At 45.0% G+C, this 243793-nt stretch overlaps 2 protein-coding genes and 3 pseudogenes across 6 annotated transcripts in view; 3 read left to right on the top strand and 2 right to left on the bottom strand.

Moving 5' to 3' along the window:
* Positions 1–665: 665 nt before the first annotated feature.
* LOC134944573 (5S ribosomal RNA) lies at positions 666–784 on the top strand (annotated as a pseudogene).
* Positions 785–6629: 5845 nt separating this feature from the next.
* TEK (TEK receptor tyrosine kinase) lies at positions 6630–167895 on the top strand. The gene is made up of 23 exons (XM_063914095.1): positions 6630–6829; positions 113338–113649; positions 114902–115012; positions 119869–120021; positions 120561–120692; positions 123470–123610; positions 124631–124756; positions 125847–126001; positions 126721–126865; positions 136815–136976; positions 139323–139457; positions 141851–142135; positions 144583–144876; positions 147716–147870; positions 148918–149128; positions 149875–149985; positions 151694–151884; positions 153554–153667; positions 156663–156733; positions 157830–157870; positions 165446–165542; positions 166861–166960; positions 167532–167895. Exons 1-23 carry the CDS (start codon positions 6778–6780, stop codon positions 167604–167606), a joined length of 3369 nt encoding a protein of 1122 aa, XP_063770165.1. The 5' UTR covers positions 6630–6777; the 3' UTR covers positions 167607–167895.
* LOC134940622 (5S ribosomal RNA) lies at positions 98723–98841 on the top strand (annotated as a pseudogene).
* On the bottom strand, positions 100058–100176 carry LOC134944661 (5S ribosomal RNA; annotated as a pseudogene).
* A 17254-nt stretch (positions 167896–185149) lies between the features above and the next one.
* Positions 185150–243793, bottom strand: part of LOC134898490 (RNA exonuclease 1 homolog) — a 279518-nt gene continuing 220874 nt past the window's right edge. For all 5 annotated transcript variants that reach the window (XM_063914100.1, XM_063914099.1, XM_063914101.1 and 2 more), the window contains one exon: positions 185150–185748. In XM_063914100.1, the coding sequence (XP_063770170.1) occupies positions 185660–185748 (89 nt within the window). In that variant the 3' untranslated portion in view covers positions 185150–185659. The remainder of the gene's footprint in view (positions 185749–243793) is intronic.

Below are 243793 nucleotides of genomic sequence, written 5' to 3'. Positions count from 1 at the left end.
TGGTATGCAGCTAATAGGTCGACACTAAACCTGGTTGCTGTAATGAAAAAATAAATAATCTCTTAATAGAGATATATATGTTTGACCGTCATTGCACCAAATTGTAACCCAAACTTATAGGTATACGGAGGTTTAAATCATATGGTCAATAAAGTTTGCCAGCAAAACTGCCTGTATGTTTCTTTGTGTGCTGTGCAGCACCATTGAGAATGGGTTTTTTTTTATGGGTAAGGCAGATATAAAAACCCTTGTTGTACTGAGGACATGCCAAAAATATCTTTATGGGATCCAAGAGAAACCTGTCTCTGTTGCTTACTGGATCTCCCTGTTAGATATTGGATGGAAAAATTGTTATTATCATGATGGTTAACATCAAAACATGAATCTGTTTGAAGTTATATTATATAGTTAGAAAAAGAAAAACCCATTCTCAATGGTGCTGCACAGCACACAAAGAAACATACAGGCAGTTTTGCTGGCAAACTTTATTGACCATATGATTTAAACCTCCGTATACCTATAAGTTTGGGTTACAATTTGGTGCAATGACGGTCAAACATATATATCTCTATTAAGAGATTATTTATTTTTTCATTACAGCAACCAGGTTTAGTGTCGACCTATTAGCTGCATACCAGCTGTAGTTTTCTGCCTTATCAACTATAATCTACTACCACACCACACCGCGCATGCCCAATCTCGTCCGATCTTGGAAGCAATACGGTGTTGGGCCTGGTCAGTACTTAGGTGGATGACCACTAAGGAATACCAGGTGTTGTAGGTTTCTTGATGGCGCTACATCGGTTATTGCACTAACCTCGTAGTACAACGGATTAATGCCTGGTGGGCCTGCAATTAATGCCTTATTTATTCATCAATATATTCACAATCTTAGCTTAAATTGGTGGTTTATATTATATAGCCACATTTAAGACAAAAAAACATTTTTTGGTGTACCTATATCTTATCTAAATATCATTAAAGGTTACGTTTTAATTATTTCATCTTTACATTATTGAGAATTATCCTTTGCAAATTGATGTCCCTGCCTTTGTGGTTGCGATTAAGCAAATCCTACAAATCACTGATGATGAGGATTCCACTACTGTGGCTAATAAAACTGATATGTATAAACGGCAGAAGGTGGTTAAAAATCTATTACCCCATTCTGACCATTTGGTGGACATCAGGCAGGAGCCCTGGTCTAATCCAGGGAAGAAATTCCCTCTGTCTAAATGGGCCTTGGCTCGCTATCCTTCCCGCTGCAGAGTTATGTAATAAGTGGGAAAATCCACCGCTGGTGGATTGTCATGTCACCCACCTAGTGGTGTCGTCCACTCTGCCTGTCACCACTATCAATTCAGTGAAGGAACCGACAGATAAGCGTGTGGAGGGATGCCTGAAATCTATTGTTAAGTTCGATTAACTTACAGGAAAAAGCAATACCTTATTTCACAAGTGTTCGGGCCGCTGCGGCCGCTAAGTGTGTATGATAAACATCTATGAATGCGTACACGTTGCGTAAGCACGCCGACACGCTGTGAGCACAATGTAGCTACACGTGCGGCTGAATACACTTTAAACCCCTAACAGGAATGGAATGCGACACCAATTGTATATGTTATGCTGTGGTCCAACGCAGCAACAAATATTTACTTAAAAGGGGATACAACAGAAATACAACAATACAAGAGAAAAGCTACAACCAATGGATACATACATTTGTTCGCCTGCGCCACCCGGATCCTGTCCTCAGTCAATCTGGCTAGATGACCTTCAGAGAATTAGACTGGGACCGGCCAGGGGGTTTGGCTTTTATACATTTGTCCAAAACATAGTACAAAGGAAACTGTAAGCTCTTCTTTCATAGGTCAGAGGGCTGGTCATTTACAGTACCTGAGGGGTCATAGGTCGGTTTGAATAGGTGGGCGATGCCTGGTCCAGGTGTACTTGCAGGTGTCCTCCACTGGGTTCCCGCCGAATATCAGGAGTACAGTAAATACAATGAGTTATTAATATTGTATTCCTGCGCATATCTATGCGCATGAGCATGCTACATTCGGCATACTGTGATTGGAATATTGCCCTTGAAATACTGTACATCTGGATACCAAACACCATATCCTAACCTAATTCTGTCCCCTCACATCCTGTAAAGTTGAATATCTCTATTGTTACATTTCTGAAACAAATGTAACTTGCTGGTGTGGTGAGTGTAGACTATGTGTAAATTATGCACTAAGTGGATTAAATATCAGATATGTCTTTGTGGCTTTTCCATGCAAATGCGTGTGCTACCGTATTTACTCATACCACGCACTAATACGCAGGGCTTCGTGAGCCAATGTACGCAGCGTGCGGGTAAGCGCATGCATGCAGAACAAGCACACGCACGGAGGCCATTCTGTGTGGTGTTTGTACGTGATGCATGTGGGTATATTTTCGACTTCAACACTATTTACTCCCTTACAGGTGCTGTACATAGACCCACTATTGCGGCCTCTTGGGCTGCAAAAGGAATTGAAGCATGGGTTCAGGCATTAGAGGAAGAGCTGCCCAAGGATATATTTGACAATGCCAGACAATACCTGTCTCACATTACCACCACTGCCTATTACATTCAGGAGGCATCCACTGAGGCGGGTGTGTTGGCAGCCATGGCGTCGACTATGTCTGTCCTGGCTCGCCGTATTCTGTGGTTGAGGTCATGGAAGGTGAACCTAGACTCCAAAAAGACCACCTTGGAGGTACTCCCCTTTAAGGGGGACATTTTGTTTGGGGAGACCTAAATAAAATTGTGTCTGAATTGGCGGCTGCTAAGACTGCCTCTCTCCCAAATACTAATCCTTCTGCACAGAAGACTAAAGGTACCACTTTTCGTTCCTTTCGGCCTCAAGGGAAAGCAAAAGGTCAGGCATACCCGAGACAATATTGTGCTCCCAAAACCACTAAGCCCAAGACAAAGCAGGCCCGTCAGCCTGCTTCTAAACAAGACAAGCCTGTCACATGATGGGGCAGGCCTCCCCCTGGGGGACCCCAGGGTGGGAGGCCGACTTCTGCAGTTCACCCAGGTCTGGTTAATGACCACATCAGACACATGGGTGCGAGAAATTGTCTCTCACGGGTGCGCAGTCTCCTTCAAGATATGTCCCCCTCGCCATTTTTGCACCATGGTTATCCCTACGGATCCGTTAAAGGCGCAGCTTTGCAAAAGGTTGTGAGATCTCTCCTGAATACAGGAGTGGTGGTGCAGGTTCCTCTGCACCACCACTCGACCCTGTTCTAGTTTTGAAACCCAATGGGTCTTTCTGGCCTATACTCAACCTCAAATCACTGACCAAGTTTGTGAGAGTGTCCAAGTTCCGTATGGAAACACTGCGCTCAATTATACTGGTTATGGAACCCGGTGACTATATGGTATCCCTGGATATACAGGATGCGTACCTGCATATACCTATTGCCTTGTCGCATCAGCAGTATCTGTGGTTTGCTATTGGCAACCTCCACTACCAGTTCCAGGCTCTGCCATTTGGTTTGGCTACGGCTCCTCGGATCTTCACCAAGGTCATGGCCATAATGACGGCCCATCTCCGTCACCAGGGAGCCAGGATCCTGCCATATCTGGATGACTTGCTGATTCTGTCAAACTCCCACGATGTCCTCCTCAGTCATCTACAACTGACAGTAAGCTTCCTACAAGCCCACGGGTGGCTCATCAATTGGTAGAAATCCTCGCTGGTCCCAGCTCAGAGCATTGTGCAACTGGGGGCACTTCTGGACACACACACTCAACGACTGTTTCTGTCTCCATAAAATGTCCTGAGACTTCAAGACAGGATAAGATGCTTCCTTTGTCGCCCTAGAGTGTCAATACACTTGGCGATACAAGTACTTGGCCTGATGGTGTCGGCATTCAACATGGTAAAGTATGCTCAATTTCATTCTCGCTGTCTGCAGAGGTTAATCCTTTTCAAGTGGGACGGTCAACCTCATTGGATCAGATCTCACATGATCACTGACCTTGTGGCTACAGGACCAGCAATTGAGCAGGGGCCGTCCCTTATGGATCCCCGACTGGGTCCTGCTGACAACGGACACCAGTCTGAGGGGATTGGATGTGGTGTTAGAGCAATACTCTTTTCAGGGTCGCTGGACCAAGGAGGAGTCACTCCTCCTAATAAACATTCTAGAGTTGCGGGTGGTGTTCAATGCATTGACTCTCGCCCTGCCTCTGGTACAAAACAGGCTGGTTCAAGTACGGTCAGACAATGCCACTACGGTGGCAAACCATCAAGGCAGCACTCGAAGTCGCATGGCTATGATGGAAGTGTAAAAAATCCTTCATTGAGCGGAACACCATCTGCCAGCAATATCGGCAGTGTTCATTCCAGGCGTCCTAAACTGGGAAGCGGACTTCCTCAGTCGCCAGGACATGCACGCCGGAGAGTGGAGTCTTCATACAAAAGTCTTTCAACTCTTAGTGGACAAGTGGGGCATACCAGACGTAGACCTGATGGCATCTCAACGCAATCACAAGGTTCCTGTCTTCGGATCAAGGACCAGGGATCCTCAAACAGCATTCGTGGATGCATTGGCTATTCCATGGAACTTTTGGCTGCCCTACGTGTTCCCTCCAGTGTCACTCCTGCCCAGGGTCCTGCGGAAGTTCAAACAAGAAGGAGGATTTCTACTTCTAGTCGTTCCAGCGTGGCCCAGATGGCATTGGTTCTCAAACCTGCAGGGTCTATCGAAAGAGTGTCCTCTTTTACTTCTTCACCACCCAGACCTCTTCATACAGGGCCCTTGCCTTTATCCAGACCTGGCCAGGGTGGCTTTGACAGCGTGGCTCTTGAGGCATTACTCCTGAGAGCCAAAGGTTACTCTGAGGCGGTCATCCAAACTATGTTAAAAGCCCGCAAACCGGCATCTGCTCGGATTTATTACTGGGTCTGGAATTCTTACTTCACGTGGTGTGCTGATAAGAATTATAATTCGTACAGATTCAGAACTTCCAGAATTCTGGCTTTTCTGCAAAGAGACCTGGACTTAGGCCTTCGCCTAGCCTCCCTCAAGGTTCACATATCTGCCTTGTCAGTATGGTTTCAGAGAAAAATTGTGTCTATACCTGACGTTCATACATTCACTCAGGGTGTCTTACAGATTCAGCTTCCCTATGTCCCTCCTGTGGCTCCATGGGATCTGTCTGTTGTCCTGATTGCCCTGCAAGATTTTCCATGTGAACCTCTTGAGACGGTGCACCTTAAATGGCTCACAGCCAAGGTCTTGTTTTTACTGGGTGTCTGACTTAGGCGCATTGTCCGGTTGTCCACCCTTTCTAATATTTCATTGTGACCGGGCAGTTCTTAGAACTTATCCAGGTTATTTACCTAAGGCGGTGTCATCTTTTCACCTTAACCAAGAGATTGTGGTTCTGGCCTTTATCTCTTCTCATTGGTCCTCCAAAGAGCGGTCTTTGGATGTGGTAGGGCTCTCCATATATATGTGGAGAGGACTGCCTCTATCCGGAGGTCAGATTCCCTTTTTGTTTTGTTTGGTTTTCACAAACGTGGATGGCCTGCGAAAGAGCAAACCTTGGCCAGAGGGATTAGAATAGTGATTGCACAAGCTTATGCGCAGGCTGGTTTCCCAGCTCCTGCTGCTATTAATGCCCATTCTACTCGGTCTGTTGGACCTTCTTGGGCGGCCCGCCATGATGCATCCGCAGAACAATTGTGCAAGGCGGCTACGTGGTTCTCTGTGAACACGTTTATATGGTTCTATGCCTTTGATACTTCCGCCTCCCAGGATGCTACCTTTGGACGCCGGGTTCTCATACCCGATAAGGCGCGTCCCCTCCCTTGAGGAACTGCTTTAGGACATCCCCGAAGATTCCCTATGGAAACCAATGTAGCCTTCTACAGAAAAGGAGAGTTATGGTAGACTTACCTTTGTTATCTCTCTTTCTGCGAGGTACATTGGGTTCCACGGTGCGCCCACCCTGACTCACCTAGATTCTATGGGTTTGTATGGCATTAGCCGCTGGTCCCTTCTCCTGTCCTGAAAATGTGGTTCTATGTGACTAACATCTACCTTCTCTCTTACCTGCTCCTGCATTGGACTGGTTAACGAAACTGAGCTCACAGTGCCTGGAGGCGGGGTTATATAGGAGGTCCCAATGCATCCTGGGACAGCCTAAAGCTTTAGCCTGTTGGTGCCTCTGGATCAAGATCCACTCTACACCCCGATGTTTCCCTGTGGAACCCAATGTACCTCGCAGAAAGAGAGTTAACAATGGTAAGTCTACCATAACTCTCCTTTTACATCTCTATAAGTATATTCCACTAACAAACCCCTGGTATCATTTCTGAGGAAAATTATATGGCCATTAGTAGATACTAGAAAGTGATTCATTTTATAAACCTTTCTTTATACACGTCAGTCTGCGTTTAACATACATCAGTTAATGCCTATATAAAAACAACGTTTGTACAGCACAACTTAACTATGTTTCCATGTTCTGACAGAATTGCTAATGAAAAATACCTTAAAGATCCTGTCTTTCACATCCTAATCTAAAAAGGAAACAGGAAAGGGGAACTTAAACTCCCAGTGCTTAGACAGCAGCGCGACAGAAGTAGACCAGTGTCCATGGGAAAGCAGGGAAAAAACAACTGTGTGTTAGAGCAATACTGAACAAACACAGAGAGAGTAATAGTATGTGACTTGTATTAACTCTATGAACTGCCGTGGAAATTGGATGGATATATTTTGGAAAGCATGGATTTTTTAGCATTGTTTGTTCTCTCCGTTTCCAGACTTCTGATTTCAGGTAGGAATATTCAGGGCCACTCATTATACATGGCATGCATATATTGTAGACTCTCAATGACATTATGTATTTTTCCTCTGCTGTTATATCTTAGCACAAAGTCATCATTACCTGAATACTGTCACCAACAAAGTTTCAGCTTACATGTTTTTTTTTTTTTTGTTTATTATATTTGAAAAGTACATTATCTGTTAGATGTATTTTACTGTATTTATGCCACTTGTGATATGATGATGATTTAGGTGAATGTACACACACACAGTACAATACCAACACACTATTATCATGAAGCATTCTGGTCCTTTGTTTGGGATGTAGTTACATTGCCGGCAGTCGGCATTCCCGCGGTCAGGATACCGCTTTGTTGTCACATCTTACACTCATTGCTGCATGATTGCTGGAGAGGTTTTGTAAAATGAAATTTCATTAATTGCTCATATTTATATTTTTCCTACCTTGGTAAACTACTACATTTTAGGTAATGTTGTCATAACTGACATTTCTGTAACTTTACCTACTAATGTATTATTGATATACAGTAGGTGATAGTAATGCTTTAAGAAAATGGAATGAGATAAAGCTTGTAAGGTTTCAGTATATTTCTTCTGTGAATTAATTGAAAAAAGTCATCAGCCCCTATACCTATTTTTTACAATGGCATTTCTGTGTTGTCACATGTGAGTTGCAAAGAAATCTACACAGAAACCCCCCAAAAAGAAAGGCAATTGAAACCATAAAGTAATAAAATAAGGTCAGGGTATCTGGGATCCGCATGATAAGGTCAGGGTATCGGGGATGCGCACAATAAGGTCGGTTATAGGGGATCCGCATGATAAGGTCAGGGTATCGGGGATGAGCACAATAAGATCGGGTATCGGGGATCCGCATGATAAGGTCAGGGTATCGGGAAAGCGCACAATAAGGTCAGGGTATCGGGGATGCGCACAATAAGATCGGGTATCGGGGATCCGCACGGTAAGGTCAGGGTATCGGGGATGCGCACAATAAAGTCAGGGTATCGGGGATGCGCACAATAAGATCGGGTATCGGGGATCCGCACGATAAGGTCAGGGTATCGGGGATGCGCACAATAAGGTCAGGGTATCGGGGATGCGCACAATAAGATTAGGGTATTGGGGATGCTCAAAATAAAGTTCTGTATCGGGGATGCGCACAATAAGATTAGGGTATTGGGGATGCTCAAAATAAAGTTCTGTATCGGGGATGCGCACAATAAGGTCGGGAATCGGGGATCTGCACGATAAGGTCAGGTATCGGAGATGCGCACAATAAGGATGGGAATCAGGGATGCGCACGATAAGGTCATGGTACCGGGGATGCACACAATAAGGTCATGGTATCAGGGATGCACACAATAAGGTCATGGTATTGGGAATGCGCACAATAAGGTCAGGGTATCGGGGATGCGCACAATAAGGACGGGTATCAGGGATGCGCATGATATGGTCAGGGTATCGAGAATGTGCACAATAAGGTCGGGTATCAGGGATGCACACAAAAGGATCAGGGTATTGAGGATGCGCACAATAAGGTCATGGTATCGGTGATGCGCACAATAAGGTCAGGGTATCGGGGATGCGCACAATAAGGTCAGGGTATCGGGGATGCGCACAATAAGGTCATGGTATCGGGGATGCGCACAATAAGGTCATGGTATCGGGGATGCGCATAATAAGGTCATGGTATCGGGGATGCGCACAATAAGGTCATGGTATTGGTGATGCGCACAATAAGGTCATGGTATCGGGGATGCGCACAATAAGGTCAGGGTATCGGGGATGCGCACAATAAGGTCATGGTATCAGGGATGCGCACAATAAGGTCATGGTAGTGGGGATGCGCACAATAAGGTCATGGTATCGGGGATGCGCACAATAAGGTCATGGTATCGGGGATGCGCACAATAAGGTCAGGGTATCGGGGATGCGCACAATAAGGTCATGGTATCGGTGATGCGCACAATAAGGTCATGGTATCGGGGATGCGCACAATAAGGTCAGGGTATCGGGGATGCGCACAATAAGGTCATGGGATCGGGGATGCGCACAATAAGGTCATGATATCGGGGATGCGCACAATAAGGTCATGGTATCGGGGATACGCACAATAAGGTCATGGTATCGGGGATGCGCACAATAAGGTCATGGTATCGGGGATGCGCACAATAAGGTCATGGTATCGGGGATGCGCACAATAAGGTCATGGTATCGGGGATGCGCACAATAAGGTCATGGTATCGGGGATGCGCACAATAAGGTCATGGTATCGGGGATGCGCATAATAAGGTCATGGTATCGGGGATGCGCACAATAAGGTCATGGTATCGGGGATGCGCACAATAAGGTCATGGTATCGAGGATGCGCACAATAAGGTCATGGTATCGGGGATGCGCACAATAAGGTCATGGTATCGGGGATGCGCACAATAAGGTCATGGTATCGGGGATGCGCACAATAAGGTCATGGTATCGGGGATGCGCACAATAAGGTCATGGTATCGGGGATGCGCACAATAAGGTCATGGTATAGAGGATGCGCACAATAAGGTCATGGTATCGGGGATGCGCACAATAAGGTCATGGTATCGGGGATGCGCACAATAAGGTCATGGTATTGGGGATGCGCACAATAAGGTCAGGGTATCGGGGATGCGCAGAACAATTATTCTGTTTAGATTATGAATAGAACTGCGACTGGACCACTTAGGGACATTCATTTTCTTCATATTAATCCAGTATTATTGATCTAGCAGTGTACTTTGTGTAACTGTCTTGTTGAACGACACACTTCCTCCATAGCTTGAACTTTTTGGCAGGGAATACTGTAGCAGGTTTTTGTCCAGACTTTTTCGATAATGTTCTTCATTCACCTTCCCATCAATCCTTGGCAAAATTGTGGTTCAGTACAGTTGAAGCACAGCCATACCATGAAGCTACAATTGCCATTAATCACCATGGGGATGGTGTTACCAGGACGATGTGCAGTGTTTGCTTTGCACCATGTATGCTGTACCTCTTAACGTTCATGCCACAAAATTCTACTTTCTTTTCAGACCACAAGACTTTGTGCCACATCTCTGCAGTAACTTCTGTAGTTTTGATCTAATTGCATGGAAGGATGTGGGATTTTTCAGCTATGGATTCTTATTTGCAAGCCTACTATTAAGACCCTTTTTGTGGAATATCTTGTAGATTTTGAATGCATGTACTTCTGTAACTTGTTCAGTGTCACAGTTGGCATTGCAGTAGATTCTCAGTCAAGTATACGTCTCTGGCAAGTACCTGTAATGCTATTACTAGCTAGGCTTGTCTAGTTAAAGCATTCCTCTTATAAATATTGGGCATAAACCATCATAATCTCCGGATTTTGCAACCCGACACGTCTTAAATAAACCTCTGGTTCTTTTTCTTAGCAGTGTGGCAGTACAGTAGTTTCATACCATCTTCACTTCTGAACAATGACTGAACCACATCGAATCGCTGCTGGTTTTCCACTATATCAAAGCAGTAAACCAGCAGCAAAACACGTTAGTACCTACATACTTGTTAGTGGGTGTGATCACGAGGAGCTCCTGCAAAACTATTTTGACACAGTTTATCATCTGGGACTTCCAGCATGCTAATAGTGGAGTAAGGGCCAAAGTATCCTCTACATTGGATCCCATTGCTGATTTGGCCTCTCAAAAGAATTACCACACTAATCAGTAAATTCTTTCCTTAAGCTGGATGTCTACAGGTCTAATGCCCATTGATTTGTGACTGTCCAATACCTCCTTAATAGGACTAGGGGGGACATTTACTAAGCAATGATAAGAGCGGAGAAGTGAGCCAGTGGGGAAGTTGCCCCATCAACCAATCAGCAGCTCTGTATAATTTTATAGTATGCAAATTAGAGATGTTACTTCAGTGCTGATTGGTTGCCATTGCCATGGGCAACTTCTCCACTGGCTCTCTTCTTCGCTCTTATCACTGCTTAGTAAATGTCCTCCTAGAACTATATATGCCCAAAGACTGATTTCATATCAACTGACCTCTTATTATTAACTTTCCAAAGCATTTATGTAACATTTGCATACTATGTATTTTAATGTGTTATTATTAAATTGTGCATGCTGGGTGGCCTTGCCCTGCAATGGGTGGCCCCCAGCATGCTAACAAAAGGATTGCAAATTCTGCTAATTGGCAAAATTTGCAATTCTTACTGAATTAGGCCCACTATCTGCACTCTCTACAGACTCTGCAGACAGTAGTGAAGTGACTGAGGTGGCTCTGAGGTGGGACTGGTAGGAATAGCTATTTTCTTCTACCACTGTATGATGTCTTTGCAAGGTGAAGTGGCTGAGCCTAAGATGAGACACAATTAAAGACTGACAACAGGTGAGGTCAGGGTCATTCTTTAATGGGGATCTAGGGCAATACATTTGTGTTTTATTTTTTTCCCTGTGCGGGTCATTGTGTGTGATTTGTGTTTTTTTCCCTGTGAGGGCCAATGTGTGTGTTTTTAATTAGTTCTATACTATAATGACTATCACATAAGCAGCATGGGGCTCTCTGAAACAGATTGGCATTGCCAGGCCCCCCTCATTGTCAGGTTCTATAGCAGCCTCATTACTGTTATGGAGGTGCTAATATCCAAGATAAGTAATTGCCCATAAAAACGCCACTAAATGCATGATTTTCTCTCTTAAAGCATTGCTAGCTTCAACCTCATATATGTAATACATTAGTAACAAGAGTATGAGTACATGGAGACACTAGTTTGTCATTATTCCATGTGTCTCTTGTGTTTTTTCAATTTCATGTACGGGTCAATGTGTACCTAGAAATGTGCTTACCTGTATAAGGGTGCAAAGGGTGTCACATTGCAAATGTAAGTAGAGCCCTGAGGATGTATAAGATCCAAATCTATTTGGTTCTTTAGTCCAGCAGAAAAAACTATGAATGCTCCCCCCTCTCCACCTTCTTATTTAAATAATGATGTCCTACAACTTTGTACCTAGCTCGCTGTGAATAAGGAATGCTCTAATCCACCCTTCTCCTCTCATCAGAGGACATTCAGACATTGCCATTTTCCCATGTAAAAGCCACAAATCTTGCATTAAATCAGGAACATTTACTCACAAAAGCCACAGTTTTATTCTGGCTCTTTTTGTACTGGCACTGAATGGTGGAACACACGGGTCCCGTGTGAATGGGGACTACCTGGGAATAATCACTTCCCCAGATCCGAGCCGGGTTGAAGCCAGGATTTTATGTCTGAAAGTGGTATTAGTCTACTGATTTGGCAGATTATAATATTCATGGTATCTGTTTGGATGTGTTTTTCTCTAAAAATAAATTTACTATACAAAGCGATATTCTAAAATTCTGGAATGTTAATCGCAAAGTATTCTTTGTGCTATTTCCTGTTACTGACTCATCACTTAACACATTCATCATCACATCATCATCACATCATACTGCAATACAATTCTCCCACTACATACAGGGGGTCATTCCGAGTTGTTCGCTCGTTGCCGATTTCCGCAACGGAGCGATTAAGGTGAAAATGTGCATGTGCATGGTACGCAGTGCGCATGCGCTAAGTATTTTAGCACAAAACTTAGTAGATTTACTCACGTCCGACCAAAGAATTTCCATTGTTGAAGTGATCGGAGTGTGATTGACAGGAAGTGGGTGTTTCTGGGCGGAAACTGACCGTTTTCTGGGAGTGTGCGGAAAAACGCAGGCGTGCCAGGATAAAACACGGGAGTGCCTGGAGAAACGGGGGAGTGGCTGACCGAACGCAGGGCGTCTTTGTGACGTCAAACCAGGAACGAAACGGGCTGAGCTGATCGCAGTGTAGGAGTAAGTCTCGAGCTACTCAGAAACTGCTAAGAATTTTCTATTCGCAATTCTGCTAATCTTTCGTTCGCAATTCTGCTAAGCTAAAATACACTCCCAGAGGGCGGTGGCTTAGCGTGTGCAATGCTGCTAAAAGCAGCTAGCGAGCGAACAACTCGGAATGACCCCCACAGTGTATAGTAGATATGTAACAAACATGTTATCAACAGTTCACTATAGAAAGGCTATGAATAAAGGGGGTGATAATAAAGGCTATGAATAAAGGGGGTAACTCAGACCTGATCGCTAGGGTGAGTTTTTTGCATCCCTGCGATCAGGTAGTCGCCGCCTACAGGGGGAGGGGGAAATCACTGTGCAGGTGTGCGATCTCATGTGCAGGAGAGCTGCACAAACAGAAGTTTGTGCAGTCTCTGTACAGCCCAGGACTTACTCAGCCGCTTTGATGATCGGGGATGGAGCTGACGTCAGAATCCCCCCCTCCCTCCTGCGTTTTTTCAGACACTCCTTTAAAAACGGTCAGTTGCCACCCACAAACGCCCTCTTCCTGTCAATTTCCTTGCGTTCGCCGGTGCAATGGGAGTTTTTGCACCATCCCGTCGCTGCCCGGCGCTCCCTGTTGCTGCTGACCTTCGCTCCAGCGCATTGCGGTGCATACGCATGCGCAGTTCAGACCTGATCACCCGCTGTGCGAAAATGCACAGCAGTGATCAGGTCTAAATCGGCCCCAAAGTCCACTACACTCATCTAATAATTATTTGTACAATCTATGTCTTCTTGCACCTTTCTAATGTACTGTATTTTGTGAATGTGTCTTGTTACTATACCTGATAATTTTAGAGTATCTGATCCTTGTCAACTTGTTTTGACAACTTTCTAGCTCTTGACTCTCACCTGGCTGACTACCTGAGCTGGAACGTTGATCTCAGCTGTCTGACTGTATGCTCTGATTACTCATTGCATGTTTTCTCTGCTATAGTTCTCATGTTGTCTCTCAAACATCCATAGGTGTTTAGCTCCTTGCTTCTGAAATTAGCTGGTGGAGGGGGAACATCTTATCACCCTCCGACTGGAAATGTGGCGCTGGATAGTGACATCACATCCCAACACCACACTTCCACTGTATACCTGAAATGTAGAGGGGGCATCAGACAGCTTCATAGGTAAGAGCTGGCGATTAATGTGGGCACCAGTTTTAAAGGGAGCTGAAAGCAGTATGCTGGAGCTGGAGGATTGTCTCAGTGGGGCAAAGCAAAAACAAGACCTTAATATCGAGCCCACATGCAAATAAATGATATTGAAGGAGATTAGCGCATTGTGGTCTCTCTCTCTTTGCCATTTGTTTAACAGGTGCCTGTAATCGGGGGTCGTCTTATATATAAGGGATAGCTTTCACATATATGGATGACATCTACATTATTAAGATAAACATTCACTTTTCCCCCTGGGAGTCATTTTCCACGAGCAGTGTGTTATATGCCTAGGGACTTTGCACATTAGAAAGATATTGAGCATCTGCTTTTTGTGTACTTTTATAAACTATCCTTACTGTTTATCAGTTTTATTTCCATATACATTAATTTAATGTTCTGTTTCCTGAAACAATAAATAGTAACATTAAAAAAAAGGTAGTCAAACACATTTTAAATATGATATAGTCTTATACATTGGCTCAATTTTGTAAAGCTGAGTGAGAAGCATGTGTGTATATAGGTGATGGGTGTAGTACTGATATGAGAAAAGGAAACAAGAAAGTGGCAATAGTTATAAATGCATATAAGAAATACAGCAAGACCTAATCAGAGGAGGATTAAACAGACAGGCTAAAGGGCCCCATACACTAGAACGATATGTCTGAGGCTGAAATCGGGCATTCTAGTTCTAACACTAAATAACATGTACTAAAGTGCAAACAGGAGAAACAACTACACAGACAGTAAGAAAAAAATAACAAAATGTTAGATACAGTAGTGAAAGAAACAAGTGATTAAAGCTAAAAATGAAATAAAAATAGATAAGTGACCCTAATTGACATACATCCAAGAGCATTAAAAGAACTAATTGCGAATTTCTAGGCTACGGAATTGGTAATATTAGCAAGTGAAGCTGCCACCCAGAAATGAAAAAAGACACCCACTGGAGCCATCACAAACTCATTTGCAGTTGCGTACACATTAGCAGACTACATGCAAATACACAAAACATTGAGGGTAAGCAGTGGCGTAACTACTGCCCCCGCAGTCCTCGCGGTGGCTTGGGGGCGAGGGGCTGCGGGGGCGCCACTGACTTTGCACAGATTGACATGCGGACGAGCGTCCGCATGTCAATCTGCGGTCTCCCTCCCTGCTGTAAGGACTTGGAGGGACACGGTGCCAGATCTTCCCCCACAGTGCCAGGTATATGCCCCCAGTGCCAGGTATATATGCGCCCAGTGCCTGCTCCCCCCCCCCCGCACCTTTGTGTTGGAGGGACACGGAGCGCATAGCGCGTCTCTCCTGTGTCCCTCCAGGCTCTCCCCCGGGCCGGTCTAATAAAGGAAGTGCCGTTCGTGAGCTCTGATTGGCTCACAAACTGGCACTTTCTTTATTAGACCGGCACTGGGGGCATATACCTGGCACTGTGGGGGTAGATCTGGCACTGGGGGCATATACCTGGCACTGGGGGCATATACCTGGCACTGTGGGGGAAGATCTGGCACTGGGGGCATATACCTGGCACTGGGGGCATATACATGGCACTGTGGGGGAAGATCTGGCACTGGGGGCATATACCTGGCATTGGGGGCATATACCTGGCACTGTGGGGGTAGATCTGGCACTGGGGGCATATACCTGGCACTGGGGGCATATACCTGGCACTGTGGGGGAAGATCTGGCACTGGGGGCATATACCTGGCACTGGGGGCATATACCTGGCACTGTAGGGGTAGATCTGGCACTGGGGGCATATACCTGGCACTGGGGGCATATACCTGGTACTGTGGGGGAAGATCTGGCACTGGGGGCATATACCTGGCACTGGGGGCATATACCTGGCACTGTGGGGGTAGATCTGGCACTGGGGGCATATACCTGGCACTGGGGGCATATACCTGGCACTGTGGGGGAAGATCTGGCACTGGGGGCATATAACTGGCACTGGGGGCATATACCTGGCACTGTGGGGGAAGATCTGGCACTGGGGTCATATACCTGGCACTGGGGGCATATACCTGGCACTGTGGGGGTAGATCTGGCACTGGGGGCATATACCTGGCACTGGGGGCATATACCTGGCACTGTGGGCATATACCTGGCACTGGGGGCATATACCTGGCACTGTGGGGGAAGATCTGGCACTGGGGGCATATACCTGGCACTGGGGGCATATACCTGGCACTGTCGGGGAAGATCTAGCACTGGGGGCATATACCTGGCACTGTGGGGGAATATCTGGCACTGGGGGCATATACTTGGTACTGTGGGGGAATATCTGGCACTGGGGGCATATACCTGGCACTGTGGGGGAATATTTGGCACTGGAGGGGAGCAGGCAATGAGGGGGCATATGTGGCACTGTGGGGGAAGATCTGGCACTGGGGGCATATACCTGGCACTGGGGGCATATACCTTGCACTGTGGGGGAAGATCTGGCACTGGGGGCATATACCTGGCACTGGGGGCATATACCTGGCACTGTGGGGGATGATCTAACACTGGGGGCATATACCTGGCACTGGGGGCATATACCTGGCACTGTGGGGGAAGATCTGGCACTGGGGGCATATGTGGCACTGGGAGCACGGCACTAGCAACAAGCACTACCCCCTAGCAACGATCATGACACCCAGTGCATGAAACCCCTGGCAACGAGCATGACACCCAGTGCATGAAACCCCTGGCAACGAGCATGACACCCTGAGCATGAAAACCCCTGGCACCATGCATGGAACCAAGAGCATGAAACCCCTGGCAACGAGCAGGTAATTTAAAAGTAATTAGAAGCCTTACTGTAGAACTTAATGTGTAATGGGCATTACGGTGTGTGGCATAATGTATCACGGACATTGCGGTGTGTGTCATAATGTGTCGGGCATTACGGTGTGTTGTATACTATATCACGGGCATTGTGGTATGTGGTATAATGTCTCAGGATCATTGTGGTGTGTGTCATACTGTGTCACAGACATTGTATGTGCTATAATGTATCAGGGGCAGTGCAGTGTGTAGCATAATGTATAACGGCATTGCGATTCCTGTCATAATGTGTCACAGACATTACGGTGTGTGGCATAATGTGTCTGGGGCATTACAGTGTGTGCATATTGTGTCGTGCATTATTGTGTGCGGCATAATGTCTAAGGGCCATTGCAGTATGTGGCATAATGTATACTGGGCATTACTATAAGGAGGAAAAATGACAAATAATGTAAGGGGCATGAATCAGGATTATTTTTCTTTCCTGTGGTGGCCAACGTATGGGCGTGCAGGTTGCAGAACTGGGGTATAAGGTAGTCTTTTCCTGCAATGCCACGCCCCTTTACGCGAAGCCACACCCATTTTAACGAAACCACACCCCCTTTTTGGCGGCGCGTATCACCTCTAAACGGTCGTTTCCTCTCACTTTTCTGTCCTTGTGAGATCACAGCGGCCCCTTGGCGCATGCACATTGCAACAGCACCACATGCACAGTCTGCCGATAATCGCTCCTTTGTGTGATAATCAGCCAATGTGTACAAACATGAATTAGGCCCTCATTGCAGCATTTGCAGTACCATTAAAGTTTTTAACTAATCGCTGATGGAGGTATAGAGGTCAAACAAATCTGATGGGTTCTTTTGACTTTGTAACTAAATTGATAGACTAAGGTGGATCAGTGGCTGTAGCTATTTAGATTTTAGCAAGACCCCTGGGGGCAACATCTATCAGAAATCACTGTAAAATTATTATTTTTTCTCTAACGTCCTAGTGGATGCTGGGGACTCCGAAAGGACCATGGGGAATAGCGGCTCCGCAGGAGACTGGGCACAAAAGTAAAAAGCTTTAGGACTACCTGGTGTGCACTGGCTCCTCCCCCTATGACCCTCCTCCAAGCCTCAGTTAGATTTTTGTGCCCGAACGAGAAGGGTGCATGCTAGGTGGCTCTCCTGAGCTGCTTAGTGTAAAAGTTTAAAGTAGGTTTTTTATTTTCAGTGAGACCTGCTGGCAACAGGCTCACTGCACCGAGGGACTAAGGGGAGAAGAAGCGAACTCACCTGCGTGCAGAGTGGATTGGGCTTCTTAGGCTACTGGACATTAGCTCCAGAGGGACGATCACAGGCCCAGCCATGGATGGGTCCCAGAGCCGCGCCGCCGGCCCCCTTACAGAGCCAGAAGACTGAAGAGGTCCGGAAAATCGGCGGCAGAAGACGTCCTGTCTTCTATAAGGTAGCGAACAGCACCGCAGCTGTGCGCCATTGCTCTCAGCACACTTCACACTCCGGTCACTGAGGGTGCAGGGCGCTGGGGGGGGGCGCCCTGAGACGCAATAAAAACACCTTTTTTGGCAAAAAATACATCACATATAGCTCCTGGGCTATATGGATGCATTTAACCCCTGCCAATTTTTCCATAAAAAAGCGGGAGAAAGGCCGCCGAGAAGGGGGCGGAGCCTATCTCCTCAGCACACTGGCGCCATTTTTTCCTCACAGCTCCGTTGGAGGAAGGCTCCCTGACTCTCCCCTGCAGTCCTGCACTACAGAAACAGGGTAAAACAAGAGAGGGGGGGCACTAAATTGGCATATAAATATATACAGCAGCTATATTAGGGAAAAACACTTATATAAGGTTATCCCTGTATATATATAGCGCTCTGGTGTGTGCTGGCAAACTCTCCCTCTGTCTCCCCAAAGGGCTAGTGGGGTCCTGTCCTCTATCAGAGCATTCCCTGTGTGTGTGCTGTGTGTCGGTACGTTGTGTCGACATGTATGAGGAGGAAAATGGTGTGGAGGCGGAGCAATTGCCTGTGTTAGTGATGTCACCCCCAGGGAGTCGACACCTGACTGGATGGTCTTATGGAAAGAATTACGTGATAGTGTCAGCACTTTACAAAAGACTGTTGACGACATGAGACAGCCGGCAAATCAGTTAATACCTGTACAGGCGTCTCAAACACCGCCAGGGGCTCTAAAGCGCCCGTTACCTCAGGTCGATACAGACACAGACACGGACACTGACTCCAGTGTCGACGGTGAGGAAACAAACGTATTTTCCAGTAGGGCCACACGTTACATGATCACGGCAATGAAGGAGGTTTTATACATTTCTGATACTACAAGTACCACAAAAAAGGGTATTATGTGGGGTGTGAAAAAACTACCCGTAGTTTTTCCCGAATCAGATGAATTAAATGAGGTGTGTGATGAAGCGTGGGTTTCCCCCGATAAAAAACTGCTAATTTCTAAAAAATTATTGGCATTATACCCTTTCCCGCCAGAGGTTAGGGCACGTTGGGAAACACCCCCCTAGGGTAGATAAGGCGCTCACACGCTTATCAAAACAAGTGGCGTTACCGTCTCCTGATACGGCCGCCCTCAAGGAACCAGCTGATAGGAAGCTGGAAAATATCCTAAAAAGTATATACACACATACTGGTATTATACTGCGACCAGCAATCGCCTCAGCCTGGATGTGCAGTGCTGGGGTGGCTTGGTCGGATTCCCTGACTGAAAATATTGATACCCTGGACAGGGACAATATATTATTGACTATAGAGCATTTAAAGGATGCATTTCTATATATGCGAGATGCACAGAGGGATATTTGCACTCTGGCATCAAGAGTAAGTGCGATGTCCATTTCTGCCAGAAGAGGATTATGGACGCGACAGTGGTCAGGGGATGCGGATTCCAAACGGCATATGGAAGTATTGCCGTATAAAGGGGAGGAGTTATTTGGGGTCGGTCTATCGGACCTGGTGGCTACGGCAACGGCTGGGAAATCCACCTTTTTACCCCAAGTCACCTCGCAGCAGAAAAAGATACCGTCTTTTCAGGCTCAGTCCTTTCGTCCCCATAAGGGCAAGCGGGCAAAAGGCCACTCATATCTGCCCCGGGGCAGAGGAAGGGGAAAAAGACTGCAGCAGACAGCCTCTTCCCACGAACAGAAGCCCTCCTCCGCTTCTGCCAAGTCCTCAGCATGACGCTGGGGCCTTACAAGCGGACTCAGGCACGGTGGGGGCCCATCTCAAGAATTTCAGCGCGCAGTGGGCTCACTCGCAAGTGGACCCCTGGATCCTGCAGGTAGTATCTCAGGGGTACAAATTGGAATTCGAGACGTCTCCCCCTCGCCGGTTCCTGAAGTCTGCTTTACCAACGTCGCCCCCCGACAGGGAGGCGGTATTGGAAGCCATTCACAAGCTGTATTCCCAGCAAGTGATAATCAAGGTACCCCTCCTACAACAGGGAAAGGGGTATTATTCCACGCTGTTTGTGGTACCGAAGCCGGACGGCTCGGTGAGACCCATTTTAAATTTGAAATCCTTGAACACTTACATAAAAAGGTTCAAGTTCAAGATGGAGTCACTCAGAGCAGTGATAGCGAACCTGGAAGAAGGGGACTATATGGTGTCTCTGGACATCAAGGATGCTTACCTCCATGTCCCAATTTGCCCTTCTCACCAAGGGTACCTCAGGTTTGTGGTACAGAACTGTCACTATCAGTTTCAGACGCTGCCGTTTGGATTGTCCACGGCACCCCGGGTCTTTACCAAGGTAATGGCCGAAATGATGATTCTTCTTCGAAGAAAAGGCGTCTTAATTATCCCTTACTTGGACGATCTCCTGATAAGGGCAAGGTCCAGAGAACAGTTAAAGGTCGGAGTAGCACTATCTCAAGTAGTACTACGACAGCACGGATGGATTCTAAATATTCCAAAATCGCAGCTGATTCCGACGACACGTCTGCTGTTCCTAGGAATGATTCTGGACACAGTACAGAAAAAGGTGTTTCTCCCGGAAGAGAAAGCCAGGGAGTTATCCGACCTAGTCAGGAACCTCCTAAGACCAGGCCAAGTGTCAGTACATCAATGCACAAGGGTCCTGGGAAAGATGGTGGCTTCTTACGGAGCGATTCCATTCGGCAGATTCCACGCAAGAACTTTTCAGTGGGATCTGCTGGACAAATGGTCCGGATCGCATCTTCAAATGCATCAGCGGATAACCCTGTCCCCAAGGACAAGGGTGTCTCTCCTGTGGTGGTTACAGAGTGCTCATCTCCTAGAGGGCCGCAGATTCGGCATTCAGGATTGGGTCCTGGTGACCACGGATGCCAGCCTGAGAGGCTGGGGAGCAGTCACACAGGGAAGAAATTTCCAGGGCTTGTGGTCAAGCATGGAAACGTCACTTCACATAAATATCCTGGAACTAAGGGCCATTTACAATGCCCTAAGTCAGGCAAGGCCTCTGCTTCAGGGTCAGCCGGTGTTGATCCAGTCGGACAACATCACGGCAGTCGCCCACGTAAACAGACAGGGAGGGACAAGAAGCAGGAGGGCAATGACGGAAGTGGCAAGGATTCTTCGCTGGGCGGAAAATCATGTGATAGCACTGTCAGCAGTGTTCATTCCGGGAGTGGACAACTGGGAAGCAGACTTCCTCAGCAGACACGATCTTCACCCGGGGGAGTGGGGACTTCACCCAGAAGTCTTCCACATGATTGTGAACCGTTGGGAAAAACCAAAGGTGGACATGATGGCGTCCCGCCTCAACAAAAAACTGGACAGATATTGCGCCAGGTCAAGGGACCCTCAGGCAATAGCTGTGGACGCTCTGGTAACACCGTGGGTGTACCAGTCAGTGTATGTGTTCCCTCCTCTGCCTCTCATACCCAAGGTACTGAGAATCATAAGAAGGAGAGGAGTAAAGACTATACTCGTGGCTCCGGATTGGCCAAGAAGGACTTGGTACCCGGAAATTCAAGAGATGCTCACGGAAGACCCGTGGCCTCTACCTCTAAGAAAGGACCTGCTCCAGCAGGGACCATGTCTGTTCCAAGACTTACCGCGGCTGCGTTTGACGGCATGGCGGTTGAACGCCGGATCCTGAAGGAAAAAGACATTCCGGATGAAGTCATCCCTACCCTGATCAAAGCCAGGAAGGATGTAACCGTACAACATTATCACCGTATTTGGCGTAAATATGTTGCGTGGTGCGAGGCCAGGAAGGCCTCTACAGAGGAATTTCAACTGGGTCGATTCCTGCATTTCCTGCAAACAGGACTGTCTATGGGCCTAAAATTAGGGTCCATTAAGGTTCAAATTTCGGCCCTGTCAATATTCTTCCAAAAAGAACTAGCTTCAGTTCCTGAAGTTCAGACGTTTGTCAAGGGAGTACTGCATATACAGCCTCCTTTTGTGCCTCCAGTGGCACCTTGGGATCTCAATGTAGTTTTGGGATTCCTAAAATCACATTGGTTTGAACCACTCACCACTGTGGACTTAAAATATCTCACATGGAAAGTGGTAATGCTGTTAGCCCTGGCTTCAGCCAGGCGTGTCTCAGAATTGGCGGCTTTATCCTATAAAAGCCCTTACCTAATTTTTCATACGGACAGGGCAGAATTGAGGACTCGTCCTCAATTTCTCCCTAAGGTGGTTTCAGCATTTCACTTAAACCAGCCTATTGTGGTGCCTGCGGCTACTAGGGACTTGGAGGATTCCAAGTTGCTGGACGTAGTCAGGGCCCTGAAAATATATGTTTCCAGGACGGCTGGAGTCAGAAAATCTGACTCGCTGTTTATCCTGTATGCACCCAACAAGCTGGGTGCTCCTGCTTCTAAGCAGACGATTGCTCGTTGGATTTGTAGTACAATTCAGCTTGCACATTCTGTGGCAGGCCTGCCACAGCCAAAATCTGTAAAAGCCCATTCCACACGGAAAGTGGGCTCATCTTGGGCGGCTGCCCGAGGGGTCTCGGCTTTACAACTTTGCCGAGCAGCTACTTGGTCAGGGGCAAACACGTTTGCTAAATTCTAAAAATTTGATACCCTGGCTGAGGAGGACCTGGAGTTCTCTCATTCGGTGCTGCAGAGTCATCCGCACTCTCCCGCCCGTTTGGGAGCTTTGGTATAATCCCCATGGTCCTTTCGGAGTCCCCAGCATCCACTAGGACGTTAGAGAAAATAAGAATTTACTTACCGATAATTCTATTTCTCATAGTCCGTAGTGGATGCTGGGCGCCCATCCCAAGTGCGGATTGTCTGCATTACTTGTACATAGTTATTGTTACAAAAATCGGGTTATTGTTGTTGTGAGCCATCTTTTCAGAGGCTCCTTCTGTTATCATGCTGTTAACTGGGTTCAGATCACAAGTTGTACGGTGTGATTGGTGTGGCTGGTATGAGTCTTACCCGGGATTCAAAATCCTTCCTTATTGTGTACGCTCGTCCGGGCACAGTATCCTAACTGAGGCTTGGAGGAGGGTCATAGGGGGAGGAGCCAGTGCACACCAGGTAGTCCTAAAGCTTTTTACTTTTGTGCCCAGTCTCCTGCGGAGCCGCTATTCCCCATGGTCCTTTCGGAGTCCCCAGCATCCACTACGGACTATGAGAGATAGAATTATCGGTAAGTAAATTCTTATTTTTTTGCCCACAGATTTTTTTGAGGGCAATCAAATTCTCCCCATAAAATGAACAGGGCACTGTAATGTGGCACAATATGACGTGAAGGCACAATAGTGTGGTATAAAATGAACTTAGGGCAGTGTAATGTGACATAATTTAAACTGGGGACACTGTGAGTCACAGGGGGAATTCTATGCCCAGCAAAGGTGGCGAATTGCTGCTGGCAACGGCAGGCTGTTTCAAACACTTCGCCCAGCCGATTTGCACCCCTGTACACCCAAAAGTGCTTGCTTCACTATAGGGTAACAAACACTTTTGAGTGAGATCCCGCTGCCACAAAGTGTATGCGAATTCGGCTAGTCGAGATACTTTTTTTTTTTTTACATTTCTTTCTTTATTGAAGCATTTCAGAGAGAAAAGTAACAACATTCACATGAGCGTTGTGAGTTATAACACAGAAGATAGACAGTGCATGTGACACAGAACATGTTGTACAATGTGGGGAATATGTCAAGATTCAATATCAGAGTCATGGCCAAGTGTGAAAAACACAATATTATAGTTCGACAGCCAATGGTCATAAGACCACCTATACCGCCTGGAGAGATGGGTGGTCGAGATACTTGACGATAATTGAATTCCCCACATAATGTTCATTTGGTTGTACTGTGTTGCATAATGTGAACTGGCAGCTCTACAATGTCACATAATGTGAACTAAGGCTCTACTATGAGGTATAGCAATAACCACCGCACTACTATGGTTCAGAAAATGAACTAGGCCATTATTATGGAGCATAAGATTAACACCTGCTGCAGAAAGGTGTCTCTCTAAAAGCACTGGGACAGGGGCCCCTTCCAGTGGCGGAACTACCGCCAGTGCAAGCTGTGCCTTGCACTGGGGCCCGCCACTGTCAAGGGGCCCAAGCATGTAATGAGTCAAACTGACTCATTACATGCCGCTGTGTGCTGCGGGCCACTGGCACCCACCGAGGAGAGGAGCGCAGCGGCCACGGGGGGTGGGGGGTGGAGGGGGGTGGAGTTAGGAGCCATAGCAGCTCTATGTAATTGGTGTAGGCGCCGCTGCTGCTGTCCCTCTCCTTCACCATAGGCTGTACTCCGCCGCTGTGAATGCTGGGATGCGCATCACAGCGGCGGAGGACAGCCTATGGTGAAGGAGAGGGACAGCAGCAGCGGCGCCTACACCAATTACACTGCGCTGCTGCGGCTCTCTCCTCCCCCTCCCTCCACCTTCTTCTCCCCTGCCCGGGATCATTATGATCTGCCAGAAGCTGCACGAGGAGCCTGACTGCCAGCTGAGACAGCAAGTATAATCTATTCTTTCTATCTATCTATCTATCTATCTATCTATCTATCTATCTATCTATCTATCTATCTATCTATCTATCTATTCTGTCTGTCTACCTTAATGTGTAAAAAGGGGGACGCTGTCTGCCGTAATGTGTAAAAATGGGGATGCTGTCTGCCATAATGTGTAAAAAGGGGGACGCTGTCAGACGTAATGTGTAAAAGGGGGATGCTGTCTGACGTAATGTGTAAAAAGGGGACGCTGTCTGCCGTTATGTGTAGAAAAGGGGACGCTGTCTGCCGTTATGTGTAAAAAAGGGGACACTGTCTGCCGTAATGTGTAAAAAAGGGGACGCTGTCTGCCATAATGTGTAAAAAGGGGACGCTGTCTGCCGTAATGTGTAAAAAAGGGGACTCTGTCTGCCGTAATGTGTAAAAAGGGGATGCTGTCTGCCGTAATGTGTAAAAAGGGGATGCTGTCTGCCATAATGTGTAAAAGGTGGACGTCGTCTGCCGTAATGTGTAAATAGGGGAATCTGTCCGCCGTAAGGTGTAAAAGGGGCTCTACCTGGTGTAGTACTGTGCACCTTTATATAAATTGGTATTATTTTGTGGCCACACCCCTTCCCCACGAAGCCATGCCCCTATATATTTTTTGTGCGCCTACGGAGCGCACTGCCCCTGTTTTACATAAAGTGGGGGGCTCCGATGCCGTTTCTTGCACACAGCGCTAAAATGTCTAGTTACGGCACTGTTGCTAGGTATCCATTTCTCTGGCACTGAGCAGGTCCCCCTCACCAGATCCTCTCCAGGGGTGAGGGGGGTGGACTTGGATGGGATGAGGGGGGGAAGGGGGGCCCAAAGCATTTTGTCGCACCTGGGCCCACCGCTCGCTAGCTCCGCCACTGGCCCCTTCAATATGTTGCTGTGAGGCCCACAAAGAACTGGCTACACTCCTGCAATGATACAAACATTTGAAACTGGGTAAAAACACCAGAAGGAGTAATACAAACCCATAGTAAATTAGCTGCATACACATGGTACGATGCAGGCTAACGGACGATAATGACTATATTGTGTTGTGGCCAGAAGCATGACCCTCCAATATAGTCAATATTGGCCTGCCTACACATTCTATTTTTCCTTGTGATGCTGACCCCGCGGGAACGTGCATCGGCAACGCAAGGTTTATACACACGGTGCGATATGCATTATGTATTCTACCGATAAGGATTACAGTATATAGTCCATATTGGTAGTTATCTTGCATCGTGTGTATGCAGCTTTAGAGTAAATAGAGCAATACACTAGAGTATGGAATCTTAAGGTAATAACTCAAATTAAAACAATTAAAGTGATATACAAAAAGTAGAGTGCAGAATAGTTGGTGTCAGAAGCAACAGAGCCTATATTTTGTAGCACCCTATGTACTAACATAGAGTTCATGATACTCGTATACCACTGTACTCTGTATTTGGTGTGGCACTATACAGTAGATATGAAATGTTGCATACATACATTTAGAGCTGCACTTGATTGGCTGATGTGGATTGCTACATTGAAAAGGGGTCAAGGAGCAGTGTATACACACACACATGATGGGGGAATCCAACTGCAGGCAGGTTGTTTTTTTTTTAAAAACCTGCGGTGCTGGGTTCTTCCCGTAAAACCCCACGCCTGTGAGGTATGGTATTCAATTAGAACTCAGAAAATTGGATGCAGTGATTTCTATAGAAATGTATCCTTTTTTCTCGCATCTCCAGAGCACATCTGATTTTTCATAAAATTGTTAATTGTAGGAAAAATCTGTGGAATTTGCTCTGGGACCCTGGCGGCGTTGCCACCCAACCCGGACTAAGTAAGCAACTGACCGTTTCAAATTAGCTTAATTAGTAGTTGCTCACCTTCCAAAGTGGGGGCTTCTTCATCCAGTGTCGGGAGCTGGTCCTCTGCAGCGGTGAGTATGTGAGGTGTGTGGAGTGTGTGTGTGTGAGTGTTTGTACGTGTGTGTGAGTGTGGTATGTGTGTGTGCATGTATGTGAGTGTCTCCCGGTGTGTGGGACCCCCCTCCCCAACCCCCCACCCCTCCTGAAGTATTATCCCCCCTGGAGCCGATTGCTGGGAGACCTACATCTCCCAGCAGCCCCAGGGACTCCCAGAAGCCCCCTCCCCAGTTGGTGGATGGAGTGGAGTGCACGGGAACCCAGGAGACCACTGGAGAGCACCGGACAGGTGAGTATGTTTTGTTTTTATTTTATTTTTTACCCATGACCACTTTTTTTTTTATTGGACACCGTGAGTATCGGGAGTGTGCAAACCTGCAGTAATCCAAAATTGGGCATGAGGTGATCAAGGTTTTTTACCTTGCTAAACTCCGCACTCAATTGAATTCCCCCTGATGAATCTCATTGCCAGGCATGTAGACTGTAGTTTCACCAAGATACATACGGAAGGATGGCTGTACAAAGTGAGAGAGAGGAGGCGAAGACCCCATAGTTTTTAGATAATATGACTTTAGGCCAGCAGTTTAATTAAGCATTTGGAAAGGAATTAGAGGGAGTAACAGTGAAAGGAACTGTAACACAAGGATTTTGTTTTATTACAGAAAGTGATAGAAACATGGAATTATTTACGGAATCCCAAAGCAGTTGTTGTGGGAACTCACTCAGCAAGAAAATTCAAGAATGCATGGGAAAAACATAGTTATTGTTTAGACTTTAAATAGAAAATAAAACTCAACAACAACTCCTCCAAAAGAAACAAATAAAAGCTGATTAAAAGAACATGATTAAAAACTAAATATTTTTTTTTCTGATTTCAGTTTTGTTTTTTTCTAAATGTTTAAACGTATAATTTCTAAACACCCTGCAATGCATCCCAAATCACTTTATTAGTAAAATGTCTATCATAGACTGTTCTTCATTCATGCGCATACACCAACATCCATAAAGAAATAACTGACACTGACACCAGAATAATGTTTGCCAATAGAATTGTCAGCTTTTATTAAAACAAATGGTATGGTGGCAAGGAGGGACGGCCTATTTAAACGTCCCTATTTATTCTAACCTTTCCTTTTAACTGTGGCTGACCACAACACAAGAGGAGGCAAGGGCCCAATTTCAGCCCAGCCCCCATCACATCACAAGGGGAGGCTTTTAAGGGGCCCAATTTCAGCCCAGCCCCCATCACATCACAAGGGGAGGCTTTTAAGGGGCCCAATTTCAGCCCAGCCCCCCACTCATCACAAGGGGCCATCATGGGCCATTTGCCACCCCTTGTGTTTCTTGCTCTTTATCGGGAATACCATGGCCAACTCTCCACTCAAGCTATTCCCCAAATCCCACCCAAAGGTGCTCAGGTGTGTACCAACTCCACCGGAGACCGAAGCCCACCTGGTCCGATGGAACTCCGGCCCCGTAATGTATCAAACTCCACCACCTTCACATCTCCTGAGCACCTATAAAACTCTTTAAATTACAGCCACAATTTCAGGCCGTCCCAACCCGCCAAGCCGACACCAATAATAAACTCATCCAGGGCGGGTGGGTGGGTCAATTTTCACTGAGGAAAAGGGGGAGAACCTATTCAGTCCTCTCCTTATAAGGGCTAAGCCCCTCCCATCACCAGATTCCTCAGTCAACTCATAGGCCCACTGTTACCATGGATACCTCCACTTCTCCAGCTGCTTCATTCAGCCTGCTATTCAGAATTTTATGTCACTACAGCCAGATAAAATGTCCTCCGTTCTCTTAAAATGTCTATCATAGACTGTTCTTCATTCATGCGCATACACCAACATCCATAAAGAAATAACTGACACTGACACCAGAATAATGTTTGCCAATAGAATTGTCAGCTTTTATTAAAACAAATGGTATGGTGGCAAGGAGGGACGGCCTATTTAAATGTCCCTATTTATTCTAACCTTTCCTTTTAACTGTGGCTGACCACAATACAAGAGGAGGCAAGGGCCCAACTTCAGCCCGGCCTCCATCGCATAACAAGGGGGGGTTTTAAAGGGCCCAATTTCAGCCCAGCCCCCATCACATCACAAGGGGAGGCTTTTAAGGGGCCCAATTTCAGCCCAGCCCCCCACTCATCACAAGGGGCCATCATGGGCCATTTGCCACCCCTTGTGTTACTTGCTCTTTATCGGGAATACCGTGGCCAACTCTCCACTCAAGGTATTCCCCAACTCCCACCCAAAGGTGCTCAGGTGTGTACCAACTCCACCGGAGACCGAATCCCACCTGGTCCGATGGAACTCCGGCCCCGTAATGTATCAAACTCCACCACCTTCACATCTCCTGAGCACCTATAAAACTCTTTAAATTACAGCCACAATTTCAGGCCGTCCCAACCCGCCACAGTTTCAACGAAACCCCCGCCACCATACCTCTACCTTAAAACTATCCTTACTACTCCTAAAATCCTCCAACCTATCAATAAAATTCCTGAGTAAAAACCGCTAACAACAAATCCTCCATAAAAATTTCCATACCCCTCAAATTCAGATGGACACCATCGGCCATATAAAGATGAGGGGCAGAAACTGAAATTGAGGGATGTGGGACCACAAAACCCCAATTTTCGCTAACAGCTCTGCCCACCACAGAATTGATCCGGCACCGGATCAACTCTATGGCAGCCGGTCTGTCCGCACCTCTCCACACCAAACGAGGGATAATGTCCGACCATCCCACACTCAGAAAGCACAACCTATTCTGCAGACTAACTAAGTCCCTAACTATAGTTTTACGAAGATCTAAACCAGACCTTCTGGTCAAATCGTTTCCGGCAACATGGAACACCACCCTCAGCGGGTATCCCGACCTCTCCAACTGTTGCCAAAAAAGGGGGATGACTTGCTCCCAGCGAAGTCCCCTCGCTCCAATCCATCTGACCAGATTAGCTTCAGGGGACTGAAGACACTCCACACCAGATCTTTCACCATAGTACACGTATGAGTGCCCCATAATCCAAATTGGACACTCATCCAAGCGCAAATCTGAAAATACAAAAGCATTCACAGAAACTTATCGAACAAAAAACCCCTAACACAAACAATCTTGCAACAACGTTACCCAAAAACATCCCATTATAAACTCACTAAAATGGTTCTATTTATTTATTTATTAAATAGTTTAATTTGGCCTCTAAGGTGAGAATTTTTGAAGCGGGGATGACTTCGTAAAAAGGGGGGTTGGGTAAGGGGGATCAGACTTGACGAGAGGCGAAAAACACACCTGCCAAGCGGGTATGAACCCCCCAAGGCTTAAGGCACTTGACAGGATAAAAAATTCCTCAAGACCCCCAAATATGGCGAGTGGCTGAAACCTCAAGTCTGATTTTTTTTTTTTTTTTTTAAACAGGTCAAAACCTGATATATTTCCGAAATACATCAGACTTCCACCTCCCCAGAGCTCTAATTTGCCTGCTCGAACAGCCTTCAGCGGCTGCTGCTGTCGCCCACCTATCCGAAACGAATGGGTACCATATCTCGATACCGGCAAACCCATCGTGCAAATACAACGTTCCAACACCCATCTAAATTGAAATTGAGTCACCGGCATACCATCCAAATGCTGCAACCATGGACCTGGCATATCAGTCCTTGTTTTCACATAAACCCTCGACAAGGACACAGGACAAATCTCTTCGTCGTCCACACATCTCAAAACGACCCAACAACCTTTGCCCAATTGGTCCGTTTTGGAATGTAGTACTTTGCACCATAAGCCTCCATCTTCCAATGACACATGTTCACGAAGCATAGGTGACATCGCAGTTTTTGAAGCTGACACCAGTTCACTGACTCTGAAGGCCCCAAAAAAGGCCATGACGAAACACAATGTAAATAAAAGTGCTTCGTAATCAGATGCACAGACCTCATGCAACACGACCGCCATGCGCCGCAATATTGAAATGGTTATTGGTCTACGTGCATCTTGTACAGGGGGCATAACTCGAGCCCAACCTTTAAGAATCTTTGCTAGAAAGAAAGACTTAGTAAAATCATGCCGGCCATCAAGTCTCAAGAAATAAGAAAGAGCAGACAGTAAACGTGTTACAAACCCTCTTGACCTGCCTGCTCTAAAACATTCCCAAACGTAATCCAATAACATTGCATAATTGGTCTTCCCTTGCTCCTGATGCAAATGAACATATCTTTCCCACTCTCCCATAGCATTTCTGTACCCTCGAAGGGTGGAAGGAGCCAAGGATCGCAGAGCTAAGCCCTCCAATCCGGGCGTATCACCTGCCAGGCATAAGACGGGCAAGGGTCACCAGATACATTCGCATCCGGAGCTAGCACCCTAAACCTGCGCCACTCGAAACGCTATAGCGTAGGGGTGGGCAACATGCGGCCCGCGGGCCGGATGCGGCCCGCGAACCGATTCTGCCTGGCCCGCTGTCCTATACCACTGTGCAATGACAAGCGGCCCGGCTGAGCCGCTTGTCAATGCGCTACGAAGGTCCGAGATGCGGCGCCGCTGAGGAAATACCCGGTCTGCTGACCGGGATTTCCTCTGTGACATCAGGCGCTGGGCGGCATAGGGGGCGGAGCCACAACAGGAGAGGGCAGCGGGTAGCAGCAGCGGCTCTGCGCAGCGGATCTGGCAGAGAAGGCGGTGGATAATCTGGGCAGCAGATCTGCCACAGTGAAAAAAACACATCTAAGGTAAAGCTGCTATATGGGTCCGGGGGGGGGGGAGGGAAAGAGGAGGAAGGAGAGAGGAGGGAGGGAGGAGAGGAGGGGGGTAGAGACTGCAGTATAGGTGTTCAGGGGAAGGGGGGTAGAGACTGCTGTATAGGTTCAGGGGAGGGGGTGAAGGGGGGTAGTGACTGCTATATGGGTTCAGGGGTGGGGGAAGGGGGGTAGAGACTACTATATGGGTTTAAGGGAGAGGGGAGGTTTGAGACTGCTATGTGGGTTCAGGGAAGCGGGTGGGGGGAGCTAGTAACCAGCTGTGAATACGATTGATAACAGCATTACACAGGATGCTGTTTGTTTGTTTGTTTGTTTTCAGCAGTTTTTTATTTTTATTTCTTTATTACTGGATGTGTTTTTTAAGCCCAGTACCCACGGGGCGATTTGGGAGAGATGTGTGCTGAGCGAACCGCTCAGCACACATCTCTCCTGCCGCTCAGCACAGCGCGATCTGTGCTGACCGTGCGGGGGGAGACGGGGGGGGGCGACCCGCTAGATTGGCCTGTCTAGCAGCAGCGATAGCGATGTGCGGGGCCGCGCATCGCTATCGCTGAGGGGGCTACACACATGGTGTGTGTGTTTTTATAGTTATATATATATATATATATATATATATATATATTCGTAGAAACGGACAGCACACCTGTAGTAGACAAAAATGGAAAGTCCTGGTGCCAGCGGTAGGTGCACGGGCAGTACACCATATAACAGAAAGAAATCCTCCACGGCACTCAGTAAATAACACGCAAAGAGGCAGAAATACAGCAACGTTTCGAAGGATTTATTCCCTCATCGTCAGGGCTGACGATGAGGGAATAAATCCTTCGAAACGTTGCTGTATTTCTGCCTCTTTGCGTGTTATTTACTGAGTGCCGTGGAGGATTTCTTTCCTATATATATATATATATATATATATATATATACATATACCTGTATATAATACTATGTTTTTATAGTTTTATATATATATATATATATATATAATGGATGGAGACAGGCGGCACTCAAGCAGACTCAAATAGAGTGAAAAAAGCGGTCCGTTTATTGATCCATATTGGATCAATAAACGGACCGCTTTTTTCACTCTATTTGAGTCTGCTTGAGTGCCGCCTGTCTCCATCCATTATATTGAGGATCAGCATTGTTTCTCTAGGAGGGCACCGCAGCACATTGCCATTTGGAGAGGGAGTGCCGGGATTACTACACTTTGTATGTATATATAACTATGGGCCTAATTCAGACCTGATCGCTAGGGTGTGATTTTTGCACTGCTACGATCAGGTAGTCACCGCCTACAGGGGGAGGGGGTAATCGCTGTGCAGGGGAGCGATCGCATGTGCAGGAGAGCTGCAGAAACAGAAGTTTGTGCAGTCTCTGCTCAGCCCAGGACTTACTCTTCCAGTGCGATGATCGGGGCCGGAGCTGACGTCAGAAACCCTCCCTCCAAACGCCTCGTCCCTCCTGCATTTTTCCGTGCACTCCTCTAAACCGGTCAGTTGCCACCCACAAACGGCCTCTTCCTGTCAATCACCTTGCGATCACCTGTGCGATCGCTTTGTTCGCACCATCCCATCACTGCCTGACGCTCCCCAGCGCGGCGGACTGATGTGCCTGCGCACTGCAATGCATGCGCAGTTCAGACCCGATCACCCGCTGTGCGAAAATACACAGCAGCGACCGGTTCTGAATTGGGCCCTTTAACGGGTCTCATTTTGCAGCAACTGCTGACTAAGGGGCTGATTCAGACCTGATCACTGTGCTGCAAATTTTGCTGTCCTGCGTTCGGGTAGTCGCCGCCCCCAGGAGGAGTGTAAATTCACCCGTGCAAGTGTACGATCGTATGTGTACGCAGAGCTGCAAAAATCTACTTTGTGCAGTCTCTGCGCAGCCCAGGACTTACTCCTACAAATATTTGTCATTCATATTAGTCCCCGCCCTTGTGTGTGGCCCTCGAATATTCACTGGAAGTGTTAAGCGGCCCCCCTGCTGAAATAATTGCCCACCCCTGCTATAGCGCATCTGCCACACCGTTTTCAATGCCTGGAACATGCTTAGCGCAAAAACTTATATTTGATTGAAGGCCGCGCAACACTATCTGCCCCAACAATCGCAGTACTGGAAGGCGGAAGCTCTCTGACTGTTAACCGCGTGAACCACCCCCAAGTTATCACACCAAAAAACTACTGACAAGTTGGCCAAAACCTCATGCCATAACTCCAGAGCCACCATGATAGGGAATAATTCTAATAGTAACAGGTTGCTAGTGAGTCCCTCTTCAACCCAAGTTTTTGGCCATGGGGAAGCACACCACCTACCCTCCAAAAATGCTCCAAACCCCGTAGAACCTGCTGCATCGGTGAATAATTGCAACTCAACATTGGAAATGGGTATGGACTGCCAAATAAGAACACCATTAAAGGTGGCCAGGAACTCTTCCCAAATGTGTAGATCCCTACGAATTTCTTTGGATAATCTTATAAAATGACTGGGTTTTTTAACACCCGCTGTGGCTCTCTCCAACTTCCTGCTAAAAACTTTACCCATGGGTATAACTCGGCAAGCAAAATTGAGAGACCCCAATAATGATTGAGCCTGTTTGAGCGTCAACTTGCCGTTTGCCAATGCCACAATTATCTCTCCCCTTAATTTGTCTATTTTTTCCTTGGGTAAATGACAGCATCCCTCCATGGTATCAATTTCTATTCCCAAGAACGTCAACACCGATGTGGGACCTACAGTCTTCTCCTCAGCCACTGGGACCCCAAATTCCTTCAATAATGACAAAGCATTTAATAAAATATTACCACATATGTCAGATCCGGCTGGACCCATGAACAAAAAAATCATCTAAATAATGAACAATTCCAAACTGACCTGAATTTTTGGAAGTGCACCAATGCAGAAAACTGCTGAATTGTTCAAAATATGAACAAGATATGGAGCAACCCATTGGGAGACATCTATCAATATAAAAACCGTCATTCAGACGGAAACCTAGATAACGAAAAAATTCCGGGTCAATGGGCAACAGCCGAAAGGCCGACTCTATATCAATTTTACTCATAAGAGCCCCTCTACCGAATGATCTCACCTTGGCTAAAGCATCCTCAAAAGACTGATAAATTACCATGGACAAACTCTCAGGGATTGCATCATTCACTGAAGACCCTCTTGGAAATGATAAATGCTGAATTAGCCTGAATTTAGTCTTTTTTGGAACAACCCAACTGGGGACAAAATTAAATCAGGCAATAGGGGGCAACTAAAAGGACCTACCATCCTACCCAAAGCAACCTCCTTATCAACTTTTTCTTTTAAAATAACTGGGAACTCTTGAGCCGAACGTAAATTGCAAACTTGACCACATTTAACGTGGCTTTTAATAGGCAACGGAAAACCTTTTGAGAAACCTAATCTTATAAACTCAGAATCGTCTCTATTTGGATAGTGATCCAACCAATGCAATAATTTGTCCAATTTAACTGGAGTAGGTGCCCTACTTAAACCCAGCAGTTGCTGGGATTCGTTGTTGCTGCTTGTGCCAACTACCTCTCCCACTAGCCGTTTGCTGGCAGTTTTTAATGGGGTGGGTTCCTTCACAGCGGATACAAACATGCCGAAAACGACACCTGAACCCTAGGGTACATTGACTATTATTGAAGGCTTAACATTTGCCTGTCCGATTCTTACCCACCATCCATCTGTTACTGGAATTACCTCGCTTCTCAGCCAGACCCTCTAAACCACTCTTAAGAGGTTGAGTAACATCTACAAAAATCTCCACATCTTTTTTACCAAAATCTATGATTTTCTTGCCATTCTGTTTTCTACGAAACTCCTCATCATAGGACCTCCATGCTGTTCCGCGCCCGGATCTGGCCAATTTGTGTAGCAAATACATATATTTAATTATATTCATGTGCTCCTGAGGCCTGTATTCCAAATAACAAGCTGCAAAGATAAGCATGCCCTTCTGCCAATTAGAGTAAGACTTATAAGCCTCCTCACCTATACCTGATTTCTTTCTAGCCGCCTCTAATGCTTTTTTCCCTTTGCTAGTTAAAGCAAACATATTCACAAATTTTCCCTGTCTAATCCGCTCCTTAATTCTGGGACGTATTCCTCTCAAAACTGCAGTATTAGCGCATTGCAAAGAATCCTCAGGACCCTCCTCCGAGAACATGCTGGAGCTACTGTGTCTGCGCCTTCTTTTATGTCTTGCATTGCAACCACTGCACCTGCTATCACATGAACCTGAGGATTCAGAGGAAGAAGTAGATGAGTCCCTGTGACCTCTGCGCCTATGCCTATGCTGAGGTAACTCCCCGGGATGTTACCATTCTCCTCAACACCCCTCTCGGCGACTCCACCATGGCCCCGACACTTCGCGACATGGTGTTAACGGTAACGGTTCCTTAGAATAGAGGGGCAACAGACAGATGACATGAGGTGCAAGCAAGCGGGAGGAAGCCTGATGGCAGTATGCAGGCAATGCAAAGATGTTGAAGGCGTGGGACAGGGGGATGGAGGAGCAGCCTAAGGACTAGGTCATGCATCAGAGGCAGGCCCGGCGCTACCCGCTCAGCGAAGGGATGCAGTGCAGGGAGGCGCTGGGACGGAGAGGCGCTCCCCCTGCTCTGCATTCCTTCCCTGCTGCGCCGTCCTGTCCCCACTGCTGCTGCTGCCAGTGCTGTGTCTGTCACTGTATGACAGGCACTGGCAGCGGGCACCTGCAGCATGAAAAGCTTCCTCCCTCCCCTCCCCTCACCTCACCTGTGACAGCGCCGAGTACGGGACACAAGGGGGCGGAGCTACACGGACCGGAAGGGGGCGGAGCTACACGGACCAGGCTGCTGTACAGAGGGAGACTGGCTTAGGTAAGTGGAGGGTGAGAGAGAACTTGAAGTGTGTATGTGACGTGTGTGTATATGGTGGGTGTGTATGTGTGTGTATATATGTGTGAATTGTGTGTGTGTGTGTGTGAGGTATGTCTGTGCGCGCGCTTTATGGACGCTACTACTGGGGGGGCATTACATGTAAGAACGCTACTACTACTGGGAGGGGCATTACATATAAGGACGCTATTACTACAGGGGTGCACTACGTATAAGGACGCTACTACTACTGGCGGGGCATTACGTATAAGGACGCTACTACTACTGTGGGGGGCATTACGTATAAGAACGCTACTACTACTGGGAGGGGCATTACATATAAGGACGCTATTACTACAGGGGTGCACTACGTATAAGGACGCTACTACTACTGGCGGGGCATTACGTATAAGGACGCTACTACTACTGTGGGGGGCATTACGTATAAGAATGCTACTACTACTGGGGGGCATTACGTATAAGGACGCTACTACTACTGTGGGGGGCATTACGTATAAGGACGCTACTACTACTGGGGGGCATTACGTATAAGGACGCTACTACTACTGTGGGGGGCATTACGTATAAGAACGCTACTACTACTGGGGGGCATTACGTATAAGGACGCTACTACTACTGTGGGGGGCATTACGTATAAGGACGCTACTACTACTGGGGGTGCACTACGTATAAGGACGCTACTACTACTGTGGGGGGCATTACGTATAAGGACGCTACTACTACTGGGGGCATTAAGTATAAGGACGCTGTTACTACAGGGGTGCACTACGTATAAGGACGCTACTACTACTGGGGGAGCATTACGTATAAGGACGATACTACTACTGGGGTGCACTACGTATAAGGACGCTACTACTACTGGGGGGGCATTACGTTTAAGGACGCTATTACTACAGGGGGGGCATTACGTGTAACAACGCTACTACTGGGGGGGGGCATTACGTGTAAGGACGCTACTACTACTGGGGCTGGGGGCATTATGTATAAGAACGATACTACTACTGGGGTGCGCTACGTATAAGGACGCTACTACTACTGGGGGGGGCATTACGTATACGGACGATACTACTACTGTGGTATAAGGACGCTACTACTACTAGAGGGGGCATTACGTATAAGGACGATACTACTACTTGGGGGGCATTATGTATAAGGACGCTACTATTACTGGGAGGGCATTATGTATAACAATGCTACTACTACTGGGGGGAGGGCATTACGTATAAGGATACTACTACTGGGGGCGCATTACGTATAAGGACGCTACTACTACTGGGGGGACATTACGTATAAGAACGCTACTACTGGGGGGCATTACGTATAAGGACGCTACTACTACTGGGGGGACATTACGTATAAGGACGCTACTACTGGGGGGCATTACGTATAAGGACGCTACTACTGGGGGGATATTACGTATAAGAACGCTACTACTGGGGGGCATTACGTATAAGGACGCTACTACTGGGGGGCATTACGTATAAGGACGCTACTACTGGGGGGATATTACGTATAAGAACGCTACTACTGGGGGGCATTACGTATAAGGACGCTACTACTACTTGGAGGGCATTACGTATAAGAACGCTACTACTACTGGGGGGCATTACGTATAAGGACGCTACTACTACTGGGGGTGCACTACGTATAAGGACGCTACTACTACTGTGGGGGGCATTACGTATAAGGACGCTACTACTACTGGGGGTGCACTACGTATAAGGACGCTACTACTACTGTGGGGGGCATTACGTATAAGGACGCTACTACTACTGGGGGTGCACTACGTATAAGGACGCTACTACTACTGGGTGGCATTTTGTATAAGGATGCTACTATTACTGGGGGGGGCATTACATATAAGGACGCTACTACTACGGGTGGGGCATTACGTATAAGATTAATAAGATTGTACTACATTGTGGCGTAATTTTAAATGGGGGTACTACTGTGTGGCCATGCCTCTTACTTGTGAGACCACAACCCTTTTCCCGGCGCGCGCTAAAGGAATATTGGAGGGCGCAAATTTATAGTTTGCAGGGGGGCGCCGAACACCCTAGCACCGGCCCTGATCAGAGGGGTACGCTTTGATGAATAGGTGGGTTTTCAGTGCCCGTTTGAAGCTTTGCAAGGTTGGGGAGAATCTAATGGAGCGGGGGAGCGCGTTCCACTGAAGGGGTGCAGCATGGGCAAAATCTTGAACTCGTGCATGGGAAGCAGTGACCAGGGCAGAGGAGAGGCGACGGTCATTGGCCGACCGTAGTGGTTGGGAGGGAGTATGAAGGGAGAGGAGGTTGGAGATGTAGGGAGCAGTGGAATTAGAGATGGACTTGTATGTGAGGGTGAGGAGTTTGAAGAGGATTCTGTAGGGGAATGGGAGCCAGTGCAGATTTGTTGAAGGGGAGTGGCAGATGTGGAGCAGCAGGAGAGGAAGTTGAGCCTAGCTGCGAAGTTGAGGACAGATTGGAGGGGAGCAAGATGGGAGCAAGTGAGGCCAGTGAGGAGAACGTTGCAGTAGTCGAGTCGTGAGATGACCAGTGAGTGAATTATAAGTTTAGTTGCACTCTGGGAGAGAAATGGACTGATGCGAGCAATGTTGCGTAGCTGGATCCGACAGGATTGCGCCAGAGCTTGGATGTGTGGTGCAAAGGAGAGGGAGGAGTCAAGAGTGACGTCCAGGCAGCGGAGTTGGGGAACGGGGGTGATGATTATGTTGTCAACAGTGATAGAGATATTTGCACATACTAATGATTTATGGCCGACAGTGTGCTCAGCTGGTGGCTCATCATTATCATGTTGTCATGATGATGGGCCTATTGTTATATGGAGCTCCACCTGCCCCATTGGTAATCTGGCCCTGTACAAAGCAATAACTATAGACATATCAACACTGAGGCAGTCCAATCTGCATCCTAGTCTCAGGAAGCATCTACCAGCTCTACATCCCAGCCACCGGCCTTGTGGATAATTTCTGTCTGGTCACAGGTTATATTACCAGTCAGTTGTCTTGTACTGACACTGTTATTAAGCATTTAGGAAGCAAGCTTCTATTGGATGGACGCCCATGCATTCAGAAGCTCCAATAGGAGCAGGTACAAAGTACAGGTTGTTTGTGCAGTGTATAGCTCATGGATGTACTGTATGTTCCACTCATCTTGCAATATCTGATGCTACACATACCTGCTAACGGCGCATGCAGCAATGCAGAGTTTTATTTGTGGAGGCGACTAGGCACAAATAGACACAGCCATGGTTCACAATGTACCAGGATCCAAAATTCTTCTTAAAAGCTAGGATGTTTTGCTCACAACCAATAGTATGCATAATTTTATACATTTTGAGTCTAGAAATTAGGATTTTAACCATTTGCACACCCTATCTGGATGAATCAGTTCTGTGCCCTACCTCCTGCATAAACATCTTCTCAGTACAAAACAGTTAAGGCCGTTATGAAGTAGTAATGACGACAGCGCCATCACACCAAAGACAAGGTTATTTAGAAGATCATCTGAGCGTCCAAGTGAGATAAACTGTCATTGCTCTTGCCATTTCTATTCTTTCTCTTGTGATCTCCCCTGCCTTGTTGGGAGCAGCTGCTGCTGCCAAACATTGGGAACAAGTCTCCTGTCTCTATGAACAAAAGAAAACTCTGGGCTACACACAGTTTCTCCAAGCCTGCAAATAACATCAAAAGTGCATAGCAGCATAAAAGTGAAAAACTTCTCCATGGCAGTTGTGGTTGTCAATAGCCACCTGTCTTTGGATGTCTACAATGAAGAGTCAATGCTTCATGTCAACACTTTCCTTTATCTTTTCTAGTTCCACCCATTATCCTCATTAGAACCACACTAGTGTAACTGCACTGAAATAGAAGTCACCAGTGACTTGTTACTTTTGGTGGCTGATAATGCTGCTACCATAAAATAGCTACACCAGCAGCTACAATTGTTACTACTTTACCCATTGTATAATCCTATTAAATGTCTGTCTTGCAGAAGTTCAGTGAGAGCAGGATAGAGGCACCCTCCTCATCACACAGCTCTCACTGGCTGCCTTACTGCTGGACACAGTTTATCTTCTCCACCAGTGGTGTTTGGATGCACAGTACTGCTCCCTCCTGTCAGCACCTGGAGTTGGCAACCTCGCTACTATGCTCCACATGCAGGCCCGGCTCTACCATTAGGTAGCTTTAGGCAGGTGCCTAGGGGCGCCGGCCACTGGAGGGCAGCACTGCATTCATCTTGCAAAAAAACTGAAGGATGTTTCTGTATGCGGGTAATTTCATTTTAAATGTCAGTATTATAGTTGCCGGCATGCCACTGTTGGCATTCTGGCTGTTGGCATCCCATACCCAACCCCACTTAAATATCCCCACCCCATATACAGTATCATACAGTATATAAAGAATAGACAGCACTCAAGGACTTTTAAAGTGAAAGTATATTGTGAACAAAGTAAAAAAAAAAATTGACTTTGTTTACAATATAGTTTACCACTTTAAAAGCCCTTGGCTGTTGTCCCAATTCTTTGTATATGTATAATCATGCAATTCACTCCAGGCCTTCTGCATTTCCCCTCCGGGGGGAAGATGATTGCAGGCTATCGCTTTGCCTAGGGTGCAGAGAGACCTTGCACCGGCCCTGTCCACATGCCTGCTAGACACACCTGCCCTGGAGGGAGGTCAGTAAGTACAGAATGTGGGGGGGGAATGGAGAGGACAGAATGAGATACAGTGAGAGACACGAGCAGTAGTGGGTACACAAATGAAAGAGAGACAGATGTAATATGGGGGGGGCAAAATCGAGAGAGAGATGGAGACACACATACAGGAGGAGGGAGGAAAGCTGAGAGAAGCAGATGAAAGATGAGACAGACAGACTGGTGAGCAAGGGTGGACTAAGATGAGAGGGGCAGATGTGGGAGAGAACAGAGGAAATCAGAAACCCTAAAATGACGGGCACAATAGCTAGCGACCCACAGAAAATTGGTCTAAGGTACCAATGTATCAATATTCCCACACACCTCTTAGATTGTAAGCGCCCTTAGGCATGGCCATTTACCAGGGGCAGATTTAGGGGTGAGGGCAGCCCTAGGCACAACAATAAGACCCCCCCATCCTTCCCACTGCCTAATTTTATTCTTTTTGTTGATTGGTAATAAGCCTTCATTTGATGATAGCCAATTTTAAAGAATAATTAAATAAAGCCACTATGACATTTATTTATTGCATTTACATATTTGCTAAGTAGGACAGTTTACAGGGGCAGTGTGTGCATGTCCTACTCATTTACACTCCATTAAAATTCCATATAATACAGTACAGTGGAAATATTTAGCTGTTACTTGTACTTATCTATACAAACATCCAAGTGCCACCCCCAAACAAGTTCCACCCCTAGGCATGTGCCTCAAGTGCCTAATAGGAAATTCACCACTCCCATTTACTGATTTGTCTTCTTTTGTGTCATTGGGCCAGATGTACTAAGCTTGAAAAGTGATAAATATCACTGTGATAAAGTACCAGCCAATCGGCTCCTAACTGTCATTTTTCAAACACAGCGGGGTATATTTACTAAGGTCCCGATTTTGACCGAGATGACGTTTTTTCTTCAAAGTGTCATCTCGGGAATTTACTAAGCAAAAATCTCGGCAGTGATGAGGGCATTCGTAATATTTTGGAAGTCCTAGGAAAAAATTACGAATCAATACACCATCGGTCAAATACGCCTGCAATTTGGTAGAAATCGGTAATTTACTAAAAAGTGCAAATCACAAACACTGCCGACAATAGCCAAACACTGCCGTGCTGAAATACAATTTGTGAAAAAGTGCTAAAAATAAACAGACCTGCTTTTTTTCCCCGTGTTTGGATAGGCATGCACGGATCCATGAGATCCGTGCATGTTTTTTAGTGGGAAGGGGTGGGAAAATGTTAATTTAAAAAAAAAAATGCGTGGGGTCCCCCCTCCTAAGCAAAACCAGCCTCGGGCTCTTTGAGCCGGCTCTGGTTGAAAAAATATGGGGGAAAAAATGATAGGGGTTCCCCCATATTTAAACAACCAGCACCGGGCTCTGCGCCTGGTCCTGGTTCCAAAAATACGGGGGACAAAAAGCGTAGGGGTCCCCCGTATTTCTGAAAACCAGCACCGGGCTCCACTAGCCAGATACATAATGCCACAGCCGGGGGACACTTTTATCTAGGTCCCTGCGGCCCTGGCATTACATAACCAACTAGTCACCCCTGGCCTGGGTACCCTGGAGGAGTGGGGACCCCTTCAATCAAGGGGTCCCCCCCTCCAGCCACCCAAGGGCCAGGGGTGAAGCCCGAGGCTGTCCCCCCCATCCAAGGGCTGCGGATGGGAGGCTGATAGCCTTTTTGTCAAAAAATGAAGATTGTTTTTAGTAGCAGTACTACAAGTCCCAGCAAGCCTCCCCCGCAAGCTGGTACTTGGAGAACCACAAGTACCAGCATGCGGTGGAAAACCGGGCCCGCTGGTACCTGTAGTACTACTACTAAAAAAATACCCCAATAAAAACATAAGACACACACCTTGAAAGTAAAACTTTAATACATACATCCACACCTCCATATACACATACTTACCTATGTTCACATGAGGGTCGGTCCTCTTCTCCATGTAGAATCCATGGTGTACCTGTTGAAAAAATTATACTCACAAAATCCAGGGTAGATGGCTCCTCTTTTAATCCATTTGTAATCCAGGTACTTTGCAAAATAACAAAACGGACACCCGACCACGCACTGAAAGGGGCCCCATGTTTTCACATGGGACCCCTTTCCCCGAATGCCAAGAACCCCCTCTGACTTATGTCTAAGATGGTTCCATCAGCCAATCAGGGAACGCCACGTTGTGGCATCCTCCTGATTGGCTGTGTGCTCCTGTACTGTATGACAGGCAGCACACGGCAGTGTTACAATGTAGCGCCTATGCGCTCCATTGTAACCAATGGTGGGAACTTTGTGGTCAGCGGTTGACCGAAAGTAACCTCACCGCTAACCACAATGGTTTCCTTACAGATGGTTTTATACCTTTGAGAATAATCGTCAGTGATACCATTGATAGTTAACCCACTGAAGGCCATCCCTAATATATGTGTTGGTGGCATGTTGTTATAAGAGTAAACTGTGCAATTGGCCACTGTATAGATCATATTGTAAGAATATATGCTTAAATCAAGTACCCATCTCACCAGCCATGACAGTTTTCCTTCTTTTGTTTTATGGTGATTTCGCATTTCCTAGTGGCTTGGAGAAAGACAATGCTAAGTTCTTAGTGAGGTCAGAAAAGCAATCTTGACATTTACTGCAGGCAGGGGAAGTAGAAAGGGCACTTAAAGGACAGCATTAACGTTCTACCAAGTTGATAGCCTGGGTGTTCACAAAAATTCCAAATGCCAAGTAATCTCCACCTTTGTTTTGACTGCGGTTTTTACTACTTTACAAAGTGTTTTGTACTTTGGAGCTATTTCAGAAGGCAAAACCTTTTTTTAGTCATGCAACACACATAACTTGTGCTTTTTATCAAAGTTCTAAGTGCTAAATTTGTCTTGCTGTTGTAAAAATGTCTTCAGAGAGAGCTTTCAGCAGACCAAAATGATATTGTGTAATATAAATAAGATATAGAGTATTTTCACAGAACTGCTCCCATGATTTGATGTATTGTTTATAGAAAAATAACCTATAGACATAGAATACATTGACTTTGAAAGGAAACTTAATGTCATAATTATTTAGAGAGCATCATTAAATGTTTCTCTTTAGAACAAAAGCGACTTATAGGCATTATATAAATTGGCTGGTACTGGTAATCCCCACCCTGTACTATGAGTATTCCCCACCCTATACTGTAAAACCCTTTTTTTTTTACACATCTAACCTAGTGGCATACAAAAAAAAATCTTAAACTTTTTTTTTTAACACTTTTGAAAGCATGTAGACTGGTATGGGAATATAAACCATGGGTTGCAATGGTTCCATACACATTTGTGCTTGTGGTCACACTGGACCTAATTCATGTTTGGTTGGAACTATACAGCCGTAAGGAAGCGGCTGTGCAATTCTGTGTAATTCAAATTTGAATGCAGCAGGAGGTGTCTGTGGAAGCAAGGGCGTAGCTACCATAGGTGCAGGCAGTGCAGCTGCTATGGGGCCCAGAGCTGAGAGGGGCCCTCCTTCCCTGTCAAAGCTACATGTGTTATATAAATTTTTTGCCATTGGGTGGCACTTTAGGGTCCTTTCAAACTTTTTCCTTGGGGCCTGCAATATATCTAGGTATTCCCCTGGACCTGCTCATTGTAGTGTGGTATAAAATGTACTGTAGGACATTTTAATGTTATATATTATGAACCAGGACACTGTAATGAGGCACAATATGAACGGGGTGCATTATATATCATAATGTGAATTGGGGGTACTGTGCGGCATAATGTGTACTGGCAGCTCTGAAATGTGACATAGGGTGACCTTAAGCACTACTGAGATTCATAAAAGAAATAGGGCTCTACTATGGTTCAGAAAACGAACTAGAGGACTATTATAGGGCATAATATTAACAACTGCTTCAAAATGTTGCTATGGGGCCTACAAAGTTCTGGCTACGCCCCTGTGTGGGAGATAGATGAGTCCTGCTTGCAAGGGCGTAGCTACCATAGGTGCAGGCAGTGCAGCTGCTATGGGGCCCAGAGCTGAGAGGGGCCCACCTTCCCTGTCAAAGATACATGTGTTATATACATTTTACCCGTTGAGTGATACATAGGAGCACTAACAAACTTTTGCCTTGAGGTCTACATTATATCTAGTTATACCCCTGGACCTGCTCATTGTAATGTGGTATAAAATGAACAGGAGGGCACTTATACTGTTACATAATAGGAACTGGGGTATTGTAAGGTGTCATAAAATGAAATGGAGACACTGTATGTCAGAATATGAATTGGGGGTACTGTGTTCCATAATGTGTTTTGGCGTCCATAAAATGTGACATAATGTGAACTAAGGCACTACTATGGTTCATAAAATAAACAACTGCTATGGAGAGGTCTCTCTAGAAGCATTGGGACAGAGGCCCCTTCAAAATGTTGCTATGGGGCCCACAAAGTACTGGCTACGCCCCTGCCTGCATGCATTTGCAAGATCCGAGTGCTGGTTACCATGTCATATAATGTCCTCTGCACATTGCAGGGAGGTCACATATCACATTTAATTGGAGGAGGTGGAGGGAGCGCAGTGTACTTTTTTAAATGTATTTCTTAATTTTCTGATAGTTAAACGAAATCGTTCATGTAGAATTCATACCTCCCAACATCCGGAGGTCTGCAGGTGGGACACCTAACACGGCGAAGCTGTGCGTTGCTGGAAATGGGTGTGGCCTGGTGGGAAGGGGGTGTGACTTCATGTGAACGACCATAGGCGTGCGCAGCACATTTTATTAGGGGGTGCACCGTTGGAGGGGTGTGTCTAGCACCGCCTTTGGGGCGTGTCTAGCACCATCTATTGATGGTCAATGCAATATAAAATATCCACCCTTGTACCAATCCTAATAATGCAGATGCATTGTCAGATGTTGTGGTATGCACCAAACAAACACCCCTGATGGCACTCACTGCAATTACACTGCTCCTCCTCAGCCTGGTCTGGCTCCCCCTCTCTTTCCCCTGCAAGCTGCAGCAGCTTACTTACAAGTCAGTCACTCACTGACACTGACAGTCACAGACTAGTACTGCTGCTGGAAAAACTAGTGACGTGTCAATGCTGCCGCCGACCGCCTGCCAGTATTGAATTTGTCTTCCTAAGAGGAACGCTGGCTGCATGCTGCTCCTCATCAGTGGCTGGCGTTGGCATAGAATAGAAGGAGAGAGGTGGGCGTGTGGCGGGTGTGAAGGGTGGGCGTGCGAGCAGCATGACGTCATCACGTCATATCATGCAGTTTTTGTACATTGAGATGGAGCCGGGAGTTTGAAAGCCGGTGGCAGTGGCACCCTTGATTAACCCAGGCGTCGGGTCAGTAATGCAGTCCTGACAGGGTGCAGTGCAGAGGGGACAGTAATCAGCCTGCTCGGCGTTCGCTGCATCAGGCATGTGAGATCGGGGTGCCGGACATTAGGGGGTGCCTGTGCGCACCAGGCACCCCCCCTGCGCACACCTATGTGAACGACGTGCTTGCGAGCCACGCCTCCCATTTTATGCAAGGCCAGCACTCTGTGAGCTGCTGGCCATGCACCCAGTCCCTCTTGGTCAGTGGAATAGATGCTGTGCGCATGATCTAAGCAGAGCAGCGAGTGATAGGGAACCTCCCAACTGCCCCTCCCCCCCCCCCACTGCGGGACACTGCAGCCCGCGGGAGGGACATCGGGACAGACCCAAAAAAACTGGACTGTCCAGCGAAAATCAGGACAGTTGTGAGGTATGAGAATTGGATTAGCCTCAGATACATCCCGTCCTGGCAATGCAATGCTCACAATCACGCTTAGCCTTATAGACTTCACTAAAAAGTTGGCGGGATGCAGAAGGGTGACCTGTTCCTGGAGTCTCAGAGTCCCCAAAATGTGGAATTTTCCTGGACCTTACAGGAGAATAGGCAAGTTTGTTCCATATAAATACATGTTACACTGTAGTTTGATAGGCTTGCTGTATGAAGTTTTTATTTACATATGTTTTTTTGTTTTTTTTTATCAGTGTTTGTATTTCACATATAATTCCTACGCACAACATACCACAATGAGATTATATACTGTGCAGGAATAGCTTTATTAGCATGAATATTACTAAATATAGAGCAACATCTCCCAGGAAGCAAATAGTTCTCTTCTGGCATTTTTCACTGTGGTAGAAGACCGCAAAACACATTATATACAGTACTGGCAGTTTGCCCTGTCTGTAACACTAAACACGTACTCACTAGTTCGAGTACATATGCAGAGATACTTGACTTCAGGTCTAACCTCAACACTATTTGATTTTGTGTGTCTTGCTTATCTATGCAGGATGCAGGGAAAGGCAAGACAAGGGGACAAAGAAGATCGTATAAAAACGCTAGGCCCTACACACTGGCCGATATTTTGAAAGATATGAACGATCTCGTTCATAAATGAACGAGATCTCGTTCATATCTTTCAGTGTGGAGACTTAAGCGATGAACGATGCGCGTCCCCGCGCTCGTTCATCGCTGGTCTCCTGTCGGCTGTGCATGCAGGCCAATATGGACGATCTCGTCCATATTTGCCTGCACGTCTATGGAGCCGGGTGACGGGGGGAGTGAAGAAGCTTCACTCCCCCCGTCACTGCCCCCCCCGCCGCCGGGTCGCTCGTCGGCCGTATCGGCCGTCGGGCACCTCGGCCAGTGAGTAGGGCCCAGTGCTGAGAATTCCGAGACTACAGTGTATGTGAACAGAAAGGAACAGACATTTTCCTTCCTGTGCATTAGGGATTCTTCATTTATGGATCAGATACCAAACCCCGTTTTACCATTCCATTAAATGAGTTTCCTCATGAAATACAGTATATTTGTTGTCTATGGCCTATCTGTGCTTGATTTGTTAGCACTGAAACAGCCGCTGCCAGGTTCTATACCACTATGGCACAGGCTGGTTCAGATGAATAAATACTCTTATTCTGTGATGTAAAATACCTTTTTTCACTGCATTTTTGGTGATTTGGTTTCAAGCTAGTTGTCTATCTAGTTGTTATGAAGATGCATTTATTTAGAGTTTTTAAACCATTCGCCTTGCTGCTTTGGAGATGCTAGTGTGTGCGTTTATACTCACCATATGTTTTATATATATATATATATATATATATATATATATGTATATATATATATATATATCCAAAACAGAGGAGCACTCACCAGTCTTCAAAGCAGTTTTTTTCTTTATTTTCAACAATTCATGACAGAAAGTGGTGTCGACGTTTCGGTCCCTAGTGGGGACCGAAACGTCGACACCCCTTTCTGTCATGAATTGTTGAAAATAAAGAAAAAAACTGCTTTGAAGACTGGTGAGTGCTCCTCTGTTGTGGATATAAATTGGAATTGATGGGTCAGAGTCATCTATCATTATATGGAAGTCACCCCAGCATATATTTAAAAGGCCAGAGTGTGGACTGTTTGGAAATTGTGTATATATATATATATATATATATATTTGAGCAAAGCCTGGCGGCACTCAAGCAGACTTGGTCAGCAGGTTAATTTGAAAATGATCTCTTTATTGCATCCTATGGCGTTTTGGGGTACAACTCCGTCGTCAGGGACATAGCGTTCACTGAACAAAAAACAGACAATACTTATATAACAACACAGACACCTGTTACAATAACAGCATAACTATGCTCACCTGTCCACGGCGTTCAGCGTCCGTCATTCCCGCACTCACTATGACGTGGTCACCAGAAGATGACGTCAGCCGGTAGCGCCGGGTTAGCAACAGGGTCACATGGTACGGGCCCGTTACTAGGTAACGCTGGACAAATACCAATACATTTTATTAATCCCCAAAGCGGAGGTGATATATAACAAAGGAAATAAAACGTGCCCACATATATAACATATAATTAAAAACATGACACCACTTAGGTCATTATCTATGCTTACAGCATAAGTGAAACCATTAATCCACTTCAATTAGAAGTTATATAAATATTTTATCATAAATCTGTAAACAAATGTGTACCTTATTGGTATATGGTTACTGAATTACTACCAGAAATGTATGCTCCAAATCCCAATGTTCACGTAAGACATTGTATGCCCAAATATTCATTTAAACCCCCTGGGGCTAAAGTGTTTAACATATAAATCCACCTGCATTCTCTCTGCAAGAGTATCTTGTCACGATTGCTACCTCTATATGAGGCTGGCACATGGTCAATGATAATAGCCCTAATAATGGCTATACTGTGTCAAGCCTGTAAACAGTGCCTAGTCACCGGTTAATCACTAGATCCTTTTTCTAGGGCTTGTTTGATGCAGCTACGATGTCCAGCCATTCTCTCACGGAATTGCCTCTGCGTTTTGCCCACATAGACTAACCCGCATGGACATTTTAAGTAACATGTAAATCAAATATGTGGTTGTGCAAGTTACTCGATGATTGATCTTATATGATTTACCAGTGGATGGCTGATTAAATGTGGAGCCCGTTAACAACATATTGCAAGTGGAACATCCCAGACATTTAAAACATCCAAGTTTGGGTCTTAAGAAATGGAATTGGTTAGTGGATAGACGTCAAATTTGACCACCATATCGGCTATGTTTTTACCCCTTTTATAACTAGGGAGCAGTCGACTATTTTGAGGCTTGTGGAGGGCACCTTGTGTCTTTTCTCACAGGTGGTTATTCAGTTGTGGAAGCAAACCAAAAAAGCAAGCAACTGGGCAAAACCATGTTGCACTGCAGGTGGGCAGATGTAACATGTGCAGAGGAATTAGATTTGGGTCGGGTATGTCCAAACTAAAATCTAAATTGCAGTGTAAAAATAAGGCAGGCTAACATTTGTGGGCTACATGCAAAAGCAGCCAGTATTTACCCTGCATGCAAAAACAATAAATGTATTTACACCCCTTGCAGAAGAACATAGTTTATACAGGGGCACATTGCTCCTTTTTGCTTTACTCCCTACTCAGAATCAGGACCATAGTTTTTACCATCCTGTTTGCACAAACTGCATTAAGGGTTCGCAAAACACCTCTCATTGGATAAGGTTCTCATATTTCAAACAGCAGGATAGTAAACCATGCGTTTTGGATCTGAAAACTACATTATACCACTGGTTAGTAAATTTACCCCTTTGTGTTTTTATTGTTCTTGTTTTAGAGCAGGCCTGGCCAACCTGTGGCTCTCTAGCTACAAGTCCCAGCATGTTTGACCAGCTGATTGGTGGGATGGTATGCTGGGACTTGCAGTTTCACAACAGGTGGAAAGCCACAGGTTGGCCAGGACCATTTTATAGGTTTACAAAATAATAAAAGTTTTAAAAAGGCCTAGTATTAGTTATATTTAATGTGTGGTGATAATTAGTGATGAGCGGGTTCGGATCCTCGGGATCCGACCCGCCCGAACTTCACCTTTTTTTTTTACACGGGTCCGAGCGACTCGGATCCTCCCGCCTTGCTCGGTTAACCCGAGCGCGCCCGAACGTCATCATCCCGCTGTCGGATACTCGCGAGATTCGGATTCTATATAAGGAGCCGCGCGTCGCCGCCATTTTCACACGTGCATTGAGATTGATAGGGAGAGGACGTGTCTGGCGTCCTCTCCGTTATATTAGAAAAGAACAGAGTAAACTGAGTGACTTAGTTATGTGGGGAGGATTGGGGACGGGGAGCAGCTGTTAGGGAGTACAGTGCAGGGTTTACCACCAGTGAGTTAGTTTAATCCTTTGTTTCTCTGCCTGAAAAAAATGCTCGACCATATCTGTGCTCAGTGTGCTGCACTGCTGCATGATATATCTGTGCTGAGTGCACTGCTCACACTGCCTAATTGTGGGGACTGGGGAGCAGTTATAGCAGGAGTACAGTGCACAGTTTTGCTGACAGTGACCACCAGTCCAGTATACGTTTGTCTGCCTGAAAAACACTCCTGTGGTGTTTTTTCTTCTTCTTCATACTAGTTTAGCAGTCTGCTGACAGTGTCCACCAGGTTCGTTATATACAGTATATTATATATATAAGCAGTACGGTAGGCCACGGCTGTACCTACCTCTGTGTCGTCAGTGCACTCGTCGTCCATAAGTAATATAATACTATACTTACTATCCATCCATCTACATTGTATACCTACCTGTGGTGTTTTTTTTTTTCTTCATACTAGTTTAGCAGTCTGCTGACAGTGTCCACCAGGTCCGTTATATACAGTATATTATATATATAAGCAGTACGGTAGGCCACGGCTGTACCTACCTCTGTGTCGTCAGTGCACTCGTCGTCCATAAGTAATATAATACTATACTTACTATCCATCCATCTACATTGTATACCTACCTGTGGTGGTTTTTTTTTTTCTTCATACTAGTTTAGCAGTCTGCTTGCAGTGTCCACCAGGTCCGTTATATACAGTATATTATATATATAAGCAGTACGGTAGGCCACGGCTGTACCTACCTCTGTGTCGTCAGTGCACTCGTCGTCCATAAGTAATATAATACTATACTTACTATCCATCCATCTACATTGTATACCTACCTGTGGTGGGTTTTTTTTTTCTTCATACTAGTTTAGCAGTCTGCTGACAGTGTCCACCAGGTCCGTTATATACAGTATATTATATATATAAGCAGTACGGTAGGCCACGGCTGTACCTACCTCTGTGTCGTCAGTGCACTCGTCGTCCATAAGTAATATAATACTATACTTACTATCCATCCATCTACATTGTATACCTACTAGAGATGAGCGCCGGAAATTTTTCGGGTTTTGTGTTTTGGTTTTGGGTTCGGTTCCGCGGCCGTGTTTTGGGTTCGACCGCGTTTTGGCAAAACCTCACCGAATTTTTTTTGTCGGATTCGGGTGTGTTTTGGATTCGGGTGTTTTTTTCAAAAAACACTAAAAAACAGCTTAAATCATAGAATTTGGGGGTCATTTTGATCCCAAAGTATTATTAACCTCAAAAACCATAATTTACACTCATTTTCAGTCTATTCTGAATACCTCACACCTCACAATTTTATTTTTAGTCCTAAAATTTGCACCTAGGTCACTGGATGACTAAGCTAAGCGACCCTAGTGGCCGACACAAACACCGGGCCCATCTAGGAGTGTCACTGCAGTGTCACGCAGGATGGCCCTTCCAAAAAACACTCCCCAAACAGCACATGACGCAAAGAAAAAAAGAGGCGCAATGAGGTAGCTGTGTGAGTAAGATAAGCGACCCTAGTGGCCGACACAAACACCGGGCCCATCTAGGAGTGTCACTGCAGTGTCACGCAGGATGTCCCTTCCAAAAAACCCTCCCCAAACAGCACATGACGCAAAGAAAAAAAGAGGCGCAATGAGGTAGCTGTGTGAGTAAGATAAGCGACCCTAGTGGCCGACACAAACACCGGGCCCATCTAGGAGTGTCACTGCAGTGTCACGCAGGATGTCCCTTCCAAAAAACCCTCCCCAAACAGCACATGACGCAAAGAAAAAAAGAGGCGCAATGAGGTAGCTGTGTGAGTAAGATAAGCGACCCTAGTGGCCGACACAAACACCGGGCCCATCTAGGAGTGTCACTGCAGTGTCACGCAGGATGTCCCTTCCAAAAAACCCTCCCCAAACAGCACATGACGCAAAGAAAAAAAGAGGCGCAATGAGGTAGCTGTGTGAGTAAGATAAGCGACCCTAGTGGCCGACACAAACACCGGGCCCATCTAGGAGTGTCACTGCAGTGTCACGCAGGATGTCCCTTCCAAAAAACCCTCCCCAAACAGCACATGACGCAAAGAAAAAAAGAGGCGCAATGAGGTAGCTGTGTGAGTAAGATAAGCGACCCTAGTGGCCGACACAAACACCGGGCCCATCTAGGAGTGTCACTGCAGTGTCACGCAGGATGTCCCTTCCAAAAAACCCTCCCCAAACAGCACATGACGCAAAGAAAAAAAGAGGCGCAATGAGGTAGCTGTGTGAGTAAGATAAGCGACCCTAGTGGCCGACACAAACACCGGGCCCATCTAGGAGTGGCACTGCAGTGTCACGCAGGATGTCCCTTCCAAAAAACCCTCCCCAAACAGCACATGACGCAAAGAAAAATTAAAGAAAAAAGAGGTGCAAGATGGAATTGTCCTTGGGCCCTCCCACCCACCCTTATGTTGTATAAACAGGACATGCACACTTTAACCAACCCATCATTTCAGTGACAGGGTCTGCCACACGACTGTGACTGAAATGACGGGTTGGTTTGGACCCCCACCAAAAAAGAAGCAATTAATCTCTCCTTGCACAAACTGGCTCTACAGAGGCAAGATGTCCACCTCATCATCATCCTCCGATATATCACCGTGTACATCCCCCTCCTCACAGATTATCAATTCGTCCCCACTGGAATCCACCATCTCAGCTCCCTGTGTACTTTGTGGAGGCAATTGCTGCTGGTCAATGTCTCCACGGAGGAATTGATTATAATTCATTTTAATGAACATCATCTTCTCCACATTTTCTGGATGTAACCTCGTACGCCGATTGCTGACAAGGTGAGCGGCGGCACTAAACACTCTTTCGGAGTACACACTTGTGGGAGGGCAACTTAGGTAGAATAAAGCCAGTTTGTGCAAGGGCCTCCAAATTGCCTCTTTTTCCTGCCAGTATAAGTACGGACTGTGTGACGTGCCTACTTGGATGCGGTCACTCATATAATCCTCCACCATTCTTTCAATGTTGAGAGAATCATATGCAGTGACAGTAGACGACATGTCCGTAATCGTTGTCAGGTCCTTCAGTCCGGACCAGATGTCAGCATCAGCAGTCGCTCCAGACTGCCCTGCATCACCGCCAGCGGGTGGGCTCGGAATTCTGAGCCTTTTCCTCGCACCCCCAGTTGCGGGAGAATGTGAAGGAGGAGATGTTGACAGGTCGCGTTCCGCTTGACTTGACAATTTTCTCACCAGCAGGTCTTTCAACCCCAGCAGACTTGTGTCTGCCGGAAAGAGAGATCCAAGGTAGGCTTTAAATCTAGGATCGAGCACGGTGGCCAAAATGTAGTGCTCTGATTTCAACAGATTGACCACCCGTGAATCCTTGTTAAGCGAATTAAGGGCTCCATCCACAAGTCCCACATGCCTAGCGGAATCGCTCCATGTTAGCTCCTCCTTCAATGTCTCCAGCTTCTTCTGCAAAAGCCTGATGAGGGGAATGACCTGACTCAGGCTGGCAGTGTCTGAACTGACTTCACGTGTGGCAAGTTCAAAGGGCATCAGAACCTTGCACAACGTTGAAATCATTCTCCACTGCACTTGAGACAGGTGCATTCCACCTCCTATATCGTGCTCAATTGTATAGGCTTGAATGGCCTTTTGCTGCTCCTCCAACCTCTGAAGCATATAGAGGGTTGAATTCCACCTCGTTACCACTTCTTGCTTCAGATGATGGCAGGGCAGGTTCAGTAGTTTTTGGTGGTGCTCCAGTCTTCTGTACGTGGTGCCTGAACGCCGAAAGTGTCCCGCAATTCTTCTGGCCACCGACAGCATCGCTTGCACGCCCCTGTCGTTTTTAAAAAAATTCTGCACCACCAAATTCAAGGTATGTGCAAAACATGGGACGTGCTGGAATTTGCCCATATTTAATGCACACACAATATTGCTGGCGTTGTCCGATGCCACAAATCCACAGGAGAGTCCAATTGGGGTAAGCCATTCCGCGATGATCTTCCTCAGTTGCCGTAAGAGGTTTTCAGCTGTGTGCGTATTCTGGAAAGCGGTGATACAAAGCGTAGCCTGCCTAGGAAAGAGTTGGCGTTTGCGAGATGCTGCTACTGGTGCCGCCGCTGCTGTTCTTGCGGCGGGAGTCCATACATCTACCCAGTGGGCTGTCACAGTCATATAGTCCTGACCCTGCCCTGCTCCACTTGTCCACATGTCCGTGGTTAAGTGGACATTGGGTACAACTGCATTTTTTAGGACACTGGTGAGTCTTTTTCTGACGTCCGTGTACATTCTCGGTATCGCCTGCCTAGAGAAGTGGAACCTAGATGGTATTTGGTAACAGGGGCACACTGCCTCAATAAATTGTCTAGTTCCCTGTGAACTAACGGCGGATACCGGACGCACGTCTAACACCAACATAGTTGTCAAGGCCTCAGTTATCCGCTTTGCAGCAGGATGACTGCTGTGATATTTCATCTTCCTCGCAAAGGACTGTTGGACAGTCAATTGCTTACTGGAAGTAGTACAAGTGGGCTTACGACTTCCCCTCTGGGATGACGATCGACTCCCAGCAGCAACAACAGCAGCGCCAGCAGCAGTAGGCGTTACACGCAAGGATGCATCGGAGGAATCCCAGGCAGGAGAGGACTCGTCAGAATTGCCAGTGACATGGCCTGCAGGACTATTGGCATTCCTGGGGAAGGAGGAAATTGACACTGAGGGAGTTGGTGGTGGGGTGGTTTGCGTGAGCTTGGTTACAAGAGGAAGGGATTTACTGGTCAGTGGACTGCTTCCGCTGTCACCCAAAGTTTTTGAACTTGTCACTGACTTATTATGAATGCGCTGCAGGTGACGTATAAGGGAGGATGTTCCGAGGTGGTTAATGTCCTTACCCCTACTTATTACAGCTTGACAAAGGCAACACACGGCTTGACAAATGTTGTCCGCATTTCTGGTGAAATACTTCCACACCGAAGAGCTGATTTTTTTGGTATTTTCACCAGGCATGTCAACGGCCCTATTCCTCCCACGGACAACAGGTGTCTCCCCGGGTGCCTGACTTAAACAAACCACCTCACCATCAGAATCCTCCTTGTCAATTTCCTCCCCAGCGCCAGCAACACCCATATCCTCCTCATCCTGGTGTACTTCAACACTGACATTTTCAATCTGACTATCAGGAACTGGACTGCGGGTGCTCCTTCCAGCACTTGCAGGGGGCGTGCAAATGGTGGAAGGCGCATGCTCTTCACGTCCAGTGTTGGGAAGGTCAGGCATCGCAACCGACATAATTGGACTCTCCTTGTGGATTTGGGATTTCGAAGAACGCACAGTTCTTTGCGGTGCTTTTGCCAGCTTGAGTCTTTTCAGTTTTCTAGCGAGAGGCTGAGTGCTTCCATCCTCCTGTGAAGCTGAACTACTAGCCATGAACATAGGCCAGGGCCTCAGCCGTTCCTTGCCACTCCGTGTGGTAAATGGCATATTGGCAAGTTTACGCTTCTCCTCCGACAATTTTATTTTAGGTTTTGGAGTCCTTTTTTTACTGATATTTGGTGTTTTGGATTTGACATGCTCTGTACTATGCCATTGGGCATCGGCCTTGGCAGACGACGTTGCTGGCATTTCATCGTCTCGGCCATGACTAGTGGCAGCAGCTTCAGCACGAGGTGGAAGTGGATCTTGATCTTTCCCTAATTTTGGAACCTCAACATTTTTGTTCTCCATATTTTAATAGGCACAACTAAAAGGCACCTCAGGTAAACAATGGAGATGGATGGATACTAGTATACAATTATGGATGGACTGCCGAGTGCCGACACAGAGGTAGCTACAGCCGTGGACTACCGTACTGTGTCTGCTGCTAATATAGACTGGATGATTGATAATGAGATGAAATCAATATATATATGTATGTATATATAATATCACTAGTACTGCAGCCGGACAGGTAGATAATATATTTATTAGGTATTGGTAATGATGACTGATGACGGACCTGCTGGACACTGTCAGCTCAGCAGCACCGCAGACTGCTACAGTAAGCTACTATACTATAGTAGTATGTACAAAGAAGAAAGGAAAAAAAAAAACCACGGGTAGGTGGTATACAATATTATATATATATTATATACAATTATATATATATTAAACTGGTGGTCAGGTCACGTTGCAACTTGCAACTAGTACTCCGAGTCCTAAGCAGACAATCACAAAATATATTATTATACTGGTGGTCAGTGTGGTCACAACAATGGCAGTGTGGCACTGACTCTGGCAGCAAAAGTGTGCACTGTACGTTATATGTACTCCTGAGTCCTGCTCTCAGACTCTAACTGCTCCCCACTGTCAGTGTCTCCCCCACAAGTCAGATAATACACTTACAGTCACACTATCTAATCTATAAATATCACTTCAGCAAGTAGTATAGTAGTATACAGTATAGTAGTACTCCTCCTAATAATGCTCCCCAAAATACTGTGTCTCTCTCTTCTCTAAACGGAGAGGACGCCAGCCACGTCCTCTCCCTATGACTCTATAAATATCACTTCAGCAAGTAGTAGAGTAGTATACAGTATAGTAATTCTCCTCCTAATAATGCTCCCCAAAATACTGTGTCTGAGTAGTATACAGTATAGTAGTACTCCTCCTAATAATGCTCCCCAAAATACTGTGTCTCTCTCTTCTCTAAACGGAGAGGACGCCAGCCACGTCCTCTCCCTATGACTCTATAAATATCACTTCAGCAAGTAGTAGAGTAGTATACAGTATAGTAGTACTCCTCCTAATAATGCTCCCCAAAATAGTATACTGTGTCTCTCTCTTCTCTAAACGGAGAGGACGCCAGCCACGTCCTCTCCCTATGACTCTATAAATATCACTTCAGCAAGTAGTATAGTAGTATACAGTATAGTAGTACTCCTCCTAATAATGCTCCCCAAAATACTGTGTCTCTCTCTTCTCTAAACGGAGAGGACGCCAGCCACGTCCTCTCCCTATGACTCTATAAATATCACTTCAGCAAGTAGTAGAGTAGTATACAGTATAGTAGTACTCTTCCTAATAATGCTCCCCAAAATAGTATACTGTGTCTCTCTCTTCTCTAAACGGAGAGGACGCCAGCCACGTCCTCTCCCTATGACTCTATAAATATCACTTCAGCAAGTAGTATAGTAGTATACAGTATAGTAGTACTCCTCCTAATAATGCTCCCCAAAATAGTATACTGTGTCTCTCTCTTCTCTAAACGGAGAGGACGCCAGCCACGTCCTCTCCCTATGACTCTATAAATATCACTTCAGCAAGTAGTATAGTAGTATACAGTATAGTAGTACTCCTCCTAATAATGCTCCCCAAAATACTGTGTCTCTCTCTTCTCTAAACGGAGAGGACGCCAGCCACGTCCTCTCCCTATGACTCTATAAATATCACTTCAGCAAGTAGTAGAGTAGTATACAGTATAGTAGTACTCCTCCTAATAATGCTCCCCAAAATACTGTGTCTGAGTAGTATACAGTATAGTAGTACTCCTCCTAATAATGCTCCCCAAAATACTGTGTCTCTCTCTTCTCTAAACGGAGAGGACGCCAGCCACGTCCTCTCCCTATGACTCTATAAATATCACTTCAGCAAGTAGTAGAGTAGTATACAGTATAGTAGTACTCCTCCTAATAATGCTCCCCAAAATAGTATACTGTGTCTCTCTCTTCTCTAAACGGAGAGGACGCCAGCCACGTCCTCTCCCTATGACTCTATAAATATCACTTCAGCAAGTAGTATAGTAGTATACAGTATAGTAGTACTCCTCCTAATAATGCTCCCCAAAATACTGTGTCTCTCTCTTCTCTAAACGGAGAGGACGCCAGCCACGTCCTCTCCCTATGACTCTATAAATATCACTTCAGCAAGTAGTAGAGTAGTATACAGTATAGTAGTACTCCTCCTAATAATGCTCCCCAAAATACTGTGTCTCTCTCTTCTCTAAACGGAGAGGACGCCAGCCACGTCCTCTCCCTATGACTCTATAAATATCACTTCAGCAAGTAGTAGAGTAGTATACAGTATAGTAGTACTCCTCCTAATAATGCTCCCCAAAATACTGTGTCTCTCTCTTCTCTAAACGGAGAGGACGCCAGCCACGTCCTCTCCCTATGACTCTATAAATATCACTTCAGCAAGTAGTAGAGTAGTATACAGTATAGTAGTACTCCTCCTAATAATGCTCCCCAAAATACTGTGTCTCTCTCTTCTCTAAACGGAGAGGACGCCAGCCACGTCCTCTCCCTATGACTCTATAAATATCAATTCAGCAAGTAGTAGAGTAGTATACAGTATAGTAGTACTCCTCCTAATAATGCTCCCCAAAATACTGTGTCTGAGTAGTATACAGTATAGTAGTACTCCTCCTAATAATGCTCCCCAAAATACTGTGTCTCTCTCTTCTCTAAACGGAGAGGACGCCAGCCACGTCCTCTCCCTATGACTCTATAAATATCACTTCAGCAAGTAGTAGAGTAGTATACAGTATAGTAGTACTCCTCCTAATAATGCTCCCCAAAATACTGTGTCTCTCTCTTCTCTAAACGGAGAGGACGCCAGCCACGTCCTCTCCCTATGACTCTCAATGCACGTGTGAAAATGGCGGCGACGCGCGGCTCCTTATATAGAATCCGAGTCTCGCGAGAATCCGACAGCGGGATGATGACGTTCGGGCGTGCTCGGGTTAACCGAGCAAGGCGGGAGGATCCGAGCCTGCTCGGACCCGTGGAAAAAAGCTGAAGTTCGGGCGGGTTCGGATTCAGAGGAACCGAACCCGCTCATCACTAATACCTACCTGTGGTGGGTTTTTTTTTCCTTCATACTAGTTTAGCAGTCTGCTGACAGTGTCCACCAGGTCCGTTATATACAGTATATTATATATATATATATAAGCAGTACGGTAGGCCACGGCTGTACCTACCTCTGTGTCGTCAGTGCACTCGTCGTCCATAAGTAATATAATACTATACTTACTATCCATCCATCTACATTGTATACCTACCTGTGGTGGGTTTTTTTTTCTTCATACTAGTTTAGCAGTCTGCTGACAGTGTCCACCAGGTCCGTTATATACAGTATATTATATATATAAGCAGTACGGTAGGCCACGGCTGTACCTACCTCTGTGTCGTCAGTGCACTCGTCGTCCATAAGTAATATAATACCATACAATCCATCCATCTACATTGTATACCTACCTGTGGTGGGTTTTTTTTTTCTTCATACTAGTTTAGCAGTCTGCTGACAGTGTCCACCAGGTCCGTTATATACAGTATATTATATATATAAGCAGTACGGTAGGCCACGGCTGTACCTACCTCTGTGTCGTCAGTGCACTCGTCGTCCATAAGTAATATAATACTATACTATCCATCCATCTACATTGTATACCTACCTGTGGTGGTTTTTTTTTCCTTCATACTAGTTTAGCAGTCTGCTGACAGTGTCCACCAGGTCCGTTATATACAGTATATTATATATATAAGCAGTACGGTAGGCCACGGCTGTACCTACCTCTGTGTCGTCAGTGCACTCGTCGTCCATAAGTAATATAATACTATACTTACTATCCATCCATCTACATTGTATACCTACCTGTGGTGGTTTTTTTTTCTTCATACTAGTTTAGCAGTCTGCTGACAGTGTCCACCAGGTCCGTTATATACAGTATATTATATATATAAGCAGTACAGTAGGCCACGGCTGTACCTATCTCTGTGTCGTCAGTGCACTCGTCGTCCATAAGTAATATAATACTATACTTACTATCCATCCATCTACATTGTATACCTACCTGTGGTGTTTTTTTTTCTTCTTCAAACTAGTTTAGCAGTCTGCTGACAGTGTCCACCAGGTCCGTTATTATTATACAGTATATTATATATATATATAGCAGTACGGTAGGCCACGGCTGTACCTACCTCTGTGTCGTCAGTCACTCGTCCTCCATAAGTAATATAATACTATACTATCCATCCATCTACATTGTATACCTGTGGTGGCTTTTAGTTGTGCGCATTAAAATATGGAGAACAAAAATGTGGATGTTAAAAAAATAGGGAAAGATCAAGATCCACTTCCACCTCGTGCTGAAGCTGCTGCCACTAGTCATGGCCGAGACGATGAAATGCCATCAACGTCGTCTGCCAAGGCCGATGCCCAATGTCATAGTACAGAGCATGTAAAATCCAAAACACAAAAGATCAGTAAAAAAATGACCCAAAAATCAAAATTAAAAGCGTCTGAGGAGAAGCGTAAACTTGCCAATATGCCATTTACGACACGGAGTGGCAAGGAACGGCTGAGGCCCTGGCCTATGTTCATGGCTAGTGGTTCAGCTTCACATGAGGATGGAAGCACTCATCCTCTCGCTAGAAAAAAGAAAAAACTTGTGGCAAAAGCACAGCAAAGAACTGTGCGTTCTTCGAAATCACAAATCCCAAAGGAGAGTCCAATTGGGTCGGTTGCGATGCCTGACCTTCCCAACACTGGACGGGAAGAGCTTGCGCCTTCCACCATTTGCACGCCCCCTGCAAGTGCTGGAAGGAGCACCCGCAGTCCAGTTTCTGATAGTCAAATTAAAGATGTCACTGTTGAAGTACCCCAGGATGAGGATATGGGTGTTGCTGGCGCTGGGGAGGAAATTGACAAGGAGGATTCTGATGGTGAGGTGGTTTGTTTAAGTCAGGCACCCGGGGAGACACCTGTTGTCCGTGGGAGGAATATGGCCATTGACATGCCTGGTCAAAATACAAAAAAAATCAGCTCTTCAGTGTGGAATTATTTCAACAGAAATGCGGACAAGCCTTTGTCAAGCTGTAATAAGTAGGGGTAAGGACGTTAACCACCTCAGAACATCCTCCCTTATACGTCACCTGCAGCGCATTCATAATAAGTCAGTGACAAGTTCAAAAACTTTGGGCGACAGCGGAAGCAGTCCACTGACCAGTAAATACCTTCCTCTTGTAACCAAGCTCGCGCAAACCACACCACCAACTCCCTCAGTGTCAATTTCCTCCTTACCCAGGAAAGCCAATAGTCCTGCAGGCCATGTCACTGGCAAGTCTGACGAGTCCTCTCCTGCCTGGGATTCCTCCGATGCATCCTTGAGTGTAACGCCTACTGCTGCTGGCGCTGCTGTTGTTGCTGCTGGGAGTCGATCGTCATCCCAGAGGGGAAGTCGGAAGACCACTTGTACTACTTCCAGTAAGCAATTGACTGTCCAACAGTCCTTTGCGAGGAAGATGAAATATCACAGCAGTCATCCTGTTGCAAAGCGGATAACTGAGGCCTTGACAACTATGTTGGTATTAGACGTGCGTCCAGTATCCGCCGTTAGTTCACAGGGAACTAGACAATTGCTTGAGGTAGTGTGCCCCCGTTACCAAATACCATCTAGGTTCCACTTCTCTAGGCAGGCGATACCGAGAATGTACACGGACGTCAGAAAAAGACTCACCAGTGTCCTAAAAAATGCAGTTGTACCCAATGTCCACTTAACCACGGACATGTGGACAAGTGGAGCAGGGCAGACTCAGGACTACATGACTGTGACAGCCCACTGGGTAGATGTATTGCCTCCCGCTGCAAGAACAGCAGCGGCGGCACCAGTAGCAGCATCTCGCAAACGCCAACTCGTTCCTAGGCAGGCTACGCTTTGTATCACCGCTTTCCAGAATACGCACACAGCTGAAAACCTCTTACGGCAACTGAGGAAGATCATCGCAGAATGGCTTACCCCAATTGGACTCTCCTGTGGATTTGTGGCATCGGACAACGCCAGCAATATTGTGCGTGCATTACATCTGGGCAAATTCCAGCACGTCCCATGTTTTGCACATACCTTGAATTTGGTGGTGCAGAATTATTTAAAAAACGACAGGGGCGTGCAAGAGAAGCTGTCGGTGTCCAGAAGAATTGCGGGCCACTTTCGACGTACAGGCACCGCGTACAGAAGACTGGAGCACCACCAAAAACACCTGAACCTGCCCTGCCATCATCTGAAGCAAGAGGTGGTAACGAGGTGGAATTCAACCCTCTATATGCTTCAGAGGATGGAGGAGCAGCAAAAGGCCATTCAAGCCTATACATCTGGCCACGATATAGGCAAAGGAGGTGGAATGCACCTGTCTCAAGTGCAGTGGAGAATGATTTCAACGTTGTGCAAGGTTCTGCAACCTTTTGAACTTGCCACACGTGAAGTCAGTTCAGACACTGCCAGCCTGAGTCAGGTCATTCCCCTCATCAGGCTTTTGCAGAAGAAGCTGGAGGCATTGAAGGAGGAGCTAAAACAGAGCGATTCCGCTAGAGCCCTTCATTCGCTTAACCAGGATTCACGGGTGGTCATCTGTTGAAATCAGAGCACTACATTTTGGCCACCGTGCTCGATCCTAGATTTAAAACCTACGTTGGATCTCTCTTTCCGGCAGACACAAGTCTGCAGAGGTTCAAAGAACTGCTGGTGAGAAAATTGTCAAGTCAAGCGGAACGCGACCCGTCAACATCTCCTCCTTCACATTCTCCCGCAACTGGGGGTGCGAGGAAAAGGCTACGAATTCCGAGCCCACCCGCTGGCGGTGATGCAGGGCAGTCTGGAGCGACTGCTGATGCTGACATCTGGTCCGGACTGAAGGACCTGCCAACGATTACTGACATGTCGTCTACTGTCACTGCATATGATTCTCTCACCATTGAAAGAATGGTGGAGGATTATATGAGTGACCGCATCCAAGTAGGCACGTCAGACAGTCCGTACGTATACTGGCAGGAAAAAGAGGCAATTTGGAGGCCCTTGCACAAACTGGCTTTTCTCTACCTAAGTTGCCCTCCCTCCAGTGTGTACTCCGAAAGAGTGTTTAGTGCCGCCGCTCACCTTGTCAGCAGTCGGCGTACGAGGTTACTTCCAGAAAATGTGGAGAAGATGATGTTCATTAAAATGAATTATAATCAATTCCTCCATGGAGACATTCACCAGCAGCAATTGCCTCCAGAAAGTACACGGGGACCTGAGATGGTGGATTCCAGTGGGGACGAATTAATAATCTGTGAGGAGGGGGATGTACACAGTGAAAGGGGTGATGAATCGGACGATGATGATGAGGTGGACATCTTGCCTCTGTAGAGCCAGTTTGTGCAAGGAGAGATTGATTGCTTCTTTTTTGGTGGGGGCCCAAACCAACCAGTCATTTCAGTCACAGTCGTGTGGCAGACCCTGTCGCTGAAATGATGGGTTCGTTAAAGTGTGCATGTCCTGTTTTTACAACATAAGGGTGGGTGGGAGGGCCCAAGGACAATTCCATCTTGCACCTCTTTTTTCTTTCATTTTTCTTTGCGTCATGTGCTGTTTGGGGAGTATTTTTTTAAGTGCCATCCTGTCTGACACTGCAGTGCCACTCCTAGATGGGCCAGGTGTTTGTGTCGGCCACTAGGGTCGCTTAGCTTAGTCGTCACACAGCTACCTCATTGCGCCTCTTTTTTTCTTTGCGTCATGTGCTGTTTGGGGAGTATTTTTTGGAAGGGCCATCCTGCGTGACACTGCAGTGCCACTCCTAGATGGGCCAGGTGTTTGTGTCGGCCACTTGGGTCGCTTAGCTTAGTCACACAACGACTTTGGTGCAGCTCTTTTTTTCTTTGCATCATGTGCTGTTTGGGGACTATTTTTTTAAGTGCCATCCTGTCTGACACTGCAGTGCCACTCCTAGATGGGCCAGGTGTTTGTGTCGGCCACTAGGGTCGCTTAGCTTAGTCGTCACACAGCTACCTCATTGCGCCTCTTTTTTTCTTTGCGTCATGTGCTGTTTGGGGAGTATTTTTTGGAAGGGCCATCCTGCGTGACACTGCAGTGCCACTCCTAGATGGGCCAGGTGTTTGTGTCGGCCACTTGGGTCGCTTAGCTTAGTCACACAACGACTTTGGTGCAGCTCTTTTTTTCTTTGCATCATGTGCTGTTTGGGGACTATTTTTTTAAGTGCCATCCTGTCTGACACTGCAGTGCCACTCCTAGATGGGCCAGGTGTTTGTGTCGGCCACTAGGGTCGCTTAGCTTAGTCGTCACACAGCTACCTCATTGCGCCTCTTTTTTTCTTTGCATCATGTGCTGTTTGGGGAGTATTTTTTGGAAGGGCCATCCTGCGTGACACTGCAGTGCCACTCCTAGATGGGCCAGGTGTTTGTGTCGGCCACTAGGGTCACTTAGCTTAGTCGTCACACAGCTACCTCATTGCGCCTCTTTTTTTCTTTGCGTCATGTGCTGTTTGGGGAGTATTTTTTTGAAGGGCCATCCTGCGTGACACTGCAGTGCCACTCCTAGATGGGCCAGGTGTTTGTGTCGGCCACTTGGGTCGCTTAGCTTAGTCACACAACGACTTTGGTGCAGCTCTTTTTTTCTTTGCATCATGTGCTGTTTGTGGACTATTTTTTTAAGTGCCATCCTGTCTGACACTGCAGTGCCACTCCTAGATGGGCAAGGTGTTTGTGTCGGCCACTTGTGTCGCTTAGCTTAGTCACACAGCGACCTTGGTGCGCCTCTTTTTTTCTTTGCATCATGTGCTGTTTGGGGACTATTTTTTTGAAGTGCCATCCTGCCTGACACTGCAGTGCCACTCCTAGATGGGCCAGGTGTTTGTGTCGGCCACTTGTGTCGCTTAGCTTAGCCATCCAGCGACCTCCGTGCAAATTTTAGGACTAAAATAATATTGTGAGGTATGAGGTGTTCAGAATAGACTGAAAATGAGTGGAAATTATGGTTATTGAGGTTAATAATACTATGGGATCAAAATGACCCCCAAATTCTATGATTTAAGCTGTTTTTTAGGGTTTTTTTAAAAAAACACCCGAATCCAAAACACACCCGAATCCGACAAAAAAAATTCGGTGAGGTTTTGCCAAAACGCGTTCGAACCCAAAACACGGCCACGGAACGGAACCCAAAACCAAAACACAAAACCCGAAAAATTTCAGGTGCACATCACTATTAATATGGATTTTCTATCAATGCATATAGCAATGCTGAAAAATCTATTATCACCATAATTTATCATTAAAATATCTGCAGCATTTGAGTGATATTTATCTGGCAGCAGTAATGGGCGGGTGCGTATTAAGAGAGGAGGGGGCTATGTGCAGTCTCCATCCTGGCGCCCTCCTCTTTAGCCGGCAGCGGAGGGGTAAGTATTCAAGAAATGGGTTCCGGGTGTGTGGTGACCCTGTGTGCACCACACACATACCCATTATAAATACACCACTGTTAAGAGGGGTCTTACCACTTCCTCTGCCAGTGTTGATGGGTCAGCCAGGGCTAGCCCTGACAAATTTGGCACCCTAGGCAACATTTTAGCCCCTACCTTACTCTGGGCAAGAGTGAAAGATGTTAGCTGAAGCCCCATAAATTGCAGTCAGTCTTAAGTATTTATATAATATATTAATGATAATTACAGACCACTGTACAGCCCCAACTCCCTTCTCCTTTTCTTAGCCCATCTGCCTCCTCTTTCCAAATTGCCTTTGTCCTCCTCATAGCTCCACTTGCCCCCTCCTCTGTCCAGCCTACCTCCTCTTCCCATCCCGTTTCCCTTCTCCTCCTAACCCACCTGTGCCTTACCTCCGGCTCCGCCTTCCCCTCCTCCAGTTTGCCTATCGCCTTCCTGCTTTCTATTTGAAGTATGATGATTGATCATCACCCTTCTCTTCATCTGACCATGGTGGTGCAGCTACTTCCCCCGTGTACACACCTTGCCTCCATCACCCTCGTCCCTCCACCAAGCTCCTCCTTGAACTAAGTCAACATAGGCAAGTGCCTAGATCAGCTATGTCCAGGACCAGCCCTGGGGTCAGTGAATGTGGGAGTTCACTTATGTGGTGTGGAACTGGAAGCCCTATGGTTTGATTTCCCATGAGCGTATGCTTTGATATTATAAACAAGCTTGCAATTTCCTATTAATTTGCTGTTTAACATTAACAGTAAAAAAAATGAAAATAGGTTTGTTTTTAATTTAAAACTGAGCTGTGGATTACAAAATTGATTCACTTACCTAATGTGACCCTGCTCTAGAGCAAGACATGGGAAAAAGTTGAACTTCATGAATGTATTTTGTTACCCTCACTATGTAAATAATGTATGTACAGCGACAAGACAGCAAGAGCTTTAAAGGGAAATAAAATCTAATTCAGGCTATATTTGTCAAAATAGAAATACAGTAGACTGAAAACTGCTTATATTGTTTCACACTCATTGTTAGCACCATCAATATGGAATCAATGAAGATGAAGTATCTGCATTCTTTTCATCTGCCTACTCTAATACCTCTCCCCTTGACTCTATACCCTCACAAATTAGTAAAGCTCTGTCTACTGTGCTCATCCCAACCTTAACGAAAATCTGTAATCTCTCCCTGTCTACTGGTATCTTCCCTTCTCTACACAAGCATGCAGTGATTACTCCCATTCTGAAAAAACAAAACTCTGACCCGAACTCTCTCTCTAACTACCGTCCCATCTCTCAGCTCCCATGCCCCTCCAAGCTACTTGAGAGACTTGCCTACACTCGCCTCACACACTTTCTTAACTCTCACAGCCTACTGGACCCACTTCAGTCAGGATTTCATGCCCAACACTTCACAGAGACCGCACTGACTAAGGTAGTGAATGATTTGGTCACTGCTAAATCTAATGGACATTACTCTCTACTTATTCTCCTTGATCTCTCTGCTGCTTTTGACACTGTTGACCACTCTCTTCTCATACAAACGCTACAATCCCTAGGTATTCAGGACACAGCCCTTTCTTGGTTCTCATCCTACCTATCTAATCGCTCCTTCAGTGTTCGTTTCTCTGATTCCACCTCTTCTTCGCTACCTCTCTCAGTTGGAGTACCGCAAGGCTCAGTCTTAGATCCTCTGCTTTTCTCTATCTATACCACATCTCTTGGCAAACTAATCAACTCTTTCGGATTTCAGTACCATCTGTATGCGGATGATACTCAAATCTACCTATCCTCCCCAGATTTGTCACCATCTGTATTGGGCCGTGTCACTGAATGCCTTTCTGCCATTTCATCTTGGATGACATCTCGCCACCTCAACCTCCAAAACAGAATTAATTATATGTCCACCGGCCAGTAGTAGTTACCAACCTGATATCTCTATCACTGTTGAGAACTCGGCAATCATCCCTACCCCACAAGCTCGCTGCCTAGGTGTCATTCTTGACTCTGAACTGTCCTTAGTTCCCCACATTCATTCTGTCTCAAGATCATGTTACATACATCTAAGAAACATATCCAAAATACGACCATATGTTACACAAGATACAGCAAAAACTCTAATCCATGCTCTCATCATCTCCCGCATTGATTATTGTAATAGTCTCCTGACCGGTCTTCCCAAACATAGGCTCTCACCACTACAATCCATTTTGAATGCAGCTGCGAGACTAATCTTCCTCGCCAGACGTTCATCGTCTGCAGATCCGCTCTGTCACTCCCTCCATTGGTTACCGGTATTAAATATACGGTATTGGTTACCGTATTAAATATAAAATACTTTTACTCACATACAAGGCTATTAACCAAACTGCACCAACATACATCTCCTCACTCATCTCAAAATATCTCCCTACCCGACCTCTCTGCTCTGCACAAGATCTACGTCTCTCAACCACACGCATTACTCGTTCACACTCAAAATTACAGGACTTGATCCGGGCTTCACCCACTCTGTGAAATGCCCTCCCACGCACAATAAGACTCTCCTCTAGTCTCCAAACCTTTAAATGTTCCCTGAAAACTCACCTCTTCAGACAAGCCTATCAAATTCCAGACCCACCCACATAACCTTCAGTGCTTCCCTATCTAATTACATCCTCTGTAGAGTATTCATAACATCACATATCTTGTCTTTCTTTAGTCTCACACCCTCCTGACACTTGGATAACTTTGTGGGGTATCATCATACAACCCATTAAGAACCTAGCAATCTGGTGGACCATTATGCAATAGGTAGCATCTATCCTTGTGTATCTATGCCTATTTCCCTATAGATTGTAAGCTTGCGAGCAGAGCCTTCCTATCTCTATGTCTGTCTGTTTTTACCCAGTTTTGTTCTATTACTGTTGTTCTAATTGTAAAGCGCAATGGAATATGCTGCGCTATATAAGAAACTGTTAATAAATAAATAAATAAATAATAAATCACAAAAGGTTCATCAGAGCACCTGAGCAATATTTAGCTCCTCAGCAATTCTGTCTGTCAGTGGTAAGAGAACTCGTACTGCTGCTCCAGCCAATGTTGGGGCCTCCTGCACATGCTAATGCCCTTATACATTACATAGACCCTTATATTTACTGTATTTATCAACTAGCAGACATTATGCACCAACTCACTCTCATATGAACTGTGATTCAACACAATAACTGACTATCATTACACAGGTCTTTCCCTAATGTTTTAATTCCTCTAACAACAACAGTTTGCATAAATTGTCCCTTCTTTACAGATGCAGAATGTTCATTATCATCAATATTTAATTCTCTTATACCATGCCCTGTTCTATGCTTACAAATATATAGTAAATTATAACAGAGCCTAATAAAAGGGAAATGACAGGATATTTTTAATTAAGTCACGCCAAGCTTGCAGATAAGGGGCAATATGTAATAGCCTGTGAGGTGCATATTTAAAGCGGCAATCATTTAAGATGTAAAACCAGGTCAGTTTTGCCTTTTTAAAAATACGGGCGTTACGTTCACTGTATTTGGTACTCTAGAGACAGGGTGAATAAGCTCCAAGTACAGGAATGTGATGCTGCAGTAAACTTAGTTCAGCAGCAACCCCTACGGAATCCCTGACTCCGTTGTGTCCCCCACATGGTCGGATTATGCCTGTGAAACTATGTTTTCTTGAGCCCACGGCAGCCGCGTTTGAAGGGCAGATTAGGTCTACCCAACTCCGATGCCCCCCGGTCTTAATTGGAGACAAGGTGTAACCCGAGACGGAGAGCGAACAAGGGGAATCTCTAACTAAGACAGCAACACAGAGATAGGGGAAACTACTAAACACTACATCAAAAATATTTGCGGCGCAGCCACCAAGACAAACTGTAACTAAAGAGACACTGCTCGGATGCCAAACACGACACCGACGTATTTTGGCGAGGACAATGATGGCGGACACCTCCGCAGCAAAGGTTAAAGCAAAGAAAGAGAACAATGCAGCCAAGGCCGCAAGGTGCGGCAAAGCCGCTACTCACACTACCGATACAGCTGCACACAGGTTAACAGGAACCCCAAGTCCGCAGGCACTGGCACACAGAACTGGAGGGCTAGAAAGATTCAAAAAGACAGGTTCCGGACACCGGGACTCAGGACTCAGGACAACAGGATCTCAGTATAACAGAATAGAGACACTCCAGGAGAGGAAGCAGCTCCACCAGAAGCTATCACCGGCGGGACTACCTTGGTCTGACTCCCTTAAAAAGCCTGACAGACCAATCAGGCAGCCCAGCCCCCAGGTCATGATTGCGCCAGCTGCTTCTGAGCGTGCGGCGCACAGCGTCCCGGCCGCTCAGCAACCGCCGGGAGCATTGTGCAGGGCGGCTGCCTGGCGTCCCTGGTTGCCGTGCAACCAGCCACGGAACCAGAGGCGGAAGTAGCGTGCCGGCCCCATTGCCTAGCAACGACTGGGAGCCAGCGCGTCCCAGTGCTACCAACTGGCAGACTTACAGAAATTCCTCAACATCCTAAACCTCGCAGGCTATTACATATTGCCTAATGTATGCTTTCATGTACTTCCTAGACAGGAACTTTCCTTCCTGATCCATCTTAGTTTTTTCCTTTGAGATGGTTTTGTTTACAAAACAAGATTTTTTCAACATGTTTATGTTTTTGTTTTCTTGTAAACAAAAAATCAGTTTAAAATGTATTTAAATATTATATATTAAATATAACAAATTGAAGTCTATAGAATGTTTTTCTTTCTACTAACAATTTTTAAAGGTAAGATTTTGATAAATCCCCTCTCTATTCTTAGTTACTACAGCGCACAACCTGTTTGAAGCATTCTGAAAACAATTGCTTTTTCTATGTATAACAATGACGTTCCCGTCTCCCAGAGCTACTTTGGTTAACTCTTTGATTTATGGGGGTTTAGGTAAATTTTCTTAAGACAGTGAGCAGGCTAATGTACCATATTTTAACATACATCAGTTTATGCCTCATTACTGAGAATATATTCCAGTTTACACCCTAGGGGGGATATTCAATTAGCCACAGTAATTGACCCCCCACCCCCAGGGAATTTCAATGATCCCCGATGTTGGCAGTCATCTGGGATTTTTTTTTTTCACATTCCTCAGGTCCCAGATAACCAGCCCTCTCAGCTACGTTTTTTTTTTTTTTTTTTCCGTGAAAACACATAGGTCTGGGAATCTATCCCGGATCCTATGTGTTTACGCCCGAAAATAAAACATTTTTTGGGGAAAAGTAACAGGAAATATTTTGGAGAGCAAAAAATAAAGAAAAACAGGAACTAGTTTACGAATAACACCCATTTTTCGGGGCTAATTGAATATCCCCCTACGTGTAATTATAACTTTATCAGCACAAGCTAAGATTTTCATTCAGATTTCTCTTCAATTACAGTTTACAGGCCATCTTACAGTTAGTTATAACGACATAAGTAAATTATGTTTTCTCTTTTTTTTTTTCATTATGTGAAACAAACTGAAGTGTTTAAAACTAACTTTAAAGTATATATGTAGCCTATAGAAAATGTAACAATAACACAGCACAACATATACAATCTTAGATAGAAGCACTGGTAAAGTGATAAACGGGAGTTATGTTTGACCCAGGTTTCCGATTTCTGTATTTTAAACCCCCAGAAAATGTCTGATTTGCTAAATAGATTTGATTAGAGTTTGGGCTTTCAGTAAAAGCTGGAAATGGGTCCTGGAGGTGTGGATGTGAGAGAGATAGGAGGGATCCATCCACAAGGCCCATATAAGATTTGTCAGGGCTTAGTTTAGAGTCTGACTACCTGGGGAAACAGGAAACAGGCCTGTGATGAGACATTATGATTTACTGACTGTATTTCTAAAAAAATAATCTCCTAGGAATATCGGAAAAGCATATAAATTTATTTATCATCAAAATAAATTCTTAAAACTCTTTGGAAAAAATTTAATTTCAACAGGAGTACAATAAAGCATCGAGTGTAACTGGATAGCTCAGACAAATCATATATGCCACACAGATAACCCAAAAGGCATAAGCTCCTAAGTGTCATTTTTAAAACACAGTCTGTAAGGATATGGGTTGTTGGGTCGACCCAACTTAGGTCAACACTCATTAGGTCAACCACTGAAGGTCGACAGTGCCATTAGGTCGACATGCATTAGGTCAACATGGGCGTTAGTTCGACATGTACTAGGTCGACAGGTCAAAAGGATGACATGAGGTTTTTGACTGTTTTTGATGTCGTTTTCTCTGTAAAGTGACGGGGAACCCAAATTAGTGCACCATGTCCCCTCGCATGGCTCACTTCCGTCGCCATGCTTCTGGCAAGATTAACGTTCTAATCGTAGTCCACGTGGATCATTAAGTATGAATAAATCCAAATGAAAAAAATGTGAAAAAGTATGTCGACCTTTTGACCTGTCGACCTAGTACATGTCGACCTAATGCATGTCAACCTAATGGCATTGTCGACCTTTAGTGGTCAACCTAATGAGTGTCCATCTAAGTTGTGTCGACCTAACTACCGTAACCCGTCTGTAACATGGCAGTTAGGAGATGACTGGCTGGTACTTTATCACTGTGCAATTTATCACTGTCCAAGGCTTGATAAATCTGGGCCATAGCTTCTGATACATTTTCTTATGTTCTGTGGCCACAGATAACAGTACTGAGAGTGTCTTCACTTTGAGAATAAGCTGTATGATAAATCATCAAATGCGTCAACTGAAATGTTACAGTAGGTGCCAAATTCTGGCTCCTTGGTTGCTCCCATATGTTCCAGGCATAGCAAGTATAGTGCAGATGATAATAGAGATCTCACCAACTGCTGGTAGAAAACAGACAATATAATACTGAAGTGCTGGAAGCAGGAATAGATGAGGAAGGATTAGAAAGCATTAAGAGGACATCATCTGCATATAAGGCTATGTTGTTCTCCAAATTACCAATATTTAAACCATAGATATGTGGGGGTGGTTAATCTTAACCACAAGGGACTGTACTAAAGAGGCAAATATGAGTGGAGAAATGGGGCAGCTTTGGAAATTCTCATTTGAAATCATGAAGGGGGAAGAGAGGACAGATTGATCGATAGAGTCATGGATGGGGAGACAAGGATTCTGTTTCATAATTTACCATTGAAATCCATCGACATGAGTACTCCAATCATGACCAGTCAGGATATATATAACTAACATTTCTTTGGGCCATGAACATAGGAGGGCAAGAATTATGATGAATGGAATGAATCAGATTGATGAACCGCCTTGTATTATATAAGGCTTTGTAGTTGGAACTGATGCCTACTTATTCAGGATGTATGAAATGGTAGAGAAAAGGAGATAATCTGTTAGCTAAATTTTGCACACATTCTGAAAGCAATGTTTAAAAGTAAAATTGGCCTAATTAATGCAATATGTGGGGTCTCTCTATTCAGTATGGGATAAAAATTATGTTTCCCAATATCGTCACTTGATTAAAAAAGAATGGCCCCCTTCAGGATTATATTGGAAAACTCAGCAAATGTGGATTTCACCATTTTCCTTTTTATGATGGACTAAACTGTGCTTTGGGGTATAATCAATAACATGAAAATATTCATGTACCCTTTTTCTGATAGGTACTTCTCAATGACTTGCCCTGGATCTGCTTGGAATGTTCTTTTGTCTTTATGTCGTAGCCTTTGCTTGGAAATGTAGTAACATAACAGAGGTATCCACAGAGACAAGTGTATTTATGCAGCAATGCTTTGAATAATCTTATCTTCACTCCAGATAGACTCCATAAACTATTCATGTGACAAGGGAATGAATACTAGTTTAATAACTTATTTCAGTTCCTTATAAATATTGAAAAATGGTTTGATTTAAAAAAAATTGCAGGCACATTATTAAGTACTTTGTCCTAATTAGTGGAAGTACATTTCACTTAAATCCATCTTGGTTACATATTGTAACACAACAAAATGTGAAAAAGTCAAAGAGGTGGTGAATACCTTTAACCACTTGTCTGGAGTGGTCGTATCAGATGCAACCACACCAACAGGGCTCAGCTCAATGGTGCGCACCGATCTTTCACCGCCATATTGGCTGTCTGGGTCCCTCTCTGCCTGGGCTATTTTATTATTAATAGAGTGCGGTGCCGGCCGATCCCGCCATTTAATTATGGGTAGGAGAGAAGGAGCAGCGCCAACAGCACACGGCCTCTTGTGTGCTGGCCGTGAAAGCAGTAGCCTGGCGCTGATGTTCCACCGGGGTTCACCTAGTGATTATTGCACCCAGGCCCAGCTCAGCACACCAGAGGAGGTTCCCCCCTGCCATCTAACCTCTCCCCTTTGAATGTAAGTGCTACTGTATGGACATACGGGGGGGGGGGGGGGGGGGGTGAGGAGGAAAGAGATCATCCTGCTGCCTGTACTTTTGCTTCACCCATGCAGTGGGTGCCAACAGCACCACCTCCTCCATAATTCTCACTTCTCCCCACTCTTGTGTCCTTTTATTTCTGTCCCGTCCATGCCGTTACCTCCGTCCTGTCCCTGCCGCTGCCTCCATCCTGTCCCTGCCGCTACCTCCGTCCTGTCCCTGCTACTACTCTTCATCCTGTCCTTGCCGCTACCTCTGTCCTGACCCTCCTGTTCCCTCTGTTCTGCCCCTGCCTCCTCTGTCCTGTCCATGCAATTACTGCTGTCCTGACTCCTCTGTTCCGTCCCTGCTATGATCCCCGTCCCGTCCCTGTCATGACCCCCGTCCAGTCCCTGCCATGACCCCAATCCCATCTCTGCCATGACCCCCGTCCCTCCTGTCCCCTCTGTTCTGCCTCTGCCTCCTCCATCCTGTCCCTGCCGCTTCCTCCGTCCTGTCCCTGCTGCTTCCTCCATCCTGTCCCTGCCGCTACCTCCGTCCTGTCCCTGCTGCTACCTCCGTCCTGGCCCTCCTGTTCCCTCTGTTCTGCCCTGCCTCCTCTGTCCTGTCCATGCAATTGCTGCTGTCCTGTCCCTCCTGTCTCCTCTGTCCCGTCCCTGCCATGACCCCCGTCCTGTCCCTGCCATGACAACCGTCCCGTCCCTGCCATGACCCCCGTCCCTCCTGTCCCCTCTGTTCTGCCTCTTCCTCCTCTGTCCTGTCTCTGCTGCTACCTTCATCCTGTCCCTGCCGCTACCGTCGTCCTGTCCCTGCCGCTACCTTCATCCTGTCCTAGCCGCTACCTTCATCCTGTCCCTGCCGCTACCTTCGTCCTGTCCCTGCCGCTACCTCCATCCTGTCCCTGCCGCTACCTCCGTCCTGGCCATCATGTTCCCTCTGTTCTGCCCCTGCCTCCTCTGTCCTGTCCATGCAATTGCTGCTGTCCTGTCCCTCCTGTCTCTTCTGTCCCGTCCCTGCCATGACCCTCGTCCCGTCTCTGCCATGACCCTCGTCCCGTCCCTCCTGTCCCCTCTGTTCTGCATCTGCCTCCTCTGTCCTGTCCATGCCATTACCGCTGCCCTGTCCACACTGTCATGTCCCTGCCCCACATACACAGAAAATAAAGCGCTGTCAAGCCAAATGTCTTTTTATAATTTTTATATATAAATTATTTATAAAACATTTAATGGCAATACAACATGCAGTGTTTCACCTGCAGTTAAAACCACGTCATAAAATATATTTCATATCTTTGTTACTATAATCCAGCTACAACGTTCCACAATATATAGTACTAGGTTACTTTTTGTGTTTTATTGTAACCGCAATGTAGCCATAATATAACAGATGCCTTCTTCAACACACACAGTTCATATGAATGGTTTTTCTCAAATAGTAACTTCACTTCTTGCAACCATAGCAATAATGTAGCAATATCCCTGTTACGGTCCTTACACACTATGCGATATGCTCCATGAGCAATACCGCTTAGTGTTTTTCCAACACTCCCTGGTGACCAACCCAGGGCATACACACTGTATGGTATAGCTAGCGATATCACACAGTCATGTCATGCTGCGGCCAGCCCGTACATGCAGTTTTGGATGATAAGTCAAAATTGAGGTGCATGGATGGGCAACAGAGGGGGGCAATAATGATGGGCGGGATCGCGCATTGTTCATCATTTGTAGCGTACACACTCGGTGATATTACAAACGATATTGCTCAGAGCGAAGGCTGAAAATGAATGATATTGTTTGTGAAATCGCATAGTGTGTACGCACCATTAGTATTCCAACACACGCACTCAATTGGTTAGTAGCCCAAGGATATTTTTCTTTCAACAGGTTACTTAGCCATTTGCTTATTGCTCACAGTGTCGTCCATTCACATAGACACAATTATTTTATACTGTATGTTCGTTCATGTAAGCCGAGAGTAACAGTATTAGAAATAGTGAAGCATGCCGTAGGCCTAGTTGTAATTCATCACACGTGTGGATACAAGTTTGGTGGGTCAGAGTCCATCAGACCATTAGCGCCTAGGTCTGGTGGGACTCTGACTTATAATTTACTGCACTGCAAATATGACGGACGGATAGTGCGTCACCGAGGGATGGATACTGCTTCGTTTTCTATATATTCCGGCTTGTATCCACACATGTGATACAACACTGTGAGCAATAAGCAGCCGGCTAATGAAAAATATCCTTGGGCTACTAAGCAACTGAGTGCATGTTGGAATACTATCGCTACATTGTTGCTAAGGTTGCAAGAAGTGGAAGTAACTGTGGAGAACTATTCATATGATACAGTGATACAAATATAAAGCTGTGTGTGTTGAAGAAGGCATCTGCTATATTACGGCTACATTGCGGTTACATTAAAGGTGGTCATTCCGAGTTGATTGTTAGCTGCATTCGTTCGCTGTGCAGCGATGAGGCAAAAAAACTGCACTTCTGCGCATGCGTATGCGGCGCAATGCGCACACGCGATGTACTATTACAATGAACGATGTAGTTTTACACAGGGTCTAGCGAAGCATTTCAGTCGCACTGCTGGCCGCAGAGTGATTGACATGAAGTGGGCGTTTCTGGGTGTCAACTGACCGTTTTCAGGGAGTGTACGAAAAAATGCAGGCGTGCCAGGAAAAACTCAGGCGTGGCTGGGCGAACGCAGGGCGTGTTTGTGACGTCAAAACAAGAACTGAACAGTCTGAAGTCATCGCAAGCACTGAGTAGGTATTGAGCTACTCTAAAACTGCACAAAAAAAACGTTGCCGCAGCTCTGCGATGCTTTCGTTCGCACTTCTGCTAAGCTAAAATACACTCCCAGTGGGAGGCGGCATAGCGTTTGCACGGCTGCTAAAAACTGCTAGCGAGCAAACACTCGGAATGACCACCAAAATACGGATAGTAACCTAGTGCTATATATTGTGGGACGTTCTAGCTGGATTATAGTAAAAAGGATATGATATATATTTTATGTGGTGGTTTTAACTCTATGTGAAACACTGGCTGTGTGTATGTTGTATCATTAAATGTTTTTATAAATAATTTATACAGTATATATTGGATTGACAGCGCTATTTTTCTGTGTATGTGGTTAATATCCTCTATGAGGAAGTAGTGAGTTCCTTTTTTAAAGCTGCAGTCGATCCAAATTCATTTATATATATATATATATATATATATATATATATATATATATATATATATATCCATGTACAAACCCGGCACTCACTAGGGACAGCGTGGCCCCATAGAAAAAACCTTACTGGTGTGCCTTCCTAGAGATGGTGAATCCCACATGCAGAGCAAAACAAAAGAGGCGGCACTTCCAGATTTGTAAAGGTGAAAAACTTTAAGTCATAGATCGACATTTCGGGGGGTCTCACCCCATCATCAGGATAACAAGTGTACATAAACAGTAAAACATTTATACTCACAGTCTGCCTGTTCTCCCGCCCGCCGCCGGCCACAGCCCCGGGACCCGTCTGTACACTTCCGGATTCCGGCCGCTGACGTCACAGGAAGGGGGAACCAGCGGGGACCTGCCCTTCCGACGCAGGTCCCCGCTGGTTCCCCGCTTCCGGTGACGTCAGCGGCCGGAATCCGGAAGTGTACAGACGGGTCCCGGGGCTGCGGCCGGCGGTGGGCGGGAGAACAGGCAGACTGGGAGTATAAATATTTTACTGTTTATGTACACTTGTTATCCTGATGATGGGGTGAGACTCCCCGAAACATCGATCTATGACTTAAAGTTTTTCACCTTTACAAATCTGGAAGTGCCGCTTCTTTTGTTTTGCTCTCTCTCTCTCTCTCTCTCTCTATATATATATATATATATGTTTTTTTTTCATTATTGCCAACATATTAGTTCTGCGCCAGAATACAATACTTTTGTGGGTTGTTATGTCCCTATCCCCTCTCTACTGCCATTGTGCCCTCTCTCCTGTCCCTGCCATTAGATCTGACCCTGTCTCCTCTGTCCTGTCCCCCCCCCCCCTGTCATGTCCTTGCCATTACATCTATCCTCTCCCTCCTGATCCCTCTGTTCTGCACCTGCTGTTACTTCTGTCCGGTCCCTATATAATGGCTTCCATGTAACTGGCACTGTACTGGGGGAATTATGTGTATCTGGCACTATAGTGGGGGTATTATGTGTAAGGGGCATTACTGGTGGCAGTATGTGTAAGCAGCTGTTACTGTGGTCATTTTGTGTAAGAAGTACTAATGTGGGCCTTGTGTGTAAGGCTGTCAATTAAAAAATACAATGATTTGCAATATAATTAAAAATACACAGATACCAGCCAGTATCATAACACCATGCCAATCTCCTATGAAATTTCTTACATCTCATGAACAGATTTAGCCAAATGAACCTATCAAACTTGGCAGCAGGCACAGTGAATAGCTTGTTTAAAAACTATGATTTTTATCCCCAACGTCTCTGGTGGAGAACTAAATATTATTTCTGTCCCAATGATTTTTACATGAAACTTTTCCAATAAAATGTGGCTTTGGAGCAGATGGTATTTTAATGGTATAAAAGTATAACTTAAGAGTGCTTTCTCCTAGTACACTGGGCAGTGCACATGTATTAGTACCTCTCCCAGCTGCTATTATGGTAAGCAGCTCTGCCTGGGATCTCACGCTGATGTATGAATATCCTGGTTCCTTCCCCTTAGAACTGGGGTAAACAGCATATGAAATTCGCCGGCCGGCTCAGCACTTTAAAGTAAGCAGGTGATTGCTGCAATCCTTCTGCAATAGTGTCCTTACTCGTGACAAGCGCTTCTCTCCCTCCCACCTGGTCTCAGCAGCTTCCTCAGTGTCTGAGGTGATTGCTGCAATGCAGTGTCTGACACTGAGGAAGCCACTGAGACCAGCTGGGAGGCGGAGAAATGTGTTTGTCACGAGCAAGGACACTATTGCAGAAGGATTGCAGCAATCACCTCAGACACTGAGGAAGCTGCTGAGACCAGCTGGGAGGCAGAGAAACGCGTTTGTCACGAGTAAGGACACTATTGCAGAAGGATTGCAGCAATCACCTGCTTACTTTAAAGTGCTGAGCCAGCCGGCGAATTTCATATGCTGTTTACCCCAGTGCTAAGGGGAAGGAACCAGGACGTTCGTACACCAGCGTGAGATCCCAGGCAGAGCTGCTTACCATTATAGCAGCTGGGAGAGGTACTAATACATGTGCACTGCCCCATGTACTAGGAGAAAGCACTCTTAAGTTATGCTTTTATACCACTGAAATATCATCTGCTCCAAAGCCACATTTTATTGGAAAAGTTTCATGTAAAAATCATTGGGACAGAAATAATATTTAGTTCTCCACCAAAGACGTTATATAGTGTTAGTTTGATACTGTAATATATAGTTGCAAGGTGATGGCCAGTTTCCCAGAAGTGCACATGCCGGGGTGGGAGCACTTAAAAAAATCTCGCTCAGGGTGCCAGCAGGCCTGGAGCCGGCCCTGCACACCAGGCTAGGCTTTCCCTGGCGTGGTCGCATCTAATGCGACCAGTCAGAAATAGCCACTGGGTAGCTGCTGGAAGGTAATCTTCCATCAGCTGCCACTTACAGAAGAAACTCCCGTCCCTCTGCTTCTTGGATTCCTCCCCCAGTGCCTGCCAATCAACCAATTACTGCAGATTAGCAACCACTACGGAAATGTATAAAAGCAGCCCTAACCTTCCCCGTGTACACCCAACAGCTGCAGAGAGGAGAATATAAAGTTGTAATGGTTGCAATGTTCCGATCATCATTATATCAGTCATTAATGTTTAAACCAATGTTTATAATACAATGTTTTTTGTTTTGTTTTTTAAAATACAATTAAATTGTGTTGGATATGTTTTAAATAAATGTTCTTAACTTATTTCAATGATATAAATAAACCCAACAATTTCTGAGTGGATTTTGGAAAAAATATTAGCCAGTTAAGTGGGTAATATCTAGAGATGAGCGGGTTCGGTTTCTCGGAAACCGAACCCCCCCCGAACTTCACCCTTTTTACACGGGTCCGAGGCAGGTTCGAACCTTCCCGCCTTGCTCGGCTAACCCGAGCGCGCCCGAACGTCATCATCCCGCTGTCGAATTCTCGCGAGATTCGGATTCTATATAAGCAGCCGCGCGTCACCGCCATTTTCACTCGTGCATTGGAGATGATAGGGAGAGGACGTGGCTGGCGTCCTCTCCGTTTATTGTTGAACTTGATTGCTTTATTGCTTAATTGTGGGGAGGACTGGGGAGCAGCTGTTAGGAGGAGTACAGTGCAGAGTTTTGCTGATAAGTGACCACCAGTTTTTATCCGTTCTCTGCCTGAAAAAAACGCTCCATACCATATCTGTGCTCAGTGTGCTGCATAATATATCTGTGCTCACACTGCTTAATTGTGGGGACTGGGGAGCAGCTGTATTATATAGCAGGAGTACAGTGCAGAGTTTTGCTGACAGTGACCACCAGTATACGTTGTCTGCCTGAAAAACACTCCATATCTGTGCTCAGTGTGCTGCTTTAATGTGGGGACTGGGGACCACCAGTATAATTAATATTATATAGGAGGAGTACAGTGCAGAGTTTTGCTGACCAGTGACCACCAGTATACTATATATAGCAGTACGGTAGGACACTGCTGTACCTACCTCTGTGTCATCATTCATTAAGTATACTATCCATCTACATTCTATACCTGTGGTGCATTTTAGTTTTGCAGTTTGCTGACACAGTGACCACCAGTATACTATATATAGCAGTACGGTAGGCCACTGCTGTACCTACCTCTGTGTCGTCATTCATTAAGTATACTATCCATCTACATTCTATACCTGTGGTGCATTTTAGTTTTGCAGTTTGCTGACACAGTGACCACCAGTATACTATATATAGCAGTACGGTAGGCCACTGCTGTACCTACCTCTGTGTCGTCATCCATTAAGTATACTATCCATCTACATTCTATACCTGTGGTGCATTTTAGTTTTGCAGTTTGCTGACACAGTGACCACCAGTATACTATATATAGCAGTACGGTAGGCCACTGCTGTACCTACCTCTGTGTCGTCATTCATTAAGTATACTATCCATCTACATTCTATACCTGTGGTGCATTTTAGTTTTGCAGTTTGCTGACACAGTGACCACCTGTATACTTTATATAGCAGTACGGTAGGCCACTGCTGTACCTACCTCTGTGTCGTCATTCATTAAGTATACTATCCATCTACATTCTATACCTGTGGTGCATTTTAGTTTTGCAGTTTGCTGACACAGTGACCACCAGTATACTTTATAGAGCAGTACGGTAGGCCACTGCTGTACCTACCTCTGTGTCGTCATCCATTAAGTATACTATCCATCTACATTCTATACCTGTGGTGCATTTTAGTTTTGCAGTTTGCTGACACAGTGACCACCAGTATACTATATATAGCCAGGTGTTTGTGTCGGCCACTTGTGTCGCTTAGCTTAGTCACACAGCGACCTTGGTGCGCCTCTTTTTTTCTTTGCATCATGTGCTGTTTGGGGACAATTTTTTTGAAGTGCCATCCTGTCTTGATTGACACTGCAGTGCCACTCCTAGATGGGCCAGGTGTTTGTGTCGGCCACTTGTGTCGCTTAGCTTAGTCACACAGCGACCTTGGTGCGCCTCTTTTTTTCTTTGCATCATGTGCTGTTTGGGGACAATTTTTTTGAAGTGCCATCCTGTCTTGATTGACACTGCAGTGCCACTCCTAGATGGGCCAGGTGTTTGTGTCGGCCACTTGTGTCGCTTAGCTTAGTCACACAGCGACCTTGGTGTGCCTCTTTTTTTCTTTGCATCATGTGCTGTTTGGGGAGTATTTTTTGGAAGGGCCATCCTGCGTGACACTGCAGTGCCACTCCTAGATGGGCCAGGTGTTTGTGTCGGCCACTAGGGTCGCTTAGCTTAGTCGTCACACAGCTACGTCATTGCGCCTCTTTTTTTCTTTGCGTCATGTGCTGTTTGGGGAGTATTTTTTTGAAGGGCCATCCTGCGTGACACTGCAGTGCCACTCCTAGATGGGCCAGGTGTTTGTGTCGGCCACTTGGGTCGCTTAGCTTAGTCACACAACGACTTTGGTGCAGCTCTTTTTTTCTTTGCATCGTGTGCTGTTTGTGGACTATTTTTTTAAGTGCCATCCTGTCTGACACTGCAGTGCCACATTTTTTTGAAGTGCCATTCTGTCTTGATTGACACTGCAGTGCCACTCCTAGATGGGCCAGGTGTTTGTGTCAGCCACTTGTGTCGCTTAGCTTAGTCACACAGCGACCTTGGTGCGCCTCTTTTTTTCTTTGCATCATGTGCTATTTGGGGACAATTTTTTTGAAGTGCCATCCTGTCTTGATTGACACTGCAGTGCCACTCCTAGATGGGCCAGGTGTTTGTGTCGGCCACTTGGGTCGCTTAGCTTAGTCATCCAACGACCTCGTGCAAATTTTAGGACTAAAAATAATATTGTGAGGTGTGAGGTGTTCAGAATAGACTGAAAATGAGTGAAACTGCTGTAAGGGAAATGAAAGAACAGACAGGGTAGATGTTCTGTGAAATATTTGGCATCATCTTACTTCCTCAGATGACATTCTTGCAACTAACAGTGGCGCTTGAGAGGGTACTTGTATATCCATATTGATTTTGTATATGCAGAATAGAGAAAACATTAGGAGTATTTTACACACTGAAATCATTAAAAAGACACTAATAGCCTAATTCAGACCTGATCGCAGCAGCAAACTTTTTCTCTAATGGGAAAACCATGTGTACTGCAGGGGTGGAGGGGGGGGTGGGCAGATATAACGTGTGCAGAGAGAGTTAGATTTGGGTGGCGTGTGTTCAAACTGAAATCTAAATTGCAGTGTAAAAATAAATCAGCCAGTATTTACCCTGCACAGAAATAAAATAACCCACCCAAATCTAACTCTCTCTGCACATGTTATATCTGCCCCACCTGCAGTGCACATGGTTTTACCCATTAGAGAAAGATTTTGCTGCTGCTATCAGGTCTGAATTAGGCCTAAATACAGTAAAGAATGGTGAAAAGTCTGTAAAATGTAAAACATAATGATTTCCATTAACTTTCCTGCCTTTGCCATGGGAAGATGCCACCCTGTGGATTTCATTTTGTTAAATTAAGTCTACATTTATTTTATTTTTAACATTTGATCAAGTCTTGCTATGTCTATCTATAGTGACAGGTTTCTTTGTGTCAATTTACTTTGGACTAGGGCTGGACTGGCCCACAGGGGTAACCCCTGGTGTGCCGCACTGCCTGGGGACAACCTTCTCCTCTAGGGATCAGGTTCCAGACTGTGCATTTGATTTATACATTATACATATTTACATTAGCCTGCACAGGACTATGGTGTATTTTCTACAGTGCATCGCTGTTATTAATCTGGTACATTATCATGCATGGAATATAATTATAAAAAGAGGTCCAGACCGTACACTCTCTAATGCTTAATTAAACCTCTGTATTAGCTGGCCACACCCCTAAACATGGGCCCTTACCTCTGCATTCCCCCGGTGGGCCCTTAATGCCCCAGTCCGACACTGCTTTGGACAATTTTTGCCATATTCCAGACACAGCTGTTAAATCAGCAGTGGTTTCCTTCTGTGTCACCGTTACCTTTGTGGTATGCTGCTTGTTCACAGAGGTCTGTGACAGACTTCGATGTTTCTATTACACTGTTAGATCTGACTACATCTGCAATTGTTTGCCACATGCTTGCTTGGCTATAGCAATTTGCACCTTGTTTGTAAGAAATGGTATCATTGAAGCACAGGACATATCTGAAAAGGATTTGTTCTCTCTATCAATGAACCCTGGTGCTATGCGACTAGTGCTGGGACCCTCTACCCAATATAGTGGAGTGGGACATGTGCTGGAAAATTTGTTAACAAAGCTTGCTAAAAGGTGAAAAATGTAAATGAAGTTGTTTTACACAGGGGCGAGGAGTTGGGAGTATTATGCCCTGATTGAGAGGTGGAGGCAGAAGCAGGGGCGGATCCAGAAAAAAATTACAGGGGGGGGGGGGGGCACCATAAGGGGCGTGGCTTCATTGGAATGGGCGTGGCTTCGTTGGAATGGGCGTGGTATTGCAGGAAAAGACTACCTTATACCCCAGTTTTGCAACCTGCACGCCCAGACGTTGGCCACCACAGGAAAGAAAAATAATCCTGATTCATGCCCCTTACATTATTTGTCATTTTTCCTCCTTATAGTAATACCCAGTATACATTATTCCACATACTGCAATGGCCCTTAGACATTATTCCACACACAATAATGCACATGACACAATATGCACACACTGTAATGCCCCAGACACATTATGCCACACACCGTAATGCCTGTGACACATTATGACAGGAATCGCAATGCCCGTTATACATTATGCTACACACTGCACTGCCCCTGATACATTATAGCACATACAATGTCTGTGACACATTATGCCACACACTGCAATGACCTTGAGACATTATACCACAATGCCCGTGATATAGTATACCATACACCGTAATGCCTGTGACACATACCGCAATGCCCGTTATACCCTATGCCACACACCGCAATGCCCGTTATATATTATGCCACACTGCAATGACCCTGAGACATTATACCACATACCACAATGCCCGTGATATAGTATACCACACACCGTAATGCCTGACACATTATGACACACACCGCAATGTCCGTGATACATTATGCCACACACTGCAATGACCCTGAGACATTATACCACATATCACAATGCCAGCGATATAGTATACCATACACCGTAATGCCTGTGACACATTATGACACACACCGCAATGTCCGTGATACATTATGCCACACACCGTAATGCCCATTACACATTAAGTCCTACAGTAAGGCTTCTAATTACTTTTCAAATACCTGCTCGTTGTCAGGGGTTTCATGCACTGGGTGTCATGCTCGTTGCCAGGGGTTTCATGCTCTTGGTTCCATGCACGGTGCCAGGGGTTTTCATGCTCAGGGTGTCATGCTCGTTGCCAGGGGTTTCATGCACTGGGTGTCATGCTCGTTGCCAGGGGTTTCATGCACTGGGTGTCATGCTCGTTGCTAGGAGGTAGTCCTTGTTGCTAGGGCTGTGCTCCCAGTGCCACATATGTCCCCAGTGCCAGATATTCCCCCACGGTGCCAGGTACTCACATGCCCCCAGTGCCAAATATAGCCCCCCCCATGTGCCAGGTACACATATACCCCCAGTGCCAGATATTCCCCGACAGTGCCACATATGCCCCCAGTGCCAGATATCGCCCCCCCCAGTGCTATATATGCCCCCAGTGCCAGATATTCCCCCCCCAGTGCCACATATGCCCCCAGTGCCACATATGCCCCCAGTGCCAGATATTCCCCCCCCCCAGTGCCATATATGCCCCCAGTGCCATATATGTCCCCAGTGCCAGATATTCTCCCCCCCCCCTCCATGCCAAATATGCCCCCAGTGCCAGATATTCCCTCCCCAGTCCCATATATGTCCCCAGTGCCAGATATTCTCCCCCCCCCTCCCTGCCAAATATGCCCCCAGTGCCAGATATTCCCCCCCAGTGCGTCCCCCCCCCCCTTCCTCCGCCGCCGCTGCTCCCCCCCGCTCCCCTGCTGTTAGGAGGGACACGGAGGGCACAGTGCACGCCTCCCTGTGTCCCTCCTGTGTCTCCGGCGGCCGCGGGTCACTGTAATAAAGGAAGTGCTCACGAACGGCACTTCCTTTATGAGACCAGCGGCCGCCGGAGACCCAGGAGGGACACAGGAGAGGCGCGCACTGTGCCCTCCGTGTCCCTAACAGCAGGGGAGGAAACGAGACCGCAGACTGACATGCGGACGCTCGTCCGCATGTCAGTCTGCACTAAAAATGACAGGGGGGGCACGTGCCTTGGTGCCCCCCCCCTAAATCCGCCACTGGGCAGAAGCATACGCAGCAGCGGATTGGCGGTTGCACAGCTGAGACTTTATGCAAATACCGCTTCAAATTCCTTCCCTTGACGCCCACTTCTAGCATCTGTGCACGCTGCAATATTGATTGGAGTGTCCTTACACACCACCATTGGTCACACCATCGAAACTTGTACCAGCTATATGGCAGGTGCAGTTTCTCCGTATGGCCTCCTTTGTGTGCGGCTGTGTACACAGCTGTTTTCACTTATATGCCCACAATAAATAAGGTTCTCCACATAGGTTAATATATCCATATGTTTTATAGAAAAGTCAAAGATAGATAAGGTCCAAGTGCTTAATAAAATGTTTTTTTTGTTGTTTTTTTTTAAATATGTTTGGTATAGTTTGATAACCCTACTCAACAAATTGAAAAAATAATTCTCTGCATCTGGAATGTGAATGTGCGTTTTTTGCTTGATTTTTTGGATACTTTCTCTATAATGTCACATTTATTAGATACACACAAATAACTAGAGATGAGCGGGTTCGTTTCTCAGAGAACCAAACTGTACTGAACTTCACGCTCTGAACCCGGTTCCGAGCCCGGCTCGGGTTTTCCCGCCTGACTCAGAAACCCAAACGAGGCAAAACGTCATCATCCCGCTGTCGGATTCTCACGGGATTTGGATTCCATATAAGGAGCCGTGCATCCCCGCCATTTTCACTCCGGCATTGGAGAGGATACAGTGAGGACGTGTCTCCGTTCTCTCAGTGTCCGTGGCTTGTGCTGAATCTGTCCAGTCACAGTGCTTGTGTCCTCTGCTGCCATATGTCCAGTGCTGCTGTTTAATAAGTCCCTTACAGTGTTGCTGTGTTGTCCTGCATCAGACCAATGGTAGTGTCCTCGGCATCAGTCAGTCCAGTGACCATTCACAGTGGTGGTGTCCTCTGCTGCCATATGTCCAGTACTGTCCAGTGGTGCTGTGTTATGCTGCATCAGTTCAGTGGTGGTGTGTTGTGCTGCATCAGTCACAGTGGTGGTGTCCTCTGCTGCCATATGTCCAGTGCTGCTGTATAATAAGTCCCTTACAGTGCTGCTGTGTTGTCCTGCATCAGACCAGTGGTGGTGTCCTGGGCATCAGTCAGTCCAGTGACCATTCTCAGTGGTGGTGTGATCTGCTGCCATATGCCCAGTGCTGCTGTATAATTATCTTTGTGTCCTGCATCAGACCAGTGCTAGCATCCTGTGCATCAGTCAGTCCAGTGACCAGTCACAGTGGTGGTGTCCTCTGCTGCAATATGTCCACTGCTGCTGTATAATAAGTCTCTTAGTGTTGCAGTGTTGTGCTGCATCAGACCAGTGGTAGTGTCCTGGCCATCAGTCATTCCAGTGACCAGGCAGTCACAGTGGTATACGCTGCTGCTATATGTCCACTGCTGACGTATAATAATAATAATAATAACAACAACAACAACAAGTACCTCACAGTGTTGCTGTGTTGTGCTGCATCAGACCAGTGGTAGTGTCCTGGCCATCAGCCATCAGTCATTCCTGTGCCTCATATTGTGTTATATAACTCCAGAAACATAATGGAGAACAAAAATTTGGAGGATAAAATAGGGAAAGGTCAAGAACCACTTCCTCCTAGTGCTGAAGCTCGCTGCCACTAGCCATGACATAGATGATGAAATGCCATCAACGTCGTCTGCCAAGGCCGATGCCCATTGTGATAGTAGAGGGCATGTAAAATCCCAAAAGCCAAAGTTCAGTAAAAAGACCCAAAAAAATTAATTTAAATGGTCTGAGGAGAAACGTAAACTTGCCAATATGCCATTTACGACACGGAGTGGAAAGGAACGGCTGAGGCCCTGGCCTATGTTCATAACTAGTGGTTCAGCTTCACATGACGATGAAAGCCCTCAGAACTGAGGCCTTGACACTTATGTTGGTGTTAGACGTGCGTCCGGTATCCGCCATTAGTGCAGTGGGATATAGAAAATTTATGGAGGTATTGTGTCCCCAGTAACAAATCCCATCTAGATTCCACTGCACTAGGCAAGCGATAGCGAAATTTTGCCATTTAATTCCAGTGATTTGGACGTATAATTATTAATGATCTTGCTAAGTAATTCCAGTGATTTGGACGTATAATTATTAATTACAGTGATTTTGCCAATTAATTCCAGTGTGGACGTATAATTCCATTTGGAATTGTCTGTGTCGCTTGGCTTAGTCATACAGCTACCTCATTGCACCTCTTCGACATCTTTGCATGAGGTGCTGTTTGGGGCCTAGTTTTTGAAAAGTGCCATCCTGTGTGACACTGCTGTATGAGTCCAGGGGTACTGCTGTATTAGTCCTGGGGTACTGCCATATAAGTCCACCATTTGCAGATTTTTTTTAAAGTGACTGGAGCGTGCTGGAGATGCTCTCAGTGGACCGAACAATTGCGGCCCACTCTCGACATTCAGCCACTGCGTGACACTACTAGATGGGCCAGGTGGTTGTGTCGCTTAGCTTAGTCATACAGCAACTTCCGTGCACCTTTTTTTCTTCTTTGCATCATATGCTTTTTGGGGCCTTTTTTATATCTGCCCTCTTGTCTGCCACTGCAGTGCCACTTGTTTGTGTCGCTTGGCTTAGTCATACAACTACCTCATTGCAATTCTTTTTCTTCTTTGCATGATGTGCTGTTTGGGGCCTTTTTTTTTTATATCTGCCCTCCTGTCTGACACTGCAGTGCCACTCCTAGATGGGCCAGGTGTTTGTGTTGTCCACTTGTGTCGCTTAGCTTAGTCATCCAGCAACCTCGGTGCAACCTTTTGGCCTAAAAACAATATTGTGAAGTGTTAGGTGTTCAGAATAGACTAGAAATGAGTGGAAATTATTGTTATTGAGGTTAATAATACAGTAGGAGCAAAATTACCCCCAGATTCTGTGATTTTAGCTGTTTTTATGTTTTTTCCAAAAATCATCCAGATCCAAAACCAAAACACGAAAGGGTGGTTTTGGCAAAACTAATCCAGATCCAAAACACGAGGATGGAACCAGAACCAAAACACAAAACACGAAAGTGGAATTAGAACCAAAATCAAAACACAAAACACGAAAAGTGCCAGCTGCACATCTCTACAAATAACAAAAGATGTATTAGCTATATGTGAAAAAATTAAGATAAGTGAAAGCTCAATTAATCTCTATAGAATTGAAATATTCTCATTGTATTCATTTAGAAATTGCTACTAAAACTACAGAAACGCTTAAGGCCAGTACTCACTGGCCGATGTGAGAGAGATGTATGCTGAGCAAACCGCTCAGCACACATCTCTACCGCCGCTCAGCAGAGCACGATGTGTGCTGAGCGTGCGGGGGGGAGACGGGAGGGCCGCTCAATTCACCCAGCGGGTGAAGTGAGCGACCCGCTAGATTGGCCTGCATGCAGACTAATCTAGCAGCAGTGATAGCGATGCGCGGGGCTGCGCATCGCTATCGCTGTAGGGGGTACACATGGAGCGATAATGCTTAAATTCTAAGCAATCTAGTCAGATTACTTAGAATATCACTCCGTGAGTACCCCCCTTTAAAAACTGCAGAAACTAAATTTCAGAAACTCGTCACAATCCAAATTAGCCGTAATGGCATTGTTAATAAAAGATAAAATGCAAAGTGACTTTACTTTAGGGTAATATGATATTGAATTTTTCCATTTATACAGTGTCTCATTCGTCTCTCTAAAAAGGTACCAGCGGTATTCCCCCATCATTGCAAGGTCCCAGTGTTGCAGGGCATGGCAGGCAAAATGGGGGCGTGACGGGAGCTTTTCGGGGTGGCTGCATTATGTCACACGCAGCCACTCCAATAAAAAAATGGCGCCGGACCGCCTGCCAGAGTCCATCTTTGAATAACCCCCAAAGTGTAGATGGGAATGTAAATAGTGAATTTTAAGTGACATAGGGGATCATTCCGAGTTGTTCGCTCATTGCCGATTTTCGCAACGGAGCGATTAAGGCGAAAATGCGTATGCGCATGGTACGCAGTATGCATTCGTTAAGTATTATAGCTCAAAACTTAGTAGATTTACTCACGTCCGAATGAAGAATTTCCATCGTTGAAGTGATCGTAGTGTGATTGACAGGAAGTGGGTGTTTCTGGGTGGAAACTGGCCGTTTTCTGGGAGTGTGCGGAAAAACGCAGGCGTGCCAGGATAAAACGCGGGAGTGTCTGGAGAAACGGGGGAGTGGCTGGCCGAACGCAGGGCATGTTTGTGACGTCAAACCAGGAACGAAACGGGCTGAGCTGATCGCAGTGTAGGAGTAAGTCTCAAGCTACTCAGAAACTGCTAAGAATTTTCTATTCGCAATTCTGCTAATCTTTCGTTTGCAATTCTGCTAAGCTAAGATACACTCCCAGAGGGCGGCGGCCTAGCGTGTGCAATGCTGCTAAAATCTGCTAGCAAGCGAACAACTCGGAATGACCCCCATTGTACAGTACAACCCATGTTCTTGTAGTTGTCCAATAATTCATTCTTGATGGACATGTAGTTGGCATCTCATCTGTTCCCTAATAATCCATGCACAGCAGGCTTGAAGGTGGACCAAGCAGCAGACTCAATTTCCATCAGTTTAGCACTAAATATTTAATCTGTAAGCAGTTTTCTTATTTGGGGGCCAACAAATATGCCTTCTTTTAGCTTTGCTTCACTTAACTTCATGAAACGTTTCCTTCAGATAAATTTCTTTAACCAGGGATTTCATGAAAAACCTCATTGGGCCCAACTTAATGTGAAGGGGAGGTAAAATAATTTTATGCTGGTCAAACGATGGAGTGTACTTGACGTTTTTCTCTCCAGCAACATAGGTTTCTCTCTCTGGCCATTTCTTTCTGATATAGTAGAACAGGAGTATGAAAGCAACATGGCATACAGCGCTAAGGGGCCCTACTCACTGGCCGACCCGCCGCCGAGCTGCCCGACGGCGGATACGGCCGACGAGCGACCCGGCGGCGGGGGGGCAGTGACGGGAGGAGTGAAGTTTCTTCACTCCCCCCGTCACGCGGCTGCATTGAAGTGCAGGCAAATATGGACGAGATCGTCCATATTGGCCTGCATGCACAGCCGACGGGAGACCAGCGATGAACGAGCGTGGGGACGCGCATCGTTCATCGCTGGAGTCTCCACACTGAAAGATATGAACGAGTTCTCGTTCATTTATGAACGAGATCGTTCATATCTTTCAGAAAATCGGCCAGTGTGTAGGGCCAATAAGAGAAGGATTCCAAACTTACATTTTTCAAAATATCTCAAAAAAAACTAATTTCGGGTGGCATGTTTAGATACTATGCACAAAATGACATGGAAATTAATACATATCATGTTAGAAAAAAGGCTGATGAGTAGTATAATTAGGGTGGACAAAGTGGGATGATCTCCCAAAAATATAAGTTAAATAATTAGTAATTGTTTTTTTTATTATTTAATTGCTGCAAACACATAACTTTTTGAATTGTTTTACCATTCCTAATCATTATTATTTATATTTTTTGCTTTGAAGTAGGCCACTGTACAAAGCATATTTGGAATTCATATCAGACCCTGTCCCATTGGAGATTACTGTTAATTCTGTAAAACACACACACATGTTAATTGTGTCAAATCCAAGTGGAGCAACCAGAGGGAAGGGTTTGATGGTGAATAGCACAGCCACCTGTGAGCATGACTAATGATTCTGTAGCTAGGCAGCCCTCAATCCCTTCCCAAAAATACCTTTAAATTACAGTGCACACTTGTGGCAGGTGTGTGATTGCTGCTCACCATGAAGGAACATACCTCCCAACTTCTCAACAGTTGGGACACCAGAGCAGTCCACTCTCAAATCTGGGCTGTTCCACCTAAATTGGGACTGTTGGGAGGGATGGTGTGCAATAAAATGTTTCATCTTGAAAGTATAATACCCATCTTCTCCTAGTGCACAGGTTCTCAAACTCGGTCCTCAGGACCCCACACAGTGCATGTTTTGCAGGTCTCCTCACAGAATCACAAGTGACAATTAACTCCACCTGTGAACCTTTTAAAATGTGTCAGTGAGTAATTAATACACCTGTGCACCTGCTGGGTTATCTGCAAAACATGTGCACTGTGTGGGGTCCTGAGGACCGAGTTTGAGAACCACTGCCCTAGTGGAATCATACAAAGTGTGGATAGCATTACAGAATCGGTTGACTTTTAGCAGTTATTTCCTTGTGGCCACTGCCACTGCACGTATTACTGTGGCTGCATGGATACAAAAGACAGGCAACTCCCTAAAGTAAGCAAGTCCCTTGAAGAGAGAGCTCCCAATTCACCAGTGAAAGTTAAACACTTGGAGCTGGCAGCCTTGAATTCTGCATATTTTGTATATAAGGAAGGAAATTCCATAGTGCCGGAAACCAGGGATTTTTCTTTTGCAATATTAAAATAAGTCAAGGAAGGATGTGGACATTGGGAAAGATACAGTGCCTATGAGCAGTCACAGCGTTTGAACATACATTCAGTAGTGTAAATCCTTTGGCATAGTCCTTAGTAAAATATGTTTGTGCAAGTTTTGAAATACATTTTCTGCTTTAAAAATATAAAAAAATATGCCACTTTAGTGACTGTAGAGGTTGGTTCAGAGTTGCACACTAAGGGGCACATGTATTAAGCCTGGAGAGGTGATAAAGCAGTGATAAGTGCAAGGTGATAGTGTACCAGGCAGTGAGCTCCTAACTGTCAATTTACATATTGGAGCTGATTGGCTGGTGTGTTATCACCTTGCACTTATCACTGCTTTATGACTTCTCCAGGCTTTATACATCTTCCCCAATGCAGCTGTAGTTGCTGGCAGCTGCGGAAGTCTGATTTACTTTCTTATGCTAATGCAAGATAGTAGTAATGTGGGGATTTTGAACAAATCCCCTCTTGCGCTATAAATGATATGGTATGGCTCAAAGTTCAATAAAAACAGACTTGTAATTCCATAAATTCTATATATTTTAATACATAAAAAAGATAGATGTATATATATATTTTACAGATGAACTAATCGACCGGTCAATAAAATCACTAACAATATATATTCATAGATAATACTATACACTTCCTGAGGAGGTGGATCTAAGTAAACTCTGTGCACAGAGAAGTATAATTTTTAAAAATTAAAACTCAGTCCATATATTGGATTCAAAAAAATCAAATACCAGCTATGATTTGAGCCCATGTAACAAATAGTATCTTTGCAAGTTACTTTGTAATGGAATTCCTCAATGTGTTGCCACTCAACAAAGAAAGATGATATTGTGCAGAATTACCGCTCCACACTGGAGCCTTACGTGTAGCTTGCACCTGTTGTTACAGCACGGGAGAATCCAAATGGCAGACGAGGCGGTCTCGGGCTGCGGGAACGGCACCTGCGCTGGCGCCTGCTGCACTGATTGTTACCCGACTTTTCTTAGATAAAGCCCCCGTAAGAGGAGCGAAACGCGTCAGAAGCAGACTATTGGACCCCTGTACCAGCTTTCTTTGTACCCTTAACTACTCTACCATCCGGCGTTGCTGTTCCTGGACAGGCGGAGATTGGGAAGAGAGAAGCCGCGACTGTGGTGTCTGCAGACGGCAATTGGAGGTGTGGATTCATAGAGCTTGGAAGTCGGGTAACAATCAGTGCAGCAGGCGCCAGCGCAGGTGCCGTTCCCGCAGCCCGAGACCGCCTCGTCTGCCATTTGGATTCTCCCGTGCTGTAACAACAGGTGCAAGCTACACGTAAGGCTCCAGTGTGGAGCGGTTATTCTGCACAATATCATCTTTCTTTGTTGAGTGGCAACACATTGAGGAATTCCATTACAAAGTAACTTGCAAAGATACTATTTGTTACATGGGCTCAAATCATAGCTGGTATTTGATTTTTTTTAATCCAATATATGGACTGAGTTTTAATTTTTAAAAATTATACTTCTCTGTGCACAGAGTTTACTTAGATCCACCTCCTCAGGAAGTGTATAGTATTATCTATGAATATATATTGTTAGTGATTTTATTGACCGGTCGATTAGTTCATTTGTAAAATATATATATACATCTATCTTTTTTATGTATTAAAATATATAGAATTTATGGAATTACAAGTCTGTTTTTATTGAACTTTGAGCCATACCATATCATTTATAGCGCAAGAGGGGATTTGTTCAGTGTTCTTTGGTTATTGGTACTGGGGATTTCCAGGTGCCGGTTCTTTTTGACTTGTTCTACCCCAAGTCAAGCTCTCTCCTGCAGCTTAAGTATATATTAATCTATAGTTGTTTTTGTATTTAATTTTTAACATTAGTATTCGATCACCAGGACATGGTGATGATTTATTAGCGCCTGGTTATATTTCTTTGTATTGTTAATGTGGGGATTTGTCTGTCTGCAAGCTGGAAGCCCATTGATGTTATGCCAGCAGCCACTTACCTGCATCTGCACTAACCCCATGCTCCGTGCAAGAAATTCGTCAGACACAGGCTTCCCTTACACACCTATATCTTTCCCATGGCAATCCCACGGTTCAGTGCTCTTGCATTGTTACTGTCCAGTTTCTTTCACAAAAATGGACGTGGTCACGTGTCATGAGGGGGCATTGTCACACACAACTAGGGGAGTGGCTACATGACAGTAGGGGCATGGCCACATTATGCCACCCCTCGTTATGCCCCTTACACATTATGCCACACACCGTGATGCTTATTACACATTATGCCAGACACTGTAATGCCTTATATAGTATACCACACACTGTAATGCCTATTACATATTATGCCACACACAGTTATGCCACTGACACCATTTTATGTCCCACACACAAAAATGCCCCATATAAATTATGCCCCAGCTGTGGGCTGGTGGTACTGAGTACCACCACCATATTTCTTAATGGTACTCCATACCACCCCGTACCACCCTACCTTCAGCACTGCAAAACGCCCGGTTTTATGAAAAGACAGATCCAGCCAAGTTCCGACTGATCAGAATTGGCTGAACAATGCGGGTGGGGTTGGAGAGAGTGTGTACAATGAGGTAAGGGGGGGGGGGGGGGCTGGCACATAAGCACACAGGAGCATGCCAAGGCAGAGCCCCACATTGCCTTCTCCAACCACAGCTCACTTGTATTAAGTGTCACAGAGTATGGACTCGCTGGCAGCGGCAGCTGCTGTTCTCCAGCCAGACCTGGCTGCTGCTGGCTAGGGGTAGGCACTGAGCAGGAGCTGTCGTGCAGACAGGAGCTGGGGTGTCAGCCGGGCCTGGCTACTGCTAGCTGGTGGTAGGTGCTGAGCAAGAGCCATCATGCAGATAGGAACAGTGGAGTGTGCTGAGCTTAACACTCTTCGGTGCAGGGGCTGGCTGGCAAATGTTATCTTGGGGGGCAAGGCCAAAGCACTGGCCCAAAAGCGTCTCATAGATATGGGCAATAGCACACATGGGTAAGGGCAGAGGCACACATGGGTACAGACAGAGGCACACATGGGTACAGGCAGATGCACACGTGGATAGGGGCAGATGGAGACAAGTAAACAAATTGGTGATAAAGTGGGAAAACACTTTAGAGAGTGAGTGACAGCTACAGGCACACGCAGGAAGGGGGGAACAGACATTGACGGTTGGTTAGACAGCTAGCATGTAGAAGAAGAAAGAGTCAGATGTGAGCTGAGGAGGAATTTGTTAGGGCAGTTGGGCACATGAGTGGCCTGACCTGGCTTGGAGCAGATGTGAACATCTGGTCACTAACATCTTTAGTTTCTGTTCATGCTGCCTCCTCCTATATTGCCCAGTGAAGCAGGGACTTTGAATTCAGTCCCATTGACTTCCATGCATGTGTTTTCAGTCCAGCCTATGGTAGACAGCACATACTGTTGAGGTAATCACTGGCCAGACAACAGACATGCAGAAGTGGTGGGGGTGATGCTGGCCGTGGTTGTGTTTCAACTGAAGTCAGTGGAGTTGCTTGTGAGTTTCTCTGACCCACTGATAGATGTTATAGCAACCAGCCAATGTAGCCTCATGGATGTTTGTGACTGGCGGCTGGCCCAGGAGCTAAAAATGAGACCGGACCATCCCACCACGGTGTCTCCCTCTCTCTAGCTGCCACTTCCATTCAGGTGCAGGCAGAGAGGGGGATCCGCTCCTCATGCTGCCAGTGCCACTGCCTGTCATACAATTTGACAGGCACAGCAGCAGCAACAGTGCACACATCAGCAAAGTAGCAGAGCAGGGACAGCTCCTCTCCAGCCTGATGCCTCCCTGCTTTGCAGATCTTGTTGAGCGGGTAGTGCTGGCCCTACAACAAAATAAACATATACAGTAGTAAGATTGAAACACCAACAACTATCAGCAACTGAGCAAGGGCCATCTTAATGTATAGGCACACTGGGCAGCTACCCAGAGCCCCACAATTTTAGGTACATTTGAGAAGGGTCAGCTGGTGCCACAGGAACTTCTTTTGGGAGGCAGATAGAAAATACTGTCCAGCTGCTCTGCTTGTGGATTACACACAATCAGAGTAGACAGGCAGCATTCTCTACCTGCTTCCCTGCCTCCAGCCAGACAGTGAATGGCTGTTAGTATGCTGATTGGTGGATGGCTGGAGCTATCACAGCGCTGATAGCCATTCACTGTATAGAAGCATGTGGAGAGAAGGCGTGCGACCACAGGAGTGGTAAGCAGTGGCAGCTCCAGAGGTGGATCTGCAGCGCAGTCCATAATTCATATAGAGGAGCCTCACCAACTGCCAGTGAGTCCTGGACGGTGATGTTTGGCAGTGTTTGGAGTAGCAGCAGGTGTGGCACCCCTATTTAAATTATGGACAGCACTGCAGCCCCCCCTCTGTAGCCGCAACTGGTGATAAGTTATGATTTTTTTTTCTGTACTGTATTCCTGTGAATGGATGAGTAGAGGTCCCAGTATATTGCTTTCCCCAGGACCTACAATGCTGTTAAGATGGCCCTGACCTGAGCTGGCATAGTATACTGATACTGGTTCCCAGTAAGAGGACCATGCAGCCTACTGCTGCAGAGCATGGTTCCACCTTCTAGCAGGACATAGCAAGGCCCTCTTCCTCTAAATTATGGGCCTGCACTGCCTACTGCCATAGAGAAGGTGGCATGTAACCATTAGTTTGCAAGCGTGGATCCTAAACCCTTCTCCACTGAAGTGAGAAGCACTTGAGCCAGGGCCGTAAGTTCATACCAGGTGTCTGGAGGCAAAATAGAGGGCGGTTGCACATGTGCTGACATCCCAGCGACTTGCCAATGGTACATCTGGGAGAATAAATATTCCTTATTGCAGCTAACTGTGGTAATAAGGAATCTTTATTTTCAGGTGCTGTCTGCAAATGATAATAAATAGAGCCTTGAGGGGTTTTTTTTATCAAAGCTCGGAGAGAGAGAAAATTATGAGAGATACGGTACCAGCCAATCAGCATCTGCCTTACATTTTACAGGCTGTGTTTGAAAAATGACAGGAGTGGATTTATTGGTACATTATCTCTCACAATTTTATCTCTCTCCAAGATTTGATACAAACCATCCTAATAGTTTTTTTATAATAATTAGTGTGTTTCCTTAAAACAACTTCTGCTCTCCTTTCTTTCATCATATAAGACACAACAGCAGAGCTGTAGCTCACTATATACACACTTCGATCACACATTCCAAGACTCTTCAGCTCAAGGGGGCTGCAAAGGGGGTTTGTGAGTCAGCAGTGACTGTAGCAAATTACTATGAAATGAGTCGGAATCTGTCCTAGTTCAGCAGCACACTCAATCTTTCTTTCTTGGTACCCCTCTGACCGCTGGAGCCTCCTAAACGCATTTGCGAGTTCCGAGTGATCTGAGGATGCAGCATCGGACTGCGATGGTAGCAGACCTCAGTCAGTCTGCGTAAGACGAAGCTTACTCAGACTGGCCATAGGATCCAGACACCCGGTCCAGGAAGTCTGTGTCTGACAATGCAGTCCTTGGGCCTGAAACACCTAAAAAATGGTTGCTCCATCGGCTCTGCCCCCCAAATGCTGCAGCATGTCTTTCATACCATGGCAAAGGGAGCGCTACAAGTGATATTGCATGACCCGTTCTGCACATGAGCAGACCACAAGCCATTGGATTTGTACATAGAACATCTGGTTAGCATATAAATCCGAATCAGGCCCCATGTGTATCACACGGATGAATAGGGTATAATCCCAATCAAGTAGTAATTCAGAAAAGATCCAATACAGACTCCCCTTTGTGCATATTCTTACTAGAAATATAAAGATATGAAGCAGAAATCATCTTTCTCCTCACAATTTTGTTTTGTTGAATTTAGAAATGTCAATTTGTATCTTTTAGCTGCTTCTATACATGTTGTGATTTGCGCTGTGCATGATCCATTTGTTGCACTCATTAGGCATGGCAAGAGTAGAGCCCACTAAGACATCTCTCAGCCTTCAAGGATAGCAGGGATAAGGAAAAAAAGAAGACTCTTGTTTGGGTGCACTCTTCATATTATCAATCAGAAAAAACAGTTCTCATTTGTGTGTCTGAACTATCAGCCATATTTTCCTACTACCATACCCCAACGCATATGCCCAACCTCGTCTGATCTTGGAAGCCAAACGGTGGTGGGCTGGGTCAGTACCTGGATGGGAGACCTCCAGGGAATACCCAGTGGAGTAGGAAGTCACTGATACGTTTTTCTGACAAAAACACTAACAGCAGGATCACCACTTATCTTCATCTTAACTAAAAGGCATCGCTCTGTCATTTTGTATACGTTATATATAACAGTGAATAGTGACTAATCCAGATACCTGTGATATACCTGTATTCTAATACGCACCAACTGGCATTATCAGCATTGTGAACTCTGTGAGTGGGTCTTCCCTCACACTAATTGACCCAATAGGGTCTTATTAATACAAATTTACTTTGTACTGATCCAAGACAGACAGAAGTAGAATTGTGTGTATCTATTTTTCTGTCTGGAATCATCCCACATGTTGATGGATCAGAACACACTTTGTTTTTAAAGCACTGCAGCATTTTAGACGTCATTTCTAATTTATTTTATGTGAAGAACCAATAAAAGTTAAGTCTTAAATTTATTGCGAAACATTTTTTTCTAATTGATAATACGAAGAGTGCACCTAAACAAGAGTCTTCTTTTCTTCCTTATACTTGTATACTTTCTGACTCAGGGTGCACCACCAAACGGACTAAATCAGCAAACTGATCTTGCAATATAAATTGTCCACATTTGGTCTTTTCTATTATTGTATTTAAATTCAGAGTACACGAAGGGTTCCGCACAGGACGTATATATAAAGTTTTGACAGGGGTTATGTTTAGATACAACCCTCTATTAACCAACAATAAAGTGTGTTTGAGGTCCTTAGGATGGATATTCAAAATCAGGCTCGAGTTGATGGTGCTCCCAGGGTCAGTAGTATGTGGTTAGGAAACAAGGAGAGGAGAAGAAAGACTCTGTGTTGGTTGGGGCATGCTTGATATGATAGAAATATTAAAACTTAACTTTTAATTCTGTCAAGTAAAATATTTGTACAAACACAAAATTTTAAAAAACTAGTCACCTCCACATCCAGTGAGAGAAATAAATTTAATTAGAAATCTCATAGATGTGAGTATACCTGAGGTGAAAATATCAAGTTGGGATATCAGTTTTTATCCCATGATTAAGAACAGAAGCTAAGGTATGAAATTTAAGGGACTAAAATGTGTCCAATTATAAAGTGCTTCTTGTTCGCACGATTCTGGTAAAGGTCCATTTATAATGTGCTTATCGGCCCTGTGGCTGATTATTTATGGAGTAGTAAAGCAGTGGTAAAGGTCAAAGGTTGCTCCAATGCTTCTGCTGTTTGTGTTCGGTAGGGAGTTGTGCTTACTGCACCTGAGACTCCCTAGTGGTCTCCCATCTAGGTACTAATCAGGCTACTCACTGCTTAGCTTCAAAGATCTGATGAGATCGGGCATGACCAGTGATATGTGGCAGTAATAAACCCAATTAGCACCAATGAGAGAGCATGGTTGTTGACAATTTACCCAGAGTTAGAGTACTTCTGCTGTCCAATTTCTTAGTTCAGATTCTCTGTTACCTTAGTATTGCAGAGAGCAATTGTCTGGCATTTGGATGATAGAGTACCGAAATTCAAGAGAATGCAGAGAGAGAAAGAATAGGGTAGGTGCTCAACCTTCTGCTGTCCTCTGTCATATAAGCAAAGGTCTATAGTGGACAGTGGATGAGAGAGGTAGTTACCTTAACCCAGGCCTGGCCAACCTGTGGCTCTCCAGCTGTTGTAAAACTACAAATCCCATCATGCTTTGCCACAGTTTTGCTATTAGGGAATACTAAAACTGTGACAGGGCATGCTGGTATGTGTAGTTTCACAACATCTGGAGAGCCACAGGTTGGCCAGGCCTGCCTTAACCTATTGAAGATATGAAATTTAGAGTGAGAGGGAGGTCACATATAGGAGTAAATAGTCCATTCGTGAAATGCACATTTAGGTGAGTAATTGCTAAGGAATATGAGGATCAAAGCATTTAAATATGAAATATGTAGCATTCACAAAATCAGAACCAAATGCCTCCTAGAAGTTTGAGCAGTTTTAAATCCTCCTCTGATATAATGTTATTTTAAACTCATATGTGGGATCATAAAGTTAATCTGAAGTTTAACCTTAATTAGACTAATTAGAAAATTGCATGGTCAGAATTTCAAAATAGTAGTTAAGCACAATAAAACAAAATTATAAATAATATGTTTTCAGATTGGAATGATACTGTACCAGAAGGTGCAGGTGTGTGAACTGAACCATGCACGGTTCAGCTTCACAGGACACAGACGGCCGTTTCCCCGGAGGGTGGCTTGTTCACCGTGTGTGAACTCTCTGAATAACTGCCGTATTTAAAGGAAGAAGGGGAGGGAGGACAGGTGGAAGCAACACCAGGGGCGTGTTCACATAATTGTGTAACCTAGGAGACCAGGCCGTAGGCATATCTGATTTGATGCCATGTTGCTGTGGTTTCCGGCTACGATTGTGACATCACTGCATTCGTTTACACTTACTAGTGACCAGAGCGCAGTGATGTTGGGATGATTTTATATAAGCTGTTTTAATGATCATACCTTATTCATTATCATGCTGCCTGTCCTAGCTGTCCATGGTCGTGGCCGAGCATCTAGTGATCTTGGAAGCTAAGTAGTGAGTAGCCTGATTAGTACCTAGATGGGAGACCACTAGGGAGTCTTAGGTGCAGTAAGCACAACTCCCTACCGAACACAAACAGCAGAAGCATTGGAGCAACCTTTGACCTTTACCACTGCTTTACTACTCCATAAATAATCAGCCACAGGGCCGATTAGCACATTATAAATGGACCTTTACCAGAATCGTGCGAACAAGAAGCACTTTATAATTGGACACATTTTAGTCCCTTAAATTTCATACCTTAGCTTCTGTTCTTAATCATGGGATAAAAATTGATTTCCCAACTTGATATTTTCACCTCAGATATACTCACATCTATGAGATTTCTAATTAAATTTATTTCTCTCACTGGATGTGGAGGTGACTAGTTTTTACATTTTGTGTTTGTATTTAAATTCACCCAGGCCAGTGCAGAATCACAACCCCTTTCCATAAGGATAGCAGGGAGCAAGCTGCATGGTTATGGCCATGAGTAATGCACTTAACCATGTTAGTATCATAGAAGCTTAGTTATGTAGGCCACTTATGCCGGCAATAAATAGGATTATTTATTAAAAAGTAACTTTTCACAACAATTTTACAAAACATATTGGGCCTGATTGTGAGTTGGGAATAAAGCCAGAAATAGCAAGGACCTTCGCCAACCATGTTGCAATACAAGTGGTGCATATACATTAATTATTATTTTCTTGCATCCTGGGTAAATACTGGCTGCTTTTGCATGTAGCCCACAAATGTTAGACAGCTTTTTATACTGAAATGTAGATTTGAGTTTAGATACACCCCACTCAAATCTTTCTCTGCACAATACATCTACCCCACCTGCAGTGCAGTATGGTTTTGCCAGGAGTCTTTTCTACAGGTCAGTCTTTGCAGATGTTCTCAAGTGCAGCAGAACTGAAGCCCAGATTTTTTATTTTTAAAAAGTTTTAAAAAATCTGTTAATTTTCTATTAAAAAAATATTTTAAAAAACCCCAAAACTTTATTCATTACAACAAAAAAGGGGAAAAAAACTTTTTGGATGATATTACTCATTTTTTTTCCCATTTTTAAAAAGTTTAAAAAATCTATTCATTTTCTACTAAAAAATCATAAAAAAAAAAAAACTTCATTCATTGCAACAAAAAAGGAAAAAAAACTTGTTGGATGATATTACTCAATTATTTCTGTTCTGAGATGGCAATAGCAGAGCCATTATTATGGTGTTTGCCCTTGTCTTTGTCTTTCTGTTAATGTCGCATTATTGCATTCTTTCCTCCATTCGGATTAATAATGACCTTAAAGTTGATCCTAAGTAAATAAATGATGTCAACTTTGAGTTGCCATATTTAAGTTTCCAAATTCATAAATAAATGTTAAATATTAAAACTTTAAATAGCAGCAGTGAAATGCACGTCTATTGAAAACGACACCATTTTTTTTTAAACCTCATGCCGACCTTTTGTCATGTCGACCTTGCTTATGTCGACTGAATGCCCGTGTTGAACTATTTTGTGTGTCGACTTAGTCACTGTCGACCAATAGTGGTCGACCTAGACACTGTCACCCTAAGTGTGGTCGACCCTATGAACCACATTTATAAAATATAAATGAAAAAGTATATGTAAGAGCATTACAGGACCCTTTTTTTTCCAATATGAAATCCAGATAATGGTGATAGGTAAAATGATTGCACTTACTAGACTCCACTAGGGTAAGGCATATCATATGGTTTGTTATTCTCCAATCCATAAGCCATAGGACATAGATTCTCATGTAGTTCCACCATTAAAAAAAAATCATAAAGAGATCCTAGTGTGATATCATTTTGATCAAGATATACATTTTATTACCATATACACTCACATTTCCATAAACATAAAACAGTTTATAAAAAGGTTCACTGAAGTGTTCTCTGGATAGAGTCTCTCCCATGGTCCAGGTTTCAATCCGGTCTTCTACCCTCCCCGCTGATGCAAGTGTGTTTCTGAAAGCAGAAGTCTTGAAACTGGACCGTGGAAGTGACCTGATTGTGCATCTGTTTATAGAGCTGGATCCAGTCACATATCATGTCGACACCACAATGTCGACCCTAGAATTTGGACATGGTTCAACGTGTCAACAGATTCCATGTCGACATCCTCAGAATGTCAACATGTTCACAATTAGCATCTGAAACATTGAAACGGCGGTACGGGGTGGTCCGGAGTACCATTAATATGGTGGTGGTATGCAGTACCGCCAGCCCACTGCTGTGGCATAATTTTTGGCATTTTAGTGTGTGGTACATAAAATGGTGTCAGTGGCATAACTGTGTGTGGCATAATATGTAATAGGCATTATGGTGTGTGGTATAATATGTAAGGCATTACGGTGTGGCATAATGTGTAATGGGCATTCCGGTGTTTGGCATAATGTGTAATGGGTGTTACGGTGTCTGGCATAATGTGTAATGGGCATTACAGTGTGTGGCATAATGTGTAATACGCATTACGGTGTGTGGCATAATGTGTAATAAGCATTACGGTGTGTGGCATAATGTGTAATAAGCATTACGGTGTTTGGCATAATGTGTAAGGGGCATTATGGTGTGTGGCATAATGTGGCCATGCCCCTATTGTCATGTAGCCACTCCCCTAGTTTTGTGTGACCACGCCCCCTCATAACACATGGCCACGCCCATTTTTACTATCAATACCATTAAGAAAAAATTTCTACTTGCACCATTGGGCATAAGGCAGATATTGGGGCAATTCCCTGTTCTGTCCATGCCTGGGATGGTGGATTTTGGAGATCCAACATGCTGGAAATCAGAATCGTTGAGTTGGCGACTTTTAATGTGCAGTTTTTTGACTGTTCCCTTGTGGATCACTGATCATCTATATCCACGACTTTTAATGTGCAGTTTTTTTACTGTTCCCTTGTGGATCACTGATCATCTATGTCCACCGATCTGCATTTTTGGGATTGACGATCTGCATTGGCAGAACAGAGAATAGGCCTATATGGTTCCTATAATTTTTACATATTTTACATATAAAAGTTACATTGTAATTATTCATGTTTATAAGAGTGTCCCTGCAACAGAGTATAGTTTTTCTCCCGTGGTCTCAGTATGTAAGTCTAGAAGAAAAAGAAATACTTTTCAGTTATTTCCTCTCTCCTAGCAATCTGTAATTTTCTCCATTAGGTTCGCTTGTGGTGTTTAGGTATGCTTAGTTCCTAATATAGGCAGAAAAAATAGTAGCTCTTCTCCTTCTAAGTGTGATGAATTGAAAGTGAAACTAATACAGTGAGCATCCATTTTGACTCCAAGTCATATTTGGCTTTTCAGATATCTGACACCCATCCGCAACTTCTTGACCTTATGTTTTGTTTTTTTGTCTTGTCTTCTTTACTCATTAAATGCAGGAAAAAGGTGGTAATCTAAATAATCTATTTTAACAAGTTAGACTTCCACTCTTTTCAGAGAGAAAATAAATTCATTGAGTTTTAACTGCTGTTAAACTCCAGAATACAAAAGTAATTAAATACCAACAGCCTTGAACATTTTAAATGTCTCATTTGAAGGAAAGAAGCAGTTTCGAAGTACATGTTAGAGTAGAAACTGTTCAGTAAGTAAACAGATTTTATCCAATGTGCATGAATAGAATTTCCTTTTTCTCAGATCATTCAACGACTTAGATATAAATTCTAGCAACTTTTTGCAACTAATTTATTTTAATTCTGTGGGTACACATTAGGCCGATATCGGGCACGATCGGAATTACAAATTGTGCATATTGCCTGCATGTGTAAGCATGATTGCACGCTCTCACAGGTCACACACAACTGCTGCACGGCCAACAGGAAAATATTGTGTGCTACCCGGTACAGTGTAATGAAGGATGGAACGATATGTAGTTCCGTCTTTCATTACATGTGTACGGCCAGCATCGCATCGCATGGTCTGTCATCATCACTCACTTTTCTAATATCATCATTCAAACTTCCTAAATCTGTAACATTGAAATAATTTTTATTTCTATCTTGGATTGGGTTCCTCCCATATGCCGCAGCAACGCTGTCTTGTGACATAAGGGCATTAGGGATGCTGGGTTGTATTAATCACGTTAATCTGGAATTTAATATACACGATTCTTTAAATCAGAGTGTGTAAGCATTATAAAATTAGGAACCACTCTTCCTAAGAACTGAATTGAGTGCTAAAAAATGTTGGCTCTTTTTCCATAAATGTAGTATATATCCCTGGGAAGGATATCATTTACATCATTGGACTAAACGTACAGTACTTTATATACAAGGTGGCACTTTTCATTTACATACAAGGTTGCACTTTTCATTTACATACAAGATGGCACATATTTTTTTCCACATCCTTTTAATTTTGTGCAAGGTTTAGTCAAATATTGAACAATTTACGTAACATATAAACATAGAAACATAGAATGTGATGTCAGATAAGAACCACTTGACCCATCTAGTCTGCCCCTTTTTTTTACCATATTTTTACCTCAAACCTTATTTGATCCTTATTTCTTTGTAAGTTTAGCCATATGTCTATCCCATGCATGCTTAAATTGCTGTACTGTCTTAAGGTGCCCATACACCTTAAGATTTATCTTCCAATCTGGCTGGTTTGAATGAAAATCTGGTAATGGATGGAAGCAAATGACATAGATGGGAGCAAATGACAGTTGACCATTTCAAATGGTCAACTGTCATTTGCTCCCATCCATTACCAGATTTTCGTTCCAATCAGCCAGATTGAAAGATAAATCTTTAGGTATATGGACACCTTTAGCCTCTGCCACCCCTGGTGGGAGGCTATTCCACTTGTCCACTACTCTTTTTGTGAAGTAATTTTTCCTCAAATTTCCCCTGAACCTACCTCCCTCCAATTTCAGAGCATGTCCTATTGTTTCCCTCCTAGACTTTGTTAAAACCCTTAATATATTTGAAAGTTTCTATCATGTCCCCCCTTTCCCTTCTATACTCCAAACCAGGGGTAGCCAACACTGGTCCTCGAGAGCTACCAACAGTGCACGTTTTCCAGGTCTCCTCACAGAGTCCACCTGTGGATCTTTTACAATGTGACAGTTAGTAATAACTGCACATGTGCACCTGCCAGGTGAGCTGGAAAACGTGGACTTTTGGTAGCTCTCGAGGACCAGGGTTGGCTACCACTGCTCCAAACTATACATAATGAGATTTTTTAGACTTTCTGGGTATGTTTTGTGATGTATGCCATGCACCATTTTAGTTGCCCTTCTTTGTACAGTCGCTAATGTATTAATATCCTTCTGAAGATATGGCCTCCAGAATTGAACACAATATTCTAGATGAGGCCATACCAATTACCTATACAGTGGCATTATTACTTCTTTCTTTTTGCTGCTGATTTCTCTCCCTATGCAACCAAGCATCTGACTAGCCTTTCTCATTGCTTTGTTACATTGCTTACCTGTCTTTAAGTCACCTGAAATAGTGACTCCTAGAACCCTTTCCTCCTCAGTAGTTTCCTGTATAGTGCCATTAATACTATATTTAGCCTTTGGATTTTTGAGATCCAAGTGCATGATTTTGCAGTTTTTGGCATTAAACTGTAATTGCCACATTCTTGACCATTCCTCTAAGCTACCTAGATCCTCAATAATTTTTTTTACCCCTCCCGGTGTGTCTACCCTGCGGCAAATCTTTGTGTCATCTGCAAAAAGGCATACTTTTCCTTTAATGCCATTTGCAATGTCACCAATAAAGAAATTAAACAGCACTGGTCAAAGTACAGATCTCTAGGGTACTCCACTGGTAACATTTCCCTCCTGTGAATGCACTCCATTTACTACAACTCTCTATTTTCTATCCTGCAACCAAGATCTTATCCATTCAACCATCTTAGTATCCAATCCCAAGCTTTCGAGCTTATTTAGCAGTCTGCGATGTGGGACAGTATCAAAAGCCTTACTAAAGTCTATATAAACTACATCTATGGCTCCACCTTTATCTATTGCTTTAGTCACACAGTCAAAAAAGTAAATAAGGTTTGTTTTACATGATCTCCGCCCAGTGAATCCATGCTGTTTGGGATCCTGTAAATTGCTGGATTTAAGATAATCTACAACTCTTTATTTTAAGAGTGTTTATATCAATTTCCCTAATACTGATGTAAGGCGCACTGGTTGGTAGTTGCTTGCCTCTTCCTTGCTTCCACTTTTGTGCAGTGGGACTACGTTCACTATTTTCCAGTCCTCTGGAATTACTCCTGTAGCTAGTGACTGGTTGAATAATTCTGTACCCCTTTAAGCTCTTTTAGTATCCTTGGATGTATCCCATCTGGCCCCACTGATTTATCCACTTTCAGCTTTGAGAGTTCTGTTAAGATCTTTTCCTCTGTAAATGTACTTGTTTAATTTTTCTGAAAATTCCTGCAACTTAACTGTGGCCCCTACTGGGATAACTGTGGCAGTTTCTGGGATAACAGAGTAATTAAATGTATTATATTAAATTATCCATCATTCAGATCACTTCATTTAAGCTTGTCTTACTCTTCTTGAACTAACATAATTTATCTTTTGACATAGCAAATCAAGTACTGTTGTAGCAAATGTTCCTCTGTAAGGAAACTCCCTTTCCTCTTTTTAGACATCTTACTGAATACCATGTTTTACAATATGTAATGCTGTGTTGTTCACCATGCTTGGACTGGACACTATACAAGTTGTAGGTTCTGCAGGTATATCATAAATTGACTGTTTCCTATACAGTTCCATAAGTTGGCAAATTTAACCTTTTAATAACAGTAAGAATATGATATCCTTTGATTAATATGAATATGTAACAACACGGCTTCTTGAATGTGTATCAATGTAATACAGGTTGAGTATCCCTTATCCAGAGTTCAAAATCCCACATTTGTGGGTCCCCTACTGAGATAATGACATTATATATATATATATATATATATATATATATATATATATATACAGGTTGAGTATCCCTTATCCAAAATGCTTGGGACCAGAGGTATTTTGGATATCGGCTTTTTCCGTATTTTGGAATAATTGAATACAATATTGAGATATCATCATGATGGGACCTAAATCTAAGCACAGAATGCATTTATGTTACATATACACCTTATACACACAGCCGGAAGGTAATTTTAGCCAATATTTTTTGTAAGTTTGTGCATTGAACAAAGTGTATCTACATTCACACAATTAATTTATGTTTCATATACACCTTATATACAGAGCCTGTAGGTCATTTAATACAATATTTTTAATAACTGTGTGTATTAAACAAAGTTTGTGTACATTGAGCCATCAGAAAACAAAGGTTTCACTATCTCAGTCTCACTCAAAAAAGTCAGTATTTCTGAATATTCCGTATTTCGGAATATTTGGATATGGGATACTCAATCTGTATATATATATATATATATATATATATATATATATGCAGGTCGAGTATCCCTTATCCAAAATTCAAAATCCCAAATCTGTGCGTACCCTACTGTGATAATGACATAAATATTATATATATATTATTTATAACTATATATATTTAAAGACAATATATAACACATATGTCATTGTCTCAGTAAGGGATCCAAAAATGTGCGATTTTGAAGTTTGGATAAGGGATACTCAACCTGTATATATATATATATATATATATATATATATATACCTGTATATATATATACACTGCTCAAAAAAAATAAAGCTATGCCTTTTTGACATGTGATTTTTCACTAAACTTTGTTACTTTTATAACAAGTCCCCAGAGTGCCGCCTGGTTCTTTTATCACTTGGGAGTAGGCCAACCCTCCCTAGGGACCACAGTGACTATATATATATATATATATATATATATATAGATGTAGATATATATATATATATATATATATATATATATGGTAGAGATGAGCAGGTTCGGATTTAACGGCAGAACTAACGCCATTTTGGTTAATCCAGATTTTACTTATTGGCTATCCAAAACACGTGACATCCGTGAGCCAATAAGATGCTGTTTTGAGATCCGAGTAAATCCGAGTAAAACCATACCTGCTAATCTCTACTATATATATATATATATATATATATATATATACATACAGAGAGCGAGAGAGAGAATATATACAATATATATGTCATCATCTCAGTAGGAGACCCAAAAACGTGGGATTATGAATTTTGGATAAGGGATACTGTAAGTATGAAACTCACAGTGTCTTCTCACATATCTTGTCTGTAAATTGCTGGTCTCAAGTCTAATTTGGTGCATCCACCACAGAGAAATACACAAGCCAGTCAATTCCCACCATCCTCCAGACAGAGTGTCGGATCTGTGTTTATGTACAGCACAGAATTGTCCTTACACCATGCTAGTCTCTAACAATTTGGAAGTCCAGAAAATTCATATATATCACATTACTGAAACCTAGTTTAAGTTATTGTCTTTTTCAACAAATGTCTTTTGAACTTGCCCTACAGATTCTAGACAGGTTCAAAATAATATGATCTCTACAGTAATATGTAAATATTAGCACATAATGACAATTCAAGAAAGCATCTATAAAACCAATTTTCATCACAACATAACCTTCTGTCACTTACCAGACACAGATTGAAGCACTCTATTATCACCACTGACAGGAAAAATAAGGCATAAAGGATGATAGTTCTTACCTTAGCACAGCCGTCTCTATTCCACTCTCTGAGGATAATACGGGCATAGATGATCTGTCAGAAGGAGAGGAACAAATACTGTGGGGGGTATCCTATTAGCCGTGATAACACAATCCGTGATTGCGGCTAATGTTATTACACCTGTCGCTTGAAATACCCCACTTATCGCACCCTGCGTGCTCCTGTTGTTTGCACCTATCCTATTCCAAAATGGCGAAAATGGGATTTGCATGATAATTCTAGTTGGCAAAAGCAGAGATAAGTATAGGAAAAAAGGGGAAATCTGCCTGTGTCCCCATAAAAGCCGAACTGATATAGGAAAACGTTATAGAACGTTATGGCCATAATATAACTAATTGGTGTCATTAAATCGGGTCATATGCATTTTTTTTTTAAATAAATGCTGGAAAATGATAGAAAGCTTATGAATATCCTTACATATGAATATCCTTACAAAGAATTAAGGTTAAAAAATGGTTGAGATTACCTAAAGGATAAAAAAGGGGCAGACTAGATGGGCCAAGTGGTTGTTATATGCCGTCAAATTCTATGTTTCTATGTTTTAAAGCTATTTTTTTTCTGCAAAATAAGTGCTCTCATTAAATTTAGGGCACATAAAAATTAGTATAAGTATATATTTGGGTCAATTTAGAGGACTTGAAAAAAAAAGAGGAAATGGATCGATTACTCCCACCTGCAAGTCTAAAAACACTTGTCCCACTCATAAAGCACCCTAATATACCTGACCCATACCTTGTACTGCAATTTCCATCCCTTATTTGACCCCCAAAATGACATGTCATTAATCCATATTTGGCTGCATAGCATTAGTGAAATTTACATGTCCAAGATCCTGCCCCTCTTTATGAATTTACCTATTTTAAAATCTTCATCAAAACAGAGATTTTGTTGTTGTAATTGTTCCCTAAAACACATAATACACACAAATCTCATATTCTAAAATAAACACGAACATAATAATTTTATTTCAGTGCATTTTAAGCTATTTTAAGCTAAGTCTCACAATCACAGCACATAAACTTTGATAGAACATTTCTGGATTTGGCAAATCTTTGAATGTTTATTAACAGTTATTTTTTTTATAATTATTTTTCATAATGACAACATACAAAAAATAAAATATTTGTACATGAGGGATCAAAAATAAAAAAGCAATACAAAAATATACAAACAAGTCTAAATAATTTTGTTACGAGTTTACTATTTTTATATGAGAAGTGAATTTGGAATTGTGTAAAGGGAAAGGGAAGTAAAATGAATAAAGGGAAAAGGTAAAGAAGTATGTTCACCATAACAAACCTACCAACAATCATATTTGAGCCAACTGAGAGAAACAGCTATAAAAACACATTGTATAGTAATTGACATTAGAAAAGCCAAGTCCTTCCAAAGTTTAACTAATACAGATTTAGCTTTATCCTATGGAAAGTAACACTGCTTTTCTGAATTATTATTGAGTTTTGGAAAGGGCAGGCAGAGCAATGCCGACTATGGTGATAAGTGAGTTGCATTGATCAAAGACTGGACTTCCATTCAAAATACCTACATCTGTCACATGACCACTAATTGTGCCAAATATGTTCTCTCTGACCACAACCTCACAAGCAAAGGAATTTAATAGATTATTTATACTGGCTACATGGTAAGAAACAACAAATTGCAGGAATATTCATATATTAGAATTGAGATAAAGACCTTGGCTTCAAGAGAGTTTCCAAATTAGCAGAGCGTATTGTATTATATATATGTTATAATGACATAAAGACTCAAAGGCAGTGAGAGGTCTAAGCAGTTTACTAGAAAGTATCATCAAAAAGGACCAAATCTAAAAATACTCATAATGTATAGGTCAGGCAATGGTGATCCTCTCTGAGAATAAGGAAGTGCCTAATCAATATCTACACTTATAAAGTGAATAACTGTGTGGTTTATTGGGACAAGAACAAGAAAAACAAATACATTCTGGGAATGGCTTTACATTCCAATAGCAGTAGAGCAGAACAGATGGTGTAATGGTTAGCATCACAGCACTGAGGTCATGGGTTCAATTCCCACCATGTCCCTAACTTGTGGAGTTTGTATATTCTCCCCCAGGTACTCCGGTTTCCTCCCACATTTTACTAGGAATGATATTTCACTATAATGTATATCCAAGATATTGTATACAGTAAGTTTTCTATTATACAAGTTTTGTCTTTTTAACTGCCACACTACATTTATTACTACTGGTCTTAGAATGCTGCTTTATCTTTATTTTTACCATATTCCATTATTGTGTATTTCTGACCATAAACTCTGCAACCATTTTTAATATGTCAGTGCCACATGATCAATTCAGCACATCAACAGGCAACCAAAAATGGCATGATGTTGTGTCTAATATGTAATGTGAATGATATAATGTGCTTGTTTTTAATTCTGCTTTCTTCTCTTCTGAGCGAGATGAAAGGTCACATCACATGGGAGTCAGATATGTATACATTTGCACATATATGCACATCCCCAACACTCGTGCATTTTACAGTACAGTACTGCTTTTCTGGGGGATATGTCGCTCTGTTCTAGGAGTACCACCAAAGACCTGCTGTTGCAGCATCATTGGGAATATTTCTTTACCTACGTAGAGCAACGACGGGCCCTTTTGTATGAATAGTCACAATAACAAATGTAACCAAACCTAATATTCCAGCAAAGCAGTCTCCTTTGTTTGTTTTCATGTACACTCCATTGTCTTTCAGCTTTTAGAGTAGACATAAATTCATTTATTCAACCCATCACCTTGAAACACAATCATAAGTGAGAAACGTTACTGTTGACCACAACTTCAACAAAGAGTTACTGTGAACATTCCATTACTCCTACACAGGGTACTCAGTCCAATGCCACTTTCAAACTTGGGAATCACAGAAATGTGATAAGATGAAGATGAGGGAGATGCACTAAGCAGTGAAAAGAGTGGTGAAGTGAGCCGGTGGAGAAGTTGCCCATGACAACCAATCAGCTGCTCTGTATAATTTAATAGTATGCAAATTATAAATGTTACTTCAATGCTGATTGGTTGCCATGGGCAACTTCACTGGCTCACTTCTCCACTCTTTTCACTACTTAGTACATCTCCCCCTAAATACAATAATGAACTGTTAGCATAGTAGAAAAAAAAATCCTGCTAACTCTTCTTTAGAACATGGAGTAATGTTTCTAGTAATGCCAAGTATAATGATGTGATAATGTGTATATATGATACCATTTTTAGAGGGAGTAGAAGCTGTCAGAGACCTGATCCTGGTGAATTCACTTCCATTAATTTCAAATTCTGATACATCTATGATTTGCATTGCACCTGAATGGAGTTCTCCGGAGACCATTACTATCGTAAGAGACTTTGACGCCATTGTAAATAAACATCAAGTTCCTTTGGAAGTTACACAGGATGAAACCAGGAGATCAGCAAAGAAAGTGTTGTGGAAAAAAGAGAAGACAGGTGATGCTATTGGAGCCTATTACTGTGAATGGAAATCTCGAGACACAGTAACAAGGATACGGACATTGAAAATGTCAGCACAAGGTAATTATTCACATTTATTGCCAATGGGTTTCTATAATACTTTCAGAACTGATATTTTAAAATACTTTTAACTGACAGACTGAGCTGTTGGCATAACTGTAGTGGGTGCAAGAGGTGCTATTACTATGTGGACCAGAGGCATAGGGAACTCAAATTTGTCACAGTATGAACAGGGGGCATTGTAATGTGGCATAATATGAACTGGGGACACTGTATGTCATGGGGCAGTACGGATGGTGTAATGGTTAGCATTACTACCTCACAGCAATGAGGTCATGGGTTCGATTCCCACCATGGCCCTAACTGTGCGGAGTTTGTATATTCTCCCCGTACTTGCGTGGGTTTCCTCCGGGTGCTCCGGTTTCCTCCCACAATCCAAAAATATACTGGTAGGTTAATTGGCTTCCAACAAATTATCCCTAGCGTGAATGTGTGTGTACATGTGGTAGGGAATATAGATTGTAAGTTCCACTGGGGCAGGGACTGATGTGAATGTACAAATATTCTCTGTAAAGCAAGCGCTGCGGAATATGTGTGCGCTATATAAATAACTGGTAATAAATAAATAAATAAATAATGTGAACTGGGTATTCTGTGTGGCATAATGTGCATTGGGAACCTTACAATGTGACATTATGTCACTTAGGGGCACTACGATAGTACAGAAAATAAACTAGGACATTATTATGGGGCATAAAATCAATAAATGATAGTAGGGAAGTGTTTTTCAAGCAAATGGCATTGGGATCCTTTAATATGTTGCTATGGGGCCCAAAAAGTTGTGGTTATGCCCCTGGACTGAGCATCTGATTTCTTTAAGCAACTGATTAGATAATTGTATTGATACAATAGTGCAAAGAAGCTTATTTTAGAAAAACAAAAAAACACAATGGCATCATTACTAAAAAGTAGAATACCACGCAGTTCTAAATATATGGACCTCATTTACGAAACTAATGTGATGTGTAACACAATACACCATAATATTGTATCAGCTCACCTCATCCGCCCGCTCAGCATACATCCCATGATTTCATGCATGGGATATATCATATCTCTTGAATCCATCCAAAATCTATTGTCATCACACTTTTCTCACCACATTTCTCTTCTGCTCTGTTGTGATCATGGTCCTTGTGCTTCATGCATTAATGCCTGCTTCTCTACTATCGTCTATCAGTCAGTGCTACTTGCATTTTGCTATCTACCTTGCATTTATTTGACACTAATATTATTCAAATTAATTTTATAGCATCTTTTATCCCAACCTCCCTGACTATCACTGGAAGCATAGGAGAGAATGTTACGCTCAGTTTTGTGAAAAAGGTCCAAAATGATGAAGATGCACTATTCTTCAAGAACAGTGAGTGATGGGAAGCATTTGCTTTGCTGGGAGTCTTGTAGGATTATGCAGCAGCCAAAGTCCTAATTTCCATTGTATAACGCTGTGAGATTTGTTGATTTGAACACTCTTAAGGTGGGTACACACTAGTAGATATATCTGCAGATCAATTGATCTGCAGATATATCTATGGACGGATCGGGTAGTGTGTTGAGCATACACACTGCCCGATCCGTCGGGGACTGACGTCATGAACTGGGCGGGCGTGTACACACGCCCGCCCAGTTCAGCTGTCAATCACCGCCGGCCGCCGCAGCATGTGTACGGGCGGTCGGCCGGCCGCCGTACACACACAGAGACGCGCCAATATATTGGTAGATATATTGGCCGTCGGCTGTGCTGCGGGGCCGACGCGATACGTCTGTGAACGATGGAGTCCACAGACGTATCGGCCGTACACACTGCCCGACGGACCAGCGATATATCGGCCGTTCAAGAGAACGGCCGATATATCGGCCAGTGTGTACGAGCCTTTAGGCGTAATTTTACTAAAGTGCAACTTTAGTGAAATGGAGATGTTGCCCATAGCAACCAATCAAATTCTAGCACCAGTATCATTATCCAGAATGTACCAGATAAATGAAAGAAAGAATCTGGTTGCTACAGGCAACACCTCCACCTTTGTAAAACCACACTTTAGTAATTTTACCCCCTGGTCAGTGGTCTCTACTACAGGTTGAGTATCCCTTATCCAAAATGCTTGGGACCAGAGGTATTTTGGATATCGGATTTTTCCGTATTTTGGAATAATTGCATAAGGAGATATCATAGTGATGGGACCCAAATATAAGCACAGAATGCTTTTATGTTACATATACACCTTATACACACAGCCTGAAGGTCATTTTAGACAATATTTTTTATAACTTCGTGCATTAAACAAAGCGTGTGTACATTCACACAATTCATTAATGTTTCATATACACCTTATACACACAGCCTGGGGGTCATTTAATACAATATTTTTAATAACTTTGTGTATTAAACAAAGTTTGTGTACATCGAGCCATCAAAAAACAAAGGTTTCACTATCTCACTCTCACTCAAAAAAGTCCGTATTTCGGAATATTCCGTATTTCGGAATATTTGGATATGGGATACTCAACCTGTATGTGTTTTGCAGTCACACACGGGTATATCTCAATGTTAAAAATACATTTTGCATGAGACCGAGGGGTATATTTACTAAAGTACGGGTTTACAAAGGTGGAAATGTTGCCTATAGCAGCCAATCAGATACTGGGGGTAATTCTGAGTTGATCGCAGCAGGATTTTTTTTAGCAGTTGGGCAAAATCATGTGCACTGCAGAGGAGGCAGATATAACATGTGCAAAGAGAGTTAGATTTGGGTGTGGTGTGTTCAATCTGCAATCTAAATTGCAGTGTAAAAATAAAGCAGCCAGTATTTACCCTGCACAGAAACAAAATAACCCACCCAAATCTAACTCTCTCTGCACATGTTATATCTGCCTCCCCTGCAGTGTACATGGGCCCTCATTCCGAGTTGTTCGCTCGTTATTTTCCTTCGCATCGGTGCAATTTTCCGCTAACTGCGCATGCGCAATGTTTGCACTGCGGCTGCGTCAAGTAAATTTGCTAAGAAGATTGGTATTTTACTCACGGCATTACAAGGTTTTTTCTTCGTTCTGGTGATCGGAGTGTGATTGACAGGAAGTGGGTGTTTCTGGGTGGAAACTGGCCGTTTTATGGGTGTGTGTGAAAAAACGCTGCAGTTTCTGGGGAAATCGCGGGAGTGGCTGGAGAAACGGGGGGGGGGGGGGGGGTGTCTGGGCGAACGCTGGGTGTGTTTGTGACGTCAAACCAGGAACTAAACTGACTGAACTGATCGCAGTGGCAGAGTAAGTGTCGAGCTACTCAGAAACTGCTAAGAAATTTCTATTCGCAATTTTGAGAATCTTTCGTTCGCAATTCTGCTAAGCTAAGATTCACTCCCAGTAGGCGGCGGCTTAGCGTGTGCAATGCTGCTAAAAGCAGCTTGCGAGCGAACAACTCGGAATGAGGGCCATGGTTTTGCCCAACTGCTAAAAGAAAATCCTGCTGCAATCAACTTGGAATTACCACCCATGTGCACTGCAGGGGGGGCAGATATAACATTTGCAGAGAGAGTTAGATTTGGGTGGGTCATATTGTTTCTGTGCTGGGTAAATAGTAAATACTGGCTGCTTTATTTTTACACTGCAATTTAGATTTCAGATTGAACACACCCCACCCAAATCTAAAAATATATCCCTGGTTCTAAATAAAAAGAAATAGTAAAAAAAACAATTTTTGTAGAACACAAAGGGAGTGATAAGAGTGGAGAAGTCAGTTTGTGGAGAAGTTGCCCATGGCAACCAATCAGCTGCTCCGTACAATTGTATAGTATGCAAATTAAAAATGTTACATCAATGCTGATTGGTTGCTATGGGCAACTTCTCCACTGGCTCACTTTGCGATACTTTTCACTGCTTCATGAATAGGCCCCAATATACAGTACAGTACACTGTAATAAATTTGATTGCTATACTGTAATCAGTGCTGTGTATAGGAAATGAAAAGACATGCATATGAATTATCCATGAATTATCTGCTCTCTAAAATAATTTGCAACAATACATACAGTATATGTTACATATCAGGGCCGGTTCAAGGGCGCTCTGCGCCCCGGGCAGGAAAGGGGGTGTGGCCTAATACAGGGGGCGTGGTCAGTTACGCCCCCTGTACATTGCTAGCGCCGCTTGAATCCTGAGCGGTGCGCGATGACGTCATCGTGCACCGCACAGCAAAAGGTCCTCTCCACGAAGGGAAACTAGACGCTATGCGTCTAGTTCCCTTCGTGGAGAGGACCTTTGCTGTGCGGTGCGCGATGACGTCATCGCGCACCGCTCAGCAAAGTTACTCTCCACAAAGGGAAACTAGACGCATAGCGTCTAGTTCCCTTCACAGGAGGCGACGGGGACGGCAGCGGGCAGCGGAGGCGGACGGGGGACACAGCGGGCAGCAGTGGCGGATCTTGCCACGGTGCGGCGCCCTCCGGATGGCGCCAGCGCCCTCCGGAAGGCGGCGCCCCGGGCAAAAGTCCTGCTTGCCCGTGGCAAGATCCGCTACTGTTACATATTTTAATGTAGACACATATAAAATATGTTGGCACAATTATTCCCAAATTTAGTTACATGTTGGATGTGATATGTTCATAGTTTAGATTAGAGTAACTAATAACCAGGAATTGGAAATATACAGTAGTACTGTCACATCAGGGCCGGTTCTACACCTTGTGGTGCCCAGTGCGAAAGTTTCCACTGGCGCTAGCCGCCACCCCCCCCCCCCCCTCCACCGGTAAAACAGTTAGTGCGCGCATCAAAAAATAGGGGCGTGGCTTCCTAGGGGAGGGACATGGCCACAGTAAACAGAGCTGACATTCAAGACCTCCAACCGTCCCCAAAATATGGCGGTGGCCCCTGCGCAGAAGATATTAGAGCTCTGAAACAGTGCCAGAGTCTTTGCTGTCTACTGTGCAGAAATTTGGCACCAGTGGCCAACTGCTGGTGAGATCCTGCTCTCAGTGTAAGGTGATCAGTGCGGGGTCCCCTTGACTCCCATTGGCTCAAAAAGTCTAGTGCTGGTTATGCTTTGGGGGAGGGACCCCAGGCATTTACTGTATAATTCTGTTATATTAACTCTCACTACATTTGCACAGAGAAGCACTGCACAGATCACACTGATCTGTGCAGGCTTCTCAAAAAACGCTGATCACAGGGGGTTGGGTATGCATGACCGGTGGTCAGCAGACTGCCGGTCACCATACCGACGCCGGTATCCCAGCCACGGAATGCAGTGATCTCCTGATCGCCAGTCACATAACTGTATCCGATCACAGGGACATCTATTTCAAAAGTGTATTTTGGACTGAGTTTGCACAAGTCCTGAATCTTGGTAAATTTCTGTATACTGCTATTTCCTGAGGAAAGTACAGTACTTCCAAGATTGGCCGATGGTGTATTTGATCGTATTTGTGTTTTCACCTGTGAATTGAAGTTCTATTCAATGCAACACTCCCATGTTTTGTCTTAAGTAAATTTCAGTATTTGCAAAAATGGGCAAACACATGCGATTGCAAACTTGGCCAAACACGATTCTTAGTAAATTTACCCCTAAGTATCAGTTATTGACCTATTCAAACTACCAAATCTTGAGGTAAATTTATTATACTATGGGGTCTATTTACTAAGCCTTGGATGGAGATAAAGTCGCTGGAGATAACGTACCAGCCAATCGGCTCCCGTCATTTTTCAAACACAGCCTGTGGCATAGCAGTTAGGAGCCGATTAGCTGGTACTTTATCTCCAGGGACTTTATCTCCATCCAAGGCTTAGTAAATAGACCCCTAAGCCCCTACTTCTGGCCTGTTTAAACAGGGAATATAAATTGCAGTACTATTCAAATCAAAATGCCCCATTTGCCATTTTACATTTTCAGCTTTTGCAAGTCACCACTTAGTGTATTTAGCCCAAGTGGTGGATTTCTCACTAGGCATGTGAGGCACATTTATCATTATGACATTATGTTATGTTATGTTATTATGTTATTTTGCAACTGACTGGAGTGGGAAAATGGACAGCCAATTGCAGTCCAGGAGGTGATAGTGTGATGAGGTTGGAGCTGCTTTGGTGATCTTGAGGCATTCAGACTGGCACTGAAATGATGGGGTGGGTCAATAATGTGCCTAGGGATTGCCTGAGCCCTAAATCCAACCTTGTTTATCCCTTTGTCTGCTTATTAACAGCACCCTTTCTCTTATTTGGTCTTCATGTATCTAGATTCCTTCTTTCACTCTGTACCAAAGCATGAAGTGTCACGACTCTTGGAGCACACAATAACAAACGTTCAGCCCAAGGATGCCAGTGTCTACTTAGTACGTTACATTGGAGGAAACCACTTTAATACCGCTACCACCAGGCTCATTGTCAGAAGTAAGTTATATGTTTTATTTGTTTATTTCATTTGCTATGTACTGCAGGTATTAGTACTAGTACAATTAACCACTCACATGTAATTTGCGTATATCAAATCATGAGAGTAATGGTAGAGTAGTTGTATTTTGAAAACTACCAGTTTAGGGTGATGATCTAAGTCTTGTATTACTGTAAGTAGGTTAAATCCATGTAAATGTGTAATGATTTATATTTCTGACTTCAAATATGTAATTTGTGTTGATTTTTACCCCCCTAGATTATTAATGCTTTATGCACTAGGATAAAGAATCTTCGTTTGCTTTGTGTTTCTGTATTGCCATGCCTAGTTTGGAAGTAAGGGATAGGGATAGTACTGTGCCCACATCTCAGTTTTCTGTTTTCTCATGTTGTAACGGTGAGGCCATTCATATGATATACGCTAGTATAATGATAGAACTGTAAAAGGAAAGTCACAAATGAGGTCACATTGTGCTGAGAGAATGATTTCATATTTATTCCTAAATGGTAAAATGTTGCCTGTTCAAATTACATTTCAGGATGTGGACCTCAGAAGTGGGGACCACAATGCAACAGAACCTGTCCAGAATGCCATAACAGTGGTATCTGTCACGAGGACACTGGGGAATGCATCTGTCCTCCAGGCTTCATGGGGACAACATGTGAGATGGGTGAGCCATGGGCTATCAGCCACAGCTGGATTATTATACACAAGTGCCTAGTCAAGGGATGTACTGCCTAAAACAAATATTCAAAAGAGGTGTTTTTTTCCACGGGCCAAAACTTTTTTCATGTTAAGCCAATTTGAACTCGGCAAAGCACGTGAGACATAAAGTTCATTGTGTGCATGGCTTTGCGTAAGTTTGTCAATATGTGCGGGCAAATACTGCACCATCCCACTGTCTGACCTGCCAAGTCACATGGTCCCACTGTGCAGGAAATGATGACTGCCATACATTCCATGGCAATATCAGGGAAGGAACAGGTTGTACTTCCTACTGAACATGAAAATCAGATTTCAGAAGCAATTATAACAGGGGGTAATTCCAAGCTGATCGCAGCAGGAGTTCTGTTAGCAATTGGGCAAAACCATGTGCACTGCAGGGGAGGCAGATATAACATGTGCAGAGAGAGTTAGATTTGGGTGTGGTGTGTTCAATCTGCAATCTAATTTGCAGTGTAAAAATAAAGCAGCCAGTATTTACCCTGCACAGAAATAAAATAACCCACCAAATCTAACTCTCTCTGCAAATGTTATATCTGCCTCCCCTGCAGTGCACATGGTTTTGCCCAACTGCTAAAAAATTTCCTGCTGCGATCAACTTGGAATTACCCCCACTGTTAAAACTACTCATTGTGCTCAAGTAAGTTGCATTTGCATCTAAGTGCAGTACCTGCTTGTGGAGCACCTTGGCGGATGCAGCAGTTTTGTTTTTGATCAGTAGTTATTATGCACTTAGGGCCATATGAGGGTACTTGAGGCATTTTGTTGGCATACGTTGCTATACCCAGCAATATAAGTGTATTGGAACATAGGGGTTATATGAAGAAGTATATTGTTTTTACCATAGCACACATGCTAAGTACTAATTGTATGCTACCATTAAAACCTGTAACAGCAACAAAGTACAGACAAAAATAAAAATCTGAATTGGCTCTCCCTGGTAAGATAGCTGTAGTCATGATTTCTGGTGGCGAAAAGAGATGTAGCTTACCAGAAAATGGGTAAGGCCTCACTAAATACAGATGCAGCATTGGAGAATGTCTTAATTTTTGTTATGTTTTACCACTATAAAACTATCACTGACACATTTAATTCTCAATGATAGCGGTATGTACTAAGCATTACATCCAAGTTAGGTACATACTGGCAAGAATAATGTTGGTATATTACAAGAAATTTGCAAAGGACAGCCCTCCCGATGAGAGCTGTCCTTTGCGATAGAAGGGCTTCCGGGTTTAGGACCCGGGAGCACAGAGGCGTGCACCGCAGGGGGTGCTGGGAGGGTTCCGATTGGATCCCTTTCAGGTCAGAGTGTGAAAAGGCTTCTATTGGTGGCATTACCCATCAGGTATTCCAGATGCATTCCAGAGCTTGATACATATGGAAAAAGTTATAAAACCCCTCTTATCGCATTTTAGGGTTTAGTACATCCCTCCCAAAATGGGACATCTTTTGTATGGGCGTAATACACACCACCATACCAGACAGTTACACTGCACTGTTTACAGGTAACAGGTAACCTCATTTTAATGCATGAATAAATCATTATTTGGTACATTACCTTTTTTATTAGTGTTACCAGTGCAGTTTCTCTATCTGTATAGTGGTGTGTTTATATCGCATGTGATCACTGTGTATACATTTACACACTCCTATACACATTTATGTCATTACTGTGTGGGGTTGCAACTCCCCCTCTTGCAAATATCTGCAAGTGAACATTTTTGAGCATTTTGGGCCTAATTCAGACCTGACCGTAGCAGCAACTTTGTTAGCAGATGGGCAAAACCATGTGCACTGTAGGTGGGGCAGATATAACATGTGCAGAGAAAGTTCGATTTTGTCGGGGGGTGTTCAAACTGAAATCGAAATTGCAGTGTAAAAATAAAGCAGCCAGTATTTACCCTGCACAGGAACAATATAACCCACCCAAATCTAACTCTCTCTGCACATGTTATATCTACCCCACCTGCAGTGCACATGGTTTTGCCCATCTGCTAACAGAGTTGCTGCTACGATTGGGTCTGAATTACCTCCATTGTTGCTTAGCACAGAGGTTCCTCCCTTTTAATTTACATGTATATACAATGTCCCTGTTTATCTTTAGTGCATCTTAGTTGGAACTCATAATTTCAGCCCGTTACCATGTCTCCGATAAATTTCATAGGAGAATATTCTGGGGTACTCAGAAGGTAAACTTAAAAAGTCATGCTGTTGGTTTCAACAGATTTCCCACAAAAAGTACAGTCACATCAAGCAGAGCTATTACAGCTCACTAACCTGCCATCCCCACATACTATTTACTCTTTCCAGGATCTTTTATAAAAATAATTATATTTACTATCAGCAAGGTTTTTTTACAGGTAATAGGGGAGCCGCCTTGGTGTAGAAAAGTCCTGATCGAGGAGTGTCCTCCATAACAAGGGATACTCTTGTAACTATGATGGTACCCAATAGGCAGAAACCGCAGGTAGGAGTGGATGTGTATCTAATCTGCACATGCCAAGTACAAAGCTATATGGGGAGACAAATAAATGTCCTATCCAATTACATGTTGATAAGTGTGGGATCTCTTAATATACTCAAAATTAGACTGGAGCGGAAGTACCTTGAAAGGGGATCATCAGGCCCTGTGTATCTAATAAATTGTTCTGCAAATTCTCCTCACAATATTGCACACTTGTGTAACTGGTGTTACTTCTCTTGTATATTACCCTTCACTAGCATGTGGTGAGCACAGGTTTGGCACAACCTGTAAAGAGAGCTGTGGAGAAAAAGAAACCTGCAAGTCCCACATGTTCTGCCTAATGGATCCATACGGCTGCTCTTGTGCCTCTGGCTGGAAAGGACTCACATGTGATGAAGGTACAATACAGAATACATAGATAAGTACCAACAGCAGATATTTCTTTATATCCATAGCCATTGTAGCCAAACCAGACCAATGGTTAGGTTAGAGTGCAGTGCGCCTAATGGTTGTAGGCTATTTAATTATACATTACGAAACACTGGGGCCTATTCATTATCACTAGTAGGCTCGTTACACAACCCTAGTTTGTTTTTGTAATGGGCCCGTTCACTATTAGAGGCTTCATAGGGTCACCTAATATTCAGCAATTATTTTACAGTTAATTCCCAAAGCCCCACTCCTTCCTATAGGAAGGAGGTCCAGTGTAGTAAAGTGGGATACGTGTGGACCCCTCTGCCTCCTCCACTGTGAGCAACCAACTGCCATGAGTGACCACTGGGTAGACCCAGCAGTAGTAAGTATCACCTCTACTGAAGTAGCAGTGTTATTAATTGCAGGGACAGATGGTTTCCAGAGCAGCTGTCCCTGCACCGGAGCAAAGATGAGTTGCTTCGGTAATTAAGTGTCCACCACCGCAACTCATGGTGAGTTGGATGCTTAATTATAGGTCCTTATAAAGTTAATATCAGTTTATGAATGTAAATGTAACACACAACACTGTGTCAGCTACTGATCAGCTACAGTATTATCAGGAAAGCATTGGATTTATAAAGTTGAGGTTCTGAACGTCAACCCTCAAGGTTTCCTAACTGGCCATGTTTTGAGGATGTCTGTATGTGGAAGCAGAAGAGATAAATACTGACTCCGCAAAATAGAGGAACTCACCTGTGCATGGTTAAAGAAACAGACAAAACACGACCTGTTGGTGGCATTTGAAGACTTGGAGTTGAGAACCCCTGGAATAAAATATGGGTATAATATAGAGCATCATCCACTGCTCAATCCATTGCTGTGTAAATAGAGAGTGGGCAATGGCACTTATCTCATAGCAATATAAGTATTTCATCTCTAGGGCAGCATCAAATAGTATTACTAATACTACAGTACATACATTATGTAATATGTATCTTTACTAGTTTGTCCAGATGGGTTTTATGGACCTGACTGCAAGCTGAAGTGTCTCTGTCAAAGAGGGATGTGTGATAGATTCAAAGGGTGCATTTGTCCTCAAGGATGGCGTGGGCTGCAATGTGAATACGAAGGTAAAGCAAGGTAACACTGTATTGTTATATATTGGTGTTAGGTCACAGATGAATACCACATTGCATTATTAAACTTACACAAACACAAATACTCCTTTGAAGAATTTTTTTTTTCATTACAGTGATGTTTTGTTAAAGGGTTACTCCACACAGAAATCTTGTTTGATTCAAATAATTATGCTGGGTCCTGAAATTGCCTATTGAATGCTCATACACACATTATTGCTATCTGGGCATCTGTCAGCCAGTGAGAGCTGTAAGCAGAAGGGGTAAGACAAGGCCACCCTTCAGCTCTCCCTGCGCATATGCTAGAGGTACAGAATAGCAGATTTCATAATAGATATCTATATTCTGTTAGTTGTCTGTAAATATATAGAGACCTTTTGGAGTAATTTCCAAGTTGATTGTATACTCTTTTGCATTCTGGTGGCTGATGTTTCTCTAGTGTTTAGTCAGTTGTGTATCTAAGGAGTAATGATATAGTTAGTGATAGTGATAGTGTGCTATTTAAAAATGAATTAGACCAGTTATTATACAAATTATCCAATAAATTGTAAGTGTACTAAAAATAAACAAAATTGTACCTATCTGTTGAAATCTCTTCTGGATTGCTTTGAACATCTCCTCAGACCTCAGCGATAAACAAGAAATAAACAACAACATACAGAAATGTAACTTCAATTATGAGTTAAAATGACTTCAGGGGGACCAGCACAATGAAGCCCTTGCGGGCACGCTGCGCTTGCCACTCTGCGGGCTTGGTGGCTGACTGCGCTCACCACAGGTTCTATTCCCACTCCATAGGTGTAGTGGACACCCAGGACTGGGAATAGCTGTGTCAGTATTCTGACTGCCGGGATCCTGACTACATCCCGTACCAACCAATCAGTTCATGTCGTTTTTCAGACAGTGCCTATAACTTGCCAGTTACAACCTGGTTGGTTAGTACTTAGCAACTCATTTCCTGTAAACCTATTCCATAAAGTGTGACACTGTAACTATTCAGTAACTTTAAGAAGAAAAATGTATGTGACGTTGTCTTTGTGTTTCTGAGGTAGCTCTGTAATGACAAATTACTCTCATTCTGCAGGTCTGCCATACATCCCACCGCAGATAAATGAAATGGAAACAACTTTAGAGTTGAATTCTGGGATTGATTTTAAGCCAACCTGTAGGGTCAGTGGCTACCCGGTGCCGTCTGCACAAGAATTCCTTCTTTTCAAAGAAGATGGCACCATGTTTCAGGTTGTTTTCTATGACTGTATATCACTGTGAGCCATGGTTATACTAGATAAGATGGGATATGTAAGAACATGGTTTAGTAGAGCCTTTGTAATTCAAGTAAGATAATCTGATAATAACGGTACTGTTTTGGTGTTTAAAGGACTAATGTCCACCACCCCACTCTTTGAATGATGGGAGGTTTATCCCTGTCGTGCTGATCTTTTAAAACATGTGGCAATGAAGGCATAATCTAACAGAGATTTGGTTAAACTAAAATTCATCAAATGTATAGAAAGTTCATGTGGATCAGTGGATCCAGTGGAGAAGTTTTTTCCAATCAATGCCAGGATTGCGATTATTGCCACCATTGCATCCTTCGTTCCAATGGCTGCTTGCTGTTGGTTCCTATCGTCACTCCTGATAACACACACCAGGAAGGAGCGTCTCAGTGTTTGGTTTTCTAGTGCGTATTTGCAAACTACAGCTGGCCATTGCGCATGTACACTAGCATACCATCGATGTGTAAACCATTAAATGGCTAACAGCTATGGTTAAATACCATCACAAGGCATGTTGTGATGGTAGCAATGCTGCAACAAATCAAAGGCGCCCTTCCAAAGTCCATCCCTATCAGCTATGTAGATGCTTTGTGCATGTTGATGTCTAATGTCCATAAAATAATCTCTGATTAGCTAAGAAACCCATTCACTATATTCAGTAATAAACCATGTCTTCTACAGGCAGTGTCAGCAGCTGCAAGGGATCAGCAAACCGTTGCTCAGTTTTCAGTAGGAAAAATTCTACCTAGAGATTCAGGTCTATGGATTTACAACGTGAAGACTGCAGCAGGAATGACTGAGAAGTATGTGTATATCTCAGTGAAAGGTAAGAAATATATCATTTGCCACTTAGCAAAGGTACGAGGATGTCAAAAACTTTCAGACAGCTGCTCACTGGGGGTCATTCCGAGTTGATCGTAGCTGCAAGGCTACGATCATGTCCATAGACATGCGGGGGGACACCCAGCACAGGTCTATCCTGCCCCGCATGTCAGTGCCGGCCCCCCCGCAGAAGTGCAAAAGCATCGCACAGAGTCAATGCTTTTGTACTTTAGGGGTAGCTCCCGGCCAGCGCCGCTTTAGCGTGCTGGCTGGGAGATACTCGTCGGTCCCAGGCCCGCAGCGGCTGCGTGTGACATCACGCAGCCGCTGCGGCTTGCCCCCCGCATGGTCCGGCCACGCCTGCGTTGGCCAGACCGCTCCCCCATAACGGCGGCCAAACGCCGCTGTGCCGTCCCCTCCCGCCCAGCGACCGTTTCTGCCTGTCAATCAGGCAGAGGTGATCGCAGGGAAATGACGGCCTTCGGCCGTTCGGCATGCGCCGGTGCACTGCGGGGCCAGCGCATGCGCAGTTCCGACCCGATCGCTGCGCTGCGATAAACTGCAGCGAGCGATCGGATCGACTGAGCAGATTGATGGACAATGTTTTATTTCATATTCAGCTAGAATATACACTGCCTACCAATATTTGATTTCAGTTCCCAAGACCCTTTTATTGCATGGCATTCTAAGAGATGAACTTGGTTTACAGTAGTTTACATACATAATTATATATTTAGAGCAGTATTAAGAACCAGGATCATGTTCAGGGAGCTATATTATTGGGGTACAGAGCCTCCATTTATCTCTTCTTTGTTTTTATTTATGTTCTTTAGTAACACCTTCATCTTCATTTTAATTGGTAATTGATTTCTTTTATTAATATATACATATCATATATTGCTATTGCGTATTTTTTGTAAACAGATATATATATATATATATATATATAAAGCCGTATGTAGACATTTGCACACTTTGAAATACTAATAAACATAGGTGCACCCTCAAGTCTGTTCCTCAATGGTCCAGTAAAAATATATTTTTTGAAAAAGAGGCACTTAAGTAACAATAACATATGAAAAAAAGTCTTTTAAATTTATTTTCACCCAAGAACGGGCATTTCAGGTAGAATCACACAGGTGATGGTGGCTCAGCAAAAAATCTTGAATATAATTCACAACATATGCAGCACTGTAAAGTGCTTGTTAATGAAAGAGTGTTTGCTTATTAGAAGGACATGAAAAATCAAACCAATACGTCCGTCGACCTCGGTCCCATGTTGACCGTTCAAGACCCGCACATCATGTTACAGTCACCTTCCACCTTCCAGAGCCATCTGCAAGCAGACACATAGCAGACCTAGCCAACTTTATACCCCTCACAATACACATTACTTACTGCAGCTGATCACAGTCACCGACTCGAACACCCGCGGCGTGCGTCTCACCTCAATGCGCATGTACCAACAGACCCTGTCTTCTCTGTACACTACGTCACCGCGCCGGAGCGTTCATGCGTTCCACGGCGCTATGGGTTTCCGGATACAGCACGTGATCACCCATCCTACCAATGCCATGCATGCCTGTGCGTTCCACAGCTTGGTAGGCCTCCGGGTGTCACATGACACAACTACCTCACCGCCACAGCAGACGGGACATGACAAAACAAATAAACAGGGCCGTTGCCATGGCTACCACGCGACGAGTACATCAGACTACCGCCTCAATGTCTCCTAACGAGGGATCACACAGGCACTGTCACCCAAACGATGTTATATTGGTAATAAAATTAAATGCACCAATTCAGCCTAAACAAGCTGTACATTGTAAGAAGCAAGATAGCACATCAAACGCAGGTGTGAGGGACATGATCATGCAGCCTAAAACAAACAACAAAATTAATAATATGTTATATCAAAGCATCAATAAATGCATACCATAATACTACATGTCACAGAGTGTCTGCTTGCAGAGAAGACTACCGGATAGTGATCCCATCCCAAAATGCAATGTGCAAAACATGACAACCACAATAAACAAAAACATAACATATCAAATAATATTATATAAGGCCATGAACCCTAATAGGGGCCAATCCTATGCAGGACAAGTTAAAGTGTCCAGCTATAGCTCAGCACTATAAAAAGCACCGAAAGTTATTACTCTCATTTAAGCCCTTAGGGGACTTAGTGTCCAATGTGCTGGTTATTGATCAGCTCCTTACATTTAGCACCTTATGCTTATTTAATGAATTGATATTTAAATATGCCTGGGGTATTGTGCAATATTTGACAATTATTATTTTTTATGTTTGGATTTGTTGTTATGTTTTTGATGTTTCCTGATTTAGAGTTTTGGTTTATTTGTCTAATTTATTTTTTTTTGGTTATTATTTTGTGGCCATGGTCCCTTTGGGAGCTTTTTTCATGTATGAACAATTAGGGGAACTTTATCTGGTCAGTATCTGATAGCTATATTTATTTTTTGGTTCATATTAGTGTGGATGTACCCTGAATCATGTCAAAAGGAGCTAGGTTATTGGATGAACAACTGTTAAATGTAGCGGAGAATGCGCAGGTTAGTTTAACAGACGATGACGCAGAAAAAGTATTGTTCGAACAGGAGGAATTCAGTCATGTACCGGCTGATAGTGCAGTAGACCTTTATTACAAATTGTTAAGATTGAGTAAACGGGAGGTAGATTTAATCCTCCATGGTCAATTTTTATCTGATTACTACTGACAAAAAAAGATTCCGCGTGGTTTCAGGGTTCATAATATTCCCACCATTGGGCGTACCAACCCTAGTTTTTGTAGTAAATGGTGTGGTGTGGTGTGGTGATTTAATTTTGTTGGTAGTGGTGGAGGAGGTTGGGAATGAGTTGAAACGTACTAGAACTGACCTGGATGACTTTAGGATCCATCACCAATCTAAGCTGGTTGATGATAAATCTGAAAAGTGGCTTGACAAACTTACTGCGCAGATCGACCGGTACAGGAATGATTTAATAACATTCAATTAAAATAAGCTTGAGACTGTTCATAATGACTACCGCAACCATACGGTATACAGATGGCTCACAGGGGAGACTTTGAGAACACCTAGACAGCGCTATCCTGTCAATAAGTACAGAATACCGTTTTCAGTGGATTCCTCCTATTCATCCTCTGAAACAGAGAATAATGAACAGCTGCGCCCTGGTGGACAGGCTTTTTTAGGAGCTTAATTGGATCCCACGGGGATTGGTGGCAACAGGGGCGGAAGGGCCGCACAAGGCGGAGCAAAAGGAAGAAGGGGAAGACGAAGGAGGTGATGAATATCAACAATGTATTTAACTTGTCAAAATATACATTGTCTCCAGCTGAGGAATCTGTGTTATCGTTGGGGCTTTCTTTCGTACCCACGTTTAGACGTGATGAGTTTGACTCTCGTGTGGACCTGTACAAACTAGGCCGTAAGTTGCGACTTAGGGAATTCTTTAAAGACACTGAAGTGTCTGATGAGAGTACAAACAAATTTTGTTTGAAAAAATCAAGTGGCTTTGATCCTATATCAGCCAATTCAAGCATTAAGACTTTCTTAATGATGGTTGAAAATGATTTGGATGGGTCCACTAGAAAGTCAAACTATTATCACAATTTATCTTTTGAACAGAGAATGGCTATTAAGTCTCTACAAAGTAACAAGGAGATTGTAATACGTACAGCAGACAAGGGTGGGGCTGTGGTAGTGTTGGATTACCAATATTACCACGATGACGTTCTAACACAATTGAGTGACACTGTCACTTATTCTAAAAGAAGGTCCAATCCAATGCATGACATAAAATCTAAAATTGATGCCTTGTTGGCAAGAGGTCTAACCAGTGGATATCTGGATGAGCACCTGGTGAGAGCTCTCACAGTTGAACATCCGGTTACTCCGATACTGTATTGTATCCCTAAGATACATAAATCGGCCGATAGGCCCCCAGGTCGGCCAATAGTGTCTGCAGAAAATTCGGTATTACAACCATTGGCAAGGTATGTAGCTTTTCTATTGCAACCTGTGGTTGTTAGCAGTAAGAGCTACATACAGGATACTGGAGACTTTTTGAAAAAGCTCACTCAAATAGAAGTTTTACCAGCTGAATATCTGTTTGCAACGATGGATGTTTCGTCGTTGTACACTGTCATACCCCATGATCTTGGTATTTTGGCTGTGGAACGAGCATTGTCTGTTTTTGAGTTTTGTGGTCCTCCGGTTGATTTAATATGTGACATGATTCGGGTCATCCTTACACAAAACCACTTCCAATATGCGGATTCTTTTTATGTGCAGAATGCTGGGACCACGATGGGTTCGAATCTGGCGCCGGTATATGCTAATATATTTATGACACAATATGAAGAAGTTAACATCTACCCCAGATTCGGTCCCAGCATTCTGCACTATTATAGATACATCGATGATATTTTTATCATATGGAAGGGTTCCTGTGAAAGCTTTATGGAAATGGTGTCGGAGCTTAACGGGCTTTCTAGCCCTATTCGTTTTACATTTAATGTTCAGTCTGACCGAATAGAGTTCCTTGATGTTTTGGTATTCAGGGATGGAAATCGGTTAGGGACCACTCTGTACCGTAAAAGTACGGACAGGAATAGGGTTTTTGTATTCCACGAGCCACCACCCTAGTTCCCTCAAAAATGGTTTGCCAATTTCCCAGTTTTTGCGCGTAATGCGCAACAATACACAATCTGATCTACGTGAATTACAGCTTGTTGAGATGGCGACCAGGTTTGAGGAAAGAGGGTATGGATCTGGAATGATCAAAAAGGCCCTCAAAAGGGCACGGTTTATCTTTGAGGGTAGACAAAAACCTACAGGTTTAAAAACAATGGATAGAATGGTGGTTACTACCCAGTATGATATCAATGCACCAATATTTGCAAGTTCGGTGAAAAAACATTGGCCTATTATTGCCACGACAAAGCATTCCAAAAGGTTGTGAAGAAGCTATTAATATCTTTTTCTAGGGGCCCTAATTTGAAACAAATACTGATGCAACCTATGAAGTATTTTAATATCAAACCAAAGGAACTTGGCTCACTACTCTTAGGACGGGCTGTTTTAGATGTTCTGGATGTACGACATGCAACAGTATGCTAACAGGAAAAGTATTTGCTCATCCGCATACGGGTAAAAAAATCCCAATTAAACATCAAGTTACATGTACATCGGACTTTGTTATTTATATCTTATTATGCCCGTGTGGACTCTATTATGTGGGCAAGACCACTACCACTTTTAGGGAGAGGATGGCGAACCATCGCCTCTCTATTCGACAGGCAATTTTGAACCAAAAGAGTGACAAGCCGGTGTCTCTGCATTTTTTTCAAAATGGACTTCAACTTGCAGCACTAAAGTGCATGATCATAGACCATATTCCCAAGTTGGCTAGGGGTGGAGACCGAGGAAGAAAGCTACTTCAATCTGAATCTCGGTGGATTCATACATTGGACACTAAGTTCCCTAAGGGCTTGAATGAGAGTAATAACTTTCGGTGCTTTTTATAGTGTTGAGCTATAGCTGGACACTTTAACTTGTCCTGCATAGGATTGGCCCCTATTAGGGTTCATGGCCTTATATAATATTATTTGATATGTTATGTTTTTGTTTATTGTGGTTGTCATGTTTTGCACATTGCATTTTGGGATGGGATCACTATCCGGTAGTCTTCTCTGCAAGCAGACACTCTGTGACATGTAGTATTATGGTATGCATTTATTGATGCTTTGATATAACATATTATTAATTTTGTTGTTTGTTTTACGCTGCATGATCATGTCCCTCACACCTGCGTTTGATGTGCTATCTTGCTTCTTACAATGTACAGCTTGTTTAGGCTGAATTGGTGCATTTAATTTTATTACCAATATAACATCGTTTGGGTGACAGTGCCTGTGTGATCCCTCGTGAGGAGACATTGAGGCGGTAGTCTGATGTACTCGTCGCGTGGTAGCCATGGCAACGGCCCTGTTTATTTGTTTTGTCATGTCCCGTCTGCTGTGGCGGTGAGGTAGTTGTGTCATGTGACACCCGGAGGCCTACCAAGCTGTGGAACGCACAGGCGTGCATGGCATTGGTAGGATGGGTGATCACGTGCTGTATCCGGAAACCCATAGCGCCGTGGAACGCTTGAACGCTCCGGCGCGGTGACGTAGTGTACAGAGAAGACAGGGTCTGTTGGTACATGCGCATTGAGGTGAGACGCACGCCGCGGGTGTTCGAGTCGGTGACTGTGATCAGCTGCAGTAAGTAATGTGTATTGTGAGGGGTATAAAGTTGGCTAGGTCTGCTATGTGTCTGCTTGCAGATGGCTCTGGAAGGTGGAAGGTGACTGTAACATGATGTGCGGGTCTTGAACGGTCCACATGGGACCGAGGTCGACGGACGTATTGGTTTGATTTTTCATGTCCTTCTAATAAGCAAACACTCTTTCATTAACAAGCACTTTACAGTGCTGCATATGTTGTGAATTATATTCAAGATTTTTTGCTGAGCCACCATCACCTGTGTGATTCTACCTGAAATGCCCGTTCTTGGGTGAAAATAAATTTAAAAGACTTTTTTTCATATGTTATTGTTACTTGAGTGCCTCTTTTTCAAAAAAAATAATATATATATATATATATATATATTCTGTATATACTGTGCGTGTGTATATATATATATATATATAACACAAATATTCAGAGTGCGCACAGATACAATGGCATAATTAAAATTGAAATAATTACTCAAAGTAAAATCCAACCAGCATAACCGGAATGATAGAAAGATTATTTTTAATACACGTTAAAATTTGTCATACACGTTGTTCCATAAGCACAATACACATTTATGCAGAAACAGTGTATGCTATATATATCTCATAAAACCCAGGGTGTTATATTTGAATATTGAATATTTGTGTTATATTTTATCTATCGTCTCCCACTAGCAGGGAGACTTTTCAAGAGGTGCTGCCCTATCCTTGGTACAGCGCGAATTAAGGGTATTGTTGTATATATATATATATATATATATATATACACACGCTCAGTATATACAGTATAAATATGTATATTTTGCACCGTCAAAAAGGCAATCTACACTTACCGCGATAAATAACTATAACTATATTGTGTGTAAAGGGCAATATTATGGCTTTTTCCCACAAACAATATCCAATTATGGGGCAGATGTATTAAGCCTGGAGAAGTGATAATACAGTGATAAAGAAGTGATAAGTGCTAGGGGATAACGCACCAGCCAATCAGCTCTTAGCTGTCATTTTTCAAACCTGTAATGATTGGCTGGTGCGTTATCACCTTGCACATATCACTTCTTTATCACTGCTTTATCACTTCTCCAGGCTTAATACATCTCCCCCTATGTTCTCCAAGTATTTCCGATTGAAAGAAAGAGTATGACTGGGTCACAGGGGTTTTCTGCAAAGCTGACTACAATACTAAGTTAAATGAATCCCCCACCGTATAAGTGAATATTACGTTGGTATATACATACTGTATTTATATCTATATATATCTATATATCTATATATATATATATATATATAGTACTCATTGACTATAGCTGACTACAATGCACAATTCAAGACACCATAGGTACATATTTTAGACTGATCTGTGTTACTACTATATACAGACAACTAAATTGACTAACCTCTCTAGAGATCTGCCCATCACTGTCCTTGCTCACTACATATGATGGCAGTATGAGACACTACATGTCATGGCAGTATGAGACACTACATGTCATGGCAGTATGAGACACTACATGTGATTGCAGTATGAAACACTACATTTCATGGCAGTATGAAACACTACATGTCATGGCAGTATGAGACACTACATGTGATGGCAGTATGAAACACTACATGTCATGGCAGTATGAGACACTACATGTGATGGCAATATGAGACACTACATGTGATGGCAGTATGAGACACTACATGTGATGGCAGTATGAGACACTACATGTGATGGCAGTATGAGACACTACATATGATGGCAGTATGAGACACTACATGTGATAGCAGTATGAGACACTACATGTGATGGCAGTATGAAACACTACATGTCATGGTAGTATGAAACACTACATATCATGGCAGTATGAGACACTACGTGTCATGGCAGTATGAGACACTACATGTGATGGCAGTATGAAACACTACATGTCATGGCAGTATGAGACACTACATGTGATGACAATATGAGACACTACATGTGATGGCAGTATGAGACACTACATGTGATGGCAGTACAAGACACTACATGTGATGGCAGTATGAGACACTACATATGATGGCAGTATGAGACACTACATGTGATAGCACTATGAGACACTACATGTGATGGCAGTATGAGACACTACATGTGATGGCAGTATGAGACACTACATGTGATGGTAGTATGAGACACTACATGTGATGGCAGTATGAGACACTACATGTGATGGCAGTATGAGACACTACATGTGATGGCAGTATAAGACACTACATGTGACGGCAGTATGAGACACTACATGTGACGGCAGTATGAGACACTACATGTGATGGCAGTATGAGACACTACATGTGATGGCAGTACAAGACACTACATGTGATGGCAGTATGAGACACTACATGTCATGGCAGTATGAGACACTACATGTCATGGCAGTATGAGACACTACATGTGATTGCAGTATGAAACACTACATGTCATGTCAGTATGAAACACTACATGTCATGGCAGTATGAGACACTACATGTGATGGCAGTATGAAACACTACATGTCATGGCAGTATGAGACACTACATGTGATGGCAATATGAGACACTACATGTGATGGCAGTATGAGACACTACATGTGATGGCAGTATGAGACACTACATATGATGGCAGTATGAGACACTACATGTGATAGCAGTATGAGACACTACATGTGATGGCAGTATGAAACACTACATGTCATGGTAGTATGAAACACTACATATCATGGCAGTATGAGACACTACGTGTCATGGCAGTATGAGACACTACATGTGATGGCAGTATGAAACACTACATGTCATGGCAGTATGAGACACTACATGTGATTGCAGTATGAAACACTACATGTCATGGCAGTATGAAACACTACATGTCATGGCAGTATGAGACACTACATGTGATGGCAGTATGAAACACTACATGTCATGGCAGTATGAGACACTACATGTGATGGCAATATGAGACACTACATGTGATGGCAGTATGAGACACTACATGTGATGGCAGTATGAGACACTACATATGATGGCAGTATGAGACACTACATGTGATAGCAGTATGAGACACTACATGTGATGGCAGTATGAAACACTACATGTCATGGTAGTATGAAACACTACATATCATGGCAGTATGAGACACTACGTGTCATGGCAGTATGAGACACTACATGTGATGGCAGTATGAAACACTACATGTCATGGCAGTATGAGACACTACATGTGATGACAATATGAGACACTACATGTGATGGCAGTATGAGACACTACATGTGATGGCAGTACAAGACACTACATGTGATGGCAGTATGAGACACTACATATGATGGCAGTATGAGACACTACATGTGATAGCACTATGAGACACTACATGTGATGGCAGTATGAGACACTACATGTGATGGCAGTATGAGACACTACATGTGATGGTAGTATGAGACACTACATGTGATGGCAGTATGAGACACTACATGTGATGGCAGTATGAGACACTACATGTGATGGCAGTATAAGACACTACATGTGACGGCAGTATGAGACACTACATGTGACGGCAGTATGAGACACTACATGTGATGGCAGTGTGAGACACTACATGACAATTGGTATCGTTTGTAAAAGCTGTGTTTGTCTTCTTTTTTTATGCTGCTCAGTTGCACCATATCCTCAGTATGGTCCAAAGTTTAATAAAACTGGACCCAACTATCTTAATATACATGTGAACACTGAATCTTATGGAGGAGATGGTCCGATTATAGCAACCACTGTATTGTATAAGCCATCTAAGAAATCGACTGGATGGAGTAGCTTAAATGGTAAGAAATCCTATTGATTCTAAATTACAGTACCATTTTTTTTAATTAGAATTTAAAATAACTATATTTCACTCCAGGACAGACACTGTGAGTAGGATATTATCCGATTCCCCTCCCTATGTCGCCCCCCCCTCCCTCCTCCCTTCCCCCCCCCCCCCCCCCTTCCCTGAACCCTATAACTATTTCCCATCGTTCATTTTTCTGTTTGTTTTAGATGTTATCTGAAAAATTGTGGTTTCTGATGGACATCCGGTCATATGACCATCTGCCCTACATGCCTATGTAATGTCTGCCTACTCTGTTTAACCACACATAAATAAAGAATTAAAAAAAAAAAAAATTAAAATAACTATGAGTCTGTGATATTATACGTTTATCTAGTATGTTAATGAGAAAATTCATATAAGTCACAACAAAGCAAACTCATTTGTCCTTAGTTTCATAGGGAGCAAAAAAAACTAAACAAATTTGGGAGACCTAGGGCAGTATCCAATTAGCCATGGTAAATTACAATGGACATAGCATATGTCATGCATAGCCAAATTAAGGAGGGGCACAGAGAATACTGTACCCCGGGCCCCCCTCTGTCTGTGGGCCCCCCAGCCAGGGCACACTGACATCACTAGCTCTTTCTTTTGTGCAGCAGAACCAGGCAGCTAGAATGTGAGCAGAACAGTATGCAGTGCAGGCAGAGACACAGGAGTATCAGGTTTTATAATTTACCAACGTTGCTTTCCAACCAGAGAAGAGATAGGAAGGGAAAGAAAGCTGTAAGTGACCCAGGTATGCCAGCCTCTCCTCCTCCCCTCCTGGGTGTATGGGTCCTGTGTAACCAGTTATTATATAATGAGAGTATTCAGGTCTAGAGACACACACACACACACACACACACACACACACACACACACACACACACACACAGTACTCCTGTCCAAGTTTGTATTGTAAGTAGTACAGAGGCTGCTACTATTCTTGCATGTGACAAGATGAGTTATAGATTGTATTTTTTTTATGTGTATTTTAAGGTTGTTTACGTTGTGTTTGTTTCACTTTAAGAAAACTTCAGAAAATAGTTGTCTCTCAATTAGGTGGAGCTATAAACAGGACCCAGACATTATTAAACATTTGTTTACATCGAATATACACATGCCTCCCAACATGTCCCATTCCACGAGGGACAGAATGCTCTCTACCTGGACTTCCCTCTTATTATATGATTGGCATCACCTGTGTTGAGCTATTTAATTTATAAGAAAGTTTTTCAACACAGGTGATTGCAATCATAACTTAATAAGGAAGTCCAGATAGAGAGCATTTTGTCCCTCCTGGAATGGGTCATGTTGGGAGGTATGTATGTATACACCACTGGTTTAAATTTAATATGCACTATCCATACTTCCTAACATGACCCATTCCAGGAGGGACAAAATGCTTTCTATCTGGACTTCACTATTCATTTATGATTGCAATCACCTGTGTTGAAATACCTTTCCTATCAATTAAATTATTCAACACAGCCAATCACATACCTCCCAACATGACCCTCTCCAGGAAGGACACAATGATCTGTTTCTGGACTTTTCTCCTAATGTATGATTGCCGGCACCTGTCTTGAACAGGTTAATGGATAAGAAAGGTGTTTCAGCACAGGTGAGGGCAATCATAAATTAAAAGGGAAGACCAGGAGCAGAGCATTCTCTCCCTCCTGGAGCGGGTCATGTTGGGAGGTATGCAATCATCATATATAAAGAGGGAAGTCCAGATAGAGAGCATTTTGTTCCTCATGAAATTGGTCATGTTGGGAGGTATGCACAATCTAATAGGCCCTATACACTGGCCGATAATCCTCAAAGATATGAACGATCTCGTTCATTATTGAACGAGATACCGTTCATATCTTTGAGTGTGGAGTCACCAGCGATGAACGATGCGCGGCCCCGCTATCGTTCATCGCTGGTGCCCCATCGGCTGTGTATGCAGGCCAATATGGACGATCTCGTCCATATTTGCCTGAACTTCAATAGAGCCGGGTGATGGGGGGAGTGAAGAAACTTCACTCCCCCCGTCACTGCCCCCCCCCCCCCCCGCCGCTGGGTCGCCCGTCGACTGTATCCGCCGTCGGGCAGCTCGGCGGCGGATCGGTCAATGTGTAGGGCCCTTAATATTCAGCCCCACTTCCACTGGGTCCCCTCCTTTTAAATGCCCCAGCTCCCCCCGCCCCCAAGGCTTAATCTGACCCTGTATACATGGACAGATTTGGGTTCTTACCTTGACCACTATGACAATGTCTTCTCAGAGTATTGCTATTACTGGAAAAATCTTAATTTATTGTTATTTCTTTTTTAGCAACAGACAAAATTGTAAGACTTGAAAATTTGGAACCAAAAACTGAATATAAGGTTTGTGTTCAGTTAAAACGTAAAGGAGAAGGAGGTGTTGGGCATCCAGGCCCAGAAGCTATCTTCACCACAGAGGCATTTGGTAAAAGCTTAGACCTGATCTTTAGTGCAAGTTGCTGGGTGTAATTTATATAGATTTCTTCATAAGATTACATTACACAAAAGGGCTCATCCTATATTTACCTGCCTCATTGAGTAAACTCATTGGAGTGTTTAATTAAAATACATAGGACAGGTGTACTAAGCCTTGGGGAGAGAGAGAAAGAGAGAGAGAGAGAGAGAGAGAGAGAGAGAGAGAGAGAGAGAGAGAGAGAGAAAGTACCAACCAATCAGCTCCTGTCATTTTTCAAACACAGCCTGTAACATGGCAGTTAGGAGCTGATGTTAGGAAACTCCAGCACTATGGGGTACATTTATGAAGCAGTGATAAGACTGGAGAAGTGAGCCAGTGAAGAAGTTGCCCATGGCAACCAATTAGCATTTACGTAACATTTAGAATTTGCAAACTATAAAATTATACAGAGCAGCTGATTGGTTGCCATGGGCAACTTCCCCACTGGCTCACTTCTCCACTCTTATCACTGCTTCATACAATTAACCCTATGTTTGTGAGACCCTTAGAGCCGATGAGAGGGTCTTCTGCCAATAACAGCCCCCTCCCTGTTAGTGCACAACACGCACACTGGTACTTAGGGGTGCCACCTGAGTTTAAACCTCTAGAAGTAGGGGCTCACACAATAGGCTGGAGACCACAAGGTAATAAACCTGCAGTGCAGCAGCTGGCAAGACAAGGGTTGGTTGCAGGCAGACTGGATACGGAATGGCTTGGAGAGGCTGGAGTTAATAGAAAACAGACTTTGGCTAGGTTATACAGACTAAGTGGGTGTAACAGAAGACAGCAGGATTTGATGAAAACCGGATATACAGCAAAGCAGGAGTAAATTGCAGGCTGGATTAGCAGGATATGCTGGGTGAAGACTTCAGAACTAGGAGTGTGCTAGATTCACAGAAGACCAATGGTAACTGAGGTATGAGTTGTAGGAAACTTATCCAGGCAGTGGTTAACTGCTGGAATAATCTGGTGATGAGTGTGTACTGATTGAAAGTATAGTGCTGACAGCATGAATTTAGTAGACTTACTAGATGAACTGTGTCCAGGCTGCAGATTGCAATAACACACAGAGGCTAAGATGTAGTTGAGTACTGGATATGCTGCAGGCTTGTGACTTAAGGCCCATACACACTGGGCAATTTTGAGCTGAAAGCAGCTCACTTTTGGTGTGTTGAGCTGCTTTCAGCTCAAAGCCGCCCAGTATGTATACCCCGGTGATGAGTGATGAGCACTGATGCGTGCTCCGCTTCATCGCCGGCGGCAGCCGTTCGTCTGCTGGTATCACCTGCTATGGAAAGCCGTTCACCCCCGCTGACATCGCTGGGCAGGGGGGAAAATAGCTCAGTGTGTATACACTGAGTGATTTTCAGCCCTGCGATGTCAGTGATCATCGCTGTGCAAACACGCTGGGCAAAAATGCCCAGTGTGTGTGCACCTTAACAGGCATGGCTGGAGTGAATATACTTTACTGCAGAAGGCATCCACAGACACACAGGCTGGATGTGCATGGAAATAGGACTGGAAGGATATATTCACTAAGACTTGAGAGGAGCCTGGACATGAATCAGGAACCAACACAAGAGTAACTGGAGGGCGACGGAAAGACAAGTCCATGGAGCAGGAATGGACAAAGGATAGCAGGTACTGGGCAGGATCCAACAGGGCAGGACTAGCAGGGACAGCTGAGGACTTGAGGCAAGGTACAAGGATGCAGGACTCGGATACACAGATTAGAGCACAGGAACAGAGATCTTTACAGCGTACAGCGGCCATGTGACAGGCTTTACTAGGAAACAGGAACTAGGGAATGTCACTGGCCAGAATCCCTAATCAAAAGGAGCCAGACCAATCGCATGAGACATCCGGCTGGAGTCAGGTAACGAGACATTCCAACCAGGTGTGCTGCTGCACATAGCAGCAAGCACCCAAGTTGCTAGGAGACAGTCAGAATACATACAGGAATGACACGCCGCTGTTGATACTTTATCTCCATCCACTTTATCACTCTGTAGGGCTTAGTTTATCTCCCCCATAGCCAGAAATCTAAAGATGCACTAAAACCTCAATAGTCAGGCACTATGCATGAGCTGTATTTATGGCAATTACATTATCATTGTAATATTTGTAAGTAATGCATCATCAATAGATTTACATACCAGCAGATTCACTTTTTTTGTCTATTTATGATTTTATTGGTAGTTGACAGTTGAAAATGTGGATATGAGGTAACACGATCAGACTTGCTACTTAGAAGCCTACACTACAGCCACATGTGAACATACAAGGCTAGATTTTAAATCTTTATTGGTTAGTACATTTCACAGCTAAAAATAGGAATATTCTTGATTCTATGTTCCTGCCAGGTCTTCCTCCCCCCAAAGCTATTACGCTGACACCTAACAATCAGACATCTCTGAATATGACTTGGTTGCCTAACTGGGAAGGTTCTGAAGAAGAGCATGTGTATGAAGTGGAATGCTCCTATGACCCTACTGCTGAAGTGACGCTATATAAAACCTCAAGGAATAAATCTGGAATGATTATAGGCAATCTCAAGCCAAAGACATTGTACAGGTGCAGAGTGCGGGTGAACACCAAGTCTCAGGGAGAATGGAGCCAGCCGATATTATCATGGACATACAGTGACCGTGAGTAAGACTATATTCAGATACTACAGTCTACCTATCTCTGCAGATATTGAACCAAATGTACAGTATATGGTGACTGAGTGGAGAATGAAATCAGTTGTAAAAAGCTAAAGATATATAAACTAATGAAAAACAAATTTTGTTCCATGGTACACTGTGCAATGCAATACTGTGTTATCTGTATCTGTCTGTCCATAAATCTGTACTTGAGATTTAGCAATTCTACTTTCCCTGCTGCCTCTAGAAGACTTCTAATGATCAGTGACTAGGTTTAAACGCTTGCAAGGGATTCCACACTTAAATAAATTAAATAAACTTTATGAAGCTGAAAAAAAATATAATGAAGACGCTTAGAAGAATTTAGCAATTCTGGACCCACATAGAAACAAGCAACTTGTCTGGCCACAGCAGGTTTCCAGTTATGAAAGACAAGATGTATCAGATTTTCAGGTGTCTACTCTGACACAGTATGGACCTTCCTTGTGAATGCAGAAGGTGAAGACTGAGTTTTGCTACTATAGACCAAGAAAATAATGTAAAAAATCCATACAGATGGAGCCACGCTCATCTAGCCTTCTCTGCTGCGCCAAGGTGCACCAAGGTTTATTAGAATAAACCTTTCACCTATTGTTCTAAGCTGCAATACAATACAGAGAGAACAATACAACAGGGGATTAAGTCCAACTACCCTGGCTCAATTAATCCTAGTAAAGGGATAGATGACCAAGGCTCCATCTGTATTATGAAAGGTAAAATAAAAACCTTAGTAAAACACTATAAAGGCCAGCAATAACTGAGGGCATAATAATATAATTAAAGCCTAAAAGTATTTGAAATAGGTCACTGCAGATATGGGATTACAGTGATAGAGTTGCCCATGGTGCAGTCTGATCACACTGACTACAGTCATTGAATCTATAGAGGAGAAGAAACAGACTGTAAAATAAAAGGACATCTATAACTATTAGATCAGCTGTAAACCTCACACAAGGATTGACAAGGTTCACTGGCTAACATGATGTCTAAGGCATCCGGTCTATACATCTACAATAAAAAGGTCTACAGTCAATAGGTCGACCACTAATGGTCGACAGGGTCAAAAGGTCAACAGGGTCAAAATGTCAACAATCAAAAGGTCTACAGGGTCAAAAGGTCGACACATATATTTATTTATTGTTTACATTTTCCCAAATTTTGCTGCATTTACTATCCATGTCACAAACTATTACCTTTAGTAACCTTGTGATGAGCGAAGCGGAGTGTAGTAAGCCACCGAGCCCAAAGACCTTTTACTGTTGACCTAATGACTGTCTATCTTTTTAATGTCTATCTTCTGTATCGGAACCGATGTCTAAACTCAGATCTACTGTGTTATGATGAGTGATCAGATATGGTGCAGTGTAAAGGGTCCATCGACCAGTGTGTACGAGCGATATGTCTGTGAACTCCATCATCCATAGACATATCTCGTCTGTGACATGGCACGTCGGCGTGTGTATGGGTGGTCAGCGGTGGTGACTGACAGCTGAACTGGGCGGGCGTGTGTACATGCCCACCCAGTTCAGAATGTCAGTCCCCGACGGACCGGCCAGTGTGTATGCACAGCACACTGCCCTATCCGGCTTCAGTTATATCTGCAGATTTTATTATTTATTTATTACCAGTTATTTCTATAGCGCACACATATTCCGCAGCGCTTTACAGAGAATATTTGGCCATTACATCAGTCCCTGCCCCAGTGGAGCTTACAATCTATATTCCCTATCACATGTACTTGCACACACATTCAGACTAGGGTTAATATTGTAGGGAGCCAATTAGCCTAGCAATATATTTTTGGATTGTGGGAAGAAACCGGAGTACCCGGAGGAAACCCACGCAAGTACAGGGAAAATATACAAACTCCGCACAGTTAGGGCCATGGTGGGAATCGAACCCATGACCTCAAGTGCTGTGAGGCAGTAATGCTAACCATTACACCAACCATACTGCCCCAATCAATTGATAGATCAGTTTGGTCAGTAAAAATGATGCTGCCTTTGTAAGTAAGCTTATATGAAAGATTGTCTCTTTCATTTTATTTATAAACAATAAAATATAAAAATGAACTCTATCAAAACCAAGGAGTTGCTAGTCTGCAGCAAAACAGCACAAATGACCGGTTACACGTCTGTTCCCACTTAGAATGATGCTGATTATGGTGTTACAGTATTTGTAACCTATTTACTTTCCTAATCTACATTTTATTAGATTTGTAGAATAAGCACCTTTTCACTTTACTATTACATGTGTTCTGTAAAGTGCTGAGTAATATGAATATAATAAATAAAAATTTTATATCTGAATAGTTTTGCTATTAAGTTACAGGAGATCTGAATGATGAACATCGATGTAAAGTAAAATGACTATTATATTTCACGTTTCATATTATCCAATTTTATTTACAGAAGTTCCACCACCACCTGCAAACATCAGCATATTTAACATCACAGACTCATCAGCCATTGTCAGCTGGTCGGTTCAGGAAGGTCACTCAATCTCAACCGTCATTATCCGTTACAAAATATTTGGAGACACTAAGTACAATCATGACATATGGATCAGGAATATTACCATCGTTCAGTACCAGCTAAAGGGCCTTGAAGCCAATACACCATATCTGATTGAGCTATGCACAGAAAACAATTTTGGGCAGAGCGTTCACAATGTACGAGATGTAAAAACCCGTCAGCCAATCAGAAGTGAGTTATTCAGCATTAACAGTACAGCTTTTTGCTTAAACACAGTTCAATTTATTTACAAAGCCCCTTGCATGCTCTCTACCTCTGTACCCAAGCACATAATCCAGCATGTTTGTGCCCTGGAAACTGGACAATCTGCATATTTAAATTTTAATTAAGATTGTAGAGCAACTAATGTATTTTATTTTGTTTTCATTTTCTATAGACTCAAATTTGATCGTACTGAATTAGCTGAGTCTTGTCCATTTTTCTGCTGGATTCTGCATTTAAAAAGTTCCAACTTTAGCGCCTTTAACAGTGATGTCATCATATGAGGGGTTTTCACACTACAGGAAAGTTGCCTGAAAACCTTTACATCAGTGTTGGGCAACAGATGCCATGGGGGTCACCAGCTGAACCAACAGCCTTCATATGTGGCTCCAAGCTGGCTGATCCCATTCTGGCATTTACTGTGGAGTGATTTTTGTTGGCACTGTGCATGTGACACGATGGTGACAGCCGTTGCACAGAGGATATATTCACAAAGCTAGTGACAGGTAGCCAGGGGAAGTTGGGTGAGGGTGGCTAGAAACACTGAGATGTTTTCTGGTGTGTTTAAATAGTTCACTGCAAACTTGTTCGCAGCAGGAGAGGTCCAGACTTCTAAGGAGAGACGCTCAGTCTGACACAGCACTGACTTGCTCAGAGGTCAGAAGGGCAACTGATGTCTCTGCTGTTGTACCTGAGCAGGGGATGTAAGACGGGTTCACTACGATATGCCGGCGGTCAGGCTCCCAGCGACCAGCATACCGGCGCCGGGAGCCCGACCGCTGGCTTACCGACAGTGTGGCGAGCGCAAATGAGCCCCTTGCGGGCTCGCTGCGCTCGCCACGCTACGGGCACGGTGGCGCGCTATGCGCGCCACACTATTTTATTCTCCCTCCAGGGGGGTCGTGGACCCCCACGAGGGAGAATAAGTGTCGGTATGCCGGCTGTCGGGATCCCGACACCAGCAGTAGGCCTCTCTGTACACAAGGCTGCATCTGAGTCTTGAGCATATATTCGCACATACACTGCATACGTGATCGCAGCAGCGCAAGCCATTGTGTGCACCTCGGAATCAAGTCTATTGTATAGAAGAACAAGTTACTACATGCTGGAACATTCTGGATCTTGTCCCCTTTAGCTAACTTCATCTTAAGATGGCGTTAGCCATTGTAGCCTATGGGCCATATATTGCAGATTTTACCAGGAGAGATCCTTCCCTGGTAGTTAGTTAGTAACCACTCCAGGCTTGAGATTTTGATATGTGTGTGTTTTACACTTGCTCCCTTGAAGCAAGCAAGGCTGAAGAAGGGTTGCATGCATAAGCTGAGCACAGTTAGGGACATGTACAGGTAAAAGTAGCACACTCTCTGGAGATGTGACCAAATAAGATTGCACACATCCAGCATACAGTATCTCTTGTGGGCACCTGAGGCCTGATGTTAAGTTACATGATGATGATGATAATGATGATGATCACCAGACAAAGTGCCTCTTTACATTTCTTTGCATTGACTCCTTCAGCCAATAGTAATTAAGTGTCATTTATTAACATTGCAGGCATTATAGTAAATCACTTCTGTTTGGGCTATTACATTCCCATATGAATTACAGAGTGACAAATGTATTAACAACATTGGGGGTAATTCAGACTGGATCGCGGCAGCGGCAGCGATCGCAGTCTGAATCCCTTTGTGGAGTACGCCGTTGGAGGTGTGCGGTCCGGACAACAAAGGCCTGTCTGGACCATTGGGGGGGCAGGCCGCGTCAGCTGCGTGACTTCACAGGAGCTGCGCTGGCAAAAACATTGCCTCTATGCGATGCTTTGCACCCATGCGGGGGGGGGGGGGGGGGGGGGCAGAGCCAGACATGCGGGGCGGACTAGCTCTGTGCTGGGCATCCCCCCCGTATGTCTGAGAAACTAATCATAGATGTGCTAAATTTAGCACATCTATGATCAGATCTGAATTACCCCCATTGTTAATACGCTATTCTCTCTTGTGTATGTGACACTTCAGAACATTATATTGTGAACGAGTAGGGTAATTTTACTGTTTCATCTACTACCAACACTGTAAAGCCGCTCTGTGGCTGCATTGCCCCTACATGTACCCTTTCTGTATTCAGTACTTTCAATTATGAGGCAGATATCACAACTATAAAAAAACAATGGCCCTCATTCCAAGTTGTTCGCTCGTTATTTTCCTTCGCATCGGTGCAATTTTCCGCTAACTGCGCATGTGCAATGTTCGCACTGCGGCTGCGCCAAGTAAATTTGCTATGAAGATTGGTATTTTACTCACGGCATTACAAGGTTTTTTCTTCGTTCTGGTGATTGGAGTGTGATTGACAGGAAGTGGGTGTTTCTGGGCGGAAACTGGACGTTTTATGGGAGTGTGTGAAAAAACGGTGCCGTTTCTGGGAAAAACGCGGGAGTGGCTGGAGAAACGGGGGAGTGTCTGGGCGAACACTGGGTGTGTTTGTGACGTCAAACCAGGAACGACAAGCACTGAACTGATCGCACTGGAAGAGTAAGTCTCGAGCTACTCAGAAACTGCACAGAAAAATCTTTTCGCAATATTGCGAATACTTTGTTCGCAATTCTGCTAAGCTAAGATTCACTCCCAGAGGGCGGTGGCTTAGCGTGTGCACTGCTGCGAAAAGCGGCTAGCGAGCGAACAACTCGGGATGAGGGCCAATACTAATAGTGTGTACATACTATATGATACTGTGCATCTTAAAAAAGTATTTTTCTATGACATGCTGTGACTGTAACTGAATAGTATAATAATTTATGTTCTCTTTTCTCTGTCAGCTAATGATGCAAAAGACAGCAACATGCTCCTTATTGCTATATTAGGCTCAGCGGGTATGACCTGTCTGACAATATTACTGGCATTTCTTATAATGCTGCAACTGAAGCGTGCCAACTTCCAACAAAGAATGGCACAGGCCTTCCAGAATGGAGTGGTAGGTATTATGCCCTTTACATACTGAGTTGGCTGCAGCTCCCTATGTGACCCCAAATAACAAATGCTTGCAGTGTACTCAGCGCAGTAGTGAATTGGTACATTTTCTCTCTGTGCAAATCAAATGGATCCTGAGAAGATCTCATTGTCTGTGAAGTAGACAGTAGCAATTGAATGACAGTGCTGCAATCACACTATCCATCTTGTGGGGTGTTATGGGAGTATTGTGGGTCTATACCCAAAGTTCCATTCTATTCTGAGGCATGTGCACAACGAGGGGAAGCCTGTTTCTGATGGAGCTCCAGCACTCAACATGGGTCAGGTGCAAGAGTGCCAGTGGTAATGATGACAGGGGGCGCTGTGGCTTTTCACCTGAAGATGGACCCTACCCACACGCTAAATGTGTAAATTCAATGTTGGGTGTTATATAGAATTATTTTCTAGACATATATTATTATGGGATGCAGTCAGTTTACCAGCTGTCAGGATCCCAGTGTTCAGGACACTGATAAACAGACAGACGGAATCCCCTCACCAGCCCGGTATTCCCACTTGATTGGTGGATCCACGCCACCAACTGATTGGGAATAGAACCTGTAGTGAGTGTAGCAAGCCACTGGGCCTGATGCGTGGCGAGTGCAACAAGTCTGCAAGGGGACTTGCTCTTGCTCCCTGCTGCCAGGATGCCGCTGTCATTATAGTCTGCCGGTCTATAGTCTATCCTGTCTGCTGGGATATCATATGTATTCCATTATTATCGTCTTCTATCATTTCATTGGTTTTAACTCATGTTTACTACAAATACCAAGCGCTTGTCAAAGCATTTTTTTTGTAGCACATAATAGTTTTTTAGGAATTTAGGAACGGTAGTCAATGTAAACACGAAGACCCTAATGTTACAGCCTGAGCATCAGCTTGATTTTGGTGAGCTGACCATTAGCTTTAGAGCACAAATTAGTTTTAAGGCATAAGCTAATGTACGTTTGCGTGTAGTATATTTATGCAATGTCATGATAACTCCATCTCACCAGTGATGCTTTTTGTCCAGAGAGAAGAGCCAGTAGTGCAGTTTAATGCTGGGTCACTGAACCACTTAAGGAAAGCCAAGAACAGCCCGGACCCTGTGGAGTACCCCGTCTTGGAATGGAATGATATTAAGTTTCAAGATGTGATCGGAGAGGGGAATTTTGGGCAAGTTCTTAAAGCACGCATCAAGAAGGATGGTCTACGGATGGATGCGGCCATCAAAAGAATGAAAGGTATATATAGTTTAAATTGACCAATTAGTGAATTCAGTCATATATCTGTGACCAACAATGGGTTTTCTGGCTTCTGATGACCTGCAAACCACATATTGATCTTGGGTGTATTCATCTATCTATAATGTGTACACACAATCAGTACAGTAATGGAGTTATAGTGCTAATGAGGTTGCTAATTTATGTTACATTTCCCAACTTGCTTTCCATAAAATGCATTACAATTCTAGCCACACCAGCAGCTATAGGTAGGATATTTCAACAGAACTTTTATCTTGTCACCATGTGACTCATTTAGCTCAAATGTAACTTTTAGTTTGTCAGTGGATTCCAAACTCTTTTGAATCACGGCGCCCTAGAATATCAGAATTGTTTTCACGGCACCCCTAGGCCAAAAATGTCTTATTGAGAAATTTAGAAAGAAATATTACATTAAATAGATTGCGTTTATATGTCATCCTTAGGGTTAGTTGTGTGGTGAGGGACAAGATTTACTTCTGTTTGGCCACATATTTTATGACTGGCAGCCACCAGCACTGGTTTTGCCTATTATATTGACCATGAATAATTTGAATTGGTCCTGGACCACCAACCAAGGGAACCCCTGTAAGTGTCCCGAGGCACCCCAGGGAGCCACAGCACACAGTTTGGGAACCTCTGGTTTATGTTCTTCATTATTTATATCAAGAGCGTACACCTAATAGGCCAAATAATGTTTTGTATTTTTCCCCCACAATATTTACAAGAATATGCATCAAAAGATGACCACAGGGACTTTGCCGGAGAGCTGGAAGTCCTCTGTAAACTGGGCAGTCACCCGAATATTATAAATCTCCTGGGAGCCTGTGAGCATCGAGGTCAGTATATTTGTATACAGGACAGACATCCATAATCTGCTTTCACCAAAAGGCTGCAAGAGTTTGCGCAATATGTCTCGTATCATGCATGTCAAGACCCCTATGTATTGTAAGGTTCATTCCAATTGTGTAAGCTCTAATAAATGTGTCACAGGCAGATATATTGGAGGTAATAGCTACTGTTTCTGGTCTGTTGACAATATCAAGTTGACAATGAAACTGAGATTGTGTTTAGAGTATAGAAAGTAGAATATTAATAAAGACAACATCATGGGGGCAGAGATTACATGACAGCTGTAGTAGCCAATGTAAGTACAAGCATTGACTGCAACTTATTAAAATGCCATTGTTAGACTCCGGGCTCCAGCTACCATTTTCCATATTACAGCTAAGGATTTATGTTACAGTTGGGTTGTAGCTGACTAGGGGGAGATGTACTAAAACCTTGGAGAGTGATAAAGTGGAGAGAGATAGAGTACCAGTAAATCTGCTCCTAATTGCCATGTTACAGGCTGTGTTTGAAAATGACAGAAGCTGGTTGGTTGGAAATGTATCTCTCTCTACTTTATCTCTCTATAAGGCTTAGTACATCTGTCTTAGTAAGTATCATTCAAAGAGTAAAATGCACACGTAGAAGTTTAAGTCCTATTTAATAATGAAATGGTGTTATATACAGTGTGTGTGTGTGTGTGTGTGTGTGTGTGTGTGTGTGTGTGTGTGTGTGTGTGTGTGTGTGTGTGAAGTCTGATGGACGAAACGCGTGTGTGAAGTCTGATGGAAGAAACGCGTTGGTTGTACCTCTACTGACTCTCCATTTTTAAAGATAAGCATTATTCTCTTATCCTAAAATACTTTTTTATCAGTACAAAATTGTTTTTACTGATTTTATGTGATTCTGGGTTCTAGCTAAATTATACATTTTTTATCTATTATTATAAAAAACTTTTTTATTAATTTTTTGTATTATCAAGCTTTTATCCTATATTTTTATCCTATCATTATGTTTCAAATTGCATAAATAAATATATTGTTACCCCTTTTCTAAACCGTATCCCGCTACATTCTTCATATTTATATCAATATTTTAGACACTGTAAGTCGCTGGTACCCCTATCCCCCCCCCCTTTCTTTCCACATTTTAACTCTAAAGGCAGCTTATCACTGCTGAGTACTTAGGGGTTAGCTGACACCTTATACTCTTAAAAGGAGTGTCTTTAACTAAAATATTATCTTGTAATAAGTATCTGCTCACACATACCTGTGGCGCCATACCCCCACTACCCGATATATATATATATATATATATATATATATATATATATATATAAAAATACTGTATATACTGTATTTATACTGTATATGGTTTTGCCTTGTAACTGATTGCCGAGATCGGCCGCCATCCCGCACCTCTGGCAAACTTGGTATACTACAGTATGCCCCACTATGTTCCAACAAGAGCAGAATGAGCCCAGCAGTGCTCCACTATAGTCCGACATCTGCAGGTAAGGACAATACTACCTGGACCTCTTGCTGCAGCACGGAATGGAGGGAATGAGAGAAATGTATTACTCACCTACTGTAGCTGCACCTAAATAACATTCATAGGAAGATATCCAAGTGGGGCTGTTGATTTGTCCAATATTTTATAGTTTAATTAGCTTGATTTACATTATGTACTATTCAGACAGCTTCCCATTCCCTGCCACAGGCTACTTGTACTTGGCTATCGAGTATGCTCCCCATGGTAACTTGCTGGACTTTCTGAGAAAAAGCAGAGTCCTGGAGACAGACCCGGCATTTGCTATAGCCAACAGCACCGCCTCAACCTTGACATCTCAGCAGCTTCTGCAGTTTGCAGCAGATGTGGCTCGAGGCATGGATTACCTGAGCCAGAAACAGGTTTGTGCTTTGTATTATTTCAAATGCCATAAAATGCACTGGAAGTGTATGCAACAAAATCTGTTATTTTTTAAATCCTATTCAAATTCTGATTATGCAACAAGGTGTATACAAGAGAGGAAGCCATACATAACAGAACACTCACTTTTCTAGCATGAAACAAAGTCTAAATAAAAAGAATATGTACCTAACGCCACTTAGTTACATTTACAAAAGACTGGGCTGAGTTTTAGTGGAGACTATGGAGACAATGCGGTAAGTCTCTAATAACGCTGGTCTCTTAAAAAAAAAAAAAGAACAGACTACAGATTTTCCGGGAAACATAGCAGGAAATATGAATATTCAGCTAGGAGCTTTTTATTATTGCAGCTATGACTATACATTGTAGGGGCCTAGTTATCAAGCCCATTTTTACTAAAATTATGTAGAAACTATGAATTAATATACAATTGCCTCTGCAGTAGGCTAACTAGCGCTGTAGACCGCAGTGCCCTTTATTGTCAAAGTGGACTATGGTCTCACCCCTATACCAAATTCCAAAAAGTGATGCTTTTCTGAGCTTGGGACCCTATTCAGGTTAGATCGCAACTCGCGATCCAACTGCAAAAAATACAATGATGATGCGGGCGCTTGCGCAAGGTGCCCACAGTAAATGCGAACGCCTCTGCCTGCCATTCAGGCAGAGCCGTTCGCGTGGCGTCAATGCTCCATTTCGTAGGCGGAGAGAGTATCGCGGGGGCGGTGTCAGGGATACAGAGGCGGCAGCAGTCGAACGGGGGAGTGTCATTAGTATGATCGGAATGGCTGCATGACATCACACGCAGTCGCTTTGATCAAAAAGATGGCGGCGACTCTTCTGCAGTCTCAGCCAGGCTGCACTGGCAGGAGACTTCCCTTTCTTTATGCAATCACCAGTGGCGTATTTATTCTATAATGGGTGCAGTGTGTGCAGTGCATGCGGGCCATAGGGTCCAGAGGGGGCCTACACCGAACTCTGTACCTATTTCGTCTATACTTACCTTTCTGGTGTCCATCGGCATCTCTGCGTGTGGGCCCCCTTCTCCTCCGTAGCCAGCAGCGCAGTTAGTGCTCTGAGCACTAGAGAGACTCTGACAATGTGCCAGAGTCTAAAGCACTTGTGCAGGTCTCCGGAAAAATGGCCGCCGCACCATCTTTCCAGACACCTGAGCAAGCGCAGTTGTCTCTGGCACTGTGCCAGAGTCTCTCTAGTGCTCAGAGCCTGCACACAGGTCCCCTCCTCTGTAGATACGCCCCTGGCGATCACGCTGAAATTGCAGTGCGATTACTGCCTCTTAGCACTAATCACCTGATTTCAATTCTTGGTCATAGCTAATTTGTGAGGAGTTTGTATGTGTTCCCTGTGTTTAGTATGTACATGTTCACGTATTAGCGAATATAGATTGCCAGCTCCACTGAGACAGGCACTGATGTAAGAGTAAATGACTGAAATATGTGTGCACTATATAAAAATAGAGCAAACACCAATAAATAGTTAAATTTGCAATATTTCCTGGTCACAGAATAAGTAGGTTAACAAGAAGTAGTTATGCATAATAAACTAATTAATATGATTGGTTAATAGATGTAATATACAACAATCTATTAGCATTTTTAATAAGAAGAATCATTTACTTTTGTATTTCTCTAGTTCATACATCGGGATCTAGCAGCCAGAAATATTTTGGTCGGAGAAAACTATCTTGCAAAGATTGCAGATTTTGGTTTATCAAGAGGGCAAGAGGTTTATGTAAAAAAGACAATGGTAAGCATGCAATTACAGGACCGTGTTACCCAAATAGCAATTACCTGTGCAATCACTGTTTGCAGTCATTTTATTAGAGTTTAAAATGGGTTGATTGGTTTTCTATCTGCAAATGAATAATAATTCAGAATGGGTTCTATTCATAAAATTATATTTCATACTCTGTAAAATAAAATCTTTTTATATCCTTATTTGTAAAACTAAATTAGTGAGATGCCAGTGTTAAGTGAGGTGTAGTTATAAACATAGCTCAGCAACATATTTGAGGTTGAGTTGAGGTTTTTTAAGCGATTTGTGGCACAGACTAACAGGTCATGATGTTTACGTGCTTATAGTCTGAGAGAGCACATAGTCGCTTCTATAAAACATCTCCGCATAACTACCTACTAATGCTTTATATGGGATATAAAATAGAAGAAATAAATGACTTTAGCGCTGTACTATTGCATTATAAGCACACTGTTTTTGTAGACACTGCCTTGGAACTAATTAGACATAATTCCTTAAGAGCCGTCTAAAAAAGCTCTTGATTATAGTCCGTTGGAAATTCCGACAACCGTATGTCGGCGTTTATGCAAACTAAAGTATGGTCTCCAACTCTTATGACCAAGAATATTTTCTCCAGGATTTATGCCTTGAGATCTATTGAGGAAGTCGCATCTTTTATATCCCTGTGATTGTCAAACCAGCCATTTAAAATCTTGAATTTTACGTGAGTCAACATTTGAACCAGAAATATTCTTGGTCATAAGGCAGTGTCTACAAAAGCACTATCATTTTATAGATATTATATCTAAAAAGGAATACCATTCTAGCTCCAGTTAGGAGCCCGAATATAGGAGCTCCACCTATTAAATCCAGATAAAGGAGACTTTGATTAATCCCTATTCTGAGGTTACGATCTGCCATATAAACTTATCAAGAGCGAATTAGCCTTTTTCCCTATATGCGTTACCCCTGATGAAGTCGATAAGACGAAACGCGTTGGGTTTGTCAGTCAAAAAATCGCACCCTAGTTTGTGAAGATACTCCCTTCGAGCTCGCACCTTGAAAAAGGTGAGGGAGTATCCAGAATCCATCTTGCAAACATGTTGGTTGTGGCTGTATTTTATGGATATAATTTTATATTTTGAACTGTGTATCAAAATTCATGTTTTATCATATGTTATTAAAATAACTTTTTATTAATTGGCCTGTTGGCCTCTTGTTTGGGTGACTTTTTGGTGAGGGGTGTCTGTTACAGGTCCCCAGATCTAAACATCCTCCAGTCCACATTTTCCGATGAAATAAATGCTGGAAGAACTGTGTAATCACCCTTCATTATTAGCGCACTTGGGAATTTGTGTTTCTCTCTCTCTCTCTCTCTCTCTCTATATATATATATATATATATATAATTATTTATTGCCAGTTACTTTCTGTATATAGCACATGCATATTCTGCAGCGCTTTACAGATAATATTTGGCCATTCACATCAGTCCCTGCCCCAGTGGAGCTTACAATCTATTTTCCCTACCACATGTACACACAGACACATTCATGCTAGGGTTAATTTTTGTTGGGATCCAATTAACCTACCTGTATATTTTTGGATTGTGGGAGGAAACCCACACAAGTACGGGGAGAATATACAAACTCCACACAGTTTGGGCCATGGTGGGAATTGAATCCATGACCTCAGTGCTGTGAGGCAGTAATGCTTACCACTACACCATCAGTACTGCCCATATATAGATCCAAGATCCAGCACTCCTTGGGTTGACACAAATAAACAGACTTATTACCAGGTGCCCTCCACGATGGATGTCCAGCACGGACACGTCACCATGTAGTTTGCAGCTAGGTGGCACTCCGGTCAATGATCACACATTACACAAGCAAGCTTGTATGCAATGTTTCTGCGTCGTTTAAACGACGCTGAAACATTGCAAACAAACTTGCTTGTGTAATGTGTGATCATTGACAGGAGTGCCGCCTAGCTGCTAGCTGCAAACTATTATATATATATATATATATATATATATATATATATACCCGTTGAAAAATGTGTACCAGCTAATAGTATCACCTTTATAAAATCTCTTGTGGAATGATTAGATCTCTTACCTGAAAGTAAGGACTACGTCTCCCACATAAATATATGATTGCACCTGTATTATTTGGTGTGGCAAATTTAGAAGAGGTTTTTGGAAATAACTATTTAATTTCAGAATCATGCAGTGATTTACTAATGCTGTATCTCAGTGCCAGTTGTTCTGCCATGAAAGTTATGATTGTAATTAGAGATGAGTGGGTTCGGTTTTACTTGGATTAACTCGGTTCTCAAAATGGCATCTTATTGGCTCACGGATGTCACGTGTTTTGGATAGCCAATAGAAGAAATTCAGGTAAAACCGAACTGGCGTTAATTCTGGCGTTAAATCCGAACCCGCTCATCTCTAATTGTAATGTGTCGCTACATGCTTACTTTTTATTTGCTTTACATTTCAGCATCATTTAACACTTTTAATGTATTCATCTGGATATTCTTCACTACTAACAAATATATGATGTACAATTTATTAAACTGTTTTAATATATATTATTAATAGTCATTAATGAAAACATGTAAACCTTTTGTTACTACAAGTTAAGGTTACAACCTCGCATGTCATCAGTTTTTGTCCTCAGTGTGCTGCAAAATATGGCAGTACTTTATAAATAAAATATAACATAGATAATAATATATAAAAATCTATTTCAAACGATATAAAAATGTCACAATCATCATAACAGCTTTCGTCATTAGTAAAGTGTCAACTGGAGAACAGTGTAGCTGTCAAACGTCAACTAAGTAATAATTAATAATCTTATTACCAAAGTACCTTATTCATTACTCCTCTGATCCCACTTAATTATATGGATTAAGCTGAATTTGTTTAATTTTCATTATATTTATTTTTATTGTGTGTGATTTGTATAGCATGCTTATATTGATCTTACGGTTTCTCCTAGGGAAGGCTTCCAGTTCGATGGATGGCAATTGAGTCTTTGAACTACAGTGTTTATACATCAAACAGTGATGTGTAAGTGTGTGGCTGTTGCCTTTTCTGTTTATATATATATCAAGCAATCAATGGCGTTTACTGTTTCCATTGACATTAGGACATTGACATTAGGACATTAAAGGACATTAGGACATTAAAGAAACATATATTTATAGATGTATAGAAGGTAAGCGGACAGTATATACTAACTTACAATCTTGGTGTAACAGAAATGCTGTGCCCTAATGGTCTATATACTGAGCCTAATAGCACACTTTCTGATACACATGGCAGTGCCATAAGTGAGACTTGTTAATTATTTTCTCATTAAACAGAACAGTGCTGACTAATAATCTAAGGCTGGGTGCACACTTGCCGATGTGACATCAGATGTGACATCATGCAAGATCCCCCCTTCATACACACTTCTCTTCAGTGATGGCATGCGCCCACATCCAGGTGCACTTGAAATCTAGGTGCACAAGACGGCATGTCTTGTACAATATCTTTAGATTTCAAGTTGAAAACGAAAGATATTGTACAGCTGGAGCGTGCATCGTTAACGATATTCTGAATACACACTGGACGATACGAACGATCCACTGGATCAACGATATATATATGGTGCATATCGCCAAAATTGTGTACCCAGTCTAAGACTATAGCTCATCATTATGTACAATATATGACAATGTCATATTTATATTTACATAAAAACATTAACTTCTAACTTTCTTATCAGCATTTACTGTCTCTGAATTATGTTTTAGCCTGGGCTGTATATCTGTGTGTGTACACACACACACACACACACACACACACACACACACACACACACACACACACACACACACACATCACATGTAAATTAGTAGAAGTGGGCTACATATCAAATTACTAAGACCTATCATATTTTTTTTTTTAATGTACTATGATAGCATTTCGTACAATTAAGGTGAAACTGACATTGCCTTAATATTGCAACTTGTCTACATTATAATGAGTTGTGCTGTAATTGTTGGTGCATTTTGTTTTAGCATAAGTATTTCATACTATAGTTGGCAGTCCTCCTTAGGATTTGCTACCTGGTGATCTATTCAATTTCCTTGAATTATTTTTTTTTTTTCTTTTATAGATGGTCATTTGGAGTTTTATTATGGGAAATTGTGAGTTTGGGTGAGTATGATAATAATCATTTTTTTTAATATCGCCTACTATCTAAATTCAATAACATACACACACTATGGTCAAAAGCTAATTAACCTAGCAGTATGTTTTTGGATTGTGTGAGAAAACTGTATTGCCCAGAGGAAACCCACACAGACATAGGGGAAACATGATAAACAAGCAACCAGGGGCAACTTTAAGGTCTAGTATAAGGCTGGTAGTACTTCCATAGAAGTGCTGACATAAAAGTGTTATTATAATATTAGCGTTATGCCTGCGTTAAACCGAAGGTAAACAGAAGGGAAACAACAACACACCAAAACTATGACATAAGGACTGCCTTAATGTCTCAAAAGTATGTAATTCATCTTATGCATATTATCTGTCTTCTTAGACTAAGAAAAGACATCCCCAATCTGCTCACTATAGTTCTCTCTTATGCAAACTTATATATATCTTTTTGATTTGCTTATCATTGGCATTGCATGTGTGGGGAAGTTGTTCAGTGAAACAGTTTATTACTGCATGCTGTCTGGTGTTTACCTCCTTGATCATTTGGCCATTTGTGGTCAGGTGTACTATATCTTTACATTTAGTGAGGTGTAGTCGTGGTGTAAAGGACAGGTAATTTCAACTTTAAACTTGTTATTTATTTTGTACTGTCTGGACATGGCTACTAATAACAGATGCACAGACAAAATTCTTAAAGCTATGTGTGCAAATGCTAGGAGCTTAGGAGACAAAATTCCAGAGCTAATTGCGATAATGACATGGGATAACCTGGATATTGTGGCAATTACAGAGTCATGGTGCAATGAGAATCATGACTGGGTCATAGCTATACCAGGATACACTTTATTTAGAAAGGATATAATGGGAAGAATAGGAGGGGTAGCAATGTGTGTGAAAAAAAGCATAAATGCTACTTTAATACAAAATATTGAAGCCAAAACTGAGGCCCTTTGGGTCACCACAGAAACCGGGGAGAAGGACATTATTCGCATTGGGGTGATCTATAGACCACCAGGCCAGGGGCAGGATTTGGATGGGAACCTATTGTTGGACATCTCTAAAATGGCTTTAAAGGGAGAGGTCATAATCATGGGAGACTTTAATTTACCTGATGTAAATTGGGAGGGGTCCTTTGCAAGTTCAGCTACAAGTGGCAAATTTCTAAATTCCTTACAGGGAGCATCTCGCAAGCAATTGGTGAGGGAGCCCATTCGCAAAGACTCAATATTAGATTTAATTCTTACAAATGGTGACAGGATATCCGACATATACGTGGGTGAGCACCTGGGATCCAGTGATCATCAAGCAGTATGGTTTAGTATAAAGACAGGATCCAACTCCTGTCACACAAAAACAAAGGTGTTGGATTTTAGAAATGCTGACTTTGCAAAAATGGGGAGATGTTTAAGTGATTAATTGTCGGACTGGAGGAACTTGGAGGGGGTGAAGGAGAGGTGGGAAAAACTGAAAAGTGCAATACTAAGGGCAACAGACCTTTGTATCAAAAGGGTTAGGAAAAGCACCAGGAAAAGGAAGCCAGTGTGGTTCACAAAAGAAGTATCAACTAGTGTGAAAGCAAAAAAAAATGGCTTTTAGGAAATACAAACAGACTCAAAATAATAATGACAAAGAGGTGTATCTTGACAGACGGAAGGATGCTAAGAAAGTGATCAGACGTGCCAAGGCAGAAGCTGAGTAGATAATGGCCCAGTCAGTAGATAAAGGGGGCAAAACTTTTTTATAAATGAAAAGAGAAAATCAAATGGAGGAATAATAAGACTCAAGAGAGAGAGAGTGAGAATTTGGTGGAGGGAGACAAGGCAATAGCAGATTACCTAAATAATTATTTTTGCTAAGTATTTACTACAGAAGGGGAGGGACCACAGTTAAGTTGCAAGGACATTTATAAAAATAAAGTAGATGAAAGTACATTTACAGAGGAGAAGGTCCTAACAGAACTTACAGAACTAAAAGTGGATAAATCAATGGGGCCAGATGGGATACACCCAAGGATGCTAAAAGAGCAAAAAGATGGTCTGGTGGCACCATTAACAGAATTATTTAACCAGTTACTAAATACAGGTGCCATTCCAGAGGACTGGAAAAGAGTGAATGTAGTTCCACCGTACAAAAGTGGAAGCAAGGAAGAAGCAAGTAACTGCAGACCAGTAAGCCTTACATCAGTAGCAGGGAAAGTAATGGAAAAATTATTAAAGAAAGAGTTGTGGAATATCTTAAATCAAACAACTTACATGATCCAAAACAGCATGGATTTACTGGTGGGAGATCATGCCAAACAAATATTATTGACTTTTTTGACTCTGTGATGAAAATAATAGATCATGGGGGAGCTGTAGATGTAGCATATTTAGACTTTAGTAAGGCATTTGACAATGTCCCACATCGCAGACTGCTAAATAAACTTGAAAGTGTGGTAGTGGATTATAAAACAGTTAAATGGATAAGAATCTGATTGCAGGATAGGAAACAGACAGTTGTAGTAAATGGAGTGCAATCTATGGAGGGAAATGTTACCAGTGGAGTACCCCAGGGATCTGTACTCGGACCAGTTCTCTTTAATATCTTTGTAGGTGAGATTGCAAATGGTATTGAAGGGACAGTATGCCTTTTTGCAGATGATACAAAGATATGCAACAGGGTAGACACACCAGGAGGGGTAAAACAAAATGATTAATGACCTAGCTAGGCTTGAAAAATGGTCAAGAACGTGGCAACTACAGTTTAATGCTAAAAAATGCAAAATCATGCACTAGGGTCTCAAAAACCCAAAGGCTAAATATAGTATCAAGGGTACTATAATGGAAACTACTGAGGAGGAAAGGGATTTAGGAGTCACTATTTCAAGTGACTTAAAGGCAGGAAAGCAATGTAACAAATCAATGAGAAAGGCAAGTCAGATGCTTGGTTGCATAGGGAGAGGAATCAGTAGCATGAAAAAAGAAGTAATAATGCCACTGTATAGGTCATTGGTATGGCCTCATCTGGAATACTGTGTCCAGTTCTGGAGACCATATCTCCAGAAGGATATAAATACATTAGAGAGTGTACAAAGAAGGGCAACTAAAATGGTGCATGGCCTAGATCACAAAACTTAACCGGAAAGGCTAAAAGATCTTAACATGTATAGTTTGGAGGAGAGAAGGGAAAGGGGGGACATGATAGAAACTTTCAAATATACTAAAGGTTTTAACAAAGTTCAGGAGGGAAACATTCTTCAAAGGAAGAGAATTATTAGAACTCGAGGACATACACTGAAACTGGAGGGAGGCAGGTTCAGGGGAAATTTAAGGAAAAATTACTTCACAGAAAGGGTAGTGGATAAGTGGAATAGCCTCTCATCAGAAGTGGTAGAGGCATATGAATATCCTTACAAAGAATTAAGGTTAAAAAAGGGTTGAGATTACCTAAACGATAAAAAAAGGGGCAGACAAGATGGGCCAAGTGGTTCTTATCTGGCGTAAAATTCTATGTTTCTAACTGTTGGGGCACATAGCAAAATTTTTATTTTGAGCGTATGCAAGGCCTGGAACATGTGCAAACAGTCTCAGTTGGGTTCTTAGTACAGCATAAAGGTAATGATACTAAATCTAAATTGTTCTGTAAATGTCATTCTTTTTTTATTATTTTAAATTGTTTAGCTTCTTAAAGTGAAATGAGCTTCACTGCAGATGTACCAGCCTATGTGCCTGCTGGGAAGAGCAGAAAGCTAGCTGTTGTAGTATGTGAATGAGCACCAAACCCCCCTCATCTGCAGTCCACATAGCTGTCGTCCCCTGTTTGCACCATAAATGAATAGAAAGTTGAGTTGTGGGTCTTAGGTTCTGTACTATCAAGTATCAATAAAAAATTCCATTTATGTGTGAATCGTGGTTAAAAAATGTATATGCTCTTTGTACATAATCAAAATCAATCTTTGATTAAGAGGAATATGTATTAAAGAGAGACTTTCAGCGAAATTGGTAATAGGGCTTGATTTTGTCTTGCTCAATACAAGAAAGGATTAATGCCTTAGAGCAGAGGTTCTCAAACTCGGTCCTCGGGAGCCCACACAGTGCATGTTTTGCAGGTAACCCAGCAGGTGCATAGGTGTATTAATTACTCACTGACACATTTTAAAAGGTCCACAGGTGGAGCTAATTATTTCACTTGCGATTCTGTGAGACCTGCAAAACATGCACTGTGTGGGCCCCCGAGGACCGAGTTTGAGAACCTCTGCCTTAGAGCATGGGCTTCAACCTGCGGCCCTCCAGCTGCTGTGGAACTACACATCCCAGCATGCCCTGCCTCAGTTTTAGCATACCTTAATAGCAAAACTGCGGCAGGGCATACTGTCATCTTTAGTTTCACAGAAGCTGGACGGACGCAGGTTGAAGACCCATGCCTTAGAGGAACGTATTTACCACTGCATTCAGGTGGCAATAACAGGTCAAAATCATAACAAAATCCTTTACTCTCATAAACCTGGCCCAACATACTATAGATCCTGATTTGGGTGCAGTCAATTCAGATTGTTGGGGGTTTGCGCTTGCAAGTGTAAAACCCACCTGGTACTGGGTATGGCAGAATACGCCTGCATTGTCACAGTTAATATATTTCACACTTACTCTGCTCCGGCTGGTCATGGGTAAGGCAAAGGTACCAGTGGGTCCCCTGAATACTCAGGAGTTTAATTACATGTGTGTTGTAGTGGACTACAAGTGCCAATGCAGCACAGAAGAATTGGGCACCAGGCCATCTCATCAAAAACCGCATAAACAGTTTATTAAAAATACCAAAACAGGGTAATAGCAGGAATAACATTTGCATTCTTGCTCCTCTCCTCCAGCACACTAATCGTTATCGGTTACAGCAGACATTGAGATACATCTTCCAATACAGCACTTCATTGCATCAGCATCAATGGTGCACATCAATACATACCAGTATCTCCTGGGACCAGTAGTGCTACAGCAGCAAACTGGGACTCTCTTCGGTGTACTTCCCCTATTCACTGTAGATTCTCACAGCTTATCTAAATGGGACACAACAAGGACTCTAGCCGATGGGGGCCTTTTAACATGCTGTGTGGCTTACAACCAATCACCCAGATACATCCTCTCCCGAGACTCACACCTGGCGTCATTCTCCCAGGGTACACCTAAAGGTGGGGATCCCCCTTGGTTCCTTTCACTGTACTCTGCATACCGTTGCTCTCACACTGCGGTCTCCATCTCTCACTGAAGGTGCTGGCTTCCATATTACACTGCAGATATGGGCTCTCCCTCTCTTCATAGCAACACCCACACGCTGCTCTTCTCTCCATAATGCCAAGGACCGTGGAACCCCCCTTTCGCCTGTCCACGGTCCCCAGACTGCATTTCTCCTGGACACTAGCCTGTGCCCTCCATCTCAGTTCTGCACACTGCTCATCTGCCTCTGTCCTTTGTCTCATTTCCTGCCCACCCCCTACGTGTGGTATAAAAACTGTTTGAGACCAGATACTCCCCCACTCAATGATAGGACTGAATTACTTTTAAAACTTTTTCATTATCTGTTGTCCTCTGCTGTTCCAGGGTGCCACACAAGTGCAGAACAGGTGCTGTGATATCGCTTGTTGCCCCCCCCCCCTTAGTCGCAACACAAATGATATGCTGTGCCATTTGTGGGGTGGCAACATGGGTCCACTTTAAAAATTAGGGGTGTTGCCTGGTGTTCCGAGCCCAGTAAGCAAACAAAAAGGATTCCTAGTAAAACCAATGCCAAAAAGGTGGTCCTCCTGAGGTGTTATTTTGCCAAAGATACTTCAGAGAATGATTTCATGAACACATGACAGTATATCACCAGTATTTTTAAAGAAATGTAAACTCAAGGAATACTGCAGCAATATTTATTAGGGAGCAATGTACTGTACTGAGCAGTTCTCAATGGGCATTCCTAAAAAAAACAAATATACTAAAACTGAAGCAACGATATTTGCTTAAAGAGCTGTAGTTTTTCTTAGATAATTTAGATTCAACATTAAATTGTGCACATGAAGGGGAAATTTATCATGTAGTGATCTTGTCAAATTGCAGCTTTTTAGCATGATTTTGGGTGATTTTTCAAGTCGCCAGATTTATCCAAACAAAAAACATTGCAAAACTCCTATTTAAAACCCAACACACTGCAAATTAGTATCCCAAATCTTACAGGTGAAACTCAGAAAATTAGAATATCGTGCAAAAGTTCATTTATTTCAGTAATTCAACTTAAAAGGTGAAACTATTATATAGACTCATCACATGCAATTTTGTGGTGGAGCTTCACAAGTAGTGGACAGAAGCTGGAGTTAGTGCATTAAGAGCCACCACACACAGATGGATCCTGTACATGGGCTTCAAATGTCGTATTCCTCTTGTCAATCCACTCTTGAACAAACAACGTCAGAAGCGTCTTACCCGGGCTAAAGAAAAAAAGAACTGGTCTGTTGCTCAGTAGTCCATTGTCCTCTTTTCTGATGAGGGCAAATTTTGCATCTCATTTGGAAACCAAGGTCCCAGAGTATGGAGGAAGAATGGAGAGGCACACTACCCAAGATGCTTGAAGTCCAGTGTGAAGTTTCCACAGTCTATGTTGATTTAGGGAGCCATGTCATCTGCTGGTGTTGGTCCACTGTGCTTTATTAAGTCCAGAGTCAACGCAGCCATCTACCAGGACATTTTAGGGCACTTCATATTTCCTTCAGCAGACAAGGTTTATGGAGATGCTGACTTCCTTTTCCAGCAGGACTTGGCACCTGCTTACACTGCCAAAAGTACCAAAACCTGGTTCAATGATCGTCGGATTACTTTGCTGGATTGGCCAGCAAACTCACCTGACCTGACCCCATAGATAATCTATGGCATTGCCAAGAAAAAGATAAGAGATATGAGACCGAATAATGCAGAAGAGCTGAAGGCCACTATTGAAGCATCCTGGTCTTCCATAACACCTCAGCAGTGCCACAGGCTGATAGAATCCATGCCACGCCGCATTGAGGCAGTAATTCAAGCAAAAGGGGCCCAAACCAAGTACTGAGTACATATGCATGATTATACTTTTCAAAGGGCTGACACATCTGTATTTAAAATCCTTTTTTTTTTTATTGATTTTATGTAATATTCTAATTTTCTGAGATTTTGGATTTTCTTAAACTGTAAGCCACAATCATCAAAATTATAACAAATAAAGGCTTGAAATATCTCACTTTACATGTAATGAGTTTATATATTAGTTTCACCTTTTAAGTTGAATTACTGAAATAAATTTACTTTTGCACGATATTCTAATTTTCTGAATTTCACCTTTATATACCAACCGGATACATTAAGCTCCTGTTACAGAAATCCCTGGAAAAAACACTGTTAAAATACCCAAAGTAAGACGTCATTGTGGCAGGGTCCCACATATAGGACAGCATGGTTTTCCATAAACCTCTTGCAATTTACAATTTTAACCTTTCAGTTCTCTGGGTAAAATTTCTAGCAATGTGCAGCATTTTAATCCCACCAGAAAATTCTTACCTACCTGCTTCTTAACCTGTTTTGCTTACAGGTGGGACTCCGTATTGTGGTATGACATGTGCAGAACTGTATGAGAAGCTACCACAAGGGTACAGACTTGAAAAACCTCTCAACTGCGATGATGAGGTGTAAGTAATCCATTCTATTCTGTGTACTGTATGTCTAATTCATTGCAGTAAAGATCCCCTCACCTTGGGTTACTAAAGTATCCAGCTGTGAGCTGAGTCAATAGCGATATTCTATATGGTATTAAACCGTTTTTAAAATGCCTGATGGAAAGATTACACACTTCCACAACACTTTATAAAAACATATATAGCTTTGCTTTTTACATTCCTTAAAAGCTTTCTTTGGAAAACAAATATTTTAATAGTGGTTTTGATTTCTCTTTAGACATTAATTTTTAATGTCAGAGGAAAAAAAATGTTTAAATTACAACTTCAATACAGATGTGAACTAAACTGTACCCACTTTTTGCTCATTGGCAAAAGAAGAGGCAGTAGTGGAATATATCATTATTGTACATCAGTGTCGTGCATTGAGGTGAATGGCTGGGTCTGAATGCTGGGAGCATGTCTCACCCCCTATTGACTGTAACTCTCCCCTCACTACACTAAGCTACAGTGTCCATTGAGTCTCCTACCTGCATCCCAGTGTCTTCTCTTGCTGCTGCTGACTGAGTTCTGAGTACAGTGCACTTCCTGGTCACATGACACAGCCAGGTCCATCAGTGCACAAGTCCCACCCTCCACACTCAGAGGCATGCCTCTATTAACTCCCTTACTGTGCAGTGTTACTGCCTGTGGTGTGACCCTACCAACAGCTCTGCAAAGCAGTCTCAATGTAGAACTGTGGCAGAGCTGCCGCCTCATCTCTCATCTCCCTGCAGCTGCATGGCTTTCCACAAAGCTGGTGTTAGCTATAAAAAGGATTACAATAAACAAAGATTTGTATGTTTTAAATATCTTCTTTGTATTATTCTAATCATTTTTATAGAAAATCTCAGGAGTTTGACAGGGAGTATGACTCCCCTGCCTACACATCCCTGTTGTATATGAGCACAAAGAAAAAAGTTAGAGGAAAAAAAAAATTATGTTATTCAGCCACTAATCTATAACTTTAGGCAGGATTCCAGGGAAAAGTAACCCTCCCTAGTGAAGGAGGTTCTATAGATCCTTGCACCCAATGAGCCTTTTTTGGCTCCAGTGGTCATACAGTATATTGAAGGGCCTTTCCTCTTTTTGGGAGGACCCGATGATTGACTGCACCATTTTGCACTTTGTGTTTGAGCACTTTTTTTTTTTTTGCACTAAGGCAGCCATGCCAGCCTTTCCATACAATGATACACAAACATTTTCACAGGCACTCAGAGAAAATATTCTGCCCCGCCCAAATAAATTCCATAACAAAGTGCATCCATAGTAATCTCTGTTTCTTTGACTAAAGGTATGACCTTATGTGTCAGTGTTGGCGTGAGAAGCCATATGAAAGACCATCATTTTCCAAAATACTGGTGTCTCTGACACGAATGCTCGAGGAGAGAAAGGTAAGCACTTGCAAATTGCCGCTACCGCAATGTACAAGTTTTAAGATTAACATTTATGCAATGTTGACTGAAAGAAAAAAATCCAAACTAAGGCAAATCTTAGTTATATGTTTTTTTGCTTATAACAGATAGGGCTATCTTTCAGCATCATGCTGACGTAGATGCGTCTATGCAGAGATCAATTTGGAACACATCATATGAAAAGAAGATAAGCCTATACATTAAGCGGTTGCTGAATCCCACTTTATAGTAATCAGCAATTATGAAATGCTCCCTTCCATATTGCAATTCATTACTGTAATTCACATTGACATGATATACAGTAGTTATTAGAACATATGGATGTGTAGATGGAGATTATATAGAATAGTATTTTTAGTATTGCTTTGTAGCCTACACTGGTCTATGGTACTTTGGTTATGGTATTTGGTAATAGTACTGATCTAGATGGTCTTCAGTAGATACACATACAGTATGAACTTGATACATAATCCTGTTACTACTGCATTCAATTTGATGATTTTAAGTTGTAAATATATGTGCGGTACATATTCTCTTTTTTTCTCTCTAGACCTATGTAAATACAACACTTTATGAAAAGTTTGCCTATGCTGGCATTGACTGTTCGGCTGAAGAAGCTGCATAAGATTTTGTGCGTTTCTCCAGGAAGACAAATTATGGGTGTGCAATAACATTTTGTTCAAGAATGTCTATAATCTGTAGAATACAGAGTTTTTGTACTACATATGTAAATGTTTAAAGAACTATGTAAATACCATTTCTTCTTTAAGGTAGAATTGCCAAACTTTTGAAAGCTACAGTAATTTCCTCAATGGTAAATGTTTTATGAGTGAAAACTTGTATTAACATTTTGATAACTGCCTTTATTTTTGTTACTGTAACACACTTTTATGTATGATTATTAAAACCGCAAAACAGTCTCCATTGTTTATATGCTTCTGTAAGTGGCTCTGGAAGGGAAAACTTGACATAAAATTTTCTAATTCACCAATTTTAATGGACAAAAATAAGTACAGGTTGAGTATCCCTTATCTAAAATGCTTGGGACCAGAAATATTTTGGATATCAGATTTTTCCGTATTTTGGAATAATTGCATACCATAATGAGATCTCATAGCGATGGGACCCAAGTCTAAGAACAGAATGCATTTATGCTTCATTTGCACCCTATACATACAGCCTGAAGGTAATTTAATACAATATTTTTAATAACTGTGTTATTAAACAAAGTTTGCGTACATTGAGCCATCAGAAAACAAAGGTTTCACTATCTCGCTCAAAAAATTTAGCATCTCCTATATATTTGCCTTAATCTGTGACTCTGTGCTCGTAACGCTGGGCGGAGTCACAGAGCTGGGCGGAGTCAACTGCATCTGCTGCAGGGAGCTACTCCATACCCAGCGCCAGCAGCAGTCAGGTGCAAGACCCTACCTTACAGTATAGGAGGTGAGGATGGCCACTAGCTGCCGGCTGCTGTGCCTGTCCTCCCTCTCCCCCCCCAATCACCTGTGACAGCGGGCTGTGTGCTGTGCAGCGCGGGCCCGAAAAGGGGGCGGAGCTACGGCGTCACGAGGGGGCAGAGCTACACGGAATAGAGGGGCGGAGCTACACGGGACCAGACAGCTGAACAGTGGTGGAATCAGCATTGCAGTGACGGCCAGCCAGACTTGGTAAGTGGAGGGTGAGAGAGAAAATAAGAATTTACTTACCGATAATTCTATTTCTCGGAGTCCGTAGTGGATGCTGGGGTTCCTGAAAGGACCATGGGGAATAGCGGCTCCGCAGGAGACAGGGCACAAAAAAGTAAAGCTTTACTAGGTCAGGTGGTGTGCACTGGCTCCTCCCCCTATGACCCTCCTCCAGACTCCAGTTAGGTACTGTGCCCGGACGAGCATACACAATAAGGGAGGCATTTTGAATCCCGGGTAAGACTCATACCAGCCACACCAATCACACCGTACAACTTGTGATCTAAACCCAGTTAACAGTATGACAACAGAAAGGGCCTCTTAAAGATGGCTCCTTAACAATAACCCGAATTAGTTAACAATAACTATGTACAAGTATTGCAGATAATCCGCACTTGGGATGGGCGCCCAGCATCCACTACGGACTCCGAGAAATAGAATTATCGGTAAGTAAATTCTTATTTTCTCTATCGTCCTAAGTGGATGCTGGGGTTCCTGAAAGGACCATGGGGATTATACCAAAGCTCCCAAACGGGCGGGAGAGTGCGGATGACTCTGCAGCACCGAATGAGAGAACTCCAGGTCCTCCTTTGCCAGGGTATCAAATTTGTAAAATTTTACAAACGTGTTCTCCCCCGACCACGTAGCTGCTCGGCAGAGTTGTAATGCCGAGACCCCTCGGGCAGCCGCCCAAGATGAGCCCACCTTCCTTGTGGAGTGGGCTTTTACAGTTTTAGGCTGTGGCAGGCCTGCCACAGAATGTGCAAGTTGAATTGTGTTACAAATCCAACGAGCAATCGACTGCTTAGAAGCAGGTGCGCCCAACTTGTTGGGTGCATACAATATAAACAGCGAGTCAGATTTTCTGACTCCAGCCGTCCTTGCAATGTATATTTTTAAGGCTCTGACAACGTCCAACAACTTGGAGTCCTCCAAGTCGCTAGTGGCCGCAGGCACCACAATAGGTTGGTTCAGATGAAATGCTGATACCACTTTAGGGAGAAAATGCGGACGAGTCCGCAGTTCTGCCCTATCCGAATGGAAGATTAGATAAGGACTTTTATAAGATAAAGCCGCCAATTCAGATACTCTCCTGGCAGAGGCCAGGGCTAGTAACATAGTCACTTTCAATGTGAGATATTTCAAATCCACCTTTTTCAATGGTTCAAACCAATGGGATTTGAGGAAATCTAAAACTACATTTAGATCCCACGGTGCCACCGGAGGCACCACAGGAGGCTGTATATGCAGTACTCCCTTGACAAAAGTCTGGACCTCAGGGACAGAGGCCAATTCTTTTTGGAAGAATATTGACAGGGCCGAAATTTGAACCTTAATGGATCCCAATTTGAGACCCATAGATAATCCTGATTGCAGGAAATGTAGGAAACGACCCAGTTGGAATTCCTCCGTCGGAACCCTCCGATCCTCGCACCACGCTACATATTTTCGCCAAATGCGGTGATAATGTTTCACGGTGACTTCCTTCCGTGCCTTAATCAAGGTAGGAATGACTTCTTCTGGAATGCCTTTCCCTTTTAGGATCTGGCGTTCAACCGCCATGCCGTCAAACGCAGCCGCGGTAAGTCTTGAAAAAGACAGGGACCCTGCTGTAGCAGGTCCCTTCTCAGAGGTAGAGGCCACGGTTCGTCCGTGAGCATCTCTTGAAGTTCCGGATACCAAGTCCTTCTCGGCCAATCCGGAACCACTAGTATTGTTCTTACTCTTCTTTGCCGTATGATCTTCAATACCTTTGGTATGAGCGGCAGAGGAGGAAACACATACACTGACTGGTACACCCAAGGAGTTACCAGTGCGTCCACAGCTATTGCCTGTGGATCTCTTGACCTGGCGCAATATTTGTCCAGTTTCTTGTGGAGGCGAGACGCCATCATGTCTACAATTGGTCTTTCCCAACGGTCTATTAACATGTTGAAGACTTCTGGATGTAGACCCCACTCTCCCGGATGAAGATCGTGTCTGCTGAGGAAGTCTGCTTCCCAGTTGTCCACGCCCGGGATGAACACTGCTGACAGTGCTATCACGTGATTCTCCGCCCAGCGAAGAATCTTGGCAGCTTCTGCCATTGCACTCCTGCTTCTTGTGCCGCCCTGCCTGTTTACATGGGCGACCGCCGTGATGTTGTCCGACTGAATCAACACCGGCTTTCCTTGCAGGAGAAGTTCCGCCTGGCTTAGAGCATTGTAGATTGCTCTTAGTTCCAGAATGTTTATGTGAAGAGACTTTTCCAGACTCGTCCATACTCCCTGGAAGTTTCTTCCTTGTGTGACTGCTCCCCAGCCTCTCAGGCTGGCGTCCGTGGTCACCAGGATCCAATCCTGAATGCCGAATCTGCGGCCTTCTAATAGGTGAGCCTTCTGCAACCACCACAGAAGTGACACCCTTGTCTTTGGTGACAGGGTTATTCGCAGGTGCATCTGCAGATGCGACCCTGACCATTTGTCCAACAGATCCCTTTGGAATATTCTTGCATGGAATCTGCCGAATGGAATTGCTTCGTAAGAAGCCACCATTTTTCCCAGGACTCTTGTGCATTGATGTACTGACACTTTTCCTGGTTTTAGGAGGTTCCTGACCAGATCGGATAACTCCTTGGCTTTTCCCTCTGGAAGGAAAACCTTTTTCTGAACCGTGTCCAGAATCATTCCTAGGAACAGCAGACGAGTTGTCGGGATTAAATGGGATTTTGGAATATTCAGAATCCACCCGTGTTGTCTTAGCACCTCTTGAGATAGTGCTAAAGCTGTCTCCAGCTGTTCTCTGGACCTTGCCCTTATTAGGAGATCGTCCAAGTATGGGATAACTAATACGCCTTTTCTTCGAAGAAGAATCATCATCTCGGCCATTACCTTGGTAAAGACCCGAGGCGCCGTGGACAATCCGAACGGCAGCGTCTGAAACTGATAGTGACAGTTTTGAACAATGAACCTGAGGTACCCCTGGTGTGCGGGGTAAATCGGAACGTGTAGATACGCATCCTTGATGTCCAAGGATACCATAAAGTCCCCTTCTTCCAGGTTCGCTATCACTGCTCTGAGTGACTCCATCTTGAACTTGAACTTTTTTATGTAGAGGTTCAAGGACTTCAGATTTAGAATAGGCCTTACCGAGCCATCCGGCTTCGGTACCACAAATAGAGTGGAATAATACCCCTTTCCTTGTTGTAATAGGGGTACTTTGACTATCACCTGCTGAGCGTACAGCTTGTGAATGGCTTCCAACACCCTCTCCCTTTCGGAAGAGACGGTTGGTAAGGCAGACTTCAGGAAACGATGAGGAGGATCCGTCTCTAATTCCAACCTGTACCCCTGAGATATTATCTGCAGGATCCAGGGGTCTACCTGCGAGTGAGCCCACTGCGCGCTGTAATTTTTGAGACGGCCCCCCACTGTCCCCGAGTCCGCTTGAGAGGCCCCAGCGTCATGCTGAGGTTTTTGCAGGAGCCGGGGAGGGCTTCTGTTCCTGGGAAGGAGCTGCCTGTTGGTGTCTCTTCCCTCTTCCTCTGCCTCGTGGCAGGTACGACAAGCCCTTTGCTCTCTTATTTTTGTAGGAGCGAAAAGGCTGCGGTTGAAAGGTCGGTGCCTTTCTCTGTTGGGGAGTGACTTGAGGTAAAAAAGTGGATTTCCCGGCAGTAGCCGTGGCCACCAAGTCTGATAGACCAACTCCAAATAACTCCTCCCCTTTATACGGCAAAACCTCCATGTGACGTTTTGAATCCGCATCGCCTGTCCACTGTCGTGTCCATAAGGCTCTTCTGGCTGAAATGGACATAGCACTCACCCGAGATGCCAGTGTGCAAATATCCCTCTGTGCATCACGCATATAGATAAATGCATCCTTTATTTGTTCTAACGACAGTAAAACATTGTCCCTATCTAGGGTATCAATATTTTCAATCAGGGATTCTGACCAAACTACTCCAGCACTGCACATCCAGGCAGTTGCTATAGCTGGTCGTAGTATAACACCTGCATGTGTGTATATATTCTTTTGAATAACTTCCATCTTTCTATCTGATGGATCCTTAAGTGCGGCCGTCTCAGGAGAGGGTAACGCCACTTGTTTGGATAAGCGTGTGAGCGCCTTGTCCACCTTAGGGGGTGTTTCCCAGCGCGCCCTAACCTCTGGCGGGAAAGGGTATAATGCCAATAACTTTTTTGAAATTATCAACTTTTTATCAGGAGCAACCCACGCTTCATCACACACGTCATTTAATTCTTCTGATTCAGGAAAAACTGTTTGTAGTTTTTTCACACCATACATAATACCCTGTTTTACGGTATCTGTAGTATCAGCTAAATGTAACGTCTCCTTCATTGCCAAAATCATATAACGTGTGGCCCTACTGGAAAATACGTTTGAATTTCTACCGTCGTCACTGGAATCAGTGCCCGTGTCTGGGTCTGTGTCGACCGACTGAGGCAAAGGGCGTTTTACAGCCCCTGACGATGTTTGAGGCGCCTGGACAGGCATTAATTGATTGTCCGGCCGCCTCATGTCCTCAACTGACTGTTTAAGGGAAGATAAACCATCACGTAATTCCACAAATAAAGGCATCCAATCTGGTGTCGACCCCCTGGGGGGTGACATCTGCATATTTGGCAATTGCTCCGCCTCCACACCAATATCGTCCTCATACATGTCGACACCACGTACCGACACACACCGCAAACTCACAGGGAATGCTCTAATGAAGACAGGACCCACTAGCCCTTTTGGGGAGACAGAGGGAGAGTCTGCCAGCACACACCACAAAGCGCTATATATACAAGGGATATCCTTATATTAAGTGCTCCCTTATAGCTGCTTTAATATATATATATATAGCCATTAATGTGCCCCCCCTCTCTGTTTTACCCTGTTTCTGTAGTGCAGTGCAGGGGAGAGACCTGGGAGCCGTTCTGACCAGCGGAGCTGTGACAGAAAATGGCGCCGTGTGCTGAGGAGATAGGCCCCGCCCCTTTTTCGGCGGGTTCTTCTCCCGCTATTTTTCCAGTCAGGCAGGGGTTAAATATCTCCATATAGCCCCTATGGGCTATATGTGAGGTATTTTTAGCCTTGTATAAGGTTTATATTTGCCTCTCAGAGCGCCCCCCCCCAGCGCTCTGCACCCTCAGTGACTGCCCAGTGAAGTGTGCTGAGAGGAAAATGGCGCACAGCTGCAGTGCTGTGCGCTACCTTATGAAGACTGAGGAGTCTTCAGCCGCCGGTTTCCGGACCTCTTCACGCTTCAGCATCTGCAAGGGGGTCGGCGGCGCGGCTCCGGGACCGGACTCCACGGCTGGGCCTGTGTTCGATCCCTCTGGAGCTAATGGTGTCCAGTAGCCAAGCAGCAAATCCACTCTGCATGCAGGTGAGTTTACTACTTTCCCCCTAAGTCCCACGTTGCAGTGATCCTGTTGCCAGCAGGACTCACTGTAAAGAAAAAAACCTAAACTAAACTTTCTCTAAGCAGCTCTTTAGGAGAGCCACCTAGATTGCACCCTTCTCGTTCGGGCACAAAATCTAACTGGAGTCTGGAGGAGGGTCATAGGGGGAGGAGCCAGTGCACACCACCTGACCTAGTAAAGCTTTACTTTTTTGTGCCCTGTCTCCTGCGGAGCCGCTATTCCCCATGGTCCTTTCAGGAACCCCAGCATCCACTTAGGACGATAGAGAAATGTGTGTGCGTGTGTGTATTAAGTGTGTGTGTGTATATATAGTGTGTGTGTATATAGTGGTGTGTGTGTGTGTGGATATATATGGTGGGGTGTGTGTGTTTGTATATATGTGTGAATTGCGTGTGTGTGAGGTATGTCTGTGTGTGCGCACTTTATGGACGCCACTGCTGGGGGGGCCATTACATGCAAGGACGCTACTAATATAGGGGGGGCATTACGTATAAGGACGCTACTACTATAGGGGGGGCATTACGTATAAGGACGCTACTACTATAGGGGGGGCATTACGTATAAGGACGCTACTACTATAGGGGGGGCATTACGTATAAAGACGCTACTACTATAGGGGGGGCATTACGTATAAGGACGCTACTACTATAGGGGGGCATTACGTATAAAGACGCTACTACTATAGGGGGGGCATTACGTATAAGGACGCTACTACTATAGGGGGGGCATTACGTATAAGGACGCTACTACTATGGGGGGGCATTACGTATAAGGACGCTACTACTATAGGGGGGGCATTACGTATAAGGACGCTACTTCTATGGGGGGGCATTACGTATAAGGACGCTACTACTATAGGGGGGCATTACGTATAAGGAGGCTACTAATACTGGGGGGCATTACATATAAGGACGCTACTACTGGGGGGGCATTATGTATAAGGACTCTATTACTTCTGGGGGGCATTATGTATAAGGACGGTGCTACTACTACTGGGAGGGCATTACATGTAAGGATGCTACTACTACTGGGGGGGGCATTATGTATAAGGACGCTACTACTGGGAGGGCATTACATGTAAGGATGCTACTACTACTGGGGGGGCATTATGTATAAGGACGGTACTCCTACTGGGGGCACATTATGTATAAGGATGCTACTACTACAGGGGTGGCATTACGTATAAGGACGCTACTATTACTGTTGGGGGGCATTACATATAACTGCTACTACTACTGGGGGGCATTACGTATAAGGACGCTACTACTACGGCTGGGGCATTACGTATAAGGATGCTACTATTACTGTTGTGGGGCATTACATATAACTGCTACTACTACTGGGGGGGCATTATGTATAAGGACACTACTACTATTGGGGGGGCATTATGTATAAGGATGCTACTACTACTGGGGGGGGCATTATGTATAAGGACGCTACTACTACTGGGGGGGCATTATGTATAAGGATGCTACTACTACTGGGGGGGCATTATGTATAAGGATGCTACTACTACTGGGGGGCATTATGTATAAGGACGCTACTATTACTGTTGGGGAGCATTACATATAACTGCTACTACTACTGGGGGGGCATTATGTATAAGGACACTACTACTATTGGGGGGGCATTACGTATATGGACGCTACTACTACGGGTGGGGCATTACGTATAAGGACGCTACTACTACGGGTGGGGCATTACGTATAAGATGAATAAGATTGTGCTACATTGTGGCGTAATTTTAAATGGGGGTACTATTGTGTGGCCATGCCCCTTAGTTGTGAGACCACACCGCTTTTCCCGTTGCACAACAAAGGAATATGGGAGGGCGCAAAATTCATAGTTTGCAGGGGGGCGCCGAACACCCTAGCACCGGCCCTGGCCACCAGTAGCAAAAGTACACCACGGCCACTGACACTATCTGCAGGGAGGGGAACAGCGCTGATATGGAGGGTACTTGCAGGCAGCGAGTCGCCGCCCGCAGCTCCTCTCCCACCTACACACCATACCTGCCGCCTGACACCCACACCCCAGGGAGAGGGCGCTAGCTCAGGCACTGCTAGATCAGCATCTGCAGCATACACACAAGGGCTGCCATGCTCAGCGGCAAGCGGTGCGGAGCATGTGCAGCGGGACAGCGCCAGGACGGGACACGCACTAATCAACATTGCTGCTGGGCCGGAGCTCCCTCCGTCTGCAGCCTAAGGACGCGCGCCGCACCTCTCCAGGGAAACACCATGCCTGCCTGCCCACAGGGCTCCGGACGCTTACCTATGCTCCGCAATCACAGCAGCTGACGCAGCCAGGCAGGATGGAGGAATGACGCCCGTCAGACGGGGCGGACAGTGTGCGGCGGAACGGGGCCAGGAAGGAATGCTGACCACGACCCATTGCTGCTGGGTCTGAGCTCCCTCCCTCTGCAGTCACCATCTCACAGCAGCAGCCTGGAGGTTAGTGGCCACCACGACCCGCACATCCTTACCTCACATATACCTCACACATGAGAGCAAAGGTACACACACTGTGACATCACACCTGTAGCCCACCCTATATCTGCTAAGTACTCCCCGTCACTATGCCCTGTCACCCTCATCCTGCTCTCTAACTGCCTGTCTGTGTACTGGCCTTCACCCCTCTCACACCATCACCAACCCTCACTAACTACCACAGAGACTATGTGCACTGATATCTGCCCCTCCACCACCTGCAGCGCCCCTGGACCCCTCCCCATCCCCCGCACCTGCCCCTCCACCACCCGTGGCACCCCCACCCACTGCGCCTTCGGACCCCCTACCCCACCCGCAGTGTCTTCCAAACCCCTCCCCCATCTGCAGCAGCCCCTCCCCCACCCGCTGCACCCCCACCCCTCCAGCAACAGCAACACTTTCGGTCCCACTACCCCACCCGCAGCACTCACCCCACCACCAACCACTCCACCTGCGGAGCCCCTACACCACCTGCTCCTCCACCACCTACAGCCCCTCCCGATCCACCGCACCCTCACCTCCCTTCCTCCCTCCCCCACCCGCAGCGCCTCCAGGCCCCCTACCTCACCCGCAACACCTGCACCCTTCTCCACCAGCAGCGCCTCCGGAACCCCTCCCCCATCCGCAACAGCCCCTCCCCCGCCTCCCCCACCCACAGCACCCCCTCCCCATCCGCTGAACCCCCGCATTCACCACTCCCCCATCCGCTGCACCCACTGAACCATCCCCTACACCCCCACCTCTCCAGCAACCGCAACACCTTCGGACCCACTACCCCACCCTCAGCACCCACTGCACCTCCGGACCTCCTACACCACCCGCTCCTCCACCACCTGCAGCCCCTCCCCATCCACCGCACCCCCACCCGCAGCGCCTCCAGGCCACCTACCTCACCCGCAACACCTGCACCCTTCCACCCTGCAGCGCCTCCGGAACCCCTCCCTCATCCGCAACAGCCCCTCACCCGCCTCTCCCCCACCCACAGCACCTCACCTCTCCCACACCACCTCCACCATCCGCTGCACCCTCGCACCCACCCGCGCACACACCCCTCCACCACCTGCAGCACCTCCAGACCCCCTCCCCCATCCACCGCAAATCCACACACCTGTCCCTCCACCACCCGTGGCACCCCCACCCACAGCACCTACGTACCCCACACCTCAACACACATGGACCCTCCCTCCTCCGGACCCCTAACCCCATTCACTGCACCCCCCCCTCTCCCACCCGCAACGCCTCCACACCTCCTACCCACCCGCCACACCCTTTCCCACCCGCAGTACCTCTGGAACCCCTCCCCCATCCAGCCCAGCATCTGCCCCTCCCCCACACACAACGCCCCCCCGGTACCCACCCGCGGCGCCTCCAGACCCCCTATGCCACCCGCCCCTCCACCACCTACATCACCTCCGGACCCCCTCCCCCATCCGCCACACCCCGCATCTGGCTCTCCCCCGCCCGCTGCACCTTTGGATCCCCTACCCCACCCACGCAGCAGGCCCTTCCCAATCCGCATCGCCTACACCATTCGCAACAGCACCGCACCCGCCACTCCCCCACCCACGTTACCCCCGCATCCACCCCTCCCCCACCCACCGCGCCCCCTGGACACCTCCCCCATCCACTGCACACCCGCACCCACCCCTTCCCCATCTGCAGCGCCTTCGGAACCCCTCCTCCATCCGAAACAGCCCTGCAGCTGCCATCCCCCACCTGCGACACCCCTGCTCCTACCCCACCCACAGCGCCTTCATACCCCCTCCCCCATCCGCGGTCCCCACTCCCCAAACCCCTTACTGTTGCAAGGGACTACGCCCCCTTCATCATCGGACGCCCTTTCATTGTGCAATATTCAAACACTAACAAAACTAGGAATGCAGGTAATACTCCATATATTGAACCCCAGAAAGGCGTGCAGGGGTTAAGGGGGCGTAGCCCCTTCCGACGGTGTGAAGAGCACCCGTAGGGTGCGATGAAGCACCTAGTTTCAGAATATTTGGATATGAGATACTCAACCTGTATTCATAATTTTGTGTTGGAACAAACCTAACAAGAAAAACAAAATGCTCTAGCCAAGTTAAGTGACTGCGTACCTGAGAATTGATGTACACAAAATAAGATTTTACTCACCGGTAAATCTATTTCTCGTAGTCCGTAGTGGATGCTGGGGACTCCGTAAGGACCATGGGGAATAGCGGCTCCGCAGGAGCCTGGGCACAGCTAAGAAAGATTTAGGACTACCTGGTGTGCACTGGCTCCTCCCACTATGACCCTCCTCCAGACCTCAGTAAGGATACTGAGCCCGGAAGAGCTGACACAATAAGGAAGGATTTTGAATCCCGGGTAAGACTCATACCAGCCACACCGTATAACTCGTGATAATATACCCAGTTAACAGTATGAACACAACAGAGCCTCTCAAAAGATGGCTCAACAATAACCCTTGTAGTTAACAATAACTATATACAAGTATTGCAGACAGTCCGCACTTGGGACGGGCGCCCAGCATCCACAACGGACTACGAGAAATAGATTTACCGGTGAGTAAAATCTTATTTTCTCTGACGTCCTAGTGGATGCTGGGGACTCCGTAAGGACCATGGGGATGATACCAAAGCTCCCAAACGGGCGGGAGAGTGCGGATGACTCTGCAGCACCGAATGAGAGAACTCAAGGTCCTCCTCAGCCAGGGTATCAAATTTGTAGAATTTTGCAAACGTGTTTGCCCCTGACCAAGTAGCAGCTCGGCAAAGTTGTAAAGCCGAGACCCCTCGGGCAGCCGCCCAAGAAGAGCCCACTTTCCTCGTGGAATGGGCTTTTACAGATTTAGGCTGCGGCAGGCCAGCCACAGAATGCGCAAGCTGAATTGTGCTACAAATCCAGCGAGCAATAGTCTGCTTTGAAGCAGGAGCACCCATCTTGTTTGGTGCATACAGGATAAATAGCGAGTCAGTCTTCCTGACTCCAGCCGTCCTGGAAACATAAATTTTCAAGGCCCTGACTACGTCCAGTAACTAGGAGTCCACCAAGTCCCTAGTAGCCGCAGGCACCACGATAGGTTGGTTCAAGTGAAAAGCTGATACCCACCTTAGGAAGAAACTGGGGACGAGTCCTCAATTCTGCCCTATCCATATGGAAAATCAAATAGGGGCTTTTACATGACAAAGCCGCCAATTCTGACACACGCCTTGCCGAAGCCAAAAGCATGACCACTTTCCACGTGAGATATTTTAAATCCACGGTTTTGAGTGGCTCAAACCAATGTGACTTTAGGAAACCCAACACCATGTTGAGGTCCCACGGTGCCACTGGAGGCACAAAGGAGGCTGAATATGCAGCACTCCCTTGACAAATGTCTGAACTTCAGGCAGTGAAGCCAGTTCTTTTTGGAAGAAAATCGACAGAGCCGAAATCTGGACCTTAATGGAACCCAGTTTTAGGCGCATAGTCACCCCTGACTGTAGGAAGTGCAGAAATCGACCTAGCTGGAATTCCTCCGTTGGGGCCTTCCTGGCCTCACACCACGCAACATATTTTCGCCATATGCGGTGATAATGTTGTACGGTTACATCTTTTCTAGCTTTAATAAGCGTAGGAATGACTTCCTCCGGAATACCCTTTTCTTTTAGGATCCGGTGTTCAACCGCCATGCCGTTAAACGCAGCCGCGGTAAGTCTTGGAACAGACAGGGCCCCTGCAGCAGCAGGTCCTGTCTGAGCGGCAGAGGCCATGGGTCCTCTGAGATTAATTCTTGAAGTTCCGGGTACCAAGACCTTCTTGGCCAATCCGGAACAATGAGAATAGTTCTTACTCCTCTTTTCTTTATTATCCTCAGTACCTTGGGTATGAGAGGAAGAGGAGGGAACACATAAACCGACCGGTACACCCACGGTGTCACTAGAGCGTCCACAGCTATCGCCTGAGGGTCTCTTGACCTGGCGCAATATTTTTCTAGCTTTTTGTTTAAGCGGGACGCCATAATGTCCACCTGTGGCTTTTCCCAACGGTTTACAATCAGTTGGAAGACTTCTGGATGAAGTCCCCACTCTCCCGGGTGGAGGTCGTGCCTGCTGAGGAAGTCTGCTTCCCAGTTGTCCACTCCCGGAATGAACACTGCTGACAGTGCTAACACGTGATTTTCCGCCCATCGGAGAATCCTTGTGGCTTCTGCCATCGCCGTCCTGCTTCTTGTGCCGCCCTGTCGATTTACATGGGCGACTGCCGTGATGTTGTCTGACTGGATCAGAACCGGCTGGTTTTGAAGCAGGGGCTTTGCTTGACTTAGGGCATTGTAAATGGCCCTCAGTTCCAGAACATTTATGTGTAGGGAAGTCTCCTGACTTGACCAAAGTCCTTGGAAGTTTCTTCCCCGTGTGACTGCACCCCAGCCCCGAAGGCTGGCATCCGTGGTCACCAGGACCCAGTCCTGTATGCCGAATCTGCGGCCCTCTCTGAGATGAGCACTCTGCAGCCACCACAGCAGAGACACCCTGGTCCTTGGAGACAGGGTTATCAACCGATGCATTTGAAGATGCGATCCGGACCATTGGTCCAACAGGTCCCACTGAAAGGTTCTGGCATGGAACCTGCCGAATGGAATCGCTTCGTAGGAAGCTACCATCTTTCCCAGGACTCGCGTGCAATGATGCACCGACACCTGTTTTGGTTTCAGGAGGCCTCTCACTAGAGACGACAGCTCCTTGGCTTTCTCCTCTGGGAGAAACACTTTTTTCTGGACTGTGTCCAGAATCATCCCCAGGAACAGTAGACGTGTCGCCGGAACCAGCTGAGACTTTGGAATATTCAGAATCCAACCGTGCTGGTGTAGCACCTCCTGAGATAATGCTACGCCGACCAACAACTGCTCTCTGGACCTCGCCCTTATCAGGAGATCGTCCAAGTATGGGATAATTAAAACTCCCTTTTTCCGAAGGAGTATCATCATTTCGGCCATTACCTTGGTAAATACCCTCGGTGCCGTGGACAGGCCGAACGGCAACGTCTGGAATTGGTAATGACAATCCTGTACCACAAATCTGAGGTACTCCTGGTGAGGATGGTAAATGGGGACATGCAGGTAAGCATCCTTGATGTCCAGAGATACCATGTAATCTCCCTCTTCCAGGCTTGCAATAACCGCCCTGAGCAATTCCATCTTGAACTTGAATTTTCTTAAATATGTGTTCAAGGATTTCAAATTTAAAATGGGTCTCACCGAACCGTCCGGTTTCGGTACCACAAACATTGTGGAATAGTAACCCCGTCCTTGTTGAAGTAGGGGCACCTTGACTATCACCTGCTGGGAATACAGCTTGTGAATTGCCTCTAACACAGCCTCCCTTTCTGAAGGAGTAGTTGGTAAGGCAGATTTGAGGAAACGGCGGGGGGGGGGATGTCTCGAATTCCAGCCTGTACCCCTGAGATACCACTTGAAGGATCCAGGGATCTACCTGTGAGCGGGCCCACTGATTGCTGAAGTTTTTGAGACGGCCCCCCACCGTACCTGGCTCCGCCTGCTGAGCCCCAGCGTCATGCGGCGGACTTAGCAGAAGAAGCGGGGGAGGACTTTTGTTCCTGGGAAGTGGCTGTATGCTGCAGCTTTTTTCCCCTACCTCTGCCTCTGGGCAGAAAGGACGCGCCTCTACCCCGTCTGCTCTTTTGGGGGCGAAAGGACTGCACCTGATAATACGGTGCTCTCTTTGGTTGTGAGGGGACATGTGGCAAAAATGCTGACTTCCCAGCTGTTGCTGTGGACACTAAGTCTGAAAGACCATCCCCGAAAAACTCCTCACCCTTATAAGGCAAAACTTCCATGTGCCTTTTAGAATCTGCATCACCTGTCCACTGCCGGGTCCATAACCCTCTCCTGGCACAAATGGACAGTGCACTTATTTTTGATGCCAGCCGGCAAATATCCCTCTGTGCATCTCTTATGTAAAAGACAGCGTCTTTAATATGCTCTACGTTTAGCAATATAGTGTCCCTGTCTAGGGTGTCAATGTTTTCTGACAGGGAGTCTGACCATGCAGCTGCAGCACTGCACATCCATGCTGAGGCAATAGCTGGTCTCAGTATACTACCAGTGTGTGTATATATAGCTTTCTGGAGAGCCTCCTGCTTTCTGTCAGCAGGTTCCTTCAGGGCGGCCGTATCCTGGGACGGCAGTGGCACCTTTTTTGATAAGCGCGTGAGTGCTTTATCCACCCTAGGGGGTGTTTCCCAACGTGACCTATCCTCTGGCGGGAAAGGGTACACCATTAGTCATTTTTTTGAAATTACCAATTTTTTATCGGGGGGAAGCCCACGCTAGTTCACACACTTCATTCAATTCTTCAGAAGGGGGAAAAACTACTGGTAGTTTTTTCTCCCCAAACATAATACCCTTTTTTGTGGTACCTGGGGTCACCTCAGAAATGTGTAAAACATTTTTCATTGCCTCAATCAAATAACGAGTGGCCCTATTGGACATTACATTAGTCTCTTCGTCGTCGACACTGGTATCAGTATCCGTGTCGACATCTGTGTCTGCCATCTGAGGTAGCGGGCGTTTTAGAGCCCCTGATGACTTTTGAGACGTCTGGGCAGGCACGGGCTGAGAAGCCGGCTGCCCCGCATTTGGCATGTCGTCAAATTTTTTATGTAAGGAGTCGACACTTTCACGTAATTCCTTCCACAAGTCCATCCACTCCAGTGTCTGCCCCGCGGGGGGTGACAACACATTTATAGGCACCTGCTCCTCCTCCACATAAGTCTCCTCATCAAACATGTCGACACAGCCGTACAGACACACCGCACACACACACAGGGAATGCTCTGACAGAAGACAGGACCCCACAAAGCCCTTTGGGGAGACAGAGAGAGAGTATGCCAGCACACACCAGAGAGCTATATAAATCAGGGATTAACTCAATTATATCCCCTTATAGCTGCTATATGTATATTGCGCCTAAATTTAGTGCCCCCCCTCTCTTTTTTACCCTTTTCTGTAGTGTAGACTGCAGGGGAGAGCCAGGGAGCTTCCTTCCAGCGGAGCTGTGAGGGAGAAATGGCGCCAGTGTGCTGCGGGAGATAGCTCCGCCCCTTTTTCGGCAGACTTTTCTCCCGCTTTTTTATGGATTCTGGCAGGGGTATTTATCACATATATAGCCTCTGGGGCTATATATTGTGATATATTTGCCAGCCAAGGTGTATTTTTTGCTTCTCAGGGCGCGCGCGCCCCCCCCCCCCAGCGCCCTGCACCCTCAGTGACCGGAGTGTGAAGTGTGTATGAGGAGCAATGGCGCACAGCTGCAGTGCTGTGCGCTACCTTGGTGAAGACTGATGTCTTCTGCCGCCGATTTTCCGGATTCTTCTTGCTTCTGGCTCAGTAAGGGGGCCGGCGGCGCAGCTCCATGACCGAACACCAATGGCCGGTTCCATGCGGTCGATCCCTCTGGAGCTAATGGTGTCCAGTAGCCTAAGAAGCCCAAGCTACCACCAGTTAGGTAGGTTCGCTTCTTCTCCCCTTAGTCCCTCGCTGCAGTGAGTCTGTTGCCAGCAGATCTCACTGTAAAATAAAAAACCTAAAATATACTCTCTCTTTAGCTCAGGAGAGCCCCTAGTGTGCATCCAGCTCAGCCGGGCACAGGATTCTAACTGAGGTCTGGAGGAGGGTCATAGTGGGAGGAGCCAGTGCACACCAGGTAGTCCTAAATCTTTCTTAGCTGTGCCCAGTCTCCTGCGGAGCCGCTATTCCCCATGGTCCTTACAGAGTCCCCAGCATCCACTAGGACGTCAGAGAAATATAGATTTGCCTGAATACTTGGTCTCAGATTGACTTGAACTGATAATGTTGTCCAAACCTGGCATTTGCCTTGTTATTTACACTGTGAAGGGGCCTGCACATGGTGCAATTCTGCCTAAAGGCTGATTGTGATTTCCCTTGAACTCCCCAGAGGCCAGAACCAGCGATATTGACTATACACAAGGTGAAATTTTGTGCATGTACAATTTCAACTATACTAGAAACTAGATTGTACACTTTCCAGTCCAAAATTGACCTGCCTGCACAGCATTTTTTTTTTCTAGCGATACCAACCTCACGGGAGCGTGCATCAGCATTGCAAGCTGTATATACACGGTGCAATATGCACTAGGTTATCTTCCGATCTGGACTATATTGTCCATATCGGTAGTTCAAATCGCAGTGTGTATGCGGCTTGACACTAAGCAGGTGTACTATGAACATGTACAATTTGATAATGGAGACAAACCACTGAACAAAATTTCTGTATTTAGAATAGCTCAGAATAATACATATTTGACACTCGTACAAATTGTCACCATTTGCAAATTGTACCAATTATCAGAGCCATGGTACCCACAACATTGAATACACAGCTCATTGGATGCTCTGTAGAGAGAACTAATGATTTTAAAAGGGACATGGCATTCATATATTACTGTAGTCCTATTTTAGGAGAAACTTGTGTGTTTTGCTGGGTAAGGTTGTATAGTGGAAGCCTTCATGTTTAAGTAGCCTTCTATCACCTCACTAACCGTATAGCCCATATTACTGCATATATTATTTACAATGCACATATTCCACAATTTTTATTTAGAAATACTTTGGTGGCACTTGTACATGCACACCATATTTGTAGACTTTGTTACAACACAAACGTAAAGACTTTTATAGCTATAAAACCATATCAAAAAGATACCTGGTTATAGCATCTACTCCAAAAAGTACTTGTTTTATCATATTTATAATTAGGAAAAAAAAAAAGTGCATTTGCAAATTTGAAACTACTATGAACATTTTGCATACAGACCATAGCGTAGGTCAAATACAGTTTACACAACTGTATTCTGATAAACATTTTGTACATACAGTACACAAATTACATGCAAAAGTAACAAAGAAAAAAAAATACAATAAAACATAAAAAGCTTGTAAGAAATGACAATGTACAAAGTAGGGCAGCTTAAGTATTTTCGGCAAATACAAGTTGAGTGGTTACAGCAACTACTACTTGTACTACATGCACAAGAGCATTATTCTGAATAAGTGCTGATTTTAGCTGTAGACTTCAGTATTTCTTGACTTTATCTTCGCCCCTTTGTATCCTCTTTTACTCTCCAAATCATCAATTCCATGCAGGCAGCAGCATCTTCACTTGAGTCATGACCAGCAACTAAATGAGAGAAGGCCAGAACCAATTAAGGCAGATGTTTACTATAAACAATTAAAAAGTCACTTGTGGAGTATCCAATTATCCACGGTAATGTACCACAAATAATGAATTCACCATGATCTATCCCATTAGCTCAGATAGCCAATGCTTGAGGGGTTTGGGTTTACCAAATCCACGATAATGTTTTTTCCAGCAACTGCAAAAAATACATAGGTTTGCGGCTTTTCGTGTAGAAATCTAAATTTATTTATTTTTTTAAAATCATGCAATGCCCCATTTTTCGCCTGTGCAACATTTCCGGGGCTAATTGGATATTCCCGTTGGACTTTTTATGTTAAGAGCCCAAGCCTAATTAGGGAACAAACAGTAGCCATTAGGGATTTGGACTGTCAACATAGACAGTCAAAAGTGATGATACATCACACACACACAGAACAGATAATTCTATTAGGATGCAACAGTGTGCAAAACTTTAAACATGTTACAAAATTATAAATACAAAAAGGAGAGATACAAGAGACCACCATACAGATGCAGGATAATTTCAGTACAGCAACAAAGTCATAATGAAATTTACACTTTCACAGTTCATAACCTTTGCACAATTAGAGAGACATCTATAACATCCGGTACACTTTTCTAGACAATTATTTTCACATTTAATAATTTTAGAACTTTATATACATTTGTTTGCTACTGGGTCCTGAGCGGATTACTACTGAATGATTTACCAGATTAGCTACTGCGCTAGTACATGATTTATACTATATATATTTGGACTACAGTATGATCTATCCAACATGTCACTAGTGATAGAATGGGTTAGAATTTAAAAAGAACTTTGGAGAGAAGATGCACCGAATCTGGTAACAAACTTGCAAACAAAGAAAGACTACTAGAAAACATGATCTTAGAAAGCTTGTATCACTGTTGGAGCATGAAGTTTGTGATACAGATCAAATTGTGGTCCCCATATGCCAAATACTCCTGGACTATCAACTGAATAACAGGCTTTTCTATGACCGATTATAAGACCTTGATATTTCCCAATTAGGAATTACATTTAAGCTTTATATTCTGTAAAATATACAACATGCCTCACTAGTTCATTGACTATCATATAATGTCAAAGTTAAATCACTGAGCGCAGTAGGTTTCCATTTTTATTTATTTTTTTAGAAAGTCATGCCATTTTTAAAACCAATTTTGAGGCATTTTAGATAAATCCAGCTATTTAAGCTATGACTAGCCAGCTTATTACATCGAATAGCGCTGTATGTTCAGCGTTTCCTTTGTGATATTACAGAATGGTTGCAAATAATTCTTGTGAAGCTACAAACTGGAGCACAAAAAAATAATAATAGGATTTTAATACCTACCAGTAAATCCTTCTCTTAGTCTGTAGAGGATGCTGGGGTCACATCAAGAACCATGGGGTATAGACTGGATCCGCAGGAGACATGGGCACTTTAAGACTTTCAAAGGGTGTGAACTGGCTCCTCCCTCTATGCCCCTCCTCCAGACTCCAGTTATAGGAACAGTGCCCAGGGAGATGGACATTTCGAGGAAAAGGATTTATTGTTAAACCAAGGTGAGATACATACCAGCCCACAACTCAAACACGCCGTACAACATGGCATTCAACATAACGCAAGTCAACGGCATGAACAACGTCAGCAACAAGCTGACTCAACATGTGGTGAAATGTAACAAAAAACTGCAGATACAGTACGCACTGGGACGGGCACCCAGCATCCTCTACGAACTAAGAGAAAAGGATTTACCGGTAGGTATTAAAATCCTATTTTCTCATACGTCCTAGAGGATGCTGGGGTCACATCAAGAACCATGGGGTTATACCAAAGCTCTAGAATGGGCGGGAGAGTGCGGATGATTCTGCAGCACCGATTGACCAAACATGAGGTCCTCATCAGCCAGGGTATCAAACTTGTAGAACTTCGCAAAGGCGTTTGAACCAGACCAAGTAGCCGCTCGGCAAAGTTGTAATGCCAAGACCCCCCCCGGGCAGCCGCCCAGGACGAGACCACCTTTCTGGTAGAATGGGCCTTCACTGATTTCGGTAGCGGCAATCCAGCCGTAGAATGAGCATGCTGAATCGTATGACAGATCCAGCGCGCAATAGTCTGCTTGGAAGCAGGAGCCCCAATCTGGTTGTGAGCATACAGGACAAACAGAGCCTCCGTTTTCCTAAACTGAGCCGTTCTGACGACAAATTTTCAAAGCTCTGACTACATCGAGAAACTTCGATTCCAGCAAGGCGTCAGTAGCCACTGGCACCACAATAGGTTGGTTCAAGTGGAACGACGAAACAACTTTCGGCAGAAATTGCTGACGAGTCCTCAACTCTGCTCTATCTTCATGGAAGATCAAATAAAGGCTCTTGTGAGACAAGGCCGCTAATTCAGACACCCGCCTTCCGGATGCCAAGGCCAACAGCATGACCACTTTCCAAGTGAGGAATTTCAACTCTACCTTCTGTAAAGGTTCAAACCAATGAGATTGAAGGAATTGCAACACCACGTTAATATCCCACGGTGCCACTGGGGGCACAAAGGGAGGTTGGATGTGCAACACACCTTTCAGGAAAGTCTGAACTTCTGGAAGGCAGGCCAATTGTTTTTGGAAGAAAACCGATAAGGCTAAAATTTGTACTTTAATTGAGCCCAACTTTAGGCCCGCATCCACACAAGCTTGTAGAAAATGGAGAAAACGTCCTAACTGAAATTCTTCCGTAGGAGCCTTCCTGGATTCACACCAAGACACGTATTTTCTCCAAATACGGTGGTAATGTTTAGACGTTACTCCTTTTCTGGCCTGAATAAGAGTGGGGATGACTTCCTTGGGAATACCCTTTCGGGCTACGATATGGCGTTCAACCGCCAAGCCGTCAAAGTCGCGGTAAATCTTGGAACACGCACGGCCCCTGCTGTAACAGATCCTCCCTCAGAGAAAGAGGCCAAGGATCTCCTATGAGTAATTCCTGAAGATCTGGCTACCAAGCCCTCCTTGGCCAGTCTGGAACAATGAGGATCGCTTGAACCTTTGTTCGTCTTATGATCTTTATCATTTTTGGAACGAGTGGAAGCGGGGGAAACACATACACCAACTGAAACACCCACGGTGTCACTAGGGCATCCACTGCTATTGCTTGAGGGTCTCTCGACCTGAAACAATATCTCTGAAGTTTCTTGTTGAGGTGAGACGCCATCATGTCTATTTTAGGAATTCCCCAAAGACTTGTCACTTCTGCAAAGACCTCTTGATGAAGACACCACTCTCCTGCATGGAGATCGTGTCTGCTGAGGAAGTCTGCTTCCCAGTTGTCCACTCCTGGAATGAAGATTGCTGACAGAGCGCTTGTATGCCTTTCCGCCCAGCGGAGAACCTTTGTGGCCTCTGCCATTGCCGGTCTGCTCTTTGTTCCGCCCTGGCAGTTTATGTACGCTACTGCTGTTATGTTGTCCGACTGAAGCAAGACGGCCCGATTGCGAAGAAGATGTTCCGCTTGCAGAAGGCCGTTGTAAATGGCCCTTAACTCCAGAACATTTATGTGTAGACAAATTTCCTGGCTTGACCATCTTCCCTGGAAGATTTCCCCCTGTGTGACTGCTCCCCAGCCTCAGAGACTCGCATCCGTGGTCACTAGGATCCAGTCCTGGATCCCGAACCTGCGTCCCTCTAGGAGGTGAGAGCTGTGCTGCCACCACAGGAGTGAGATTTTGGTCTTGGAAGACAGGATTATCCTTCGGTGCATGTGCAGATGGGACCCGGACCACTTGTCCAGCAGGTCCCACTGAAACACTCTGGCATGGAATCTGCCAAACTGAATGGCCTCGTAGGCCGCCACCATCTTCCCCAGCAACCGAGTGCATTGATGGATCGATACTCTTGCTGGTTTAAGAATTTGTTTGACCAGGTTCTGAATTTACAGAGCCTTTTCCACTGGAAGAAAAACTCTGTAATTCTGTGTCCAGAATCATTCCCAAAAATGACAGCCGTCTCGTCGGAACCAACTGTGATTTTGGCAAGTTTAGGAGCCAACCATGTTGCTGCAGAATGGTTAGGGAGAGCGTAATGCTTTGCAGTAATTGGTCCCTGGATCTCACCTTTATCAGGAGATCGTCCAAGTACGGGATAATTGTGACTCCTTGTTTGCGCAGGAGAACCATCATTTCAGCCATTACTTTGGTGATAACCCTCGGAGCCGTGGACAGACCAAACGGCAACATCTGAAATTGGTAATGACAATCCTGAACTGCAAACCTCAGGTAAGCCTGATGTGGAGGATAAGTGGGAACATGTAAGTAGGCATCCTTTATATCTACTGACACCATAAAATCCCCCTCCTCCAGACTGGAGATCACTGCCCGGAGAGATTCCATCTTGAATTAGAATTTTCTCAGGTAGAAATTGAGGGATTTTAGGTTCAGGATTGGTCTGACTGAGCAGTCTGGCTTCGGGACCACGAACAGGCTCTTGTATTGCGGCGCATACCACCTCCCTGTCCAGAATAGAAGCTGGTAAGGCCGATTTGAAAAATCGTCGAGGGGGAACGTCTTGAAACTCCAGTTTGTACCCCCGGGACACTATTTCAAAAACCCATGGGTCCAGGGCCGAATGAGCCCAGAGCCGACTGAAGAGCCTGAGATGTGCCCCCACCTGTGCGGACTCCCGCAGAGGAGCCCCAGCTCATGCAGTGGATTTGGCAGAAGCCGGGGAGGACTTCTCCTCCTGGGAACCGGCCACGGCCGGTGATCGTTTACCTTTTCCCTTTCCTCTAGGCAGCAAGGAAGACCCTCTGCCTTTTCTGTATTTATTGGGCCGAAAGGACTGCATCTGATAGTGGTGTGCTTTCTTTTGTGGTGCAGGCACATAAGGTAAAAATGATGACTTACCAGCAGTAGCTGTAGATACCAAGTCAGCGAAGCAGTCGCCAAACAATACACCACCTCCATAGCTTTCTTAGAGTCAGCATCAGCATTCCATTGATGAATCCACAATGCTCTCCTAGCTGAGACTGCCATGGCAATGGCCCTTGATCCCAAGAGGCCAATATCCCTCGCAGCTTCCTTTAGGTAGACTGCAGCGTCCCTGATATAACCTAGTGTCAAAAGAACGCTATCCCTATCCAGGGTATCTATTTCAGATGACAAGTTATCTGCCCATTTTTCGATAGCACTACTCACCCACGCAGATGCAATGGCTGGTCTGAGTAGCGTACCCGTGGTGACAAACGGATTTCAATGTATTTTCCTGCCTACGATCCGCAGGATCCTTTAGGGCTGCCGTGTCAGGGGATGAAAGAGCCACCTTTTTGGACAGCCATGATAGAGCTTTGTCCACAATGGGGGGTGACTCCCATTTTTTCCTATCCCCAGGGGGAAACTGATACGCCACTGGAATCCTTTAGGGAATCTGAAACTGTCAGGATTTTCCCAAACTTTTTCACAAAGCGTGTTCAGTTCATGAGAGGGAGGAAACGTTACCTCAGGTCTCTTTCCTTTATACATACAGACCCTAGTATCAGGAACAGTAGGGTCCTCAGTGATATGTAATATGTGTTTTATTGCCACAATCATGTACTGAATGCTCTTTGCCAGTTTTGGCTCTAATCTGGCATCACTATAGTCGACACTTGAGTCAGTGTCCATGTCGGTATCCATGTCTGCCAGCTGGGCAAATGAACGTTTGTGACCCTGAGGGGGTCTGTACTTGTAATAACATCCTCTACGGATTTCTTCCATGCCTGATTCTGAGAGTCAGATTTACCCAATCTCTTATTTATCAGAGCCACATTTGCATTCAAAGCACTCAAAACATTCACCCAAGCAGGTGTCGGCAGTGCCGACAGGGCCACTCCCACAGCCGTTTGTGTCCCCAACAGTCTCCTCCTGGGAAGAGCACTCCGCCTCAGACATGCCGACACACGTGCACCCAACACACTGGGCCTATAGGGGACAGACCCACAGTAAAGCCTGTCAGAGGGACACAGAGGGAGTTATTGGCAGCTCACACCCCAGCGCCCAATCCCGGTCTGAAACACCACAGAAAATGCCCCAGACCTGCAGCGCTTTTAGAGTAATGCACAAAAATAACTGTGCCCCCCCCCCCCCCCCCCGGTTTTTCACCCTGACACTTATGCAGCAGTGTGGGGAAGGACCAGCATCTCCGCAGCCTTGTGTAGAGAAAATGGCGCCGGGTTGTGTGCCGTGAGGGCTAAGCTCCACCCCTGTAATGGCACGCTTCAGACCCGCACTTTTCAAATACATTTTTAAACTGGCGGGGGTCTGGACAGTGCCCTGGCACTATGTCTGCTCTTGCCAGTTACATAGAGGTCATATATGCTGCCCAGGGCGCCCTTCACCCTGTAGTACCGCTGTGTGTGCGAGCGCTGCGGTACATCTGAAGCCATCACTGAAGTCTTCTTTTCTTCTTCTACTCACCTGTCTTCTGGCTCTGCAAGGGGGGTGACGGCGGGCTCTGGGAACGAGCATCTAGGCGTACCTAGCGATCAGACCCTCAGGAGCTAATGGTGTCCTGTAGCCAAAGAAGAAGAGCCTTGAAACTCACAGAAGTAGGTATGACTTCTCTCCCCTAAGTCCCACAAAGCAGGGAGACTGTTGCCAGCAGTCTCCCTGAAAATAAAAAACCTAACATAAGTCTTTTTCAGAGAAACTTAGTAGAGCTCCTCAGTGTGCATCCAGTCTCACTGGGCACAGATTCTAAACTGGAGTCTGGAGGAGGGGCATAGAGGGAGGAGCCAGTTCAAGTGCCCATGTCTCCTGCGGATCCAGTCTATACCTCATGGTTCTTGATGTGACCCCAGCATCCTCTAGGACGTATGAAAAAAATAAATATGAAAAATAAAATGTATACAGACATAGGGACGTTTGATGTTATGCAAGCTCATCACCCCAGAATTAGGAAGTCCGTAAGTAGTGTGTATTCTGCATTAGCTGCCACTACGCAGCCCTCAAATGGCAACAAATCACTTCCAATATTAAGATTTATCAGTTCAGGTTGTCAAACTGGTGATGATATACTCATTAGCCAGACCTTAATTATTGCTTTTTTAAGCCTTTCTGGCAAACCTATAATAATCAGTTAAGAGAAAAAATAAGAATTTACTTACCGATAATTCTATTTCTCGTAGTCCGTAGTGGATGCTGGGAACTCCGTAAGGACCATGGGGAATAGCGGCTCCGCAGGAGACTGGGCACAAAAAGAAAAGCTTTAGGACTACCCGGTGTGCACTGGCTCCTCCCCCTATGACCCTCCTCCAAGCCTCAGTTAGGATACTGTGCCCGGACGAGAGTACACAATAAGGAAGAATTTTGAATCCCGGGTAAGACTCATACCAGCCACACCAATCACACCGTACAACCTGTGATATGAACCCAGTTAACAGCATGATAACAGAGGAGCCTCTGGATAGATTGCTCACAACAACAATAACCCGATTTGTTAACAATAACTATGTACAAGTATTGCAGATAATCCGCACTTGGGATGGGCGCCCAGCATCCACTACGGACTACGAGAAATAGAATTATCGGTAAGTAAATTCTTATTTTCTCTGACGTCCTAGTGGATGCTGGGAACTCCGTAAGAACCATGGGGATTATACCAAAGCACCCAAACGGGCGGGAGAGTGCGGATGACTCTGCAGCACCGAGTGAGAAAACTCCAGGTCCTCCTCAGCCAGAGTGTCAAATTTGTAAAATTTTACAAAAGTATTTGACCCTGACCAAGTAGCAGCTCGGCAGAGTTGTAAAGCCGAGACCCCTCGGGCAGCCGCCCAAGATGAGCCCACCTTCCTTGTGGAGTAGGCTTTTACAGATTTTGGCTGTGGCAGGCCTGCCACAGAATGCGCAAGCTGAATTGTACTACAAATCCAGCGAGCAATAGTCTGCTTAGAAGCAGGAGCACCCAGCTTGTTGGGTGCGTACAGGATAAATAGCGAGTCAGATTTTCTGACTCCAGCCGTCCTGGAAACATATTTTCAGGGCCCTGACAACGTCCAGCAACTTGGAGTCCTCCAAGTCCTTAGTAGCCGCAGGTACCACAATAGGCTGGTTGAGCTGAAACGCTGAAACCACCTTTGGGAGAAATTGAGGACGAGTCCTCAATTCTGCCCTGTCCGTATGAAAAATCAGGTAAGGGCTTTTACAGGATAAAGCCGCCAATTCGGACACACGCCTGGCTGAAGCCAGGGCCAACAACATGACCACTTTCCATGTGAGTTATTTTAATTCCACAGTGTTGAGTGGTTCAAACCAATGTGATTTTAGGAAATCCAAAACATTTAGATCCCAGGGTGCCACTGGAGGCACAAAAGGAGGCTGTATATGTAGCACTCCCTTAACAAACGTCTGGACTTCAGGCACTGAAGCCAGTTCTCTCTGAAAGAAAATCGACAGGGCCGAAATCTGGACCTTAATGGATCCTAACTTTAGGCCCATAGACACTCCTGCTTGCAGGAAATGCAGATATCGACCAAGTTGAAATTCCTCCGTCGGGGCCTTTTTGGCCTCGCACCACGCAACATATTTCCGCCAGATGCGGTGATAATGCTTTGCGGTTACATCCTTTCTGGCTTTTATCAAAGTAGGGATGACTTAGTCTGGAATGCCTTTTTACTTTAGGATCCAGCGTTCAACCGCCATGCCGTCAAACGCAGCCGCGGTAAGTCTTGGAACAGACAGGGTCCCTGCTGGAGCAGGTCCCTTCTCAGAGGTAGAGGCCACGGGTCCTCTGTGAGCATCTCTTGAAGTTCCGGGTACCAAGTCCTTCTTGGCCAATCCGGAGCCACGAGAATAGTTCTTACTCCTCCCCGCCGTATAATTCTCAGCACCTTGGGTATGAGAGGCAGAGGAGGGAACACATACACCGACTGGTACACCCACGGTGTTACCAGAGCGTCCACAGCTATTGCTTGAGGGTCCCTTGACCTGGCGCAATACCTGTCCAGTTTTTTGTTGAGGCGGGACGCCATCATGTCCACCTTTGGTTTTTCCCAACGGTTTATCATCATGTGGAAGACTTCTGGGTGAAGTCCCCACTCTCCCGGGTGGAGGTTGTGCCTGCTGAGGAAGTCTGCTTCCCAGTTGTCCACTCCCGGAATGAACACTGCCGACAGTGCTATCACATGATTTTCCGCCCAGCGAAGAATCCTTGCAGCTTCTGCCATTGCCCTCCTGCTTCTTGTGCCGCCCTGTCTGTTTACATGGGCGACTGCCGTGATGTTGTCCGACTGGATCAGCACCGGCTGACCTTGAAGCAGAGGTCTTGCTTGGCTTAGAGCATTGTAAATGGCTCTTAACTCCAGGATATTTATGTGAAGTGATGTCTCCAGGCTTGACCACAAGCCCTGGAAGTTTCTTCCCTGTGTGACTGCTCCCCAGCCTCGCAGGCTGGCATCCGTGGTCACCAGAACCCAGTCCTGAATGCCGAATCTGCGGCCCTCTAGAAGATGAGCACTCTGCAACCACCACAGGAGAGACACCCTTGTCCTTGGGGACAGGGTTATCCGCTGATGCATCTGAAGATGCGATCCGGACCATTTGTCCAGCAGGTCCCACTGGAATGTTCTTGCGTGGAATCTGCCGAATGGGATTGCTTCGTAGGAAGCTACCATTTTTCCCAGGACCCTTGTGCATTGGTGCACTGATACTTGGCCTGGTTTTAGGAGGTTTCTGACTAGCTCGGATAACTCTGGCTCTCTCTTCCGGGAGAAACACCTTTTTCTGGACTGTGTCCAGGATCATCCCTAGGAATAGAAGACGTGTCGTCGGGATCAGCTGCGATTTTGGGATATTGAGAATCCAACCGTGCTGCCGCAGCACTACTTGGGACAGTGCTACTCCGACTACCAACTGTTCCTTGGATCTTGCCCTTATCAGGAGATCGTCCAAGTAAGGGATAATTAAAACTCCCTTCCTTCGAAGGAGTATCATCATTTCGGCCATTACTTTGGTAAAGACCCGGGGCGCCGTGGACAATCCAAACAGCAGCGTCTGAAACGGATAGTGGCAGTTCTGTACCACAAACCTGAGGTACCCTTGGTGAGAAGGGTAAATTGGGACATGGAGGTAAACATCCTTGATGTCCAGAGACACCATATAATCCCCTTCTTCCAGGTTCGCGATCACCGCTCTGAGTGACTCCATCTTGAATTTGAACCTCTGTATGTAAGTGTTCAAAGATTTTAGATTTAGAATAGGTCTCACCGAGCCATCCGGCTTCGGTACCACAAACAGCGTGGAATAATACCCCTTTCCCTGTTGCAGGAGGGGTACCTTGATTATCACCGGCTGTGAATACAGCTTGTGAATGGCTTCCAATACCGCCTCCCTGTCGGAGGGAGACGTCGGTAAGGCAGACTTTAGGAAACGCCGAGGGGGAGACGCCTCGAATTCCAATTTGTACCCCTGAGATACCACTTGAAGGATCCAGGGATCCACTTGTGAGTGAGCCCACTGCGCGCTGAAATTCTTGAGACGGGCCCCCACCGTGCCTGAGTCCGCTTGTAGAGCCCCAGCGTCATGCTGAGGACTTGGCAGAAGCGGGAGAGGGCTTCTGTTCCTGGGAACTGGCTGTTTGCTGCAGCCTTTTTCCTCTCCCTCTGCCACGGGGCAGAAATGAGGAGCCTTTCGCCCGCTTGCCCTTATGGGGCCAAAAGGACTGCGCCTGATAATACGGCGTCTTTTTATGTTGAGAGGCTACCTGGGGTAAAAATGTGGATTTCCCAGCAGTTGCCGTGGATACCAGGTCCGATAGACCTACCCCAAATAACTCCTCCCCTTTATAAGGCAATACTTCCATATGCCTTTTGGAATCAGCATCACCTGACCACTGCCGCGTCCATAACCCTCTTCTGACAGATATGGACAGCGCACTTACTCTTGATGCCAGTCGGCAAATATCCCTCTGTGCATCACGCATATATAAAAACGCATCTTTTAAATGCTCTATAGTCAGTAATATAGTGTCCCTATCCAGGATATCAATATTTTCAGTCAGGGAATCCGACCAAGCCACCCCAGCACTGCACATCCAGGCTGAGGCGATTGCTGGTCGCAGTATAACACCCGTGTGAGTGTATATACATTTTAGGATATTCTCCTGCTTTCTGTCAGCAGGTTCCTTAAGGGCGGCCGTATCCGGAGACTGTAGTGCCACCTGTTTTGACAAGCGTGTGAGCGCTTTATCCACCCTAGGAGGTGTTTCCCAACATGCCCTATCCTCTGGCGGGAAGGGGTATGATGCCAATAACTTTTTAGGAATTATCAGTCTTTTATCGGGAGAAACCCACGCTTCATCACACACTTCATTTAATTCCTCAGAAGCAGGAAAAACTACAGGTAGTTTTTTCTCACCAAACATAATACCCTTTTTAGTGGTACTTGTACTATCAGAAATGTGTAAAACATTTTTCATTGCCTCAATCATGTAACGTGTGGCCCTACTGGAAGTCACATTCGTCTCTTCACCGTCGACACTGGAGTCAGTATCCGTGTCGGCGTCTGTATCTACCATCTGAGGTAGCGGGCGTTTTAGAGCCCCTGATGGTCTTTGAGACGCCTGGACAGGCACCAGCTGAGTAGCCGGCTGTCTCATGTCATCAACTGTCTTTTGTAAAGAGCTGACACTTTCACGTAAATCCTTCCATAAGCTCATCCACTCAGGTGTCGATGTCACCCCCTAGGGAGTCACCAGTACAGGCAATTGCTCCGCCTCCACATAATTTTCCTCTTCATACATGTCGACACAGTCGTACAGACACACAGCACACACACAGGGAATGCTCTGATAGAGGACAGGACCCCACTAGCCCTTTGGGGAGACAGAGGGAGAGTATGCCAGCACACACCAGAGCGCTATATATATGTTGGGATAACACCAGAGTGTTTTTCCCTTTATAGCTGCTGTGTATATTATACTGCGCCTAATTAGTGCCCCCCCCCCCCCCCCCTCTTGTTTTACCCTTTTCTGTAGTGCAGGACTGCAGGGGAGAGTCAGGGAGACGTCCTTCCAGCGGAGCTGTGAGGGAAAATGGCGCCAGCGTGCTGAGGAGATAGGCTCCGCCCCCTTCTCGGCTGACTTTTCTCCCGCTTTTTTTCGGAATCTGGCAGGGGTTAATATACATCCATATAGCCCTGGGGGTTATACGTGATGTAATTTAGCCAGCCAAGGTGTTTATATTGCTGCTCAGGGCGCCCCCCCCCAGCACCCTGCACCCATCAGTGACCGGAGCGTGTGGTGCATAAGGAGCAATGGCGCACAGCTGCAGTGCTGTGCGCTACCTTGGTGAAGACTGATGTCTTCTGCCGCCGATTTTCCGGACCTCTTCTTGCTTCTGGCTCTGTAAGGGGGCCGGCGGCGCGGCTCTGGGACTGGACTCCGAGGCTGGGCCTGTGTTCGGTCCCTCTGGAGCTAATGGTGTCCAGTAGCCTAAGAAGCCCAAGCTGGCTGCAAGCAGGCAGGTTCGCTTCTTCTCCCCTTAGTCCCTCGATGCAGTGAGCCTGTTGCCAGCAGGTCTCACTGAAAATAAAAAACCTAAAACTAACTTTTCCTAAGAAGCTCAGGAGAGCCTCCTAGATTGCACCCAGCTCGGTCGGGCACAAAAATCTAACTGAGGCTTGGAGGAGGGTCATAGGGGGAGGAGCCAGTGCACACCAGGTAGTCCTAAAGCTTTTCTTTTTGTGCCCAGTCTCCTGCGGAGCCGCTATTCTCCATGGTCCTTACGGAGTTCCCAGCATCCACTAGGACGTCAGAGAAACTAGCTTTCATACGGAAACTCCACTTTGATGTAAATCATACTAGTTTTGAGGCTCAACTGTATATAATAGATTAATCACTGCGCTTCACGTTGCCACACCAATCAAGACCTAATAAAATAATGGACAGTCTAAGCACGTCAATATGGAGCTACCACCAGTCTAGTAGCAAACAGCTTGGTTTAAATGCAGCTTCTGAGCTCCAACAGTCAATGTTAGCTCAGCTGAACAAAAGAAAGTGTGTAACCATTTACCAGTAGATTGTGACTACCCAGCAGGATTTAGCAATTGATTTTAGTGTAGCATAGTAAACTAAATACAGAACTAAATCCAGATCAGCAATCAACATTGACTAGAGGTACAACAAAATAGTACAGTTGCAGCTCCCTGCCCCTCATAAGCTTCCCTGCCAGTGACCATACGCTATCGGGCATATCCAATTAGCCATGGGGTAAATACAGTGCAGCGAAAGGCTATCCAATTCAATAGCCTTTTCACCATGCCTAAAATAGGGATTACCATGCAGATATTTATTTATTACCAGTATTTATACAGCAGACACATTCTGCAGCGCTTTACAGAGAATATTTGTCCATTCACATCAGTCCCTGCCCCAGTGGAGCTTACACTAAATATTCCCTACAACATGTACACGCAAGGGTTAATTTTGTTGGAAGCCAATTAACCTACCAGTATATTATTGGATTGTGCGATAAAACAAGAACTCCCAGAGGAAACCCACCCAAGCATTGGGAGAATATACAAACTCCACACAGTTAGGGCCATGGTGGACATCAAACTCATGACCTCAATGGTGTGAGGCGGTAATGCTAACCATTACACCATCCATACTGCCCACTAAATTCATATAAATTATTGCATCAATGGGGTTTTCCTTGCACGTGTACCTCCAATTATTTTCTTTACAGCTCCTGAAGCTACTAAGAAAAGTGCACTCTTGGGGACTCACGCGAGGGTGAATCACCACCAATTGAATCACGCTGTCCCTGTAATGTAAATGCCACAGCTAATTGGATGTGCATGTGCTTAGTCCAGAAAACAGAGAAAAAGTGGACTGTTTAATCTTACAAGAGTGGGCTCTGGAGGGGTAAAAAAATAATAATAAAAGAATCTGGTATAATTGGGAAAATAAGAATTTACTCACCGGTAATTCTATTTCTCGTAGTCCGTAGTGGATGCTGGGAACTCCGTAAGGACCATGGGGATAGCGGGCTCCGAAGGAGGCTGGGCACTCTAGAAAGATCTTAGACTACCTGGTGTGCACTGGCTCCTCCCACTATGACCCTCCTCCAAGCCTCAGTTAGGTACTGTGCCCGGACGAGCGTACACAATAAGGAAGGATTTTGAATCCGGGGTAAGACTCATACCAGCCACACCAATCACACCGTACAACTCGTGATATGAAACACAGTTAACAGTATGAAACAATAGAGCCTCTCAACAGATGGCTCAACAATAACCCGATTTAGTTAACCATAACTATGTACAAGTATTGCAGATAAACCGCACTTGGGATGGGCGCCCAGCATCCACTACGGACTACGAGAAATAGAATTACCGGTGAGTAAATTCTTATTTTCTCTAACGTCCTAGTGGATGCTGGGAACTCCGTAAGGACCATGGGGATTATACCAAAGCTCCCAAACGGGCGGGAGAGTGCGGATGACTCTGCAGCACTGAATGAGAGAACTCCAGGTCCTCCTCAGCCAGGGTATCAAATTTGTAGAATTTTTGCAAACGTGTTTGCCCCTGACCAAGTAGCTGCTCGGCAAAATTGTAAAGCCGAGACCTCTCGGGCAGCCGCCCAAGATGAGCCCACCTTCCTTGTGGAATGGGCAATGACAGATTTTGGCTGTGGCAGGCCTGCCACAGTATGTGCAAGCTGAATTGTACTACAAATCCAACGAGCAATAGTCTGCTTAGAAGCAGGAGCACCCAGCTTGTTTGGTGCATATAGGATAAACAGCGAGTCAGATTTTCTGACTCTAGCCGTTCTGGAAACCTATATTTTCAGTGCCCTGACAACGTCTAGCAACTTGGAGTCCTCCAAGTCCCTAGTAGCCTAGGCACCACAGTAGGCTGGTTCAGGTGAAACGCTGACACCACCTTAGGGAGAAACTGGGGACGAGTCCTCAATTCTGCCCTATCCATATGGAAAATCAAATAAGGGCTTTTACAAGACAAAGCCGCCAACTTTGATACTCGCCTGGCAGAAGCCAAGGCCAATAACATAACCACCTTCCACGTGAGATATTTCAGATCCACGGTTTTTAGTGGTTCAAACCAATGTGATTTTAAGAAACTCAACACCACGTTGAGATCCCAAGGTGCCACAGGAGGCACAAACGGGGGCTGACTCTGCAGCACTCCTTTTATAAATGTCTGAACTTCAGGTACTGAAGCTAGTTCTTTTTGAAAGAAAAAAAATCGACAGAGCCGAGATCTGTACCTTAATGGAACCCAATTTAAGGCCCATAGTCACTCCTGCTTGCAGGAAATGCAGAAATCGACCTAGTTGAAATTCCTCTGTTGGGGCCCTTTCGGCCTCACACCATGCAACATATTTTCGCCATATGCGGTGATAATGAGTTGCTGTAACCTCTTTCCTGGCTTTAGTAAGCGTAGGAATGACTTCCTCCGGAATGCCCTTTTCCTTCAGGATCCGGCGTTCAACCGCCATGCCGACAAACGCAGCCGCGGTAAGTCTTGGAACAGACAGGGCCCCTGCTGCCGCAGGTCCTGTCTGAGTGGCAGAGGCCATGGGTCCTCTGATATAAATTCTTGAAGCTCTGGGTACCAAGCTCTTCTTGGCCATCCACGAGTATCGTTCTTACTCCTCGCCTTCTTATTATTCTCAGTACCTTTGGTATGAGAGGCAGAGGGGAGAACACATAAACCGACTGGTACACCCACGGTGTTACCAGAGCGTCCATAGCTATCGCCTGAGGGTCCCTTGACCCGGTGCAATATCTTTTATAGCTTTTTGTTGAGGCGGGACGCCATCATGTCCACCTGTGGCCTTTCCCAATGGTGTACAATCCTATTGGAAGACTTCTGGAGGAAGTCCCCATTTTCCCGGGTGGAGGTCGTGTCTGTTGAGAAGATCTGCTTCCCAGTTGTCCACTCCGGGAATGAACACTGCTGACAGTGCTAACACATGATTTTCCGCCTATCGGAGAATCCTTGTGGCTTCTGCCATCGCCATCCTGCTTCTTGTGCCGCCCTGTTGGTTTACATGGGCGACTGCCGTGATGTTGTCTGATTGGATCAGTACCGGCTGGTTTTGAAGCAGAGGCCTTGCCGGCCTCAGGGCATTGTAAATGGCCCTCAGGTCCAGAATATTTATGTGTAGGGAAATAACCTGACTTGACCAAAGTCCCTGGAAATTTCTTCCCTGTGTGACTGCCTCCCAGCCTCAAAGGCTGGAATCCATGGTCACTAGGACCTAGTCCTGTATGCCGAACCTGCGGCCCTCTTGAAGATGGGCACTCTGCAGCCACCACAGTAGAGATACCCTGGTCCTTGGAGACAGGGTTATCAGCCTATGCATCGGAAGATGCGATCCGGACCACTTGTCCAACAGGTCCCTCTGAAAAGTTCTTGTATGGAACCTGCCTAATGGGATTGCTTCGTAGGAAGCTACCATTTTTCCCAGGACTCGCGTGCAATGATGCACCGCTACCTATTTTGGCTTCAGGAGGTCTCTGATTAGAGATGACAACTCCTTGGCTTTCTCCTCCGGGAGAAACACTATTTCTGGTTTATGTCCAGAACCATCCCCAGGAACAGTAGACGTGTCATAGGAACCAGCTGTGACTTTGGACTGTTTAGAATCCAACCATGCTGTTGTAGCACTTTCCAAAATAGTGCTACCCCGACTACCAACTGCTCCTTGGACCTCGCCCTTATAACGAGATTGTCCAAGTACGGGATAATTACAACTCCCTTTTTTTTGAAGGAGTATCAACATTTCGGCCATTACCTTGATAAAACACCCTCGGTGCCATGTACAGTCCAAACGGCAGTGTCTGGACTTGGTAATGGTAATCCTGTACCACAAATCTGAGGTACTCCTGGCGAGGATGGTAAATGGGGACATGCAGGTAAGCATCCTTGATGTCCCAGGATACCATGTAATCCCCCTCGTCCAGGCTTGGAATAACCGCCCTGAGCGATTCCATCTTGAACTTGAATTTTTGTGTTCAAGGATTTTAAATATAAAATGGGTCACACCGAACCATGCGGTTTCGGTACCCCAACCCGTGTGGAATAGTAACCCCGTCCTTGTTGAAGTAGGGGCACCTTGAGTATTACCTGCTGGGAATACCGCTTATTAATTGCCTCTAGCACAGCCTCCCTGCCTGAGGGAGTTGTCAGCAAGGCATATTTTAGGAAACGGCTGGGGGGAGACATCTCGAATTCCAGCTTGTACCCCTGAAATACTACTTGAAAGAAACAGGGATCCACCTGTGAGCGAGCCCACTAATTGCTGAAATTTTTTGAGACGGCCCCCCACCGTACCTGGCTACACCTGTGGAGCACCCGCGTCATGGTGTGGCCTCACAGGAGGCGGGGGAAGAATCTTGATTCTGGGAACAGGCTGACTGGTGCAGCTTTTTTCCCTCTACCCTTGTCTCTGTACAGAAAGGAAGCGCCATTTGACCCGCTTGCTTTTCTGAAGCCGAAAGGACTGTACCTTTGTCTGTGGAAACCTGAGGTAAAATTATTTCTTCCCAGCAGTTGCTGTGGATACGAGGTCCCAGAGACCATCCCCAAATAATTCCTCACCCTTATAAGGCTCTCTATGCGCTTTTTAAGTCAGCATCACCTGTCCAGTGACAGGTCTCTAATACCCTCCTGACAGAATGGACATTACATTTATTTTGGATGCCAGCCGGCAAAATATCCCTCTGTGCATCCCCCATATATAAGACGACGTCTTTAATATGTTTTTATGTTTTCCAACTAGTATCCCTGTTTGACAGGGTCACCGACCACGCTGCAGCAGCACTATCTGCAGGTCTCAGTCTAGTACCCGAGTGTGTAAATACAGACTTCAGGATAGCCTCCTGTTTTTTATCAACAGGTACCTATTAAAGTGGCCGTATCCTAAGACGGCAGTGCCACCTTTTTTGACAAACGTGTGAGCGCCTTATCCACCCTAGGGGATATCTCCCAGCGTAACTTATCCACCTGGCGGGAAAGGGTACGCCATCAGTAACTTTTTATAAATTACCAGTTTCTTAACGGGGGAACCCACGCTTTCACACACTTCATTTATTCATCTGATGGGGGAACAAAACACTGCCTGTTTTTTCTCCCCAAACCTAAAACCCATTTTTAGAGGTGCTTGGGTTAAAGTCAGAAATGTATAACACATTTTTTATTGCCGGGATCACGTCACGGATGTTCCTAGTGGATTGTGTATATGTCTCCACCTTGTCGACACTGGAGTCAGACTCCGTGTCGACATCTGTGTCTGCCATCTGAGAGCGGGCGTTTTTGAGCCCCTGATGGCCTTTGAGACGCCTGGGCAGGCGCGGGCTGCGAAGCCGGCTGTCCCACAGCTGTTACGTCATCCACCCTTTTATGTAAGGAGTTGACACTGTCGGTTAATACCTTTCACCTATCCATCCACTCTGGTGTCGGCCCCACAGGGGGCGACATCACATATATCGGCCTCTGTTCTGTCACCATATAAGCCTCCTCATTCAACATGTCGACACAGCCGTACCGACACACCGCAGACACACAGGGAATGCTCTAAACGAGGACAGGACCCACAAAAGCCCTTTGGGGGGACAGAGTAAGAGTATGCCAGCACACACCAGAGCGCTATATATATACAGGGACTAACTGAGTTATGTCCCTAATAGCTTTTATATAATATACTGTATACAGTGCCAATTTTAATGCCCCCCCTCTCTTTTCCCTCTTACTGTACTGTAGAATTGCAGGGAAGAGCCAGGGAGCTTCCCTCCAGCGGAGCTGTGAGGGGAAAATGGCGCCAGTGTGCTGAGGAGATAGGCTCCACCCCTTTTTCGCGGCCTATTCTCCCGTTTTTTATGGAATTCTGGCAGGGGTATTTACCTCATATATAGCCCCTGGGGCCATATATTGAGGTATTTTAGCCAGCCAAGGTGTTTTTATTGCTGCCTCAGGGCGCCCCCCCCAGCGCCCTGCACCCTCAGTGACCGGAGTGTGAAGTGTGTGAGAGGAGCAATGGCGCACAGCTGCAGTGCTGTGCGCTACCTTGGTGAAGACAGAGTCTTCATACCGCCGATTTTCCGGACCATCTTCTTGCTTCTGGCTCTGTAAGGGGGACGGCGGCGCGGCTCCGGGACCGAACATCAAGGCTGGGCCTGCGGTCGATCCCTCTGGAGCTAATGGTGTCCAGTAGCCTAAGAAGCCCAATCCGGCTGCAAGCAGGCGAGTTCGCTTCTTCTCCCCTTAGTCCCTCGCTGCAGTGAGCCTGTTGCCAGCAGGTCTCACTGAAAATAACAAATTCTAAGACTATAAACTTTCTAAGAGCTCAGGAGAGCCCCTAGTGTGCATCCAACCTCGGCCGGGCACGAAATCTAACTGAGGCTTGGAGGAGGGTCATAGTGGGAGGAGCCAGTGCACACCAGGTAGTCTAAGATCTTTCTAGAGTGCCCAGCCTCCTTCGGAGCCCGCTATCCCCATGGTCCTTACGGAGTTCCCAGCATCCACTAGGACGTTAGAGAAATCTATATTTTGGGGTGCAAAATGCACTGTAACATCACTGACTATGGAACACCGTTCTGAAGCCAATATTTTATTTATCCCACTTTGACAGAAAACCCGGCAGTTACCCCGCATTCAGTGCCAGGTCGTGTTGACAGGCTCTGTCCGACACCCCCTTTCACACAGACAAGCAAATTATAACCCTTTCACACCGCAAATATAACCCGGGATATTGTCGGGTCTAGCCAGCTCAACCCAGGGCGAGGTGCAGTCTAACAGCACCACTTTTGAATATCCCTGGTAGAGTAACCCTGCATTTCAGCCCGGTATAAAAGCAGTGTTATACACGGGTTGGACCCGGGTCATTGTGCACTCTAAAGTGTCCAACCCAGGTTATTCAACCCAGCATTCATGTAAAAGTGCTGATTGGCTGTTCTGTGTGTGCCTTGATGTCAGCAGCCTGAGCCCTGCATCACAGGAGAGAACAGAGAGCATTAAGAATTAGAGATATTAAGAATTAGGGGTGAGATTGCTAGGCAGCTTACTGCATACCTCCCAACTTACTGTACTAAAAGTACAAAGAGGGACCTCGGGGCGCGCCACGCGCATGCGTGCACGAAAAGGTGGTGTGAACTATATGAAAGGGGCGTGGTCTAGTGGCAGAGCTGCGATCGTGGGTGACATCCCATTGTACCGTCACTGAGGGGTCATGACCAGCGCTCTCTGAGCTGCTGGCATGCCCCCTCTCACCTGTGAATAGACGCTGTACGCATACGGAGAGTGTCTATTCACTGCTGCTCTTCTAAGCAGAGCAGCAGTGACAGGAGCCTCCCAGCTGCCCGCCCCCACCGCGGTACACTGCGGCCTGTGGGTGGAACAGCGGGACAGTCCCAAGAAAACTGGACTGTCCTGTGAAAATCGGGTCAGATGGGAGGTATGTTAAAGTTGCACTTGTGTATAAAAACATAGCTCTGTCAGCCATGATTCCTGCAATGCGGTGAGCTGTCCCGACCCTCTCCTTTTGTCCCCTTCTGACACCTCACCTTTCTGAGCCAAAAACAGTCCATTTAAAATGACACCCATGGTGTTTTAATTGCTGACCTGGGTTGAGTTAAAAGTAGCCAACCCTGCAATAACCCGGGTTGAAAGTGTAGTGTGAAAGGGTCTGACCCGGGTCGTACCCAGGTTCAAAATACCAGGTCAGACCCGGGTTTGCGGTGTGAAAGGGGTATAACTGGGTTGATTATTTCGACCTGGTAATTTGCAGAACACAGGTATTTTGTCTGTGTGAAAGGGTCAACCCGGGTCTAAATTCCAGGGGGGTCGAAGTCTTGGGAATTTCAACCCAGTTTGACCCTTTCACACAGAAAAAGAACCCGCGTTTTTCATGAAATTACCGGGAAGAACTGTTTCACCCGGTAATTTCAGTTTCTGCCTGAAAGAGGAATAACAGAGTGCAAACAATTTCTGCCATTAAATCAGACTTCAATCTAGGAACTTTTCAGTTTGTATCTGGTATTTGTCTGCAGTGACTGAGTGAGTTAAACTTTTGCTCGGTGATGCAGATGTTCTAACACATACTAGCCCACTTATCAATACTGACACAGCTAACTAGTTAACATTATACAATTGCTCTATTTAGGCAGACACATTGGTAATTTCTTAAGCATAGGAAATAATCACAGTCCAAAAACAAAGTGGAACAGATATTTGAACTTCAGGGAACCAGAAGCAATAACCATCTGCAAGCTGATCCTGCTGGTCTTGCACTACCAGGAACAAAGAACTTTTATTTTCATGTTTCTCTCTACTTATTAACTTGACTTTGTTTCCAGTCCGTAACAATGTTAACCACTTTTTTTTAGTAATATATAAAATAAAATAAATAAATAAAAAATTAGTTAGTGTAAATGTAACTTTTAAAAGCATTTGAAACATTTCAGTAAAACAAAACTAAAAAATAAAAATACCACTTCCAGGGAGCCAACAAGGTCCATGGGCCGACGTAACATTAGACCAAACCACCTCCCAGTGGCACTGAACTCCCAAGTAGCAGTAGAACACCCAGTGGCTTTAAATCCCGCCCTCCTGGTATCCATAGCCATCTATTGTAGCTCCCCCCAAAAAACCAAAACACTACCAGTGGAAAAAATCCTGTATCATTAAAACCCCATCACCCAGCAGTAATAAATTCACTGGGGATATTAAACCCCCACAGCGCACTTAGCCCTCCCCCACAACTCATGCAGAGCAAGTCTTGGGTTGGGTAGGGGGGAGTTTGACTGATCGCCACACAGTGCATTCCAGTTATTACCTGGTGACATATCACCAAATCCAGATCACAGATCCTCCCCGCACCTTAATAAATGTATCTCTTTGATTCTTATGGTGTTTTCACATATCCATCACGTTTAAAAACCAATAAAATGTTCCCTATTCAATGCACTTCCAGTTTTTAAGAATAAATCCATCAATGAACACTTCCCCTCAAAACCACCTAAACATTGTGGCATGGACACAAACATGGCTCAAACAATCAGACACTGTCTTAAGTGCAGCCCTTTAGCATTGTCATCTCCACTTCAGATTGGGTACGAAATTCCTGCGGTTGGCAGTCAGAAGACTGACTACATTTCGAAACGTAGAGTTCAGACACATCCTGGCAAGTCATTTTTATTCTTCCCGTATACCACTCCTCCTGCGACCCAACATCCACCAGCCTAACTGTTGCCACCTTAACCTCACTACTTACCTCCGGGATGTGTCATGATTCTGACAGTTAGGATCCAGCTGTATGTCTGTCTGTCGTGACGTCAGCTACCATGATTTTGACAGCATCCCTCCACTTCACCCACATCTCTATGCCTAGACCAACAGGTAGCATTGTACTATTACTTTCCCAGGTTTCAAATTCAAAGTACTACTCAATGTCTCATCACTCATGTTTCCACAGTACACACAATTCATATTTGCAATTCAGTGTGTTTGTTGATGTGATCAAGCTGAAGACCGCAACAATTTCATGAACATTTTTCTGAGCAGCAGCCTTATTTTTGTAGAATTCATTAGAAATGGCATCCGGACCTGGGGATTAAATGTATATGAAGTTCTGAAAATTTCTGATAGCGTTATGGCACCGCTCAAGGAATCAGATTGGGATGGAGATTTAAGAGGTAGACTGGCTTCCCGTAATAACTGGTCATGAGCATCTTTGTGAAAGGGAAGATTAGAATATAAAATGAATATTGCAGGATTCAAAATGTTTAGAATACTGGAATAAATCTTTAAGAAGCGGTCGAGTATGTTGATGTCCAAGGGTGGTCACAAAACAAAGGGCCTGTTTTTTTTTTTGGACATGGCTGCCTGGCAGCCCGCTTTGTTACCCCACTGAAAATATTTCAATCGGGAGAGAAGTAAATCCTGCTTGGCTTGAGATAACAAAAAAAGTCATTTAATTATTGCTTGGCTATACAGCTGTAAAGATTCTCCACTAGAAGAGGCCAAATGCATTTGAAGGACACTAGTCAATGACTGTCGTTTAGGGAGCGGCAAGTCTATCAATTTTTTTTTTGTCTAGTAACATTCAAATATTTGCCCATGAAGAACTGTTTTAGCTGAGCCCCAAAAGATAGGCCTATCCCAGTACTCCAAATTATCGTCCAAATAATTCATCCACTTATTAAACATTTACGAAAGTAGTCAGACTGGTAAAAGGTAACTGGGTAATCATCATGGTTGTGAGCCACCTGATTGTACTGCCCTCTCAAGCATCAAAGAGACTTGGGCATGATCGGATATTAATATATTATGAATATCCATGTTTTTGACCTGTGTGACCAGGGCATCTGCCATCAGGATGCTATCAATTCTGAACCAGGAATGATGGACCCCAGAATAAAATGTAAAAGGATCTATCTATAGGATTTAGGAGATGCCAAATACCTGTAAGCCAGAGTGGATCTCATATTTTGAACCTTTCCAGGAAGTGCAGCCAGAGTGAAGCGGTGGAAGCTTTTTGTCCAAAACAGTGTCATCTACTGCGTTCAGGTCTCTCCCCTCCCTCCCCCCCCCCCCCCCCCCACAAAATAAGAGGAGAAATGATCAAGTTTCCTACAAGATTTAACAAATCTTATTACAAATCAGGAGTTGCTGACTATGGTGCATATACACCAGCGTATATTTGGAACCCCACACTTCAATGTCAGAAATTAAATAACGGCCATTAGTTTCAATTAGAGTTCAAGAGAGTGTATTGAAGGTTTTTGTGGAATAATATTAGCCACCCCTCTGGCCTTTCTGAAATGCACTGGTCTAACCAAGGAGCTCTGAGAGAAGACCGTTCCTGTCACCCAGTGAGTCTCCTGGGAAGAAATTTTTTTAAGGGTAGAATCTTTTTAAGTGTGTAATAACACTTTTGCGTTTTATAGGGGAGTTAAGTTCACCCACATTCTAGGAAATCATTATAGACTTACCGTTGATAATGCTATTTCTCCTAAGTCCACATGATCACTTTGGGAGGTAGCGACAGCGGATTGGCACCAAACAAACAATCAAAGCTTTCGGCCTCCCAGCATGCCACGGGCCCGTCCCTATATCCCCGCCTCCAGGCTCAGGCAAATCAGTTGTTTTCCCAAAGCTCAAGGTAGGAGCATCACAGAGCACTAATCAGGCAAGAAGAACACACATGCACACCCTTCCGTACAAGGAAGAGGTTGGTGAGTGAAAAGATTCTCAAATCAGGTGCATCAGGGTGGGATCCCTGTGGACTTAGGAGAAAAGGAAATTTATGGTAGACTTACCATGGTTAAATCTTTCTGCGAGGTATACTGGGTTCCACAGGGAATACATTGGGGTGTAGAGATGGATCTTGATCCAGAGGCACCAACAGGCTAAAGCTTTAGACTGTCCCAGAGTGCATTGCCGGGCCTACTCTATAACCCCGCCTCCAGGCACTATGAGCTCAGTTTTGTTAACCCAGACCAATGCAGAAGTAGGTAAAAGAGAAGGCAGATGTTAGTCACATAGAACCACGTTCTCACAACAGGAGAAAGGACTAGCAGCTAATGCTATACAAACCCAAAGCAGCTAAGTGCGTCAGGGTGGGCACCCTGTGGAACACAGTGTGCCTTGCAGAAAGATTTAACCATGGTAAGTCTACCATAAATCTCATCTGCAGTGGGGTACACTGTGTTCCACAGGGAATACATCAGGGACGTCTTCAAGGGAGGGGACAAACCTTAGCGGGTATGAGAACCCAGCATCCAAAGAAAGCACCCTGGGAGGCAGAAGTATCAAAAGGCATAGAACCCAATAATAGTGTTCACTGAGGACCACGTAGCCACCTTGCACAATTGTTCTGCGGACTCGCCACAAAGGGCCGCCCAAGAGGGTCCAAAAGACAGAATAGAATGGGCTTTAATGGCAGCAGGAGCTGGGAGTCTAGCCTGCGCATAAGCTTGTGCAATCACCATTCTAATCCATCTGGCCAAGGTTTGCTTATTCACAGGCCAGCCACGTTTGTGGAAACCAAACAGTACAAAGAGGGTATCTGACCTGCTGATAGAGGCAGTCCTCTCCACATATATACAGAGAGCCCGTACCACATTCAAAGACTGTTCTTTGGAGGACAAGTCAGAAGAGATGAAGTCTGGAACCACAATCTCTTGGTTAAAAGGTGAAAAGAAGACACTACCTTAGGTGAATAACCAGGGTGAGTTCGAAGAACTGCATGATAACGATGAAATATCAGAAAGGGTGGATGACAGGACAAAGTGCCCAAGTCTGGCACCCTCCTATCAGAGGCAATAGTCAGCAGAAACAGGGCCTTGGCTGTGAGCCATTTAAGGTCCACTGACTCAATAGGTTCAAATGGAGACATTCAGGACAACAGACAAATTCCATGGAGCCAAGTACGCCCTGAGTGAATGTATGAACGTCAGGTATAGATGTAATTTTTTCTCTGAAACCACACCGACAAGGCAGATATGTGAACCTTGAGGGAGGCCAGACGAAGTCCTAAATCCAGGCCTTGTTGCAAAAAAGCCAGAAGTCTGGAAGTACTAAATTTGTAAGCATCGTAATTCTTAGCAGCACACCAGGTGAAGTAAGAATTCTAGACCCTATAATAAATCCGCGGAGATGCCAGTTTGCGGCCTTCAGAATAGTTTGGATGACCGCCTCGGAGAATCCTTTGGCACTCAAGAGTAAAGCTTCAAGAGCCACGCTGTCACAGCCAGTGTGGCCAGGTCTGGATAGACACAAGTGCCCTGAACGAGGAGGTCTGGGCGTTGAGGAAGTAAGAGAGGACGCTCTATCGATAGACCCTGCAGGTCTGGGAACCAATGCTGTCTGGGCCACGCTGGAGCGACTAGAAGTAGTCTTCCTACTTCTTGTTTGAACTTCCGTAGTACCCTGGGCTGGAGTGACACTGGAGGGAACACGTAGGGCAGCTGAAAGTTCCATGGAATTGCCATAGCGTCCACGAACGCTGCTTGAGGATCCCTAGTTCCTGGTCCGGAACTTTGATAGTGTCGAGACGCCATCAGGTCTACATCTGGTAGGGCCCAATTGTTCACTAGGAGTTGAAAAACTTCTTGATGAAGACTCTACTCTCTGGCGTGCACGTCCCGACGACTGAGGAAAATCACCTTCCCAGTTGAGGACTCCCGTAGTGAAGACTGCAGATATTGCCAGCAGAAGGCGTTCCGCACAACAAAAGGATTTTTGACACTTCCATTATTACCATGCGGCTTTGCGTGCCGCCTTGATAGTTTATACACGCCACCGTGGTGGCGTAGTCTGACCGTACTTGAACAGGCCTGTTCTGTATCAGAGGCAGGGCGAGCGACAAAGCATTGAACACTGCCTGTAATTCCAGAATGTTTATCGGGAGGAGCGATTCCTCCTTGGTCCACAGACCCTGGAAAGTGCGTTACTCCAACCCCTCAGACTGGCCTCCGTAGTCAGTAGGACCCAGTTGGGGATCCAGAAGGGACAGGCAAACCTCCGAAGTCAAGATCATGAGAGACCCGATCCGATGAGGCAGGCCGTCCCACTTGGAAAGTATTAACCTCTGTAGAGGGTGGGAATGGAATTGAGCGTACTCTACCATGTTGAAAGCAGACACCATGAGGCCTAGTACTTGCATCGCCGAGTGTATTGACACTCTTGGGCGAGAGAGGGGAAGTATCTGATCCTGTCCTGAAGTTTCAGGACCTTCTCTGGAGGCAGAAACAGCCATTTACTGTGCGTGTCCGGTAGTGCCCCCAGGTACACCATGCAGGGAGCAGGGACCAGCAATGACTTCTTCCAGTTGATGAGCCACCCGTGGGCTTGTAGGAAGTTTACAGTCAGTTGTAGATGACTGAGGGGGACATCGTGGGAGTTTGCCAGAAATCAGCAAATTGTCCAGATACGGCAGGATCCCGACTCCATGGCGACGGAGATGAGCCGTCATCACGGCCATAACTTTGGTGAAGATCCGAGGGGCCGTGGCCAGTCCAAACGACAGAGCCTGGAATTGATAGTGAAGGTTGCCAATAGCAAACCGCAGATATTGCGGATGCGATATGACGACAATAGGCATTGCAGGTAAGCATCTTGTATATCCAGGGATACCATATAGCCTCCGGGTCCGTGGCCAGTACAATTGTCCAAGTTCCGTATGGAAACACTGCGCTCAATCTCAAAAACTTGTTCAGTGATTTGAGGTCGAGAATAAGCCAGAAAGACCCATCAGGTTTCGGGTGACTAGAAACAGGGTCGAGTAGTATCCTCTGCCTCTCTGGGACCGAGGTACCGGCACTACCACTCCTGTATCCAGGAGGGAATGTACAACCATCAGTAGAGCTTGCTTCTTTAACTGATCCGAAGGGATAACCGTTGTGCAGAAACTGGCAAAGGGGACATCTCTTGAAAGACTGCGTACCTCTTGAGAGACAACTTCTCGCACCCATGCATCTGAAGGTCATTAACCAGACTTGGATGAATCGTAAAAGTCGCCCCCCCCCCCCCACCCTGGGATCCCCCAGGGGGAAGCCTGTCCAGTCATGCAGCAGGCTTGTTATGAGAAGCAGGCTAACGAGAAGCCCAGGATTGTTAGTGCTTGGGCTTAGTGGTTGTTGGGAGCACGAGACAATCTTGGGTATGCCTGACCTTCGCTTTCCCTTAAGGCTGAAAACAGGGATAAGTGATACATTTTGCTTTCTGTGCAGAAGGAGTAGCATTTGGGAGAAAAGCAGTCATAGTAGCCACCGATTCAGACCCAATTTTTAATTAGGTCTTCCCCAAATAAGCTGTCCCCAGTAAAAGGGGACTACCTCCAAGGACTTTTGGAGTCCAGGTCCACCACCCATGACCTCAACCACAGAATAAGGCGAGCCAGGACAGATGTATTCAACGCCTTGGCAACCAAACACACCCGCCTCAGGGAACGCCTCCTGGTGTAGAAAAAGATGGCAGTGGTATTGTGAGACAGGGAATGTCTGGCTTTGTCAGATATATCCTCGGGCAGCTCCTCCTCGAATGCCTGATCCAGTCAATCTATTTTGCAGCCCCAAGAGAACGCAATTGTGGTCTATGTACAACACCCGTAAGGGAGTAATAGACTTCAGGCATCCCTCCACACGCTTATACGTCGGTTCCTACAGTGAGGGGACAGTGGTGAGAGGCAGAGTGGATGACACATGAGTTCACTATCAGTGAATTACCTACTTGTTATAACTCTGCAGGGGTAGGATATCTAGCTAATGCCCGTTGTAGACAGGGGGAATGTCTTCCCTGGATTAGAAAAGGGGTATTGTCTGATGTACACTTAATGGTCAGATTGTGGTAACAGTTTTAATTACCCTCTGATGTGTGAACATATATGTTTGCTTAATCACAGTAGGGGAATCCTCTTAGTTATTTGTAGGATTTGCTTCCCAGTAACCACAAGGGCAGTGGTATCATTTAGCATTGGAAAATCTTTTTCAGAAACACCTAATATAGAAACTGACAGGACAGCATGTCCCCCCTCTCTTCAGATAAAATATCAGAGAGATTATTGGATAGAGGAGGGAGGAAGCAGCCAGCTCAGATGACCCAGAGACACGTGTGACCTGGAATAGGGTTTTGCCTGACCAAGGTATGCGTCATACACTACAACCCGTGAGGCAAAATCTTCCTGCCCAAAGTGGAGTAACCATGGGGCCATCAGTGACTAATGTTACAGGTGGTCCCATAGGGAGCATAAAGAGTTCAACTAGAGAACCCAATAGGTTGAAGAATGCAGCCCAGGTTGGCTCCTGATTGATTACAGGAGCTGCGGACTGGGAGATGAAGGAGACCTAGTACACAGACCATCACACAAAACTTCCCCCTCAGGTAAATCCGTTGCGCATACTCTGCAGGATCAGCCCCAGATTTACTGCCCTACATGTTAAAACATTACACACAAATGCAACAGAGAGCAGTTTAGTACGATGAAGCTAGACCGAGTACAATACCTGCGAATAAATCAGTTAGCATGTGACCGAGTACCCAGTACACAACATCTGCGAATAAATCCGTTAGCATGTGACCGAGTACCTAGTACACAACACCTGCAAATAAATCCGTTAGCATGTGACAGAGTACCTAGTACACAACACCTGCGAATAAATCCGGTATTAGGCGACTGAGTACACAGTAAAATACACGTAATAGATAAATGCTGCAACACACTATATATTAACCCAGATGCACCTAGTCCCCTAGGGTACAGTATAGTGATAGAAATATCTGGAATACATCGCAGTAAAATCACATAGCAGATACAAACACACAGTCACGTTTGCAATGCAGATAATTATTTTCATGACCATAAAATTGCACTGGATTATTGTATGATCTTTCTCTCTCTAATGGAGAAAGGCAGCACTCCAGAGGCTTCACAAATGGTAAATATCACCACAAGTGTTTATTGTAACAAATCAACGTTTCGGGGCCAGTTGCCCCTTTCTCAAGACATGAGACATGTGGTGATATTTACTATTTGTGAAGCCTCTGGAGTGCCGCCTTTCTCCATTTGCTGCATACTGAGGGATGCAATCCCCTTAAGGAGGGCACCGGAGCACATATTGACCCATCTGGGTCTAAGGAGTGCCGGGACGTTTGATGTAGATAGATATATTCTATAATATATATCTGGCACAGGAACACTTGTTCTTAACTAATGCTGTCTTAATATCGAGATGTAGAATACTTAAGTTTGTAAACCCGCCTGTACATCAGCACCGTGGTTTTACAAAGGAGACCTTGCCCTGTAATCCCGGAGACCAGTTGCATCTATTTTAGAAAATTGCGCCCAGTGTCTCAGTCAGGGAGTGAGGGAGAGTGAGGCAGCTCCAGGGGCGGGAACACCAGCAGTAGGTGGCGACCGGAGCTGGGGGTGGGGCTACAGGTCAAGCACCTTTTCCCCTAAGCTGGTCCTCACCACCGGGTACTTTGGAGTCTTATTAAAGTGGATATTTTACTATCCAACCTGTGTTCCCATGCCCTGGTGGATATAGCGGGGTCCCTGCTCTGTCAGTGTCCACACCAGCGTCACGGTTAGTCTCCTTAAACCGCAACCGGGAACGCGATTTAATGGCAGGTCTTGCCTGGGGGACCCTCTTACCTCCTCCCTTAGTAGCAGCCATGCGATCCAGGACAGCGGCTGCAGTGGTGTGCTTAGGAACCGGTGCATCTCCGCCACAAGTACCCGGGAACAGAGCTAGCGGGAGTATGCAACGCCGCTGGGGAGGTGATGGAGCTGCAGCACAGTATGTCACACATACATATGAAGTGCTGCAGCCCTTGAAATCTTCTAAAAAGCTTTTTCAGGGCTGCCAGTGCAGCCCCCGCTAAGTGACCGGCTTCATGCAGGCAACAACTCTAAAACTGAGCTCACAGTGCCTGGAGGCGGGGTTAGAGGACCCACAATGCATTCTGGGAAAGTCTAAAGCAGGCTTTTTCAACTAGTGTGCCGCGACCAGTTGCAACGTGTGCCGCGAAGCCAGAGCAGCTTCCTGTACCTTCAGAGTGAACTGTTGGCCCTGGCTCTTCTTAGAGGATCAGTCGAGCTCCGGCCATGACCTATGCCTTGAAGACGCGGCGGTGTGATATCATAGGTCACATCCGCCGCCTCTCACCACCCAGCCAGCCCACCCGCCTGCATACACATCTTCCAGTTCCTGCCTGCATACACAGCTTTCTTTGCCCACCCACATCCACACCTGCCCGACCGCCCGCTGCTCAGTATTCGCAGCACTCCACTATGAACAACCCCCGCCACTGAGGGAAAGGAAGGAGGACAGCTGACCGGTAGGGGCTAATATTTGTTATTTTATTTCTCCTATGGAGAGCAATAGGATTTATGTGGGGAGCAATAGGATATATGTGGGGAGAAATGTGATAGTTTTTTCTGTATAGGCCAATGTATGTGTGGATTTTTTTTTTACTGTAAGGGCCAATGCACGTGTTTGTTTTTTTCTGTAGGGAACGGATTGTGTGCCTTGGCAATTTTAAAATATTGTTCGGTGTGCCGCGAATAAAAAAAGGTTGAAAATCACTGGTCTAAAGCTTTAGCATGTTGATACCTCTGGATCAAGAGCCATCTCTACACCCCGATGTATTCTCCGTGGAACACATTATACCCCGCCGCAGAAATAGCGTTATCAACGGTAAGTCTACCATAACTATTATTTCTCCGGCAGGGTCCACAGGATAACATTGGGATGTCCCAAGGCAATTTAGTGGTGGGGACGCTCCTGACTGGACTGGAGAATCCTTCGCCCGAATTCAGCGTCCTGAGAGGCAAAAGTTATCAAAGGCATAAAGTCTAATGAATGTGTTAAATAGAAGACCATGTCGCTGCCTTACATATCTGTTCTGCTGAAGCACCATGTTGTGCTGCCCATGATGGACCTACCTTACGAGTAGACCATGGTCTGGCTCCTGCTGCACCAAACAAAAAACTGATTTGCCTGGGCAAGGAGGGGAGGGGGGATATAGGGATGGGCCCGTTACATGCTGGGAGGCAGAAAGCTTTGATCGCTTGGTGCAAATCCGCTGTCGCTACCTCATATCCCAGTGTTATCTTGTCGATAACCTGTGGACCCTGCCGGAGAAAGAATTTAAAGTGCAAGTCAGATGAAGTGTTCATTGAGGGAATATCCACATCTATGTCAGCTAATGCCTAGGTGAGGATGGGTGTTCAAAATAAGAGAATACATATTACTCACCTTCCCCTTATCCCAGCGAGCAGTGAGGTCTAGGTGCAAAGTAGTAGTACATACAACTGAGAGATGTCCAGAAACTAGGGAAGGGGGAGTGAGGCACAAACAAGCAAAAAGAAAACCAAACACACATTGCTTCACACAACATTTTCTACATTCTCCAAACAGTGTTGGCGCCCTCATTTTTTATATAGTGATTGAACCGAATCGTTGTAGAGAGAGTGTTTCTACTTGGCATATACCCTAGAGCTGAAGAAAGACTTTCCATGTTTACTCTTCATAATACTAAAATTTTCTGAAGGTTACAATATGTAAAGCTTAAAAATTAGACCTTAGAAGAGAAGGGTCTTCAGCAGTCAATAGGCTCTTGGCATAGTTAATAGTGCATTTAAAAAGAGTGAGCCAAAAGGACCCCATCATTCTACTGCTCTCACACAAGTAACCCAGATAGTAACTCCAACCATTCCAACCATCAGAGGCAGTAAGTGAAGTCAATTTGCAGTAATACCAAATTTTCGAGATCCTTTGATCAAGAAGATGGACTACTATCAAACACGGGATTCTATACTCACACTCAACATGAAGTGAAAAGGGGCACTAAAGACAGATCACTCCTAAAAGGAGGAGATTGGCCAAAAAGTAGAGTGATCAATGAGACAACATTACAGACTTCAGGGTCTAATATTAATCCAGCTGTAATTGCAACAGCCAAATGTCTCAAACTATGGCTAAAAGACCTTGAATTTATAATTAGTACTACAGGATTAACAAACTCTTGCTCTCAATTTGGAGCTGAAAAAGTTGAGTGATGCTTTTTCCTCTTTGATATAGCCTTTGAGAAGAGCAAGACAATGATTTACATGTTGGATGATCTGCAAAGAAAAAATAAAAAAAACAAATAAAAAAAAAAAAAAAAAAAAAAAAAACAAACTCTGCTTCTGTTAACCTTATAATGGCAAACTCAGGCCGACCGTCATTTGAGGTACTATGTACGGCTTACTATTCAGCGATACGGTTTCAGTTTGGGATCTTAAATTAACTAGAATGCATCATAACCACAACGGACTCAAGATTTTTATAATTTTTTTTATTGGTGCTTAATAATCATTATGCAAAAAGGTATTCTGGTCTACAGACTATTTGGGGATATCCTAATCACTATCCCTTCCCTACATCACACTGCTTCAGTGCCACAGAAAGGCTATTTGTGGTAGTAACTGAATGGAGAAAAAGTGCAATTCCTGACAGCATAACAGTATGTAGACGTTTTTTCCATACATGTGTTAAATAGGTTTATACAAGTTCTACTTGATGGTGCCAGCCCATTAAGCACCTGCTTCACAATTCAAAGCAAACCCAGGAGGAAAAGAAGCAGTTACACTGATGATGATGAAATAACGAGGTAATAGCCCACTCCTGTCCATGAAATAGCTTTTGAGTCGATTGTCCAATTACTTTTGGTCCCTTAAAAAGTGGGAGGCATATATAGAGACTAATTCCTACACCGTTCACCTGATTTGGATGTAAATACCCTCAAATTAAAGCAGAAAGTCTGCAGTTAAAGCACATCTTGTTTGTTTCATTTCAAATCCATTGTGATGGTGTATAGAGCCCAAAATATGAGAATTGTGTCGATGTCCCAATATTTATGGAGAATAATAAGAATTTACTTACCGGTAATTCTATTTCTCGTAGTCCGTAGTGGATGCTGGGGACTCCGTAAGGACCATGGGGAATAGCGGGCTCCGCAGGAGACTGGGCACTCTAAAGAAAGATTTAGTACTATCTGGTGTGCACTGGCTCCTCCCTCTATGCCCCTCCTCCAGACCTCAGTTAAGGAAACTGTGCCCGGAAGAGCTGACATTACAAGGAAAGTATTTTGGAATCCCGGGTAAGACTCATACCAGCCACACCAATCACACCGTATAACTTGTGATAAACTTACCCAGTTAACAGTATGAATAACCAACAGAGCATCAACCAATGGATGCCAACATAACATAACCCTTTATTAAGCAATAACTATATACACGTATTGCAGAAAGTCCGCACTTGGGACGGGCGCCCAGCATCCACTACGGACTACGAGAAATAGAATCACTGGTAAGTAAATTCTTATTTTCTCTAACGTCCTAGTGGATGCTGGGGACTCCGTAAGGACCATGGGGATTATACCAAAGCTCCCAAACGGGCGGGAGAGTGCGGATGACTCTGCAGCACCGAATGGGCAAACACCAAGTCCTCCTCAGCCAGGGTATCAAACTTGTAGAACTTTGCAAATGTGTTTGAACCTGACCAAGTAGCAGCTCGGCAAAGCTGTAATGCTGAGACCCCTCGGGCAGCCGCCCAAGAAGAGCCCACCTTCCTTGTGGAATGGGCTTTTACTGATTTTGGATGCAGCAATCCAGCCGCAGAATGAGCCTGCTGAATCATGTTACAGATCCAGCGAGCAATGGTTTGCTTTGAAGCAGGAGCACCCAGCTTGTTGGATGCATACAGGATAAACAGCGAGTCAGTCTTCCTGAATCCAGCCGTCCTGGCAACATAGATCTTCAAAGCCCTGACTACATCAAGCAACTTGGAATCCTCCAAGTCACGAGTAGCCGCAGGCACCACAATGGGTTGGTTCAGATGAAAAGATGACACCACCTTTGGCAGAAACTGCGGACGAGTTATCAATTCTGCCCTGTCCATATGGAAAACCAGATAGGGGCTTTTACATGACAAAGCCGCCAATTCTGACACACGCCTAGCTGAGGCTAGGGCCAACAGCATGACCACTTTCCACGTGAGATACTTTAGCTCCACCGTTTTAAGTGGCTCAAACCAGTGGGATTTCAGGAAAGCCAAGATCACGTTAAGATCCCAAGGTGCCACTGGTGGCACAAAAGGAGGCTGAATATGCAGCACTCCCTTAACAAACGTCTGAACCTCAGGCAGTGAAGCCAGTTCTTTTTGAAAGAAAATGGATAGGGCCAAAATCTGGACCTTTATGGACCCTAATTTTAGGCCCATAGTCACACCTGACTGTAGGAAGTGCAGGAATCGACCCAGCTGGAATTCCTCTGTAGGGGCCTTCCTGGCCTCACACCAAGCAACATATTTTCGCCATATATGGTGATAATGTTTTGCGGTCACGTCCTTCCTAGCCTTTATCAGCGTAGGAATAACTGCTTCCGGAATGCTCTTTTCTGCTAGGATCCGGTGTTCAACCGCCATGCCGTCAAACGCAGCCACGGTAAGTCTTGGAACAGACAGGGCCCTTGTTGTAACAGGTCCCGTCTGAGAGGCAGAGGCCATGGGTCCTCTGAGCATTTCTTGCAATTCCGGGTACCAAGTCCTCCTTGGCCAATCCGGAATAATGAGTATTGTTCTCACTTTTTCTTACAATTCTCAGCACCTTTGGTATGAGAGGAAGAGGAGGAAACGCGTAGACCGACTGGAACACCCACGGTGTTACTAATGCGTCCACAGCTATTGCCTGAGGGTCCCTTGACCTGGCGCAATATCTTTTTAGCTTTTTGTTGAGACGGGACGCCATCATGTCCACCTGTGGCAGTTCCCATCGATTTGCAATCTGCGTGAAGACTTCTTGATGAAGTCCCCACTCTCCCGGGTGGAGGTCATGTCTGCTGAGGAAGTCTGCTTCCCAGTTGTCCACTCCCGGAATGAACACTGCTGACAGTGCTAGTACGTGATTCTCCGCCCACCGAAGAATCCTGGTGGCTTCTGCCATTGCCACCCTGCTTCTTGTGCCACACTGGCGGTTTACATGGGCCACTGCCGTGATGTTGTCTGACTGAATCAGCACTGGTTGGTTTCGAAGCAGAGGCTCTGCTTGACTCAGGGCGTTGTATATAGCCCTTAGTTCCAGGATATTGATGTGCAGACAAGTCTCCTGACTTGACCACAACCCTTGGAAGTTTCTTCCTTGAGTGACTGCCCCCCACCCTCGGAGGCTTGCATCCGTGGTCACCAGGACCCAGTACTGTATGCCGAATCTGCGGCCCTCGAGGAGGTGAGCACCTTGTAGCCACCACAGAAGAGACACCCTGGCCCCGGGGGACAGGGTGATCATCCGATGCATCTGAAGATGCGATCCGGACCACTTGTCCAGCAGATCCCACTGAAAGATCCTCGCATGGAACCTGCCGAAGGGAATGGCTTCGTATGACGCCACCATCTTTCCCAGGACTCGCGTGCAGCGATGCACAGACACCTGTTTTGGATTTAGGAGGTCTCTGACCAGAGTCACGAGCTCCTGAGCCTTCTCCTCCGGGAGAAACACCTTCTTCTGGTCTGTGTCCAGAATCATGCCCAGGAAGGGCAGACGCGTCGCAGGAATCAGCTGCGACTTTGGAATGTTCAGAATCCAGCCGTGCTGACGCAACACTTCCTGAGAGTGTGCTACGCTGATCAGCAACTGCTCCCTGGACCTCGCCTTTATGAGGAGATCGTCCAAGTATGGGATAATTGTAACCCCTTGCTTCCGAAGGAGCACCATCATTTCCGCCATCACTTTGGTAAAAACTCTCGGTGCCGTGGACAGGCCAAACGGCAACGTCTGGAATTGGTAATGACAGTCCCGTACCACAAACCTGAGGTACTCCTGATGAGGCGGATAAATGGGGACGTGCAAGTAAGCATCCTTGATGTCCAGAGACACCATAAAATCCCCTTCCTCCAGGCTTGCAATGACCGCTCTGAGCGATTCCATTTTGAACTTGAATTTCTTCAGATAAATGTTCAGGGATTTTAAATTTAAAATGGGTCTGACCGAACCGTCCGGTTTCGGTACCACAAACATAGTGGAATAGTAGCCCCTTCCCCTTTGAAGGGGGGGGGGACCTCTACCACCACCTGCTGGAGAAAGTTTGTGAATTGCCTCCAACACTATCTCCCTTTCCATGGGGGAAGTTGGTAAGGCCGATTTTAGGTAACGGTGAGGGGGCATCACCTCGAATTCCAGCCTGTATCCCTGAGACACAATTTGTATAGCCCAAGGATCCACCTGTGAGCGAACCCACTGGTGGCTGAAAAGTCAGAGACGCGCCCCCACGGCTCCTGGCTCCGCCTGTGGAGCCCCAGCGTCATGTGGTGGATTTAGTGGAAGCCGGGGAAGACTTTTGTTCCTGGGAACTAACTGCATGGTGCAGCTTTTTTTTCCTCTACCCCTGCCTCTGGCAAGAAAGGACGCACCTCTGACCTTCTTGCTCCTCTGTGAACAAAAGGACTGCATTTGGTAATACGGTGCTTTCTTAGGTTGTGGAGGGACATAAGGCAAGAAATTTGACTTCCCAGCCGTAGCTGTGGAAACTAGGTCCGAGAGACCGTCCCCAAACAATTACTCACCCTTATAAGGTAAAACCTCCATGTGTTTTTTAGAGTCGGTATCCCCTGTCCATTGCAGAGTCCATAAGACCCTTCTGGCAGAAATGGACATTGCGTTAACTCTAGAGCCCAGCAGGCAAATGTCCCTCTGGGCATCCCGCATATATAGGACCACGTCCTTGATATGTGCCAGGGTCAGTAGAACAGTGTCCCTGTCCAGGGTATCTATCTCCTCAGACAGAGAATCCATCCATGCAGCTACCGCACTACACATCCAGGCCGAAGCAATTGCTGGCCTCAGCAGTGTGCCAGAATGTGTATAAACAGACTTCAGGATAGCTTCCTGCTTTCTATCCGCAGGATCCTTTAGGGCGTCCGTATCCAGAGACAGCAGGGCCACCTTCTTGGACAAGCGTGTCAACGCCTTGTCTACCCTAGGGGAAGATTCCCAGCGTAACCTGTCCGTTGGCGGGAAAGGATACGCCATAAGTAATCTCTTGGAAACTATCACCTTCCTGTCAGGGGAATCCCACGCATTTCACATAATTCATTTAATTCATGTGAAGGGGGTAAAGTCACTTCATGCTTTTTCTCCCCATACATATAAATCGTCTGGTCAGGGACAGGATTTTCATCAGAAATGTGTAATACATCCTTCATTGCTACAATCATGTAGCGGATGGCTTTAGTCATTTTAGGCTGCAACTTTGCCTCATCGTCATCGACACTGGAGTCAGATTCCGTGTCGACATCTGTGTCAACTATCTGGGATAGTGTGCGCTTTTGAGACCCTGACGGCCTCTGCGCTGTAGGATCAGGCATGGGTTGAGACCCTGACTGTCCCCCGGTTACAGTTTTATCCAATCTGTTATGCAAGGAGTTTACATTATCATTTAACACCTTCCACATATCCATCCAATCAGGTGTCAGCACCACACTCAGCTGCACTTGTTCTGCCTCCACGTATCCTTCCTCATCAAACATGTCAACACAGGTTTCGTACCGACACACCGCACACACACAGGGAATGCTCTGACTGAGGACAGGACCCCACAAAGGCTTTTGGGGAGACAGAGAGTATGCCAGCACACACCCCAGCGCTATATAACCCAGGAAATACACTGTACCTTAGTGTTTACCCTGTAGCTGCTGAATATATATATATATATATATATATATATATATATATATATATATATATACATACATACATACATACATACACATACATATACATATATACACACACTGCGCCTAAATTTATGTGCCCCCTCTCTTTTTTACCCTTTAATGCACCTGTATACTGCAGGGGAGAGCCTGGGGAGCATCCTTCCAGCGGAGCTGTGAAGAGAAAATGGTGCTGGTGTGCTGAGGAAGAAGGCCCCGCCCCCTCAGCGGCGGGCTTCTGTCCCGCTTTAATGTGTAAAAAATGGCGGGGGCTCGGGCATATATACAGTCCCAGACTGTATATATGCCTCTTTTTGCCAAAAAGGTACTTAATTGCTGCCCAGGGCGCCCCCCCCCCCCCCCCCCCTGCACCCTACAGTGACCGGAGTGTGCGGTGTGCTGTGGGAGCAATGGCGCACAGCTGCAGTGCTGTGCGCTACCTTAAGTTAAGACAGGAGTCTTCAGCCGCCGATTTCGATGTCTTCTTGCTTCTGTTCTTCTGGCTCTGCGAGGGGGACGGCGGCGCGGCTCCGGGAACGGACGATCAAGGTTAGGTACCTGTGTTCGATCCCTCTGGAGCTAATGGTGTCCAGTAGCCTAAGAAGCGCTACCTAGCTGCCGTAAGTAGGTTTGCTTCTCTTCCCTCAGTCCCTCGTAGCAGAGAGTCTGTTGCCAGCAGAAGCTCTCTGAAAATAAAAAACCTAACAAAATACTTTCTTTTCTAGCAAGCTCAGGAGAGCCCACTAGGAGCACCCAGGTCGGCCGGGCACAGATTCTAACTGAGGTCTGGAGGAGGGGCATAGAGGGAGGGCCCAGTGCACACCAGATAGTACTAAATCTTTCTTTAGAGTGCCCAGTCTCCTGCGGAGCCCGCTATTCCCCATGGTCCTTACGGAGTCCCCAGCATCCACTAGGACGTTAGAGAATATATATAAATATATATATATATATATATATATATATATATATATATATATATATATATATATATATACATATATACATACACACACACACACACACATATATATACATATATACACACACACATATATATACACATACCCCAAGCAGGAGGAGTAACAGTGCCTCAATGCGTTTCATCCTTCAACAGTTTAGTGTATGTGTGTGTGCGTATATATTTTATATGAGAGAGAGAATTAAGTCCGTGCAATCACATTACTCCAGAAGTGTCGAATTATACATGTCGCGCCAGCTCATCCACTCCAGCCGGGAGAAAGATTCTGAATTGCAAACAACGGAGAACGCACTCGTGAATAAAAGGGCCTACCCAAGAACAGCACGTCCCAGTCAGCGGCGTGTCCCCAGAGCCAGCAATCAGCTCCATCGGAAACAGCGGGTGACGTCCAACCGTCTACGTCAGCAAGCAAGCCACGCCCAACGCGTTTTGTCGTTACGGACTTCGTCAGGAGGTTTGTTCGTGATTAGCTCGTGCTGTTCTTGGGTGGTCCCGATAGTGGAGCCAGCTAAGTGTGCCATTTTAAACTTACATGTATGTGAATGGTTATATAAAGTAAAGCATCATTTTAGCTGTTATTCACGAGTGGGCTTCAGTACTCAGTGGAATACCGCAGGGCTCAGTACTCGGGCCATTGAAGTTTAATATATTCATTAATGACCTAGGAGAGGGACTGGAAAGCAGTGTCAATTTTCACAGATGATACTAAACTATGTAGAATAATTAATTCAGACAAGGATGATGAGTCTCTACAGAATGACTTATCTAGACTGGAGGCCTGGGCAGACAAATGGAGAATGAGGTTCACTATAGACAAATGTAAAGTCACTTTGGGACTAAGAACAATCAGGCAGCCTATAAACTAAATGGGTAAAATGTAGGAATAACAGTAGTGGAAAAGGATTTGGGTGTGCTCATAGATAATAAACGTGGTAGCAGTACGTAATGTCAAAATGCAGCAGCAAAGGCTAATAAGAATTTACTTACCGATAATTCTATTTCTCGTAGTCCGTAGTGGATGCTGGGGACTCCGTCAGGACCATGGGGGATTAGCGGCTCCGCAGGAGACTGGGCACAAAAGTAAAAGCTTTAGGACTAGGTGGTGTGCACTGGCTCCTCCCCCTATGACCCTCCTTCAAGCCTCAGTTAGGATACTGTGCCCGGACGAGCGTACACAATAAGGAAAGATTTTGAATCCCGGGTAAGACTCATACCAGCCACACCAATCACACTGTACAACTTGTGATCTGAACCCAGTTAACAGCATGATAACAGAGGAGCCTCTGAAAAGATGGCTCACAACAATAATAACCCGATTTTTGTAACAATAACTATGTACAAGTATTGCAGACAATCCGCACTTGGGATGGGCGCCCAGCATCCACTACGGACTATGAGAAATAGAATTATCGGTAAGTAAATTCTTATTTTCTCTGACGTCCTAAGTGGATGCTGGGGACTCCGTCAGGACCATGGGGATTATACCAAAGCTCCCAAACGGGCGGGAGAGTGCGGATGACTCTGCAGCACCGAATGAGAGAACTCCAGGTCCTCCTCAGCCAGGGTATCAAATTTGTAGAATTTAGCAAACGTGTTTGCCCCTGACCAAGTAGCAGCTCGGCAAAGTTGTAAAGCCGAGACCCCTCGGGCAGCCGCCCAAGATGAGCCCACCTTCCTTGTGGAATGGGCATTTACAGATTTTGGCTGTGGCAGGCCTGCCACAGAATGTGCAAGCTGAATTGTACTACAAATCCAACGAGCAATCGTCTGCTTAGAAGCAGGAGCACCCAGCTTGTTGGGTGCATACAGGATAAACAGCGAGTCAGTTTTCCTGACTCCAGCCGTCCTGGAAATATATATTTTCAGGGCCCTGACAACGTCTAGCAACTTGGAGTCCTCCAAGTTCCTAGTAGCCGCAGGCACCACAATAGGTTGGTTCAGGTGAAACGCTGACACCACCTTAGGGAGAAACTGGGGACGAGTCCGCAGTTCTGCCCTGTCCGAATGGAAAATCAGATATGGGCTTTTGTGAGACAAAGCCGCCAATTCTGACACTCGCCTGGCCGAGGCCAGGGCCAACAGCATGGTCACTTTCCATGTGAGATATTTCAACTCCACAGATTTGAGCGGTTCAAACCAATGTGATTTGAGGAATCCCAGAACTACGTTGAGATCCCACGGTGCCACTGGAGGCACAAAAGGGGGTTGTATATGCAGTACTCCCTTGACGAATGTCTGGACTTCAGGAACTGAAGCCAATTCTTTCTGGAAGAAAATCGACAGGGCCGAAATTTGAACCTTAATGGACCCCAATTTGAGGCCCATAGACACTCCTGTTTACAGGAAATGCAGGAATCGACAGAGTTGAAATTCCTCCGTGGGGGCCTTCCTGGCCTCACACCACGCAACATATTTTCGCCAAATGCAGTGATAATGTTGTGCGGTCACCTCCATCCTGGCTTTGACCAGGGTAGGTATGACCTCTTCCGGAATGCCTTTTTCCCTTAGGATCCGGCGTTCAACCGCCATGCCATCAAACGCAGCCGCGGTAAGTCTTGGAACAGACAGGGTCCTTGCTGAAGCAAGTCCCTTCTTAACGGCAGAGGCCATGGGTCCTCTGTGAGCATCTCTTGAAGTTCCGGGTACCAAGTCCTCCTTGGCCAATCCGGAGCCACGAGTATAGTTCTTACTCCTCTCCGTCTTATAATTCTCAGTACCTTGGGTATGAGAGGCAGAGGAGGGAACACATACACTGACTGGTACACCCACGGTGTTACCAGAGCGTCCACAGCTATTGCCTGAGGGTCCCTTGACCTGGCGCAATACCTGTCCAGTTTTTTGTTGAGGCGGGACGCCATCATGTCCACCTTTGGTTTTTCCCAACGGTTCACAATCATGTGGAAGACTTCCGTGTGAAGTCCCCACTCTCCCGGGTGGAGGTCGTGCCTGCTGAGGAAGTCTGCTTCCCAGTTGTCCACTCCCGGAATGAACACTGCTGACAGTGCTATCACATGATTTTCCGCCCAGCGAAGAATCCTTGCAGCTTCTGCCATTGCCCTCCTGCTTCTTGTGCCGCCCTGTCTGTTTACGTGGGCGACTGCCGTGATGTTGTCCGACTGGATCAGCACCGGCTGACCTTGAAGCAGATGTCTTGCTAGGCATAGAGCATTGTAAATTGCCCTTAGCTCCAGTATATTTATGTGGAGAGAAGTCTCTAGACTTGACCACGTTCCCTGGAAATTTCTTCCCTGTGTGACTGCTCCCCAGCCTCTCAGGCTGGCATCCGTGGTCACCAGGATCCAATCCTGAATGCCGAATCTGCGGCCCTCTAGTAGATGAGCACTCTGCAGCCACCACAGAAGAGACACCCTTGTCCTCGGAGACAGGGTTATCCGCTGATGCATCTGAAGATGCGATCCGGACCATTTGTCCAGCAGATCCCACTGAAAAGTTCTTGCGTGAAATCTGCCGAATGGAATCGCTTCGTAAGAAGCCACCATTTTTCCCAGGACCCTTGTGCAATGATGCACTGACACTTTTCCTGGTTTTAGGAGGTTCCTGACTAGCTCTGATAACTCCCTGGCTTTCTCCTCCGGGAGAAGCACCTTTTTCTGGACTGTGTCCAGAATCATCCCTAGGAACAGCAGACGTGTCGTCGGGATCAGCTGCGATTTTGGAATATTTAGAATCCACCCGTGCTGTTGTAGCAGTACCCGAGATAGTGCTACTCCGACCTCCAACTGTTCCCTGGACTTTGCCCTTATCAGGAGATCGTCCAAGTAAGGGATAATTAAGACGCCTTTTCTTCGAAGAAGAATCATCATTTCGGCCATTACCTTGGTAAAGACCCGGGGTGCCGTGGACAATCCAAACGGCAGCGTCTGAAACTGATAATGACAGTTCTGTACTACGAACCTGAGGTACCCTTGGTGAGAAGGGCAAATTGGGACATGAAGGTAAGCATCCTTGATGTCCAGGGACACCATATAGTCCCCTTCTTCCAGGTTCGCTATCACTGCTCTGAGTGACTCCATCTTGAATTTGAACCTTTGTATGTAAGTGTTCAAAGATTTCAGATTTAGAATAGGGCTCACAGAGCCGTCTGGCTTCGGTACCACAAATAGTGTGGAATAATACCCCTTTCCCTGTTGTAGGAGGGGTACTTTGATTATCACCTGCTGGGAATACAGCTTGTGAATTGCTTCCAATACTGCCTCCCTGTCGGAGGGAGACGTTGGTAAAGCAGACTTCAGGAACCTGCGAGGGGGAGAAGTCTCGAATTCCAATCTGTACCCCTGGGATACTACCTGTAGGATCCAGGGGTCCACTTGCGAGTGAGCCCACTGCGCGCTGAAACTCTTGAGACGACCCCCCACCGCACCTGAGTCCGCTTGTAAGGCCCCAGCGTCATGCTGAGGACTTGGCAGAAGCGGTGGAGGGCTTCTGTTCCTGGGAAGAGGCTGTCTGCTGCAGTCTTTTTTCCCTTTCCTCTACCCCGGGGCAGATATGACTGGCCTTTTGCCCGCTTGCCCTTATGGGGACGAAAGGACTGAGGCTGAAAAGACGGTGTCTTTTCTGCCGAGAGGTGAGTTGGGGTAAAAAGGTGGATTTTCCAGCTGTTGCCGTGGCCACCAGGTCCGAAAGACCGACCCCAAATAACTCCTCCCCTTTATACGGCAATACTTCCATATGCCGTTTGGAATCCGCATCACCTGACCACTGTCGTGTCCATAAACATCTTCTGGCAGAAATGGACATCGCACTTACTCTTGATGCCAGGGTGCAAATATCCCTCTGTGCATCACGCATATATAGAAACGCATCTTTTAAACGCTCTATAGTCCATAAAATACTGTCCCTGTCCAGGGTATCAATATTTTCAGTCAGGGACTCCGACCACGCCACCCCAGCGCTGCACATCCAGGCTGAGGCAATCGCTGGTCGCAGTATAACACCAGTATGTGTGTATATACTTTTTAGGACATTTTCCAGCTTCCTATCAACTGGCTCCTTGAGGGCGGCCGTATCAGGAGACGGTAACGCCACTTGTTTTGATAAGCGTGTGAGTGCCTTATCCACCCTAGGGGGTGTTTCCCAACGCGCCCTAACTTCTGGCGGGAAAGGGTATAATGCCAATAATTTCTTAGATATCAGCAATTTTTTATCGGGGGAGACCCACGCATCATCACACACTTCATTTAATTCTTCTGATTCAGGAAAAACTACGGGTAGTTTTTTCACACCCCACATAATACCCTTTTTTGTGGTACTTGTAGTATCAGAAATATGCAAAGCCTCCTTCATTGCCGTGATCATGTAACGTGTGGCCCTACTGGAAAATACGTTTGTTTCTTCACCGTCGACACTGGAGTCAGTGTCCGTGTCTGTGTCGACCGACTGAGGTAATGGGCGCTTTAGAGCCCCTGACGGTGTTTGAGACGCCTGGACAGGCACTAACTGACTTGCCGGCTGTCTCATGTCGTCAACAGTTTTTTGTAAAGTGCTGACACTATCACGTAATTCCTTAAATAAGACCATCCAGTCAGGTGTCGACTCCCTAGGGGGTGACATCACTAATACAGGCAATTGCTCGGCCTCCACACCATTTTCCTCCTCATACATGTCGACACACGCGTACCGACACAGCACACACACAGGGAATGCTCTGATAGAGGACAGAACCCCACTAGCCCTTTGGGGAGACAGAGGGAGAGTTTGCCAGCACACACCAGAGCGCTATATATGTATAGGGACAACCTTATAAATAAGTGTTTCTCCCTTATAGCTGCTATATATGTTTTTATATGCCAAATTAGTGCCCCCCCCCTCTCTTTTTTACCCTGTTTCTGTAGTGCAGGACTGCAGGGGAGAGTCAGGGAGACGTCCTTCCAGCGGAGCTGTGAGGGAAAATGGCGCATGTGTGCTGAGGAGATAGGCTCTGCCCCCTTCACGGCGGCCTTTCTCCCGCTTTTTATGAGGTAAAATGGCAGGGGTTAAATACATCCATATAGCCCAGGAGCTATATGTGATGTATTTTTTACCATAAATAGTGTTTTCATTGCGTCTCAGGGCGCCCCCCCCCCACAGCGCCCTGCACCCTCAGTGACCGGAGTGTGAAGTGTGCTGAGAGCAATGGCGCACAGCTGCAGTGCTGTGCGCTACCTTTCTTGAAGACAAGATGCCTTCTGCCGCCGATTTCTGGACCTCTTCACTCTTCTGGCTCTGTAAGGGGGCCGGCGGCGCGGCTCCGGGACCCATCCATGGCTGGGCCTGTGATCGTCCCTCTGGAGCTAATGTCCAGTAGCCAAGAAGCCCAATCCACTCTGCACGCAGGTGAGTTCGCTTCTTCTCCCCTTAGTCCCTCGATGCAGTGAGCCTGTTGCCAGCAGGACTCACTGAAAATAAAAAAACCTAAGTCTATACTTTTATTCTAAGCAGCTCAGGAGAGCTACCTAGATTGCACCCTTCTCGGCCGGGCACAAAAACCTAACTGAGGCTTGGAGGAGGGTCATAGGGGGAGGAGCCAGTGCACACCACCTAGTCCTAAAGCTTTTACTTTTGTGCCCTGTCTCCTGCGGAGCCGCTAATCCCCCATGGTCCTGACGGAGTCCCCAGCATCCACTTAGGACGTCAGAGAAAAGGTGTTTTCATGCATAAAACGGGGTATGGAGACCAGGGATGAGAGTGTAATCCTACCTCTGTACAAATCATTGGTGTGATCACACCTGGAATATTGTGTACAGTTTTGGGCACCATATTATAAAAAAAAAAGATATCTTTGAGCTCGTAAGGGTTCAGAGGCGAGCTACTAAACTGGTTAAGGGTGTAGAGGCACTGGACTATGAAGAAAGACTTAAATGGCTTGATATGTTCACACTGGAAAAGAAGCGACTGAGAGGGGACATAATTAATATTTATAAATACATTAAGGGACAATAAAAGGATCTATCAAACAATTTGTTTTCCAAAAAAAAAAAAAAAAAAACTACATAGGACACCCCTTGAGGTTAGAAGAGAAAAAATTCCATACCCAACGAAGAAAAGGATTCTCCACAGTAAGAGCAGTAAGGATATGGAATTCTCTACCAGAGATGGTAGTAATGGTGGACTCAATCAATAAGTTTAAAAATGGATCAGATAAATTCCTAGCGGAAAAAAATATCCAGGGATAAAGCATTTAATTAATATTAAAATAAAAAAATGTAATGTACAGTAGGTTGAACTTGATGGACATTTGTCTTTTTTCAACCTCAACAACTATGTAACTATTGAGTGCGCTCTCCATTGTTTGCAATATATTATATTTATTTCAGTAGGGGAACCAAAAAAAAAAAAAAAATATATATATATATATATATATATATATATATATATATATATATATATATATATATATATATATATATATATATATATATATATATATACACACACACACACACACACACTGTATCCCTTATCCAAAATTCTAAATCACCCATATATATATATATATATATACACATACACACACACACATACATACACATTCACAATTGTATCATCACAAAAAACAACTGAAACTCCTTCCACTTCTGGGTCTAGAGAAGGCAAAGATAAAGAGTAGGAAAGCTAAGGGTCTCTTAAGGAGGGTATATACTATAGAGTGGACGATGTGCCAAATGCAGCATGACCCTGCTCCTCACCCACTGCCATTGTCAAGTGTATATGCACTTACCATTGACTGTACCTCCCTGGGTCCTGTTGCCATTAATATCACCAGGTACACACAGTCTAGTGTGTACCCGGCTTTACTGTTGCATGCCTTCACCTGTCTATTTCCAGCTCTTTTCACTTCAGTCATGCCACAATACCAGCAGCTGAACAAAAATCTCATGCACAGTAATGGTCCCACCATATTTCTTAACTTTTGTTTAACATCAGACTAATTCAGTTTAGTTTTATTATTTGGATCCAGTAGTTGAGGGGTAACTGAGGCAATATGGATTTGGCAGGAGTACATCTACTTTTGTAACAAGCAAAAACATGAAGATTTTTAGAGTGCAGGTTTATTTCCAGGGTTACTCTCAAGGACTACAAAGGGGGTATGCACTTTGAAATGCAGAAGGCCGGCAAGTAAGCTGACTTTCACAGAAGCAATGTGGAACAAGTGACGTGTGGTGCAGTGAGGTTAGACAGAGCCTTTCCTGTTATACTCCAGTATACAAAGTTTTTACTATATAAAGTATATAAAAAAAAAATAATATATACGTTATGGTAAGAACTTACCGTTGATAACGGTATTTCTCCTAAGTCCACAGGATAACAATGGGATATGATTGAGCGACAGCGGATTGGCACCAAACGATCAAAAGCTTTCTGGCCTCCCAGGATGCAACGGGCCCATCCATATATCCCACCCACTGGCTCAGGCAATGCCCGGGCTACGTCCAGCGACGCATCTCCCGCAGAAAGTCCCGATACCTGAAAGGCCGGGACTACAATGTCTTCATTAAGGTGGAATTTAGACACCACCTTTGGAAGATACCCAGACCTAGTTCTAAGAACTGCTTTATCTGGATATCTAAAAAAGAAAAAAAGAAATGGGGAACGACATGACAGCACTCCTAAATCTTACTCTTCTAGCTGATGCCATAGTCCGTACTAAGAGTACTTTTGCTGTCAACCATTTAAGATCCACCTTGTTAAGTGGTTCAAATGGGGCAACTTGAAGGGCTTTCAGGACTAAACATAAGTTCCACGGTACTGTAGGTGGAACAAAGGGCGGTCGAATGCGCAGCATTCCCTGGAAAAAAGTATGCACATCCTGTACATTGGCAATTTTCTTTTGGAACCATACAGACAATGCAGATACCTGCACTCTCAAGGAAGCCACCTTCAAATCCTTATCCATTCCTGCATGACAGAATGCGAGGACCCTGGAAACTAAACGATTTCGGGTCCATACCTCCTTCACTGCACCAATGAATATAGGCCTGCCACATTCGGTGATAAGTACGAGCTGAGGAGGGTTTCCTTGCTCTGAGCATTGTTTGAATTACCTGTTTAGAGAATCCTCTTGACTTTAGGATAGAGGTTTCAAGGGCCACGCCGTCAAAGGCAGTCGATCCAGATGTCTGTGATAACAGGGACCATGCATCAGTAGATATGGACGTTGAAGCAGAAGAAGTGGAGTGTCAGTCGACATTCTCTGCAGATCTGTGTACCAATGCCTTATGGGCCAAGCCAGAGCTATCGGAATCACGGCACCCTTTGCTTGCTTTATTTTCCCCACCACACTGGGTAACAGGGTGATTGGAGGAAACGGATAAGCCAGATGAAAGACCCATTTCACAGGCAAGGTGTCCACAAAGATCGCTCCAGGATCCTTTGTTCTTGACCCGTATACGGGCACTTTGTTGTTCAGACGGGATGCCATGATATCTCTCTCTGGCTACCCCCATTTGTCTACTAGAGTCTGAAAGACCTCTGGGTGTAGGGCCCATTTGCTTGCTTGAATGGTATGTCGACTGAGAAAGTCTGCTTCCCAGTTTAGGACTCCCGGAACGAACACTGCGGACAAGGTTGGAAGATGGAGGAGTTCTGCCCACTTTAGTACGTGACTTACCTCCTTCATTGCTTTTTGGCTGTGAGTCCCTCCCCGACGGTTGAGGTACGCTACTGCCATCCCATTGTCTGAGCGCATCTGGACTGGTTTTTCCTGAAGAATGTCCTTTGCCTGAATCAGTGCCATGTATATGGCCCGAAGTTCTAACAGGTTTATCGACGGGCAACTTTCTTCTCTGGTCCATTGTCCCTGGAACCATAATTTTCCGGACACTGCTCCCCTGCCCTGAAGACTGGCATCTGTTGTCAGGATCTCCCAATCGGATATCCAAAAAGGTCTCCCTTTATCTAGATGGGATGTCTGTAGACACCAGGCTAATGACTTCCTTACCTTTACTGGAAGTATCATCAGCATCTGTTTCTTTGTCTGATGTACTCCATTCCATCTGGCCAGAATCAGACGCTGCAGAGGTCTCGAGTGGAATTGTGCATACTCCACCATGTCGAATGTTGACACCATCAAGCCCATCACTCGCATAGCTGCATGAATGGATACCCTCTGGCTGTGTAACAAGTCCTGAATCTTTGACTGTACCTTGGATATCTTGTTCAGAGGTAAGAATACTCTCTGCAGACCTGAATCCCACACAGCCCCCAAGTGAGTCATCTGTTGTGACGGCACCAGAGATGATTTTGCCCAATTTATAAGCCACCCGTGCCTCTGCAGACACATTGTCTGTTGGAGATGGCACAGGAGCAATTCCTGCGATTGTGCCAGGATTAAAAGGTCGTTGAGGTATGGAAAAATTCTTATCCCATACTTGCGGAAACAAGCTGCCATAAAACCACCATAATCTTGGTAAATACTCTGGGGGCTGTGGCTAACCCAAAAGGTAGGGCCTGAAACTGTAAATGCTGCTGGAGGATAATGAACCTGAGATAACACTGATGGGACAGTGCTATAGGAACATGTAGGTAAGCATCCTGAATATCCAGGGATACCATATAATCCCCTGGCTCCATGGCCAAAACTATGGAGCGGTACGTCTCCATGTGGAACCTTGGTACCCAAATATATTTGTTTAGCATCTTGAGAATGAGAATGGGGCGCAATGACCCATTTGGCTTCTCAACCAAAATTAGGTTGGAGTAAAAACCCTGTCCCCATTGTGCAGGGGGAACTGGAATGATTACTCCTGACTGAAGCCATTTCTGTACTGCTTCTTGCAAAGCCCTGGCCTTTGTCTCTATCCGAGATGGACTGGTGCAGAAGAACCTTTGAGGAGGATGCTTCTTGAAGGGAAACACAACCTAGAGATACCGCTTCTTGCACCCAGGCATCTGTTGTAGACTGCCGCCAGATCTGTGCAAACTGAAGAAGTCTGCCCCCTACCCTGGGGTCTCACAGGAGGAGGCCCGCACCATCAGGCTGATGGCTCATCTTCTGGTTTGGAAGCTGGTCCTCTGGTACAAACTTATTGTATTGGGGCTGTTTACGATCACTTTTTCCCTTTGGTTTTCCTTGAGACTGAAAGGGATGGAAAACTGGACCCCTACATTTGGGGTTATATGTGAAAGGAAACTTTACCTTCTTGAAGTCTGCTTCTGCCTCCAGAATATACAGTATGTCAATTCCTTACCAAAACAAAATATTTCCAGAAAAAGGCAAAGATTCCAAAACCTTCTTAGATTCTGAATCTGCTTTCCACGTACGCAACCAAACTGCTCTGTGAGCAGCTATTGTTGAGGCTGATGCCCTAGAAGCAATAGTACCCATATCTAATGCCGCTTCTTCCAAGAATACTGCAGCCTGTTTAATATGGGCTATATTGGATTTTTGCTCTCTAGAAGCTGATGACAAATCACCTTCCAATGCATCAGCCTAGGCAGCCACTGCATTTGCTATCCAAGCTGATGCCATGGCCGGCCTTATGACTGCTCCACACAGGAAAAATATGGTTTTTAGAAAACCATCCACTCTCCTATCCATGACATCATTTAAAGATGTTGACGGCAAAGGCAATATAGATTTTCGCACTAATCGAATCACATGCGTATCTACTTTAGGCGCCACCTCCCTTTTTGAACAGTCCCCGGCTGGAAAAGGATAATTTGAATCCCATTTTTTGGGAATTCTATATTTTTTGTTGGGTGTTACCAAAGCCTCTTCCATGATATCGTCAGCTGGTCTGACCTTGGAAACTCAGTCTTAACTGTTTTGGGATGTTTAAACACCGGTGCCTTGGTTTTTAATGCAGGCTCTGCTGAATATTCTAAGGACAGAATGGCCTTCATTGCTCTAATTCATTCAGCTATATCTATTGAGCCGAGACCTTCTTCGTATGTTGAGGTAGAGTAAACAGAGCTTTCATCTTCCAATTAATTGTCATGTGTAGCCTGTGAAAGCGAAGATTTACTTACCATCGGTCTATCAGCTTGTTTCATTTGAGAAGCTGCTGGGGGAATTGGATATACCGTAGGTAGGGAGCTGCATGTATTGGTACCCTATACCTGGTACCAAAGCTGTAGGAATCTGTTCAGCTATACTGGAGAAAGTCTGTGCAAACATAGCCCAAGGTGGATCCATCTGTACCTGATGTACAGGGATCTGCCTTGTGTTCTGCTGAAAAGCAAAACAATTTACACAAACCATCCTGAACCAGATCCTGAGAGGATAATACAGTTTCGCAAGACAAACATGATATGAGTGTTGCTGTAAGTGTACCTTGGTCACCTTTGCCGCTCTTAGACATGATAAATAATCTGCACTTTCAGTGTACTACACAATTTGTGACTGTAACCACTTTAATCTTCTTAAAGTGATATCAATCTGACCCTACCCATGCACCAGCATTGATCAGAAGAAACAACTGACAAACCTATATTAAAGTCAGCAATCACACTAGCAGTGAGTGACATGTTATGTATTAGTCATATGAGCACATCAACTACAAACACTTTTTAAAGTATGCAGGCGAACATTTACTGAATCCTGCATAAAACCGATCTAACGTATTCAGACGCAATGCGAATAAAACCACAGTAAATGTACACAGACTCGTATGCAATAGGCACTTAACTATTCGTACTTGACAAAGTAGATAGAAAGTTAGTGCTGTATAGCCCGTACCCAGTAGAGTGGGATACAGGGAGACTCGCCTCGCTCCCAGTGATCGATAAATAAGTTAGCGAACGCTGAGTGGATCCAGACGCTACTAGTGTACACTGCCGCTCCAGTAACCTATAGCGGACACAGACACTCCGGTCTCATGGTAACGTTCAGTGAACACAGACGCAGTGGTCACACAGCCGCCTATGCTGCAATCAGATCTCTTGTGGTAGCGCTTAGTGAACACTGACGCAGTGGCCTATGCTGCGACAGAGTACCTTCTGGTAGCGTCCGAGACGGAAGAGAGGAATCAATTCATGGCGGGAGACTTGGCGGAAACTGGTCTGAACCGGGGGGATGGGCGACCAGGAGAGCGTTCGATTCCCCACCGCTGACAACAGTAGGGATCGCGGCCTCATGCTATTCCTGGTGCCTATGATCCCTAAGGCCTAGCGCTGGAGCACCCGTGGTGTTGGCGCGTCAGCTACGGTTTGGTAGTCTCCTCCCAAAACAGTGCGGCTGTGTCCATATTCCATCTACTAAGCGGAACAGATGCCTTACCTTCCCTCTGTGCTCTGGCCACAGCCTGGTAACGTCTGATTGACCTGCTAGTATATCCGACACAGACGCCCACCGAAACAGCACTGTACTCTTGGGTAAGCGTTGTTGCGACTTGGCTGAGAGTTGTTGGAGCGACTCTTTCCAATATGCGTATAAGACGCCGTTTAGAAAGATCACTCAAAAAATAGTAAGACTATACAAATATAATAAGAAAGCTTGGGGCTGCTAAGGAAACAGCAGCCCTCTGACCATGGTCCGGCTCCTGCCGCACCAAATAAAAAAACAATTTGCCTGAGCCAGTGGGCGGGATATATGGACGGGCCCGTTGCATCCTGGGTGGCCAGAAAGCTTTTGATCGTTTGGTGCCAATCAGCTGTCGCTCCATCATCTCCCATTGTTATCCTGTGGATAACCTGTGGACCCTGCTGGAGAAAAAAAATAAGATTTTTAACCTACCGGTAAATCTTTCTCTCCTAGTCTGTGGAGGAAGCTGGGGACTCCGTAAGGACCATGGGGAATAGATGGGCTCCGCAGGAGACATGGGCACCTAAAAGAACTTTCTAGTATGGTGTGCACTGGCTCCTCCCTCTATGCCCCTCCTCCAGACCTCAGTTAGAGAACTGTGCCCAGAGGAGATGGACAACACGAGGAAAGGATTTTGTTAATCTAAGGGCAAGATTCATACCAGCCCACACCAATCATACCATATAACCTGGAATACACATAACCAGTTAACAGTATGAACAAACAACCGTACCGGTCCAAGACAGAGTCTAACTGTAACATAACCCTTATGTAAGCAATAACTATATACAAGCCTTGCAGATTTTCCGCACTGGGACGGGCGCCCAGCATCCTCTACGGACTAGGAGAAAAAGATTTACCGGTAGTTTTAAAATCTTATTTTCTCTTACGTCCTAGAGGATGCTGGGGACTCCGTAAGGACCATGGGGTTTATACCAAAGCTCCCAATCGGGCGGAAGAGTGCGGATGACTCTGCAGCACCGACTGAGCAAATGCTAGGTCCTCATCAGCCAGGGTATCAAACTTGTAGAATTTAGCAAAAGTGTTTGACCCCGACCAAGTTGCTGCTCGGCAAAGCTGTAATGCCAAGACGCCCCGGGCAGCCGCCCAAGAAGAGCCCACCTTCCTAGTGGAATGGGCCTTTACTGAATGCGGTAACGGCAATCCAGCCGTAACATAAGCCTGCTGAATCGTGTTACAGATCCAGCGAGAAATAGCTTGCTTCGAAGCAGGCGCGCCAATCTTGTTGGCTGCATACAGGACAAACAATGCATCTGTTTTCCTAATCCTAGCCGTCCTGGCTACATAAATTTTTAAGGCCCTGACTACATCCAGGGACATGGAGTCCTCCAAGTCACTCGTAGCCAATGGCACCACAATAGGTTGGTTCATATGAAATGAAGACACCACCTTGGGAAAAAATTGAGGACGAGCCCTCAATTCCGCTCTATCTACGTGAAAAATCAAGTAAGGGCTCTTGTAAGACAAGGCCGCCAATTCTGACACACGCCTCGCAGATGCCAAGGCTAACATGACCACCTTCCAGGTGAGAAATTTCAACTCTACAGTTTTAAGGGGTTCAAACCAGTGTGACTTAAGTAACTGCAACACCACGTTCAGGTCCCATGGTGCCACCGGGGGCACAAAAGGAGGCTGGATGTGTAGTACTCCTTTTACAAACGTCTGGACTTCTGGGAGAGAAGCCAATTCCTTCTGAAAGAATATTGACAAGGCTGAAATCTGTACTTTAACAGAGCCTAACTTTAGGCCCATATCCACTCCTGTCTGTAGGAAGTGGAGAAAACGACCCAGATGGAAATCTTCCGTAGGAGCATTCTTGGTTTCACACAAAGACATATTTCCGCCAGATACGGTGATAATGTTTTACCCTTCTCTGCTAGGATCCGGCGTTCAACCGCCATGCCGACAAACGTAACCGCGGTAAGTCTTGGAACATGCAGGGCCCCTGCTGTAACAGGTCTTCCCTTAGAGTAAGAGGCCAGGGATCTTCCGTGAGCATCTCCTGAAGATCTGAGTACCAGGCCCTTCGAGGCCAGTCTGGAACAATGAGTATTGTCTGTACTCTTTCGATTTATGATCCTCAACACTTTTGTTATGAGAGGAAGAGGAGGAAACACATAGACAGACTAGAATACCCATGGTGTTACCAGAGCGTCTACTGCTATTGCCTGAGGGTCCCGGGACCTGGCACAATACCTCCGAAGCTTCTTGTTGAGGCGTGACGCCATCATGTCTATTTGAGGAACTCCCCAGAGATCAGTTATCTCTGCAAAGACTTCTTGATGAAGTCCCCACTCTTCTGGATGGAGATCGTGTCTGCTGAGGAAATCTGCTTCCCAGTTGTCCACTCCTGGAATGAAGACAGCTGACAGAGCGCTTACGTGATTTTCCGCCCAGCGAAGAATCCTGGTGGCTTCCGCCATCGCGACTCTGCTTCTTGTCCTGCCTTGGCGGTTCACATGAGCTACTGCTGTGACATTGTCTGATTGAATCAGAACCGGTAGGTTGCGAAGAAGAATCTCCGCTTGTCGAAGGCCGTTGTATATGGCCCTTTGCTCCAACACGTTGATGTGTAGACAGGACTCCTGGTCTGACCAAAGTCCCTGAAAATGTCTTCCTTGGAGGACTGCTCCCCATCCTCGGAGGCTCACGTCCGTGGTTACCAGGATCCAGTCCTGAATGCCGAACCTGCGACCCTCTAGAAGGTGGGCACTTTGCAGCCACCATAGAAGAGACACCCTGGCCCTGGGGGACAGTATTATTTTTTTTATGTAATTGTAGATGGGACCCGCACCATTTGTCCAGAAGATCCCATTGAAACGTCCTTGCATGGAACCTGCCGAAGGGAATGGCCTCGTAAGTTGCCACCATTTTCCCCCAGAACCCGAGTGCATTGATGAGCCGACACTTTTTTCGGCTTCAGTAGTTCTCGGACCATGTTCTGGAGGTCCTGGACTTTTTCCAACGGGAGGAAAACTTTCTTTTGTTCCGTGTCCAGTATCATGCCAAGGAAGGCTAGTCGAGTTGTCTGAACCAACTGTGACTTTGGTAGATTGAGAATCCACCCATGTTGCTGAAGCACTCAGAGTGCCACGTTCTCCAGTAATTGCTCTCTTGATCTCGCTTTTATCAGGAGATCGTCCAAATCTGGGATAATTGTGACCCCCTCGCTTGCGCAGGATCACCATCATTTCCGCCATTATCTTGGTGGAAATCCTCGGAGCCTTGGACAGCCCAAACGGTAACGTCTGAAACTGGTAATGACAATCCTGTACCGCGAATCTCAGGTACTCCTGATGAGAGGGATATATGGGTACATGAAGGTAAGCATCCTTTATGTCCAGTGACACCATAAAATCACCCCCTTCCAGGCAGGCTATCACCGCTCTGAGCGATTCCATCTTGAATTTGAATCTTTTCAGGTACAGGTTCAGGGATTTTAGGTTTAAAATGGGCCTGACCGAACCATCCGGCTTCGGGACCACAAATAGGGTTGAATAATACCCTTTTCCCTGTTGGCTCAGGGGAACCCTGATAATCACTCGCTGTTGACACAGCGTTCGAATTGCAGCTAGCACTACTTCCCGCTCTTGAGTAGAAGCTGGTAAGGCAGACTTGAAAAATCGGCGTGGGGGCACCTCTTCGAATTCCAGCTTGTAGCCCTGGGAGACTATTTCTATCACCCAAGGGTCCACGTCTGACTGAACCCAGACTTGGCTGAATAGTCGAAGGCGTGCCCCCACCCGAGCGGACTCCCGCAGGGGAGCCCCAGCGTCATGCGGTGGACTTAGCGGAAGCCGGGGAGGACTTCCGCTCTTGGGAACCAGCCTCAGCAGGTGTCCTCTTGCCTCTACCCTTACCTCTGGCGAGGAAAGAGGAGCCCCGACCTCTTCTGGATCTATGCGACCAAAAGGACTGCATCTGATATTGTGGGGGTTTCTTTTGCTGTTGAGGAACAAAAGGTAAAAAGGTAGACTTACCCGCGGTAACTGTAGAGATCAGGTCCGCGAGGCCGTCCCCAAACAATACATCACCTTTGTAAGGTAAAACCTCCATATGCCTTTTTGAGTCTGCATCCCTCGTCCATTGGCGGATCCACAAGGCTCTTCTTGCCGAAATAGCCATAGCATTGGCTCTTGAACCCAGTAAACCAATGTCTCTTTGAGCGTCCCTCATATATAAGACTGCGTCCTTAATATGAGCTAATGTTTACAAAATTGTATCCCTATCTAGGGTATCAAGGTCAGCTGACAGTGTATCTGTCCAAGCTGCTACTGCACTACATACCCATGCCGACGCAATTGCCAGTCTAAGCAAAGTACCAGTATGAGTGTAGATAGACTTTAGTGTAGTCTCTTGCCTGCGGTCCGCAGGGTCCTTGAGGGCCGCTGTGTCAGGGGACGGTAGCGCCACCTTCTTGGAAAGGCGTGTTAAGGCTTTGTCCACTGTGGGAGAGGATTCCCAACGTATCCTGTCCTGTGTAGGGAAAGGGTACGCCATAAGAACCCTTTTGGGAACCTGCAGTTTCTTATCTGGAGTTTCCCCAAGCTTTATCACATAACTCATTAATTTCATGGGAAGGAGGAAAGTTTATAACCCGTTTCTCTCCCTTAAACATGTGTATCCTCGTGTCGGGCACCGAGGGCTCATCAGTGATATGTAACATCTTTTATTGCAATAATCATGCACTGAATACTTTGTCACCCTGGGGTGCAACCTTGCTTCATCATAGTCGACACTGGAATCAGAGTCCTTGTCTGTATCTGTGTCCCTTATTTGTGAGAAGGGACGTTTCTGAGACCCCGACGGGTCCTGTGAGTCGGCACAATCTGTAGATTGATTGCCTGCCGACACTCTGGACTCTGCTTTGTCCAGTCTTTCATGCAGTGAAGCTACACTAGCATTTAACATATGCCACATATTCATCCAATCCTGAGTCGGCACCGCCGACTGAGAGACACCACTCATCTGTTCCACCTCCTCTTTGGATAAGCCTTCCGTTTCAGACATGCCGACACACGTACAGACACCCCCCACACACACTGGGATATAACTATAAGGGGACAATTCCCCAAAGAAGGTCCTTTGGAGAGACAGAGAGAGAGTATGCCAGCACACACCAGCGCCAACTGACCCAGGGAAAAAACCCCAGATAGCGCTTTTACATATAAATGTATACAGAATTCCCCACTCACTTCGCTTTAAATATGTGCCCCCCTCTTATTTTCAGCCCTCCGATGCTCAGCAGGGGAGAGTCCGGGGAGCCAGTGTTCTCTGCAGCCTCTGTGGAGAAAATGGCGCTGGTTAGTGTTGAAGGATCAAGCTCCGCCCCCTCATGCGGCGGGCTTCGGTCCCGCTCAATATTTTGAAAAAAATGGCGGGGATTCGTAGTTTACTGCCCCGCAGCCTAACTACATGCTTCTTGCCTAAAAACGAGGTTTATTGCTGCCCAGGGCGCCCCCCCTGTACCCATCAGTGCCATGTGTGTGTGTGTAAATGTGGGAGCAATGGCGCGCAGCTACCTGCTGCGCGCTTACCTCATGAA

This window comes from Pseudophryne corroboree, chromosome 1 (genome assembly GCF_028390025.1).
Source record: "Pseudophryne corroboree isolate aPseCor3 chromosome 1, aPseCor3.hap2, whole genome shotgun sequence".
Classification (NCBI taxonomy): domain Eukaryota; kingdom Metazoa; phylum Chordata; class Amphibia; order Anura; family Myobatrachidae; genus Pseudophryne; species Pseudophryne corroboree.
This window is presented reverse-complemented; position numbering and strand designations above follow the sequence as displayed.

Bases quoted from the DNA above. Each gene is read 5' to 3' on its own strand.
- TEK (XM_063914095.1), top strand. From the start codon at position 6,778: ATGGATTTTTTAGCATTGTTTGTTCTCTCCGTTTCCAGACTTCTGATT. The intron at 113,650-114,901 runs GTAATTATTCAC...TTAATTTTATAG, and splicing joins ATTGAAAATGTCAGCACAAG to CATCTTTTATCCCAACCTCC. The intron at 165,543-166,860 runs GTAAGTAATCCA...CTTTGACTAAAG, and splicing joins CTCAACTGCGATGATGAGGT to GTATGACCTTATGTGTCAGT.